General features: G+C 39.9%; 10 protein-coding genes across 21 annotated transcripts; 2 read left to right on the forward strand and 8 right to left on the reverse strand.

Moving 5' to 3' along the window:
* Nucleotides 1-15,426: 15,426 nt before the first annotated feature.
* Nucleotides 15,427-93,471, forward strand: ext1b (exostosin glycosyltransferase 1b). Its single transcript, XM_066675930.1, has 11 exons — nucleotides 15,427-17,159; nucleotides 76,428-76,521; nucleotides 76,970-77,077; nucleotides 78,102-78,221; nucleotides 80,895-81,027; nucleotides 82,373-82,491; nucleotides 85,391-85,486; nucleotides 87,866-87,955; nucleotides 90,057-90,217; nucleotides 90,483-90,654; nucleotides 90,888-93,471. The coding sequence occupies exons 1-11, from the start codon at nucleotides 16,210-16,212 to the stop codon at nucleotides 91,071-91,073; spliced, it is 2,229 nt and encodes a 742-aa protein (XP_066532027.1). The 5' UTR covers nucleotides 15,427-16,209; the 3' UTR covers nucleotides 91,074-93,471.
* A 682-nt stretch (nucleotides 93,472-94,153) lies between these two features.
* Nucleotides 94,154-112,306, reverse strand: med30 (mediator complex subunit 30). 3 transcript variants are annotated; one of them, XM_066675933.1, is made up of 5 exons: nucleotides 112,153-112,225; nucleotides 110,483-110,775; nucleotides 109,973-110,131; nucleotides 105,512-105,619; nucleotides 94,154-95,013 (listed from the first exon to the last, which is right to left on the reverse strand). In XM_066675933.1, exons 2-5 carry the CDS (start codon nucleotides 110,633-110,635, stop codon nucleotides 94,918-94,920), a joined length of 516 nt encoding a protein of 171 aa, XP_066532030.1. In that variant the 5' UTR covers nucleotides 110,636-110,775; nucleotides 112,153-112,225; the 3' UTR covers nucleotides 94,154-94,917. The 3 variants fall into 3 exon arrangements, with proteins under 3 accessions (XP_066532030.1, XP_066532029.1, XP_066532028.1); XM_066675932.1 differs by lacking the exon at nucleotides 112,153-112,225 and adding an exon at nucleotides 111,624-112,045 and having other exon boundaries at nucleotides 110,483-110,695; XM_066675931.1 differs by having other exon boundaries at nucleotides 94,157-95,013; nucleotides 110,483-110,695; nucleotides 112,153-112,306.
* A 2,510-nt stretch (nucleotides 112,307-114,816) lies between these two features.
* On the reverse strand, nucleotides 114,817-147,668 carry slc30a8 (solute carrier family 30 member 8). Of its 2 annotated transcripts, XM_066674396.1 has the most exons (14): nucleotides 147,381-147,668; nucleotides 143,496-143,625; nucleotides 143,186-143,292; nucleotides 142,247-142,341; nucleotides 142,018-142,144; nucleotides 139,991-140,166; nucleotides 137,529-137,678; nucleotides 118,294-118,441; nucleotides 118,003-118,149; nucleotides 117,016-117,169; nucleotides 116,439-116,751; nucleotides 116,214-116,319; nucleotides 115,925-116,059; nucleotides 114,817-115,425 (listed from the first exon to the last, which is right to left on the reverse strand). In XM_066674396.1, the coding sequence occupies exons 1-14, from the start codon at nucleotides 147,529-147,531 to the stop codon at nucleotides 115,280-115,282; spliced, it is 2,085 nt and encodes a 694-aa protein (XP_066530493.1). In that variant the 5' UTR covers nucleotides 147,532-147,668; the 3' UTR covers nucleotides 114,817-115,279. The 2 variants fall into 2 exon arrangements, with proteins under 2 accessions (XP_066530493.1, XP_066530492.1); XM_066674395.1 differs by lacking the exons at nucleotides 114,817-115,425; nucleotides 115,925-116,059; nucleotides 116,214-116,319; ... (3 more) ...; nucleotides 118,294-118,441; nucleotides 137,529-137,678 and adding an exon at nucleotides 139,445-139,674.
* A 4,071-nt stretch (nucleotides 147,669-151,739) lies between these two features.
* On the reverse strand, nucleotides 151,740-172,359 carry grinaa (glutamate receptor, ionotropic, N-methyl D-aspartate-associated protein 1a (glutamate binding)). Its single transcript, XM_066675372.1, has 7 exons — nucleotides 172,225-172,359; nucleotides 160,157-160,497; nucleotides 159,346-159,464; nucleotides 158,976-159,176; nucleotides 155,072-155,200; nucleotides 154,714-154,857; nucleotides 151,740-153,844 (listed from the first exon to the last, which is right to left on the reverse strand). Exons 2-7 carry the CDS (start codon nucleotides 160,473-160,475, stop codon nucleotides 153,695-153,697), a joined length of 1,062 nt encoding a protein of 353 aa, XP_066531469.1. The 5' UTR covers nucleotides 160,476-160,497; nucleotides 172,225-172,359; the 3' UTR covers nucleotides 151,740-153,694.
* A 6,552-nt stretch (nucleotides 172,360-178,911) lies between these two features.
* Nucleotides 178,912-193,432, reverse strand: mapk15 (mitogen-activated protein kinase 15). Of its 2 annotated transcripts, XM_066674307.1 has the most exons (15): nucleotides 192,928-193,432; nucleotides 191,113-191,211; nucleotides 190,989-191,018; nucleotides 190,580-190,670; nucleotides 189,339-189,469; nucleotides 189,083-189,246; nucleotides 188,841-188,980; nucleotides 188,584-188,641; nucleotides 188,237-188,374; nucleotides 187,930-188,035; nucleotides 187,286-187,616; nucleotides 186,996-187,114; nucleotides 184,017-184,169; nucleotides 183,597-183,644; nucleotides 182,413-182,507 (listed from the first exon to the last, which is right to left on the reverse strand). In XM_066674307.1, exons 1-14 carry the CDS (start codon nucleotides 192,994-192,996, stop codon nucleotides 183,627-183,629), a joined length of 1,647 nt encoding a protein of 548 aa, XP_066530404.1. In that variant the 5' UTR covers nucleotides 192,997-193,432; the 3' UTR covers nucleotides 182,413-182,507; nucleotides 183,597-183,626. The 2 variants fall into 2 exon arrangements, with proteins under 2 accessions (XP_066530403.1, XP_066530404.1); XM_066674306.1 differs by lacking the exons at nucleotides 182,413-182,507; nucleotides 183,597-183,644 and adding an exon at nucleotides 178,912-180,347.
* A 116-nt stretch (nucleotides 193,433-193,548) lies between these two features.
* On the reverse strand, nucleotides 193,549-198,924 carry vps28 (VPS28 subunit of ESCRT-I). Of its 4 annotated transcripts, none has more exons than XM_066674587.1 (10): nucleotides 198,876-198,924; nucleotides 197,953-198,018; nucleotides 197,809-197,837; nucleotides 197,682-197,719; nucleotides 197,468-197,557; nucleotides 197,285-197,390; nucleotides 195,302-195,403; nucleotides 194,874-194,927; nucleotides 194,689-194,780; nucleotides 193,549-194,540 (listed from the first exon to the last, which is right to left on the reverse strand). In XM_066674587.1, the coding sequence occupies exons 2-10, from the start codon at nucleotides 197,990-197,992 to the stop codon at nucleotides 194,420-194,422; spliced, it is 672 nt and encodes a 223-aa protein (XP_066530684.1). In that variant the 5' UTR covers nucleotides 197,993-198,018; nucleotides 198,876-198,924; the 3' UTR covers nucleotides 193,549-194,419. The 4 variants fall into 4 exon arrangements, with proteins under 4 accessions (XP_066530684.1, XP_066530683.1, XP_066530686.1 ...); XM_066674586.1 differs by having other exon boundaries at nucleotides 198,813-198,905; XM_066674589.1 differs by lacking the exon at nucleotides 198,876-198,924 and adding an exon at nucleotides 198,794-198,860.
* A 746-nt stretch (nucleotides 198,925-199,670) lies between these two features.
* LOC136700444 (aurora kinase A- and ninein-interacting protein) lies at nucleotides 199,671-205,933 on the forward strand. 4 transcript variants are annotated; one of them, XM_066675810.1, is made up of 4 exons: nucleotides 199,671-200,041; nucleotides 201,471-201,636; nucleotides 201,734-202,798; nucleotides 205,835-205,933. In XM_066675810.1, exons 1-3 carry the CDS (start codon nucleotides 199,931-199,933, stop codon nucleotides 202,783-202,785), a joined length of 1,329 nt encoding a protein of 442 aa, XP_066531907.1. In that variant the 5' UTR covers nucleotides 199,671-199,930; the 3' UTR covers nucleotides 202,786-202,798; nucleotides 205,835-205,933. The 4 variants fall into 4 exon arrangements, with proteins under 4 accessions (XP_066531907.1, XP_066531908.1, XP_066531909.1 ...); XM_066675811.1 differs by lacking the exon at nucleotides 205,835-205,933 and adding an exon at nucleotides 203,329-203,352; XM_066675812.1 differs by lacking the exon at nucleotides 205,835-205,933 and having other exon boundaries at nucleotides 199,671-200,029; nucleotides 201,734-203,279.
* On the reverse strand, nucleotides 203,435-222,450 carry cap2 (cyclase associated actin cytoskeleton regulatory protein 2). The gene is made up of 13 exons (XM_066675813.1): nucleotides 222,307-222,450; nucleotides 217,288-217,414; nucleotides 215,591-215,691; nucleotides 213,706-213,783; nucleotides 210,093-210,236; nucleotides 209,417-209,502; nucleotides 208,934-209,039; nucleotides 206,505-206,679; nucleotides 206,059-206,231; nucleotides 205,735-205,858; nucleotides 205,579-205,661; nucleotides 205,343-205,486; nucleotides 203,435-205,178 (listed from the first exon to the last, which is right to left on the reverse strand). The coding sequence occupies exons 2-13, from the start codon at nucleotides 217,400-217,402 to the stop codon at nucleotides 205,095-205,097; spliced, it is 1,413 nt and encodes a 470-aa protein (XP_066531910.1). The 5' UTR covers nucleotides 217,403-217,414; nucleotides 222,307-222,450; the 3' UTR covers nucleotides 203,435-205,094.
* Nucleotides 222,451-224,925: 2,475 nt separating this feature from the next.
* rbm24a (RNA binding motif protein 24a) lies at nucleotides 224,926-235,072 on the reverse strand. Of its 2 annotated transcripts, XR_010803709.1 has the most exons (5): nucleotides 234,607-235,072; nucleotides 232,947-233,070; nucleotides 232,690-232,744; nucleotides 227,173-227,696; nucleotides 224,926-226,765 (listed from the first exon to the last, which is right to left on the reverse strand). XR_010803709.1 is itself a non-coding variant. In XM_066675409.1 (4 exons), exons 1-4 carry the CDS (start codon nucleotides 234,772-234,774, stop codon nucleotides 227,348-227,350), a joined length of 696 nt encoding a protein of 231 aa, XP_066531506.1. In that variant the 5' UTR covers nucleotides 234,775-235,072; the 3' UTR covers nucleotides 224,926-227,347. The 2 variants fall into 2 exon arrangements, 1 of the variants encoding a protein (XP_066531506.1); XM_066675409.1 differs by having other exon boundaries at nucleotides 224,926-227,696.
* A 2,538-nt stretch (nucleotides 235,073-237,610) lies between these two features.
* stmnd1 (stathmin domain containing 1) lies at nucleotides 237,611-240,779 on the reverse strand. The gene is made up of 5 exons (XM_066675729.1): nucleotides 240,643-240,779; nucleotides 240,145-240,280; nucleotides 239,809-239,939; nucleotides 239,575-239,706; nucleotides 237,611-239,359 (listed from the first exon to the last, which is right to left on the reverse strand). The coding sequence occupies exons 1-5, from the start codon at nucleotides 240,709-240,711 to the stop codon at nucleotides 239,117-239,119; spliced, it is 711 nt and encodes a 236-aa protein (XP_066531826.1). The 5' UTR covers nucleotides 240,712-240,779; the 3' UTR covers nucleotides 237,611-239,116.
* Between the last annotated feature and the right edge of the window lie 3,014 nt (nucleotides 240,780-243,793).

Genomic DNA, 243,793 nt, shown 5'->3' on the forward strand with positions numbered 1-243,793 from the left:
GCAAGGAAAAATATGACGATCCCTTTAAAGTCATATGTAGAGCTTGGCATGTTTCATTCTGTGAAACCCCAGCAGACAGTACTCTACATTGTACCCTCTCAGATACACTCTGTCTTGACCCCAGGCTATTTATTGTAATATTCTGTTTGAAAATACCAGATTATGCAAAGGTACAAATAAGAAATGGATGTAGTTGAATAGCACAACGGGGCTGTAACACCCTTGAGGTATATTTACATTGTTTTGATGAATACAGTTGTACCTGTTCAGGGCCATTTTAGATACAGTATCGAGTGCATCAAGCTCGGCATTTATCACCAGTGGTGGTCTTATTGAGTATGCTGGTCTCTGTCACACCTGGCTGAGTCATAGCTGACCCTCATACACCTCCTGAATGCCTCTGCTGTGAATACATTGGGATTTGAGTGAAAGCCCAGTGAGAGAAAAACAATGCAGCGGTAAGTCAGTGTAGTCAGTGCTTTTTAATCAGAAATGAAACAGAGGGGTCGCAGGGGAGGGGCTCCACCCTCTCTCACTCACTGATTCTTACACACACACAAACACACACACACACACCACGCTTTCCATGCCCGCCCTTTATCTCCCAGTCGTATACTTATGTATTCTGCAGCTTCATGTTCCTCCCACCCTCCGCCCCTCTAATGGCTGTGATGGCTGGTGCCTCTAGCTGCTTGTGCTCTGAGCACCTTTGTAGATCTCACATTGATTAACTACCCCCCACACTGAAGCCTTGTGAGAGGGGTCTGCCTTAACTTTGCACTGTACCCAGCAGAAGGCACCAGAACTTCAGTCCAGAGATTAATATATCTCTTTATTTCTCTCTCTCTCTCTCTCTCTTTCTCTCTCTCTCTCTCTCTCTCTCTCTCTCTCTCTCTCTCTCTCTCTCTCTCTCTCTCTATATATATATATATATATATATATATATATATATATATATCAGTGGCGGAAGCTGGTCTTTCAAGAAGGGGAAGCTCAATTTCGGCCTACATCATAAAATGTGTCGGTTTATTTATACGTAAATTCTACCCTCCGTTCCTTTTCAAGAAAATGATCTGTGACCCTGTCGTACCAACAAGGCGTCTTTTCCAGGGACTTGACTAGTGTCCTCTCTATGGCCAGCAGAGCTAGGCTGCTTAAACGGCCTTGGCCCATGTGAAGTGTGTCCGCCTGTGAGTGCTTTGTGACGGTGGAGGGGCTCAGCAGCACGCGCTGGACAGAAACTGCGATAGAAGTCAGAAAGAGTGATAGAAGTCAGTCTCCAGACACAAGCAGCTACAAAAAACCCAACAGAAATAGAAGCTCAATTTGTCGCTAGTCGTTTTTAACAAAGAAAATGCCGCTAAAAGGATTAAGAAAGTCTGGTTCAACGCAGAACAGAATGAAAATGTAATGCTCCCTCGGATCTTTACACCAAAGGGTCGCTGATTCGCTCATTTCGCTGTCAATCAAAAAGGGATTCAGCCTCAGACGGATCATCCAATCATCATGCAGAAGCTGAGCGCCCGGGCCAGCCGAGGCCAGCCCACTGCCCCCTAGACCCCCAGAGACGCTGAGCGTCCGATGGGCGGGACAAAGCCCAGGATTTATCCAATCACTCCTCTCGTTTCCCTGCACTTCGCTGCTTCTCCATTGAACTCTGTTTAAATCACTGTGAAACTGCAGGAATGATTGAGAGGAAAGCCGCGTCTTTACCAGTGATAAGAAGCTGATTCTGAACAAAAGTTGAGTGCGTTGTAGTGCATATTTATTTAATGACATGTACACACAACAGTATATATTTGATCACTTATTTTTTGACATTTTAGGGGAAGCTGAGCATCCCTTGCAGTCTTAGAGCAATCGCCGCTGAGATATATATATATATATGTATGTATGTATGTATGTATATAGGTGTGTGTGTGTGTGTGTGTGCGTGTACAATCTGCCTTGTATCTTCATTGTCCATCTTATGAACTCTACTGGCCACGCAGGAACACTGTGCAGTTCTACAATCACAGACTGTAGTCCCACCTAGTTCTCTGCATACTTTCTTATCCACATTTCACCTTGTTTGTCTATGGTCAGAACCCCCACAGGACCATCACAGAGCAGGTTTGATTTGGGTGGTGGATACATTCTCAGCGCTGCAGTGATACTGACCTGGTGATGGCGTGTTAGCGTGTGTTGCGCTAGTATGAGTGGATCAGACACAGCAGTACTGCTCAAGTCTGTGTCCACTCATTGTTCACTTCCGTCCAAACATAAAACAGAGGTGAATGCAGGGTGCTGACAGATGGTTTGGGGTCGAACCAACGTTTTCCAAAACCTCTGACATATTTGTACAGCTTTGACAGAGTGTACGGAGAGAGGTGTTGTCTTATCAGACCACGTTTGGAGAAAGGATAAAACATTTGTTTCCTGTCGGGCTATAACTGTAAAGCACTGTAAGGAATTGAATGTAGATCTATAGGTTACTGTACATACTGTCTTGGTACTCCAGCAGCGCCCAGATGTCCCTCCAGAGTGTTGTGAAATTACAGAGCAGCTTGTACAGTGTTCCAGACACACAGCAAACTCACAGTGGACTCACTAACCCTCGTTTCTGTCAACTCCCTCCCCGAGCTCTCTTTACCTTTCACTCCCCAATCCCTCTGGGCTGGAGCAGGAGGAAAAAAACAAGACATTCCACATTTTATTCTCATCAGCCCTGCAGCTCCTAACTGAGGGAGTTAGTTCAAGGTCCAATAGCGACACTGAGAAAATGAGTCCGGCATTAGAACCCTTTCCTCTCTTCTCAAAGGGGCCTGCTTTCTTCTCACCTCAGAGGACTCTCTGTATATTGTCCAGTCTCAGTCTAACACTCTCTGAGCTGAGCCTCTACAGCCCAGCAGAGGTGAGCAGAGGGACCTCAGAAGTATTCAGTACTTTTAAATAGGGAACATACCTTGTTCTATTATGAGTGTGGATTTTAAAATTGTGTTGATTTCATACGCTCCATTTCATCTCCAGGATTAAGTTTTTTTTTAGTTTTTTCTGAGAGTGCACCGAGCACTGGAAATGACATTTGCTTCTCTTTTTAGCCTACAATAAAACGTCAATAGCAACAGCGAAGCAGAACTGCTGCTGAACCAACAAAACAGAATGAAGCTACACCCCAACAAAGTCAATAAGAACTAAACATGAAGACCCAGACCTGAGAAAATAACAGCTGCTTTCCTCAGAACGTGCCCCAGTGAAGGTAAACGCATTATTATCTTCCCACAAAGAAGAAATGCATTAAAATTTTTGCTTATTTTGATGTAATAGAGTAATTATAACAAAGTAATTATGTAAATGATTATAATTCTGTATTCTGGGGTAATGCTCTAAGTTTCCTAGGAAAACATGGATGGATGCAGACAGTGGCTATATTTCTTGAGGATGAAAAGCTGCTGCCTCTTTTCGGCTTGTCTTTAGGCAGTGGTTCTCTTTATTTACATCCAGTCTGTCTGTTCAATGCTGGCCTGGGCTTGACTCTGATAAATCATGCGCGTGTATGTGTGTGTATGAGTGAGTGTGTGTGGGTGTGTGTGTGCAGTATGGCTTCCCAGACTGTGATATTTACACAGAGGGAAGCCAAAAGTTCACGTTTAGATATTCCTGCTTTCTTGGGGGCATGAGGTGTACCTGCAGTGTGTGATTTACGAGGCTCAGTGGACACAGCTGGAGGTGTGGGTGCTCGCCTGTTACTGCAGTGTGTGTGTGTGTGTGTGTGCGTGTGTGTGTGTGTGTGTGTGTGTGTGTGTGCGTGGGAGGGAGGAGGTTGGGGGGAGGAGGAGGATGGAGGGAGAGAGAAAGAGACTGGTATCTTGCTTCTTGCCTGTGGCTGCACAGTTCAGATCATTCTTTTACAGCTGTCCCCTAAACTCAGGCAAGAGACTTGGCATGAAATTCCAACATTTCTCTCTCTCTCTCTCTCTCTCTCTCTCTCTCTCTCTCTCTCTCACACACACACACACACACACACACACACACAGAAATGTACACCCTTCACACCAGGGAACACAAGTCCATTTCCATGTGTGCGTTCAATTCTTGGCAGATGATCCAGTCCCTGACTGATATACTGTAAAAATATCCCATACCTTTCACTTCCCTTTGGGTTTTCAATTAAATGAACAGAGAAATTCAGTCTTAAAGCAATTGTCTGCTTTAGTTCTTTTAGATCTAGATTGATTTAGTTCTTCTCAAAAGACAAGTCATTCCAAATGAGGTTTAGAACCGTTAGAAGCCAGTTTCCTTAATTCCACATCACCATTGTCTAGTTTCTTTGTTCTGGTGTATTGTTCTCCTTTTTTAGGCTATTTCCTGTTCTCAGTAGTAGCTCCTTGTCTGTTCCACATCCTTTCAGACCCATCAGACCCACCCATTACAGTGGAAGGATGGACAGAAATATTTCTAGTGGACCATAATTTCCTTTAGTGTCACAAAGAAGAATGCTTTAAGCACTGTCATGTTCTTTACCCCACATCCTCACAGCCATAACAGGGTCAGCGTCACAGATTTGCTGGAAATAGGAATCATCACTTGGAATGATAGATAGATAGATAGATAGATAGATAGATAGATAGATAGATAGTGAACATTACTTTAAAAACTAATTCTGAATACAAGTATAATCGTATAAAACAGTCTACATCCACATGAACTTGCTTTAACAGGGAGGGACACACAACAAATTGCAAAACATTTTTAATGAACTGGAATGATCACATTTGGAGGAGACATTCTGTTGAAGCGTAAAATGCACTGTAGTCTTGTGTGGTGAAGGGTTTACGCCTGACTGAATGACTAATGGACTTAATAATATTGGGTACCGTATTGTGGTTCCATCAGTTCCGTACGTGACAAGGGAAGTTAAGGGGGCAGCACGGCCTCAGACCCACCACCCCACCCCCATAGAGAGCCTGGGACAGGCTGTGGTGTAAATGTTAAGTGGTAGCTGTACATTATTGTGTAGATGGAGTGTAATTGGGAGTGTGTTTGTTGTGCTGCTGTGTGTATGAAGTAGTGCTCGTGTGTTTTGCATTGTTACTGATGACCTCCAGGTCTGTGTTGTATGCGGTGAGTGAAGCGTTCCTGAGCCTATGTCAAGGCTGTTGGTGGTTTACCAGGTTCTAATAAAAACTATTAGAACCGTCAAGTGCAAGTTGTCTTCGCTGCTCCTTTGACGCTGCTGCTACAGTCATTTAAACATGGATCTAAATAAAGAACTGAAGTGTGACTGCTGAGAGTTCCACCCTTATTGTTAGAGGAGGCAATCAGTGCTGCCAGGGCTCCTATATTCTTTATGTTTTGTTTTGGCTAAGTGCTTTTGGCGTAAGGCGGGGAGTTATGTAAGACTAATAGCTTTCACAGAGGGCTTTTGGTGTGTGTTGCGCTGCAGTAATGTGAGGAGCAGATTGTGCTGTCAGTTTACCCATGAAACCAGCGTGTCCTGGAGGAGCCGGGCTTTTATTGTGCCGTGGTACAGGGCGACTCCAGCGACAGGAGCTCAGCGGAAAGGAAAAAGTGACGGAACGCTGTGTAGAGCAGGGGAGAGTGTTGATAGGGTAGACTGGGCTGACAGTCCAGGAGTTGTAATTGGTGGTCAAATCTATTGTTTGCCTCACTAACACAGGGCTGATGCGAGACTGGATGGTGTGGCACGCAGAATAGTAAATGTTTCTGTAATCCACAGGATCTGCCTGAGGCGCTGTGTCCCAGCCTCTCCGCGTACAGCTGAAATATTAAAGGGACAATAGCGTAGTTGCTTTTGAGCGGCGACCACACGATGTGTTCTTCAAAAAGAGCTACTTTTAACCCTGCGCCTCCCACAGACGAGCAGGAGCGACTGCTGTGTGCTGACAATTAACACACTTGCAGTACACACATTCCTCCAGCCAATCACAGCATCAGCCTGTCTGCTTTGTTCACACAATTCAATTACCCACACATCTCACATACACACACACACAATAAAACAGTCGTCTGCTGTGAGATTTCACTGTAAACAAGCTGTGACAACAATTGTCAGAGACTTTAAGAGCTTCTCAGGAGCCGAAATGAGATCCTGACGCTCTATCGGTGGCCTGTTTTCTGTAGGAAGGCTGTCTGGTTTTAGTCTTGACACGTTGTGAAGCGTGCGCTCCTGTCTGAAGCTGCTGCTCTTGACTAATTGCAGCCAAGTGCCTGATTCAGCACCAGTGTCACTGATTCACCAGATAAAGCCCTGGCACCATGACAACACTCCCAGCCATGCCACTGATACTCTCCAACAACGCACTGCTTGGAGATGCCAGCGCTCATTATGTGCACTGACAAATGGACACGTTTAAAAGGCCGCTAATTGGATCATAATTACAGTCGGCTGCTTCTAAAGACACAGGTGAGTGCTAAGAGTTGAAGATACAGTGCTGTAGAAAAGTATCTGCCCCATACCCCTCCTGGGATTAACTCCAATGTGTGCTATAAAGCAATCACATCAAACTTTGGATGCACCAGCAATATGTTGATATGGGTTTCCAAACCAGGCAGCTACACTGTCATCAGTTCTTGCTGAAACTTGCTCATCCAAATGAAAGGTATTGATGGTGAGTTTATCCCTCTTTTAGCTTCTTTTAAGAAACATTAATAAACATTAATCTATATTTCTGAACATTTTGGTAAGGATTTGACTGGATTCAGTCTCAGAAATACTAATCAGATCAGGTGGTGGTGTTAGATGATCAGTCTTGGATCACAACCCAATTCATCCTAATATTATTGACTGGTGCTTCATCGTTCTAAGGAATGCAGTTCCCATGCTACATGGCCCAGTACTGGGTGGTTGGGGGGATGTTCCTCTAGCCCAGTGGTTGCCAAAGTATGTGGGTGTTGGTTGTTGGGGGGGGGGGGGGTGAATATTACAAACTACAAACTAGCAACAGGACTGTAACAACCCAGCATCAACAAGCTAAGCTAACAGGCTATTTGCTAGCTGAGCATTTAAAACCGCTTCAGGAAACGGCACCAGCTAGCATGCTAATTTGTCAGTTCTCTGCTTTCTTTGCACTGTGGTGTTTCCTTATCAACTGTGGAAACATTTGATTATTCTGCCTTAAAAGTGAGTTATAGGGGTATGTAGATATATGGAAAAAAGTTTAAGTGGCAAATATTAATAAGAAGTGGTGAATTTTGGTTAATTTCTTTTTTATAGTACAATTCTCCACTGAAGTGAGGTGAGAGTGAGAGTGCACTAATGCACTGAGCTGAGACTAGCTCTTCTTCACATTTAGTGCTTAACTAAAAGAGACATGAAGACAGCACAGTGAGGCATTTATAATTAACCCTGGCTGCCATGTTAGGTGTGCTGTCCTAGATGTCCTTAGTTGTCACTTTGACCTTTTAAAGCTAATTTTATTTGCATTGCTGCTTCTTTTTTCCTGGACTGCCTCCTGCTCCTCTTCTGAATAAAATCCCAGCCTACTCAGCATGGACGTACATGCTAACACATGATGGAATTTAAATATAAGTATGTGTATGTAATACAGGGTGGCATGGTGGCACAGCAGATAGTGTTGCAGTCACACAGCTCCAGGGACCTGGAGGTTGTGGGTTCGGTTCCCGCTCCGGGTGACTGTCTGTGAGGAGTTGGTGTGTTCTCCCCGTGTCCGCGTGGGTTTCCTCCGGGTGCCCTGGTTTCCTCCAACAGTCCAAAAACACACGTTGGTAGATGGATTGGCGACTCAAAAAGTGTCCGTAGGTGTGAGTGTGTGAGTGAATGTGTGTGTGTGTGTCTGTGTTGCCCTGTGAAGGACTGGCGCCCCCTCCAGTGTGTATTCCCGCCTTGCGCCCAATGATTCCAGGTAGGCTCTATTATATGTAATATAATATAATGTAAATATAATAAGTGATAAGGTAAAACTGGGAGAAAAATGTGATACTATTAGAATATCTCACAATGTATAATTATAATTAAAAGTGATAAAATAAACAATTTTAGAAACTACCTAATAAATAAAACAATAAATAAAACAAACCCATAATTCATTTTCCTTCCAAAGTGTGACATATTTTTATATATAATTATTTAATTCATTCATTCATTCATTATCTGTAACTGCTTATCCAGTTCAGTTTCACGGTGGGTCCAGGGTCTACCTGGGATCATTGGGCGCAAGGTGGGAATACACCCTGGACGGGGCGCCAGTCCTTCATAGGGCAAAACACACTCACACATTCACTCACACACGCCTACCTACAGACACTTTTGAGTTGCCAATCCACCTACCAACGTGTGTTTTTGGACTGTGGGAGAAAACATGAGCACCCGGATGAAACCCACGCGGACACAGGGAGAACACACCAAACTCCACACAGACAGTCACCCGGAGCGGGACTCAAACCCACAACCTCCAGTTCCCTAGAGCTGTGTTACTGCGACACTACCTGCTGCGCCACCATGCCGCCCTATATAATTATTTATTTCACTTAAAATATTTATTATGAACTGCGACCCTGAAATGGAGAAGCGGAAAAGAAAATGTATGTATGTATGTATTTATTATGATTTCACCCATTAGGGCAGCATGATGGCGCAGCAGGTAGTGTCGCAGTCACACAGCTCCAGGGACCTGGAGGTTGTGGGTTCGAGTCCCGCTCTGAGAGACTGTCTGTGAGGAGTGTGGTGTGTTCTCCCTGTGTCCGTGAGGGTTTCCTCTGGGTGCTGTGGTTTCCTCCCACGGTTCAAAAACACACAGTAGTAGGTGGATTGGCGACTCAAATGTGTCTATATATGTGTGTGTGTTGCCCTGTGTGTGTGGCACCCCCTCCAGGGTGTGAGCCCGCCTTGCACCCAGTGATTGTGGGTAGGCTCCGGACTCACCACAACCCTGAACTTGATAAGCGGTTATAGAATAGAATGAATTAATAATTAGGCTAAAAAACAACAGATTTATAAACTTAATGTTTAGGCCTTCAGAAGCTGGTTAATCATACCGGTCACTGCATTTTCACACTTGTCACAAATGTGCCCCTGAGTATGGACAGTAGCCTAATGGGGATTGTCACTGAAAATCTGGTACAACATAAAATATATGTTAATGTTTCTTTTCAGCTTCAGGCTTCACCATTACCTCAGGGCACTATACAAATGGCTTTGTTTAATCAGTAACAGCTAAACAATGTTCATGTGAATTGCTGTTAGCTTAGCACTAACATACTACTGGAATTCCATAAGACTGACAATGTTTTTATGAGAAACGGAAGGCCTAGCTCAAACATGCACAAGTTGCCACTGAAAGCCAAAGCTAAAAGTATGCTACTTGTGCCTCTAGTGCTGAAGTGGAACAACAGAAGGCATTCCAGGCTGCATTGTCTTATTTACTTAACAGTGTCACAGTCTGAACTTTAAAGGATCTGTACATTGTACATACGTTCCTTCGAGCAGGGCTAAGTAATGAGGAGGGCAGCACACAACCAACAGCATTTGTGTGTACATGCATGTCTGTGTGAGAGAGAGTGTGTGGGTTGGTGTAAGTGTGTGTGTGTGTGTGTGTGTGTTACACACACCAAGATGTTAGGACCCCTAGGTGATAGGGGATCCATCCAGATGCCTGATTGTGTTCTGCAGATGGGATGTGTGTGGAAACATGGGGAAGTTCAGAAGGGTAAGGAAAGCTGCTCTGATCTCCCCTGGTGGAAGTAGTGCATTAACATTCTCCCTGCATCTCATCAAAGAGGGTTTGTGTGTGTGTGTGTGTGTGTGTGTGTGTGTGTGTGTGTGTGTGTGGTTCATCTCCCTTCTGTTTCTTTTGAACTAAATTACAGACCAAACTCATAGTGTGCTGTGTGCTGATGTTGTTGTTAATTATAACTGCGATAATTGCACCTGTATATCTAATTATCATTAGGCTTACAGGATGTACTGAAACAATCCTATTGCTCCTTTAAAAGAGCTTCTCAGTAAGAGAGGATAACGAACTTTCCTCTCATTGGGAAACATCCTGCTAAGTCAAAAATAGAGTCAAATATAAAGGATCTTTTGCTAGCTCTTAGCTAAGAAAGTCTCATTTCACCTCTACAATACGCTCTAATTCCCCAAGTCAGAACCGGTAGCAAATAAATTGCTGCAGAATACAAATGAAGGGGTTCAGAAGTCAAGAGCTCTGCTTTTTTTAATGAGGACAAAAACCTATCAGCACATCTAACCTGCTCTGCTTCATTTGCTGCCTCTATCTCTCTGAAGACACCAGAATCCTCTGCTTTTTTACTTTTTTTTCCCAGTCTGTCTTTCTTTCTCCTCTGCTCTCTCTCTCTCTCTCTCTCTCTCTCCTTCCCTCCTCTTCTCTCTCTCTCTCTCTCTCTCTCTCTCTCTCTCTCTCTCTCTCTCTCTATCTCTCCCCTCCTCTTCTCTCTCTCTCTCTCTCTCTCTCTCTCTCTCTCTCCTTCCCTCCTCTTCTCTCTCTTCATTTCCAGTGCCTTCCCCTCCTACATCTCCCAGCATTTAAACCTTCACATTGCTGAGAGTACGCTCTATTCCAGTAAGGAAAGGTCACTTTAAATAAATAAAGCAGCGTGGAGGTATCTAACCATCCCACACCCTCACTTGTGCTTTGAAAGGCTGTTCAGTTTTTTCCCCTTTTTTAATCCCTCTCTGTTTTTTTTTTTTTTTCTAAAGCTTCGTTTGCCTGGAGGCCATCAGGGAGAGTTAAACAAGAGGAGCAGAAACTTCAGACTACACTCCTACTCAGTGGCCATGCCTGCTTTAGTCATGGAGTAGTGCTTCGATTCCCCATTCCCTAAATGCCTCTGGCTCTGTAGCATCAGAGCTCACACAGAGAAGAGGAGAGCAGGATTTGGATGCATTTATCAGAAGCCAGAAATGGCCGCCACATTCTTGGGATAAAGCAGCTGTGTGTTTTGAGTAAGATTAAAGGCTGGATATTTGAATAAAGGGAATAAAAAAAATCAAACAGGGCTATATATTCAAGACTAGGCCTGTCACAACTATTGCACAATCACCTGATCACAATTATTTTAGCTCACTGTAGTTTTTTCCCACATTTGTTACTGTTTTTTCAAATTATTATTATTATTATTACATGTTTTTGTGTGTGTGTGTGTGTGATTTGCCTGAAAACTTGGAAATAAAATGATCTATTCTTATTTTCTGCTTCATCTTATGTACAGTGCAGGGAATTAACAACTGCTCCACCTCCCTGTTTCAGTGAATGAAACTACAATGAAAAGCACTGGACTCACATTTAGGTGAGAGTGCAAAAAGGATGTTTAACAGAGCAGAACAAACACAATGAGCAAACACAATGAGCAAATCACTGAAATCGAGAAAGGAGAAGAAAGAAAATCAAGTGAAAATGGGTAAAAGCCAAAGCTTCCGCTCCTCGTTCCTCTGTCTGTGAGATGGTGTCAATCAAATGGTGTCAAGATGGTCAATCTTTCTAAACAGGGCTGTGTAATCAGTGGGAGAACTTTGCTGTGTTGTTTGATCCTTGTGGTATTGTGATGAAAACATGTCACAAACGTTTCAAGGTGTAGGTAACAACTTTAGAGGATGGTGGTGAGTATTAAATTATTTGTTATTAAATTTGTTAGAGGGCCTTGAGAGGACAGTTCATAGTCATTTTGTGTAAAGCGACCTTGGTTATTATAACGGCGTTATATAAATGTAATGTATTATTATTATTATTATTAATAACATTTGTAGATGGGAGCAGGGAGCAATGTGTGTTTATTTGATATTTGTTACAAACCAATTTAGAGCACAACGATGAGTGATGTTTATTTATTAGCCTACGTATTCTTAATGAGAATATTTTCGGAAGGCAGCTATATCAGCTTAAATGTTATGATCAATACAGCCATAATCAAGACACTCCATTACAGTGTTTGGAAGGTACGGTTCCTGATATGCACGTCATATTCACATAATTCTGGTAATTACCAGATGAGTTTAATCTAGGGTGTTTGACCAGGGACATCCACATTGATGACCACATGGATGACCCCTGCAATGTGTGGATAAAAAGACTGTGCCATAATTGAAAGACTCAGTTGAATTATTTCTGACTATAACTGACTCAGTGTGACAAAAGCCCATGGAAGCACTGCCAAGTACCACGCATGACTCTCTGACATATTGCCTTTGCAAAGCAGGCCTGAGTAGATCCAATCTTCACTCAGTCTAATAATCCACCAATGGACCCAGATCTTATTTTACATCTACACTTGCTAAGCACTGCCTTTATTGTTCATTCCACAGGCACGGTATCCGTGTGTTGAGGCTTTGCTATGAGGGTGTGTTTTGGCTGTGTAATTGTCTCACCACGTTCGCTCCTGTTGCTGCTCTGTGTCGCTACACTCAGTGCTTGCTCAGGACACTCGGGGAATGCAGTGAGTTACATCATCCAGCCAGGCCTTATCAGTGCATGAATCACGGGCTGCTAGAGGACTCTCAAAGGCTGTTTTGTCTTTCCCCGTGCTTAGAACTCCCTGCACCCGCGCCACACCTCCTCCAGAACACAGGGATTTGTTTACAGCGGCCGAAATTTGGGCCTTTTTATCGCAGGCTGGCTTGCTGTGGGGAAGGGGAAGTGCTTCAGCGTGGGGATGCTTATCTGCAGCCAGGGAACAAAACAAATCCTGCAGGTAACCCACCTCTTCAATAACCAGCTGCTGCAATTCAGTTACTGCAAAATATTCATTAAAAATGTTTAAAATAAAATAAAATAAAATAATAATATCCTCCAGCTCAAGCGATAGCTGCGATTAGCTATGATTGATAAGGATAATTAATAAGTCATTATAATAGGATTTAATGCTCAGCTCTATTCAGCAGGCACGCAGTGAAGTGTAGGGGAGTAAATGAGCAGCAGCAGTAGCAAGGCAGTGGTCTGCAGGTCAGGGAACAGGGCCACAGTGGAGAGGGAAACTCCATTTACTCAGTCTCTGAAGCCAGAGGAGAGCAGTAATCTATTACAGTTATGCTTTTAAATATTGCTGCTGTCAAAAAAAAGTAACTTTACAGGAAAAGACAACTCGATCTTAAGTTTTAATTCAAGTTAATAAAAATACATTTTTAATACATTTTTACAATTTTATACCTGAACCATTTCTACTTCTGTCATGAATTGTTCACACCTTGAAATCAGGTGAAATCATTTTGAAAAATTAAAATGTTAAAAAAATTGAGATACATGACTTTCTCTGAACAACTAACTTCAAATCCAATGTGAATTTCCCCTACAGCCTTAAAAATAAGTAGATCTGAAAAGGTTCCTTATGAAACTTTTGTAAATAAGATGAGTGACAGGAAGACTGCTTTCAGCTATATAATTCTGAGTAATTTACTACCAAAGACGTTCTCACCACAGGATTGTTCTGAGGAATTGTGACTAGCCTGAGTTCGCTATCTTCACAGATGAAGAAACCCTTACAGATGACTGTAAGTGAAGAAAGTCATTACATGACTTATTTTGCAAATGGTTAATTGTATCATGTCTGGTTTTCATTATCTTTCATGATTTGAAGAATACTAAATTCTGGATTACCGTCACAGCAGATGTAATATAGTGTCCAATTGGATTAAAATCAGGTGTTGTTTTGAGAATAAAATACATTTTCTCCTCAGTATGTAAAAGCAAATGCAACCACAGCATCACTGGACAGCTCTCTTCTAATCTTAAAACTTAAGTACAATTGGTGCATTTAATCAGAAATCATCTTATATGAACACCATTTTACGTACTCCGCCACACAACTTCTACTTTGAACTACAGTATTTTTTTTAACTGATATCACCCCAGAACAGTCCTTTAACTGTCTCTTGGTCTTAAAACTCATTGCGCTCTAAAGAGGTGAGTGAAAAATGAAAGGGTCATGTTCTATTTGGGAGGCTTTCTTTTCCCTGCTGCTGTGCTGTTTAACCCCAGGATCCTGGCCACTCTCCCAGCCTTCTCACCCAACTCTGCTCGAGTAATTACCAACCCCTTCCAATCGAACCGCTTGATGAAAACGTCTAAGTGACTTTTCAGGAGCTCTGCTTTATCCAGTAAACCTCTTGATTCAGCCACACATTTCTCTGTGTGAAAAGAGATAGTTTATCCGCATTTTCACAGCTCTTTACACAGAGATTAGAGAGGTGTATCGTGTTAATTGTCAACAGTGAACCTTCCTTTGTCTTCCTCTGTTTTCTGAAAGTGGTCAATAACAGCCACTGCAATTTTAGTGTGCTCCTGTATAGTTAAATATAAATATACTGTAAGATATATTAATGTGTGTACATAGTGTACTATGATTTGTAGCATACCGTTATGATATAAATTAATTTGTTGGTAGCATTTCCCACAGCACTGGCCATATTTATATTTTCATTATTATATTCAGATCATTGGTAGATATTTCTTCTCTATCTCTAGATAAACACAGGAATAACATCTATATAAGTCTTCTAGTGAAATGCATGCAACTCTTTCTGATTGGTCAGTGACTAGTGAGACAAGGGTGTGGATCATAGGTAAATATAATATAAGCAAATATGTATCTTAATCTCTTCCTTAAGCTACTGTAATTTCTGATTTTCATGTGTGGGTTACCTTCATATTTGTAAATTTGTAGCAATATCTAATTATCTTAAATAATGAAATTGCTATTTATTATCCATAAGTTGGGATCCAGGCTTGTTTAGGTTTTTTTTTAAATAATATAACCACTTTTTGAATACTGAAAATATGTGAGACCCTTAGTTATGATTATGTTGTCAAAAAGCATGTGGTTTGGTTTTGTGTAACTACAGGCATGTCCCAAGCTCTGTAATTTAAATTCTAAAAATTAAATGGTAAAGCAACACTGTTAATAATGTAAGCTATAATTACAATGGCGAAAATGACCCTTTTAAGATTTCAATTTAAAAACTATTAATCATCAGTTGTTAGTTAGGTTAAAAACATATTAAAATGAGACAAAGCTACATTCACTTAAAGCTACAACAAACGGCGTGGCTTTTCTGTGTTTTCCAGCCCTAGTCCTGGAGGGCAAGTTTTTAGAGCTTTCCCTGCCTGGAGAACTCATTTCCATACATGTAAATAATGGGGAAATTATTTGGAAAATTGTGGGGATGCAATTTAATGATTGAGGCAAATGTGTTATGAGCGAGGATGGCTTAAACGTGGGCCTCCAGCAACATGGTTGGGGATAAACTGCCCTGAAGTGGTTGCGGGTCACTTCTACGTTTCTCTTCTGTGTCAGTTCTGTGTTTTTGTGCATCATGGCCGGCAGCGCTGTGGTAAAGAAGGGGTGCCATCAACGCCCCACCCTTTCCTCTCCGCGACTCTGTCCAATCAGAGCGTGGGACGCAGCGAGGTGGGCGGGGCGTATAGCTGCCGTCGTGTCGGGACGCGAGAGAGAGAGAGAGAGAGCTGAGCGCTCAGGAGCCGGGCTCCAGGGTTCAGACGGACAACTCAGAGATTTTCAAGCCGTACACGACGACTGAACACGCCTCTGTTTGTCTTCTTCGCGCCGCTTGTTCTCTCTTCTCATTGGACCCATGAAAACCCTCGCGAAACGGATCTATTTCATTCGCGTGTGACGGTCTGTTTGCCGAGAAACCGAGAGAAAGAAATGCAGGGGTTTGTGAGGTTACGGTGAGCCGCCCCCCCTTTTCATCCCCATGCGCTTCAGTGGTAGTCTTCTTTCCTTGAGGTAAATGGAGTGAGACGGGACCCGTGTTTACAGCGGAGGAGGAGAAATCTCAGCTGTTTTTGAGGACTGACTTCACTTCACATCTCTCCGCTTTATGAGAGCTCTTTAAAGAGGGGGGAAAAACTACCAGGACCCCCTCCTCCTGCTCCCCCCTACCCACCGCCGATAGAAGTTGTTTGGACGGCAAAAACCAGAGTGTTAGCCGCGGGGCTAGCGTTACTTTCTCTGGATGAGAGTAGGCTGAAGTGAAGGTTAGTGTTTGTTAGACCCCCAATGAGTCCCTCAGGTTCCGACCCGGTCCCTGGTAGAGTGTGGAACTAGCCTTTCTCAAGTCGCCCACATGCGCTGGACCGGCCTCTTGGTGCGGGAACGGAATCCGAAGCTGAGCGACCCCGTGCAGGCTGGAAGATGGCGCCGGAGCCGCGGAGCCGGAGGCGGTGAGAGCGAGAGTGCCCGAGTTTGGAGCCCCTCGACGCCGCTGAGCGAGCTCCCATGCAGGCCAAGAAGCGCTACGTGATCTCGCTGCTGACGGGCGCTTCCGTCGCGCTGCTGCTCTACTTCGGCGGCGTCCCGGGCTCCGCGCCGGTCCCTGGCCGGTATGAGCGCGGCAGGGGGCGACGCTCCGGTCAGCCTTGGCCACACGCGTCCGCCTCCGAGCGCTTCCAGCCGTTCAGCCCGTGGGACGAGACGGACACCGAGGAGTACAACGCACACGTGTCGCCGCGGCACAAGCGCGAGGTGCTCGCCAGCGTGTACCGAGCCAAGCGCTGCCGCATGGAGTCGTGTTTCGACTTCTCGCTGTGCCGTCGCCACAACGGCTTCTACGTGTACGTGTACCCGCAGCAGAAGGGCGAGAAGATCTCCGAGAGCTACCAAAGCATCCTGGCGGCTATCGAGGGCTCGCGCTTCTACACGACGGACCCGAGCCGCGCGTGCGTCTTCGTGCTCAGCCTGGACACTCTGGACCGCGACCAGCTGTCTCCGCACTACGTGCACAATCTCAAGGCCAAGGTGCAGAGCCTGCCGCTGTGGAACGACGGCCGCAACCATCTGATCTTCAACCTGTACTCGGGCACGTGGCCCGACTACACCGAAGACCTGGGCTTCGACATCGGACAGGCCATGCTGGCCAAGGCGAGCGTCAGCACCGAGAACTTTCGGCCCCACTTCGACGTGTCCATCCCGCTCTTCCCCAAAGAGCACCCACGTAGCGGAGGGGAGAGGGGCCACCTGCGAGCCAACACCATCCCGCCCTTCCGCAAGTACATGCTGGTGTTCAAAGGGAAGCGCTACCTAACCGGCATCGGCTCTGATACGCGCAATGCCCTCTACCATGTCCACAACGCCGAGGACGTGGTGCTGCTCACCACATGCAAGCATGGCAAGGACTGGCAGAAGCACAAGGACGCACGCTGCGACAAGGACAACGCTGAGTATGACAAGTGAGTATAAGCCTAAAACAAGGGGGGGGGGGTGTTCACATCTCGTCCACTCTGGAGGGCAGAGTCTGGATTCCCTGGATCAAATGCACTTAATACACCTGTGTTCAAACTGCTGAGCTGAAGCAGGTGCCTTTGAGCAGGGTCCTCCAGCTGACCACACCTGCCTTATGCCCAGCAGTGGGTTGAGAGATAAACACCTCTCTCTCTTTGGTTACCCTGCCACACTGCGGGTTCCCACAGCAGGGTTGTGACAGCCAGATACCTGAGAACTGTCCGACAGTAGCCCAACCACGGGATGCCCGTTGCCCTTTTGGGCAGTCTTTTCAGACCCAGATTGTTGAATTCTGCTGCTAATTAAATAAATAAATAAAGACATACTTCTGCTCTATCACATCTCCTGAATCTGATCACCGACTGCAGAGTTGAAGCAAGTGTGTTTGTGCTGGGAAAGTGCTGAACTGGAGAAAGCTCCTTCAGATTTGCAGCTGGACACACCTGCATTAATTCCAGTTGGTGCAGTGACAGACACTTCTGCTGTTCTTGCTCTTTTCCCTTATCTCCAGGCTCTACACTGCAGTTTCCCGGCTGTAGTTGATTTGCAAAAGCGGTCATTCGGACAGTGTCAGGACTGTCCAGTAGTAACAGAACTAAGCAATGCTCCAATTAAACTGTGTAAACTTTTGGCTTATTTATGTATTTAGAAATAGTTTTTTGAGAAGTCCTTTTAGACCCAGCTGTTTGCTTTCCGGCTCCCACGGTACTTGTAGATTAGGGGAATTCTTTTTAATGCTTTGTGTGACACGTGTAGTGGCTCTTTTATTACAACTTCTTACGTACCAACTTCTAGTTCTGTAACCCTATGTCCAGTCAGTCACCTCTTGGATAGAGTTTGTCCAGTTCTAATGGCTTTTCCAGGATGTCTTTGTGACTTCACAGAAAAAAAAACACATTCTTAGCTTAGAATAAAAGATAATTGACCAGGGTTTTTCCCCGTCAAGTAATTCTGGATCATTTTTAGTGCTCTAATAGTCATGAGATTTTAGCTCCATTAGTAAAGGGCAATTGCCATTTCCAGTTTCTCATTTCTTTACAAAAATTAAAAAGAAATTAAATTCTAAGATTCATGTTATAATTCCTGTATTTGACCGCTGGAGAATGAGATTTTCTTTTGAGTCTTTGGCACTGTGTTCTTACTCTTTAAGCTTGTTCCTTCCACTATCCTCTGTTGCCCCCTCTCTGCTTGAAAGGATCTGAGGCTGCTTTTGGGGCGACGGCTGATGTGAAAAGCACCACATATAAAAATTGAATTGAACTCGAAATTGAATTGAACATGCCCCGGAGCTCTGTTTGTCCTGATCGCTCTGGAGACAAATCAGAGCACATGGACTCTGCGTGTGATTTCCAGATTGTGAACTGCTTTTATTGCCAATGAGAGCTATTGACAGGGTGGGCACAATCTCAGAAAGCTTTGAGTTGAGGGATACAGGCCTTGGCTCTCTCTCTCTTTCTGGCCTCAGCTCATTACTTGCACGCACATCTGTGTGAATGACTGGGCCGGTGCACTTTCCTCCACTTCACCCTTCTCCAGCAGAGGAATTTTTTTCCATCTCATATTTCACACACTTCTTCTGGCTTATGATGTTGAAGTCTAAGTAGGATATGCTTGGACACGTTTCATTTACCTGAACATTAAGCAGTGTGCACATCAACTGAAGGGTGGAATGAGACGGACTCATCCATGTTGACCTTGTCTCACTAGTTAAAGAGTGCAAACATTGCCTTGGTATTTTGTGGAAGAGGGTAAAAAAAAAAATCATGTGCTTCTTGGAACTTCAACGCTACAATGGATTTAGCTAATTTAGTAAGATATTGTACATTTTACACCAGCATTTGTTGTGATATGTCTTATTTAGACAGTATTGGGCTAATGAGCTTGTACATAGGCAATTATGTATTTGAAAAATAACAGATTACAGCCTCTACCCACAATGTCCACAAATGTGCATCCCTACACATTGGGATACTATGTTAACACTGTACAGAAATAGGAACAGTTCCTGCCTCATAGACGCACCAGTGTTATCTCCAGCACAATCGTGTAACTTAGAATCCCTCGTATTCTAATGTCAGCTGGTAATTAAACATGTGTTATCAGACTGCAGTGGAGCTATTCTTTCCCGAGGAATATTTGTGGCTGTGCACCTGCGCCAGGTCACCACTCAGCCTCCCACTCTCGCTCCCTCCTGCTTAGCCATGGCACTAATGTGCAAGGATATTTTTGGCATTGAACCCTTCCCTCCCATGACACTGCAGAGGTGCTACTCAGCAGGACACACTGATGTTAATTGGGAAGCGGGTGTGTTTGTGGACAGCTGTTTGGAACCTGAGCAAGCTGAGCCCAGCAGAATTGCCGCAGCTGACACGGGCCCGCTCCTTCTTATTATTGCTTTTTTTTTCTGCCTGTCTATGGGGAAAGGGGAGAGCTGGGGAAGCTGATTGAAGTTAGCAAATTAAGCTGGCCAGTTTGACGAGGCCTAAGCGTGGTGCATGACTGGGCCATTTCTTTCCTACCAGGTTTAAATCATTTCTTTGTACAGGCATGTTATGCATCCAGATAAACCTACAGTAATGCTGCTGTCGTTCTGTATCCATGCCTAACCATTAGTCACTTTTCTGGACGTGCGAAAACCCATGAGGCCCCTGGATGTGATGCGTTTTTTTTATTATTATTTTTTGGAAGGATTGGTACATCCCCCTTCTTACACAGGGACATGCATTATGTCAGAGTTTCCAGTATTGGCTGCTGTCCAGTACAGTGTTAACTCTAAACCTAGGAAAATGATCTGACTCAACTTGGCAAACTTGCTCAGCTGTATCTCTGTGATGAATTTGATTGTACATGTTTCCTGTCAAATCAGTGGTGGTTACACAATGTACTGGAAATAAGTGCCTTGTATCTAAAACAGAGCCTTCCCTCCTTGGATCAAAGGGGCTGATTCCAGTTTTGTGTTCCAGCATATCTAGGCAGTAATATTCCTACAGTTTGTGGCTTCCAAACCTCTTAAACCAACTTGGCCGTTTTTCCCTCGGCTTTTCAAGATCTTTTAATGTTCTTATGTTTTATGCCTGACGAGATTTAAGAGCAAGGTATTAACTATTGCCACTATTTCACAGCCAAACCCAGTGGAACCATTTAAGCCCATTAATATGCCAACCACAGCTCGAAACCACCCTGCACCTGCCCATCTTGATGTCCTGGTTGTCCAGCTGAGTGTCACTCAAGATTAATAGAGGCCTGGTGCTGGGGACAATATTCCAGCCTTCACTAAGTTGACATAAGACTCTAGCGCAGTGCCATGCATTAGTAAACAAGAGAATCATTCAGAGCCTTCACTGGTCACTGCCTGGGAATACTGAGGAAATCCTATCCATCTCAGTGTGATTTGTGGAAGTTGTCACATTGATCAGATACAGATGGAGGAAATGATTTTAAATCCCTCATCCATGGGGGGATATTCAACCTGGCATCCAGGCTGCGGCTCCATCAGTGTCTTAAAGCCCCCCCCCCCCACACACATTTTTTTTAAATCCGGCAAATCCTGTTTCCTGGAAAATGAGTGCGCAGACATGGAAGGGTAATGTTTGTAGTGCAGAGTTTTTGTTAAAATGCTGGGTGATGATTTGCCGTTTAATACTTAACCGGGTACTTCCACGTTTATTGACTTTGTAAAGTGATGTCTCTTTTCTTGGCCATTTGAGGACACAGTCCAGCGTTTCTGTAATTCACCCACACTAGACTTTTATGGTAAATTTCCATCAAAGAAAGCTTATCGTCAGCCTCTTTCGACAGTGTGAGTTCAACTTCCTTCGAATAATCTTGAGGCGAGTTGGGGGAGTGTGTTTGCTTCTATAAATTGCCCAGAACCCATTTTGATGGAATTATTTGGGGAATGGAAGCTCTAGGGTGTGTTTCACTTTTTTTTTTCCGGAATACAACAAACCTTGTTTATGTTTTTGTTCTGGTATTCTGTTGCATGCTGCTAGAGGTAAATGACAAAATGGAGCACTGTTGTGACACTTGTTCTGGCGTGGCAGGGCTGGCTCTATTCAGGTTAACACAAATGTTTTATTTGTGCAGTTTCTGCATGCCCAACATCTTCCCTACTGCTTCTGTTATTTGTTTCTGGTGTCGCATTAATAAATCATGAATTTTTCATGATCTTCTCTCACTTAAAGCAGTGGCCCGTGATTGTGTGGAAAAAAATGCTAATGCAGAGGTAATTAGCCAGAATAGAGTTCTGCTCAATTACTGATAGTTGATTATATATTTCTGCGCATAATGTGGTGTGACTGCTTTATCTTAATCAGCGAATCCTTTTTAATTGTGTGTTGTTGTGGAGTTTGTAGGTTGCCTGTGTTGTCTGCTTTCACTTTTACAGTTTCTCAGATGGTAGAAGTACAGTTAGTTCTTCAAGTGACTTTGAGTGACTTAGTTCTGGGAAAGTTGAGGCCTTCTGTAAGCTGGAAGTGACTCAGTATGGAATGTTTTTCAAACTTATCTGTCACACTATAGCCATGTTTCTCACACGCATGTGTGTGCACTGATCCTAATGGTGACCCCTCTCTCTGTTCCTGCTTGTGTGGCCTAGGACAAGCCCCCTGTTCACTGACCCAGGAGGATTATCATAGGGAAATTCCCCTCAGTCGAAAGGATGGGGGCAGAAAAGGAATCCCACCGAAACCCTTGACAAAAAGCACATGTACTTATCTACCCAAGGTCTGAGGGAGCACATGATTTATTTATTTTTTTTAAACATTTGGTCCTCCTTCACACAACCCAATAACCTTCAACGCAGTATCCCAACCTAGTAGTCATTAATATTAAGCCTGACAGCTTTAACCAATGCATCAATTCATTGATGTTTGGACTACAGCAAATGCCGCATGAGTTGTAGTCATGCGCCACAGTATTACGTGCCACCAAGCAGAAGCGCTTTGGAAGGATTGAGGCAATTCAAGTGGCAGTAAATGAGAGTACAGGATAAGAAGGCACAAAACGAGCCTTTTTATCCACGGCCTGTCAGGGAGCGCTTGACGTTCATGAATTAATAAGTGGAAGGTAAAGTGGTAAAAGCGTCTCTCCTTCTGAAGTAGGAGGCAGGCAGCCAATTGGTTCCCCTTTGAAAAGGAATTTACAGAGGCAGCCATTTGATTGGCTACTGGCTGAGGTCTTTAATGAGAGGAGAATTTCCTCGCTGAGGCCTTAAGATCAAAGGGTTTGTGTGGAAATTGGGCTTGTTTATGCCACGCTACTTGAAAGGCTCCAAGTTTGTTGAGAGAGACTGTTGGCTCTCCCATTTGTCCCTCTAGAGTAGAACTGATGGGAGAAGATATTGTGATTCCCTTGTTTGTTAAATATTGATGTGGAAATGGACAGGAATTAGTGAAGTAAACTGAGATAATGCTCTCAAAGTCCAACGCGAAGCGCAGATCTGAACAGGCGGCAGGGAAGAGGTTTATTTTTGTCTGTACGTTTTTCCCCAGGAAGTTTGTGTCATGGTCTTAGTCGAGAACATGCTGAGAGAGATAGAGAGGGAGAGAGAGACCTTTCTGAGGCATGCATTAATACTAACAGGATGACCTCAGTAAATTATACACAAAGATCCAAAGTTAGTTCTGCATAACACACCTCAGGTCACCTTGGGAGTCCTGCGAATCTCATTTTGCTAACTGAAATACATATTAATGCACAAGTTTTAGAACTTTCAGCCAGGCTTTCTTGTAGAACTCTTCTTGTTTTGTAGTTCTTTGGGCCGTCTTGCATGCAGAGCATATTTAAGCATATCTAACCACAAACTTTCTGTTTCTGTTTTTTAGTGTAATCTGTTCTTCCATCTACCTATGCAGAGCTTCCTGTGCCACGGACGTCCTCAAAACCTCAAAACACATTTGCTCTACCATAACACTTGACAGTTAGCGATGTGTTCTTTTCATCAAAACCTGTTCCTTTTTTCACAATTATCTATAATATTTTTAGTTTTTCCTTAAAGAACACTAGGAAAGTTTTGGCATATTAGCTCAAGGTCACCCCCTAGAGTTGTAATTCATTGATCCCAGAGTAGCAACAACATAGACTCTGTTGTCCCTATTACACATCAGTGAAGCATTACAGAGAGGGTGTAATTTGAAGTTAAAAAATACTACCTAGTGTTCCTTTAATCATCTAAAAATATCTTAAATATCTATGAAACAGCACATGCAAAAAATTATGCATAGTTTATAGTATTTATCACGTCAGAGACTCAAGCAAACTGCTGTATATAGATCTGTGCTGGCCAAATGGTTTCTACTTGTAAGGTTTTATCAAAGCTAAAATCTAGAGGAAGTGAAGAGTAAATAGGTGTAATTTGTTCTCTGTGGGGAGCGCTATCTTTTTTTGTTTGGCAGTGTGGCTGGTCATAGCTTAGTGAACGGCATGTAAACGAGCCATTGGCTCTCACCCATTATCACACTCTCCTCATGAGGTGTGTGAGAGTGAGAGACAAGGCTTCTTTCTGTGAGGACATGTCACTCAATCCTCGATTGACTCACTGGCCTCCATCGACACTCTGGAGCTGACAGATCGCTCTTGTCAGGGATGAGCAGTGGGCAGATGCCTTGGCCTATTTTAGCTACGCGTTGGACCAGACTGGGCCAGCGGGGACAACACTTCATCTCCTTCGGAGGCTTCGGGGGTGTAAATAACTTAAGGGGTGTTCTGTGTTATCAGAACACTTCACAAAGACTTGTCACCCTTTCATGGCTTCTGACCATTACTGTCAGTCACAGGCCTTGTTGACCTTTAACACAATAGAATTACTGTATTGCCGAATCGTTTTTTTTTTTTTTGTGAGAAATGAAAACAAACATTTTTATTGCTACTCAGACTCTGCAATATGTAATTAGAGGGGGTTGTTTAAAAGGAAAACAGGCATTATTGACCGAGCAATGTGTGCACATAATGTGTGAAGAGGGAGAGAGGGTAGGGTGGCCAGCGGGGGTGGCTGTAGAAAGAGTGTTTTGTTTAAGTGCTAGCCGATCTAATGGCTTGTGCTGTTTTATGGCTTGATTTGACTTCCTCTCCAGTGAAATGTGTGTGTCCCGCTCTCTCTAACCCTCAGGCGCTGAGGGGCTCCTTTGTGCAGAAGTTTGCTCAGATTCTTTCGCAGCCTGTGCCTTGTTGACACCATGGGCCCCCTCTTCTCAACCCCAGTAACTCCTCAGAGCAAATCCATTAGCCCACCCCTCTCCTGCTCAAACTTCCTACGTTACCCATCTGAGCTCCCCTCGCTGCTGTCTCAGTCAGTGCCTATAGCGAGTCTGATCTCTGCCTTTGCTTTTGAACCTTGGATAGCCACGACAATAGCCATGCAGATACTATGCTGACCTTCATTTGGCAGATTCCGCCCCACTTAACGGTTCAGTGACTGAGCTGTTTTGGGGTGGGGGGGTGGAGGGGTTTTGAGGAGAGTGGGCACAAGGCATCTGGTCAGAGGACAGCACACAATTGATTTATGGGGTATAGAATTTGTGCAGTTTATCCCTTTCAACAAAGTTTGTTTTTGGTTTTTTGAACTGACCCTCACATTTGTTCATTGCTTTCTTTTGGGCCTCCTTAGGGAAAGCCAGAGTGGCTGTTTGCGGTGAATGTAGGACAGTGTGCAGCTGGTGGCCCTCCGTCTGCTCCAGCACTCACAACACCTCCCTCTCCCACTCCCCTCAGGGAAGAGCATGGTTCTGAATGGTCAGACTGGTGTTATACTCTACACACAGACTGTTTATTAAGAAAGATTGATGCATGTCACATTTGCAGACATATTCGGATCCTCATAGTAGCTGGAAACCAAGTTGCCTTTTAGACATTTTGGAACTGGGTTAAAGATCGGTTTTTAAGTAGCATTTGGACAGGATTAGTGTTCCATGGGGAGGTGGAGTAATGCAATTTGACCACAGGACGTCTGTAAAGTTTATGGTTGAGCCTCTTGGTATCGTGATTCTTGTATAAATGACAGAGATGGGAGTGGATTCTTGAATTATACACTGCCTTCACTCAGAAGGAGAGTAGTAAATGTCAAAATATTTAATTTAGCCATTATTTTATTTAACTCAACTGTCTGCCTTGCTGTCTTTTGTGGGTGCAGCATTGTCTTTAGCGTGGGTATTTAGGCCTATAGTCAAGAATCAACTGCATGAAATGAAATCATTTTCTGTCATTTTAATATTTGCATTTTGTAGGTTCCACAGAATAGTTATTATTTTTACCCATATGGCAGTTTGGATTGGATTCATGTCATCTGAGTTTATTTCTATGGTTGTGATTATAGCGGGTAACACATGAGTGTGCAGTATTAATTGGCAGTATCCACATTTCCATATCATCATACCAGGGACTTGACACTTATCTGTGAGCACAAAGTCCAGTAAAGGATTTTTTGGAGTGTTTGTGCTGAGCTTTGCTGTGCACTTCTGTTCTGCACAGCCCAACAGTGCGCACCGACACGTGTTGATGATAAACACTCTGATGATTAAAAAATATGAGAGAAGAGAAAAGTTTGAAAATAAGCAAAAAAAGACCATGATATGATATGGACCATAGACCATGCTCCAGCGAGAAACAACTCTCAAATCAGCACAAAGTCCAGTGAAGGGTCTTCGTTTTTGTGTTTGTTTTCAGAACCCTTTCCCTCCCTTTTAAGCCTTAAATCACTACTAAATGCACAACTGAAATGGGCTACTGGGCTTTTGTCCCACTCCCACCAGTTTTCAGTGCATGACATCACCAGTCATGAACTCCTACAGTGCCCCCTTCCTGTGGCTCTCTTAAATGCACATTAATGAACCCTGGTCTTGTGCTTAAAATAAACACAGAACAGAAATTAGACATGACACGTCAATCATTTTCAGGTACCATCCACATTTTTAAATACCACGATATACAGTATTACAGATATACCATCCAATGCTAGTGTGCAGTCCATAAAATTAAATTTTTTGGATTTAAATGGAGTCAAAATCACCGACATGCTGGTAAACGTTACATTACCTGACCTCCCCATGTAAAACTAATCCCATCCTAATAGTGCTTCAGAGTGCTAAGCAATCCCTGGTATCCTTGTAGTCATGCTGGTGTTTTGTACTCCCAAATAACTGCATTTTTTCAAGTAGCAGGTTACCCGACACCTGATGCTGAATCTTATTTAGGCCTGGAATCTTGAATCAGTCAGAGTTGGTGTGACTTTGTTCATTGGAGTCTACCTCGGCTGAAGCAGAACGGCTTAGCATATGCAGTGGGTGAGCTGAGCTGCAAGATGCAATTTATCAGCAGGATTTCTCTCTCTCTCTCTTGCTCTCTGTGACTTATTTTTAACCTGCATCCTCTTCTCGTCATGTCTGGGTGAGCCACATTCGCCGCATCAAAGCCGCAAGCGTTCACTGAAGGAAGTCTTTGCTGGGAATATACCGCACGTCTCATTTTCTCTATCTCTCTTTTATTTATTCGTACTCTTCTTGGTGCTGACGAGTGTTTCTGCTACTGCAGTGTTTATTTCCCCACAGCCCGACGAGGTTAAAACAGAAGTGTTTTTTGCAGATGCTTCCCCTGCCTCCATGTTAGCCTTGATTGTGTAGTGTTTCCCTTTTAGAATGAGGAAAGGGACCAGGTGTAGTCTGTTGAAGCCATGGAGGTGGCCTCCAGAGCAATGGCTCCATCTTTAGTTCACAGTGCAGTTTGATTATCCATCAGGTGCCAGTTTTCAGGATTAGCAGGGATTTTAATGACATAGCATGGCTTCATGCCATTACACTGAAAACAAAACTTGGTTTAAACTCTCAGCTTTCACTACATATGACTCAGGGCCCTTTTTTGAATGAATGTCTCTTGTTCTTCTTCTCTTGGGTTTTGTAGGACTTGCTCAAGAGCATGTTTGGTAGTGTTCTTGTGTTCCTCTGTGAAGGATCTGGACCTTTTTTCTTTTTCTTTTTTCACCAATCATGCAGCTCTACGTATTCAGCACAGATAAACTCCTCTCTGCAAGGAAGCTTTTAGCATTTATTTTTCTGCACCAAAAGCTCCTCACTATGCAGATCAGTGGGATATGTTGAGCCCTCTGAGCTCAGTCAAGCAGCGACATTCCCATTCTGCTCCCATGCCCATTACTGCACATACAGCAGTGGGAGACTTGTTCAGTTTCCTTGGTGTCTTTCTGGCAAACCAATCAATGTGGCGTCTTGAGTTGATTTGCTTTGTATTGTCAATAAATGTTGAAAAAACATTTTTCTTCTCCGCTCTCCTTTTCCGCCCCCCTCCACTCAGCACTTGTCTGCTGTAGTCCAGTGGTTTGCTTCCCTGGCGCTTCTTGTTTAGCTGAGTCCTGGAGTTGCTTTAAATGTGTCCTCTCATGTGGAACCTTGGCAGCATTGCAGCTGAATTATTCAACAGCTGGATTTTATTCATGTATTTATACTTGGGATTGTGTACAGCATGTCCACTCGTACATTCATACAGGTGCTCTCACTTTGTTTTCTGCTCTGCGTTATAAAACAATGACCTGGCCTACCTTCTGAGACTTGTTTTAAATTAGAGGAGGGATTTGACACAGGCTTGTTACTGAGACCTTTCCGCCTAGAGCTGGAGTATAATGGCAAGATTGATGAACTTGACTTTTGCTAAAAGAGAAAAACAAAATATCGCTGTATTGATTATTCCCTTACAGCTTATGCAGAGTATCATTTGGATAAGCCTTAAATCTCTGAAAGTTCAAGGTACAGATTACTTTTTTTAAGATGGCAGTTCATCTTCCAGGCTGCTGCAGTGTGCCACAAGGGAGCTGTGAACTCTGCTTTTAGGCATTTTCCCACAACTTTATGGCATTAGACTTGCTTAATGGGTTACTGAAACCATTAGGTGAGATCACTGGATGAAGGAAGAGGTTACAGATTAATTAAGTAAGTTTTCTCTAGTGGAGTGGTAAATCGAGCACTGATTATCACCGCTCTTCCGGATTAACCTCTTTGTAGAACAGGAAGAAAAGGATCTCATGGATCCTGTTGCTGAATATGGCATTCAGTCTTTGGAATAGATCTTTAGAATAAACAGTGGGTCAGTTCAGAGAGCCATGCTGACGTCTTTTTCAGCTTTGTCTGTTGTGTGAGAGAAAACAAGTTGACTAACAATGAGCAGGTTTTGAGTGGTGTGTGTAGACACTGCTGTACCTCTCCTGGGTAAGCTTATTATATGTTTGGGATTTGAATAAGGGCTGGGTTTTGTGAACTAATCTCTTCAGCACTGCCTGATCCTTGCTGGATGAAATAACCCTCCTTCCTTTTTGTGCTACAGCCACCAACTGGGGAGCACCTTTTCTGTTTAGCAACAAGGATGAGTTTAGGATTACCTCTATGTAAGCATTTCACAGGGCCGCTCTTTCCTTGGTCACCAAGCTTTTCCCATTCCTAATAGACAGGTTTTGAATGAGGCTTTGCAAACCATTCCCCACATCTGCTTGCTATCGCCTTTTCAGAATTCCTCTTTGCATATTGGCAGTTAATGCGATTTGCTGTAGTTGAGGAGTGAGGTGTATATAAAAAGCACTTATAGCTTGTACATTATGCATTTTCATTTTTTCCCCCTGCTAACTCTCAGCCTCAGCAACATTTTAAGTGTTGCTTACTGCCTTCCAGTGGCTCCTTTAGCGGCTGCCATCTCCTCTCTGCACCGTGATTGACAGGGCCTACGCCTGCTTATCATAACTCTGCCGGTGATTTGTGTTCCGTCACTCAGCCAAGCTTGTTGAAGGTGTCAGCAGCCATAGACGGAATCAGCCGCAGCGTCAAAGCCGAGATATCAAAAGGAAAGCAATGGAGAAAGTACAGGTTCTAAATGTTCCTGAGATCATTTCCGTTAAATTAAGTGAGGTGATACAGATGGAGTCATCCGGAGCTCGAATTGAGCAATTCACCCCTTGCAGAATGCAATCCATACAGGGGGAGAGTACAGCAGGAGAACAGGAAGCACTTCATCTTAATCAAGCTGGCATTCTCTTCCATTACATTATGGTAATTTCTGCCATTGCTTATCCGTCTGGCAGAGTGCCGCTGTATGATTGCTGATGGTGGAATATTGAAGCCTCTCTGCACGACCTCCATTGGTGTGGATTTAGCTTGAAATCAGCTTACAGAATTCTCCAGCCCACCCAGAGAAGCAATTACTGCAATTGTGACGAGGTTCAGCTCACGTTCACGTTAATGTAGCTACTGTCTGGAGTGGCCCCTTAGCTCTGTGGCCTTTTATTTGTAAGGGCTTCCCAGGGCAGGGTGGAGGGCCAAGGTTGGGTCTATCCTTGAGGAAGTTAATAGGCAGAAATAAGTGTCTTCTGCTGCACGTCACATTCCACTGAGTCCATGTACCTGGGGAACGACTTGAATCTCTTTCTCTCTCTCCCTCTGCCTTCAGAGGAGAAAAGGAACTTAATTATGAGGTATGCTGTAAGCTGAGGGAGTATACACGGCGACCTGCAGAACTTCATTATGGTAGACACAAGAGGATTGCTGGAGTTCAACACCGTGTCCTCTAATGACATTGTCAAGCTCCACACCTGTTCCGTCCTGGTCTCTCTCTCTGTCTCACGGTCTTTCTTTCTTTCTTTCAAACGCCCCCTCTTCAGCAGGGACGATGTGGAGGCTGGCTCCCCCGAATGCAATTATGTGGCAGAAAGAGCCTGGTGCCGCTGGAGAAAGTCTGAATGGCGGGATGAAATTGTCAAGTGCAGAGGTTGAAGAAGGCTGTCGGCGGCTGTAATTTAGCACATGGCTGAATCGCACGTGCAGCTGATTGTGGGCGTTCCAGTCCACTGGCCCTGTAGCAGCTACTCACCCGAGGACGTGGCCGAAGGTTTTTGGCCTGAACCTCGTGCGACTGGATGTAAGTTGAGGGGCAACAGCTGCTCGGCATTCCAAATGGCAGTCCAGTGCTGATTTACAATTTTCCAATGTGTCTTGTCAGTGAAAACATGGGGGGTGTTAGATGGCAAGAGTGCTAGCATAGCTTGAGGTTTCACGCCGTCCCAATCTCAAGCCACACAAAAGGTTGAACCACGCCAAGACAAACAGCTCTCTCGGGTCCCCTTTCTCTTGTGTGCTCTTTTATATCATGTAGCTCTTTTGACCAGGGCCTCCAGAAGAGCCATCTGCATGTCATCTGTGTGCAAATTGGTCTCGCCTCAAACACCTTGGGTCTTTTCCAGCGCCGTGGCTGCCAAATCACTCCTGATGGCTATACCCACTCTTAGAATGTGTCATTAAAGACCTTTTGCTATGAGGTAATACTTTCTTTACTTCGCTCATTAAAAATTCTCGCCCTAACAAATGGAGAGCCAAGAAGAGCCCCCTTCTCCAGCTCTTTGGTGAAATCGATCATTGTCTGGGAGCTCGAGCAAAGCAGAGAACCGGCATTAGCCTGGCTATTTTTCTATAGAGCCGTGGGGAAGTGGCTGTGTAATTACACACTGCCTTCATTAGCGGCTCAGGCCGGGGGGCTTTAATGAAAGGAAACGAAGGGCCTAGGCAGGCAGTCCTCCACGATCGAGTACAGTGCTTCAGCACAGCTGCATCCATCACGGCTCCGAAACACATTTTCCATGCCAAGCCACTGCCATTGTGCCCTCCTACCGGATCGCAACACAAAAGCTGTCTGGCCGCGGGGAAAGAATAAAAGCCCACAGCGAAAGCCTTTCTTAGCCTCTGCGCACTTTATTTGCTGCATTGTGCTGTGACGAACTCTTGGCAGTCTCTTGCCTCACCGGGGGGGGGGGTGTTGTGGGAGGGCAGGAAAAAGTTGTGTGCTTTCTTTTTTCTGTTTTTTTTTTCTCTTGTTCTGTGCGCTACATGCCTGTTAATCCAAACATTCTTAGACTAGCTGCTGTGATTATAAGACCTGTCTGTCACACGGTTGGAATATCCATCCACTCTGACAGGAAATGGAAATGGTGTCCCTGGCTGTTTTGGAGCAGCCGCAGGCATGTGCCAACGAGGGTGGCACTGGAATTCCCACTGCTTCATGTTCCGTAGGCAAAGCACAGCATGTTCTGCCATCGAACTTGATTTACTCAGCAAACACCTTGCTTATTTTGAAGTTGATTATTTAGTGTTTTGCACTAAATGAGTCTGTAGATTACCTGTCTTTGACATTTTTGTTGAAAATATGTTGTGTATTCAATTTTGTTGACTTGTTACAGTGAAATAACTGGTGAAATAATCCTGTTGGGCTCCGCCACTATACACTCTTCTGTTTCTGCTGTATCTGTTAGGTCTAGGGCATGAGTTGACTAGCTTTAGCTGAGGTTTTGGATATTTTTTCACGAAGTAGGTATATAACATTTAGCTAATTGATTGAAATTGTGCAGGCTATTTATGTGTGATGCAGATCTGACAGATAAATGAATCACATAATAGTCCAGGTTGTACTAGGGGAGATTGAGGAATGACTCACAGTATAAAAAACTAACGCTGCTACGCAAATTGAAGGAAGTTTTGAAGTGGTTTGATTTGTTTGAAGGCACTGATATTGAAGTGTTTTCCATGTCTGATATTGAAGTTTCCCTCCGTTCAAACAACTTCAGATTTCTCTGCACTAAAAAAAGAGATCCATTGAATGAGGCCATTTAAAGTCATATTTGTGCTTGTCAGTCACCCTTTATCTGAAACCAAACCCCAATCTGAGCTGTTTCTACAACCTGTGTTTTGCTGAAATTAAACTCATCTAACTTCCTTCATACTTGTTCTTTAAACTTTGCTTGCAGCGTAAAGGAAATGAAAAGCGTTGGTACTGACTTAAAGACTGACAGCGATCCTCAGAGTTGTAAGCATTGCGCTCTGTTTCTCACACTCTGTAAAGTTCAAACCTCTACCTCTCCCTAACTACAGGGGGTCTTTGGATTTTTAATTAAACCGAACCAAATGCTGAAGCCTGGAGGGGAGAAAGCAATCTCCTCTGTGCTTTACAGTCAGTTAAGGGTCAGTGCAGCTATTTAGAGGTCCTCCATACACCCTCCAGCCAAGAAGTTCTGAGCAGACCATTCCAGCTCGCTGTCATGTACATTTGGCTCGTGTCTGATTAGAGTCTAATACAGTATCTGGCCGAGTGGTTACTCAGCATTTTGTTTGCACACTGGGCCTGTGCCAGGGGAGCTTTTGGAAACCATTTTAAAACCAGTTCGTGAAATGCTTATCAGCTCTGGTCACTGATTGCCCTTCAGAGAGCGGCCTGCTCTAGTGCTCTCCTCTCAGGCTGCCTGGCAGGAGCCATGATACATTAACTCTGCCGATGCATTAGCTCGGCCTAATATCTCCACTTCCACAAAAGCCATCAGTGGTTGAAGTATTGCATGTTATAAAAAGTTTCTAATCAGAGACATGATTTTACTCAGTCTAACTCAGTCATCAGTGTGGAATGTCTGTGTATTGTGGTATTAGTTGTTGTCAAATAAACCGTGCTAATAACTTGTGCAGGTGATTAATTATTAATGCTATTATTTATAAAAATGTGACCCTGTAAATCCACTCTGAAACCCTGCTCTTCAACCTCTGTTACCGTTACTCTGAGCTGGATGTTCTGTTATTCAAATACAGCTTCTAAATAGAAACTTGATCGCTGTCTTGATAAACGTTGTTACCAGCTCCTGCAGTGCTCTGACCTTATCACCAAAGTACATCAAGACAAATGCGTCCATGTAACATTTTAAATGCAAAAATGTCAGTTTCATTTTGAGGTTTATCTGAACTCTGCAGTCGTTTGGGCAAATTGATATTTATAAACTATAAAACAACATCTACTCCATTACAACACCAACATGCACTTTTTTTCATCAGTGACAACGTAGAGCACATAAAACGAATGCAGTTCATTGTGATTAACTGCACAGGCTAATGTGATTAATCTGTATTTCAGTTAAAGTGCACAGGGCAATACACTTATCTAGGGTTTTACTTCTGAGCAGTGAAACAGGTCAAAGATTACTACAAAGGTTATTACAGTTAAACAAATGTGATGGAGTATGATTGCAGTGTGAGCTTTTATGTGATTAGGCTAACCCACGCAGGATTTAACTGCTTGTGTAATATTATCCTGCTTGTTTAACACATTGCCAGAATCTACTTGCCCAGTCAAGCAGTGCTTCCCTGTTGTCCAAATCCTGCACTTTCCCATGGCAAAGGGCTAAACTGACGCTCCCATTGTGCCTCTGGGCACGCCAAGTACTTGTTATTGAAAATCCTTGGGTCTCTGTGTTCCTTTTGAATAAAATGTTGTCATCCCACACATGAACCGTTGCTGAAAAATGAATCATCTTTATATCGTAATCATAAATTGCATGTTCAAGAGAAGTGATTTTAATTCTAGCTGTGGTGTGTGTGTGTGTGTGTGTGTGTGTGTGTGTATATATATATATATATATATAATTATATTATAGAATCATAATCAAATAATAACAATTCCAGTTGAAGTTGATATATTGCCACTGCTGTATTCGTACAATTCATTTGTTCCGAGATGAACAGTTTTATCCAGCAGAATAGAAAGCATGTCTTCAGTCCTCAGTAGCAAGCATTTTGACAGAGCAGCTTAATGTGTTTGGAACAATATCGTTTCCATTCTGTCACTCTCAACTCTCCCTGAAAAACAGATTGTGTTCTTCATTCCAAAACACGAAGGCTTTCAGTAGAACCATCACAGTGGGCAGTTACATTTTCTAAGTAAAAACATTTGTGTGAGCTTAAGTACCAGACCTGAGCTTGTATTGAAAGCTGTTTAATGGCCTCTTATGCTTCTTCAATTGCCTCCTCTCCTTTACCAGCTAGTTGACAAACACTTCAAAAGCTCCCAGCTCAGCAATCTCCCGTATGAAAAGGGCACAGAAAGAGCACGGGGGGCTATCGAGCGGCATTATGACAGGGTTTGGCATTCGGCTCCTCTAAATACATATTCAGACCAAGTTTGCTCAATCAATAAACTCTTCAGTAGCAGAGCTCTGGGTTATGGGCCCGTGTGAGTGTTGGCTCCACTCAGCTTCAGGTGAAGGGTACTGGGTTAGAGAGATATGTGTGTTCAGTTGGCACCAGGGAAAAGGGAGAGGCCAGACCTCAGTAGTGAGCCTGCCCTGTTAACAGCATTTGTACGCCTGGGAGATTTAAAAATTATTAAATCTGAAATGTGTTTTCAACAAAATTACTAGGCCGTTCTTTGTCTATAGATATGGAATTTGAATAAGTGCTGTTTTAATACCCTTTTTGCATCTTTTTTTCTTGTCAGGTGAGGAGAAAAAATGTCATCTAGCCATTCACAGCAACAGAAGCCAAGGTGATCCTGGCATCCTGTATTACATGTTGTTAGTTTGAGGGAAATGTTTCAGGACAAAGAATTTATGGCCAAAAATTGCTACATTTTCTGTACATCTGTAAAAAGCCCAGTAAACATGAAGTTATATGGGTTTGTACGTTTCAGAATGCTATAAAATGCATATATTAGTGAAATGTTGAGTGAAATTTGAGGGGAGTTTTGAGGTTCAACTGGAAGGAATGTCTGTTTCTGGTTTTCCCCAGAATCCTCTTCAGACCATGTTTTTAAGTGATTTTGTGTGGGTGTGCGCACGTGTGGCCAGCCCCATGCACCACATTTTCAGGCCGGATTTGATTGAAGCAGAACTGTTGGAAGCCAGCCTAATCTCACCTCCCCTTTTCCTCCATCCACAATCCCCCCCCCCCCATTTCTTTCCTTTTTCTTGCCTTCTCTCTTCTCTTTCCCTCTGTTCCTCCCCCTCTCTGCCCTCCCTCCTCGCCTTGTGTCTGTGAAGATGGAGGAAATCCAGGCGCTTTGTTGTACTTTGCGCTGATGCTCTGATCAGGTGGCTTGCAGGCGCTGTGGGAAATTCCCAGCCGTCCAGTCCTTCCTGCTAGATGTGCCGCTGCTCTACAACAGCCCCACACATCAACCAGAACAGCAAAGGACTCCAGCAACACACGCTGTCAGTCTGCACTAGAAGCTTGGCATTGAGCTGCCTCCTGCATGAGTGATGGGTCCAAGCACCTGTGGCTCCCCAGAAAATGCCCTGAAAAATGGCGGCAGGTAAAACACCTGGCCGTTGGCTTCATGAAGGGTGGAATCAGGTGGTGGTTCGCTTTCATCATGGGGAAAACATTAGCTGTTTTGGGAATTTAGCTTTTTCTGTGGGAACAGTCTTCCAGTATTTTCTGAGCTGAGCTTTAAGCTAGACACCAGTGTATTCTAAATAAGCGCTTCTAGCGCTTTCTGTACAAAGATGGCAGCCCTCCAAAGGCCCAACGTTTGTTACACAGCACTAAAATTTACAATCTTTTAGGGAGTCAGTGTTTGTTTTGGTTGGTATGGCTTGCAATCACTTGTTTGACTTCAGGCGTACAGTGAGTTTGTTTTCTGGTCAGATTGTGGCCAAGAACCACCTACTTTCACTGACCAAATATGACCACAAAAGGGTTTTGCATAACCTGTCGGAACAGGCCATTTTCAAACCCATCTTTCTGGAAAAACAGACCTGAATAGACAAGCGAGAACTTGTTCACCTGCTGCTAATTTCCTCAAATCAAGCTTAATTTTAATAATAAATAAACCCACCATGAATTGGTTTTACAGAAGACAATTATATCATTAAAAATGCAAGCTACAGAGTAAGAGTGTAGTTGAATTTGGATGAGAGTGATATAGTTAATAGCAATATAGGTCTTTATAATTATTGTCCTAGTCTAGTGGCCATGTTTGTGCTTATTCAATATTGAGCAATGTTCTCTATATGGTTATATGGTTTCCGAATGTATGGTCTCATCAGATGTGTGTGTAAATTTATTTATTTTTTGGTCTCGAAACAGTCTTTTGAGTCTTTTGTTTGGCTCTATTTAACAGTGAAGTGGTGTTGATGATACACCAAATTGCATATATCTCTGCTTTCTACATTTTAATACACTGTATGGCCAAGAAGGAAAATCATTTTCTTCGTAATTAGGAAGTTAAAGGAACACTATGTAGTATTTTTAAGCTTACAGCTTCAATAATCATTGTAATGCTTCACTTACCTGTAATGGGGAAATTGGAGCCCCTGTCATTGCTACTCTGGTCTCTTCACTGCAGAAACTGTGCAATGTAGCTTATGGAGGAGATTAGGAAACCACCCTCCTCCTTGATTTCAGAAAAGAAAAAAAAAATACCCTCTGCTGCTGTAGGGGGAGCCCACAAGCGAAAATACAAACTCTTACCTAGTGTTAGTTTAATAGTTTGTCTTTTTTAAGGTTGGACAATTTCATTGAGTTCTGTCAGTCCAGAGAACAAATTTGCACTGCTCTACAGCCCACAGTTGCAGATATTGGACAAAATATACAGGCTATCTTAAGATCATGTGAAGCTCGCCATAGTGGGTACACCTTAAAGTAACAGAATTCACTAAATATGAGGGTGTACACACATTAAAAAGGACTGTGTGGATTGCCAGATTTAGAGTTCTGTAGAAATCCTCCTGCACATTTTCCATTTAGCCTTATTGAATCATAGCAGGGCATTGAAGTGTCCATCTCTTTGTCAGTGTAGCCCCAAAAAGTATAGTTTTGCAGATCATAATGGCACTTAACAGATAATGGGAATAAAGTGCTTATGTAAAAGGTGTGTGTGTGTGTGTGTGTGTGTGTGTGTGTGTGTGTATTCACCTATGTGTATTACATTCAGCTTTCACTGTCACTCATGTCTTAGGCGCATGTCAGTTTGTGCTGTGCTCTTCCACCTCTGAGATATTTTAGTTCTGTCCTCTCCTCTCCACATCTTCTGCTCATCCCTATCATCAAAGATTTCATCACCTGCACTCTTGACCCTCTTTGGACAGCCGAGCAATTTATTATTTATAGCTCGAGCCCGGCCGCAAGCCCGTTCCCATGTCCGTGGAGCATGGATTTGACAGGAAAGGCTCTGCGCTGCATGTGGCTGATGCAAAGCAGATTGAGATAGGCATCTTTATGTGAAGCTCTGTAGATATGCAAATGACCCCCCCCCCCCCCCCCCCAGGGCCTGAGCGGCTGGTGAATGGCCCGGTGTTTGTCACAGCTCACTCTGAATAGCTGGTGGACGGCCCCCTGTTTTAGCATTGTATTAAACGGGCACTGAGTATCTACTGTTTCAGTGGATGTGCTCTGCATGCGGATGGTACTAGAGATGTAGAGGTGTTTAATAGCGATGGTCATTTTTCCTGAGCATCTGTTTGGTTGGATGTGCTCTGCATGTGGATAATGACAAAGATGTAGTGGTGTTTATTAAAAGGGATGAGCCTTTTTGACCACTGCTTGGAGAAGTCGATTACTGGTGATAACATTTCTGTATGCGGCTGAAAGTCCAAGAGAGAACATATTTGGCCTTTTTTGTCGCTTAGCACAATGTGAGCAAATGTACGCGTCCTAAATAACATACCAGAAAAGGGCACTTTAAGTATCCTATAAGCGTGCTGAGCTGCCACCGGGCATTATGTTACTGGTGTTTGGGAAATATGTGGCACCATTTTACAAGCCTCTGAAGATGCATGTGCTGGTATTCTTTCTCTCAGCTTGGTTGCATTGTCTCTTTGGAGGAGACCTAAAGAGTGAAAGTGCGTGGTTGGTAATGATCTGAAATCACAAAGGGGGAGGGGGGGGGTAAATGAACTAAAAACTTGTTCAAATACTGGATTAAGTAAACAAATGCAAATTAATTTAAACAATGCTCAACCCACGTACGTGAAAATGCATATAGGTTTCACCAGGGCCTCCCTTGTTGGCCCTAAGCTAGTCCCGTGTTTTGGGAAGTGCAGCATTATTTGAAAGGCTGGGTTAATTTAGGGTTCAGTGCTGTAGGGACAAGAGCATTGAAGACAACACACCTATAGAATTTGAAGCGCTTGCCCTTTTTTGTGATGGGGATGTAGTCGGCAGGGCTTGTGTTGAAGGCAGCTTTGTGCGATTTGCAGATGGCGGCTGGATCTCAGTGGCCCCAGACTTCACTTTTATTGGCATGGGAAATGTTTTTTGTGCTATTCTGGTTAGCCTCAGTCTTCTTTACGCACTGATATGAGTGGAAATTCACAACACATGAAAGAACACTCCAGCACACACACGCGTGCACACAGTCAAACCCCTCCTCTCTGGTTTCTTAAGGACCAGCAGGGTTTTACTAGTATGACTATGGCCTATTAGTGCAAGTGTTTTTTTGGGTGGTGTGGGGGCTGGGTCCTAACTGAGAAATATGATGTGGGTTTCTTTTTGTGCCATGGTCCCTGATGATTAATCATCGTAATTTACAGCTGTCTGGTTATTTTTACCAACTTCTATATGGTCCTATATCGTAGGTCATAGACACATGACGTAATTCTGTAAGCAGTAACATGCGCACAGACACGAGATGGCATGTGGATCAAATGGTAGCCTGTTATAGATGTCAACTAGGGTTGGTTTACTTGATGATGATGGTGTGTGTGTGTGTGAGTGTGTGAGAGAGAGAGAGAGAGAGAGGGAGAGAGAGCGATAGAGACAGAGCGTGTACATGTGCTTTCAGTTTATATAAGGAGCTGTCCCTCAGTATATCCAGTGTGTTTGCTCATTGTTGTGCACTTTCGATGTGTGTGTGTGTGTTTACTATACCCATGGTGTAGATCAGAAAGAAGCAGGTGGCAATGGCTCCATGTAGCCTTTGCAAGGTTGTGTGCGGATCAGAGGGCAAAGGTTATTCTTGGAAAACAGCGGCTTGTCAAAGGAAGAGGCAGACATACCGGCGTTCCTCTGTAGTCCAAATAAGAGCTGTTAGAAAGCAGCCACCACACACCACTGTGCTGTTATTTTTACAAGGCAACCAGAGAGAAAGAGACAATACATACTTACATTTTCACTAGTTCTCCTCCTGAACAACAGTTGAAGCTTATTAACGACACATTTCTGAACTAACATGACGTAACCGAGAATCGTTTTCATTATTCAGAACATCTCTGTGACTTTGCTCCTGTCCAAACCAGTGCTTTCCAGCACCTGTATAAATTACAGTGGTTTTTAAAAGTTTTTTCTTTAATTGATCAGTAAAGCATGTATTGCTGAAATATAGTAAAACATGTTGTGCCTCATGCTTGTCTTGTTTATATCAGAGCTGCCGGATATAACCAGGAGGACGCAAGCCTGAATCCCAGCCGTGCTGCAACCCAAAAATTATTATCAACAGCTGTCTTTTTTTTTTTTTTTTTTTTTTTTGCAGAGATGATGTAAAGAAATTTTTTTGCATAAATCAGTGACTTATAGTGGTTGGTACAGCTAATCTGGTGATAATCCATTAATAATAAGCACATTCTAACAGCAGTCATTCCTTATATTGACATCACGTGAGAGTAAATCCTGTGAGTTCTCTCTCACGGAATTTGGAGCTTATTAAAGAGCAGTAGCTATTGGAATGTGATTAGACTCTTGAGCTATCAACTTATTATCGGGAATTTAATTTGGGCATTCGTAAGCCCAGTCTTTCTTTTTATTTATTTATTTTATTTTATTTTTTTCCATATTTTCATTTGGATCACTCCAAATATCAGCGTGTGTTCATTTTCAGTGGCGGGAGATCTCTTGGCCTGGGTTATTCAAACAAAGCCAAGGCTTTGCAAACATTCCTCAATGTGTGTGTGTGTGTGTGTGTGTGTGTGTGTGTGTGTGTGTGTGTGTGTGTGTGTGCACTTGTTCTTGTTATGGAGCAGACGAGTGATTTACAATGCTGTTGGTCGGCTAGTTCACTAGAGTTGTCGTTTATAGGTGGGAGAGAGAGGGAGAAGGAAAGGTGGGTTGGCCGGACATTTGAGCTGGTGAGGCCAGAGTCCTTATCTAGAGACAGCCAGGCTGAGGGGTTTTTTGTTTTGTGTTTTTTTTTCTCTTTCTTCTCTTCTCTCTTTTACTTTACACTGTTACACATGGTGTGTGTGTGTGTGTGTGTGTATAAGATGCAACTCGTCAAGGTGTGTAGCAGAAAAAAACTTTCTTTTGGTCTATTGTCAAATATAAATGTGAAATGATTTGCTGCAGTTTGGCTCGGGGTAGTGAGATATTGAGGAAAATTTTTTGTGTTTTATAAATTGTCTTTACTTTGCTGTTAAAAAAAATGAAAGAAAGAACAAAAAGCAATGCCACACATTATCACCCCCCTCCAAAAATCTCAGAAACAGGAAAATAGTCTTCTCATGTAAGTGTAACAGCTGTAATAAACACAACACATTTCACATTATTATAATCAGACTGCTGCATGGCTACATAGAAAAAAACACTGCAATATTTAAACTGGATTTGGATTTATATTGTTGCACTAGACATTTGACGTGCCTCATGGAATAAGTTTATATATTTCCTGTACCATGAATTATTAAAGTATCCTATAGATATTTCATAATCACAGACATAATCATAGCAAAGAATGAAATGTTTTATAAGCTACAATTATGATTTAAAAAAACATAAGGGTTAAATGTCAATTTCCATCACCATCTCAAACATCCATTCGTTGTCTGTAACCGCTTATTGAGTTCAGGGTCGCGGTGGGTCCAGAGCCTATCAGGAATCACTGGGCGCAAGGCAGGAACACACCCTGTAGAGGGCATATCTCTCTCTCTCTCTCTCTAATGTACTAAGTTCAGGTTCTCTTTGGTGTCCTCTGGTGGGAAAAAGAAGATGGATAGAGGGAGTCCAGTGAGACACTCAGTAGTATACACTGTGCAAATTGGGCTTTGCTCACATACAATTACCAGGCCCTTGCACACACTAACACACTCCCACCTGTGTTTCAGAGACAGGTGGAGTGAATTCTGGTTCTGTCTCCAGTGTTCACTTTAACGAATGTTATATTTACATCTAAAGCCTGGCTTCAAAGTTTTCTGGTGACATGAGCTGAATTTATTTTTATGGCTGTTTTCATGGCTCTGCGCATATAAGATGCCGTCCACACAGACTTGGGTTGACTCAGGAGTTCAGCTTGTTTTATAAACACTCTGCTACAAGGCTGTGTGCTCTGTGTATGTCTTTCACTTATGTATGTCTCTCATGTATGCTCTTTCTCACACATACACACACGCAGGTCTCTTGGGAGCTGTTTTATTTTTTTCAATTCAGCAGTAGGCACGGGGGGGTTGGTGGTAGTGTGGGGCCAGTGGAGGTTGTAATTAATCATGGTAAATGTTTATTGGAAGGGAGTGGTACACTGCTACAGCACAGCACTGACAAGCTTCATTACCAACAGCTAAAAGAGCCGGCGCTAATGAGCGGCTCACATACACACACACACACACACACATACAAGTTTGTAAATATTTCCAGTAAGCACTGTATACGTTATTTGGCTGAATGTTTGTAGACACCCACTCTTTTAGCATTTCTTCTTCTGAACTAAAAAAAATGATTTGTAATTATTAAATATATTATTTTATAAGGGGTTAGTCCCTCAGCTCTACTCTTTGCATTAAATAATGGAACATTCCAGTGAAAACCCAGTTGCATCCAGCCAAAAGATCTCTAAAGAGTTCAGGTACTGATGTCAGCTTAATAGCCACAAATCACAAAGCTATTCCATCTGTTTGAGATATTGGTGGTACTCCTTCACGCCATAGAACCCAGACCCACTGCCCAATGCTGAGGAGCTTCAAGATTTGTTCACTGCTTTTCTATGGAATGTTCACATCAACAGAACATTTGACCTTGAGTGCCTAGACTTCTGCATCCAACTGTATACATAAACATTTCCATAATGTATATAAAGCAGACACAGATACACCGGCATAGCCAGGTAGAGTAAACCTACTCCCCCATAAATATTACCATGTAGTACAACATTATATTGACATAACATTTCAAACATAAATACACAGCGTAAACCTACACATGCATTTACATTACTCCAGCTGCATGTGTAAACATGCACATTATGACGGCCATATCCTCGTGTGAAAAAGCAATCTATGATGCAACTCAAATTTCTGCCAGTTCAGTCTCACTTTGTACACACACTCAACCTCACCCAGTGTTCCTTCTGAAGTCAGCAGCTTCTACTCTAATGGAAAGGCTTCACTTTGGAACATTGCTTTGAGAATCTTACATTTCTTACATATAATGAGGTAAGTTTCTTGTGTTTGATGGTGCTCCATCAATCCAGAGAACACACCAGGAACCTTGACCCTATGACCAACACTTGGCAGTGAGCTTGGTGAACTGAGACTAATGAGTGTCTATAATTTTGGCAGTACTGCTCTATTTATTTATTTATTTATTTATTTATTTTTATTAATGGAGATCTTTATGATATATCTTCAAAACTTCTGGATAGTGTAGCTAGAGCGATGTAAGCCCTGTAGAGCTGATAAAATTAATTAATATTGCAATTAAAAAGGAATTTAAAGCTAACACTGGAATATTACTTGATTTCATTGGGGAAGGAGTGTAATTCATACAGGTGAGAACAGTAATGTGCTTTAATTTGAACCTGTCTGCAGCCTATCTTATGTAATGTGGACTTAATATCATCCTGATACATTTTACTCTCTGGCATTCAGCTGTAGTGAGCTGCAGTGAACATCATTAGTCATCTATTAAAATTGAGAAAAGGGACTTGGATAGCACCCGAAATGAATTACTGTTAAATTAGATGCAGTATGTTCTGCTTGGCAAAAAGCACAGAGCAAACCTGGAACATGTGACTTACAAAACAGCTACTTTTTTATTTTTACTCAGGATCGCATTCAAATATGGCCTACTTTTTGGGGAGAAGTTTACAGAGATATTTTTATAAACATCCCTGCTGTTTTCCACCTAAAGCACAGTTTCTGTAGGAGAGCATTTGGGTTCCAAACTTGGGAGGTTAATTCCTATTAAGGCAAAATATACCCAAGATCAACTAAGTTTTCTTTAGATTAGAACAGAGGTTTTTATCCTGGGGTCTAAGAGTTGTCCTACAGAAAATATGATATATATCAGTATGATAGCGAGTAGATGGAGTCTTTTGATGCCATGACGCACACGATACGTTATTGTGTGGAGGCTCACCTATCAATAATCATTTCATACTGCACAAATTTTAAAAATGAAAGTTTCATTATGGCAGGATTATTCAATAGACGCTTCAATGTGCTGTCTGCAGATTCTGTCCTGAATTTGTGGTTTATATGGCCAGCATTGACCACTCGCCTCATATTTTGCTTCATATTTTGATGCTGTATCATGATCATTTCGGCTGATTTACACTTTCTTTTTAATATATGATTCCATGGTATTTATCTGTATTATAGATGCCCAATAAAACAAGTGCAATACTGCTAGAGACTGACTAGTGTGCTGCTGTATATCTACAATAGCAGATTTCAGCCATTATCGACTTGGTTTGTGACTATGGTTACAAAATAATTTTCACCCCAATAAGCTGTATCCATTAGAAGCCTTCAAATGTCTAAAAGTCTAAAATGTTTAAAATGTCTAATGGTGTTTTTCTGCTTTTAAAAACTCATTGACACTTTCAAGAAAAAAAAAGAAGGGTTACTACATTAATCCCCTCTGGAAATTTGTGTCTACATTTAGCACATCCGTAGTAGTTAGCACAGATACACACACTAGAGGCAGTTTGCATATGCACACTGCCAGAGCAGCAGGCTCTCAGCCGTAGCACCCAAGAAGTCATTAGGGGTTGGGTACCTTGCTTAAAAGTGCTTCAGCCGTGCATATTGAGGTTGAAGAAACCACAGATCCTTCCAGGGTTTGGGGGTTGCCTGGAGAACGGTGCTTGTCTGACTGCATTGTGCCAAGTGTCGAGTTGGGTGGAGGGAGGAATATGGTGTGCGTTTGTTTTTCAGGAGTTAGATTTGGCCCTTAGTTCCAATGAAAGAAACTCATAACTCTTCAGCATACCAAGAGATTTTGAAAAATTTCATGCTCCCAATTTTCTAGAAGAGTTTGGAGATGGACCCTTCTTGTTCCAACATGACTGTGCACCAGTGCACAAAGCACTGACCTCAACCCAGTAGAACACGTTTGGGATGAATTAGAGCGGAGACTTCAAGCCAGGCCTTTTCGTCCAACATCAGTGTCTGGCCTCACTAATGTGCTTCTGGAAGAATGGTCAAAAATTTCCATAAACACACTCCACTTTGTGGAAGAGTTGAAGCTGTTATAGCTGCAAAGGGTGGACCGACATCACATTAATATTATGATGTCACTCAAAGTCATACCCGTGTGAGGACAGGTGAGCGAATACTTTTTTTTTTTTTGTTATTTATTTAGGCTATAAATTCAGATTACTCTGAACAGTATTTATTTTACATGTACTGGATAGTTCAAAACTGTGTGAACCCAACCTGTGGCTTCTCAGTTCTGTTCTGTTACCATTGTTTCTGTGTGTGTGCTTAATTATAAATTCATATATGACCATGTGACATTTCCCATGGAAAGAGGACATATGGTTTTCTTCACAGAAATGGGAAGTAGTTCAGAGTTCAGTAGTTTTGATGTTAGGACCAGAGAGTAGTAAAACAGCAGTCTGAAGTATTAGTTCCTCAGGCTGATGGTGAAGTTTCCCTAATTTGAATAAGTTGTATTTAGTCAAACATCAAATTTTAATTTAAATTCAAATTTAATGCAGTTCTGGAGCAGTTCCACTCTTCTGGACTTGAGGGGTATGTCCCCCTCTAACTACGGCTTTGATCATGTGTAGCTGCTCCAGTGTGTCATATTCATTTGCCAATGCTTTCCTATGGAGTTTATTGCAAGCTTTGTGTGCAGTAGGTATACTTTAATGTAGGCTAATTCTCTTATTAGAAGGATGTCTGGATTCCTTTTTACATATCTCTGCAAATCTATTTATTATTTAGTGCTTTATGAATATACTGTGTCTTTTCAGGCCTTATTTATCTCAAAAGAAAATGTAACACTAGCGATAGCATGTAAATACCTTGTTTTTTAATGGATTCAAAGAATCCCACTCGCCTGGCTTTGTCTAGAAACACCAGTGTTTTTGAAATCTGTTGCTCAAACACATTTCAGGTAGACATGCTTATGTGAAAAATTAAATTCTCATGCTCATATCACAGCACTTTTGTCCTTTGTGCCTGATGGCAGAGTGCCATTATAAATTTTTCCTTTTCTTATCCATTGTTTATGTTTTAGGTGGCATCCCAAGCCTCTTGGGAAATCTAACAAATACTGCTCACATACAGCTACTGCCAAGTGAGGCCTTAATCTTCTGACATTATCATGTTGCAGTCTCAGTGGGTAGTCTCAAATCTCCAACCAGAGGGATGGACAATAAAAACAGATACTTGATTAATGATTTTAAGAAGCTAGCCTTAGCCTTTAATTGAAACTTTGTAACGTAGACAAAACATATTCAAAAGGAATTTCAGATAGATTCTTGATGTTCTAATAAGAGGTGTTGAGTGATTGCTTTCATTTAGCTTTTTCAAACACTGCCTAGTCTTTGTTTGCATCATATTGTAAAAATGCCCAACCAAACTTTCCTTTCAGCACATGTAGTAAAATCTAGCTCACCTTGTATATCATTCATTATCAGCCAAATACAAGCATAGTGATCTTTTGGCTGTTATGGAATAGGAACAATGAAACTCACAATGGAGAAATCCATTTCCCAAGTTTTTTTTTATTTATAAATAACCGTGTACTCACAGAGACGTTACATATAGAGTTGCTGTCACACAGCTTCAGGCTCCTGGGGTAATTCAGTGACTGTGTGGTGCCGTGTGATGGACTGGCACCCAGTGATTCTGGGTGGACTCTAGACTTACTGCGGCCCTGCACAAGATTGAAGATTCATACAGTAAATGAATGAATGCATGAATTTTTTTCTCTTGTTCGGTCACATAACACAATCTGCACTCTATACTAATCAGGTCTTCATCATGATGCTAATCTGCTTATGAGGCAGGATGACTAAGACGCCTCCTGTTGGGTTTGGCCTGTGAGGAGTTTCCACCGGACCCTCTGAGCCTGTCCCTCGCTGACCCTGACTCACCACAGCCTGTCCATCATTGATACTTCCCTTATTTCACAAGTCTTCACTCAACTGACCGTACACTCCCACACACATCCTCACCACAGTGTTACAGTGTTTTCCTCCACCCTCAGGCTTTTAACAATGGATGACATGGGCCTGGTGTTCAGCAGTATGATCTACTGGCAACCTGTGTGTGTGTGTGTGTGTGTGTGTGTGTGTGTGTGTGTGAGAGAGAGAGAAAGAGATATGAAGAGGAAAGATGCATGCAACGCTTGAGCTCGCATTCTCCACTTTGCTATGGCAGTGTTGCCCTCTGTAAAGGAAACTGTGGTTTTTCAGTGTGTGACATTCTACTGATATGAGCATCTGCTCACCACAGTGGTCAGCACTAAGCGTATACACACACAGGTGTTTATGCTTGAAAGGAACTGCACATCTACAGTGTGCTGAACTGCTTTTCCTGTTTATTGCCCCACCCTGCTTTTTAGTACAATGCTAATCTATACAGGCTTTTAAATGAAATAACACTATAATATGGCTCTCCTGCAAACCTGTGGAGCTTGAACCACATTAATGCAGCATCGTTGTAAGACACTCCCAGATCAGTGCATCATAGGAGAATTATTTAGTGAACCCACTGGCGATGTCTAAATTGTAGAAACATTGCAGTGTCTGATCAACCCATACACAGCAACACACACACACACTGATCCAGCCAGCCAAATATTACCTGCCCACAGGGTGAAGCAGAACAATAGATGGAATTGTAGAACTACAAAGTACTCCTGTGTAGTCAGTGGAGCTGAGAGAATGGAGGTGGTGTTAATGTTATGACTGATTGGTTTATACATGGCAGTGCACATTTTGGAGTACATTTCATATGAGCCATTCTTTCAAAATGATATATAAACTCTACCACTATTGTCTACTACTAGTAAAACTGCTACACTGCTACCTCCTCCCAGAAATAAAACACAAACAGCTAGTGTGGTAAATGCATCTAATTAAACACATTAGGGTAGTAAAATAATCACAGTATTCTACAATCTTTATTTAATCTAAGGTTTGTTTTTCTCACTGTTTCAAGTCATAATTTTATATCAGTAATTGGTCAGTAGGGCGAGCAGTGGCTGCTGCTTGACCTCAAACTCCAGCTATAAGCACTGACTTGCACATTTTCATCAACAGAGCTGATTCATCAACAGCGCTCAAATCTTGGGTTATATCCATACTGTACAAAAGTTTCAAGAACGAGACAGTGAACGGTTTGTATGAACTTGTTCAGTGTTGGTTTTTGACGAATAAGAGCCATTGAGTGAGCAGGTTTCTGAGCAGAGTGACACAGGTGACTGTAGGGTGAACAGTGCTGACGTTCAGGACTGGATTTCAGGAGCTGAAGTGGAATTCATTTGAAATGTCAGAATGCCTGAGGGCTGAGGACAGGCTAGTGCATTTGGAACAGCCACTCTTGGAGACAGGCTGTCTGCTGCAGTGCTTTTTCTCCTGTTCCTCTGCTTCTTTGCTTTATTTTAATTTAGTTCTTTTAAATTGGATTCCGTACATTGGTGCTTTTTGTTTTGTTCATTTAGTTGGAGCAAAAGTTTCAAACCTTAGACGTAATCGGTTTCTCTCGTTTTTTTTATATATATATATATATATATATATATATATATATATATATATATATATATATATATATATATATATATATATATATATATATAAATAAATGTGTGTTTCATGTATATATCACTACTTCTAGCCCTTGACCAAGAATTCTAAATCTACACAGGTCACTATATAAAAGGATCCGCCATGTTCTACTTCTATATATTAGTAATAATGTAAAAATGTGTTCTCCATTGAGGACCTGTTTCGCACCCTACACTTTTGTAGCCAACCATGCCTCCACAGACCGTATCAGTTTCTGTTTATACTGTACATGTCTGTATACAATACACTCACAAGGCTCACTTTGGGATATGATCTGCTCCATAAATCTCGCTGAATCTCGGGCTTGTCACAGCACTTACAGCTGGTGAGCGTAGGGCTGAGGCTGTGGTTTGGACTCTAACAGTGGGCTCCATTGTTTGCGGTGGGCTCCAGCTGAGGAAGACAGCAGTAGGGCCTGATCTCAGAGCAGTGACCCGCCTCGCGGCCTTCCCTCACTGTGGAAATATTTAGCCCTGCGAGCACTTTTTCCACCCGCCTCGCGCTCCAGAAAAGGACGAGAGGAGTGAAGGGGGGGTTGGGAGGGAGGGCTGGACACAGCGAGCCTTCTGCCACTTCACCACATCCAGCTCCTCTTTGGCCTTTGATGGTCAGCAATGAGGCTTTGGCTCAGAACCCGAAGAATGCCTCAGACTCTTACGTTTTCTGTCTGGCTTTTTCTATCCTTTTCTGTCTCGTGGGGCTTCCTCCGTTTGCTCAAAACCCTGAGCTTTATTAGTGCAGCTCCCATCTCTTTCTCTCTCTCTTTCTCTATTTGTTGTCTGCAGTTCATTCCATCCCTTTCTCAATACCTTTCCCTTTATTTATACGTGTGCATCATGATATATTTTTATATGTACCTTATACATACATCTGATTATTTATTATTTTATTTAACATATTATTTTATTTACTTCAAATTGGCTATGACTTCTTTCTTTCTCACCCTCTCACTTCTTCTCCTTCCTTCTTGTAGAGTAGCTATATTTATATATATATATATATATATATATATATATATATGAGAGAATGGCAGACGTTGCTTGCCACACGCTGCAGAAACCCTACATTCTCCACTTAACAGAAGCCGGAGCTGAGAGTTAGCTTTGCCACAGCTTCACCAATCAGCCCAGTTCTACACTCAGCTTTTTATATGGAGCCTTCTGGACTCATTCACCTTTTATAGCACTTAAGTAGCTGGTATTTCTTCAGTGCTTATTAGGTAGTTATTCCATTGACTGTAAAGACCCACATTGCACAGAGGCAAGACAGTCTGAATCTCTCCTTTCAGCGTTTGCCAAATTCTGACTGGGAATGTGGAGCTCGGTCCTTCTGGTTGCGCACACACCCCTGCACAAAGGGGGATGGAAGCATCATCAGCTTACCCAAATAAACACATGGGCACCGGAGTAATGCTCAGGCAGGAAAGCGTTATATATTTTCTTTAGCCCTTTCACTCTTTTGCACTCTTTCCCCAATGTCTATAAATCATTGTGACTATAAATCTATTTGTCATTGTTGTTGTTTTTTTTGTATTTCTTGCTCTCTCCGTTTCTCCAGTCTCTATACATGTAGATTAATGATCTCTCTCAATCACTTCATCCCTCTCTCTGTGTGTGTGTGTGTGTGTGTGGAAGATGTGCCTAGACCCCCCCCCAAAAAAAAAAAGAATGAGACAGGCCTCATATTCCTTGTTTCAGCCCTTCTCCTTCCTCTCTCTACACCTCACTCCACCTTTCGTTAGGCCTAACTCTCTCTCTCTCTCTCTCTCGTTCCTCCCCCCTGCTGTCTCTGTGTTGCTGGAGGCTCTGTGTTTGACCCTTGTTGTGGAAAGGTGAGATAAGTGAGGGTCCCAGGTGGACTGCTTCTCTTTTGTGAGCTGCGGTCAGTGCTTCTACCTGCTACTCCACCTGCTTAATTAGGGGATTTCCCAGCATCCCCAGGGTGACATCTGGCCCGGTTTTTAACTCTGAGAACTAGCAGTGTGTGAATTTGTTTGAGGAGACAAGTTTGTTCACATGAGGGTGGAATGACTTGCTTGGACTTTGACCTGTTAATGAGTGTACTCCCACTCAGGGGCTGGAATTTATATTAACTATGGTCTGTGAGATTAGAATATGTAATGATTTGCTTAATTAATGGGATTTCAAAAGTGCTGCGGGGTGTAGTGGTCATTTTTTCATTTTACTGTACATTCCTAATGTCCATTGCCTTAAGGGAAGATATCCTTGGGTTTTCTTTATTTATAAAAATGTACATGAATTTAAAAATAGTTTAAAATCTAAATGGTTGGATTAAACATTATCAGTCCATATTCATTATTCAGTTTGTAAAATGAATCGTTCACTGTAATGCCAGTAAAACACTGCTGTTGCCATAACTGATATATATTTATTACAACATATTCACATATAGCCCTGTGAAGGACTGGCGCCCCCTCCAGGGTGTATTCCTGCTTGCGCCTAGTGATTCCAGGTAGGCTCTGGACCCACCGCGACCCTGAACTGGATAAGTGGTTACAGATAATGAATGAATATTCACATATAAGGAGTTTTAAGATTACATTGGTGCCTTTATAAACAGAGGTCCAGTGAGAGCAGACTGATGTGCTAATGTTGCTAAAAGTCAGTGAAATTAAAATAGTTTACAGCCCTCGGCAGAGCCCTTTCTCCAGAGTAACAGATCTAATCCTGCTACAGATGTAGGTAATAGTGTTTGGAATCTAGCCCAAGGACTCTTGTGACTCTTTTCTGCCGCATGGAATCTACACAACTCTACACGACTTGGCTTGACTCTTGCTTTTCCACTGGCCAAATCTGGTACCGGGTACGTGTACGTCTCACTCTGAGTTCCAGCTGTGCAGAGTGGGTATTCAATGGTGACGTGAAAACACTGCAGAGCACTGATTGGCCAGAGAGATATGTCAATCACCACAAAATCCAGAGTTCATTCAGCACAAACCGCTGTTTGTAAAATCTCTTATGTTATAGCAGCTTTCATATATTTTTTTTTTTTTTTTGGACTCACCATGGCAGCGCGTAACTTTACCTCAAGGTGTTTTGAAGAGACAAATTTCCAACCAAAGCTGAAGGTGCGACAAGGAAAACTGATCTGTGAGAACTGGGGTTCAGTACAAACAAACAAAAACAACCATGATGAGTTGATGAGTAAACAGTGGCTAACTTTACTGTCGTGTTCCATACAGTCTGGAGCTAACTCTAATCTATATTTCTTCTCTTTCTCTTCCCCTCTCTGCTGTGTTCCTCCATTGTGATGCTGTCTCTTCTCAACCAAGGTAAGGCAATTTTTTTATTCAATCACATCTGCTTGTAAACTGACCTAAACTTGCATGCAAATGTTTGGGTGCACAGTTCTTATGCTTGGGAAGGATCTGTCCTGCATGTTTGCTGTGTCTTGCATGTTAAGGGTATATCTTATTCACCGAGAGGGCTTGAATCAAAGGAAATGTTCATATATTTGTGTGTGTATGTGTGTGTGTGTGCACTGATTATTAAAATGTCTCTATTTCTGCATTAATCTGTTTTATCAGCCCACACAATATGTGCATTTTGTAGGTCTACAAAGACTGTAGTAGTAATAAGTTCATTCTCGATACTGCAGTGACACTGACATGGCCCTGGCATGTTGGTTCTTCTTGAGCTGATATGAATGGATCAGTCACAGCAGTGCTGCTTTAGCTTTTAAGCAGTCTTCCCATTCACTGTCTATTATACTACAAACCATATTTCAAAATGCAATGATGTGCAAGTTGTTTATACTCTATATTTAATTGAAAACAGTACAATGACCACACGTCAGATGCTGAAACTGAGAATTTATGTATTTGATATCAGGAACACATTTTAAAAAATTAGGATAGAAGGATGTTTACCGCTGTGTTGCATCGTCTTTACTCTTAACAACACAGTGGAAATCTTTGAGTACTATTTTTCTCCATAATTCACAAACTATTTTCTGACTTTGTTTAGCACCTCTGTTTTACTATGGAACTGCTGAATGTGGATTGGTCTTCCTAAAATAAGGACTTCTCTAGGCGCAAAAATATTTGTATATTTTCCAGCATTAACAGTGGCTTCACAGATGTGTAAATCACCCACGTCATGTGCGCAAATGCACCACTGTACCATCACAAATGTTAGCTTCTGAACTGTGTGCTTCCAACACGGCGAATGGTCCTACTCCTCTTTAGGCCAGAGGATACAGCACCAATGATTTCCTCAAAGAATTTCATTTTTTATTTGTCACACCGCAGGACATTTTCCACTTTGTCTCATTTCATCTTAAATGAGGTCAGGCCCAGAGAAGGTGGTGTTTTTTCGGAATCTTATTTATATCTTTCCACTTGTGAGTTTTAACTTGCGTTTGCGGATGCAGTGATGAACTGTGTTCACAGACAGTGGTTTGGGAAACGTTTCAGTGATTTCCACTAGAGAAACATGTCTGTTTTTAATTCAGTGCTGTCTGAGGGCCAGAAAACCACACACATCCCATACTGATTTTGGTCCTTGTCTCTTGTATATAGATATTTCATTGGAGACTCTTAATATATTATTGGAAATATTTTTCAAAATAAAAATTTTGAAACATTTTGGTGAATATTGAGCATCTTGTGGTGTTCATCTTCTAGTATTTCATTCTGCATTTGATTAGTTTGTTACTGATTTAATGACTACGTTTATTCATATGACAAGTGATTCCAGACTTTTGAAAGCCGATGTAGTAGAAGCAGTGTGTTATGTTTAATATATCGGTTTATTAAAGGGGAGAGAGCATGAGAAACAATGTTTTTCTCATAAACGTGTCTGAGTAACAACACACACACACACACACATGCAGCAAAAGAAGCCCAATAGGCCAACAGTGCCACGGCACACACTCATGCTTTTTAAGGACGTCTATTCACCCTCTACAGATAAAGCCCACTTTATTCTTCTCTCCCACTGAAATAGCGAGGGACAATTTCATATGAAAAAAAAAGAAGGCGAGGGGAAAAAGTGTCACGTCTAACTCCATAATGAAGCCACTTTTGTCTGACAGACAAACCACAATACACCATTTCTTGAGTGCAGTCTTTTAAATCATACCCAGTTAATAATTAAAAGAATTATTAAAGCTTTTTATTGTTTTCGTTCCTTGCATGGTGACTTTAGATTGATGGAATTTGAAAGCACATGTGGAAAATGTGCAGCTTGTGAGATTTAATGGGGAAAATCCCTGATATTCATATTCTCTCTCTCTCTCTCTCTCTCTGAGAGTAGGCAGCAGGATTCTTTTACAGTTCACCAGTGTGCCGCACATTAAGATGATATCTAATACTCACATCTGGGGTTTTTTTCCACAGAGCTTAGAACGCTCATTATATATGCTCCAGTCCATCTTTTATGCACGTTAAGTTGCTCATGGGTCAGAAAATGACCGCAGCAGGTAGATCTCCTCCTCCCCCTGCAGTCTGGACTGCTGAGTGTGTGCTTTGTGTGGTTGCTGGATATGTTCATGTTTATTAAAACCATGGTGATTCAGCTGAATAGATGGAAAAATATCTGCACTTGGCCTCTTGTTGCAGCTCCTTATCCTTTCACCCACCAGTCTTCTATACTCCCTTTATATTTTCTTCCTACCCTTCCCTTGTTTTTTTAGCTCTGTCTCCTCTGCCCTCGTCCCAGTACCTTTTCCAGTTGTTTCACTGACTGCTCTTTGTCTGTGTGTCTCTCTCTCATCTGCATGCCTGCCTGCCTGATCCGTGATGTTTATTTCTGTCTTCTGTTTTGTCGCTGCTGTGTGGACTGGCAGGCTGTTTGAGGATTTGTCTGGTATTTTAAGCCCTTAAGGAAACACATACAGACCTATACGTCTGTTCCTAACTCCCATACCTGTGTTGGTTAAGTATTGTGCTGGTTACAGAATAGTACTCAGGGTAAAGGTCTTCAAATCAAGACCTTGAATTTCCAGGTCTGGGAAATGTGACTCTTAAATGACCAGTCGGTTACATCAGCAGTTTTTCCAGTGAAAAACCATAAATGGCATTCTATCCCAGAATATGAGCTCAAGGTCTAGATTTGATGATGCTCTGTTCCAACCCTGTCAGTGTCATGTTGCATTTATATATATATTTATATCCTATTTTTGAGTACAAATTGTTAGATATTTGTTTTATGAATACTGCATTATTCAGTCGGTAAAAACATTTTAGATTTACTTTATCAATCATAATAATGACAATGTTACAAAAAAATAATAACTGTATGTCTGTAAAGGAAGCAACTTATTAGAAAAGAGGTTATGTTCAATTAAAAAAAACATAATGAAGGTTCCTGAGTTGTTGCATGAAAAAAGAAGTCAATCCACTTCTTAAAAAAACTGTGGCAGATTCTCCAAGACACTCAGTAAAACTGCCATCTCATTTCTTTATAAAACTGTACAAACTGTACCTAGGACTAATTTTTAAGAAAAAAGCAAATAATTGTCACATGATACTGACATTCTTTCGTTTATTAATATTTACAGAACATTTTTGTCTTTTTTTTCCAAGTAATAAAGAATTCCATTATTTTTGAAGTCATCTTTCCTTTGCATGTGTGTGTGTGTGTATGTGTGTGTGTGTGTGTGTGTGTGTGTGTGTGTGTGTGTGTGTGTATATACATACATATACATATACACAGACACACTAATCTACTCTCACATGTTCTAATCTTTGTCAGACCATCAACCCCTACTTCCTTTGAAACTGTCTTTAAAATCAGGCTCACTAGTAATAGTGAATATTAATTCAGTTTGTCTTTGATGTAAATGCAGTGAGGTGCTGTGTCCTGTCTTGGAATTCTCATATTGCACCTTTTTTAATGGAATATGAATGAACTCCACAGGTAGAAACATTCTTTAGGTTTCATCAGATATATGTCCCCTGAGGAAAATGGACATTGGGACAGAGACAGTGAAGGTGATTAGAAGTGGAGCTGATTGTCCTCAGAGTTGACTGAGAGCACTCAAACAGAGAAAGGTGTCCTGGATTGCGTCTTTTGACCCAAGTGGCAAATTTTCACTCTGAAGTGCTGAGTCCCATGAGAAGAGAGAGTGTGAGTGTGGAAGAGCATCCATGGCCTCAAGCGCTCTGCCAGCGAAGCCTAGTCTCTGGTCTGTCCACATGCAGAGACTTGAGAGCACTCATTAGTCACACAGCTACAAACGAGAGCAGGGACAGAACCAGAAAGGCCGGAGCATGTTTCACGTCCCTTTCGCCCGATGACCCGAAGGGCTGGGATTTGTTGTGACTGGTCCATATCTGAACCCCAGTGTTGGCCGCTGTCTGCAACTCCCAGAACTGCTGCCAAAAGCAGAGTAAATAAAAGTTCCCTCCCAGGCTTGTATCTGTAATGGTTTGATTTGGTTATGTGTGGGAAGACTGCTTTTTACTGTGTTTGAGTCTTTAATCATATTAAGTGGTGGGTGGGAAGACTTGCTGAAATGTGGACACACACACACACACACACACAGAGCCACACTTTCGCGGACCTCTCCCCACCTGATTGCTTTGTCATTTTTCTTTGGGAAGATTTATGTTCTCCGGGATCTGCAAGACAGGCTATTACCATGAGCTCTTAGAAGTCATCATTCAAGCAAAGAGGCGAATGTGTCACGCTTCCTGCGGCCCTGACTCAATGTTGTTAGCCTCCCGCGCCCGTGTTCCAGCTCCAGGAGCTCGGTGTACTATCACACAATGCTCTGCCACTCTGATCACTTACACTCGATGTGAAAAAGTCGCTGTCTTCTGAAGGCTAACACATCTCCGTCACTTGTTCATGGGAAACGGATGAGTCTCTAAAGTAAAGCAGAGGAATGCAGCCTTAGCCGTGTATGTGTAATTGATCTTTCAGATTTGCAGCTCCTGCCTCTTTACAAGTGAGCCGTCAGTCACTCAGATTCTCTCCAAAGCAAGGTAGATCTTTCATATTCAGTAATCACATGCACGCACACCTCCCGACGTGACAGGTTTGAGCCTTGTTTATTTCTCTTCTAGCAAATGAAGCATGAGGATTTGATGTTTTGCAGCTTTGTCGATATCTCTGATGTAACTTAATCTGGCCTTCTCTTGTGGTGTCAGCAAGTTGGACAAGTGCAACAGCCAAGAGAAGACATCATTAGCCTGTCAGCGTGCGCCCCATAGGCTTTTTCCGGTGCCTGCTCTTTGTTTGAGTCGGCCCATTAATGCTTCAGTCAAACCTAAGCAGGGTGAGATTGTTTGCTTTATTCTTTTTTTTCCGAAGACAGTTGCAGCAATTTCCATCCACACTGGATTTCCAAGGGTGTCCTCTGTGTTTATTTTCTGCCTCATTTAAGATATTCCCGGTAATCAACATCAAAGTATTGCTCATATCACAGGAAAGCTGAACCCAGTACCCACAGAGGCCCAGGGTAGTGAATTATAGGTTTACTTCATAATGTATGCTCTCTGAATAATATGTCTTTTACAGGGCACAGGCCTGCTTCACCTGATCTTCAAAGTTGTTCTTGGGTTAAGTGCTTTATGGATTTTTCTCCTCTTGCATTTCAGCATCATTGCAATAATTCCAGCTTCAGTCTTTTGCTAGATAAATGTGTTCATGTTGAACCTCACCTTTTGCTTTTTGGAGCCATGGCTGAGAGTGCAATCTTGCCGTCCTGTGCTTGTGCGCTCAATTGTCGCATTATTCTTCATTTAATCTTTTTGTTGCCTTGACCACAGACCCCTGTCAAAGACTTCTGTCTCAGCAGGAGGTCCGTCTCGGCTGAAGGAATTCCCCTGAAACTGGCTTCATTGGAAGAAAGACGTGACTTTTTTGAATGGCCATTGGCTGCCACGACAAGAGCTGTCGGATTGATTAAATATCAGCGGCACGCACTCCGTGACCCCTAAAGCATTTGTGCTTCATAAAGTCCTGGTCTACTCCTGTCAATTCCTCAAACCTCCCAGCTGCTAGAGAACTTTAAAACGATGTGTCGGACCAATCACAACCTCGCTTTCTTGTCTCCAGCCCAATCAGCATGACCAATGCCACTGTTACAGGCCACTGAGCAAGATGAAGCTATTGCACTCCCTGCTCTTTTGGCTGCGTGACATTTAGAAAGTCTGTTTGTATTTATCTGTCACAGTCTTACCATTTCTCCTCTCTGCTACCTCAGATTGGTAGAGTCTGTTCTGTCTAACAAAGGCTGTGGCATTTCTCTGAGATTGTGTAGCCCTGCGTGTCAGTAGTTTTTTCAGTCTGACACTTTTTTGAGCTAGACATCATTGCTAATTACATCTGTTCCATTATGTCTTAACCTCTCACGAATGGGGGCTTCTACTTGTGAGGAAAAATAGGTGTTTTTCTCCGAGGACTCTTTGTGTCCTTGGTGCCAGTAATTAATGCTACTTTATCTTTAAGAATGATTTCCATTTTAGATGGATTTTAATTTGAGGCTATTTCACAACTTGTTTCAAAGTGATATGAAGTGTGAATTGTAGAGTTGGGGTTTACAGTGTGGTGTTAGTGTTTCACAGTGGGTCACTCTGGAACCTACAGGCTTCTTATAGGTGGAAGTGTTGAACTAAAAAATAACAGCATGATAATGACTTGACCTTACAAGTTTACAGTGTTAGGACATTGTACTGAAATCAAATCACAATATTGGGCAGCAGATTATAGGTATATTCATTATGGTATTTATTTTCCAACAGCATTAATATTTTTACAGATTATACGTTATGGGGATTTCCATGATTTAAACATATCCTGTATTTGAATAATCCTCAATTAGCATAATATAAATTTTGTGTTTTTGACAACTGAAATGGGCATGTCTTTAGGGTTTTATTCAGACCTGCTAACATTATGTATATGGAGGGACAGATTGGTCCAGAGAGCTGTGTAAAGTATGGGAACCCTTTCGTTTTAGTGAGACCTTGTGCCTCCAAAACTAATCTGAGTGCATAAATATCTCTGGTAAAACTGCAGCAGAAGTGTTTAAAACAGGGGTGCCCACGTTTTTGGGCTTGATCTCTCTTTCCAGGGGACAGGGTATTGTGATCTACCTTTTAAAAAGTGAGAGCGGGGGTGGCTCATTTGGTTTCATGGGACCACTTATAAATCCAGCTTCAGTAATCATCAGTGAGGATGGACGGATATTTGAACTTAACGATTTTCATGTGGGGGAAAAGGCTGGTTGACATTTAATTGAGGCATGATATAATGCTCGCGTCCACTCAGCACCAATGGTTTGAAGAATAGAAGTGTCTCATCCTAGCTTACACCTCCAAATATGACTCTGTGGGGCCCCCACTGTATCTGACGAGTTGGGAATGATAATGCTGCATTTTTTTTATCGTTTTATTGGAACAATTGTCAGTCAGTAGTGAGCTTGGACTTGATTATTTACATCTGGGAAAAGGCTGGTTCCGTTTATTTAAATGACCAATTGACCAAAGTGCACAGTGCGATTGATTGGTCAGTTGCGACTGACACGATAAGAGCCCATGTTTAAAAATGTTTGCGGTATCTGCGTCATGGCTGGAATATCAGCTCCCTGCTGTGGATTGATATTCACATTGCACATCAAGCTCTTTATAACATATTTCATGACGAGTCCTTATGAACCTTTTGTAATTTCAGTTTTGTGCTCATGTGGACTGGGAATGGTTTTGTATGTTGTGGATTTGGCGAGTGCAGACGGCTTATGATCCTCAGCAGTCTCTATTTAAGGCAGTAAAATTGAGAGAAACTCATCTCCATTCTTTAAATGAATTGAAACTCCTCCTAAATGGGAATCGACTTGCAGCAGACTCCTCAAAGGAAGAGTGTCAAGTGAAGTGAGAAGTGAATGAAAACACTTCATATTGGGATTCGCTGCATAAGACTCATGCATGTTTAAAAAGTGCTGCTGACGATAGTGAGGTCCTTTTTTCTTCCCTTTCCCCACCCTTTTTTCTTTGCTCAACAATGCCTTTGTCCCCAGGTGTACATAGAACTGCCTGTATACCATCCTAGTAAATCCCCCACCCCCTTGTTTTTCTGTCTTTCTTGTTTATTTGAAGACATAGTGCTAAATCTGCCTTCCAGACATAGACTGAAAATTAGGTTATGTTTTATGTGCAGTCTCCTAATGTTTGCTACATGGCAGAGGTTTGAATTTTGACGTTCAACTTGTTCTGTGTCTTAAACTCATACAAACGTATGCATATTTATTTAAAAAAGGGGGATTTAAGGGGCATCTTATCTTTTGTTCAGATGAGACCCGATGCCTGTCAAGTCCATAAAATGTCATTCTTTAGTAAGAAAAGTTATTGTTATTGTCAAAACAAATGACTTGGTGAATCAGCAGAATGATGAAATTGCGTCTGGAAGCTCTGACTGGAGCCATTGTTCACTTCCAGACCAGAGAGTTTAGACAGCGTATTAAAGTTTACACTTCGTCTTAGGTGTGTGGACACGTACGTGCATGAATGTAACTGCATACAAACACACACTTACCTGGAGTTCCACACGCTCGTGCAAAATTGCCCTCGTTGGCAGGCCAGCAGGCAGAGAACACAGGCATAAATGAATGTGAAAGGGCATATGGGTGTGGGGGGAATGGTGTGCTTTTTAAAACCCACAGCTGTTTGTTCAGTGACCCGGTGAGAACATATGACTCCTGTCTGGTTCAGATGGTATATTTGCCAACAGCATGGTCCCTGCCTAAATACAGAGCCTCTCAGAGTCGTCTGAAATCAACACCTGGCCTAGCCGAACCTGGACCTGCAGAGCCAGCCTCCTGCCGGCTTTCTCTACAGACTTAATCTAACACAACTGACCCAGTTAATCAGCACCTTCAGCAGCATCTGAATGCTAGAGCAGATTGCATTTAGATCAGGGTGATTTGTAGTCCTGTAGGAAAGTGCTTGGCCCATATACAGAAATGTTATTACTTAGTCTTGTCAAGTATTTGAGATACATATGTGTTATATACAGTGTCTATGAGGCATATGAAACCTGTGCCATGGGTCAACGGTTCTGGATCTGGAGGACGTATGATTATTTTTTTTTTTATTACATCTAGAAATTAACTAATTATTTTAATCACTGAAGATAAAAAGACCACAGTTATGTTTTTAGCACCTTTGTCCATCTGAATTACTGCAGATGAGTTCTTCCTAACCCTGATTCTAGTGTTGTTAACCCTGTCTCTGATCCTGGAGTACCCTTGCTCTGCATAGTTTGGTCTTTTTCGTGTTCTGACACATCTGTTCCATCTAACCAGCTAATGAACAAGCTAATGGAAATGGATGTGTTAGAACAGGGAAAAGGTCAGATATGCACAGGAGTACACCAGAGACGGTGTATATTAAATATACTTGAATTTTATAAGATTGAAGTATCAAAATCATGGCTTCTGGGCTAAAGTCCAAGTTGTAATAAAATGGTTCCCACAAAATTATATTCTTAACAGTGTAATTCATAGTAAAAACCTTTTTGTGTTTTAGAATTCAGGGGGAAAATAAAACACATTTGGGATGTGAAACGTCATATTAAATGCAATTTTGGTGAAATGCAAATTGCATCCTCGAACAATAGTGCCATTGCTCAAGGATACATATAGCGGCCCTTAAGAACAAAGCAAAGAGGATGCTAATTACAATGCTAACATTTGTTCCCTCTGGCTTGAATAAACACCAAAGAGTGATGCCGCAGGCCTTTAAGAGACTTTGATCTTGTGCGATTTTACTCTTTATGGCTACTCTATAGCTGTGTTGTGCTATGTTAGCACCTCGGCTAATCACAGCTGCCAAAAGTCCTCACACAAAACATTAATCCGTTCTTTATCAGTTTTTCCTAAAAATCGGTTTGAAACACAATTACTATTCGGTATCATTGTTTGCATTTGTATTTTTACAGTTTATATTAGCGGTGTCAGTTTAGCTTGCTAGCTGATGCTAATCTTCCAATCTGTTCATTTCAAAATGTTCAGCAGATGACAATTGCTGACCGCTGTCCTTTTTTTGTATGTTCCTTTATGGCTCTAGCATAAAATAAATTTTAATCGGGCAAGGTCAGATCATTTCCTGCATTTTGTGATTTTGCCAGCTTTGGTGCTTAGAGTAGTTCCTCTTTGTTTGATGACCGTACCGTGACACCAGAAGTGTCAACATGAGCAGCGCAGCGCTGACGCAATGACCACAGAGGCAATCCTTCACAGCTTCACACCACAGAACCAAGGCTTTGTTGTCGCATGGAAGGGATGAAGCTTTCCTACAAGCACCCCCTTGAAAGCACTGCTTTAGATGTGTGAATGCATAGTCAAATTCACAGCCACATATGCATGTGCTCTAAGTTGGAAAGGTCAGTGTAAGGTATTTGGGACAATGCAGTGTGCTATATGGTGTTTTTTGTGCTTTACTACTATAGTTTAATAATATATAATCTCTCAGTCTTCTGTGTGTTTCTGTTCTGAAAGTAATTTTCCTCTACTATCTCATCGCTCTTTCAAAAGAAAAAAAAAATTGAAGAAATCATGACCTTTACTGTGCTTTTCCTAAGTGTCGGGAAATGAAACAACAGCACTTTATTGCACTCCTCCTTTTTCAACTGCATGGTCTCTTGAGGGTTTGTCCTGAGCTCAAATGGAGAAAATGCACATCAGACTAGTCCATCCTGCTTTTATCATCTCTGAGACACTTAAATTATATGTTTGGAACTGGCATTTTAGTGAAATTGGCTTGAAGATGGAAGAGTCACTTTACCGCTCGGCCGTTTTGTTTGCCTGTGGTCGTCTGACATGCAGATCTGCGTCTCTCTCAGCTTTCCCCACTCGCTCTGACACTCGCAGGTGGGAGTGGAGCTCTTTGAAGCTGCAGCACATAACACAGATGTGCCATTTGGTGGGCCTACAGCCATTCAGCTCTCTCTCAACCTTTTTGTTTGGCTCCTTCACACCGGTTCCCCAAAGCAAGCTCTTATGTCGAGAGCGGGAAAATGCAGCCCTCAAAAGGTGCTGAAAGTCACCCTCTCTGCCTGATCTTTGCTCAGCTGCGCTGGGTCCTCTTTAATGGTTAAAAGTATAGTTGGCCAAAGTCAGTAATAAACCAGTCTGTAAGTCTTCGAATGTATGCCTGTGCTATAAGCATATCACCATGGTTTAAATGATTGCTGTCTTTTACTCTGTGTTGAAATGACAAGCAGACAAATGGATATAGGTCAAACTTACAAGAAGCATTTCATCTTGAAGCCGGAATATTACTTAATTACAAGGGCGCGCAATGAGTAAATTTGGTTTTGATGTTGGATCATTTGGAACTGATTCATATCTAGTTGTGTCTTTAAAAAAAATAACGTGAAGAACATTTGACACTTTCAATTATTTTCATTAATTAGGGTCCTGGAGGTCGTGGGTTCCAGTCCCGCTCTGGGTGACTGTCTGAGAGGAGTTTGGTGTGTTCTCCCTGTGTCAAAAACACATGTTGGCAGGTGGATTGGCGACTGGCTCCCCCTCCAGGGTGTGTCCCCACCTTGTGCCCAGTGATTATGGGTAGGCTCCATAAGTGACGTGCATTATGAAAGTACAGACAATTTCCACAGTATACTCAGTAAAGCATAGTGTAATGTAATTTGTCAGGATACAATTAAAATGCTACCATACTGCCTTCTCCTAACTTTATCAGCTCCAGTGCAAAACTTGAAAAAAAGTGGAAATGAACACACCTTGTCTAATTGGAATGTAAAAAATATCTGTTTTTATTTCACAAATAGTTCAGTTAAAGCCACTGTGTGAGTACCGAGCTGCTCCTATGTTGCTGTGAAAGCGTAGGGAGCTGGAGAAGAGGCACGATGGCAGCAGCATGTGAAGGATGGATGTCCATGAGGTTTGGTTAGCTGAGCTGAGGGGAGGGGAGGGGGAGGAGAAGGCAGGATCCTGCAGTCTAATTAAACACATTTAACCCAAGGTCATATAGAGTGGAGAGAAGGAAGAGAGTGTCTTTCCTATGCCATAAATGTTTTATTGAGTCTCTTTGAACTGTTACAGCTGGGGGTGAAGCCTGACTGCTGCTGTCGGGGCTATAAGCTTAGCTGCGTTCCTTTCTGTAGGCGGCTGTTGAATACTGACTGTCGATGTTGGTTTGTTAAATGATTTGATGAGTCTCCTCCAAACATTCCCCCGTTTTGCCCTGATTTGATTTTGGAAGCAGACTTCTTACTTCGGATGCGTGAGAGTAAAAGGTAGTAGGATTTATGCCATGGATGTTCCTCCATTCAGAGCATCTCCCACTGGAACACCACGTCACAAGTAAACCACATCTGCCATGTTTTTCAATGACATTTCTGGGAACGTAATCTATCCTCCTCCTCTTTCTAATCATTAGTGGCTTTGTTGATGTTTTTGAATTATTTTTTTTTTCTCCTCAAATCTTCAAAGCTCCAGCGAGCGGAGAGACTTTGGGTTGATAAGTGACAAAGAGCCGGAAGAGCACTTCATTTCCTTACATGTAATTACTGTTACAGGGCCACAGCTGCATTGGCGTAAGATTTCACAGCATTGTTGTTTTTAATATGGATTTTCTTTTTTTTTTTTTCTCTTTTTTTCCCGTTTTGTTGTGTGTATGAAAATGAAATTCAGTAGTCACATAGAAAAGGACATGGGGTCATCTTTCCGTGGATTTAATTTTAATATTTGAGCACATTAATCTAAAGAGAGATTGTGACTAGAAGACAATATTGGCTTTTCATAAGAACAGAAAGTGCCTGAATGGAGACAGACAGCTTTGTAGCCACTGAAAGGGATGAAAGGGCAAAGTAAGTCTTCCATTATCTGTCTAGAAGAAAGAGTTTTGTGTGTGTATGTCTGTATGTGTGTGTGTGTGTGTGTGTGAGAGAGAGAGAGAGAGAGAGAGAGCGAGAGAGTGTATCCCAGTGGTACCTGTTGTTGTGGTTGTAGTATAATTGACACAAAGCACTAAGAGCCTCTCTCTGTGTCCCCCATGGTGTGTTGACACTTAACTTTAGCAGAGCTGCTCTGAAGAGGAGAGAAAAGGATTCTTTCACTCTCAACGTTTCTATGACTCTAAGCTTAAAAGTCCCTCATTCCCACATCCAGGGAGTTGACATTGCTTATAGCCCAGTGACACGCACCCCGTCCTTTCATATTTTGGAAAGAAAACAAAAAAAAAGTGTAGAGACTGTGGCCCACGTTGATCTTTAACTATGTTTTCTCCCCAATTTTAGTCAGTGCCAGTTACACCCACAACACAACCACAGCTCCTCCCCAATCACACTGTGCTACCAAGCCGACAGGGTAAATGTTAGAATTTGATTCTTCCAAAACATGTGGAGCTAGCCAACGCTTCTTTTCAAAACACCACCAACAAAACGTCGTGGGACGGCTCAAAGCTGCAGTAGGTGATTTGAAGAGACAGTTTTTGTTAAATATTTGAAATACTCTTTTTAGATCAGTGCATCAAATGTTGACGACATAAAAACATTTTTTTGTCTGCATAGGCAATAGGCTGTGAAAAGTGTCCAATAATTTAATTCTATTCAGCCATTTTGTCTGAAACGGAGTAACAGCTTTATTCTACGGCTTTGAGGCTTTATTCATAACTTACCACATTGCCAGGTTATTAATGCTGAAATCAGGTTGAAATTGAAAGTTGATGGTAAAATTGTAAAATAATCACGTGTGTCTGAGTGGAAGAGGGTGAATACTGGTAACTTGGAAAAAAAATAGAGACAGAATTAGATGTTTGTGGTTTGTGGCTTGACGCAGGTTTTTGCTGCTTGAAAATGGATGAGCTTTACGCAGACAGGGTTCATAGTAACTGCTGTAATTATGTATAGTATGGGATATATATATATATATTTTTTTGAGAGTTTGGGAGAGATGATCTGAAATTGCTCTAGTTGTTGTGTTAGGTCTCCAGCTGGCTGTGGACCAGTCACAGCTCTGAAATGGCTCTGTTATTATGGCGTTGAAAGGAAGCTGGTGGGGTTAGATTTTTCCGAGATTGTTTTGCAAGGCCAACGTAAACACAGTGGGCTGCCAGAGTCAAAAACAACACAGAGCTCTTAGATATCTCACTGTGTCTGCCTGTCTGTCTGCTGTTTCTCTTACAATCACTTCTCGCGTCTGTCTCTCATTCTCCCTTGCTTGCCCCTCCCGTTCCATTCTCTCATTCTATTTCCCTTTTTCTTGTTCTGTCAGTTGCTGTCTCTGAGTCTCTGCCACTGTAAGATCATGCTTTCCTCTTCTAGCATGCTCTTGTTTTCTCACACTCTTTCTCCATCTGTCTTGTGTTGGTTCTTTTTGTTCATTCTGTCTTTTTTATTTTCATTATTCTTGTTCTCTTTGGCTGTTCTTTCACTCTCATTCGTTCTCTTGCTCCCTTTCATTCCCTCATGCCTTTCTGTTTTCTTCTGTTTCTTTCCTCTCATTCTATCACCCCTAACCTTGACCATTGTTTTCCTTTATCTCTTCACACACACTGATGGAATTAGTTCTGTTGGTCTTTTCTGCCCCTGCATTTACTATCACACACACAGACACAGACACGGTCGATTCATATCCATAACTCAGAGGAACAGGTTGCCAGGCGACCACTGAATCTTCAGCATTTCCTTAAAATATCTCCTTCATCCCTCTCTTCTTTCACCTTCTTCATGTTCTCTCCTTTAATTAGTCCTGCTCCAAAGTGGAGGAGTGTTCGTCACTCTCATTCATTTTTTAGCCTCTCCTCCTCTCTGCCACTCCGCTGCCTGTTCTGTTGGACCCTAATGACTACTTCAATCATAAAACTGCAATGGGTTTGGTTAATTGTGGGCTGAATCTGACAGTGGATTTGGTATTAGTGCCAACTGATTACATGCACTCTGACACACACACCCATCATCTCAGCGATTATGCAATTTAAGTCAAATTGCAATCAAATCTGAGGATGTTACAATACTCTTTTTACTGGCTATGTACTTAACTGGAGCATTTATTAACATTTCAATGTCATTTTCAATTTCATTTTTAAATAATAATATATAAACATTTTTTACTGGCAGATTTAGAAGTGCACATTCTCTCTCTCTCTCTCTCTCTCTCTCTCTCTCTCTCTCTATATATATATATATATATATATATATATATATATATATATATATAAAATCAAGGGACTGGGCTGTGAAGAAGGATTTACAAGGGCATCCATCAAAAGGAGAGAGTAAGAGCACATGTAAGACTAACAGATAGCCATAGGGAGAGGGAAACATATTTCATTCAAGCACTTGTTGCACTGGAACTGGGTATAATACAAATATCTATCCAAAGGTAGGGTTGGCCACAGTGAGTAGGTTTCCCTAATGACGACCCTAGAAAAAGGCCCTTTGAGATATATATATATATATATAAAATCAATGTATGGGTGCATTTACATTGTACAATGTTCATGGGTGTCTTCCACATTTAAACCATCTGTGTCAGTGAAAACACACACACCTGGAGCATGTCTGGTTCAGGGACACCACAAGCATTGGTGGAGGGAGGAGGATGGCACTCTTCTTTCAATCCTTTTCTAACCATTACTTCTTTTTCGCCTTCTTCTTTAATAATCAAGATCACAACAGACTAGGTGTTATCGTTCTTAGCACTGCAGTGACGGTGCTGGTGTGTTGTGCTACCACGTCATAACAAAACTGCTGGGGTTTTTAAAAACTGTGCCCACTCACTGTGCCACTTAATTATTTTTAGTTGGTGGATTATTCTTAGTCCAGGAAGTGAAACTGAGGGCTTTAACAACTCTAGCAGCACTGCTGCGTCTGATCCTCTCATACCAGCACAACACACTAACCCAGTAATACAGTAGTGTGTTTCACTGCAGCTCTGAGAACAGTCCACCAACTAAATAATTCCTTCCCTGTGGTGGTTTCTGGGGGTCCTAACTATTGAAGAACAAGGGTAAAAGGGGGATAATAAAGTGTGCACAGCAACAGGTGGACAGTGGAGCTGATTAAAATGGAGGGTGAGCGTGGAAACAAGGTGGTAGATTTATTGTTACGGCTGATCACTGTCCTAAGAACACTTCAGCTTGTGTCATTACTTTAGGATCAGGTTGAATGTGGTGTAGCATCCACTATGAGAAACCTAATAAATCCTCTGACAGAAAAACTGAACAGTCCCAGAGAGCCACATTCTAAAGTGTACTCACCATCTATGCTGGAGATACTGAATGCATAATTCATTGAGTTAGCTCAGTGTGTGCCTCAGCATGAGTGGAGAGATCTGCATCTTTTCCCTTATTTCCTCCCAACCCTCTACCCTTCCCCAGCCCAGCCGCCTCTGTCCTCTTCTCCTCGCCTCTCCCCTTCTCCTCTCCCTCTACCTCTACTCAACTCCCATCTTCCCTCTCCTACTTTCCTCTGGGCATTTCTGTCAAAGCTCCTGTCATGGCAACCCGACACCGAAGGCAGCCGGAGAACGGTGCCTTCAGAAAGCCATGGAAGGTTTTTGTTAGGAAAGATTCCCCACGTCTGCGGAACCATCCCGGAGTGACCTCACCTCCCCATCTTCTCCACCCCCACCCCCCTGCCCCCTCTTCTCCCCCAGGTGTGTTATCTGATTCTAGGCCAAGAGCCACACCTGGATCAGGTGACGCTGGATCTCAAAGGGCCTTTTTCTAGGGTCGTCATTAGGGAAACCTACTCACTGTGGCCAACCCTACCTTTGGATAGATATTTGTATTATACCCAGTTCCAGTGCAACAAGTGCTTGAATGAAATATGTTTCCCTCTCCCTATGGCTATCTGTTAGTCTTACATGTGCTCTTACTCTCTCCTTTTGATGGATGCCCTTGTAAATCCTTTTTCACAGCCCAGTCCCTGATGGCTTGCTGGACTCCTGCTTGCAGGGAGGTGGATCCTAGTTCCCTTACAACTGCATTGTTTAAAGAACACAGTGGTGTAGTCGAGAGCATTAAAGCCAAAATCAAGACAAGAACAAGGCTTTGTAGTCAGAGACCAAGAACCAATGTGGGTTAGACTGGGTCAGTACATAGTTTTTGTAAATGAATGCTCTAAATCAGTGGCTCCCAAAGTGTTGGGTGTGCCCCCTAGGGGATGCAGAGGTATTGCAGGCAGCACAGCATGGGAAATGTCTGAGATACAATGTGCACATCACTTCTTTTGTATAATTTACAGTGGAGTCTGGAAGCTAAAGACATGTATGTGTCGGAGTGGTGGAGGTGATGGTGGAGTAGGGGGGCTGTTCAAGTCTTCTCATGTACAAAGTAGACACACTTCAAAAGAAAACATTTGGTAACCATCATTCTAAATGTTACTCTGTCCACAATAAAGCACATTCTTTGAGTGGATATTGAACTAGGAGAGCAATTGCCTGGCTTTTCCCTGCTAGTCAATCTTAATATAGAAAAACAATGGGTTTTTGAAGGAGATGGCACTGATCCAGTTTTCCTATTGAGTAGTTGAAGCCTACTTTTTTGATGCTTTTATTAAGTGGAGTGCTTCAATTAAAAACGTTTTTCATCTATGTACTTTTCTAAAGACAAAAAAATAAAATATTTATACGGAATGTTTGAGTCTTGTTACAGGAAAGGACTTAGTGGTATCACTCCCTTGCTGCAGGTATGTTATAATAAGGAGCACTGGACTAGTCACATGACCCTTCATCTGTAATCTTTACCCTGAGAATAGGACATCAGATATGATGATAATGTGGAGACTCTGCACTCTTCTCTTTGAAACGGATTCTTGCTGGAGATTGCAGAGTTCCCAGGTCCTCCACGACGGCAGAAAAAGGTTAAGCCTATGATTTGGCCTTTGCTCATTGCTCCAATCAATTAGTCAATATTGGTAAATGACTCAATTTTTTTAATCTCTCTTACACACACACACACACAAACACACACCACCACCACTGTCAGAGGCACATATGGTCTGGACTTGCTGTGGCTTTAGCCTTTAGATGGAATAAATTAGAATTTGTTTGCAAATAAATGAGTTAATTAGGAGCCTTTGCTCACCTTTGGGGGTACACTCTGGAGCAGATGGCACTGTATCTTTCTTTCTCTACCCCCTGGAATGCCTGTCACCTGTCTAGAAGCCCATAGATCCCAGCAGAACCTCAGAAAATGTGTAGGTCTTTAAGAGCAGTAAGTCTTCGCTACATTGTGTTTCCACAGAAACTCAAGAAGCACTCATCTTCCTTTGTATATATTTTTTTCTTTCTTTTTTTTTTAAAGGACACTTGTATGTCTAGTTCTAAATTAGCATATGTTCTCCCTGCAGAATGCATGTGCTGCTTTTTACGCGCATACATGTATTCAGTCCTTAGGCATGAGCCTACCCAGTTAGAAACAACCATATGTTTAGATAACGTTAAGTAGGCAGGAAAATGTGCATGTAGTATGTAAGTTACTTGGATATGCACTGAAGAAAGATATGTTTTTACACTCGCAAAAAAAGATATTAACAGTGTGAAGAAACAAATCCTGATGAATGAACCATTAGAAGTGCTCTGAAATAAATCAAATAAAATGCAGGACTTTTAAAATGAAAAATTATGAATGGATTAACTTCTCATGTAAAGTTGCTGTTTTGGAAATGCAAAATAAGTTCAAATGCACACATTTTAGCAAAGTATGGTGTGAGCTTTTTATGAATGAAATTAGATGTTGTATGTTGTCTCATCTATGGATGTTAAGTCAGTTTTTCAGAGTCAATTAAAAAAAAAAAGAAGAAGAAGAAGAATTATTTCACGTGGTCCAGATGGTCACAAAGCCGGTACATCCAGTACTGTGTGTGTAGGATCAAGATTTATCTACAGGAAGCATAGCATGTGGCCTCCTAGCTTTTTGGTGACATCCTCTTTCTAAACGTCATGCAGCTGATGCACTACATGACACTCACTTGCCTAATGTTTCTTCTGAAATCATGGCAATCGCTCCTGTCCTAAGAATGTTTTATGGAGGAATAAAAATGACATATGAGCAAATAGTCTAGTGGCTCTCGTGCCCAGACAGTATTACTGACAAAATGGGGACCTCACAACAGTAAGGTTTAGACCATGGCGTAAACCATGTAAGCCACAGGGCTGCTGTATGTTGCAACATATCTAGGTTGTGAGGTTCCCAATCTGTTGGTAATACATAAGCCAATGGACCCTATACTGGTTTGCCAAGCTGCCAAATCCTGATTTAGAGTGAAGTTAAGACCGCCTACTCAGAACTCAAAAATAAAGAAAAAAAAGAAATACAAATATAGCCCAAATTCAAGTTGACAGATATTATACCAGGTCAGTGACAGTTTGAGTTATCCTGCATATATGTGTGTGTGTATGTGTGTGTGCGTGCACCCAAGCTGGATGTGGTTAAGTGCTTTGACATCTCAGTAAAATCTCTGCGGTGGAGATGTGATCTAAGATGAAAGTGACTAAAAAGTTCATGAGTGTTCCTCGTGCACAACTTGGAGGCACCTCAGCCAGACATGTACTGGCATGTTGCAAAACACACACTCTTGCTATCTCTCATGTGCGCGCACACACACACACACACACACACACACACGTGTTGGTCTAGCTATACTTGTGAGGACCTGTACTTTAATCTCAGAAAGCAAAAGTCTTTCAGATCTTGTTGTTTTTTTGTTTTGTTTTTTTCCAAAAAGGTTTGTTAAATCAGCAAATAGTTCCATCGTTGTAAAGACATGTGACACATGGAAGAGTAACAAGACAAATACACACTCACGCATACACAAATGCACACATCAGCAGGGTCTAACCATCTGGCTTGAGGCTAGGGCTTTGAAACACATCTGCTGTCTTGCATGTTACAACTGTCCAAACTGCAAGTTGCAGCATTCTGACCAGTCCAATGCTAATCACAATGAGCTGCCGTAGCCACTGACACCATAGCCAGCGGGAATCCACCATCCGCTGCTGAGTCCTTTCACTTCCTGTCTCATAAATTTTCCTCTTGCTGCAATTTTTTTTTTAAGCGTCAAAGGTCTCAACCACAGTCACCACTTGAGTTGAGTTGGAGTGTGTGTGGAATGTAAGTTTTTCTGAAGTGAGACGTGGCGACAGGATGAGGAGAAATTGAAAAGATTTCAGTGATAAACTTGTCGCAGTAAATTAGCGTGCTAGCGTGAAGAGAGCTTTTTATGTTTGTGGAACAGTAAAGCCAATCCTGTTGACAAGGGAAGGGTTAGGGGAGCGCTGGGGGGAAAGATGAGCAAAGCTGATTCATCTCTGGCTTCTCTGTAGAGACGGTCTGAGACACGTCAGCTCGCTCACACGCTCTTTCAGGCTCTCTCTCACACTCAATCTCTCACACTCACACACACATAGCCTGCCTGTGCTCTTCTGCACTTTGCTTTGTTCCAGGAACAGGCCAGAGCCATGTTAAATACGTCTTTGAGGGGAACACACTTTGTCACTTGTCTACACACACAGTGTAAGCTTGTAGGCTGTAGGTCAGCTCTAGTTAGAGAGTACAACCAAATTACACATTCCTCAGGTTTGCGAATGGTTGAAGGTGGACAAAAGAGTCCACTAGTTATTCAGGCTAGCACACCAAAGAACCATGTGGTCAGGGAATGTTTGATCCACTGTATTTACAAAACCAGGCACATTTTTTGCTACGATTTTACTACATCCAATCAGTTCTCATTGTTGCCGTCAGACCAGGGCATTATATGAAGTTGTCATCATTTTTAGTTATAGTCAGTCACACTGAGGATTGTTATCATTTGGCCCCAACCCCACTCCAACCTCCATTTTCATCAAGCTTTGATCAGTTTTCCTTGTGATTAATGGTGTTGTATACGGTGGCTGTGCTTTTGAATATTAATATTGTGTTTTGTAGAGAGAATCATAGTAAAGAATGAATGGTAGTGTCTGTCAGTTAATATTTACAGTTGACTAAATTCTAACTAAAACAGATTTTATGCAGTTATCTGTCTAAATGCATTCTGGGTCTTACACAATATATTAGTAATTATTTACTTATAAATGGTCGATAAGTTTTATAAATGTATGAGAAGTCAGTTCATAAATGGTGATAAATATAGGGAAAATGCTAAACAAACATCTCCAAGTCAAAGATCCACACAGCCAGGTTTCCACAGGCGGACATGCTGCGAGAATTCAAACATAAACCTGACCAGGATCAGTCATGTGTTGGTGTAGCTGGCATAGATCATAGGTACGTAATGTTTGTTGAAACAAGCGAGGCCCCGGGGTTATCTCATGCTTTGGAAGCTAATTGGAACTAGCATAAGCTGGCTAATGAACTCTAATTGCTCTAATGAATTAGCTACAGTGAGAGTGTTGGAGTGTGGAGAGGGGCCAGAGCGGACACTCCACTGAGACACACTCACTCAGTCTCTCTGAAGCTTCCTGAATTAGTCACCCTGGTCACTGGAGATTTCTCAACAGTGCTTTATTTGGACTTGGTCTTGTGCTAGCTTGTATGTGGCAAATAGGTATAGGAGTTCCTCTTAACTGCTTTCCTGATGCGTTTGCACCCCCCAACCTCAACCATGCATACACACACGCACTCCTCTAGGGGGAGCCAAGGAGCAAAAATACCAAATCTTACCCAGTGTTCCTTCAATTAAAGCCCCAAGTTGTTAACTTGTGGAAAAGGGATATAATATGCCCCCATTAATCGGTACTCTGTCCTCTATTTACACGTTCTACTCTGCTGAGGGGGGCTTAAGATTGCATGTTGAGGCATTTAGATGAAGAACTGTTTGCATTCATTCATGAGCGCAGTAATGTTACATACAAATGCGAATGATTAGTTAGCGATTACTAAACCCATCACTCACTCCAACTCGCCCCTACTGAATGGAGCTCCACCAATTCAGAAATCACAGTTACACAGCAAACCGTAGTGGGGCTTCAAATATATAAACACGATGTGTATGTTCACAGCAGGCTACTGCTAGTGTTCTGAAGTCAACTGTGGTAGTCAGACTACATTGTTGTGTGGATATTGTGTTGGATACTGAGTGTGAAAGCACGGTAATGTATTCTGAGAATAATTTCCTCCCAATTTGCGTCTGTTTGGGCACATTAAACGGCAGGTAGCTCCAGAACGTTGCCGTTTGTCATTGAGCGCATTGATGTGGGGGGTAAACTCTCTGTGCGCCTGAGGCTCATCGTCCCGCTTCAGAAGTAGCGGCCATTTTGGCTTCCTTCCCGGGCGAGCTCCCCAGGAATACTGGGAAAGGCTGTGTGTTTTGAGAGCATCTCCATAAATAGGGAGTGGAAGAGAAAAAAATGTATCAATTGGGATTTTGAAAAACACAAACCCCTTTCTGTGCAATGCAGCCCGCGAGTAATTAACTGCGCTTAGAATGGAAGTATTTAGCCAGGGTTGCCATGGAGACTCGGCGTAAAGGTGCTCGGGGGTCAGTTTGGCAGGGTCATGTAATTGTGCGAAAACTGAAATGTAGACACCCCAACACAAAGGCTAATATTCTGTTTGCACTCTGGTGTTGTTTCAGCAGCTACCTCCTTGATTAATACATCTTTTTGTTCTGTTTTTTTTTCCAGGCCTAGTTTACCTTTTTTTTTTTGTGCCGTTATGGGTTTTTTTTTCTTTTTTATTTGTTAGAAATTAGCTTAATTTGTGAAAATAACCACACATCCAGAGTAGGGTTCTGTACACACATGCACACACTCACATAGTGGTTCCCCAGTCTGGGGGTAAGCCAAAAAATGTTGTCAGTCATATATTCACTAATGGAATACCATGACCACACACGTTATAGAAAGCTGTGCTGGAAAAGGTGTGCTGTATTCTGAGCCTTGCATGTCACATTAGTTTTAACTAAGAACCATCATCGTCTGTTGTATACGTGAAAGGGGTGAACATATTTTCCGTAAAGTTGTTCTAACCTGTATGAGGCTTGGCACTGTACTCAGGTTAGTTCCACTTTCACTGGTGTGGTTTAACTTGTGGTTGTAGTGAGTTACTAGTTTAAAGACTGCTGTGATTACTGCTTAACAGTTTGCTGTTAAATTGTTACTCAGCTTTGTGTTTATTTGCTCTCCCTTGTTTTTTCCTCGTCTCACTCTCTCTCTTACACTCCTACGTTTATCTCTCGCTTGTTTCTTGTTGTTCCCTTTTCCGTTCTTTTACAGCAGGTGGAGGTAGACTGTGGCAGTTCTGTCTGAGTCATTATCAGTAATATGGTCAGGGTGTGTTCTCTGGCCGTGTAGAATCTGCTCTAATTTAATTCACTAGAATACACTGCTGCTGTTTAATTCTCCTCACATGCTCTCATGCATTCACTCTCATTGTGTGCCCCTCCCCACCATCTCTGACATACACGCTCTCTCTCTCTTTTCCCTTCTCTCTGTCACACACTTTCAGTCACACTGCCATACACACGCATACATTCCTGTCACCCTCTCTTTCCTCAGTAGAATGGATGGTGTGTTGAGTTGCCTCAGAAGAGCCCGGGGCAAGTACTAATTAGGCTGATATGGCACTGCTGCATGTACGAAAGAGCAGATATGTGAAATAGGCCACTTAGGATTCTTTGAAATAAATAAACCATAAATTTACCTCTGCTCTGGATGAGTTATTGTAGCAAATGACACTTCCCAGCAGTGTTTCTCATCTGGCTTTCAGAAGACTTCCTTTCTACTAGTCATTATTTAATGCTTGTTTGGGGCAGTGTGCTGATGATGCTTTTTATAGGAGCAGAGATATTTAGTCACTGTAGTTGGAATTGCTGTTCCACAGTGTAAAAGTGCCAGTGGAGAGTAAAGAGTAGAGCTGCTAGATGTACGGATTTAGTTATTACATTTGCCTTTGCATTATTAACACGACTACACTACACAAGCTTGCAAAATGCAAGTGAGCCACACATCAAAGTTGTGTAATAACAAAAGCCATTATATCAATAACAGTTTATATTTGCTTAAACACATATCAATGATATCAGACAAAGTTTAGATTTGACTCATATTTTAAACCAATATTTGAGAGCATGTTTAATGTACTGTTGAATGTTTGATTAATAATTTTACAGAATATTAAGCTTTGTTTCTCATAAGGTGACCTCAAGAAGTTTCTAAACCAGTTTCTAAAATTTATGAAAAATACCAAGTATTTATTATATTTGCAGCAGCAGCAGCAGATACGTTCACCAAAAGTTTCCAATATCTGCATTGTTTAGTTGTTTATAAAGGTATATTATTTTGGTCATTTAAATATAGGACTTTTATCATTTTTAACATTATTGATTCATCAATGCCTTTTTAGAAATATTTCAGTATATATCACAATCGCAGTGTGTAGCAATATCTTTGCAGATACAGCATTGTTTTACAGGGACACTGTGGAAGAGCAGAATAATCAGGTGATCCTGGACATTGTGAATATTTATACATAGGCTTCGGCCGATGTGCGTCAGGTCAAATTTGCCGTCTGTGCTTCTGTGCAGCCCTGATTTTGTTAGTAGGCTTGCACTGGAGTGCACAGGTAATCCTAACAGCGGCATAGAGGACATCACTCAGTCTGGACTCATTCATATTCTACTACATTAACAGCAGGATCTGTCTGAGAGGCAGACACCTGTTCTGTGTGTGTCTTATTTTGTGTGTGCGCCCCCCCACTTCTGACAAAATTGTAGGTGTGTGGGCAGCCATTTTGCGGACACTGTGTAAGAATAGGAGTCAGCAATAACACTTCAATATTAAATGGTGTATGTGGATGGCACTAAGCTCTGCGTATGAGGTTGACTCTGAAGTGTGTGTGTGTGTCTGTGTGATCACATAACCTTCACCTGCACATGGATTCTAGTAATTGAAGAATGATTTTCCACCTGATAAATAACTGTACTGTCTTTTACCCCTTTGGCCTCCTGGCTGTGGTTTACTCGTGTGTGTGTGTGTGTGTGTGTGTGTGTGTGTGTGTGTGTGTGTGTGTGTGTGTGTGTGTGTGTGTGTGTGTGTGTGTGTGTGTGTGTGTGTGTGTGTGTGTGTGTGTGTGTGTGTGTGTGTGTGTGTGTCTGTGTCTGAGTAAGGGCGAAGGACCCATCTGTGACATGGACTCTGCCTTGAGCTGGGAGCACATGTGGCAGAGAAATGACTGTCTCTTTGATATGGAAAACACCTATATATCTTCTCAAGGCATCTGCACACTCTGTGTGTGTGAATGTGTGTTTGCCAGCTGTGCACAGTGTGGCAAAGTGTAGATTAAGGTGTGTGTGTGAATAAAATTCCCACACACCCCCAAACATAAACTTACTCACTCCCTAAAAATCAGCTTGTCTTTGGTGAGCAGGTTTGACTCACAGCTCATTACCCCAAACATGATGTGTGTGTATGAGGATGAAAATCACACACCTGAGAGAGCAGGAGGGTGAATGGGGGAGGTGCAGTGTGTGTTGAAGACATAATGTTGTTTTAAAAATTGTTCTCAAGTGTTTTGTTTGTGTGTGTGTGTGTGTGTGTGTGTGTTTGTACAGATATGACTACAGGGAAATGCTCCACAACTCAACCTTCTGTCTGGTTCCACGAGGACGGCGCCTCGGATCCTTCCGCTTCCTGGAGGCTCTGCAGGTGAGCTGGCACTGAAACACACACAATCAAACTCCCTTTTCTCTCGGTCTCAACTCCGTGCTTATTGCTTTTACGTTGCATTATATCTATCTATATATCTGTTTGTCTGCTTTTCTGTGTGTGTGTCTATCTATATATCTACACATCTGACTGTCCTTTTCATTGCCTGACCATTATAAATATTTTGTGGAATCACTTTCCTTCTCTTTCTCTCCCTCTGCAGTAAGTCTGTATATTTGTAGTAGTTTTTTTAGTCATTATCAGTACATTTTGTCAGTGTGTGTCCTCAGCTGTAATTTAATTCCGTGGTAGTTTAATAGATACCTTGTATATTCTGTTGCTTCATTTAATTCATGCAGTGGTGGCCTGATTTGTGTAGCCATTTAATGAAAGCACACTCTGAGTGACACACTGCCGTGACCTTTCTACTGTGTTTGTGTGTGTGTAGGCTGCCTGTGTGCCCGTCATGCTGAGTAACGGTTGGGAGCTTCCCTTCTCTGAGGTCATCGACTGGAACACAGGCGCTGTGATCGGAGACGAGAGACTCCTGCTACAGGTCAGAAATCTCCCTCTCTCCCACATTAGTTCTCTGCTATTTCTTTTTCCTTTTTCACCACTGCCTTCCAGTTCTTCTGAAAGTAGACTTTTCATTCTCTATGCTTTTCCTTCTATAGATTTATAATATTAGTGCACTAGTACTAGGGCTGGGCAGTTAAAATAAATTAATCGAAATCGATATTCAAAAATTTTAATAGACATAATCTTGTCTATATCGATTATTTTTATTATGTCCCCACTGTTTCTTCATGTACTCTCTTTTTAAAACCATGCTACCAAGCTGTAGTCGTGTAACTCTGCCACATGGAAGCAACCTCAATGCCAAGGCAGACCAAGCGACTTGATCGGCTCATACCAAAGAAAAACACAGCGTCTGAGGTTTGGACGTGCTGTGTTTTGATGTAAACACTGAGAAAAAACAGTTTCAGCGACCAAAGCACAATCACACACCAACGATAAACAGCGCTCAGAAAACAAGAGGAACAAGCGCCCAGCAACATTAGATAAAAATATCCCAGCTTTAATACTGGAGCATATTTACAGTACAAGACTCGTCACTGAACTATGAGAGTCAAAAATAAATAAATAAGTAATAATAATCGTTCATTAATCGTAATCGTGGTAAAATATACAATTAATCGTGATATTGATTTGCGCTCACATCGCCCAGCACTAACTAGTACATTCCATGACCAGTTGTATTTGTTATTTCTGTTTCCCTCATTTCTCTTTTGTTTTTCCCTTCTTCTCCATTTTTCTTTCACTATTTTTTCATGTTTTACTTTATTCTCTTCTGCCTTCCTCTCTTCCCTTTTTTGTGCCCCTTTTCTCTCCTCTTCCAAACTTTTCTCCTTGCTCCTACTCCCTTATCTGCTCTTCTCAAAAATATTATCCTCTCTTCTACCCTTTTCTTTTTTTTCCTCTCTTCTCCCTTCCTTTCCTCTCTTCTTTTCACTTTTCTGCCTTTCTCCTCTCATCCCCTCTTCTCTTTTTTACACTTTTATCTTCCCTTTATCCTCCAGATCCCCTCCACAGTGCGCTCCATTCATCAGGATAAGATTCTGGCTTTGAGGCAGCAGACACAGTTCCTGTGGGAAGCCTACTTCTCATCAGTGGAGAAGATTGTACTCACCACTCTGGAAGTGAGTGATGAGCACTCTGCTGTTCTTTTTCACGATCCTACACTCAGACATGCATTCAGTGCCCTTTCCAACACCTAAAAAAACACATATTGTAACGCTGATTTGCAAGAAGGCACTTTTTCTGTGTTGTTTTTATATCGGCACTTCACACAGGATACTCTGAGCATGAGGCCGCCTTCTCCTGCTGCCTCTACACTAGACAGCAGTGGTCTTATTCAGTTTATTGCATATGACATTGTATGTGATGTTGGCAATAAAATCTTCTCCTCTCATTCTGTTGCAGACCGCAATGTCTCTTATATTGTAAGATTTTCTCATGATAGGTCTATGGTGCAGGAAATTGCCCCCACATTGATATTTTTATGCAAATTTCTATAATTGTGGGCTTCTTTTGTTGTTTTACAATTCTTCAAAACGTATAACTTTACATATTCTCTTTAGGTTTCGTTTTGTTCGCTATAGACATTAATCATGACACAGTATAAATTTTACATAAGTACTTTTAAATGTCCTCTTGGCAGAACTGAATATTGCCAAGCTTTAAGATGTATTTTAGAAACGGGCATTTCCACACAGCTAACATTACATAATAAGATTACAATGTAAAGGCTCTCTCTGAGAGTGAAAACAGTCCTGCTAATTCCTGTTAAGCTGTTAGACCACCTTAAGGTAATTGTTCTCTCTCTCTGTCCTCTACAAATTGTTAGATTCAAGCCCTATTAGTGATAAAAGGGAAATAAATGATGCTGTTAACTGTCATTTTCTCCCTGCGTGCCATCTCATTGGTAAGATCAATGCTCAGGGTGCTTCAGGGTTGACTAGGAATGTAATTGATTTCACAAGCTGGTGTCTCAAGGCGGCCTGCCTGGCCATCACGCTTCTCTGTTCTCTGTTTACCATTGTGGATCCGTTTGATGCTGTAACGTGATATGAACATTTAAAAGGAATGCAGCTTACAACTGCCTCCAGATCCGATAGGCTTCAGTGGATTGCAGCACATACACATTTCTAACACAGTCTCACAGGGCTCCATACTGGGTCTTGTTTCTCTGTGTATTGTTTTTTATTTATTATTTATTTAAATAAATGGTTAAAATGCATTTAATTTCATACAGTAACCTTTCCAGGAAAAGCTTGCATCTGAATAAGACACATAATGGATCCTAAACCAGGAAGAGGCCACATATTGTATCCTGTCATTTATAGTGGAGATTATGCAAATAGCCCTGTTTCTACATTTCACAACTGTGATAATATACTGTGCACTGAACATTATAATTGATTTATTTCAAAGTTTCTCATCAGTCTGATGTTTTAACTCCATCCAATTTATAATGTGCTTTTATCAAGTCATTAGTGTGATAATCACTCAACAGAAAGCAAGTGCAGGTCATGCTGGACATATCAGAGTGGCTCTGATATGTTTGTGGAACTGAAAAAAAGGAGAGGAGAAATGATTAGTAAGTGATTTTAATTCAGTCAGAGATAAGAGCACTTTGGTTTGAGCTGCTTTCATCCAGAATTAAAGGCCTTTCTTTTTCCAGGCTGAACCAGATCTGTGTTCTCAGATAGCAATGAAAACTCTCATATCCACTGCATAATTGCTTTTCTATGTGCGCTTGCTCAATCACAGGCAACATTAAGCCAACCACAGCCCTGCTGTCCTGAATTGGTAGCAATCAACCAATCACAGCCATCAGCCTGTTTTCCAAGGACAGGGTCGTTGTTGGGGAGCCGGACCCGCAGGGTCGTAGCCATAACTGAGGCTATCCGAGCTGTTGTTTTTATTTATCGTGCTCCGTTCGGTAGATTGCAACTGTTCCTCCGCGAAATTGAATCGTCAATCACGTGCCTTCAGGTCTGGCCAGAACCTGTAGGCGTAAGAGTTTCCATCCAGGCAAGAGAAACGGCCTTTCAGCCCTTTCTTCAGATTGCATTTTTAAGATGACAAGTGCTTTTATTGTGAGGGCAAAAGGAGTACGAGTTAATCTTTTCAGCTGAGTCAAATGGTTATTGACTGGCCTCGGGGGGGGCAAGAAAACAGGGGTGGGGGGAGATACACTGAAATGAGCTTTTTCCACCCTTTTTGCCACCTCAGATGAAATTTTATGCCCCCTTTTTGTCAGTTGTATTACAAAGCGCCTCAGGGCTAGCATTAAGAATCCACAACAAACACACAATCGCTGAGCCATCCAGCCCCCTATCAGAAGCGATTCCACAGTTGCCAACGATTACGCTGTCACTGCGCCAGCATGCCGCCTCACCCAGGGGCACCATATAAACTGCAAAAACTATCAGTTCAATCTATGTCTCTTTTTACCTCCGCTATTGGCCGTTAAGGGCCCTACTCAAGGCCTCTGAAGCCATAGCTCCTCCGAGCAGTAGCAGCCACTCGCTGGCACGCACCAAGACCTGGGAATACCGCAGCTGGTTGTTTATGGAGCCAGGGCTACAGAGCGCTTAACATTTCAATTAGACATGTTCGAGTGAAGCCTCGACACGTTTATTATTGTGCGTTACACCAATTTATTCAGCTGAAGTCAATTCTATATATCCAGTCTCTGGATAGTGACAGAGTAATTAACTGTAATTCTCTCCTTACTGAGTCTTTTAAAGGCTGATGTAAATGCAGCTCCAGACTGAATTAATGTTTCTGTTCGCCTGTGATTGCAGATCATTCAGGACCGGGTCCTCCAGCACACGGCCCGGAGCAGTCTGATGTGGAACAGCCATCCTGGGGGACTCTTCACTCTGCCCCAATACTCTTCCTACCTGGGAGACTTCCCCTTCTTCTACGCTGGCCTTGGTAAAACTCCTTAGAGATCTAAAGTTTGAAAATGTACTGCTGAAGATGGAGTTTGAGCTTTGCTAAGCATCAGTGTTGTCACTGGGCAAGAACTAGGTTGTTTAGGGTCAGAAATGAGAAGCAGAATCTGATGTTGTCTGTGTTGGTTTGAACTGACAGTGAAAGTTCCACACTTGCAGAGATAACCATAAACACACATACATAGTCAGATATATACCTGTGTAAAGTCACAAATATGTGCATTAGTGAATTTACAAATATTCAGTTCCATGCTGAGAACACCGATTAAGATAAAATTAAATTTGAAAAAATAAATCAAAGATAAACAAACAAGGGTTAAGTAGATAGGTCAAGAATAAAGTGACTAGTAACTCAACACTTGGGATTGTGGTATTAAGCTCAAGACACGAGCTCTTCATGCTTATTTAGCCGGGTCTTTCTAAAATAAAGGGGATTAAATAAATGGCACATAGTATATAAAGTTGGGATGGATGGCATGGTTTTAAAAGAGCTTCGAGTGTCTTATTTTCTTAATAGTAATCTCAGGTCTTTTACAGGTGAATGATGCAATGGTCCATTATTATAGACTGTAAGATCTATAGCCTTCATTATGCTCTTTTTCGTCCTGCCTTATTTCAGAGCATAAAAATGCTATGGTCCATAAAAGTTCATCTACTAAGTAAACTACATTATGCTGCTTTTTTTGGCCTGCTTTATTATTTCTGAATTTCCTGTCCTAGCACTTCTTAATTGGTGGAGATGATGAGGCACTCAGGTATGGCCATTTCCAAATTTAGACACACAGCTAAGTGATGGCCTATTGTGTGGTGTGATAGATTATTGACTTGGCCAGAGTAATTGGATGGCAAAATCCATATTTGCAGACTGGAGTCATACATTGCTGCTGTTGCTAATGCACCCACACATGCCTCTATCTTAATCTGTGCTACTTGTCACTGCAATCAATAAAAGGCTGCTGATTGAGCACCTCTTGTTAGTGCTAAAATTAAAAAAGAAAAAAAGTGCTATAACAAACATGAATTATGCTGTCCTGTCTAAGCATTTGTCTCTAGAGCAGCAATTAAATTTGGTAAGATGAGTAGAACAGCTTTGCCATTTCAGCCCCAAAACACAGGCCCGAGGACATATGAAGTCAAATGGTCTGCTGCACTTTGTTGCAAGGAGATAAGAAAGGGCACCAAAGATCTTTGTGGATAGCTTTGAAAGAAGCAGCTCCTCATCTGGAAAATCAGGGATCTATGACTTGAATAGGTTCCACAGTGGCATTGATAAGTGATTGCTGATTATATCGAATGTAATTACAAGTTTCCCTGTGTTGTTTCAGGAATCAAACCGTACTCCAAGTTCACCGCAGTGATTCATGCTGTCACCCCCCTGGTGTCCCAATCTCAGCCCATCCTCAAGCTCCTGGTGGCGGTCGCCAAATCTCAGTACTGTGCTCAGGTAACAGCAGACTCCTCCACTCTTAACCACAACAGAAACAGAGACAGGCCATGACTGAGTAACGTACTGTGAAGACCTGAAATTAGGGCTGTGTCCATATGTCCACACAAGTTGCAACAGTTTCAAACGAATAACATTCAACCCTCTATAAAAACTAGAGTTTGAGACTAGGAGCAAACTTCATGTGCCATGTACTTCAAAATATACTTCTCTGCCTCATACATATGCATTTGAGAGCTTATAATACAAAAAATGGGAGTTTTGCCCAAAACGTGCGCGGCTGATTATAAATTCTGTTTGATTTACTAATATTTGAGCAACTTGTGGCAGCCAGGTTTACTTCGAATTTTCTCCGCCTCTTAAAGCTAGGCATAAATAAATGGTAGTGTTTTAAAAGCCTATTACAGCAAGACTTTATCAGTGACAGCAGACAGATGGAGGCAGAGACGTCCAAAATGTGCTCAAAGAATCTTCGCAAAGTAGCTCTCACCTCTCAGGGCCGTATACATAGGTGAGAAGTTGCGGTGCAAAATGTGACTTGATTTTGCAAAAAAAAATTCAATTTTTGACTTGAACTTGAACTCAATTTAATTAACACAATAAAGTCGTAGAAGAAATTTGTGACTAGCTTCTGCGTATAAGACCATGAATCTGTTTTTATTATTATGGCATTTCTACATCACTTTAGCACAGCTACTGCTCTTGAGATTGTGTACAAATGTCAAAAGTTTACAATTTCTATGTCACATCTACGCTTAGACTGGGTTGTGTCTGTTCATGTACAGGCGCCTGGCCCTGGGGTTTTTGCAGATTTGCTGTATGGCAGCAACAAAAGTTGAGTACACGTTGCAGTGGTTTCCGTGCCCAGAGTTTATTTCCCTCTTAAGGAGAATTGGATGCGTTCTGCAGCAGAAGTGTTTTGTAGTGACATCTTTGTGCATGTGGATGCCTGGTCTCTGCCGCCCCCACTGCAGCAAGCCGTTTTGATCCTCTGAGACTGAATAACAGCTCGGACCTCCCGATCGCCTGTGTGTTTCCATGGTATCCATCACCTTCTGCGAAGCTAGCAGCCCTGGGAACCAGAACGTATCGATTCCTTTCCGCCTCGCACAGAGCGAGAGGCAAGAAAAGAGGGAGGGAGAGAGCGAGCAAAAGAGGGAGAGAAAGAAGGATGGAGTGGAGGAGAGCAAGACCGATGGATTAAATGCAAGGCATCCCTGTTGACTGTGTGAAGCGAAATGCACTCGTCTCCTCTCTGCCCCGCAGGAGGCCTGAAACAGCGAGGCTGCAGAAAGCCTTGGCTTTTGTTTTTCTGAATTGAACGCAGTCTCGTTCAAGTGAAGTGCAGGGATGGGAGTAGCAATTATTGGAGCACTCTTTTGCTTCCCTTCATCAGGCTGATCCCCCTCCTCGCAGCGGAACTGGAGGAAGGGGGTGATATAAATAAATGAGAGAGAGAGAAGGCGAGAGACACTTTTGAGCAAGTTCTGGCAAGCTAGTTCTAACAGTGGGGGTCTCCTGCTGTGAGCCACCGTTAGAGTGAGAGAGAGAGAGAGATAATGTGTGTGCGTGTGTATGAGAAGTACACACTCACACACATATACCTCCACCCCCAGAACAAGGGGAAGCTGATAGAGATACCATCTGCCTTTCAGATTCTCCAATTAGCGTCAGAGGAAGCCACAGCTAATCACTGTTAAAAATACACCTCAGCCACTGCTTGCCTCGCGCTTCACACAGTTCCCAATCACAGAAGCTATGAGTTCCGTTGTTAACAACCATTTACCATCAGCGTTTAGTAAAAAGTGTGTCATCAATGTGTTTTTTAAACCTAGCGTTGTGTTTTCTGACACCTTCCTAAAAGAAACATTTTCAGGAAAGACTCCCAACAAGATGGCTGTTCTGATTAGGGCTTTGGGAACCTGTGCTGTAGACGATGTATATTTGGGCCTTTTAAATATTGGAATATTTGTGATTTAACATGGTTTTTGGTTGCTTTTTCCAGCATGAAAATATTTGAGATTTGCCATCCATTTCAAGGAGATAATAGAATGAAAATTAGATTTTGATTTGTTTATTTTTACAGTTAAATGTAGCACCGACTGCTTGTGTTCCAGCATTTTTATATCTTTCAGATACTTGATTTAATAATTGAATATTAGGATGAGTTTATATATACACGTGTTCACTATCCATGCCCAGCCCTAGTTGCAGTTTTTGGATGCTGCTGTGAGCTCAGCAGCCAGATCAGACCCACAACCAGTGTATTTCAGTGGAGTCTGGAGCCGCTCCAACCGTAAAGCCTTCCACATTAAACATTTATGAGAGTCGATGTAAAAGACAAGCCAATCGCCAAAGCCTGCTGTAATTACTCAGACACCTTCAAGGTGACAAAACATAAATTAGTTAGAAGGTGGGATTCTATCATTTGCAAATGTTTCAAGCGAGCCATATTGCTGTTTATGCCATTTTACTGATTTGCATGAATATTAGTGGCTCGTGTAAAGAATTAATTGTCACAGATAGAGTGGTATTCATTAAAGCACTTGAAGATAAATGTGTGAATTAAGAGAAGACTCTGTGTTTTACCCGGATTCTGAAAGCGTCACACTCCAGCTATTTTTGGATATGCACTGCAGCTCATTCAATTAGTACAATATTTTACAGCTAATCTAAATATCCCTCAGAAAGGTGGATGGCTGAATCATGCTGTACGTCTTCCCTAAGGTCTGAAAGTAATTCAGGTGAAAAATGGGTGAAGAAAAGGAAAGAAAAGGCAGAAATAATCACACATGACCCCCCCCTCCTCCTCCAGATAATGTTTCAGACTCATTGTTCTCTCTTTTCCCTTTCCCCTTGTTGCTGATCTTTCTCACTTTTCTCTTTGCCTCTCCTTCAGATTATTGTATTGTGGAATTGCGACAAGCCTTTACCTGCCAAGCATCGATGGCCTGCCACCTCTGTGCCCGTCATCGTAATTGAAGGAGAGAACAAGGTGGGTCTTCCAAAAACAATCATTGATAACACACTTTGTGCTGAAGTGTTTGCACTGAAGACTTCACCCTTATTTTGTTCATTTTTCCTTAGCTATACTGTCATCTCTGCATACATATTTATCATATTCTTTAGGCCGTTTTGAATCTCTGTGCTGCTTGGTTCCCCCCATATATCTTTTAATCTCTTAAATTCCAGCTCATTTCCATTTCTGTTTCATGGAATGCCATTCATTATTAAAGCATGTCATTGCTAGCATACATTCACCAGGTTGTAATGTATTTGACAGCATCCACACCAGCAGTACGTAACTACCTACGTAATATTGACTAGTGACTTCCAAGGTCCTTGAATCGTGTTTTTTTAATCTGATAATTGTTAAATTACGTTTTAAGAAAGGAGTGATAGTGAGAGACACAGATAAAAGGTACTAAGCTTGACCTTATCCAGTGTAGATGTCTCGACAAAATTCTGAACTAGAGCTCAGGGTCACACACACACACACACACACACTCTGAACATTTACCATGCAGTGGAGAGGGATTAAGTTTCTGTTGGCTGCAGGATGCAGAGAGTGAGGTGCCAGTACGCTAGTGGTTTGTTGTGCTTGTGGCAGTCTTGTTTACAGAGCTGTGTGTGTGTGGGGAACAGTGGCAGCTCCTTTGAGCCGTGACTGACAGTGTAGCCCCATGCCACTACGTACGTTTGTTTTTGTATATAGGTGTGTGTGTGAGAGAGAGAGAGAGAGTTGCTTCAGGCAGAATTCAACTCAAGCACATTCCTTCAGTTTGCTGAATGTGTCACAGTTTGAACGTCACGGCCACCATCTGTGATTATAGGGCACTTGTAAATATTCATCGTCTTTGGAGCCGGCTCCGAGTTTAGTACGTTTCATGTCTTTAGTGCACTTTGAACTGTGTGATGCATGATTCATATGTTGAAAGCTGTGGAGATGCTGTTTAATACAACAACAGTGATATAAAACCATGTCATCACAGTCCTGAAAACATTTTTAAAAACATCTATTAGTAGAGTGATATACTTTATAAACAGCATTTACCTTAAGAACTGAAAAAAAATAATCACGGGTTATTTGAGGTTTACGTACAATCATGGCAGTAAATGTAATTACAGTTATACGTAGTTTGGCCGATGCTCTTATCCACTGTGACTTACAGTTACTTAAAGCAACACTAGGTAAGATTTGTTTTTTGTTTGATTTGCTCCTGAACTTCCCCTACAGTTGCAGAAGTGGAAGAGAGAAGATGCATGTCCCTACCCTCCTCCAAAGCTAGGTTACATAGTGCAGTTTCTGCAGTGCTGAGCCTGGAGTAGCAAAGACAGAGGCTTGATTCTCTGTTACAGCTCAGTGGAGCATCACAATGATTTTAAATCTGTAATTTTGAATCTGTAGTGTAATATATGTAGGTGAATACAGTGTTGCCCAAGGACTCTAATTGGTCTAGGGTTGTGTTTCTACCCAAGTGATGCTCGGAAGGCGTTTGGAACTAGCTCTTATTTTGGTTGTTTTTTGGCACCGATGATAACTTTATATTCCTGTGCACAGTTCTGTTATGGTACCTGAAGTGTGTATGTGTGTTAGTTTGTGTAGGAGTGCGTTTTCCACTGTTTTGTGTTTGTAAGCTGGGATGTGTGTGGTCTGTGTGTGTGTGTGTGTTTGTATCGTGTGGGTGGTTTTGTTTTAGTCCAGAAGTTAACGTAGCTGTGTTCCTACTCACTGCTCTAAGGCCTGTGTCTCTCATTAGCATTTTGGTGTCCCTGACCTGTTCACACTGTGAGAAACACTATCCTCATTTACTCCCGCACACACGCACACACGCACACACACACACACACACACATTCTCGCTTTCACGCTGTTACACACACACGTATGCGTTAGCTAAATATTTAAAAGCTATGAATATTGCAACAGGACAGCAGGAGGAATGTGCAGAGCGTATTTTCCTTCTTTTCCCACAAAGATAGAATCTTATCAGACTGATGCGGCTCTGAGCCAAACTGATATGAGACTAGAAACGACCAAAGCAGCATCTAATAACACACCTGTAAACAGAGCTGTAATCATGTTTCTCTCTCTCTCTTATTTTCACCCCCTCCTTTTTTTTGCTCTTTCTCTAATCTCATTCTTATCCGCTCCATTCTTTCTTCCATTTGTCTCTCTTTGCCTTTCTCTTCTCCCCTCCCTCTTTCTCCTCTTTCCTCTCTCACATTTTCTCCCTCCTCCTCCTTTTTTTTTAATTTCCATCACCCCTCCTCGTTATCCCACTGTTTTTCTCTTTCTCCCATTCTCTGTCACACACCCACTTATTTTTTTTCATTCTTTTCATTCGTCTCTGTGCTCTCCTCTCTCTCTCCAGGTGATGAGCAGTCGTTTTCAGCCGTATGAGAGTATCATCACCGATGCTGTGTTGAGTTTAGATGAGGACACCGTGCTCTCCACCACAGAGGTAAGGCACTCTTTCACAGTTTTCACAAACACAAAACACTCCGGAATTTATGAGCTTGCCAGCCCACCCCTTCTCCTCTCCCTCACCTCCTCAGTTGTTCGCTACCCCATCATCCCTCCTCAGGCTGTGTGTTCATGTGAGAGGGAGAGTGAGTGAGCGAGCGAGCGAGTGTGTAAGGGTAGTGCTGGCAGTACTCCAGTGGAGCTGTTGAGTTGAGCTGTGTCAGCATGGAAGATCTGGCCCCTCCGGGCTTCCACTTTCTCACCACTGTTATCACTCATGTCACCTCTGCCTCTCTCTCTCACTCATTCGCTCACACGCTCGCTCATTCCCTCACACCATATGTGAAGTTTAGAATCTGCAGTCATGTAGTCTGTTGCGTCTGCATCAGTGACACTGTCCTTGATGAAATAAATGTGGAAAGAATGTTGTTCCTTAAGTCACTGTCCAACCACAAAGCCACCATTTCTCTGTCTGTGTTAAAAGTGAAATACACAGTTTTATTTGAACAGAATTTGAATAAACTGTGCACTGAAAATTGTGTGATCAGACCAATGCTTCTTTAGGTTAAAACCATAGCTACATTTTGTTTAATAAATCATTCCTAAAATAAGTGGTGCAGCAGTGTGTAAGTATTGGCCCAATCATCCGGAGCTCGCCAGTTTGTTCCCTGGTGATGCCACAGCTGTCTGAGGCTGGCAGCCCACGGAGGCACAGTTGGCCAGTTACAGCCGGCATCTGTTAGCAGGCACAGCAGATCTGGACAGGTAGAGAGCTCCACACGTTTTGCGCTGTCTGTCCAGTGGCGTTTGAGAACAAGCAGTAGCTCTTCCCTCTCTCATGTTCCAGAGGAAAAGAATGCAAGACATTGCTCTGTTTAACTGCCCTTGGTTGTGCACCACTCATTGAAACACTGCATTAGATTCCAACATCCTGCTTTAGTACAGTCATTAGTGCTTTCACAGTCATTAGGAGGAAACTGTTCAAAGACACATCTGTGTGAAATATCTGATATCATTAAAGGTCTTTACAAATCTACAGGTGAAATAAAATAAATAATGACCCCAGTATTTGTATATTAAGTTTTTTATGCATTTTTTATTATATATGTATTATATTATGACCCTCTCTGTATTATTTATAATCAAGCATCTTCTTGCGTCCCAAAAAAATACTTCATATATTCAAGAAGGGTGTGGCATTAGATCTGTGAGTGCAGCTGTTGGCTGTTTAGATTTAGTGCTTGGTCTTGTTAATTCTCCTTCTGTGAAGTTAGCAGCAGGGTTGTGTGTGTGTGTTTTGTAAGACTGTTCTTTAATTCAGTGCTGATTTTATATCCAGCCATGGTTTGGGATCTGTTGCGTTTGATGTGTTTCAGTAATTATTTGTTTAAAAGCTTTGATCTGAGAAAAAGGAGGGCATCTAACAGCAGTGCCTTTGGGTGAGTGAGTGTGTGTGTGTGTGTGTGTGTGTGTGTGTGTGTGTGTGTGTGTGTGTGTGTGTGTGTGTGTGTGTGTGTGTCCGCGTGTCCGCTTGCATTGGTGTTACCCCCTTGCATTGGGCAAATTTCTCACAGTTGGGTTACGTTGTAAGAGTGGTTTTCTCCTGGCCACATCTGGTCCAGATGTTAGCTTTACGGTTTCCATTGTAAAAGACGGTGAGGTATTTCTGTATTTAGAGCAGCACATTATATTTTGGCATTTGTGATCTGCGGCAATATACAGTCAGATTGTCTGAGAATAGTGCTGTAACAAACTCAGTAAGTGAGGAAAGTAGTTTATTTTGGTGTTGAAAGTGTAGATCAGGTTCGTAGTTGTGTGTCCAGTGACCCTTAAAGTGCTGTACTCTCGCTCAACGGGGTGGTGTCCTCAAGGGTAAGCTTTCAATGCCCAGTGTTGTGGAACATTATTGAACCATATGTATATAACATAAGCAGTACACTTCTGTACAGTACCTTATTTTCTGCTGGTGTACACTTATGATCTGAATCCATCTTTGCATCCTAATTATAATCACATGCATATTTTCATTATTTATCCAATCCTAGACCTCCTGATTTATCTGCTCATGATGGGTCTGTGCTGAATGTTGTGCCCTGTAGGTGGACTTTGCCTTCACAGTGTGGCAGAGCTTCCCAGAGAGGATTGTGGGTTATCCTGCCCGTAGTCATTTCTGGGACAGTAATAAGGAGCGCTGGGGCTACACCTCCAAATGGACCAACGACTACTCCATGGTTCTAACTGGAGCCGCTATTTACCACAGGTACTGTCCTACCGCTCTGTATTCACACAGCATTGTGTACAGCATCACACGCCTCACTGGTTCTACTGCTTGATCACAGGGCACAGGGACTATAAATATGAATCAAAATCCAGGGCCTGACATTAAGAGGGCGGAATATTATCTTCAACAATTTCCTGAAGCAGATTCCATACAATTCATATCCGAGTATGATGGTGGTCAGTCTGAGTGTTTACTGAGGTTCTGCACCACCCTGTTTTTAACTCCGTCTCTTTCTCTTCTGCAGATATTACCACTACCTGTACACACACTTCCTGCCAAGCAGCCTGAAGAACATGGTGGACCAGCTTGCCAACTGTGAGGACATCCTGATGAATTTCCTGGTGTCAGCTGTGACCAAGCTGCCGCCCATCAAAGTCACCCAGAAGAAGCAGTACAAGGAGACTATGATGGGACAGGTGATGGTCAGACTTCGTATCTGGCTCTGATTTCTCATTCTCTGTTTATGATATGAATTAGGGTTTTTATTTATGGGTCCTGGTGTCCCACTGCTGGAGCTACTTTAGCCACAACTGTCTACTTCTATTGGCTTTATTTAAAGGTCCATATCATAATAAAACTACTTCTTTAAAGTTTCAAAATGTACCGTTTCATGAAGGTCCCACTCTAAAACATTTCCTTTCTTCCGCAGTCATCCAGAGCATCTCGCTGGGCAGACCCGGACCACTTTGCCCAGCGGCAGACATGCATGAACAAGTTCGCCAGCTGGTTTGGCGGCATGCCCCTGGTCCACTCCCAAATGAGACTGGACCCAGTGCTGTTCAAAGACCAAGTCTCCATCCTCCGCAAGAAATACAGGGAGATTGAGCGTCTTTGACCAGACGGGCGCCCCCTGCTGGCCACGCAGCAGGGGGCACTGAGACTCTCTGTGGAGACGAGGGAAACCACTGAGGTTTCGGCTGCGGTTGCCCCTCTGTCTTCCACACAGTAAGCTGTCAGTGATGGAGCTGGCAGGACGTGAGCGCTGTCTGGGGACACTCTGTACACAGGCACACCCACAGCACGCACACTTTTGACCACGAGACTCTTTGGAAGACCTTTTGATTTGTTTCGTTTTCTTTTGTAATGAATGCCGTAACTGACTGACTATCTTTGCCAGCACATGAGAGAAGATGGGGGAAGGCAGGAGGGATGCATCAGTGTGTCTTCACGCCACATCAGGATCTACACCACAGTCCACCACCACCACCTCCTCACAGTTTCCAAATATCCTGCCGATGCCATACGTCCTGTCTCTGTCTCTGTCTCTCACCAACGATGTCCCTTGACTTTGTGTGTTTGTTATTTTGTCTGAAAGCTGGTGCATTTTATCATTCTGTTCTTTGAATCATTTCAGTAGCGAGCAGTAGACACTCATTGTGAAACCGTTAGTGACCGCACAAGCATAGTTTACTGTTTATTGACAAGGGAACTGGTCTTCATTTCCTCCTCATTGCCAATATCTCCACTATACTAAGGAGGCACCTTCACCATGATTCATGAGGTTTTGTTTGTTTGTTTATTTAATTGCTAATTCCTTCAGTGCCAAGATTTTTCAGTTGCCTTTTAACAGACGTATCATCACCCCTTTTAAATTTATTTATATATTGTATAATTAAAATCTATGCACTGAACTTTCTTCATTGATTCTCAAAGCTATCATCACCTTCACGCGAATCAAAAACACAAACGGACGGTGGCTTCCGGCCTGTCCTGTTGTGTAAAGTGCTATTGTTTTTAAGAAAAGCACTTAACACTGGGTGTGTGACAGGGTTCATTGTGACTTATAGGCCAAATTTCAGCAAGCCGTTCCTAGCCTGTGTTCTGTTCCAGCCCAATGAAGAATGAGTTATCTGTCAGGGTCAGGGCACCGCCTCATCGTTCACCCCTTTGCAGTCGTCCTTTCTTTATTGTGACTCGCCTCCATGTACACCACTTCCTCACCTCACTACTAACCCATGCCCACACATGATGTATGTCCTCAATTTGACCTGTTTAGAAACAGGTGTGTGTTTTTATTAAATAAAACATGTGCATCCTCTCAGTCATTGATTTTATATCAAGGGAATTGAGCTTAAGAAAAGGGGCAGACCCCTGTGCTTCTCTGCAGTCTCCAGTGCAGAAGTGTTAGTCTTTATAATGGAGCAGAGCTCTCTGCCAGTCTCTGCTCACACAGGTACTTGAATGTCTTGATGACTTGAAGGAGCGCTGTGCATTAGTGGCCTTTGTGAAGGTGACTGGACTTAAAGTGAACCAGCTGTGAGCCAAAGCCTGTTTTCCCCCAAATTCCTTTATTCTGTGTAGAAGATAACATCCATTAAAAACCAAGAACGTGAACCCTAGTGTAGAGAAAGGCATTTAGACAATTGGAAAAATACAACAAACCATGAATTAACTTTTATTTGTTTCATTAATTTTCTGAACTTGGTTTAACACTCAGTAAGATTCATAAAATCCATTCATTATTTTGTCATGTTTAGGAAGTATCTGATTCTGAAAACTATTGAAATTTCCACTAAACTTGTCTTTGTGAAGATCTGAAACAAGCTGGTTTTTAAGAACTGCCCTTTTAAATAAGTGGATCTTATAATGAAGAGTTGTAGAAAGTGGAAGCGAATCTGAGTTTATCTGTAAGAGTTCTGTGTTTTGCAGGTTTCCAGGAAGCTGGGTTTATCTGCTCTGTTCGTATTCAAACACGACAGATGTTAGTAATTAATGAGCAATAGCAATGGAGCTGGAATGAAACCACTGGCCCACATCTGGTCAACTATTAAGTTCAGTAAACCCTCTTATTTAAATTCATATCAAGCCTTTATCTACGATTGTCCGAGTTGTTGTGACCATCTCATATCAGAGATATTCCATTTCAAGCCTTGCACAATTTCATTGACAAAGCAGACATTTGAAAAATGTAAGACATGCTGTACATAACTGTATTTATTTTCACACAATTAAAATTAAGCAAATATGTATAGTACGCCATTTCTGACACAACCTGGAGATGATTTTGGAGGACAGATGTACAGCATCAAAAATTCTATTTTGTGTATTATGTACATTGTCTTTTTCCTCCTAACTGTTTGCCAAGAGGGCGCGATTACAAGCTGCTTGCCCTAAAATGCCCTTGGTCCATTCTTTTAACGTGAGTACATGCAAAACTCAGCCTGCGACGATGTGCTGTTCCGCTGCTATTATCAGTTTGTTTGAAAGCGTTCATCGTTAATTGGCACGTTTAGAATGTCAAAGCTGCTGCCACTGTGTACTCTGTCACCAAAGACTTGTGGTAACCAAGAGGCACTAGGTAATTATTTTCTTTCCTCCAGTTAAAAGGTTCTTTTTCTTTTGTATGGCTGTAATACCTGCTCTGGATTCTTTTTGGGGCCAGACACTACTCTATTCTCCATCTACTATTGCTGGCATCGTAGTTTGTAAGGGATTATTTTTCATTCCTCTATAACCTTCTGTTATTAGCAATAAGGAGACGGCAGTCTGAGAAACACTGAGGCATGAGCAGTCATTCTTTCAGATTTTCTGATTGTGCCTTTGATGAAATTTGATCTGCGAATTTTAACGACCCGATTCCGGTAGAGAGGGGTATAGTAGACGTGTAGAACGCCCTAAAGGCATGCCAGATAGCAGCTTTACACTGTCTTACACTGGAGTCTCTCAGCATCCATTACACACTCATCGAGACCCACAACTGCATGACCACTTTAGAGTATTTAGGAGAAACTGCAGACTTTTTATATATAAATAAATAAATATATAATTTGCTCCCTCCTGTCCTTACCATCCTCATTTCTCCCTGTAATTAACAAAAGACTTTTTATAGAGGTAATAAAGACAATAGAATAATGAAAATTTTGTATGAATGATTTATAAGAAAATTAATAAAAGTCAAAATTGATGGTATATTATGACAAGCACAGTGTGGTTTTCTTGGTTTATTTTGTTTGGTTTTAAACCCAACACCTTGCTGGTTAAACGTCGACGTTTGTGAATTGTTTCGTGTTGAATTCTAAAAGCACCCTGTGCACATTTTGTTTTATCAAACACTACTTCATTCTTATTTCCAGTCTCTGATCATTAAAACAGACTGAAACCATCAACCAATTCGACCCACTACAGATATACGAATGTTACATTTAATGCACTGCAAAGTGTCTATAGCGTATTATGCCATACATAGCTGCCAAATAAAGTTTCTTACATTACATAAGCTTAATAATGAACATTAAAATAATACTCTAACCAATTTCAATGTGTATTCATGCTACATATTTTTAAAATATAAGTTAAGAAACATTTAACTTACTTTGAATAAAAGGAACTTTTATGATTCACAAATATTTGGAACACAATTTAGACAGAAATGCATCACAGCAAACAATAACACACTCTGCCTTTTCAATTTTCAAGCTGAAAATTGAATCCAAGGCAGCTAAACTGAATGCTTCTCAACCATATAGCATGAACAAGCAGCAACATTTACCCCCCCACAATTTCTCTCAGACTTTTCCTCCCTCCTTCTTGCCGTACTCAATTTTTCACCTCAGAATCCCTCTCCTGTCTCTTCTGTCTTTCTGCTTCATGGTCAGTGAAAACAGACATCTCATTAATGCAGCTTGTGTAGACAATAGTCTCTCTTGCATATACAACGATCTTCTGTGTGTGTGTGTGTTTTAGCTCCTCACAGCCAGCATGGAGTTAATCTCCCAGATGAGGTTTCTGAGCTGGTCCATTATCTGCTTCAGCTGCTGGTTCTTCTGTTTGAGTTTCTGTAATAAAAATAACAACAAATCATTCTTTGAAAGACTTACTTGTGGCTCAGAGTCTTACACAGTCCAGTGCGAATCAAATCTCTTATTTGCACAGATGTAAAAGATACTAACAATCCAGAAAAATCTATACGAGTGGATTTTTCATGCCAAGTATAAACATCCCAACATGTGGATTAGAGGTTGATGACACGGAAAAAAACAGATCCTTTTCACAATAAGAAAAGCATCTCAGTTTATTATTTTGAGGCCTGAGGAAAAGATAGAAAAATCCCCCAGAACAGAAACTGGTTGCTGTGTCCTTTAACAACTGACTACACCCATGATGTGCTCAGAAAAGTGGAACCTGATGTAATCTATCAGCAGAAGGTCAATAAAAACATAATCAGGGTTTTCTGGGAAAGAAAAGAAAAAGCTTCATTATTCGGACCTGTTACCAACAGCAACTCATAATAAATGGAAGAAATGATGAAGGAATGAAGTTATGAGTGCAGCGACATTTGAAATATCCATATCAGGGAACTATATTTTCATCCAATCTTCAGTCAAAATTGTAGAACGCTGCTAAAAGAACTGTCAAAATGTTACAGGGAAAAATCTACATTTTTGAAATCCTGACGCTTAACTGCCCAAGTCAGGTGACAGAACGGCAAATTATATCTCTGGGCTATTCATCCTCATCAGCTGTGGTGAAAAAGCTGTAAGACCTCTGCCGCTTTTAGAGCTGCTCTGCTTTTAAAACAGAAGTGAATCCTCAGCATGCCTCAGTGTTTTAAAGCAGAAAATGGTGTTCTATTGAGCTAAAACACACCAGACACGCTTTGAAACAAGGGATTCCACACAACTGTCAAAAGCATGCGCCGGTTGTTGACAGCCAGGATCACCGATGGGTTTATTTTGTATCCATGTATTAATATTAGTCCGGATTCAATCTACACTTGATATCGCTCACGTAGTTCATAACTTGTGCTAGTCAGAAAGTGCACAGTCAGAAAATGACAAACAGAAGAGTTCTGACAGCACAGCTCCACCGCAGTCATTAGCGTGCTTTTACTGAAGGCAACCTGACGGTGTGAAAACTTTGATATTCCAACCAAGCTACTTTGTCACAAAAGCCGGTAGTGGACCGAACACAGCGTATCATTTGCTTCTCCCTTCATCTGCTGCCCTTTCCTTCTCAACTCAAGAGGAGATCAAAGGAGCTGTCCTCCATAATGTGCAAGAGAAAAGGAGTTTTTGATCATATGATGACTTATTCAAATCTGAGTCTTTCAAAACTGCCAAGTTTTACACCGTGATTGACAGCCCACCCGAGTTTAAGCCCTAGAGACTCGGCTCAGTCTACTGTAGACACCATTGTGGGAGAGGCAAGGGAAGGAGGGGGTTATTTGCTTTTTTAGGCAACAATGAGGCAATGGTTTTCCTCAGAAAGGCAAAAACCCTGTTATATGCAGTGTTATTTCATGTAAAATTTCAAAAGGTTTTTGTGGCTCCCAGTGTTTTCTTTACTGTGTGAAACGGGTCCAAACGGCTCTTTGAGTGGTAAAGGTTGCCGACCCCTGTTCTGTTGTATTCATTACTGATCGCTTAAAATGTTAAGCACTAGTTTTAGAGCTTGTTTGTCGATAGGGGACTGCTATACCATCCCAGGGTCCTGGTTTTGTGGGTTTGAGCCCTGCTCTAGGTGACTGTCTGTGAGGAGTTTGCTGTGTTCTCCCTGTGTCTGTATGGGTTTCCCATTAAGCCCCAGAAATGTAGACATTTTAAACACAAAAATTTTATTTTAAGTTTAAATTTAAAAACAGTCTAATAAAGAAATAAAATGCTTTGGTGAATATTTTGAAAAGTTTTTTTTTTAAATGTCACATATATGGTTCTTCATTGTAAAGGCTCAGTATAAAAAACAAGTGCTACATAGAAATCTGTACTCCATCTTTGAAAGCAAGACTGCTTCATATGACAAGTTGCAGCAAGTAAAAATATATTACAGTACACTAATAATCTAATGTGGGATTATACAGTGTGACTTAATTGTACATTTCCTTATTTAATAAAGCAAAGCATATATTTAAACATGCAAAAAAGATACAAAAATATACAAAATAGGGCTTGTCATAAGAGGAGCATCTACTGTTCTTTTGTGCTGTCAAAAGAAAAGCATGATCTATTCCTGTACTGCAGTGGTGTCAAACTCATTCAGATGGCAGGCAATATTGAAATATTTTAATGAAGTCACTCTGTGCAAGCCCAGTAATAACATAGGGAGAGAAATGTGTATTAGCCGTTATGAAATCAGCTCTTTATAAGATTTCCACCAGACTGGACAGCTCAGTCATGTTTTTTAACAAGTCCAGCGTTACCCTGGCCAAAACCCCCATCAAGTCTGTTAAATGAGACTCCGTCAAGCATCACATTACATTTTCACAGCACATTTTCCTTTCTAACCACAAAAGAGACATCATTTCACTTAACATCTTAGGTATGCTTTATGTGTCTAGTCCGAAGGCACTGAAAGGACAATGACTATTAATAAATCACTTCAAGGCTAGACGCACCGCATTAGATCTTAATGCTGCCAAATGTAGAGAGGTGTATCCTTTGACACTGATGTCATCAGAACAAAACAGTGCTACAGCCCCATGATAGCATTAAACACTCAAACATGGGCTCCAATCCATTCAGTTACTAGGGCTCTTATCTATAATAAACACTTTCAACTCTTTCTCTTCATGCTGTGTGGGTGTAGCTCCACCAGCCTCCCAACACAATCGATGAGAGTCGTCCAGGTTTACAGCCTCAGTAGATGATGGCAAACAGCTTGGAAAACAGTTATATGTGGGGAGAGTGAGATAATGGAGGACAGCGTTCAGCCAAGTGACAGAGCAGAATAAAATACTGGAAATCTCACACAGCTATAAATAACACGGAATAAAAGCTGACAAAAAAAAAGAGATCCAATCAAACCGGATTGAATATCGATTAGGTGTGAGAGAATTCCTAATGAAGTTTCAACACTTCCAATGCTGTTTCTTTTTAAGAATAAATTGCAACAGAAATGATACTGAAATCAAATGTATTCCTTAAGCAATGAACTAAATAACTTCTGTGAAACTGGGTTAATCTTTGAAGTTTAAAAAAATGTATTTATATACAAGCATGCAGACACACACACAGCCTCATACGTTTAAGGAAATGCAGGTTTTTTTACATTATGTGGCAGTAGCAAAATACTAATAGGTTGGATTTCAAAGGTCCGTTGTCTATATATACACTGCTTTTCACTGTTGTTAAATATTATAATAATAAGAAAACATATCGGGCGGCACGGTGGTGCAGAAGGTAGTGTCGCAGTCACAGCTCCAGGGACCTGGAGGTTGTGGGTTCGATTCCCGCTCCGGGTGAGTGTCTGTGAGGAGTTTGTTGTGTTCCCCCCGTGTCTGCATGAGTTTCCTCCGGGTGCTCCAGTTTCCTCTCACAGTCCTAAAACACGCATTGGTAGGTGGACTGGCGACTCAAAAGTGTCTGTAGGTGTGAGTGTGTGAGTGAATGTGTGAGTGTGTATTGTCCTGTGAAGGACTGGCACCCCCTCCAGGGTGTGTTCCTGCCTTGCCCCCAGTGATTCCAGGTAGGCTCTGGACCCATCCTGACCCTGAACTGGATAAGTGCTTACAGATAATGAAGGAATGAATGAATGAAGAGAATATATCAGTGTCAGTATTAATATCTGCTTTGGTATTACTAAATATCAGGCAGAAGAAATTACTGACATCCATCTTTAATTTTCCATCATTCAATCTTTCATAAACTTCTAACCAAACTCTGAACAAATGTTTCTTAAGAGTTCCCAAGCCAAGGTCTGCAGGATGTAACTTGTGAGATAAAGTGCCGTTCCATAAAAAATTAAAAAGAAACTTCATAATAAATACTGTTTCACCTTGGATCCTACTTGGCTAATCCGCCTTGTCAGTAGCAACTCAAATCGCTGCTTTTATTCCTGCAGATGGAGCAGGAATTACAAGTCTAAGTGTCTGGGAGTGAAACGAAGGGATTAGGCAGGCTGAGGGAGGGGAGGGATTCACTAATACTACTACTGCACCTCCTCGTTCTCCTCCAGGAGCTCACGCTACCTTAGTGAGAAGTGCAGGGTTTAAGTTTTTCTAAAGAAACCACTTTAAAGTGTAGACTGGAAACTAGTCAGTGCAGCCCACGGAGCCAAAAACATAAGAAATTAACTTGATATAGCATGCACTTTTTGATGCTGGAGTAAATAGTCAAAAGTTATTCTCACGTTAAACAGCAGCACTACAAAGCATGGACAGACTATGGACGGTTTAAGTCATAAAGGAATAGAAATAGGAGTGCTGCTAAACTCACAGAGGTATATCTCTGCAGTTCTACAGTAGGAAACTGTGATAAAGAGAGAAAATGCACTGTTCACTGTGTCAATTTTGCCAAGAGTCTCCACTGATCAATGGTGTGTTCCTTGAGCATTTTTCAATCAAGCTCTTTCGCCACTCGCCCTCCATCTGCCTGTGATATTGATTGCACTGTTCTTGGTTACTTTGTTTGCAGTAGTTATACATCAGAGTGCAGATCCATGGTTCTCTCGTGTGTTGTGTTTGTAACAAATGGAAATTCAATAGTGGTGCATGGAAGAACAAAATGCTTAATAAAAAATACTCATATGCAACAATTTGATTGGAATGTTTGAAAAAAAAAAAATTCAGATCCAAACAATATATAATTCCCAGAATGAAAAGTTAATCAAGTGTTTAGAATCGCAGCTACAGAGTGAGGACTGAAATGCTTGCATTAAGCATAGTGACTCCAAAGCCCACCCTACTGTGATCAGACTGACGTGGAGAATAGCAAGGGGATGCTTGCAGGATCAAGGTGAAGGACGATGAGGTTAGAGAGAAGATTGGGAGGAATGTTGGGCACAGGAGAGACGGGCCTGCGGCACAAACTGATGCAATGGAAACAGACAGGCAAAGAGAGGCATGAGAATAAGATGAGTGCTTCCTTTGTAGGTTTTAAATCGCCCTTCAAATCATTGCCAAGACACATCATAAACACAAACCTGATGTTTAAACTGCTTTCAAATTTGTTTGCATGCAAAATTCAGTGTCTGTTCAGAACCAATTTAAGTATTAAACCAATCAGTGATTAACACCTTCACAAATTAAAAATGTTCACTCACAGCAAATGCATTGCTACAATAAGTAAGTCTTAAGAAAGTCTTCTGTAAAAGAGTGCAGAATGAGTTTCAATCAGTCGTGCCCTCACTCCTCTCCAACAGAAAGCGCTTTCATCTCTCCCCTGGCTGTCAGGAGCTTACAGCAACCAGGCCCAATGATCACTACAGTTGCAACATGAGAAAGAGACGGAGCAGCAGATATCTGTCAGGGCAAGGCAAGCCATGATTCCACTTAAAAACTCTTTTCAGAGTCTCTTCTCTTATGGAACAAAAGATAAAATATGTGCTGGCTGTAGCAGAGAAGAAAGGTTTATTTCAAAGCCAATCATATTCTGTAAGGCTGCTTTGGCGTGCATGTTATAGTCTTTTAGCTCATAATACTCCTACATACATCAACAATCCTAATGTTTTTTTGTTTATATTCATTTAGGTCTAATATCAAAATCCCACGGCTCTGAAAACCAAGTATGGTTTAAGAAAAAACTGCTGATTCACCACCAAATTGTATCCACCAGGTTATTAACAGAGGTTACGCTACATCCTACTTGTACTTATTTTTTTCCCTGGGTGGTGTATGATGTTTGTACAGGTTTTTATCATTTTATTTGTAACCAATCATTAATCACTAAAAAGCAGTGCTATTAAAAAATATAGGTGTCAATATCTTGTTTTCATTGGCAGGCAGTCAAGGCTGAAATGCTCATTTTAGCTGTAATTAAGTTAAAGGATGAGCTAAACTGCTGAAGGCTGGATAGCTTAGTTTCCATAAACAACTGTATCAACAGTGAATGTTTTGTTTTTAATCAAACTTGTCTATATACAAATATGAGAGGAATATGCAAATTTCAAAGACAAAAAGTCCGTGTCTAAATAAAATGGGCTTTCTCTGCCAAGATCACTACATAGCAGTTCACTGGAAGATTCAGTGGTTTCCCGAACTAATCAGAACTGCCTGATCAATTGCTTTTAACTGCTTCCAGCATATGAAGCACACAACAAATGCAAACCAGATATGAGTCCTCCACCTCAAGCTTCGTGTTCCAATTCCAAGGCGTGCCCTACCCATGCTCTGAACATGCTGTACTTTCTCGGTTCACGCAACACAAAACAATTTGAAAAAAGTCTTCATTTGACCAGCACACTAATGAGCAACATATGAACTGGCTAATCACACAGAGAACAGGGCACCTCCTGCTAGCAGGCCGTTAGCCCAAGGAACGTGCACAAATGTGTGCATGTGTACAAGCATGTGGGCAGAGACAAGCCAGGGTCTCATTACAGCCGATGTTCTGTGTTGTGTGTGTTTGTTTATCAGCAGCAGCACTCCTGCAGGCTCCCCCTGCCCCAGCACTGGTCCAGCGATAACACACATGGCCACCAGGCCGCCAGCACTGCTGCTCATTATGTGCCCACCGCCCATTTCAGAGGGTCCTATTTAAAATTACAAACATTCTCCTCCATAATATCTCACTTTCTCATTTGAATAAAGAGGACAGACATGGTAATTAACAGGGTATTAAAAAAAGCAGGCAGAGGAGAGAGGGACAGAGAGGGGGAGCAGAGAGCGGAGAGGCGCGTGGGAGAATTAATAAGAGCCGTGATCTCTCCAAGGCCTTCTTAATGGGCTGTGACAGGAATTTATTCACACTTAGAGCAGTATTAAATCAAACCGCCCTGCTCAGACGAGACATGGCCTGCCACCACAGCGCCAGCAAGGACAACGGCCCTCACACCAGGGAGCCAGGGCCACAGGGAACACCCCCTTCCCCTCGTCACACCGCAGGAGTTTGAGGCCCATGGGAGGTTTAGTGGGCGTGGAGGTTTGAAAGGTTTGCTGTCTCCGAGCCCAGGTGCTGCTATTATTTGTCAGCCCAAGCACTGGGGCTGGCAGTGGCACTGCACATTAGCTTTGAAACAGTTGCTCATGTTTATTCCTGTGAACCAAAGAATAATCATCTACTCTGTAACCTCAAGTCTGGTTCTTCTTGGTTTAGAGGGTTTGGTTTTCTACTACTGATTGGCATTTAATGAGGTTACACCAAAACTATACAGGAAACCTACAGGCTTAAGCTAATTAAATGGTTAAGTGAAAAAAAAAATCTACACATTTTACCTCCTACTGTCAGCAAGACATGTTTGGAGCCTGAAGATTGCCACCTTTCTACCTGAATTTTGTTGGTTGTACATTCAAGCAATGATGCTAATGCCACCCAGGAAAATTTCCATTATTTCTAGCAACATTAGCCTGGTAGCTCTAGCAGTAAAGACACCATAAGACTTGAGAACACCATGAGAACAGTTTAACTGATTTTAATGCCATTTAAGACACTATCACAACGGTATAAACACAAATCACTCTAAAATATGAGATTTAATAAACAAAACGTTTCTAGTGCAGAAAACTTGATAAATACACCAGACAACTCATGCAGTGGATTTCAAGAGTCCAGAGAATGACAATAGGGAGAAATTACATATTTAAGGCTATCTACACCCTTAAATTCAATGTAATCCTTTCTTCATATATCTATGCTACACTGTGAAGGAAATCAGAGAGATACAATGTAGTTACAGAGAGAAGAGGTGGAAAACGTAAGACCCCCCCCCCAAAAAAAAAAAATCACTTTCACTGGCTTGCTTGTAGAATGACTGTGTGTGTGTGTGTGTGTGTGTGTGTGTGTGTGTGTGTGTGTGTGTGTAAAGAAGAGAACAGTCAGAGACGAAGGCCACTCTACTGCTCAGCAGACTGCAAAGCCATATTTCATCTAGCTCCTGACAAACAGCAATTACCCCAATCGACAGATAACGAGGACAGAACCATCATTCAAAGCCAGTATGCCCCAGAAAGCAGTAGGGCATTACCATACACACCACAACACCCAACCTGTGGTCTGGATTATGTGCTGTTCTACAAACATGGTTTCAAGAACCAAAAAGGATGCTCAAGAATCAAAAGAGACTGCAGAGCAACATAAAGTTCTGGACAGCCTCACAGACCATTATTTATTACATAAGTGAGTGCCTTTTAGGGTCTGAATTATGTTGAGACTTGGGAGGTCATGATGCCAGAAATGTATGAGTCGGTACCATTCATTCATTCATTCATTCATTCATTATCTGTAAGCGCTTATCCAATTCAGGGTCGTGGTGGGTCCAGAGCCTACCTGGAATCATTGGGCGCAAGGCGGGAACACACCCTGGAGGGGGCGCCAGTCCTTCACAGGTCAACACAAACACACACACGTTCACTCACACACTCACACCTACGGACACTTTTGAGTCGCCAATCCACCTGCAACGTGTGTTTTTGGACTGTGGGAAGAAACCGGAGCACCCAGAGGAAACCCACGTGGACACGGGGAGAACACACCAACTCCTCACAGACAGTCACCCGGAGCGGGAATCGAACCAACAACCTCCAGGCCCCAGGAGCTGTGTGACTGTGACACTACCTGCTGCGCTACCGTGCCGCCCTGAGTCGGTACCAAAACCACTAAAATTCCATGATTCTGAATACAAACGCTGAAATGGAATGTGCTCTGAAGTATGGATCTGTGTTTGTCCGGCCTCCTTGGTTGCGTATCAACATAACTTAGCCCCTGATTGGTCTACAGACTTGACTGATGTGTTGTTGGAATGCTAAGATACACAGGGATCATATTTTAATTGTTTTTTTAATTTTTATATTTTTTTGTAAACCTTTTGCCAGTACTCATTACACAAGCGTGAGGATTACTAATGAATGGTTTGACGGAAAGATTCATATTTGGTCTCGTTTTGAAAGGAACAGCCCAAGGTAAGCACTGGCATTGTGTGCGAGTCGCTTCTGGGCTCTTCAGGCAGCAGCAGTTTTGTTTGGTCATCTGACTCAAAAGCTAAATATTTTTTTCAACTGACCTGTTGCTTCTCCTGCCAACGCCATTCCTCATTTTGGTTTTGATGTTTTAGCTTTCTAAGCTTGTTAGTGTGTAGACTTATAGTGACCTATGTTTGTCTGAAAGACCTGTGAAGCCTTCGGCACCTCCAGGACCACATAAAACAAGAACCGTGTTGTTTTGAGATTTTTGGTAACGACTTGGTACCAAAGTATCCGTTCTTGTGACATCTCCAGTTGAGACTATAACTATATAAATATACATAAAATGTAACATATTGGTATATATTATAAAATATACAATATTTATACAAATCAGAGATTTTATGCCTCTCAGTGTATTCGTTAAAGCATTTTCAAGATTCTCCTCAAGGCAGGGAGATATTTGTAGATGCAATCCAACATCCGCTTTGGGTAATCACTAGCTCATTTAAACAAAAATACTATACGCTTTATAAATTCCAAGGGTAGAAAGGTGGAATTTGGTTGGGAACCAAAAATGCATTCTTTAGCCTAATTTACAAGATAGAAATACTTTTCAGAAAGAAAGAATTTCTTGTAACTTTTATGAAATCAATTGTAGTATTTCATTATTCTTTTGCAAAAGAAAAAAAAAGCTTTACTGCAGTTTTAACTATTCATTTGTGAGTTTCTCCAACATGTAACTATATGCTAATAATGGCAAGCAGCCAGATAACATATGACCAGTGTTATACCCTATTATTCTAACCATAAAAATTTATTTATCCTATTCCCAGTTTCCTTTTCACTGGATTGTTTATATAAACTGTATGCTCCTTACAGGAATTAATGTAAATATTCCATCTAAACGTCCATCCATCCATCTACACTTCCATCCAACTGTCCATCCATCATTCCTCTCATGCTTAAAAGTCTAGCTGGCTGTGCCTGAAGAAGCAGATGCAGTGAAGCGGCTAACATCTGCTCCCCACATTCTGCAGCGTCGTTGACCTCCCCTGAGTTCCCCATCCCTTATTCCCCCAACATGTTCTCCTCATCCAGCATGTAATTTGCAGCTGGCCATTTGGCCATCCCAAAGCTCCAGGGCCCACAGTGCTCAAGCCCTGCTGCCTCCTCTGCGTTCATGAATGCAGCTCATTTAAAATGAGACCAAGGCAACAGCTAAACATGTCCAGACAGAACATGGCACCACTCAGGATTACATGTCTTTCTCTGAGTTAAATGAGGGAAAAAAAATATAGACTAGATCAGAAAGAAAACAATACAGATCAAATATAGACGAGATCACAATTCTGCACAGACGACCTATACCTAGACAACCTAGTTTGGTGTTGCAAAGGACAGTACAAATTAGCACCTGAACAATGAGCACTTTAGTTCAGCTTGTAAAGCAGACTCTAATTTACTTAATGTAGAGCACAAAGATGTGAAGAGTGGGGGCTGACCTTGTTGACCTCAAGAACTTCCCTTCTCTCCTCGCTGGCAGAACGCATCTGACTGGTTCCATGGTCGTCCAATTTTGAGCTGTCATCTTCTACATAGGGAATGAGTTGCTGCAGCACAGAGAAAGACAGAATTAAACATAATGGACAAACTGAATGAGGTTGTACATCAAGATACCTTACATTTTATAATTCATGCTATATAACAAACCAATACAAAATATACATCCAGTGCTTTACGCTATAAATGCCTTTTATTAGGTGCACAAATAATTTTAAAGCATTTTACTGATACATATAACTGTAATTCAGACAATGACCTGCTCTTTGTCACTTTATATCCACAGTAATGGATATAGAGGTCATTTTGGAAAAAGGAATGACACACAAATTAAGTTGAGAATGAGTCAAGTTTCATTTTTAGTCCCGTTAATGCTGTTCTTCTATGTTTTGTTCACTATAATATAAAAGTGTACATATAACCCTGTCAGCGAGGATGCATTTTCAATCTTCCCGAGGCAGCTTTTCTGTGTTTGAAATATGCTGTCACAGACATGGTTTATCTTGACACATTGCATTTCTTGCTTTTTCTGCAATAGCTGGGCATCCATCTTTCATCATCAGATTGAAGTCTTATATTTATTTTAAAAAATGCTGCTTTCAAATGTCTTTTAATAGAAGCATACACTACACCGTCACAATAAACATACAATCTATTTTTCTGCTGCAAGTAGATAAAAATTTTCACAGATAACGTTCACATATTTATTAAATAGCTTTTTTAATAAGGTAAATGATACTACTACAGCAAATAGGGACACACACCTCATTCATAAATTCTTGAACTCTGATGTTGGATGAGCATGCATCCAAAAAACTTTGGCCATATCTATTCATTCATACGTTCATTCTTTTTTAACATTCATCCTGTTCAGGGTTGTGTTTTGGACTATGGCAGAACACCAGAAGAAGCTCCCACAGACACTATCCTCACGGACAGTGACAAAGTTTGGGACTGAACCCACAAACCCTGAAGCTGCAACAAAATGCCATCCACTTTGGCCAGATAGATGTTTTTAGCTTTCCAAATATTGTCAGAACAATATTTAGTCTGGTCAAACAAGGTAGATTTTTTGTTAGATCTAGTGTTCCCATTATTTCATTTACCCAAGCACCATTGATTGAAATACTGAACTGTAGCCTTGGAAGAGCCTTGGATACAGTGGCAATCACATACACAGCACTACACTCATCTGCCCTAATGCTGCATGTTCCCTTCAGACCTTTGTTAGAGTATATTTCAACCAATTACATATCAGCCTTCTAATGATTCATTCTTTTTGTAAACAGTTTCATTCTGAAGTGACCTTGACAAATGGCCAATATTTGTAGTGAATCCTGTCACCTCTGCTTAAATCACACTGACACCTGCTGGCGTACTGAATCATAGAAGTACTACAGGGTGGGCCATTTATATGGATACACCTTAATAAAATGGGAGTGGTTGGTGATATTAACTTCCTGTTTGTGGCACATTAGTATATGGGAGGGGGGAAACTTTTCAAGATGGATGGTGACCATGGCAGCCATTTTATAGTCAGCCATTTTGGATCCAACTTTTGTTTTTTCAATGGGAAGAGGGTCATGTGACACATCAAACTTATTGGGAATTTCTTAAGAAAAAACAATGGTGTGCTTGGTTTTAAGGTAACTTTATTCTTTCATGAGTTATTTACAAGTTTCTGACCACTTATAAAATGTGTTCAAAGTGCTGCCCATTGTGTTGGATTGTCATTGCAAACCCTCTTCTCCCACTCTTCACACACTGATAGCAACACTGCAGGAGAAATGCTAGCACAGGCTTCCAGTATCCGTAGTTTCAGGTGCTGCACATCTTGATGGTATGGTGTGGTATATGGGGTACAAAGATAGTGGGGCCATTCTTCATCAATGGAAACCTCAAGGCCACTGGATATGCGAAATTGCTACATGATGATGTGTTTTCTTCTTTATGCACTGAAGCTGGTACGTTCCCTGAGTTTTCCAGCAAGATGGTGCACCACCACATTATGGGTGTCAGGTTCGAGCATTCCTAGATGAACAGTTTCCTAGAAAGTGGATTGGTCGTCATGGGCCAGTTGAATGGCCCCCAAGGTCTCCCGATCTGACCCCCTTAGACTTTAATCTTTGGGGTCACCTGAAGGCAATTGTCTATGCTGTGAAGATACGAAATGTGCAGCACCTGAAAATATGGATACTGGAAGCCTGTGCTAGCATTTCTCCTGTGGTGTTGCTATCAGTGTGTGAAGAGTGGGAGAAGAGTGTTGCATTGACAATCCAACACAATGGGCAGCCCTTTGAACACATTTTATAAGTGGTCAGAAACTTGTAAATAACTCATGAAGGAATAAAGTTAAAACCAAGCACACCATTGTTTTTCTTGTGAAATTCCCAATAAGTTTGATGTGTCACATGACCCTCTTCCCATTGAAAAAACAAAAGTTGGATCCAAAATGGCCAACTTCAAAATGGCCACCATGGTTACCATCCATCTTGAAAAGTTTCCCCACTCCCATATACTAATGTGACACAAACAGGAAGTTAATATCACCAACCACTCCCATTTTATTAAGGTGTATCCACATAAATGGCCCACCCTCTAGACCTACACTGGACACATCACACAGAATATAATGATTCCCTAGCACTCTGATTTGGGATCAGACTACACAAACAGACTGTATACTGCACTGCAAATTATATTTCAAACATTTTCAAACAAAAGTCAGTCATTTTCTTCCAGCATATTAAATTAAATAACCCACTGTCAAGCACACTAATGTTCAGTTTTTATGGTAAACTATGCCAAATAAATTCAATTCCACAGTCAGTTGGAAACTCAAGATGAAAATATCTGATATACATACAAATAGGAAAACTGGTAAAACCAGTACACACCAATTGAAAAGTCATCTTTTGTTACATGGCATGCTACAAAACCCAGGATTAACATAATGTAATTTAATATTAATCTTGCACTCGATTAAATATTTTGCTAAACAAAAACTGAAAATCAGCATAATTGCTCATATTTTTGTGGGCCTGCGGTTTTTGAGGCCGGCCTTTACAGCGTTCGTGCTGTCACATGCCAGCCGAGCAGCCGCGAGGGAAAAAAAAAAAAAATCAGATCATATGAGCACAGAAAGGAAAAAAAAATTGCCAAAAGCCTCTGGCAGGTTTATCGAGTCAGTGCAGCAAACCAGAACCGGCTGACTGGTGCAGCTGACAGAGAAGGGACAAAGGCAAGAGCCTGAAATCGAATGAACTCTGTGCTTGTTAGGGATGACAAATTCAAGCAGAGGACAGGAAAACAACCCCAGTTTCCAGCCAAGTCCATATAGAGTTTTCAAGGTAGAAGCTGTGTGCTGGCAGCAGGCTGTGGTAAAAGGAGCAAAGCGACAGCACGTTACTCATAGTTTGGACACTGAGGGATGGATGTGGTTTGCTGCTTGACAGAAAAGAATGACTCAACGAGGTCTGCCCAGTTTCTTTACTTTGAGGGGAAGAAAACGGATGGAAAAAAGTTGAGCGGTAAATGAAATGACACTGGCTTTTTCTGCAGTGCAGGAAATTCCAGAACGTTGAGGAGCCGGTGACTGCTCTTGGTGGAAAACGCTGATGCGAGCGGCTTTGCCAGCTGTTCGGTACAGAGAGCTGCAGCTAATTAGAGCCATGATGAGGTAATGCCCCTGCCTCCATTATCCCACTTCCTGTTTGGAAAGACAGCTCCAGAAGAATTGATTGAGCACCTGAAGTCAAACATCAGAGGCCCAGCAAGAATGAAAACTTGAGTTTACAAAAATTATAAAAGGGTATCTGACTGAGCCTTTCAGTGGATAAAGGTATGTAAGACTGCATTTTAAACATGTTAGCTCTGTCTTTATATATCTTTTTCAAAAATATTTTTTTCCAGAAAGATTATAAACAAAACATCCTGAGTTTCAAAAATGAAAATCAGCAGAAAAGTTAAAACATTTTGAATTTTTTAAGCCAAGTACGTAAGTGCGAGAAAGAAGCATTAAGAAACAAGCCATTCTCCCAGGAAATCACTACATATACTAATCAGAAACTGTGACATTAACAGTTCTATTGTATCTAGCAAAATAGCCTGGAAGAATGGAAGAATGGAAGAATTCTCTCTCATCTACTTTAAGTTCAACATTTATGAAATTAGCTGTTTAAAACACATTATTATCTGTGCATAAAACAACACAATTTAGCTGGATATAAAGTGCAAACTTTAAGACACAGAAGTGCTGAAAGCTTACTCCATCGGACTGCATGTAACTAGTTAGACTTAAATCACTTCAGACTACACTGTGAAAAGAAACCACATGTTATTACATGGTGTTTATGTGCCATAATTCTGCTTTGATCTGGTGCAGTGTAAAAATTAGTGTTAACCTCAGGAGGAATGGGGTCCAAACCAGCACAGTTCTCGTTGCATTTGTCATAGACGAGTCGTAGTTTGCGGAAGAGAACAGACAGCATCCGCAAGTGTTCCTGTAGCTTGCCCAGTCTGTCCTGATGAGTATTAGGATGATACGTGACCCCATTTGGTAGCTGAGAATGTGAGTAGGACAGAAGATTAGAGCCAAATAATTCTATACTTATAATAAATACTGAAACAACACTAATGCAGATATGCTAAAAAAATAAGTCAAACATTTTCACACTGCCTTGTCCTCCATGATTTTATAAATGGTCCTCTCAGCGATGTTCTTTGTAGTGGAGTGTATTTTTATCAGGTGAGTTCAGGTTAGGTGCAGGTTGTTGTTATTTTTATAATTTCATAGTCAGTTGGGTACATGCAGGAATGTTCAGATCCAAGCGTGCAAGGAAAAATAACTGACCTGCACATCTCTACCTGTCATATCTTTTTTCTCCATACCCATTATGACATATTGTGCTTACCTGCATGTTTCTGAGTAGCTGAAAGATCTCCATAGTTCTTAAGACAATGTCCTGCACAGTCTCCTGACCAATCCGACAGAGTGAGGCTGTGTTCACATCACGTGCAGCTTGTGCCTGTTGCCCAGGGAACTGGGCGAGTGGTGGGGTTGTCATGGGGACAGAGGGGAGGGCACAGAGTGACAGGTGGCTACTCAGTGTCACACGGTGGCATACCTAAGAGAGAGCCAACCTGAGATTATGGATATGTGAGGATACTGTATGACCATGTTAGAATGGACATGTATGATCATGAGCTGAAGTGAAGATAAGTCCATGAGAGAGAACAAAGGAGGGAAGGACAAACAGGATGAAAATCAGTCTAGTGTAATGCACTATTAACATATTTTTATATTGTCAGTTATTTATCTAGCGATCTGTCCCAAAACCTTGTGAGCTTTCTAAGCAGGCAGCTGTACTATGATGTAACATGCTCTCTATGTAGACAGCTCACTAGGTTTTAGGACAGGCCCTATAAAAGTTCTCTTCTAATAAGAGAATTCAGCTATTTTAAGGTACAGTCATCCCTGACACAAGAGAGGGAAATTCTGGGGCCAACACACCCTTGCCTAATGCTTGAGGGGCAAAAAGAACAAAAAGCATCTCTATACTGGGCTGTGAAGCAGTGGAACTATGTTTTATGGATCGACAGTGATGCATCCAAGACCCTAAGGGTGAGTTATAGTGATGTTTGAGATCCAGACCAAATCATCTAACATCAGAACCTGAACTCACTAATGCTCCTAAAGTCTGAATACGGCCAAACACTCATGTTAATCTCTGAACAGAAGAGTAGAGCTTGTGACTGCAGAAAACAGGATGGAAAGCTCCTCATGAAGCTCCTCTATATCAAAAGAGACTGAGGATAAGATAATGTCTGCAAACATCAGGAGAGGGTGTACTTCAAGAGCTTCACAATCTCACAATAAACTTACAATCAGTTTTTGTCATCTTGGTCCAAACATTTAGACAATTTTATGATTAAATTGGAAGGTAAAAATGATAATCTGTAAAATATTATTCACACTAGTAACATGCAAATGCACTTAATATGTATATTTAATACATTATGAGCTCTAAGCATTTTTCTATTTAATTCGCTTACCAGAACACTCGATTTAACGCCGTGTTGACTCGTATAGTCCTGCCCTACTATAGGAAGACTAACACTTTTTATGGAATATTATAATAACGTAAATGCATACTGTAAACAGAAGACGGTTTAGGAGCTCAAGAGCTAGCTATAAATGACTTGCTAGCGTTACACAGACGTCGCATGAGGAGAAAACATATCAGTTTTAAAGATGTCTAGTTCAAACGATAAACTCGTGGGTTTGTATGGATATGTCAAGCCTGTTACTGACTGCTATTTCTTGTAAATAATAAGCACTTATATAAATAAACAGTACGTTTTAAACGAGAGAAACGCACACTGAAAAAATGTGAGTTGCAGCGATAACCTCAGAGTTCCTGCGCTGCGAGAGCTCACACCTGCCTTCAGCCTGGAGCTCAGCCTTTACACAGAAAGGCCATATTATTATACACGCGTGAGACTAAAATATACTGTTTCCACAGAAAACGGTTTGTTCTAATAAATGTGTAGCTGGAGTATTCTTACTGTATGCCACAGTTACCTTCAATTCTAGCTACTTCTGTTTACGTTGTTGACAAGATGCCATTCCTCTTCTACTTCTCCATTCTCAGGTCAGGAATCGCGAGATTTTGAGAGACTACCGTAATGTTCATAAAGAAAGCGCACACTCATGTTATGAGTATAGCAATATAAGATAGCAAGCTATTCTCACAATTTTAGTTCATTTTTAACTACTCGTTAAACCCAGTCACATTGTGTATTTAACAGTATAATTCTTAGAACATTTCTCTAAAATGTCACCCTTAAACTCCACGTTTTCAATCATTTTGCTGGTAGATTGAGGCTAGCGCGACACCTAGCGCCTTGTGTTTCACACCACAGTTTAGGGACAGTAGAGTATATGGGATTTCCACAGTGTCCGCGTATTTTTCGCCTTGAGATTGTGAACATTCGGGATTTTTTATTTTTTATTTTTTTGAAATGTTTGAAAATGTTCGTTGAAGAATAGAGGAATTAGCAGCCTAGCTAATTTTGTACATTGACCCCACATATGGATGCTCTCCATGGTCAGTGATGGGCCCAGAAAAAATTGGGCCAGCAGGGGAAACCCACATGAAAACACAAATTCTCTCTAAATTAAGAAAAGTTTTTGAACCCATGTAGTTATGGAACATCACTAGTCAAAAATTCAACTTTGTTTCTATCTTAATGACTGAATTATGCATTATTACCTTTTGTAAAATCAATGGGATTACCCTTTATTTCAAAGGGTTGGAAATTACATTTTTCAAAATAGTATAGCTCTGGTCAGAAGCTAAATATACTTCTTACTGAATCAATTAATAATAATAATTTTAAAACATACAAATGCTGTTATAGAAGTGGATTCCAAATAAATTCACAAATGTCTTTTTGTATTATATCAGTGGCTATAAAACACCAGTCCTCAGTAGAGAACGTTTGAAACTTTTCACTGAGGTGTATACTAATATAGTACTTGAGTACCACTACAGCTGTTAAAGTAATTGCACTTTCATGAGACAAATGTCTCCACACTGGGAAGAGTTTTCTGTACTAGACTTAAATTGATCTTAACAGCTGTTTGCTAATCAGAGAAAATTACCATAATTTTTAAAATCCAGGATCTATAATTGTAAGAAAGGAGCTCTGTACTTTTATTTTAAGTGTGCCTGCTGCATGTCCTTGGGGAGGGATAGAGCAGGAGAAAGTGCAATTATCCAATGCACAATAGGCTGCTGTTAGTGATCCTCAGAAGTCCATTAAGCTGCAGAAGGGCTCCCACCCCTGCAAGGTCTTGTTTGTGTTTATTTGATCAGCCTCATCCTGTGGACTGTAAGCGGATTAACCCAACAAGAGAGTTGGAGGCACAGGCAAAGATATAGCATGTTTTCTAAATGCGGATGTAGAAACTCAGGGGTTGCACACTCAGGGGTTGATGGGTATTCCTTTGAGTATTTCATGAAGCAGTGTCAGGGGCTGCAAGATAAGACGCTTACCTCTGAGTGTGTGTATGAGGAAAGGGAGAGAGAGAGAGAGAGAGAGAGAAAGAGAGAGAGAGAGAGAGAGAGAGATGTGATATTTTTCATCATTATGTAACAATTATCCATCCTTGGGTAAATTTGTCATTGTGGTCAAAAATCATTGGCAAGTTCAGTAGATACAAAGCTATAATATACAAGGCATCGACTTGCCAAAACAACAACAAAGGGTGCTTTTGAATACTGACAATGCCTTCATGATACTGACCCCATTGGAATGCAACAGTATGACCACTGGAAATATTCACCACGCCAAACATTACAACTTGTTGGCTAGTCTCATGACGGCCTGGAGTCATTTCCGTACCTACAGTCTAGATCTTGAAAGATGACAGCTCAAAATTCTGCAAATTTTGCATACTATATTTAACCTTATTTTGAATAGTACATACTCAAAATTGGATCTGTTTAAAGTATACATTCTGCTTTCCTCTGCTTGAATGCACATCATAATGCAAATCATAAAAACCCGATGACAAATATATACTATAGGCTATAACACCTAGGAAAAGAGCATCAGACAAAATTAAACTTATTAGATGATGACACACCCTGTCCTATAAATAAAGCCATTGGTGCTTTTACACCTGGACTAATAAGGGAAACAGTGATAATGTAGGGGGTATGGAAGTGTTTCATAATTACATTTGCACACCCTGAATCAAAGCTGCATATTGAGGTGCTTAGATTCCCACACCTAGTGCACAGCATCATCATCTCTAATATAATCTGTATAATCTAATCAGAATCTATAAAATTTAATTAATATTCTGTAATGCAATTGGTATCATGAAATTTTGCAGGACCTGAGGAGCCAGGGTTCACAGTGAGAGTGAAGGGTCAACACCATGCAGGTGTCAGAATTGAAGGGTCAATGTCACAGAAACCCCTGAGACCTAATAGAGCCAATCTATCACAGTGCCAGACCCTCTATCACACACAGGGCTCTCAAGGTCAGAGAGAAGTGCTAGCATTAAACCAGGATCAACGTGAGCAACAAGACAATGACCGACTGTGTTTCTGTTGCTGGGCAACACTTAGCCTGAGTGGGCACAAGATATAGATGGCTGGTAAGATATTAAACCTTATGTGCAAATCTGCTCTCTTTAATTGAATACATAGACAAAACAGAGCAACAGATGGAGGAGTTATGTGACAAATATATTATAAAGATTTTTTTCAAAAAAGGAATACATATTTCCTGAATAAAATAGGTTTAAACTCATTAATATACCCTTAAACTAATAGTCCTCTCTAAGGATAGAAAAGAAATAATACAATTCATTAAAAAAAACATAATCTAATATCATACAGTGTATAGAGTTATACAGTACTGTTAGAGAAGAAACACAGTGTAATCTCCAAAACAGGATTAAATGTCTCCCTAATCTCCTATTTTGTAACCAGGTAATCATGTGACTACATCCCCACTACTGATAAAACTCATTCAAAAAACAGAGAGGTACAAGGTCCAAGACTGAGGGGCCCATTGAGTCTTTGGTTTGACTGGTAAATATGTGGAGCAATGCCTAACAATAAGACCTTAACGGGGCAGTGCTGGTTTCTTGCTCTTTTTGGCTGAAGTGGATGGCTCTGTGTGAAGTGGATTCAGTGTTTGGGCTCCTGACAGAGGCTGCAGTCTGGTCTCTGGTCTGCCTGCTGCTCCAGTTGAATAGTGACAGAGTGGAAGCTGTAAGTGGTGAAGCAGCAATGAGTGATCTCTCTCAAAACAAGCTGCGGTTCAGCTGTATCATCTGAAAAGATGGGGACACAGAATTCATGTCAAATTAAATGGACAACTGGCAGAGCAGAAATTCAGCAGATTTATTTTAACTACTGTATAATATAAATGGGATCTGACAATCTAAATAGTGAGTGCACTTGCATATCTCTATATAAACCCAAACTGCAAAGGATATGTATCTTTATTCCAGCTGTAATACGTTTTATAAGATTCACTGTAGGATCTGAAATGTACTTCTTATTTACTGCAGTCAGTTCAGAAGGGCATGATGACTATTTAATGGTATCTTATTTTCCAAATCACTAACTGTCTTTGTACAATGAAAGTCTGAATCACACTGTTCAAGACTGATTGTAGTTGGAGCTACTAAAGACATGCTGAGACAACAGTTCTAATAATGAGACTGCAGATCTTGTTTTAAGTTCTTGAACTGTTAAGGATATTTTCATCATCAGTCAACTGTACACTAACATTTTCTAGACCCAAGGACACTGAAATATCTTGCTCACCTATAGCCACATGGGCAGAAAGAACAGTTTGGTTCATGGTCAGGGCCCAGATGTGGAGGTTGTGTACTGATTTCACTCCATTGATAGAGAGCAGTTGCACCCTAACCTCTCCATAGTCCACACCTGATGGAGTTCCTGCAGGAGATACATACACAGGGTTTATTTTTTGTGTGCACTCATTCCATTTACATGTACATTATTGTATTATTATGAATCATAATCCTAATAATAAAAGAGGGATGAGAATAATGCCATATGTAAAGAAAAAATGTCTGGGTGCTGGCAATACCTTCCATTAAGACCACCACAATGTCCCTCAGGATAGTGAAAGTGGTGCACAGAACAAACAAGGAGAACAGGAAAGTACAGACAGGGTCTGCAATCTTGTATTCTGGCTGCATTAAAAAAATGGTTTTCGGTCCATTAGTAACAATATAATAATGAAGAATGAAGTGTTTTAAAACACAGATACTCAGCTGCAATGAAAGCGCTCGTCTTTAGCAAAGCCTCTTACCTTGAAAAAAATGATGAGTGCACTAACAAGCACACTGATGCTCTGCAGGAGATCTCCGATCACATGAACAAAGGCAGCCCTCACACTGGCATTTTCCTGTGTTTTCTTTCCAGGTTTTTGCTTCTCTGGCTCATGGCAGTTACTGTTATCATTAACATGATTATGACCATCCTTCTTTTTATGGCTGTGACCACCAGAGTGGCTGTGGCCATCAGAGTGGCTGTGGCCACCAGAGTGGCTGTGACCATGATTATGGGAACTAAGACCGCCATGACTGTGACCATGGCCTGACTGGTGCAAAGTGAAGGCCATTCTGCAAGCAGAGAGAGAGTGGTATATTTTGATCTGTTCAAGTTAGTAGTATTGTTGAAGTGAATGGCTCTACTGTAAACGCTAAGATGCTATTGTATTTAGCCTGGGGCTGGAAAGGGCAAGACCGATCTTGCAAAACACGGTAATAGAGATAAGGAAATATGTTCTCAGTGATGTACAATATAGGTTTTAGACAATGACTAAACATTTTGTAATGACTCATGACAAATGTTCATTGGCAAAAAATGAACCACATTCCACTCACATAATGTTGGCCAACACAGCACATCCAGAAGTGACAAGCATGACTGTGCCCTCAATTTCATAATCATTACTGATAAGACGCTCCACTGCCAAGTACACCAACACACCAGTCACCAACCAGATGGTGAAGATGGAAAAGAGAGCACCCAGGATCTCTGAAATTACACAGATATTTCCACAATAATACTTAAATGACAGCAGGATGACAATCATTAGTTCAAATAATAATAATAATAATAATAATAATAACAACAATAATAATGGACCGTGGTGTTGTTTTTCAGATTTAGCAATATTGTCGATGTATTAATTATGCACAATAAAGTCTGCCTGTTTCCAAGTAAATGATTTTTAGCTTTTAATATAATATGTAATGTATTTTAAGTCCCTTTTTGGAAGCCTTGTTTGTTTCTCATTAATGATTGCAGTACTGTGTAAGGTTTGATGTCTGGTGTCATTATAAAAGAAGAAAACAAACAAGTATTCTGTCTTAACTGTCCATCTGTTTTAAGACACACTTTTCTGCATTATAAATACCAGTTATTATGAATCTATTTATTAAAGGGGACATATTATAAAACCATCACTTTTTCTGTGAGCACAAATACAAGGTTTAACAGAACCAAACAAACACAACGAATGTAAAGAAATAATTACTGGTTGTATGTGGCAACAACCAGAACTAATAAGCAGAATAACAAAGCAACAATTATTTAAATAACTTAAAAGCATTTCTTTTCTGTTAGGAATAAACAGAGGCTTGTTTTAACTTGGAGGAACAAGGGGTTAAAACCAGTCGTTCAGAACAGGGCTGCTTAGAAAAGTAAGAAAAGTATTGTGTGGTATTTTGACCCAAGCTTGTCAAAGATGTTTCATTAAGACCCCAGGGAAGTGTATAAAAGTTTGGAGAAGGGATGTATCATGTAATCAATAATGTAAAACAATATTATTGTAATGTAAGACAATAACACTGGTCACAATGCCTCACCTGCACGGTGCCAGCCATAGTTGAGTGTGTACGTGGCAGGCCTGGATGACAGCCACAGAGAGCAAAGACTGATGATGAAACTGGTAAAATCCACCAGCAGGTGGGCAGCATCCGTCATCACTGCCAGACTGCCAGCAAAGTACCCACCTGTTCAGAGAACAGCATACAACCACAGAAACAGGACACAGGCTAAAGTAGGTCATCTTCTTACATCTACAGCAAATGTAATGTTCTCAGAGATGTGGTGTGACACAACTTTGTGACAGAATTGAAGGGTGACATGATGCGCACCTAAGATTTCTCCCACCATGAAGACAAAACAAATTATTGCGACAATGTAGAGCCGTTTCCTGGCCAGTTTTTTCTCCTGCTCTCTGTCCTCAAGGGCACGGCTGCTATCATGACAGTGCCTATAGTCCTTCTCCACTGTCTCTTCACATGGCACACTAGAAAAGAATAGCAGAATGAGAACAACAGGGCACTGATATGGTAACTGTGGGCTGATAATTTATGTATACTGTTGCTGATACCAATACTTAAACAATCATAAGGGAAAAATGTAATAATTATATTAATTAAGTATCACTTTTATCTTAAACAAATTCTGCTCACCTGGATAACAATGCTTACGTCATAAACATTGTTCAAATGCAAACAAATCTATGCAATTCTTTTTAAGCAAATGTCTGTTGTCGTCTATATGAATCCAGTATCCATTATTATACGCATTACCTACATAGAAGCCCCCCAACTGCCAGTTTCTGTTTTCATTCCAATACTTCTTGAATTACAAGTGAAAATCTGTAAGTACATATAAGGACCTATACTCTGTGGGGTGATATAAGATACGTTTATCTTACTCTACCACCTTACTCTGCTTTACCAACTGTTTGAGTAATTGGTGTATCATTTTGAAGGTTAAATATCAGCAGGATTTTTTTATCCCACAGCCATGCACGGGGCCTAGAGTATTGGCATGGTCAGACTGTGAAGAGATTATCCTACTGCACACTGATAGTGTCAATAGTCACCGCCAGCTGTAGCTCTCATGACACTATCACTTGTTTAATCAGTGAAGTGAGACATATACATGTTTAAAAACCTTATATCAGTGCCTTTGTTTTGTTATCTTGGCTCCAATCAACTCTTAACATTTATTACATGCCTTGAGGACTGTTTTGTGTGAACACTAAGCATTTTTGTGAGTGGCTCTGGATAAAAGCGTCTGCTAAATGCTGTAAATGTAAATGTGCGGGTGTGAGGTTAAAGAAGAGTCCCAATTTTCCCAATATTTCTGACTAATTCACTTATTGAGTAAACAGTAATTCAGGGTAATTTTATTTCAGCATAATTCTTTTTCAATCTGGAATGAACAGTTTTTCCTCACACAAAGTTATTACATAAAATGGCCGCTTGATACACATTGAGAATTTGAGGTTTTTGTTTAGTTTTATTTGTTTTATTTGGTTGGTTGTTGTTTTCCGCATTACATATAAAATGTGAAGGCCTTTGTGCTGGTTCAGAGTAGTAAATAAAATGACTAGAGATTGGATTTGTTTTGTAGACTCTTTGTTCCTTTTGTAAAGACATTTCTCCGAAGTAGAACAACTTCGGCTAAATGTTTTATTATTTAAACGCTGTTTTACGTCTCACAGATTGAATATTCAGAAGGTCGGTGGAAATGTTCTTTAAGCTGAGAGCTGTGCTCCGCTCGTGTCCTGAGTGGAGCCTGACCCATGCACACGACCCTAAATACAACACAGTCCACACAATGAAGAAAGAAACACGTAGAAATAAGAGCGTATTTAGCTCTCTGTTTGCCTTAGGTCAGACTCGTCCATCATCTGAAGCAGAAAACCCCGCCCATTCCCCTATCACTGCTTGAGGGTGCTGCGTAAAGTTTGCAGCACCGTGTGTAAAGGCACCCCTCCCTCCCCCACAGCGGGCTGCTTTAATTTTATTTTTCAAATGGAGACTTAAGTGAAAAGTGTTCAAATCAGCAGCTAAAGTTTGTTTGTTTTTTTTTTTCAAAATACGGTTTAAGTTAAAAGTATTAAAATTAAAAGTCAAACGGTCGTCTGAAACAGCGCCGCACAGACTGGCATATTAAACAGTAAATACTTCACTTTGTCTCGTTTTTTTTTTTTAAAAAAGTCTTATTTTTTCGTCTTCAGTACTTTACCCGTTCATGGTGATGGTGTACATCGTGGCATTTTTGTCCTCCAGCAGCAGAGCCCTCTCCGTGTCTTTCTCCAACATGGTTTACAAGGGTTCCAGCACCTGTCTGACCTCACTTTCTACTCGAAATTTGTCTTTAAAAAGTATAAAGCCAAAGCTAAATCTAAGTCTTCACACAGTGGAGTTCCCGTAAAGGTTTCTCGCCTTGTCGAAATAAAAGCCTGAAGGAACCTAAAAATGAATGAAGTGGAGAGAGTCAGTTCCTTACAAGCATCCTCAAGACTAAACTGTGTGCTCTTGAGTTGAGCTGCTTTTTGAGCCTTGTGACTCAGAACCGTGTGCAAACGTCGCTGCTCGCAGCACCAAACAACAATCACCTCAAACAGTGAAAGCCGAGAGCAAAACTGAGGGCAAAGGAACGAGTGCATTTTCAGCAGCACAAAAGACTGATAAAACTAGTATCTCTTCAGTTCATAGACACGCGGTAAACTTGTAAATTCTTACGTGGTTTGTGCGATATTTGATATAAACGTAAATATAAAATACCAAACCGGTTATTCAAAAGCTTTACATCCATTGTTAAATTCCAGTTGTGAAGTTTAGGTCACCTACCTCTTACTGTACCCAAGACTTAGAATATATTGCCTTTTAATATGAATACGAATAAAACCCTGTTCTCTGTAATCACTGGGAATTCTACTGTGATTAACCGCTACAATACTAGGATTCCAGAAAGAGGGTACACTACTGTTATTATCATAGTAATAGTTTTAGTATTACTATGTTCATTACTAAAACTATTACTATGATAATAACAGTAGTGTACCCTCTTTCTGGAACCTACAGTTTCCCAGTTTCTTCAATTCTTTCATTTTCTGTAAGTGGGCCTGCAGCCTGGAATCACTAGAGGGCAAAACCTCACCCTGGCCAAGGCACGTTTATCCCATTGGATTTATAATTTTCTATCTGCATTTCGAGTAGTTTGAGATATGGTGCTTCAAAGATTTGGTATTCCAAATCTTATGTGAAACAAGTCTCTTTATACATGAAAATAACAGACAGCCTTAATGTATTCTAAATATACAATATCAAAATACTCTCTCATTAGATTTTTTCACAGTGTTCTGGCAGAACATGAAAGAATCAAATCCGTGTTGAATTAATATTCATTTTTAATCAACTAATGGTTGAATCAGTGTTGATATCTGATGTTAGAATTGATTTATTTGTGCACATTAATTGTACATTCATTCAATATTGATTCAAAGTAATTTTGTGATGCATCCACAATGCAAAGCCAATATAAAATCAACAACTGCTTGATTGATTTATTTATGATTTTTTTTTTTTTTTGGTTGAATGGACATTCAGTGCCACAGTGAGAGTGGCTTATATTAATACAACATTTTAACAACCATAGACTCTGGTTATTATCATGAACAGCAACATTAAAAATGAAAAAATATTGTACTTATTCATAAACTGAGATTGCAGTACCCATAACAAAGAATGATACAAAATGTCATACATATGTCAGTTTTATTTGTAACAAAGCATCGCTCACTCTCTCTCCCTCTGTGTATATGTATATATTTGCACACAGTACTGTGGAAAAGCTTTAGGCACCAGTGATTATGAGACTTAAAAAGCTATTTTTAATAGCTAAAATCTATTAATGCAACACGCTTACTGAGTGTACACATACACTCCCAGTGATGCACAGCTTTTGAGGTGTTCAATGTGTTGTCTCTTGTGCTGAAAACAGAGCTGAAGGCACTGGATCCAATCGTGATGGACCTTCATGAGAATCTCTGGAGAAATGCTGTCACAAGCTTCCACAATGCGATGCTGAAGGTGCTGTTTGTTGCAGATTTTACACGACCAATCCAACGACCAGAGAACTGAATATCTAGCCACTGATGAATACCTGCTTTTATAGTGTCGTGGAGTCCCACCCTGTTAGAAATAACGGGAAGCTGCCATCTTTGTTCAGAATGGATGGGAACACTGTTTCCTGTAGCACTGTCAGGCAGCAGTGAGTTTTTAGTGTCTCGTTGATGAAAATGGGTCAGATTACCTGGCTGCCCCACATATACCACACCACACCATAATCTTCACATCACCTATGACTTTGGTATCTGCCAAACATTCTGGCACCTCGCCAGTTCACCTCGCCACTGACATAAAAGCTGGCCTTGTCACTGAACAGAATGCCTTGTGTGAATGCAAGGTCTTGTTGAAGTTGGTCTAACGTCCAGGAGTAAACAGACCTATCATGTCTATCAGGGTCATCCTCTGATAGTTTCTGTTGCAGCTGGGTCTTGAAGCGGTGCCACTTATTGGAATAAACTATCCTTACAAGGGATGTCTGACTGATACCACATTCTGTTGTGCGACGTTTCATGCTGTGTCGTGGACTTTTAACAAAGGCTGACAAAACCATTGCTACGGGTTTGTTTTTTGGCAACCACTACATGGTTTGTAGTCCACAGTCCCAGTTTCTCTGAATATGGCTATGAGGGATGCAACAGTGCTGTGTGAAATTGGTGGTCTCTCTGGGCGGTGGTTGTTGACACAGGGCTATGCTATGGCAGCTGCATTCCCCAGACATCAGAATCACCTCAATCCTCTCTTCTTTAGTTACCTGTAAAAAAACAACATTTTTATCTAAAAGATCAGCCCCTCTCATCTCCGTGTCCTGAGACTTTTGATTCAATCTGTGTGCGTGTGTGTGAATGTGTGTGTCACAAATACATGCACAAGGTACAATACACTACTTTTCAGTTCAAGTCCTTTGGTGTACCCATGTTTTCTGTAGTAGTTAAGGTAGTATTAAGTAGCTGGATAAAGAACATTATTTAGTCAAAACATGTACACTTTCAGAATGAATATTTATATAAAAATATATCAGCAACATTTGCACAAGTGACATACCATCTATTCCAAGTTCAGTGCATACAACAGTAAAAATAAAAAGGCATCATGAGTACAGACTCTGTTACTACTGTTCACGCGATGACAGTGGCCATATTCACAAGTGTCTGTGGTGTTGCATAAGCTTCACTTGTGCAACAATGATCCTTTTTTCCTCTCTCCTCTTGTGTAAGACCCCTCTTGATTGTTATCCTAAATAAAAAAAAAAAAAAAAACTTGATCTTTTCAAATACACATATTCTGATAATTGTTAAGACAAACATCATCTATTCTTTTAACCACACGCTGTAAGCACCTGGGAACTGAGGAGACTAGTTTTGATAGTTTTGAAAGTGAACTGTTTTCTGATTCTCGCATGTTATAAGTTTTCCGCTGCACCACAGCCCAGGGTCTCCATTTTTCATTTCATAATGCATAATTCATAACGCAAATTGTTTTCAGTGGGGACTGGATTAGTTTATCTTCCAAACTCTTTTACTAAGTAGTCATGCTGTTGTAATGCCTGCAGAATGTGGCCTTGTCTTACTGAAATAAACAATAATCGACGTCTGGATGGCAGCATGTTGCTTCAAAACCTGTATGTATCATTCGGCGTTAACATGCCTTCACAGATGTGCAAGTCACTCATACCATGTACACTCATGCATCCTCATAGCATCACGGACATTGGTTTTTGAACTGAGTGCTTATAACAAGTGGGATTGTCCCTTTCTTCTTTAGTCCGGAGTACAAAGCATCCATGATTTCTAAAAAGAACTTTTTATTTGTCAGATTCAGGACACTTTTCCACTTAGCCTCTGTCCATTTTAAATGAGCTTGGGCCCAAAGAAGCTGGTTCTTCTTTGCATTTGTGAGTTTGAACTTGTGGACGCAGTAATGAACTGTGTTGGGCAGTGGTTTTGAGAAGAGTTGGAGCCCATGCAGTGCCCATACAAAACTGTTGGTTTTTAATGTAATGCCAAATGAGGGCCTGAAAACCACAATTTGGTTTTGGTCTTTTTCCCTTGCATATAAATATTTCTATGACTCCTCTGATACTTTTAATGTGATTATGTACTGTGGACAAAGAAATCACATTTTTGTTTGTTTCCTATTTTACATTACAATATGTGATTCTTGAACTGTTTCAGTATTTGCCCACGCACTCTTTCACAGAGAGGTGAACCGCGCCCCATCTTTATTAAGGTCTCTGCCTCTCGGAGAGGCTTGTTTTCATCCCAGTCACGTCACTGACCTGTTACCAGTTATCATAATATCACCTGTTTTTGCCTTTTGTATTGTGTTACTGCCATCAAATTTAGATTGGGCAAACATTTTTAAAATACAAAAAAAATCTAACTTTCAACATTTGAAACACTGTTCTTGTAATATTTTCAGTTACAAATATAGGGTTTAAATTATTTGGACATGAATGCATTGTTTTTTATTTACATTTTGCTCAATGTCCCAACTTTTCCTGGAATGGCGTTGTTTCAGTTCTGATATTACATGACAGCTTTGTTTTCAAAGCATCATTTCGTCACTCTGCAGGTCTTTTAATGCAAAGATTTAGGATTCTGAACAAATGTTGTTTTGTGTTGAGGATGTTTTTTTCTTGTAAATTGATTTGGGGGGGCTGCCCTGTCTGTAGCATATAGTTAAATGTATTCCCATTTTGAGAACAGGTCCCTGGCATTAGAATAGAAAAATGTAGATTTTGTGTTGAATGTATAGATTATACTTTACATTTTTTTAAAGAATTGCCGATGTCTAACAATGTTTGAACTGTTTAGATTTACAGTGGAATAAAAAATGTACTCTGGTGATAACTGTGTGTTGCCCCTGTCCTGCCTCAGCGCAGCAAGTTTTTTCCAGTGTGAAACAGGCTTTAGACAAATGATTTATGGTGAATTTCACGAACATTACCTGGGCCTGCAGTCTTGAAAATAATCAAATAACATTTAATGTGCATTTATAATTCCTGATTGAACAGCAGACTCGCTCTTATTCGCTGGGTCTTCGTCGGTCGGAGAAATGATCTCTGACAAAGTCCTTTCTTCTGCAGTAGGCTTTTCTTTTGGGTCCCATATGTATAATAGTGAATTTTACAGAGCGAACTTTCAACCCGAACTGAAGGGCTATCATTCTTTCCTTATCTGTAACCGCTTATCCAGTTCAGGGTCACGGTGGGTCCAGAGCCTACCTGGAATCATTGGGCGCAAGGCAGGAATACACCCTGGAGGGGGTGCCAGTCCTTCATAGGGCAACATAGACATAGACACACACATTCACACTTTTGAGTCGCCAATCCACCTACCAACGTGTGTTTTTGGACTGTGGGAGGAAACCGGAGCACCTGGAGAAAACCCACGCAGACACGGGGAGAACACACCAACTCCTCACAGACAGTCACCCGGAGCAGGACTCAAACCCACAACCTCCAGGCCCCTGGAGCTGTGTGACTGTGACACTACCTGCTGCACCACCGTGCCGCCCCCGAACTGAAATGTATAGTGAAATTAAGAGACTATTAAGAGAAATTAATTCCAAGATAGTGGTGCAACCTTTCAGGAAATTAAGCTCAACTTACAACTAAGAATATAAACAGACATTCAGAGAAGTTCACTGTACTTCATCTAGTTTCTTTGCGTGGTTTTAAATGATTCTTTATAGAAGTATGTCCTTGTTGTAGAGTATTATGTATTACACTTTGCTTTCAGATGATCACACATGCTTTGATTTGGCATCAGAACCACACCAGGAACATACCAGTCCCTCACAGGGCGACACACACACACACACACACACACACACACATATTCACTCACACTGAGTCACCAATCCACCTACCAACTCCTCACAGACAGTCACATGGAGTGTGGCTCAAACACACAACCTCCAAGTCCCTGGAGCTGTGTAACTACCGCTACCTGCCGCACCACCGTGCCGCCCGAAAAGCTATCAATTTATTTTAATACAGTTCATTTATTCAGTTTAATTTATTTCAGAAATACACCATATGTACAAATATTTGAGGACAAATTTGTAATGAATGTATTCTACATTAAGTTGCACCCATTACTAACACAGATGTGTAAACGTGCACACACTGCCTCTCTAATCCCTGTAGAGAAACACTGACAATAGAACTAGATTCTCTGGAGTAGAGAAACATGAACCTAATGCCAGACTAAGAATATATAGCACCCCAGCACTGAGCTGTGCTGATGAACCCATATTTACTGTCATGTCTATTGTTAGGAAGTGAGTAGTAGCCTATATGTAAGCAAACATTATCATTCTCAGTGGTCTCAGATAAATGGTTATTCTCTTTATTTATTGCAAGAATTTCACATATTAAGCCAACCACAAACAAGTCTGTAAATCACATAATGCTGGAAATGTACTCTATATAATGTACTCAATGTTTGCAAGGTAAAATATTAACACTGAAAACAGAACAGTTATTACATGGTCACCAGGCACACAGCTGTACGTCAAAATACACAATAATCTAACACAATGTCCCAAAGAACTCACTGACATTCTCTTAAACTTCCAAACAATGCTCAAACAGAGCAATTTGAGCTGCATTAGTTATAGAAATTTGTTAAAAGAAGAAAACAACTAGGATACCTATTTTGTGCAGGGCATTTTACACAAAGCAGGACATCACAGTTAAAGACAGCCTAGGTTTCTAAAAGTATCAAACTATACACACTGTCTGAACTGTGGTGTGTAAGGTGCCCTGCAGTCTAGTATCTGTGCCTTAAGAATTGAGGTGAGGGCCCTACAGTCCAGTTTACATGCCTTAACAATTCTGGGGTGAGGGCATGGCGTAACCACAAACATCGCATTGACCCTGAGACCCTGCTCCATATCAGCCCTGTTTTCAAAAACAAATAAAAAGGGTTCTTTAGCCTCTGGGTCATCTCCAGAGCCTTTATGCCAACTACAGATCTCGAAGCCAGCGACGTGCTTGAGTCGTGCTTAAAATGTTCTTCCGCGTTCAGTTGGAGCTGCCTCCGGCCTGCAGAGGTACCCTTCTCCTTAGTTCAGTCGTATTTCACAGAGAGAGCGTGAGGTGGCGCCACTACACCGTCTGTTGTTTGTTAAGCTATCTTTCACATTCCAGTTTGTGAACAAAATTTGGAACCCTTCGGCGCATTTCTACCGACATAAACTGCTTCACAAACCAGAACATTTATTCCCAGCTGGAACCAAAGAGTAGTAGGTTTTTCAGCGCGAACCGTGGCTGTGTTTGGCTTGGCGTTAGTTAGTTGTGTAGTTTCTCCGCTGTTCGCGGGCTCAGCAGGACGGCTCTGACCTCGGTAACTTTACACACGTATATCTCACAGAGGAGGACTGCTGAATTTGTTTTATTTCAGGTGAGTGTGTGTCTTCGTGGTGGGGAGCGCACAACCAAATTAAACTTCACGTGTTTTACTTTAACCTGCTACACCGAATAAACAAATAACTCTTACAATCAACAAAATGTTCTTGGTCTTTTTTTCTTTGATGGTAGATTAACTAGTGTTTATCTTTAAATAAAATGAACATGAAAAACACTGATGTCTGTGTTATATATTATGAACAAAATTGTGCTCCTTTTTTCTTTTTTAATTTCTGCATTTATTACCTGCCCTCCATGCTCTCTGTACAACACAATCACACAATAAAAACCACATGTAAGTAAAGACATTGATATGAAGCACCAAAGCTTCTCCAGACCTTCCAGTAAGAAGGGTATGTATTTTAGACATTTCTGTTTTGAAATGCCAGAAACTCCTCTGTGACAATGGCTGTAGAGTTAATGGTGGTCCGGCAAAACTAGGCGTGCCTAGTTTCTCTTTGCTCTGGTACTTTTTAACTGAGTGTCTTGAAATTGAATAGAGGTTATTAAATAATATTTAATTACAATTTATTCAAATTGATGACATTATTAGTGTAGGTATATAGTTCAAATAATAGTTTCACTGTTAGAAATTACAAACTGTTTAATGTTCAATGATGACTTCCACAATTCAAAAGAAAATAAAATTGTGTGCTGCTATAAAAAATCTTTCATATTTGTAACATTATTTATTTGTTGAATCTTGAATGCTAAAATGTTTTAAAAACAAACAAAACATATTTAAACGGTCTTTTTGACCTAAATAGTGGTATATGACTTTTGTGAACTAATGTATTTCTTTTTAACAGAATTCATTAATTTATGTCAGGAGTCTTCATATCTGAACCTTTGGTTCCTGGTTCCAGGCCAGGATTTTCAGGCTGGAGAATTTGCCGTTGCAGCTGAACTGTCATATCAGCCAGCCATTTTAAAATCCCGACCTGGAACCAGGATCAAAGGTTTGAATTTGAAGAGCTCTGCTTTATGTCATCCAGTATTCATGCCTGTGGGGCTTTACTATCTAACAAGCTCTATCAAATGATACTGCTGAAAACTCACCAGGCAGATCTTTGATACTGGTTCATAATCACTTGGGTTCAGTGGCAGTGCCCTTAGAGCCGTGGCCCTCATATGTCTGTTGTCTACAAGGTGGAAGAAAATTATATTTGAAGTGCACCAAATACAGAACTGCACTATCTGCCTGTTTACTGTAGATCAGGGACGTTCACCTCAGCTCTCCCTAAGACTGAATAAGAGTATGCCTACTGTGGACATATATACTTACTGTGGCAATATATAAAACCACACATTTAACACATTAATACAGTGGGTTTTATAAACAATCTTTTATTTTCTGTATATTTTAAGACAAATTCATGACCAGCAAAACAGACTAGTTAAAAATAATGCAAATATTGCAATATTATACCTACCCATAATCACATGGTCATCAAGATTGTCTAAGAAAATTCTCATCTTGTCTTCAAGGTCTCTGGTGGTCTTTGATTAGTGAGTTGATATGCTTATCAAGAGATGTCAAAAATGTGGTTCTGAGTTCCATAAATGTGATCCTTTTGAACTACGAAAGAAAAGAGAGAGAAAGAGGGAGAGAGAGATCTCTTTCTACAGATTAACACTTGTGGCAAACCATACAGATCAATTATGGGCCTTCCACTATCACACGCTGCAGCACGCACCCACCATGGAATGAGTGTATGTGCTCATGTAAAAGTATTAATAAAAGGCTTACATACCATCAACGAGCGTAGGTGCTTTATCTGAACTTAAGAACACATACCATGGGTTAATCTTCTGGTCGACCACCATTGTTAGGCCACAGGTTGCATCCTGTACAAACCAACTTAATATGGGAACCCATGCTCAATTTATGTGGTTAAAAATACAGCTTTATTTTGAGAGCAGAAGGATGACTTGAAACTTGTACTTGTATCTTAGTTGTGACTAAGGTTGCTATCAGTTGCAAAGATTTTTAAACAAATGCTATATTATTGTTAAAACGTGAAAAAAAAAGTATATGCATGTGCAAAAACAACATAAAGGGGAAAGAAAAATATACAGGATGATCATCAAATTATTACAAGAAGAGGGAATTCCAGCATGGTACTGGTGCCCCCTGTGCAACACGTCCAGTCATAAAAAGTCCTCTCTATTTAATATTCCACAGTCAACTGTCAATGGGAATGTCAAAGTGGAAGTGATTGGGAACGACAGCAACTTTGGAGTGGTAAGCCACGTAAAATGACACAGTGGGTTCAGAGGATGCTCAGGTGCATATTGTGCAGAGGTTGCCAACTTTATTGAGAGTCTATTGCTACAGACCTCCAAATATAGACAAACAACTTCTAATATGGTAAGATTTAATGTTCATTCGTATTTGCATGAAATCATATTTTCTGATCTACAGGTGCTGGTCTCTTAGTCTAGTTCTGTTGGCTACACAATCATGGGGAAAACTGTTGACTTGACAACTGTCCAAAAGACAACCATTGACACCTTACACAAGCAGAGCAAGACACAAAAGGTCATTGCTAAAGAGGCTGGCTGTTCGCAGAGCTCTGTGTCCAAGCACATTAATAGAGAGGTGAAGGGGAGGGAAAGATGTGATTGGAAAAATGTACAAGGGATAGGGATAACCTCACCCTGGAGAGGATTGTGAAATAAAACCCATTCAAAAATGTGGGGGAGATTCACAAAGACTGGACTGCAGCTGGAGTCAGTGCTTCAAGAATCACCGCACACAGACGTATGCAAGACATGGGTTTCAGCTGTCGCATTCCTTATGTCAAGCCACTCTTGAACAAGAGACAGAAGTGTCTCACCTGGGCTAAAGACAAAAAGTGCTGCTGAGTGGTCCAAGGTTATGTTCTCTGATGAAAGTGAATTTTGCATTTCCTTTGGAAATCAAGGTCCCAGAGTCTGGAGGAAGAGAGGAGAGGCACAGAATCCACTTTCATCACACAACCTATCTCTGCTTCTATCCTGATTTTGACAGAGAGCAGCTCTGAATATCCCAACAAATCTGGGATGAACACGGACCACGCATGCACACTATATCGAATCAGTTGGTCGTCTGCTCTATGCATTTTTTTCTTTTTACAGTAATCCTACTCCATAAATTCATGCTTCTGTGTTGAACCTATGCATTAGGCAGCACTGCCTGACGTGCACCTCTCCAGAAATGTAACATGGTACTTCTACGCAGACCACAGCAATTGTGATTGGTCTGCACTTGGATGAACATGGTTCAAGTTGCTCAGGTCAAGAAGTCCAAAAATATTAAAAGAGCTATCTGTAGGATATTTACTGTGCTTAGTCATAAAATGTCCAGGGTGTGTGATCATATATTAAGGAAACAGTCAAAGCTAAAACACTGCTGCCTCTCACAGCATTACTAAAGCAGTATATTCTCTTCCAGAAGTGCCCAGTCCGGTGCGGAACTCTTATGTTCCTGCCCTCTGTCCAGTCATTTTACAGTCCACAGTGTGGCCAGGTCTACAAACAGTGTCTCACAGCCATGAAATGACCAAATTAACATAGTTAATGCTATATTTTACCGGACCCAAAAAGCCCCACTGCCCTTCTCAAATCTCCATGACCAGAGACGGAGTAAAATCAGATATTGGCCATGTGTTTGAAAAGTGGAGGCATTTGAAAGGGGTCAGGAATGTTTTTTTTTTGAGTGTGTGTTTTATATGAAGAAGGTGAATAAAAGTGTAAATATCACTGTTTTAAAGAAATTGATGCAGATTCATGTGTGTTTCTCTGTGGGGTGTGTGTGTTTTAAACAAATTAAGAAGTAAGAATTGTGTTTGATAAGCCTCACATATTCACCTGTTTCAGGTAGAATGGAGAAATTAAGCTTGGTAGTACACAGCAAATATATGTAGATGTTTTAGTGACATGATGTACACTTGGTTGTGTTTTAAATGAATAAAATGGGAAATAAGTGTTTCAAAATGAGTTTTGTTTATAAATCCTAGAGCTAGCTTTAGCTTTGCTTAGCTGTTTAATGTGGGAATTAATATTCAGTAAGAAGCTAGAGAACAAAGTAAATAAGACCGTTAAACAGACCTGTTTAAGGTGGAACAATACAATTGGTTTGTGTGATTTAAATGGAATAACAGTTGCTTCAAATAGTTTCAAAAGCTATAGCGCTAGCTTCAGCTCTTAAGGTGGAACAGAGATTTCAAGAACCTGGCATAGAACCCCAATAAGACTCGTAAACGGACACATGTAAGGTGGAATGGAATGTTTGAAAATTGTGGCTAAGATCTGCCTCCTAAACATCATTTATGGTGGAAGGGGAAATCGTAACACCAGCCTTGTCTAACCTAAATATTTCAGGTGGATTTGGACAGTAAAGGTTTGAAAATGCAGGGAAATTGTGGTCGCATGTTCACTTTTTTGTGTAGATAGATGTTTTAGTGAAATGATGAACACTTTTCTGTGTAAATATGTTGATTATGACACATTTTTCTCAGCTATTGCCGTCCAAAGGTCTTGAACTCGTCCCTTGCTTGTTAGTTCAGCTTCCTCAAACTGGCAACCTGCTCAAAATTCTGGGGAGGAGACAGACAGCTCTCTCCACTGTTTTGAAACTGTGTTATAGTTCCAATTTTAAACGCTTGGTGTCAATATTACAGATTGCTCCTTTAACTTCTCTATGCTACACTCTCTAAATAGTGCACTTTAAACATTCGTAAAACTAATACCACTACAGCACCGCTACATAGGGCTTTACCACTACACCACTACTACATAGGGTTGAAGAAGATGTTTGAAATTCAGCCCTAGAGGTTTGGAGGTGTAAATGCAGTGTGACACAGAGGCCAACGCTCAAATATAAACTTTCACAATGGTATAGGGCATTTCTGCATTTAGAAACATTAGGCAAGATTTGGGATTTTTTCCTGTTCCTAAGGCTCCCAGCCCAGTGCAATGAACTTTTACTGCACTTTACTGAAATTGGTAGGGAGGGGAAGGGAATGGGTGGTTTCCTACCCTCATCCAAAAGTTACATAGTGCAGTTTCTGCAGTGCTAAGCCGAGAGTAGCAATAGCAGAGGCTCCATTCTCCCTATTACAAGTCAGTGAAGCATCACAATGATTTTGAAGCTGTGATGTTATTCATTTTAAAGTTACAAATATTACATATTGTTCCTTTAAGCTCTCTGTGTTGTCTACATAGTTACAGAGCATACTTTGGGCTATTTCAGCGATTCTGAGACACCAACTTCTTAAACAGGCTACGGTTTAGTTTAGTTTTTACTTTTTCCCTGATACTCATTTTTGTCTGTTGGACTTGTTTATCCCTCTGTACTAATTTTTTGGGTTTTGAAATATTTCTTCTGGTTGTGACTCACTTCACGTATCGTTTTTAATAAATCTCCTACTGACATTCAGCCTCGGTGTGTGATTTGTGACATCTACTATTTCGTAAAAACATGTTTAATGAATGGTAGTTACTGATGATTCAAATACTAAAAGGTAAAGTGTTTTTTTAATTCATAACGGCTCTAAGAACTGAAAGTGATTACTTACAGTCTCAAATTCACACAATAGTTGATAAAAACAAAGTCTGCCTAGTTTTATTGGTTTTAGGCAGAGAAACATTTTCACTTGTATTAGCTCCGTGACTGCCCAGACAGCGAGCACATATCGGTCCACTGGCATAAAAAGGCTGGCACATCACTGACTGTAGACCACTGCTGGTCCACCATCGGACCACTCAGAGCACTGTGCTGTACAGGATATAGCTCATTTATAATCTCCTCAAACAGACTTTAAACTCACAGAGACTTTTATTCTGGAAAACAAACTAATACAAATATTACCAACAACTATGAGAGATATAATAATGAGTATAAGCCTGATATAAAATGATTATGATAAAAATGTTGACACTGTGCTGGATTAAAATGATTTACTAATCTTATTTATAAAGAATAACAAAAGAACCTAATGAAGGAAAAAATGTAAATTGGACTGTGAACAGAAAAGTGCTACAATGTGGCATTTTGTCTAAAAATCTGTTTAATTGTCTGCTCAGAAAACGCTGTGCAAAAAAACAAGTGGACCGCCAACTTTGCCCTCAGTGGGCCAACAGTGGTCGGCCATTTCCTTGCTATCAGGGTGCGTTTATTCGTCTCCTAGCAACGGTGCCGCTGTGTGTCGGAGAGCTGTGCAGAGCAGGGAGATTTGTTCAGGCATGTTATGGTTTTATTCACACACAAACCAAAAGGAACGGCATATTCTCATAATGTAGTGGAGAAAATGGTAAGATATTTGACTTTAAACTGTAGTGGAGTTGAAGTAAAATGTTGCCCAAAATGGAAATACTTCAGAAAAGCAGAGATACATGAAAAAAAGTACTTAGGTACAGTAATGAATTACATTAACTTTGTTACTGTCCACCACTGGTAAAGGTATTTTCCTTCACCAGCTGACAATTGTAGGCTCTCACGATGTGGAAGGCTCACTGATGTGTGTTTTCCCCTGGAAAGGTGTAGGCTGTAGGTAGGCAAAGACCTTTTAATTTGAGGATAAAGAGTCACTTCTAATTTCACAAGGTCATCAGCTTTGTCAGCTCTAGAAAACCAGAAGCATCCAGAAATAAAATGGCAAACCTAACCAAGGCAGTTTGGTAATGACAGCCGCCTGAATATTCCTTAATATCCTGAGTATCTCTTTCTTCTGTTTACTGCCAAATGGACAACAAACCAGCAGTAAATTACAGTAACCTGAGATTTGTGATGAAGCACATTAGAATCACCACACTGTTTACTACTAGACATCTAAGTGCAAGAGACACTTATCCTTTCAATGATCACCAATGTATGCACTTAAATAAAACATCTTAGTGTATATTAAATATCCAAGATATCAATTAAAATAAGTGATATATCTTCCACTTCATATTTTCCAAGCACACCTTAAATACGAGTCTTTCTTTCTAGTATGGATTGCAGTAGTAGTCCTGTGATGTGGTATTTTAATTGCCAAGGCACTGGGAATCTTGTTTCAGAATTTACATCAAAATCTGCCTCTGCCAAGAGGCCATATGTGGGTCAGAGTTAGATCCTCCAGCAGGAGAATAATTCAAACAAACCTCAAATGTCTCACAAAAATGGTTCACTGAAAACATAATTATTACATAATTAAGGGGGAGTTGCACCAATGTTTCTGCATAATTCAGTTGTTTTTTGCAAACACTGTGTTTTGATGTGGAGAAGGACACAAATATAGGTAATAAGAACATGTGCATACAGGCTCAGATATTCTTTTCAAAAATTCTTGGGCATATGGTCCAGGGATCAGTGTCTACAGCACAAATATAGCCATTTTATTTTGCGAACAAGAATTATCTTTAAACTTACTTTTAAATTTAATTTCTTATTTTCCATCCAGGTCATTCTTCTGACCTAAATTTTGCTAACACATCTGAGCTGAACCAGCAGGTCCACCAAAGTACAGACCAGAGAATCTGAAAAGATCTATAGAGATCTTTTCTGGAGGAATGACCTCAATTGATTATTAGAGTTGTCAACTGATTACAAATATCGACTATTTAATTACACAATTTTCTGATGATTAACTCTCTTCTTAAGACTGGATTGTTAAATGTAAATAATGGAATTATATTAGTACTGTCAGTCAATCTTATAGGATATCTTTATTTTAATCTTTCCTGTGTCATCTCAGTGTAATTCTGGTGATTTTTAATTAGAATCTCTTAATTAGTTGAGTAGAAGTTTCTTGGAGTGATTTAGCATCAAACTCAATGAAAGTCCGACATAAACTTTAATGAAGCAAATGAAGGCTACTGCATCTCAGCCCACAACCTGAACAATAAAACACCTCCATATTCCAGCTCAAGAGACATATTAAGGGATTAATCAATGTGTGTGTGTCTGAGCGTGTGCGTGCATGGCTGTGTGTGAGAGAACACGTGTGATTGTGAGTGATATGGTATTTAATACATATTTCAGTATAAATAAAATGTAATCAACCAACTGAACTGAAGGTAGTGTTTAATTTTTTTTTTTTACATAAAAAACGCTGTTTTAAAAAGGATTGAAACATGGGAACTTGTGGCAAATGGTTAAATTTAGGAGCACTAATTTGTTTACTGCTTGCACCATTATAAAATAAGAATCCTTGCTCATTTTGAGAAATGGTAAATGGTAAGATTCTCAGTAACATTTTTTCCAATGTTTTGCTTTTCTTTACAAACAACACGAATGACGGTGTTTAATATGCACAATTTTCTGAAACAAAAAATAAATGTATTAAACTATGAAATGCTGAACAATAAACTGTTGTTCTGGTTTGTATTTTATAGTTCAGTATAGAAGAACTGTTCATTAAAGTTAGTAAATAAAAAAATGCAAAAAAAGCACTACAGTTATGCTTTTATAATATACACACACAGTTGGCAAACTCAGACTGCTATATTCAAGGGGTGGGGTAATAACTGAAGAGGTCAGTTTTTCATGTAGACATTTACTCGCTGTATTTAAAAAACAACAACAAATCATCATTTTAAGGAATCAATTAATTACACAAAGTTGTATCACCCCCAAATTTTCTACATTTTCTCTTTATTTGGTTCAGGTTTCCAAACATTTTACAAAGTTTTGATGTTAAAATACATAACTGCAAATAAGTTACAAGTTGTGGTTTCATAAGCTTCTTCAAATTCTAAAAAGAAAATAATTATTAACAGTATGACCCTGTGTGTGCAGATACAGAGAAACCAAGGAGCAGTTATAGGGTAAACACACACCAGATGAATGCTTCAACCAACAAACTCCACATGGGAATTTAGACCCAAATTAATTCGGCTGAATGTCTTTGGAGATGAATTTATAACAGAACACCTAATGGCCCTATCGGAATAGACAATAAACAAACTCAGATTTGTGTGACCAAATTTTTTGTTTCCCCCTAATTATTATTATCATAAGACCCATAGATGATAATTATATTATAAAAACAGGAGAGTGGTATTCTAGCTTTGGTTGATGTATAGGCTTTCAAATATTTTCTATCATTTTTATTTACCTTTTGCACAACATGACCACAATGAAGGGAAATGGTTAAGACAACCATGGACCAGCACTGAAATTAAAACGTCAAACATCTCCTTGCAGTTCTTCTTTCCTATGAACTACAGTTCCTGCGAGACATAAATTCACAATATGTTGCAATTGTTTCAGTTACAAAATACTGCAGTTCAGGAGAAGATACTGTATTGAAGTTTTTGTCCACAAGTCCCTATTCCACTACGTCTATGCTCTAGTGAATTCCCTAATAATTTACTGTATGAATACAAAAATAGTATCACAGCAAGTCTCAACCACTATCGCACAGTTTAAGCAAGAAGGTGGTGATCCCAACGTCATGAGACAGAAATATGTTTATTACAGGCGAGCAGTTTGATTTAAAATAAAAAAAAAAGCTGTGTTAAATCAAACCACGATGTAATCCGTGACTGATAAAGACTACATTAGTTCAGGATGGTCATGGAACTTTGCAGCAACAACCATGTCTGACAAAAGGATGTATATTTTTGTGTTGTCTTCACAGAATCAATAATGTTCATAACCAAAAGTGTCGCCACACCAAAAGTCATATTCTTTGAATATCCCTTTATGGCTTCTGAGCTGGTCAAATATATTTAAAAATTTTCAAAGACGATTAAATCTACTTCTGTCCTTTCATCTCAAATACCTAGGTATGTAATATTCAGACTAAATAAGTTGAAACATTACCAGTGGGATTTTGAAACATGGAATTGTGTAACATCCTGTTTTACAAAATCCATGTCAAGTGGGAAGGGCACAACCCAAAGGCTACACAGGCTTCTTGCTTGGCTTTATATGGTCCAGGAAACATCCACATACTGATTGTTTCACGGGCTAAGGAGAGCACACGTATGAGTTTTGTGATAGTCCTCGAGACTAAGGGATGAGAGCTAAAGCTGTAGTTTCAGTCATATGGATAGAAGTATTTCCAATTCAGTCAGAAGGGCTATAAACATCACCAGAGGAGGGCAGGCGAACATGACCACCCGTTACATTAGGAAGTAGTGAAAGGTCCGGAAGGCTACTGAGACGAGATCTGAGCTCCTTCCGCACCTGGGTAACTCGCGCCAGCTTACGCTTGTACTCCTACAATGCACACACACAGACAAAAGGAAAAAGTATATTAGGGATTTTACTGTACACTGCATTCAAAAACTGATCAAACAGCAGCACTGAATATGGTTCATGACAGAAATGATGGTGGTTAGTTCTTAGAAATTAAAAGGAATAAAACCTAGCATATTTGGTGTTAGATGTCATTATAAGGCCTAGCTCTATCTCAAAGTCAAGTCACAAACAAAACTATTTTGAGAAAGAAATTTTTATTTAGTACCCAAGACTTGTGTCTGCACTGGGAATTTCAGTGTCCTAAAATATACAGAGCTGTGCAATGTAAAGCTGCAACAGTTTTGCTAGAGATACTGCACTCTAACAATGTTATTTTTACAATTTCTTTAAATGAATCAAGATTGTGTGAGATGTTGTAGCTTGTGTTTCATGCTCTTTTAAAATTTGGGCTACAGGACGCAAACTTTTTTTTTTAGCAAAAATCAGGTGCAGATAAAACATCCTATACATTAAAATGTTAATATTTCTTTTTAGTCATTTATAGTTTTTTGGAGGACAAGTTATAAAACAATATTTGAAGCAAAATCTATGCTTTAAAACCTCCTGATCTAGTAATAAACTTGTTACCCGCAAGCCCACAGGCTAATCACAAATTTAACGTGTGTTGTTACATTCCTAAAAATACTCCTGGAAGGGAAACCTTCCTGTTTGGTTTTTCATGTAAACGCAAGTTTATTTGTTCAGACCAAGACTTATGATTAATTTTTGAAAATTAATGCTAGTTATTTTAAGTGATAAAGCCAGTTGGGTTTGTTTCCATTGCTAAACTTAAGACTAACAAATATAAGATTTGGAGTATTAGGAAATACATGTGTGTATAGATGAATTTAATTTGAACACTTTATTACCCATGGTGCACACAAAGTTTAGTCATTAATGGCTTTCTTAAAAATTCTTCAAACGCGACACTCAGAGTAGGAAACATAAACTTACTCTTTCTCTCTGACCTACATTATCACGTGTTGATTGCACGTCAGAACCTCCAGTTGTGTTTTAAGAAATAGTTTTGTATTGTTTAGAATATAATTGTTCAGGTCATGGACATTTCTGAAGTCTAAACAGCATGGTAAAGTGAACTCATGAATTAGTGCATTCCTAGGACTGATATGTTCATTACACATTAAGATAATTACATCAGTAACCTTTGAGTGCACAAGATCACAATGACAAAGTGGACTCCCAATATAACATCTAGAGAACTCTCAGAAGAGGCATGTATAGTAGCTATTTGGACCACTAAGAGCCATTGCTGACCAACTAATTTTTGCATTGTGGATCATGTTCAGCACAGGAATGACACTGATTGTGAGGTATTACTGAGTAATGCTTTGATACGTCAATTGCAGCAGTCTGGCTGGAATTTTTACACAACACTATCACACCTGGACTGAGAATAGTCAACAAAAATAAAAACAATCAACTCTGATTAAAAGACCAGTGCATGGGAATAGAACTATAGTCATTAAGTGTGTACCAACAAATTAGTTAATTGTACTAAAGTGGTTCCCCATTAATAAATGATGATGATATCAAAAAGACCAAATATTATAACAACCTAAACGTATGGAGATAGCAGGGGTCCTGTGGTGGTCTCTTGGCATTAGTGTACATGGTAGCTACACTAAGTAGTGTTCAAAAATGTATAGAAACAGATACAGTCAGTAATTGTAAACCAGCAAATGAACTGATATGGTAGATGTTTATTACAACAACCAATGGTCACAAGGTAGGTTAACCCGATAATCTACTGCGAACCTGTGCGACTGAAATAAAATGATTATAATAAGGCTAAATAAATATAAGATTCATAAAACTTTAAAGATTGCACAACTGTAACACCTATGAAACCTGTTGCATTAATAAACATGTTTAAATAAAATAGCCCACTCCAGAATCGTGTATTTACTTTCATCTTTATTTGTTCTGTAGGAATAGAAACACAGCATACCGGGACCTGTTGGCAAAGGCTGAGAGTTAATCAATTATTAATACGTTCAACTTTGTATCTGTTTTCATACTTACCTCTAAATGTTTTAGTGAAGCAATGAAACCTTAAAAAGTTAGTATTTGTGAGCATGAAGTTTTGATGTTCATCCCTGAGTGAGTACTACCCTCTAGTGGACAACCCCAAGTTTGTGGAAAGAAAATCCCCAAGACTGGGGTAAGAAAAGGCATTTCAGAATAGGTTAATATTGTGAGAATGGTCAATGAAGAGTGCAAAAAAAGTAGAATCGAAATGAGATATAAAGATATAAAGCAAAATTACGCACTTCTAGTTTCTGTTCATTCTGGGCCAAACCATCTCGCTGGCTCTGTAGAAAGAGAGTGAGCAGCCTCGTTAGCTGCCTACGGTCATCGATCTCAGCCGCCAGACGCCCACTGTAGTCTGCCAGCAGCATGCAAGCCTCCTCTACTAGCCTGGACAGCCGTTCTCCTGACTCCTTATCTGAGACAAACATACAGGCAAGGCCCGGAACACATTAGACATTACCAAGCCAAAAAAAAAAACTGTCTAAACCATTTTCAACCATTGTCACTGTTTTTCTCAGGTATACATGATTGCAAAATTTGATTTTTTTTATTCAACTTCAATAAGAAATGTCATTTAACATTAATTTTTAATACATTTTAAAGGGGACATATTATACCTCTTTTTAAACAAGTTAAAATATGTCTATGGGCTATACAAAACATGTTCATGAAGTCCTTTGCATAAAATCACTCACATAAAAAGAGATCACTAGATCTATTTTTGCCAGTTTCTGTCTGTTTCAGAATGAGCCGTTTAAGGGCGCTGTCACTTTTATGCAAATAAGCTGTCGATGGCCACGCCCCACCCATCCCATGTTTACGCGTGAAAATGACAGAAAACAGAGGTGCGCTATCCAGCCCTATATACTCGACCCCTAGTCGGACCCTGAGCAAGAAGCCACGTGTACACAGAGCCGGTCCAGAATTTTCTGGGGCCCTAAGCAAAATCTGACCATTTTTTGACAGTTGCACCTGACACTCCACTAGTACTCTCCCTCCTTTTTTTGGCTTAAGAATAAACAGCCAGCCACATACAGAACAAAATGCAGTGAAAAACAAATAATATTTATTAAAAAAAACAAAAAACAATATATATATATAAACAGTTTTAACATAATTATCTTTGTGATCAGCCCTCCAGTATCCAAGTCAGCATTTGTCTGATTCTGTAGCAGCTGCAATCCTTAAGGTGGAATAGAAGAAAAAGAAGCAAACGTAGCCGTTTATTCTCCAGTTTGCACATTTTGTCACCTTAAATGATGCAGTAGTTTTGTCCAGGCGCCTGTAAATGCTTCACTGTTTAAGGTTTAATGAAAACTTCAACTATGCCAGTGTTAGTGTGATTGTGTGAATATAGAAGCAGCATTTAAGGTGGAACGGAAATTTCGAAGAACTCAAGCACTTGGCACTTGGAAATACATTTTAGACTCTACAGGTGTGTTTGGGGAAGATTAAACAAGTACTAGACAGTATAAAAACATCAGTATATGTTCAATTTTCAGCTTCAAAGTTTGGTTCATGACACTGTGGCACTGCGAGGCTTTTAAGGTCATGGAGAGCAGCTGTGCAGTGCACACCACCTCTAAATATATTCCTATGGCTATGTAAGCAGACTATTATTTATTAACAATCCAACCTCTAGAAGAACAGTCACAGGTTTACCTGTTCCCGCAGCTCAGTCACGTGGAGTCTTTTTTTCCCTCTTTTCTTTTCCTGAAGGATAGAAGGATTTCTCGTCATCTTCTGATGATACACAAATTCTCCCTAACTTGAGACGAGGAGGCCTTCATTAATTTGCAGAGCCGTATGCAACGCGCATCGTGAGCATATTTGGCGTTTCGGCTATGCCTGCACAAACATCTTCATGAATGTCAGGGTGGATCTATGCAAATTTCCCTAGTGTATCATTACAATAAGGGAGCCTTCCAAACGGCTCATAGAAGCATGATTCCTGACCCACAGAAAACAGATGGATGTTTTGTTTTTTTTGCGCCTGGAGTGTTTATAGTAGCAGTAGAGACACAAGTGGGAATAAAAGAGCACTCAAAAAGTGAGTTTTGCATAATTTGTCCCCTTTAATATAAAGATATATTTTTAAAGGTTTCCTTGCTTAACATTTTCCGGTAGCATATTTCTGAATCTTTTAACTTTGATACATGATATTAATAATTATGCTTTATCTTAAACTGACTGTCCTCATTTAATGTTGTTTTAAAAGCAACAGCATAAACATGCTTTTAAGGCATTAATTAGCTGAGAAACACACCTGTGACTCTGTGCAGCAGGGAGGAATCCTGCACCTCAGGAGGCAGTGCAGAGATCCTCTGACGCAGAGCTGAGTCGCTTGAGGCTGCATTCTCCAGTTCCTGCAATGCTCGGATCAATTCCGCTGTCTGAGACAGAGAGGGTCGCACCAATATAGTACAAAACAGTGAGACAACTGATTATATATTGATAATCTGTAGATTTTGCAACATAATGCCATTCTTTGATACCTGTGGTGGCTCTGCTGGGGAGCTTCTAGTGGCAAAATCTTCATCACGCACTTTTATCTCCTCATATGGCCGTTTGTTGCCCTTTTTTTCTCCATCTGAGGCATGTGGGTAAGAAAGGTATTTCAAACCAGGCAAATTCTAAATAACATTTAAACACTATTACTATTAATATTACTATAACTCAGACCAATTAATGTTCTCCTACACAACATGTGCCTCCACTGAAATTGGTTACAATAGTAATAGATTTATAAATTTTGAGAATTCACATATAGAACCACAGGGTACCTAACATTAAATGCATGATTTTATAACGTAGCATACAGTAGTCGAAACATTGGTGGCATGGAAAAAAGACATGGAAAATATGTCCTTATTATGTGCACTAGTCTTACACTAGTCTACACTAGCTCATCATGTTCTATTCATGCACATCATGTTTTATTACTAAAAGTTTGAGAGTGAGAGAGAAAGAAAACAAAATCAAGTGTCTTATGGATTTAACTGCCCCACAAAAATATTTTTATTCATTAGCCTCTTTTATGTACTGCTTTATACTAAATCCAATTAAGACAAATCATGCTCTGTGTAAATATGCAGACATTCCGTACTCTCCAAATCATATTTATTACATCATCAGAAAAGACACACAAAACACTGATAGTCAAATTTTTTTTACCAAGTTTACCATGGTCTACATCTAAATCAAATTACACAGTTAATTCCATGCAGAAATTAAATATTATATTCAAAACAACAACAACACACAAACATGGTGCCTACTCCTTTCTCTTATTATTTTAAGACAAAGGTTAACTATCAGTTTTTATGGTCATATTGCCTCAGCTTTTCTAAAAGCTTATTTAATATTACTTGCTCCAACATACTTGCCAAAATGCATAAACTTTTTTAAATCTAAAGAATGGCAGGTGTACTTACGTAGAACCATTGAGAGTTTTTCCAGCAAATCACCCTCATAAACCGCTCTCTCCTGCCAGATGGACAGGACCCGATCCAACTGCTTCTTACAGCCCTCCTCGCCTTCACTGCAAAAAAATTAAAAAAGTAATAAAACATGTTAAAAAAGGACAAAGCCAAAATCTTGGCTTTAATAGTAATAATTTAATAGTTATAATTTAACAATTTAATAATAATAATAATAATTTAATAGTTGTTTAAAAACTATTCCCCCAATTACAAGCCACTTCTGCAAAAGAGAAATCAACATGCAGGAATGAGGAGGCTTCACCTGGCGACATGTTTAAAGGCATCGATAATGACTGGTGCAAAGTCTTGTGTGAATTCTGGTCCCTTCCTCTTGCTGTTCTGGATGACATCATTTGCAAGATAGAGGAAGGTCAATTTGCGAGACATCTGAGCTGCAAAAAAAAAAAAAATCCAAGAGATGAAAATTTGCATTAAGGAAAAAAGATAAATAAATATAAATGTGAGTTTGTGAAGCTGGAAGTATGTGAAGCTAGAAGCACCTTGACAAAACCCTGGCAAGTCAATTCTCTACTAGAAGTATTCAAAGGATTTAAGCCTGACCATGAATGACCCCCAGTACACACTAACAACAATAAAAACAACTGCAGCTAAATCATTACAATAACAGGAGATAAATGAAAACACTCAGAAGGGTTTGAAGCTGGGTTTCAATGACGAGAGTAAAACACAACAACATTGTGGTAGAAAGTTCTATAGATCAGATATCTACCCTAAGCAATGAATAATTGAGTCAGCTAAAAATCCAGTGACAGAAAACCTGAGTGTGAGAGCTGAAGACTAGGGGTGAAGGGGCTCAGCTAAGTATGGCAGTGCCCCACCATTCTTAAATTGGACGCACAATGAAAATGTGTACATTAGTTAATGGAATGAATTAGCGCAAGTACATTGTTACTTGCAAAATTATGCTATTGGCTCATTTTTCTTTTTTATTTTAAATATATTGCATATTCAGGACCTAATGTTTTATCACTATTGCAACTACAATGAATAAGACTGCACCACTTGAAATCATAAACTAATGTTTCCACATCAGTTAAGTTAAACATGGACCAAAATTATGAAATGTAAAAAAAGCAGATTTGATCAGTGGGGTTTAAAACAAACATCACACCCAGATATCTAACTAATTTATTTAACTGATTTAACTGGTTTGACTGGTTTAACAGTGAATTCATTTATGTAAACTGCAAAGTCAGAAATTAGATACAAACATCTTACACACTATTACAAGTCTATGTTAAACAGATATACCAAATCCCTACTTGGATGAGTGGTTACAGACAATGAATGAATAAAAAAACCCTAATCACGGCCTTCAACCCACTGGCAATGTTTGTGAAAACAGGGCTTAAGATGTTTGTGGATCTGCTATTGGGAGTAATTACTGAATATAGGCTAGAGCTTTACCTAGGGACCTTTACAGTTTATTTCAGGAGAGCCTCAAATAAAGCAGTAGGTTAGTTCTTAGTTATATATTGGACTCTCGTGAGGTTTAATCCTCAAAAGAAAAATACACACACTCACTATGGCAACAGTGTCGTTTGGAACAAGCGATGTAGAAGATTAAATGAGCCTATGCCAATATTATTCTATGAAGTGACATACATCTTGACAAAAATTGAAATTGTGAATTAGGTGAACTAATGTTACATATCACATTTTTCTGTCTGCAAAAAGCGTAATTGAAAACTTAAGAATAATGAGTTTAATATGCAAAAAATAAAGTAAAAGTTCACGCTGATACAAGTGATGAGTCGAACCGTGCAGAAGCTTCAGATAGTGTGTTGAAACACCCAGTAAGTTCTTTATGATGCGCATGTTGACTCTTGCCTCAAAGTGCAAGTGACTTCACTGCTGACATATGGTTTGACATAATTTATGAAGCACAATGCATCACAGTAAAATTAGCTTGCATATATCCTAGCCTATACAGGCATGCCGTGGGATATTTATGCACCCCAGCCTCCTCAATACAATGTTAAAGGATTTTCTCCAAAGCCAGTGAAGTAGTTACCAAAAATGATAAACAGAATGAGTCCAAGCACAGTAAAAGAAATAGTTTCTTTATACAAATTAAGTCACCGTCACCCCAGTATTCATAAGCACAATCAATGTCCCATGTTTGGAAATCATTACAACAGTTGTAACAATCATCTCATGTCCTATTGTTTTTTTTTTTTCCTTTTTAAAAATTGACTGAAATCATACTGACAAGTTTTTTTTTTTTACCTCTATTACCATTAGCCACACATCAAAAACATTACATGGGTGGGTGGATGAATGAATGAACCACACAGAAAATATTTCCAATTTTTTTTAAACCAATTGGATGGAAAGCTTCAAGGCTGTTTAGAAAGTTTCAAGTTTGTTTAAAAAAAAAAGGCCCATCTGCTCATGCAGTCTATGTCCGCACCACAGTGTGAAAGTCAGCATATACATTTACTCTTAACGAACTGCACTAATGCTGCAATTGATCCAGGATTTGTTTTAATCAAAAGAAAGTCTGAACACACCCAAAGTTTAATACAACGCCTAAGAGTTCAAACATGCATTTAATAGAGCCACAGGAAGGGGGTGCTCTGCGAGCTCACTGATTGTTGATGTTACACACTGAAATAAGGTGAGCCTCAGTTCACTGGAACATGGTTTGTGTTGTGGCGCTTAACTCCAGAGTATTGGTCTGGCGATACCTCAGCATGGTATTGTGCTCATGCAGGTCACGGTGGGAGATTTTCTGCGTCAGGCAGGCTCTCACAGAGGGAAACGCAACACGTGGTTTAGGCATGGAGCAGCCTCTTTGCAGCGTGTGCAGGAGAAACTCCAGAAAAATTCCCACCCTGTTCTCACATACTCTGACTTTACCCGGAATTTTTGCTAAGCTGTTACCAGGATAAAATCCGGTAATGTCTGCAACACAACAAATGTTGGATGGTCGTGTTCACACACACAGCTCCTCCAGGTAAACGCCAGAATACTTCTGGATTACTGTGCATGCCACCCCCCACAACACACACACGATTTAATCTGGTACTTGGAGCCATGATGTAGTTTCCATAAATGTTGGCAGTACGTTTTCTTTTTTAATTTTAAATAGGCATTACAAATAGTTTGCTATTAAAAGTAGTTCAGCAGGCCCAGTTGTTTGATCATTACACCATCTACTAATCCATTTCAGCTTCGAAAGCCATGTTGCCTCCAGGTGCATAATAAAACAGACAATACTTAGAGCCAAATAATAAAATACTAGAAATCAGAATCTGTTGTACACTTTCACCATTATATAACATTTTGGAAAGTTTTTGTGCTTGTGTGTGTTTGCAAGAGAGGGGGGTAATCTTTATAAGAAAGGTGATGTTTCGGTCATGAGAATCCAAAATGGCTACCGAGTTCTCCCTAATGAACCTAGATATTATTAAAACCATGAATCTCATTTTATTGCAGTGTAACCGGTGGAGAGTAACTTGCTCGCAGAAGTATCCATTAACCGCTTGGCCTGGGAGTTTCTGCGTTTAAGTGAAGCTGTTGAATTTGACCGTTGAACAACTGATGAAGCAGAGTAGCCTGAGATTAACTTATCTAACATTAACAGTGCCAACGTGTCAAACAAGCAAGCGAGTTTATCAAATAACGTTTAACGTACACTAACATAGAAACTTTAACCCTTTTCATGAGCTCACCCGTGGCCACTGGCAAAGTTAGCTAGGGTTTCAGAAATTGGACTCACGTTAGACAACAACAGCTCCTAAATACAACCGTTTGTAGCTGCAAACTGTCCAGGAAAAAGACTATCAACGGAGCAGCGTATTTGGTAAACATTCTCCACAGCAAACGTTTAAAAATTTAAATGTGAATGAGGGGAAATAAGCTACGTTTCCAGCCCAAACATGGGCTACGACTCGACTTACTCGAATTTTCAGTTCCACCTTAAACGGTGAAGCGGATACGTGTTGGTGCATGAGGCAAAAGCCGCACAATTTAAGGTGGAAAGCACATTTCAAGTAAGGTATCCACTTAAGTTGCTTGACTTAGGTCATGCTAGTCAAATAGGTTTAAAAACTACACCGCACAGATTTATACTAGCAGCTACAAAGCAGCGTTTCGCCGGGGCCCGGTGTCCTGCGCTTACCTTTTTTCAGCTCATTATACCAAACTCTGACGATGGGTTTCGAGTGTTTTCTGTGGTGTATTAACCACAGAGACAGTGTCTGAACGCTCTGCTGAGAATTACTAAGTTCTGCCAATTTCTTCTCCAAAGCCGATTCGGAGAAAACTGACATCTTCTTTTAGATGAACTCTTCGAAAACGAACCACAGGGAAAATGCACACTATTTACCAAAAAGCAAAAATTCAAAGGAAAGCTAGCGTTAGCAGCCCATTCTCCCCAGCCAGCGCAGAGGCAGAACGGAGCATGCGCACTGTGATGTAAAAGTACATGTGTTTACTGCTGTCAGTGAGAATTTATTTGATTTGAAAGTATATTTAGCTGATTTTATGGCCTCTAAGGTTTTTAAAACCTTTTTTAAACCTGGGACACAGCAGGTTTTGTCCACGGGTTAAATGTTGCTCTGCATAAACATGTCCAGATTAAACGTAGGGCTTGTCATATGCGCTTAGCACCTACTGGACCCACTACCCTATCATTGCTGTCCAATGAAAAGCATTCATTCGTTGTCTGAAACCGCTTCCAGTTCTGGGTTGTAGTGGGTCCGGAGCCTACCCGGAATCATTGAGCGCAAGGCAGGAACACACCCTGGAGGGGGCGCCAGTCCTTCACAGGGCGACATACACTCACACGTTCACTCACATTCACGGACACTTTTGAGTTGCTAATCCATCTACCAACGTGTGTTTTTGAACCGTGGGAGGAAACCCACGCGGACACAGGGAGAACACACTAAACTCCTCACAGTCACCTGGAGCGGGACTCGAACCCACAACCTCCAGGTCCTTGGAGCTGTGACTGTGCCACCGTGCCGCCCCCAATGAAAAGCATGTATATCAAAAATAGTAACTTTACAGAAGTAGAAAAACCTCATTAACGTTCCATGGAATTAAATGTAAAAATATGTATTTCCAAGTATTTTTGTATAATTTCTATTGGTCCATTAATCATGAAGGTTTTACGCAATTTGAATGTAAACTAAAAGCAGAAAAAAATGGATATACGTTATGTAGAGGGTTAATATAGGTTACCTAGCCCAACTAGGCCCCACTAAAAGCCCATGTACCAGCACAGCTCATACACATCTTGAAACTAGGGGAGTATTCCACAAAACAGGATTTCTCGGTTAGATAACCCAACGTTTACTGTCCAATAGGAATCTCTCTCAACTCTTTTCTTATTGGATGGGCATGACTTTGGGCTTAAGTTATCTAGCTAAACATAGAAATCCTGCTTTTTGCAATACCCTAGCTAGCGGATGTTCACCCATTATGAACTTTGATGTGCTGGCTGGCTGTGATGATGGCTAAGTTGTTTAAAAGGTCATTAAATACTTCCACATTGCTGTGAGCTTTGAAAACCATTACTATACATGACAGCCACCTGTTCACATATCTTAAAACAAGCATGGACATTAAATTGCAGATAGTCAAACTTAGTCAAACTTGTCCCATCTTGTCATAGCAAATGGGGATGCCACTGACATCCCAGTAAAAATTATAATTGTGGTTACAGAAAAGCATAATAGTTATTTAAATGTACAACAATAATAATAATAAAAATAAGTATTATTATTTTTTTGTTATATCTTTTTTCTGTTGCAGCTGCAGTTGAGTAGTTCTAGCATTAGGAGGTGCTGTTCACTCAGAGAGAGAGAGAGAGAGAGAGAGAGAGAGAGAGATTCCATTTAATTGTATTTACACTGTTAACAAAGTGATACAGCCCTAAAACAGAGTTATGTAGTTGCAAGCAGGACTCAACAGGGGTTAAAAATTTCAAACCTACCCAGATAGTATGGGGACAGGGCCATTCTGGACAAGACATGACACTGCATGTGAACTAAAAGTGGTCCACATATTGGCCCACATGTCTCAACACAGATCTGGCCCACATCTGGCAAAGATGTGGCAGTACTGACTGAGGCAAACTGTCAGTCATAAGTGGCCCAAAAAGTGACGTGGCCATCATGACAAGTGGGAGTGGTTCACCCAGAGGCCGTCATTGTATGTGGCAAGTGCACCATGACATTGGGGATGTGGGCTAGACCAAGGCCTTAATGATTTTGGTATCTGAGCACCTGGGCCATTATCATAAAAAATTGGTATACATGTATATTATGTGTTGCTCATGGCCTCAAATTTGTTTTATCCTTTTAAGCTGGAATAAAAAAAAAAAGATAACTGAACCTACGGAGGAGTTCTTGTGTATAGTTCTGAGTGTTTAGACTTCACAAGTGAGTTGATTTAACATTTTACAGGTCTGAGGTATGGTACTATAAGCATAGTATATATAATTAACTATAATATTTGGTCGATGATTTGTTGCAGTCTTTTTCTGGTCTGATTCAAATGTTGTAAATTATGATTTTTGTATGTGACTGGATCTCACTATGTAACATTAGGTCTGGGAGAACTCATATTCAGACTGATTAGCAGATGCAATATTGATGCATATTAGCCTAATGTCTTTTCTGAGAACTGTGGTAGAGTACAAATGAAGCCATGTGTCTTGGGGGTTAATGAATATAAAATATTAATATACCATTAAAATTAATTTATTAATTATAATTTCATTTATTAAGAAGTTGAGATTATGTTTAATCCTAAACAGGAACTGTAGTCTAACTGTATGAATATGAAGTGTGAAGACATTATGATGTGTTTGCAGTTGTAAATGATACAGATGGACACAGAAACTGGAGAAGTCCCAACTTCCACTTATCTACACTACTGCAAAAGCTTCAGAACCAAAGAAAACACAGAGGAAAACAGATGTAAAAGAAGGCTAATTCAATTACTTAGCATATCCACATGGTACTCCACTTAGAACATACTGATCAGGGCCCAATTTCCTAAATACACCTCAGTATTAAGATCATCTTAACAGGGGCAGTGTTAAATGTCATGCTCACTCTCTCACTTAAGAATCTTCTTTGTTCCAAGATGTTTGTGAAAGGCTTTAGAAATAAGATCATTGTTATATGGTGAAGCAAGCATCACATGAATCACTCTCTCCTGGTCTTGATTGTAATACTACAAAGCTTTTGGGAAATTAGGTCAAGACTGACTGTTGTAGAAGAGGTAACCTCGTGGCTTTTAGGGTCAGGTTTTTAAATCTTGGGAACATAAGTATACCTTGTGCCCAAGTGTTTGTGTAATTGTGTTAGTGTTAGATGGCATTAAGTTTAGAACATCCAGAAGAGGTGTTTGCATAGACAAGTTTCTATTAACACCTTTCTTTGATAGTCCTAAATAAGGATATTGGGTAACACTTTAAAATTACATCCCGCTAATTACTGGGTAAGTACAGAGTAAATACCTGTTAAGTAAACCGTAAGATAGGGTGACCAGACGTACTCATTTACCCGGACATGTCCACTTTTTTAGACTTAAAAATATGTCCGGGCGGAATTTCACAAACGTCCAGGATTTTGTTTTTCTAGAGCTTACATAGAACTTCGAGAAGTGTTTCGTTCACAAACGAGTCCCGCCCTCCCCTACTCCGTTTGGTTCGCTTGAGTGAGAAGGGAGCGTGGTGAAGTAGCCTAGAATCTTCTGATTGGACGGTGTGACTGTAGAGCTACCGTTATTGGTCGATAACCTTCTCTGTAAACATTTAATTGGTCAGTCTGCACGTCAGTAGTCCTTGTTTACGTCAGGCAGAGCTCATGTACCCACCCTCATCTCGAGCAGCTATGCCGAAACGTAAGTGTAAGAATTGAAGATGAATTAAAAAAGAAATTCCCATGTTTTGTGTAGCAAATAAAGGTGTAAAGGACCTAGAAGCACACACAGGTTCAGCTAAGCATACAACAGCATCTACAGAGAAGGACATGGTCAGCCATTTTCATTACAGGCACCAGCAGAGTTTCATGGTGCTTTGTATTCATTAGGTTCAGAACATGTGTGACCACAATCATCATCATATTATTCAGAGATATTTATGTATTAAGACATTATATATACATAGCTGACTAATGATGAAATGGGTGTTTCTCTTTTGCTCTTCTTCCTTATTTGTAAAATGTTTGTAAGATACCCAGTAATATCCACATATTTCTAGTATCATACCCTTTATTTACTCAGTACTTATTTTATCTTACCTCTTATTTAACAGGTATTTACTCTGTACTTACCCAGTAATTAGCGAGCTGTAATTTAAAGTGTTACCGAATACTGATTTTGTGCTGTGTAGAGCAGTCGTACGCTTTTGAAGTAGAACATTAATTATTTAGTATTGTTAATTTAACTATTAGAAAGTAACATTTTCTTTTCCTTGATTTCTTACAAAAGTACACAGCAGTGTAGAGGAATACAATCCAACTTCATTTTAATGCAATTTTACAGTGCAAAGAAAACTACAAAGACAAAATATACTTTACACATCTCAGTCTACTATATTTAAACAGGAGTTAGTTACCAACAGAAAATAGTTCATCAAATGATCAAAACGGCAGCAGCACATTAGTTAAATTCAATGTTTACAAACATTTCTTTCTGTAACATCTAGTCCAATGTGCGATGTCTCCACATACATGCTAGAGAAGTGTACAGCTAGGGTAACATGAACATGAATAGTTAGTGATGAGAGAACCTTTTGTCAAAGCACTTTTCAGCCAACAATTAGCAACAGAATATAACAGGAATGTTCTTCCTGTGCTCAGGTTTGATTTACAAAAGATGTAACTGCTAGTGTACCTCATTTGGAGATTTCCTTGTCCACCCCACAACATAACATAAATAGTGGGATTAAAATGAAGTTAAGAGGCTCTAGTGTTTAAACAAGCCAATTTTCAGTGAAGATCTGCAGTTGCACGCATCAAGCTTCTTAAAGTGCCAATCTATGACCACGGTTTGCCCTTCATGATGAGATGATTTGATGGATATTAAATGGGCTGAAATTTTCTCCCCAACGTATAATCAATGTGTAGATTCTGATCTCATATCACATTAGCTTGTGATAAAGAGGCATACACAGTGGAGCCTCATGAGTGAAGAGCACTTTTCCTTAACTGAATTACTCCAGGAAGCGGAAACACAACAATGCCTTTTTGTCATTCTACTCCAGTTCTGTGTGTTACAGTAATGTTTAATAAATAGAACATAAGTAACAAAATACAGAAGCAGCCCTGTAGATTTACCCTTTTACATGTTTTTGCAAGCAATTGTTACCCTATACAGTAGGAAAAAAATTGTACAAATTCCAGTATTCAAACATTTTACATTACGAATTAAAATAAATTAAAATATGGATAGACAACTATGTAAAACAAAGTTCACAAATAAATAAATAAATATGGGAATAAAAGTAAAAGAGGCTAATACCTATATAAAATGATGTTCATGGAACTTGCAATACTGAGCTCAGGAACCGTACAAAATCACAAACTACACAATTAACCTGCCCTTCAATCAAAAAACTATATGTATAATTTTCTGTATAAATATATACACAGGTTGTATGTTAGCATTTTGTATTAGATAGCAGTCCATGTCAATTGATCATCTTCTAGACAAGGAGCGTAGGTTATATTTGGTCTTTGCTTCCTAAAGAGGTGATTTCATGTTTCCCTGTGGAGCACCTCAGCCATTCGTACAGACATGCTTTAAGCTGAGGGAGGGTCTGTGCTGCATACAACTATTTACAGCTACATAGTAAACAGACATATGGAAAGGTACCTCTGATTTTATTTGTCATGTTTCACTATATTGTTTACCATGCAGACTACCAGTACAGAGACTGGCACAGATAAACAGATAGACAGAAGCTTTGCCTCCTTAATCAATACATCATTGCACTCTACATCAATTTCCTCTCTCTCACTTTCTTTCTCTCTCTCTCTCTCAGTTTACTAGGCAGATTGCCAATCTCACAGATATCAGGAGAAAAAAAGGTTTTCGCTCATGCGGTTTGGATGCGATCAGTGAGTCGTACTACACTACCATTTCCAAATGCACAAAAGCTGTTTCAATAAGAAGGGGCTGAGCAATGAGAGAGACACAATACATGATTGAAAGCACATGAAATTAATTTTTAAATAAATAAAGGTGAAAAATATGCCCTTCTTTGCTAAGATCCTTGCAAAAACAGCTGGGTGTGTATACAGCTATTTGTCTGATGATCCTGTACATCTGCTAAAGAGAGAACTTGTTTAGAAAGGAGGAGTTATGGGGAAGCGAGACTACAGGGACTGTGAGACGGGGTTTGATGGAAAGAGTGCAGCAGTTTCATTCCATGTGGTTGGATGCACCTCATGCTTGCTTTGTCAGTGAGAGCCCTCACTCCCGTGCACGGCCCACAATAGCCAGGATGTGCGTGAAGATGTTGATGATGTCAGTGTAGAGATTCAGAGCTGCAAAGATGTACTCTTCTGGGCTGAGGGCCAGCTGCTTGTTGCCTAGCAGAAGCTGAGTGTCCACAGCCAAGAACTGGAGAAAGATGCACAAATGGTTAGTGCTATTTTGTTTTACATACAACCTATTTGTTTTACACTTTAATGACTCATTTACCCACTGATCTCCAACAAACAGTCCTAATTGGACCAAACCTTATTCTGCCTCAGATTAATTGACAGACTTCTAAAACAAATAGGTTCGCTGGGTATTTCATACTATACAGTTTATGAAAAACTCCAGCCCAGCCAAGCCTCTTTACGGCACATTTGGCTATAACCTATATATACTTTTACTACAGACTTTTGTGTAATGGTGCTTTTCCACTGCATGGGATCAGCTCGACTCGACTCAGCTCGCTTTTAGCTGGTCGTTCTTCCATTAGCACAGCTCCTCCCTGTGAAATGGAGCCAGTGACAACGCAAAATGCAGGGTGCTGTTTACTTGGTGTTTAGTGCTTCGGCTTTCAACCCAGGGAGTGTCTGAATCCCTTCCAAACACCCTCGGGGTAATATTATGACCTGCTGCTGTGAGTGGGATAAACAAATGTGAAAACTACTCTAACTTCAGAGATATTACAAGTGGCTAGTATGGGTGGGAGCTCTGCATTTCGTGGTGATTGACAGGTCAATGGACAGACCAATCACTGTTCTGTAGGGCTTACACGTCATGATTTAGTTACCTACACTGTTTGGTTGGAACCGTAAGTGAGGAGGAACCAGGTACCAGATTTGGCTAGCCAATTTGAGTCATGTAGGTTCCATGCAGTGGAAAAGCAGCATATATCTCAAACCCATCATCAATTACTGTAAAGAACTAAATACAATTAACATATTGTATGTATTTCAACCCATAAGATAGAATTTACAGTAACACAGTTACATAACAAGATATTATTTACTCACACAAGTGAATAGCAGGGCCCCCAGAGAAGCATAGACGATGTGCAGGATCTTGTGGCGGATAAAAATGCAAAGGATGGAGAAGAGCAGCAGCACGATTAAGCAGACGAAGAGGACACCTCGGCAGGATGTGAAGTCATATTTGCTCTGGTTTTTGAAAGAAGGAAGAAATAAAGAACTGAGTACCAATTTAAGAACCTGAATAACAAAAATATAATTATATATGAATTATATTCTTAATATTATAAAACACAGAAAAGGGAACCTAAAAGAAAAAAGTGCAAGTAAAACTTTGAGAGCCACTAGTAATTCTTGAGTAAGTCTTGAGCAGGAAAAGAACGGTTTGTGGTCACCAACTGACCTGCAGAGAAAAAATCACCACAGCAAAGCACACTACTGCTGTGATGCCCACAGCCATGATGACGGAGTCTGTATCATAGAAGCTGGCAATCATCCCCACCATGTAAGACAGACTAAGTGTTAGAATAGACTAAAAGAGAGAGAGAGAGAGATTGGGGAGACAGAAAGAAAGAAAATTATTGCTCACAAAGAAACTGATACTTAAAACCCCACAAATGCACATACTTTAACATATTTATATTTCACATACTGTATATGTATTTATGCATTTAAATATTTTACAGGCAGACAGATAAAGGCAAAAATTATAACAATATTTTATCATTTATCTATCATTTATAATACTAAGAAAATAAATAAAAAATTATATTTATAAGATTTCAAATCGCCAAAAATACAAACCGGATTCCAAAAAAGTTGGGACACTAAACAAATTGTGAATAAAAACTGAATGCAATGATGTGGAGATGGCAAATGTCAATATTTTATTTGTAATAGAACATAGATGACAGATCAAAAGTTTAACCTGAGTAAATGTAACATTTTAAAGGAAAAATATGTTGATTCAAACTTTCACAGTGTCAACAAATCCCAAAAAAGTTGGGACAAGTAGGAAAAAGTGGCTGGAAAAAGGAAATTGAGCATATAATGAACAGCTGGAAGACCAATTAACACTAATTAGGTCAATTGACAACATGATTGGGTATAAAAAGAGTTTCTCAGAGTGTCAGTGTCTCTCTGAAGCCAAGATGGTAAGAGGATCACCAATTCCACCATTGTTGCGCAGAAAGATAGTGCAGCAATATCAGAATGGTGTTACCCAGCGTAAAATAGCAAAGACTTTTAAGTTATCATCATCAACCGTGCATAACATCATCAAAAGATTCAGAGAATCTGGAACAATTGCTGTGCGTAAGGGTCAAGGCCGTAAAACTCTACTGGATGCTTGTGATCTCCGGGCCCTTAAACGTCACTGCACCTCAAACAGGAATGCCACTGTCAAGGAAATAACAGAATGGGCTCAGGAATACTTCCAGAAAGCATTATCAGTGAACACAATCCACCGTGCCATCTGCCGCTGCCAGCTGAAACTCTACAGTGCAAAGAGGAAGCCATTTCTAAGCAAGCTCCACGAGCTCAGACGTTTGCACTGGGCCAGGGGTCTTTTAAAATGGAGTGTGGCAAAATGGAAGTCTGTTCTGTGGTCAGATGAGTCAAGATTTGAAGTTTTTTATGGAACACTGGGACGCTATGACACCCGGACCAGAGAGGACAAGGATAACCCAAGTTCAGTTCCGTTCAGAAGCCTGCATCACTAATGGTATGGGGTTGCATGAGTGCTTGTGGCATGGGCAGCTTGCATGTCTGAAAAGGCACCATTAATGCAGAGAACTATGTTCAGGTTCTAGAATAACATATGCTCCTGTAGCGAATTGCTAGAAAATAGTAGTGACTTAGCTAGTTTCCAATATTTAAATACCAAAGGTAAGTATCTGGGATTAACTAACAAGAAATATAAAATAATACTGTGGGCCAATCAGAAAAACCTAGGATCGTCTACGGAGCCAAGGACAACACCACGCAAGAGATGACACTGCACCACTGCTCTGAGATTTGGAGGTTAGCCTCCTTTTAATAAAAAGGTAAGTAAAATATTATAAAATAAAATACAAAAAACAGGCAGGATATTCAATATAAATAATAAACCTTATATTACTGTTATTACCATATATATATATATATTGGAAAACTGTATCTGTATCAATATTTATATACTACTACCCGGGTAGGAAAATATGTATATCAATAAGAAAATATATATTTATATATTTATTTATACACCAATATCTATTAATATCAAAATATCCTTTTTTTTCCTGTGTGTGTATATATGAGAAATTAATGTCCGGTTGTTTCACGGGTGGCAGTTGGAACTGAGTATGCGCAAAAAGGTCCAGTCTGTGGAAAGGTATGTGTTTCTCCTACCACACTGGAGAGTAGTGAAAGTTCAGCAACAATAGAAAAGAAAGGGGTTTCACAGAGCAGAGTTGTCCACAGCACTTATGGACAGCTTCCAGGGTCGGGATCCAGGGAGGCTCGCCATCAAATGTAGAAAAGGGGGGTCCAAATTGAATCTAGTCAAAAAACCTGACCTATAATAGGTCATAACACTCCGTCAACATCAAGTTTTTATATGAACACATATAAGCTTTAAACATAATAATTCACATTCAACTACACATACTCACAACATATTTACCTTCTTGACCAATTAATTGAACATATTTACAATAATTGAGATTTATGTACAGAGAAAATAAAGATAAATGCACTGCTTGGCACACAAGGGGTTAAATTCTCGCAACGCGCGCGAATTTGTGGCGCGCTTATCGTGGGCTCACAAAGGCCAGCCTGTGTTTACACAGGCTGAAATATCTCCAATAAATAATCATTCATATAAGCTATAAAGAATTTTAAAGAGTTATATTGACACGTTTAAGCACAGGCATCACCATAATCCTAATGAAAATGCATGGTTAGCGTAGCATAGTCGGCTAGCGCAGCAAAACTCAGTGTAACCAGCTAATAAAACTCCTCTTCGCCACGGAGGGCTTCCCAGGTCCACCAGCTCGGTGATCTAGCCCAAAGAGGGTTTACTTGCAACACTGCAGCTTTCTACCACACAAATCCAAATTCTAATCTATCCTTCTCCTTTCCTCTGCAGATGCCCTCCGCTCACGACGGCCGCACGACCCAAAAGAAAGAACTGGGTCCAGATCAGCAGAATTACCCGCGCTTATCAACGTAGTCAATCACCTTATTGGCTGTAGTGTGTGACATAATACTAAACAAATGAAATATTCTCAGAAATATATAAAATAATTATTTTTTAAGTGTATAAAGTTTCTGTTACTCACATATTTGTGTCTTTATTTATTTATAATATTTCAATTATTATATTATGCTTCATATTCAATTTCAGCTTCAGTCTAACTCAACTTTTGTGCCCTTTTAATAATAAAATATTCTTTTAATAAATCAGGCTTTTAAAACCTGGGTTACACTCCCATCTAGACGTCATCTCTTTCAGGGAATACCCTGCATTTTTCAACAAGAAAATGCCAGACCACATTCTGCAGCAATCACAGCATCATGGCTACGTAGGAGAAGGATCCGGGTACTTAAATGGCCAGCCTGCAGTCCAGATCTTTCACCTATAGAGAACATTTGGCACATCATAAAGAGGAAGGTGCGACAAAGAAGGCCCAAGACGATTGAACCGTTAGAGGCCTGTATTAGACATGAATGGGAGAGCATTCCTATTTCTAAACTTGAGAAACTGCTCTCCTCTGTCCCCAGACGTCTGAGTGTTGTAAGACGAAGGGGGGATGCCACACAGTGGTAAAAATGGCCTTGTCCCAACTTTTTTGGGATTTGTTGACGCCATGAAATTATGAAACAACATATTTTTCCCTTAAAATGATACATTCTCTCAGTTTAAACTGTTGATCTGTGATTTGTGTTCTATTCTGAATATAATATTAGATGTTGGCACCTCCACATCATTGCATTCAGTTTTTATTCACAATTTGTTTAGTGTCCCAACTTTTTTTGGAATCCGGTTTGTATAACAAAACAAATGAAACAGAATATACTACATTTAAAAGGAACTTATAAGTCATATTTGTAGGAACATGTACACCATTGTGACATTGAGAAGTGCAGTTGAGACAGAGGATCCATGGAAATTTTGGCTTATAGATCATCAGTGTCCACACAGATAAAACTGGCAACATTTTCACTGGCTAGACAATTCTGTGTACATTAGTAGCACAGTACCCCTTTAGCTAGAAGCCAAACGTGCATTATCGCCAGCAAAATATGACAAGTTTGGCAACTCTCACCAATGCCACCAGGTTCCATGGGTGTTTGCGACGGAATTCTCCACAGCAGCTGAGCACAATTAGGGACACAAAGAAGACAGCATAGGACACGTAGTACGTCCACCGGTTTTGTTGCACAAATAATTTGACATCAGTTGAAAATGTGAAAATGGCAACAAAGGAGAACGTCACCATCAGCTGCACAGTTAAGACCATGAACACCTGAGAAGAGTAACAGAACGTGTTAGAGAAGGGTGACAAGAAAAGAGAAATCCTGTTCCTACAACTTGAAATTCAGTTCTTTTTGCTGTGTTAAACATAAATACCTCACCAAACAGGACACTCCTCTCACTGACTCAGGGCACACATGACCTATTCTCTGCTCTCTCACCTTTCTGATGAAGGCCTGCCGAATAGTCTTATCCTCCCATCCGGTGTTGGCAAACTCCTCATTATCATAGTAAGAAGGGGGTCCGTCTGCACCATGATACCCTGGAGTACCCACAGAAGCTGGCAAACCAAAGAGTGGATTACTCAATTGCATTACTCTGAAATGGCAAAGAATCCTTGTGGAATATAGTCTTACAACATTTATGAGATTATTAACTCTGCTTTCCCCTTAAAAAACATTACTTGATAAAAAAAAAAATAGGAACGGCATCTCAATGAAGACATTTACAAATAATATGAACTACTTATGACAAAAGTAGTTTTATTTTCAATTGCAAAACTAGTTTATAGAGTGAAAAGCAGAAAGCAGATGTCCAATGATTTATTCCAGACATCAATCTATGGTATTAAATCAACCAGGAAAGACTTCCCAGTTGCAGCAACAGTGTATTCAACTGATGCAACAGGATAGCAATGTCATGTTTCTGTTCTAGTGTTTGAGCCAAACCATCAGCAGCTACAATACAAGCCTTATTAATAAAAGTATCACAATAAAAGGTCATTGTATGACACAAGATTTAATAATTAAACCAGAAAATATAATACAATTAGATCAGTTAGATTAAAGATGCTTACAGTGCTTAATAAGCCTGGTAAGCCTGAGGAAAATGTGTATTTTCAAGATCTTTTAGAACTCAAAAAGCCCCATTCAGATATTAATTCCACAGCTAAATCATATCAGAGCGCTTCTGAAATGCTACTGAACAAATCCAGTGCTAAAGAACATAACATAACTACATTTCATTACTCACCATTTGGATCCATACCAAAACCAGGCTGCACAGGCCCCTGCTGATAGGGGCCTTGTGGGTATGGTCCCTGTGCATATGGGCCTTGAGGGTACGGCATTTGAGGGTATGGCATCTGAGGGTACGGTCCAGGAGCAAACCCTGGTGCTGCCTGCGGATATCCAGGCTGGCCATAGGGTCCTGGTGCTGCATAAGGAGGTCCCCCTGGAGCCTGGGTGTAGTTTGGTGGAGGCATCCCAAAGGCATCAGGCTGGGGTGGTGCGTAGACATTATGAGGCTTGTTCTCCCCCATTATAGGGTAGCCGGTCTTGTCTTGGGACATGTCTCTGTTTCTAAGGGTGACTCTGCAGAATGAAACGAGATGTAAAAATATTAAATATTATTAAAAAAAAATTTATATTATAGAGCCACCAAGTGTTCAGGAAATTTCCATGAATTCATAAATTACAAATACTTTGAATTATTTAGTTTGTTTGTATGTTTTCCATTATTCCCCATTCTGATCCCCAATATTCATTTGTAGGACATGTATTACCAATGTTTCTTTTATCATTCATCCATTATTCATCTCTTCAGCTGTGCTGTACAGGGCCTTTAATGTCATAGTTGACCTTTATATTTGAGAGGACTTCCCATGTTTGCAGAAAATTAATTGTTTTATGCATCATAGGTTACTGCACTAAAGAGTTATGATATGCATGAATCAAACACAGAAGTCACTTAAAATTAGAATGAAATACAACTCATAATGGCATTACTTGGCAATTTGCACACTGATTCATATTCTAAATTAATTTTGTATTAAAGCAAGATACAGTCAAATAGCCCAGTGGACATAGGCCTATATCATCTGTCCACAGTATGGAAAATAATCTTAAATGAATAATTCTTATTCATTTTTCTCAGTAACATATTTTAGAAATGTTTTTTAGAGCTCAGTTAATTCAAGTTTTGATATTTTTGGTAATTTTGCCTTTTAGGTTATCTCTGATTAATATTTAACATTACTGATTAACATTACTACCATAATCATCAGTGATAAGCAGCTGAATCAAGTTTACTAATAATACTGAAAACAAACAATTAATTACAGGATAAATGAATGAATGAATGATTCAGGCTAAGTGTCATAATCTATTTAAGTACAAGAGCATGACTTACACAAAATGCATGCAAGATGCTATCCAGTCAATAATAACTCCACTATCATTATCAATAATCCCAGCTTTATACTTAATTGGCTTGGCAATCTTCCAGAGGATTAGGTCTATAAAGGTATAACGGTAAATTTACAAACTGTGCAGCACACCCAACATGAATTAATATGTAGGAAAGGCAGGCCAGTTGACAAGGAAGAAAAAATGTTTTGTAACTAGTTGCAGTGTTTTACTAACCATTACAGAGGTAAGCAAAATAAACATTACATTAACAGCAGAGCAACTTGTGTGTACAAACTGTAAATAAAAGTTCACTGAAATCAACAATCTGATTAACAATTCTACTTAAACAATTAAGCAAATGCCAAAACAAAACACAGACACCACACAATTTATAACCATTGCAAACTTAGTTGAACCAAAGAAAAATCTAATAGATCTGGTTACTTATGACGAATAAATGATAAAGTAAATGCATATGTGTTATCTCAAAAGCAACAAAGCAAGGGACAACTGTTGTAAATAGGCGACTTAACCTAGGAGACTCATGAAATATTACATCACACTGGTCCATTTCCTTACTACAACTTATCTGTGCAAATTTGGGGCTTTGCATCTGCAAATGAAATTAATTAGATATGTGTGTGTGTGTGTGTGTGTATCAGAAGGCCTGTATATTTAAAAGAAGTAGGGGATGAATCAGTCTGTCATTCACTGGAAATTAATGGTCATTCTCATGGTTCTGCTTGGATTTAATAGTTTGGCACAGTAATTAATGTGGACAAACAGCAAACAGTGTGGCAGCTGTGGTGGACAACACCATGTAATTTAATATGTTTAATAGTGGGTCTATAACAAGACAAAAGACAAAGTGCTCCAGTCATCACATTTTCCCAATAACTTTATATTCTTTAAGTGTAACAAGATACAAAGAAAAATTTATTTGCTATTTGAAGAAGGACGGATGATTATGGATATTATTTAGGACTGTTAGGACCTGTAGTATTCCGGACTCTGTAGTATTTAAAACTATCATGCTATTCATTTTACTCCACTAATCTGCCAACTCCTCTAACTTTATTCTTGCCTTTAACCACTGACTTGTACCAGCATTCTAATCTATGGTAGATAATATTAAAAATTAAAATATATAACAGAAGCGGTCATCGACAAGTCCAACGCTCTATGCATGTTGATCAATGGCACCTAAAATAATGTGAATTAGCATTTTCCCGCATGAAAATAATTGAGTCCAATATCAGTCCACACTCACTGATAATTACCTGGAAGCCCACTTGGGAACAGGTCCAATTAAACAAAACAAAAAAGGCTGTTGTTGAAATGAAATGAAACACATTCCCCTGTCGATAACCCAGCTATACACCACTCCAGGCAGATTCTGATGACTTTTTATTTGATTTAAACTTTAATTTAAGCATGCAAGTCTTTAATAACAAATTCTTATTAAAAGTAGCCAAGCTCACAAGCCAAAACAATATTGGACACCCCTGAACAGAATAAAGCAGTTACTGGATATGAATGAACAAACAAGTGAATAAATTAATGAATTAATGAATGAACGAACAAACGAATGAATGACTTGATGTAAGAAACTTCAGACAAATGATATTGGTGGGTCACAAAGTCTACAAGACAAAACATGGATCCCGTATTTATTATCAAAACCTTTAGTAAACTTAGACATGAATACAAATATTTTCTATTTAACGTTGATAAGAATAACATTTGGTAGATGTGAAAATTTAGCCTGAGAATATCCTGTGTATAATGTACAATTTATTTTTAATTACATTTTATGTATTACATTTATAAAATACATGAAACATGTGTAACTCTGTATGAGCTGAACGCTATATTTAACAGAACAATGCCACACTTTTCGTTTGTTCCCTACCGAGGAGCTATTTCAGTTAGAATGTCAACAAATCTTCAGACCTAAAATTATACTGCTGATAAAGTCCATATAGAATACTGCAGGCTTTACATTTTTTGTCTGCTCTAGTGTTCTCAGCTGCTACATGTTAGAAACTGAATGAACCTCAGTACAAAGCAGCTTATGGGGTGAATACACAGTTTTAATCTCTCTGACATAGTTTCTTAACTCCAGTTACTCCGATTCTTAAGAAAGTTCATACTCATAAAGTGGCAAATTTTAAAATAAAGTTACGTGGTCTCATACACATGCTTCCCCATTAAACACTCAGCATCGGAGAACGGCAGAATTACACAACACTGTTGTATTTTCACAGGCTGACAAATCCCTTGTTGCTTCAGTTCTCCATCCATTATCTGTACCGCTTATCCAATTTTAGGGTCGCGGGGGGTCCAGAGCCTACCTGGAATCATTGGGCGCAAGGCGGGAATACACCCTGGAGGGGACGCCAGTCCTTCACAGGGCAACACAGACACACACACATTCACTCACACACTCACACCTACGGACACTTTCAAGTCGCCAATCCACCTGCAACGTGTGTTTTTGGACTGTGGGAGGAAACCGGAGCACCCGGAGGAAACCCACGCGGACACGGGGAGAACACACCAACTCCTCACAGACAGTCACCCAGAGCGGGAATCGAACCCCCAACCTCCAGGTCCCTGGAGCTGTGTGACTGCGACACTACCTGCTGCGCCACCGTGCCGCCGCTTCAGTTCTCTCCTTCATGTAATACTAAAAACCAGAATGTACTGTAAGACCTCCTGCTTTCTTGATCTCTATGGGGACTAGAATAGATAAAACAATAAAGAAATTCCACTGTGATTCCCAGTTCTCGCAAACTTCAATGATCTTTCAAACTTATGTAAGAGGTCCTTTCAGAGCTTCCATTTTCATTCTTTTCTATTAAGAGGAGTGATCCTCAAGCAGTTAAAGAGACATTAGAGTGAATATAACATTAGGGAGCAGTGCCTTATGTGTTCAGAAATATATCCAGTGTCAGCACACGCACATTCCCAACTCTATTCTTAATGACTAGCCTGACAACAGGGTCTTTAAATGGATTTATCAGCATAAAAAACATTAGTGTCCTGCTTTTCTGACCAATGAACGACATAAAGATTGCACATCTTTGCTGTCAATTAAAAATATGTATCTATATTGTTGTGGATTTTAGGTTTTGTTAATCATTTGAACACAGCAGCTGTCCTTCTTATTGTGATAAAATGACATAATGAATGAACCAATGGAAATGCGCCAAAATTACTTGGAAAAAATATTTTTACATTGACTTCAACTGAAAGTTAAGAAGGCTTTTTCCTTCTCCTGTAAATTTGCTATTTTGGGAGATTGCTATTACTTTGTCTCCCAAGTAACAGATGTGAGGCCAATTCTGTTCATTTAACACAAAAAATAAAGTTCTGGTAGAAGCGTTAGAGAGCTGTCCACTGGTCATTCATCTTGCCTCAAAACTGAAGATGACTGCAATGAAAAATAACCTGTAAACAAGGTTTAAATAAGCTGATGGTCCCATTCAAGAGATGAAATAGACTGTCAGCAAAGAATCAGCAAAACCAAGGTATTTGGGCTACAATACTTCTCTTGGCCGACTCTGATGGCATCCCACACAACTTTAAGATCTATACAGGGAGAGCTAGCAGATGTGGGAGCAAAGGCTAACATACCCCCAGCCTAGACTTCTCATGCTGGTTATACTAAACGTATTATATAATGCATTTATTCACTGTTTTCACATTATTTCACATACTACAGAAATCCTTGGTGTTTTGGTACACTTGTAGCACACTGTTGCCTTGAGGCATCAAACTAAACTCAATATTGTGCAACACACAAGATTCATTTATTGTCCAAAAAATGTTGCCTGATTAGCCTCATTAATTAGCCTCAAAAGAGCTTAAAATGCATATAGCCCTGAACACTAATAGTTTTTTCATTTAACACTGGTGAATTTGCAACACAGTTAATAAAGTTCCACAGAGAATGCTAGCAAATTACTTGTTAGTTCTCATGGTCATATGGTTTCATATAAAATGCTATTCATAAAATAAGGAAATAGGTTGTAGCTATGGACAAGGTAATCTACAGTCCACATAAGCTGCCTGTGCTACCTCAGCCTATTCAGAAGCGTCTTTGCTGACAGCACAAGCTTTCCACCCTGTTACCCCCTTTTCACCCCATCAAACACAACCAGACAACCAGACACAGGCGTGTACATAAAGAGAGAGTGAGAGTAGATAAAGAGAGATAGAGCTAGGAGTAATGTTGATGTCATCATAGGCATTATGTGTGATCTTTTCAAGTCAGGTGGCGTTTTAAACCAGGACTACTTATGATTAGTAGGCCAATTCTGTAAATTGTTGGTCATACCTTCTGATCTAACTAAGAACGTTAAGGAGAACCCAGTCTCCATTATGTGATATGTTACTTATGAACAATGTTACTTTTTCCTTTCCATAATAAATAGCCAAAAATACTATCAGCAGATATTTTCTTTAAACACCAGTTGGATTCACACTGAGATATTTAGTATTATTTCACTAAAAATGAAAAATAATCTAATGTAAAATATTCTAACATGTTCCAGCTACTTTAACAACCCACAGTAAAAACAGCACAGAACATCACACAGTGCAAGTATGTGATATTACAGGCTATAATTGTTACAGAACTGCATCTGATTAATTCTTTCTATCTACTCTCCAAAACCTGATCCAGGAAGTTCTGCTTGTATCAAACCCAAATCTAGCTAATACCCATGTTTAGATTTATTTTATAGAATGTTTGCATTTTTTCAATTCAATTATCTCCATGGCATGAGGGGAGGTATTGCTAACAGGAAACATGTAGCTAAGCTCTTAATATTTCCCTCTCAATTTTCATCATTCTTACATAACATCACTTTAAATGAACTGCTGCTTTAAAATCGGAGGACAACCGTAGACACTTCAAAGGCCATGATTAGCAAATCTTACAGAGAAGATTACCACCTGTGAATTTGTGTGCTTACTGTATTCACAGAAGATGATCAAACACAGAAAAGAGCCTAGACTTGCTTTATATTCGCTACAGAACACTGACACACACTGGATAAAACAACTTGATCAGAGTGACACCTGCACTTCATTTTTTATGTCCTCAAAGTTAACGTGATATTTCACAGTATTGTGAGTAGGTTGTGTCCACCATTACTTATATAATACAGTGAAGAATAGTAAAACGTTTAGGAAGAAAGGTGCTATTGAAACTGAACTAGGAAACATAACGTATTGTTTATACTTGACTTGGATAAATATAGGTCATTTTATTTCTATGATGTTTATAGTTCACTCAAATATACTCATATGTTAGCTGAGATGACTTGGCCCCCTGACACTAGTCCCAATGCCACCCATGCTGATACCTATAAATAGTGACATGCCATCTTTATCTCAGTCACCTTAGAGAAGTACTTACACATGTCTGATTACTGGGGAGACAAACATTGGTGTTAAAATATCCAGACAGCCACAATCACCAAAGACGTTTTACTATGTACATTTCCGTGAAGCAGAGTTGGGTTGAGTAACAATGTTAATCACTCAAACTATCATCTGTGGTGAAGTAATCATTTAAATAAGGTTAATCAAGTGATCTAGCTGTGAAGGACCTTGTGACACACATGTTACACAATCATAGTGTAAAATGAACACAGGCAGGCTTCAGATCATTATAAAAGGCAGCTTTTAGAACAGGGTTCTATATGGCACTAGAAACGGTTACTCTATTGTTATGATGTCAAGCTTGTAACAAAAAAGGGACTGTTTTTGTTGCCATATAGAAGCCTTTTATAATATATGTGTGTAATAGCACACTCTCCATCAATCTGAAGAGCCTTTTCTTGATGCAAAAATTTAATAAATTTCATTTAATAAAGAACCCTTTAGAACCATCATATTTCAGTGTCTAGAGTTCAAAAACCCTTTGTCCGTTGCTACAGCTGTGGTCTAATGCTTAGATGACAGGATTGTATGAGAACATCCATGGCTGAAGTGCCCTTGAGCAAGGCACTGAACCCACAACTGCTCCCTGGGCACTCTGGGTGTGTGTTCACAGCCCCTAGTGCCTTAGTGTGTGTGTGTGTGTTCACTGCCACAGATGGGTTAAATGCGGAAGACACATTTCGTTGTACCTTGTACAATGACAAATAATTGCACATCATTACACATTATTATTCCATTATTACAGCAATGCAGGTTATTTTACATGCAAACCATATGCACCCTTACCATTTAGAAACTTTCCTTTTACAAACCTTCTGAAGAGTACTTAACACTAGCTAATGTAATCATGGCCTACATTACAGCTTAATAAATAAAATAAACAACATCCCTCTAGTTCATCAAGAGTTAAAAAAAGAAAGTAGGGAAATCCTCTTAGCAGACATGTGGGGGATAAAGTGACACCGTCCTCAGCTACAGCTGATGTAGTCCACAGGGAGACATCATAGTGCAGATGACTGCACGAAAGTTAGTTGCCCAATAAGTCACACAAATCTTTCATTCATTCATTCATTGTCTGTAACCGCTTATCCAGTTCAAGGTCGCGGTGGGTCTGGAGCCTACGTGGAATCACTGGACGTAAGGCAGGGATATACCCTGGAGTAGGCGCCAATCCTTCACAGGGCAACACACACATACACACACATTCACAGACAATTTTGAGTCGCCAATCCACCTACCAATGACTGTGGGAGGAAACTGGAGCACCCCGAGGAAACCCAATGCGAACACGGGGAGAACACACCAAACTCCTCACAGACAGTCACCCTGAGCGGAACTTGACCCCACAAGGTCCCTAGAACTATGTGACTGCGCCACAACCTGCTGCGCCTCTGTGCCGCACCACACAAATCAGTTGGTGGGTCTGGAGCCTACCCAGAATCAATGGACGTAAGGCAGGAACACAAACTACAGAGGGCACCTGTTCTCATGCCAATCCACTTACCAATGTATGTTTTTGGACTGTGTGAGGAAACTGGGGGACCCAAAGGAAATATACACAGACATGATGAGAACACACCAAACTCGTCACTGATTGTCATGAGAGGGGCTTGAGCCCACAATCCCAGGACCCTAGATAAGTTATATAAATTAACTTAAAGTACTAAAAAATATTAGTTGCATGCTCCCACTACCAAAAAGCATTTAGAAAAATATACCTAACATGTTCAAAATTTTGGCATGTCCTTTCACTGACATTATTGGGCTTCATTCATACATTCATTATCTGTAACTGCTTATCCAGTTCAGGGTCATGGTAGGTCACAAGCCTACCTGGAATCATTGGGCGCAAGGCTGGAATACACCCTGGAGGGGGCGCCAGTCATTCACAGGGCAACACAGACACACACACACACACACACATTCACTCACACCTACAGACACTTGTGAGTTGCCAATCCACCTATCAACGTGTGTTTTTGGACTGTGGGAGGAAACTGGAGAACCCAGAAGAAACCCACACGGACACGTGGAGAACACACCAACTCTTCACAGACAGTCACCCGGAGCGTGAACCGAACCCACAACCTCCAGGTTGTGACTGCGACACTACCTGCTGCACCACCGTGCCGCCCAATATTGGCCTTTCAAATGGTTTATGCAAAAGAGAGGGAATGCAAATCTCTAGTCATTCAACTTACAAACTGGTCATGTAGCTATAGGTAGCATCCATTAAAATGCTAAAGCGTGGTGGTTTGCACATAATGGAGACATGCAAAGTAAATGACTATATACAACACATCTTCTAGAATTTACATGAGTTGCATGACTTTACAATACATATACAATGCACTGAAAAGAAGACTGGACATGCTGAAATGGATACAAACATTTCTTTTCAACTTAGAAATACTGTATGGTGAACTGGTGCTGAAAAGTCGTTAATAAATCAGATCAAATAAGAGCTATTATTATCAAGGGTTACAATCTCTTTTTTATTTTTATTTTGGTGGCATGCCTAAGTTAAGATAGTTACCCATTTAACTGACTAACAACAACAGATACATCATAAAGAATAGAGGAATTCAGCACAGGCAAAGGAATATATATATTGCCCTGTGGTGGGATCAACAGCTTTGTGTAATATACAGCAAGACTACTTTTAATATGGGATTATTAGTTTTTCAACCTGAATATTGTACATTATTTTGTTTTCTCACTGAGAACATCGGTTATATATTACTGCAACCCCCCCCCCCCCCAGGTGACATTTGTAAAGATTACACTTTTTGCCAGTATACTAGAAAGTACATGTTTGAGTGGTTTTATTCCACACATTTTTTGCCATGACTCTGAATTTGCTTTGTTCAGTATTTTGAGCAAACTCTGAGATGCTGCATCCTTACCTTATTTCTGTATCCTACACTAATGAATGTCAGGATGCAGACTAAACTGAATCAATGAGGTCTACACAGATGTTAGGAAGGCAGGAAGCCTTTTCACAAAGAGAGATTTACAAAAAGCTCAATGGTGCAATAAACATTGAACTATTTATGGGGCTAACAGTAAAAAAGAGAACAATTTTTCTACTTATCACTCCATATTGCTCCAAATCTCCAGGTCAGATTAAATAATATAAGACAGTAACAGGACACAGATAAAGACCTTGGTGTAATGACTGACAGAGCAAATTAACTTGAGTATGACTCAGCGTTATAGGTCTGATGACTTGGCCTCTATGCCGACAAGCAGGGGAGGTGCTGTTCGTGACTTGGCAATTTGTGTGAATTCATTACTTGCCCTATCAAGGCATGGACCACAACGTTGTGAAGCTGTTCCTGAAAAAGTAATAAAGCCAACATGACACCACACCACACCACACAAAATGACATGAAATGAAGAATTAAACAAACAAGACAAATTTATTTTTCTGAGAGAGAGAATAAATGAACAAAAGCTGTCTAGATGTATTCCTTAATATATAACTTGAGTCTGACATCTTAATAAATTCTTCCAACCCAGCACCTAAATGTAAATATGTAAATATGCCAACACTAAAACATCTGGTGAATTTCTGCTTTCTTTTAGGCATCTACAAAAAAAGTATAACTGGGCAATTTGGCAAAATGATCATATTTTGATAAACAGTCATTTTATGGAGGACAATTTTTTTAAAGGTAACCATTTAGTATACTTTTAAGTCAAAATGATGACAAGACTCTCACAGTAATCATTTAGTAACTCATAGAACAGCACAACAGTGCCACATTTGACAACAGCCATCAGATATTATGGGTACAATGGTACAATTTTGAGGACAGTCTAATGTTATACCTCGTTAACATGTCCATGTTTTGCTATATATGATATATGATTGGGCGGCATGGTGGAGCAGCAGGTATTGTCGCAGTCACACAGCTCCAGGGACCTGGAGGTTGTGGGTTCGATTCCCGCTCCGGGTGACTGTCTGTGAGGAGTTGGTGTGTTCTCCCCGTGTCCGCGTGGGTTTCCTCCGGGTGCTCCGGTTTCCTCCCACAGTCCAAAAACACACGTTGCAGGTGGATTGGCGACTCAAAATTGTCCGTGTGTGTCTGTGTTGCCCTGTGAAGGACTGCCGCCCCCTCCAGGGTGTATTCCCGCCTTGCACCCAATGATTCCAGGTAGGCTATGAACCCACCGCGACCCTGAATTAGATAAGCGGTTACAGATAATGAATGAATGATATATGATTTGAAACTGAAGTGTTAAGTGGGCAGATACAGACAGCTAGGGTTTCTTATGTTAAAAGCCCAAGAGACCCATACTAACTGCATATGTCTGCGCATATTGAATGAAAACAAAAGTGTACAGTTAAGTTTAAGGGGACTTAAACTTTAAGGGGGGGGGGGCAGAATATCTATGTAATTTATATCAAAATATATATAATTTAATGAACTAAAATAGGTTTTAATCCATTTAAAACTATAATTATGCCACCATAATTACAGCCAGCTGGTCAGTGCTCACAGAGACATACTGTTTTTTTCACTATGACATAATACACGATAACTATAAACGTCATAGTTATCACGATAAATCCTTATATTTTCCCTAACTCACTATTTCCGGCCACTGCCATATATGGTGCAATTCCGCTCTCTCTCTTCGGAAATCGCATTGGATAAAACAATAAAACAAGTTCAAGCCTTAGTAGGGCATTTAAACATCAGTTTTGCAGGAAATCACGTATCTAAAATATATTTAAGTATCTCTAACAGTGTTGTAATTCTTTGTGTGCAAAACTGCATGTGGAACACAACACATTTCCATTTCGCGACAGATATTTCCCTCAGTGTAAAAGTTATGGCTACATAAACACCCCATACATATACAGATGGTGTCTGGGGCTCGCATTTTCTCCGCTTGCTGCGCCTACACAGGTTTATCTAACTCCGCTCAGTGGGCGCTGTGGACACGTTAGAGGACCGTTACCCACAGTGCTCGGCTCAGTAGCTAAGGGTTCATCTTTTTTAGAGAGGTGGGTCTGGCCTGTTTGTTGTGCCAAAGGGTTAGTCAGTCATCAGTGTGTGTGTGTGTGTGTGTGTGTGTGTGTGAGCTGAGGAGGATAAAGCCGAGCTCTTTCGGCAGCAGATAGATAACGAGCTGCGACACACTCAGCATCACACACACACACACACACACACACACGGTGAGGCAGACACATCTATCATCTTACAGCCGGAATAAATGCAAGCAGCGGGGTAAGAGTATATCCCCGGCCCACAATACTCTCTTTCTTCATGTCATTCCGAATAAAAACTGCCAGTCTCCGGCTAAACTAACTCTGCTGCGTGACCACAGAGACAGCGCTGAGGCGGCCAACGTCTGACACGCTGAAATCTCAACGAGCCCTAGAATAAACTCCGTCCTCGGAAAACACCATCCGCAGCCCCTAATAACGCCCATCTAAAGCCTCACCTGGTTAATCCGGACTTGTGTACGCGTATTCTCCAGTCTGGCGGCGGTATGTGTATCTCTGTCGGTGGGTCTCTCCGTCTGTTTGCTGTGGATCTGATGGCGCCCCCCGCTACTGTCTCAGCACTACTGCACCTGACGTCATCTCCAACCGTCACATGACCGGGGAGACAGACTTATCCAGAGTCCCGTGGAATTTTCTACAAACTCTGGCAAATTTCACATTCATTATCGTCCCCAAGAAACGACCTCTGGAAAAAAAGAGGGCGCGCATCTCAGGCCGTCATCGTACAGTCCTGCTGGCCGCTCCTTCCTACGTCCAGGACACCTCAAAGCAAGCAGAGTAAACATTTAAAGACCCCAAAATCAAGTCTGTTACCTTGTAAATGTGTTTTTTTATGTTCTAGAAAGATCATGTGCGATGTTCTCTGCCAGCGCCACGGACAAACTGCCAGAACAAATTCTGCCGGGTGTTGGATTGAGGTGTTAGTTGAAGTTGTTGATTATTAATTAGACAGAGTCACGCGCATGTGAAGAGAGTTATAATGTTGTATTTGAAAGTAGAGATGGAAACGTTTACATAGAAGCTACTTGGTCGCGACTTGGTCACTCTCTCCCACCGTCAGTGAGAGACTGGAGTCAAGCTATCCGCACTTTGGAAACTGGCGGTCAAGCCATCCGCACTTCAAATCCGAATGCACGTATAGGCGCGTCATTGCGGTTTTTCATTGCGGAGAACACCACGTCCGCTTTGGGACAGATAGAGAGTCTGAAACCCGCGTTTGAGCAGCGATGTCTCTGTTAATAAATAAATGCACGCAATGCTAAAATGGACTAAAATTAACAAGCCATTAGGAATATATTTCGTTTTAAATCACTTTAAAAAGGCAAAACATGCTTGATTATTTCATATATTTACGTATTTTTTTACTTTTCTATAAACACTTAACTGGCTTTGAATAGTAATCCTGGTGGACATGTAGAAATACAGATTATATTTTACTGTCATTAAACAGAGGGAGCTCACTATAATATTCTCATGGATTTATACTGAATACTTAGCAATATGGATTTCTCAAAAACTGCCCATAATGCCTAAACCATTCCACTGTCATTAAACAGAGGGACCTCTTGGCTATCAGCTGAATGATTTTGGTAGAATTTCACTGTGTGCTTTTCTCATAAACTCATACTGAATATTACTAACATGGATTTCTCAAAAATTACCCATAATGCCTAAACCATTCCACTGTCATTAAACAGAGGGACCTCTTGGCTATTACCTGTATGATTTTGGTAGAATTTCACTGTGTACTTTTCTCATAAACACATACTGAATATTACCAATGTGGATTTCTCAAAAATTACCCATAATGCCTAAACCATTGTACTGTCATTAAACAGAGGGACCTCGAGGCTATTACCTGTTTGATTTTGGTAGAATTTCACTGTGTACTTTTCTCATAAACACATATTACATACGTACTGATATGGATTTCTCAAAAATTTCCCATAATGCCTAAACCATTGTACTGTCATTAAACAGAGGGACCTCTTGGCTATCAGCTGTATGATTTTGGTAGAATTTCACTATGTACTTTTCTCATAAACACATATTACATACGTACTGATATGGATTTCTCCAAATTTACCCATAATGCCTAAACCATTCCACTGCCATTAAACAGAGGGACCTCTTGGCTATCAGCTGTATGATTTTGGTAGAATTTCACTATGTACTTTTCTCATAAACACATATTACATACGTACTGATATGGATTTCTCAAAAATTTCCCATAATGCCTAAACCATTGTACTGTCATTAAACAGAGGGGCCTCTTGGCTATCAGCTGTATGATTTTGGTAGAATTTCACTATGTACTTTTCTCATAAACACATATTACATACGTACTGATATGGATTTCTCAAAAATTTCCCATAATGCCTAAACCATTGTACTGTCATTAAACAGAGGGACCTCTTGGCTATCAGCTGTATGATTTTGGTAGAATTTCACTATGTACTTTTCTCATAAACACATATTACATACGTACTGATATGGATTTCTCCAAATTTACCCATAATGCCTAAACCATTCCACTGCCATTAAACAGAGGGACCTCTTGGCTATCAGCTGTATGATTTTGGTAGAATTTCACTGTGTACTTTTCTCATAAACACATATTACATACGTACTGATATGGATTTCTCAAAAATTACCCATAATGCCTAAACCATTCCACTGTCATTAAACAGAGGGGCCTCTTGGCTATTACCTGTATGATTTTGGTAGAATTTCACTGTGTACTTTTCTCATAAACACATACTGAATATTACCAATGTGGATTTCTCAAAAATTACCCATAATGCCTAAACCATTCCACTGTCATTAAACAGAGGGACCTCTTGGCTATCAGCTGTATGATTTTGGTAGAATTTCACTGTGTACTTTTCTCATAAACACATATTACATACGTACTGATATGGATTTCTCAAAAATTACCCATAATGCCTAAACCATTCCACTGTCATTAAACAGAGGGGCCTCCATTTCACTGTGTCAACAACAACAAGTGGGACACAATCGTGAATAAAATAAAATATCAAATAAAAAACTGAAAATTGGGGCATGCAATATTATTCGGCCCTCTTAATAATATTGCATATTTTATTTTATTCACGATTGTGTCCCACTTGTTGTTGATTCTTCACAGAAAAATTAAAATTTCATATATTTATGTTTGAATCCTGAAATGTGGCAAAAGTTTGAAAAGTTCAAGGGGGCCAAATAGTTTCGCAAGGCACTATATATTCTGCTGTTGCATCAGTGGTCTCTTCCCTGCAGTTACATAAGTATGGCATGCTGTACTCTGGGTTGCTCTGTAGCGGATGGATGCTCTCATTTGATTGGTTGTCATGTAGGTTATGTTCAAAAACATAGACAGCTAGGGTTAGTTTCCAACCAATACCAAACCACCTCTAACGCCCCCAACTCCAACATCCTAACAACTTGAACGTTAATAATTATCAAAATTATGAAGAACTTGAATTACTGTGTATTTCCAGATTCTGTTTAAAAACAGCTGTGCAGTCTGCCTTCCAAGCATCACAGAAAAACAACTGTAACTCAAATGCTTTTGCCATATGATATGAAAATGCACAAGGTCCTTTCCCATGGGCTTCAGAAAATATCTTTCTTATCTATGCGAAGCATATACAGTGAAATTCTGTAAAAATCATACAGCTGATAGCCAGGAGGCCCCTCTGTTTAATGACAGTGGAATGGTTTAGGCATTATGGGTAAATTTGGAGAAATCCATATCAGTACGTATGTAATATGTGTTTATGAGAAAAGTACACAGTGAAATTCTACCAAAATCATTCAGCTGATAGCCAAGAGGTCCCTCTGTTTAATGACAGTGGAATGGTTTAGGCATTATGGGTAATTTTTGAGAAATCCATATCAGTACGTATGTAATATGTGTTTATGAGAAAAGTACACAGTGAAATTCTACCAAAATCATTCAGCTGATAGCCAAGAGGTCCCTCTGTTTAATGACAGTGGAATGGTTTAGGCATTATGGGTAATTTTTGAGAAATCCATATCAGTACGTATGTAATATGTGTTTATGAGAAAAGTACACAGTGAAATTCTACCAAAATCAAACAGGTAATAGCCTCGAGGTCCCTCTGTTTAATGACAGTACAATGGTTTAGGCATTATGGATAATTTTTGAGAAATCCACATTGGTAATATTCAGTATGTGTTTATGAGAAAAGTACACAGTGAAATTCTACCAAAATCATACAGGTAATAGCCAAGAGGTCCCTCTGTTTAATGACAGTGGAATGGTTTAGGCATTATGGGTAATTTTTGAGAAATCCATGTTAGTAATATTCAGTATGAGTTTATGAGAAAAGTACACAGTGAAATTCTACCAAAACCATACAGCTGATAGCCAAGGGGCCCCTCTGTTTAATGACAGTGGAATGGTTTAGGCATTATGGGTAATTTTTGAGAAAACCATATTGGAATTTATTCAGTATGAGTTTATGAGAAAAGTACACAGTGAAATTCTACCAAAATCATACAGCTGATAGCCAAGAGGCCCCTCTGTTTAATGACAGTGGAATGGTTTAGGCATTATGGGTAATTTTTGAGAAATCCATATCGGTAAGTGTTCAGTATGAGTTTATGAGAAAAGTACACAGTGAAATTACACCAAAATCATACAGCCGATAGCCAGGAGGCCCCTCTGTTTAATGGCAGTGGAATGGTTTAGGCATTAAGGGGTAAATTTGGAGAAATCCATATCAGTACGTATGTAATATGTGTTTATGAGAAAAGTACATAGTGAAATTCTACCAAAATCATACAGCTGATAGCCAAGAGGTCCCTCTGTTTAATGACAGTACAATGGTTTAGGCATTATGGGAAATTTTTGAGAAATCCATATCAGTACGTATGTAATATGTGTTTATGAGAAAAGTACATAGTGAAATTCTACCAAAATCATACAGCTGATAGCCAAGAGGTCCCTCTGTTTAATGACAGTACAATGGTTTAGGCATTATGGGAAATTTTTGAGAAATCCATATCAGTACGTATGTAATATGTGTTTATGAGAAAAGTACACAGTGAAATTCTACCAAAATCAAACAGGTAATAGCCTCGAGGTCCCTCTGTTTAATGACAGTACAATGGTTTAGGCATTATGGGTAATTTTTGAGAAATCCACATTGGTAATATTCAGTATGTGTTTATGAGAAAAGTACACAGTGAAATTCTACCAAAATCATACAGGTAATAGCCAAGAGGTCCCTCTGTTTAATGACAGTGGAATGGTTTAGGCATTATGGGTAATTTTTGAGAAATCCATGTTAGTAATATTCAGTATGAGTTTATGAGAAAAGCACACAGTGAAATTCTACCAAAATCATTCAGCTGATAGCCAAGAGGTCCCTCTGTTTAATGACAGTGGAATGGTTTAGGCATTATGGGCAGTTTTTGAGAAATCCATATTGCTAAGTATTCAGTATAAATCCATGAGAATATTATAGTGAGCTCCCTCTGTTTAATGACAGTAAAATATAATCTGTATTTCTACATGTCCACCAGGATTACTATTCAAAGCCAGTTAAGTGTTTATAGAAAAGTAAAAAAATACGTAAATATATGAAATAATCAAGCATGTTTTGCCTTTTTAAAGTGATTTAAAACGAAATATATTCCTAATGGCTTGTTAATTTTAGTCCATTTTAGCATTGCGTGCATTTATTTATTAACAGAGACATCGCTGCTCAAACGCGGGTTTCAGACTCTCTATCTGTCCCAAAGCGGACGTGGTGTTCTCCGCAATGAAAAACCGCAATGACGCGCCTATACGTGCATTCGGATTTGAAGTGCGGATGGCTTGACCGCCAGTTTCCAAAGTGCGGATAGCTTGACTCCAGTTGTTCTCCGCAATGAAAAACCGCAATGACGCGCCTATACGTGCATTCGGATTTGAAGCGCGGATGGCTTGACCGTCAGTTTCCAAAGTGCGGATAGCTTGACTCCAGTAGTGAGAGCGTACACATATTATAGAAGATGTTATCACCCCCCCCCCACAAACCTTATCAAGGTTATAAATCAAATATAGAACTAATATGAAATTAATCACTTTCCAACGCGTGAAAGTGCAGTGTTTATCTCCCTCCTCGCAGTTCTTTTTTCAACAAACTCAGTGCCCTGGTAATTATATTTCCATTCTGATGTACGCATCTTATGTTGTTCTTTTTTGTTTATTTCTTTTCACGCAGACATTGCTTTCATTCAAAAGACAGATTTTTAGGTACCACTTTAGAATAATTTTGCATTTGTAAATGTTTACACTTAGTTTAACATCTGTTAGTGGTTGTTATTTATGTTGTTAACACAAACTCATTAATAATAATCAGTGATAACACATAGATAGGAATGGCAAGAGTGACCTGTTGTTTGACAAGTATTAAATCCACCTCCATCCACACTGTTGGACCTCGGATCTGGGGTTATCTACCAATAGATTGTCTTTTTAGACATTAATGATAATATGGTGCATTTTAAACCTATGAAATGAATACATTCACATTCTCCGATCTCAGCATATTTACTTTGACATTTTTAGTAAGTTATCTGACACTTTCACTATTTAGCAAACATCAGGTGACCCTTTCTAAGAATGTGTTACAAATGATTAATTACCTTTAAAGAGTTTACAACCTAACAAATAACCATTTAATAAACGTTTTAAACCATTTATAAACTTATTTTGAAGTGGTTCTGATTTTTGACTATAGTTTCTTCTTGTATTTATTTTCCTATAATAGACCCTCCCTCAGAAATCAAACACTTTTTGAGATAGAAAGTCAGATGTGGTTGAAGAACTACTGAATCCATTACTTGTTCTGGGTGTTAAACATGCCACACCGCCTACTACAACTACTTACCTGGGAGAATATTTTAAACACATTTATTTATTTGTTTATCAGTGTACAACAGCATGTGCCTTCCACATTTAACCCCTGTCGCAGTGAAAAAACACATAGAGAGTTTTGTGCTGTCAATCCAACAGTTGAAGACAAGGGGCTTTGTTCAAGACACTTCAGCCATGTTTTTCTGGTCCCAAGCCTGCTTCTGTAACAATTATGACATGGCTTTCCTTGTATCATTTTCAGGAAAAGAAAGAAAGAAAAGAAGATATGTGAGATGTAAGAGCCCATTAAAAGGGCATTTATATTGGTATCTACACATATAATGCATATTTTACATGTCAAGGTGATACAAACATTCAGTTTCACAGAAAACACAACCGATTTGAAACTTAGCCATTCTGGAGAAGTGGGTTTCTGCTGAGATATGACTTCTGTCACTGTTGAGATGTGTAAAAACATGAACAAATTTCCCTTTAATGATAGATATAAGTCTAAATCCAAACTTGGCTTAAGAAAGGGTGGAAATGTGTGACAGAGATAAATGGCTAAAACATTAACACAAATTAAAGAATAATGATGTTTAATGCAACATGCTATCATTAATAATGGTGAAATTGTGAAGCTGGTTCTCTCTGTGTTGGACTGTGTGCTCTGTGAGGCCTGAGAAAGCTTATCAGTGACGCTGAAGAAGCCCACTGAAGTTCAGCAGAACTCTGTCTGGACAGCATTACTTCTTCAAATAATTATTAAAGCCTGTTCTCCTTTAACCTGAAACCTGAGTTTGTGAAATATTTTAAAGAAGGTTATTTTTGTTAATTAGGCAGAGGAAAATAAGTCAGACATTTAAGGCAAAAGGCCTTTGCTACCTGACATGTATCTGGCGTAGTGTCTGATATATTCTCCTTATCATCTGCATCATGGTGCTATTATTTTAATCCTGAAGCGGCAAGTTAAAGATTGGACCCTTAACGTTCCAGAAGTTCTGTAAATTGTTTTAAATATTGTCCACAGTGCACTGGTTAACTTTCCCTTCACACTTACTGAATGCTTAGTCTGTTAATAGAAACATTAACAATGATACCCAGACAGCTTATCAGTAATGTGATGTAGAGACATTAAAAGAGAAGAAAAGAGAAGCAAGACTAATTCAGAATTGTGCAGACACACACAGACATGTACTTTTCTGCATATTGGATTATAACAAGCTGCTTGGATCTATATTTTCTGTACAGTCTTCAAAGAAAATACAAAGTGGAAGCTGGCTTTCGGATTTTTATGACAGTATTTATCTTACTGTGAGGTCCTTCAGCAAATCCATCATGACACTACTATCAAATCAATACATTGGTGACTATTATCAAAACTCCATGTCATGTGCAATCACTCAATATTATGGAGTCCACCTTTTGAGGGTGAAGGTCTTCATGACTGTGTACCTCCACCTCATAAATGTCTTCCTCATCCAACAAAACAAAATTTTATGTATGTTGGCAACTTTTAAGTAGGTTGTCCAGCTCTGTCTTGTTGATGGTCCCATAAGCCTGAGAGTAGCTTCCCAGTTTGGCTCGAGGATCTCCAGCAGCAGAGACATTACAGTTGCTATGGAAGACCTTCTTGCTAAACCTGGCAGGAGGTTTTGCATCCCGTGTCTGTGAGAGTGAACGCTGGTTCTATATTGCCATGAAGACAGAAAAAAAAGAAGAGCACATTAGGAAGGCCAATTTTTACAATACTGTTAAATACTGTTCATAGCCTTTTACCTCATGAACTGACTTTGCATGTTGTTTATTACCTTCAGTTAGTAACAAGACTGCTAATGTGTTTTGTAACGTGTATTGTCTTTAGTATCCTAAAGTTAGTCTACATGGACATCATTGTTATAAGAACTGAATTTTTGGTCATGTCAAACATACATAGAGGCAAACTGAAGCAAGGGATTCTCTGCTGAAGCTACCACACATTACATTCAGAAGGGAGGCAGCCAGTCTCTGTGTAAATGACGTAATGGGGACAAGTAAATTCAAACAAACTGCTGGTTTATGGACACAGATCACAGTGTCACTAATACCCTGTTGTTTGTCTTCAACATGTTTTCATAGGATCCATTTTTAATGAGCCAAAATATAAAACATAAAATAACAGAAATTTTTATGTTGCACGGGTTTTCTCAGACAGCATCACTCAATCAAATTCAATCAATCAAGACAGTAGCCCCTCACAGTATGCTGTTTAACTAGATTAACTCATTTCATTACTTTGGATGATAAAAGGTGCATTCACAAGCTCAATGCAGAAAGTAACAGAGACAGTAAACCAAAGTGTCTCATTGTTTTTAGTATATAATACGGTAAACAATTTCAAACTTAAATTGCTTATATAATGTTAGTGTTAGGCGGCACGGTGGCGCAGCAGGTAGTGTTGCAGTCACACAGCTCCAGGGACCTGGAGGTTGTGGGTTCGATTCCCGCTCCGGGTGACTGTCTGTGAGGAGTTGGTGTGTTCTCCCCGTGTCCACGTGGGCTTCCTCCGGGTGCTCCAGTTTCCTCCCATAGTCCAAAAACACACGTTGGTAGGTGGATTGGCGACTCAAAAGTGTCCGTAGGTGTGAGTGACTGTGTGTGTGTTGTTCTGTGGAGGAGGGCTATCTGTAGGCACCTATCCAGTTCAGGGTCGCGGTGGGTCCAGAGCCTACCTAGAATCATTGGGCGCAAAGCAGGAATACACCCTGGAGGAGGCGCTTGCCCTTCACAGGGCAACACACACAAATCCACCTACCAACATATGTTTTTGGACCGTGGGAGGAAACCCACGCAGACACGGGGAGAACACACCAAACTCCTCACAGACAGTCACCTGGAGCGGGACTCGAACTGTGCTGCCCTGAAACTAAGATGTTTAAGTTTTGTTTATGCTTATGTTTATGTTTTTCGACCTAACATGTGTATCTGACATAGTGTCTGATATACACTCCTGATCATCAGCAGGGTGGTGCTATTATTGTATATCCCCCTGCTTCACAGGATGGAGTTCATTGGATTATAAGCTTCAAACCTTTTACTCCATACAAAGCCTTTACAATTTATTACTGGACGGCAGGAAGTGGACCCAGTTGCAGGGAAAAAAACAGTGAGGAAAAGTAGAAACGTGTAGGACAAAAGAATATAAAGGGGATGCTTGTTTTACGTTAAGAATGGGGTGACAGCAGAGATTGAAGGGCAAACAAAGGTTGGTTACCATGCTAAGAAACTGAAAAGAAACAGCTTCCTTCTAAATAGGAGAGGAAGACCTTTTGATGTTTTCTTTTTAAGGTTTATTTTATGTATTTATTTATATATATTTATTTATTATTTTTTAAAATGATTTATTTCTTTTTGGGAGCTGTGTGCCCCCTTTTTTTACATCTCTTTTCTCCTTGTTTAGGAGCTATTTGTCTTTTTTTTTTTTAACAGCTTTTCTTTTCTCCTTGTTTTGGGAAGTCAATTCTAAACACTGTAGGGAGCACCCCTCTACAAAGGTGTGACAAAGTATTGCTAAAGGTTAATAAATTCAGATAAAAAAAATTCAAGCTTAAAAAAAATTCAATCAATATATTTTGAAGTTGCTCAAATTCGATAGACCAAATTCAGATAATATGAGTTAAAAAATTCAGAGTACACATTCGGGATACAAAGGATGAGCAATCAATTCATTAGGATTTTCTCTTTCACCTTAAATGCTGCACTAGTTGCATTCTGTCACCGCTAGTTGGCGAAATACGAACACAACTTCCATACCGTGGAGAAACTACAGCAGGGGTCGGCAACCTTTACCACTCAAAGAGCCATTTGGACCTGTTTCACACAGTAAAGAAAACACTGGGAGCCACAAAACCCTTTTGAAATTCTAAATGAAATAACACTGCACATAACAGGGTTTTTTGCCTTTGTGCTATGTATAAACAAAGTATACTGTGTTACATTTATGAAATTAATGAACGACTGCAGAGAAAATGAAATAACTTTTCTGCATGCAACAAAACATTTTTAACTAAATAAACAAAACAAACAAAAATGCTGTCCTCTCTATTTTCCGTGCCGTCATCTTTTACTGGCACCATGCAGTCACCTGTCAAAAAGTTCAAGAAACCGCACACTGGCGGGTGTCGCACGTTGGAAGTTGTGACGTGTATTAAGAGAGACAATATATTTTAAATATTAAATATTAAAATATTTTAGAAGTTACAAGATCGCCATAACCTTCATAGAATTACATTTTGAAAATGAACTAAAATAAAATACATTTTAATTAAATAATTAATTATTTTCAAAAGCTGAGCCGCATCAGAGGGATCAAAGAGCCGTGGGTTGCTGACCCCTGAACTACACGTTTAGCTTCCTTCTGCGAATATTATCTCTTTATTTTCAAAGTGTCTCAAAAATCTGAAATACACACACACACACACACACACACACACATATATTTATAATATATATAAATAATGGTTTTGAAACTGTATCTAGCACTATAATGGACTAGATCCCCCTCTCAGGACACACCACGTCCCTTAACTGACAGACGGTGAATGAATGAATGAATGAATGAATGAATGAATGAATATGTATCAAAAGGCATCTGGTGTTTTTTAGACAATGGCGAGAAATCCAAAAGTAAAAGTATGAAAAGTATGAACTGTGTTGAGAATGTTGCTCTATTCCTGCTCCATAGATGGGTAATATTAACTTATTTTTGTTGTTGTAGATTATTTAAGGTGGAACTGATTCTGGATATTTTGGAGAGAGTTAACTGCATGAAAGTAATCAGAGTGAAAGTGCTATAGAACTAGACAACTCGAGTTACAGAATGAGTTTCTGTGATAATTCAAACAGTGAGTAAAACTTACAGACAGGTACAAACAACAGTAGTTTTTTCCTCAAACATACCATGTCTCCCCACAATCGTAAATGGTCCCTTTAAATCGTTAAATAATTCTGTAAGACATGAAACCAGGCACATGCCATTTATCATGTTCTTGATGGCATACAGATACAGATACACCGCACTAGTAACAGATGGCAATGTGACCTCTATTTGATATGTGACACAAATTTGTGGGGTGTGTCAATATGTCAAAGTGTTTTCTCTCTCTCTTGTAGGTGAAAATGGAGAGTAGCTGAAGTAGAACTGATGTCCATACATAAGGATATAGCTGCTGTTATTTTTCGGTAATGGTAAAATGATCCATATATATATAGTAAAGTATGTTTCACTAAATTTACTACAAATTACAATTTATTTTATCTTTACTTATATGAAATATAAGACTGGGATGTATAAAAGAGTGAAACAGGTGGTCAGCTCACCAGGCGAGCAGAGGTGACACACAGACCAGGGGACAGTATGGGCTCCTCTTTGCGGAGTAGAGAATTATTCTGCGGCTGTGAGAGGGTGAGGGAGAAAGAGCGGGTGCGGGCCACAGGAGCCGACTGACCACGCTGCTGAGTCTGCTCTACACTCTAATGACAGAGAGAAAACAAGCAAGAACACATTAAAGCCTAAAAGACCAAGGGCTAGCTCAGCTATATGAAAACTATGTTGGTAAATCTCCAATGTCACAACACTTGGATTACAGCTCTTCAGGAAATTGAATCAGCACATCAAGAAATCTCAAATTTCATGAATGCAACTACAAACCGGATTCCAAAAAAGTTGGGACACTAAACAAATTGTGAATAAAAACTGAATGCAATGATGTGGAGATGGCAAATGTCAATATTTTATTCGTAATAGAACATAGATGACAGATCAAAAGTTTAATCTGAGTAAATGTAACATTTTAAAGGAAAAATATGTTGATTCAAAATTTCACAGTGTCAACAAATCCCTAAAAAAGTTGGAACAAGTAGCAATAAGTGGCTTGAAAAAGGAAATTGAGCATATAACGAACAGCTGGAAGACCAATTAACACTAATTAGGTCAATTGACAACTTGATTGGGTATAAAAAGAGTTTCTCAGAGTGTCAGTGTCTCTCTGAAGCCAAGATGGTAAGAGGATCACCAATTCCACCATTGTGGAGAAAGATAGTGCAGCGATACCACAATGGTGTTACCCAGCGTAAAATAGCAAAGACTTTTAAGTTATCATCATCAACCGTGCATAACATCATCAAAAGTTTCAGAGAATCTGGAACAATTGCTGTGCGTAAGGGTCAAGGCCGTAAAACTCTACTGGATGCTCGTGATCTCCGGGCCCTTAAACTTCACTGCACCTCAAACAGGAATGCCACTGTCAAGGAAATAACAGAATGTGCTCAGGAATACTTCCAGAAAGCATTTTCAGTGAACACAATCCACCGTGCCATCCGCCGTTGCCAGCTGAAACTCTACAGTGCAAAGAGGAAGCCATTTCTAAGCAAGCTCCACAAGCTCAGACGTTTGCACTGGGCCAGGGGTCTTTTAAAATGGAGTGTGGCAAAATGGAAGACTGTTCTGTGGTCAGATGAGTCACGATTTGAAGTTCTTTATGGAACACTGGGACGCCATGTCATCCGGACCAGAGAGGACAAGGATAACCCAAGTTGTTATCAACGCTCCGTTCAGAAGCCTACATCACTGATGGTATGGGGTTGCATGAGTGCTTGTGGAATGGGCAGCTTGCATGTCTGGAAAGGCACCATTAATGCAGAGAACTATGTTCAGGTTCTAGAACAACATATGCTCCCATCTAGACGTCATCTCTTTCAGGGAAGACCCTGCATTTTTCAACAAGATAATGCCAGACCACATTCTGCAGCAATCACAGCATCATGGCTACGTAGGAGAAGGATCCGGGTACTGAAATGGCCAGCCTGCAGTCCAGATCTTTCACCTATAGAGAACATTTGGCGCATCATAAAGAGGAAGGTGCGACAAAGAAGGCCCAAGACGATTGAACAGTTAGAGGCCTGTATTAGACATGAATGGGAGAGCATTCCTATTTCTAAACTTGAGAAACTGCTCTCCTCTGTCCCCAGACGTCTGAGTGTTGTAAGAAGAAGGGGGGATGCCACACAGTGGTAAAAAATGGCCTTGTCCCAACTTGGGATTTGTTGACACCATGAAATTTTGAAACAACATATTTTTCCCTTAAAATGATACATTCTCTCAGTTTAAACTGTTTATCTGTGATTTGTGTTCTATTCTGAATAAAATATTAGATGTTGGCACCTCCACATCATTGCATTCAGTTTTTATTCACAATTTGTTTAGTGTCCCAACTTTTTTGGAATCCGGTTTGTATTATGCAAAATGCATGCACCACAGCAATGCAATTATTATGGTACAATTCATAAAAATTTTATATTAATTATTTAAATGGGACCAGTAATAAAACACAAATATTTAAAAACTTACCAAGCTTGTTTGGTTTACAATTGGGGTATTCCCACAATATTTTACATGTTTGATATCATAAATATCATTGCAGTCCAAAGAAAAACACATCTCAATTTTTGTCCGTTGGCTTTCCATTTAAAGTTAGAAAGGTTTTTTTTCTTTTCCTAAAAAGTTTCTATTTTGGAAATAGATGTTTTTCTTTGGACAGCAACACTATTTAACATTTGAATCAATATTAATATTATATTGTAGAATATTTCAAATAATCATTTCAAGTAAACCGATGACAACTTTCTCATGACAATACATTTAGAAGGGTTTTTTTTTTTTTTATTGATATGTGCAGTACGGTGGTGAAATAGCGTCACTGTCACATAGCTCCAGGGTCTTGGGGTTGTGGGTTCAAACTCTGACACCATCTGACACCACCTGAGTCTCCCCGTATTAGTTTGGGCTTCGTCCGAGTGCTCCAGTTTACTCCCACAGTCCAAAATCACATACTGCTACCTGGCTTGGCTACTCAAAAAAAAAGTGTCCATAGTTGTGAGTGAATATGTTGGTGTGTGATGCCCTGTGATGGAATGGTGCACCTTCTAAGGCATGTTTCTGCCTTGTGTTCGATGATTCAGTGTAGGCAATGGAATCATCTTTGAATGGCCAATCCACCAATCAGTGTGGAATGTGGGGGGTGGGGGGGGTGACTTGAGGCAGGGCTCATACCCACAACCCCAAGACCTTGGAGGTATGTGGCAGCAACACTAACTGCATATGAATTAAAGCAGTAAAAAATATATCAGCGAATTAAACTGAATTACATTCTTCACATTAATTTTAATTCTTCAGTGTTTGATCGTATTCTCAGGGTCTGATGAGTAACCCAATTGATACAGTGCAGTTAAAATGCTATGCAGATAGAAAGATAAATCTTTGGTGTGAAATAAGTCAAATGACATGGTTTTGGGCCTCACCTTTTTAAAGTTCTCTGTAGGCAAGATGCTACTACTGTCATGGTTCATCTTTCTGTTAAATCGCTGTTGTGGATGATGAGGGAAAACTGAGGGATTATCAGATGGTTTGAATGTGGTATCTGGTAAAATGACAACAGTAGAACGTACACAATGCTTAATAGTAGTATTTGGTTTTATTCACTGTTGACTTATCATTTTGAGGTTGATATACTGTGTGTGAATGTGTTGTAAAAAAGGATTTCAGTTTGACTTACATACTACAGACAAAGTTTATTTAAGATAGGACTCACTGGACACGTGTGTGATGGGGTTGTACGATATCTTAGCCATGCTGGGGCTGATGGCTGGACTGCTTCTCTCAATGGCAGGTTGGGGTTTCTCTTGTGTGGGAGCAGGCTTGGCAACAACTGGTTGAGTTACAGGGTGGTCCATCTTGTTATAGACTGATATCTTTTCATCTCCTCTGCCCTTCTCTGACTCTTCCCTTTTACACTCTTTGTCTTTTCCATTGACCTTTTCCATCTTGTCATTCTCGCTTTCTACCCTAATTTTCTCGTCATCTTGCTGGTTTTGATGAGCCCTTCTTTCCGCTTGCCGAGTTTCTCTCTTCTCCAGAATCATCTGTTGACAAGAACATTAAGATAACGTGATGAAATCTTATTCTGGAGGCATACAACTGTGAGTGAGTCATATCTTCTACACAGTAGCATTGATAATTTATTGATAATAAAATATGCTTCCAGGTATACAGTCCACTTAATTGTGTGAAATAAACTTGGCTAAAATGTTACCCATTATAATCTGACATGACGAAAAAGTTTGATACAGCACACTAATCACATGACTGATTTCACATGAATGGTTAAGAAAGCCCTACTAAGAGTATAAAATGCAAACAAATCAGAACATGTAGGACTAACTGTAGTCACTTCACCTCATAGAGTTTGTTTCTGTACTGAGCAACAGAGAGCTGGACATCATCATCCACAGGGAGAATAACATCATAGCCCAGAATAGGTTCTCTGGCTGGATTGTGAAACCTAACGTGGAATAGCAGGAAATGTCATAAGATTCATTAGTGTTTCTCATTTCATGGAACCATCTAATAATAGAACAGGTTTATTGTAACTAGTTAGCACTTAATCAAAGCCATATAATAAAAAGACTTATGGTGTTTAAGCAAAATCTTCAAGATTATATGCAGTGTGGAAACTGTGTGTAGGGAAAAAGATTCCATTTACTTGGCCACATAAGGGTGCTGGAGGGCCTGCTCTGCTGTTAGCCTTTTATCTGGATTGAAGACTAGAAACCGCTGTAGCAGATCAAGAGCATCAGGTGGCACTGATGGCTGTAGTAAGTCACCTAACAAAGCCTGTGGCCTTAAAACACAGATTGAAAAAAAAAACTTCAATAATGCCTATGTTAGCTGAGCCACCCAGATATGAGCTACATCATGATGGCTTAATTTTAAAAAAGAGAAACAATAATAAAGAAACCAACACAGTACAACTACATGACTAATAGAAAACACATGCAACTAGTCACCTGCCACTGAGTCATCACTCAGTTTTATAATTTGCATAAATACCTAAGGAGCATCCTCTGGAAAACCGATGCTCCATACTCTGACCTGATGGCAAGCACATCTGAAATAAAAAAGAGATGTGTAAAGAGATCATGTCATCTGTGTGTACTTGGTTTAGACACTCAGGCATACACGCAAAATGTTTGCTTTTCCAGGAAAACTGGCATTCATCTTATGGTGATTACACAGAGTTTTGTCTTTGCTGATTTATAAGATAACTACAAATGTAATAAAAACAAAACTTCTGAGCAAGAGCTCACCCTCTGGTGTAGGGTGTGGAATGGCACTCATGATCTTCTCTATCTGATTGATGGTGGAGGTTCCAGGGAAGAGTGGCTTGCCAAGTAACATCTCCCCCAAAATGCAGCCCACGCTCCACATGTCCACCCCTTTTGTGTACCTTTACAATATGCATCACAACAAATTATTTCCTACACTGATAAGTTAAATTCTCTGGAAAATCTGGTCATATTCATATAGTAGGAAAATGGTAGAAAGATACCCAGTAGACCCAAGAAGAATTTCAGGAGCTCGGTACCACCGTGTTGCAACATATTCTGTAAGAGCAGGGTTCCCAGCATCTTCTTGCATCTGATAGAGGGAGCGTGCCAAGCCAAAGTCACACAATTTGACAAAGCAGTCTGAGTCTAGCAGCATATTGGATGGCTATAGAAAGGAAAATAGGAAGTATGTCATTTTTTGTAACTTGTTTGGAAACCCAGAGTTACATCACTTAAAATACATGCATAAAAACATACCTTCAGGTCTCTGTGGATAACATTTCCTGAGTGTAGATATTTGGTGGCTTTGAGAAGCTGGTACATTATATAGCGTTTATGAATGTCCTTCAAGAGACTGCCTTTTTTTATTACTGCATGCAGGTCAGTATCTGGAAATATAAAAATTCTTAAACCATAGTCTCACTTAGTTGATAACTATCCATGTCCAAATGAAGTTCTAAAAAATTCCATAAAGTACAAGGTTAAAAGAATTCAAAGGCATAGAATATTAAAGGCATTAAATGAATGAGGGCGGCACGGTGGTGCAGCAGGTAGTGGCGCAGTCACACAACTCCAGGGACCTGGAGGTTGTGGGTTTGAGTCCCGCTCTGGGTGACTGTGTGTGAAAGGTTTGGTGTGTTCTCCCCGTGTCACCCGCATGGGTTTGCTCCGGTTTCCTCCCACAGTCCAAAAATACACATTGGTAGGTGGATTGGCAACTCAAAAGTGTCCGTGTGTGTGTTGCGCTGTGAAAGACTGGTGCCCCCTCCAGGGTGTATTCCCACCTTGTGCCCAATGATTCCAGGTAGGCTCTGGACCCACCGTGACCCTGAACTGGATAAGCGGTTACAGATAATGAATGACTGAATTAATTAAACCATTTTAAAACCATTTGATAATTGGTAAATGTACATAGTCCTGTTCCAGATTACAGGTTTGAAATAATGGTCGAAAATCTTAAAAGTTGGAAAAAAAGAGAACAAATAACAAAACTACATTTAAATTAATATGGTGCACTCACATATGGCGATATGCTGAATATATCTCAGATTTCTATACTGATAGCAAATTAAATTGAGTGTACAGAAAACTATTTTCCAGCAATTCCCAACTTATGAACTGTATAGCTAAACACATACAGTGCATACCATCTATACCCTCTTCAGCTGTAGACTGACCCAATTTTCAGTGAAAACCATCTAAAATCTTTGACACACAGACATCATCAAGGTGCTTGTAATGTTTTGCATTTGTCTACATCCTCCACTGCATTGTGTGGCAAACAATTAGCCATTTTTTCTTTATGTGGAAAACTGTGACACATCTAAACATTATTATTATGCAGGGTTAGGGTTAGGTTATTACATAACCACCACACTACTTCTCATATCAATTTAGAGCAGCCTTGTAATAATAATGCCATAAAAGGAAAGAGCCAAAAAGCTAGAGAAGAAACCAGCTGCAATCAAAAAGAGAAGGTAGCAGTAACAAAGCCTTACCCATGTACTCAAAGACCAAGTAAATGTCTTTGTCATTCTGGGCTCGGATAACATTCAGCAGTTTGATTATATTTGTATGATTCCCAAACTCCTAAAGTAAAACAAACAGGCCAAATTTAAAAGTCGTGACAGTGAAATATTGAATAAAACTGAAGATAATGATTCAGAGGGCAGTATCAGTAATTTTGTTCAAAACGAAAAGAACAATAACAACACACAGAACAAAAAGATTGAATCTCATATGAATCAAATCGAAAGTAAAGGTGCTGTAATGACATGGATACATCAATAACATTTCCTGGAGATGGGAAACCATCTAGAGTTTACAATAAATCATGCAGCCACATTAAGAATATCAATAACTATCAGTGGATTGATGAAATAAAGAGCAGTGTGTGTGAGTCCTTACCTGAAGAAACATGATTTCTCTGAATGTTCTCTGAACAAAAATGCAAAATTATCAATCAGTAACTGGGAAATGTAAATGCATCAACACTGCATATTGTTGTAGGATTACTGTAACTTTCTCTTACTTGAGCATCGGTTCGATTTCTGAAAGCATCAAATATTTTTTTCACAGCCACCGTCTCTCCTGTTTTTCTATCCACTGCCTTCCACACAATTCCATAAGCCTGTTATGAAAGAAATATAATTAATGATAGATTATTGTAAAGATGTCAGAAACTACAACCATGTAATAAAAAAAGAGATTATTCAAATTAAAACTCATATCAATACTTCCATTAATTTTTTTCATTTAAATCTGCTCTACATGACATTTGTTTCCATACATCATAAGCCGAAGCTTAAAAACAAAAGCATTTGCTCTACAAACTACAAAATCTTAAAGGCACATCATTCTTTGTTTTTATAGTCTTGTCCTTCAGGCCCTAAGTGAGGTTCCTGTCTAATTTACAGCTACTGCTCACTATGAAATCTGTGTTTGTTTTCATAACAGTGTCTTTATCACATGACCATTCAAAGCACAGCATGGAAAGTACCTAAGAAGAAAATGCCTCTATTAAGAGGCCTGATATGAATTCTTCTTATTACTGTTTCATTTCTAGATATAGTCCAGCCAGTGCTCCCAATAACTCTTGTCCTTTACACTGTGGAATCACATGAAAGAGGAGCCATGGCTCCTCCTGGTCCCTAAGGTACTGTCACATGCTGATCTATGCACAGCACTTGTCAGCAGGCTTGCCACCTGACAGCACACAAATCATGTAATGTGAATCAGAAGAAATTGAAAGATACCACAATGCTGATATATATCTATATCTATCTATCTATCTATATATATATATATATATATATATATATATATATATATATATTTGTACTGGTGTAAATGTTTCACATGAAACTTCTTTGTACTGCTTAACAACCAACCCTATGGGTTTTTAAATTATGTTATTATGGTTTAATAATATATTATGGTTAATAATGGGGTCAAAAATAAATTGAATTAATAACAAGGTATGCTATTAATGATGATGAAAAAGACTATCTGAACCTGAGAGAGGGTCCATTTGATCAGCTGCACTCACCACATAGGTGCACTATTTTTGGCTATACAATTACAGACAGGAGTCCATCTGTCATTTTAGCCCAATATTACCCTGTTTTTCAATTATCTGGAACCCCAAGACCACCAAAGAGCATTCTCAGCAATGCAGTGACCCTGACACGGTTGTGGTGTGTTAGTTTATGTGTTGTTCTGGTATATGTTGATCAGCAGTACTGCTGGATGTTCACCGTTATCACTGTTAACACTTTAAGACACACCTGTCCTGTTGGTCTACTTTGTAGATGTAAAGTCAGAAACAGTAGATCATCTGATGTTGCAGAGTTTGTGTTGGGCAATCTATATTCTTCTATCAGTGGTCATATGACACTGCCCCAGCGCACTGTTAGCTGAATTGTGTGCGTTGGACTATTCTTAGTCCAGCAATCACATTGAGAAGTTTAAAATCTCCAGCAGCACTGCTGTGTCTGATCCACTAGACCCAGCACAACACACACTAATGCATCACCCCCACCTCAGAGTCACTGCAGTACTGAAAACTAACCACCACCATACAACTTTAATTAAGCTGGCAAACCCAGTGTGTAGAGTAACAGATGGACTACAGTCAGTAATTGTACAACTACAAAGTCCAAGTGGAGCTGATAAAATTTCTCAGTGATCTTTTAAATGACGTCTTTTACAGACACATATTACCAAACCAAACTCACAAATACACTAATAAAACTGTTTAACTTCACAAAAATAAATAAATAAATAAATAAATAAATAATAAAAATAAGAATAAAGAGAAAAAAGAAAAAAAAAAAAGTTAACTCACCCCTTTTCCGAGTCTCCTTTTAATGTCATACTTCAGGGTGATGTGCTCCTCTAACTCCGTAAGGTTCATGTTTTTCTTCGCGTCTGGATTATACTGTGTGAAAGTGTGACTTTTTGGACATGCCAAAAAGTATTTAAAGCAAATAGTCGTTGTAACCTTAGCTACACGTTCTAGATGAAAATAATAAAAAATAGCTACTGTAAAACCGAAAAACAATCTTTGTAGACTCTCCTCTGAGTAAGTTTGAGCACACAGCTGGAAAGAGGACTGAACACAGCTTCACCTCTACAAGCTCACCAGTGTTGATTAGCAGTTAGCTAGCTGATACGTGTATCGCAGACCACAAATACAAGTTTATGTTTAAGAGTCAATATTGCTGCCCGCTTTTAGAGACATTCAGGCGATAACTTCATTTCTCAGACAGACATTAAGCCGCAAAAACCGGTGTAAAATGTCTTCCACACAAGCAGCAGCAGCAGAACAGCGTAGTGCAAAGTCTCGCAGCACTTCGTTTTGTAAGTTTCCATGGAGACGCCACCAGACAGCGCCATTTAAAGGAGCCACGGCGTAGTTTTTAAATGCTTTTATTATTTCTAAAAGATTTACATGCTTTATTTCAAAACGCGTTTTCCAACAGTGGGAAATTTTATTTAATAAATATTATAAAGAGACTACTCTTACAACAAAGTACAACTATATCTGGCAAGTCAAAGAGATATTAACGTTAAACTGTAAATAATCCGTGTTATCATTAGCAATTTATTGAAATTGATTTACAATACAACAAAAGAAACAGATTAGCTAACTCTGATAAGAAAAAATCACCTAAGACATATGGATTATATAATATATATATATTTTACAAAATATTTCCTTCAACAGGGGTTCACGCCTATTAATGGAAGGGACAGGCAAATTACAGTGCTTTAAATGCTTTTCTGCAGCTTACATGAAACCCACAAACAATGTTCACTAAGCATTAGCCTTTCCTCCATAATCCAAGACCCTGCTGTGCATGCCATAACATGTCAGAAACAATTATAACAGATGAATTGAATTAGAGGTGTCCTTTAAATATAGCTCTGAAATGAAGTAAATATTTCACAGCTGCATGTCCTATATTCCAGAGGCAATCCTATTAAAGTCATAAGATGAGGGTTGATTCTATGGCATTTGTAACCACCCTTCCCTCACTCAAGCAGACTTCTATTTAGTGGATACAGACAGATATAAGAAGGGTCACGCTATAATAATCTTAAATTATAGTTAAAGCTAACTAAATAAGAGGTCAATAGCAATGTCAGTAAACAGAGATTTTCCACACTAAATCCCAGACAGATCTTAAAGAGTATCATCATCAGATTTTCAAACATTGGAGTTCTGGGCTGAAGAATAGGCTTCCAGTAGAGACAAAAATATCAGGGACTGGATGACAGAGGGCAAGTAGGATAGAGTGAAATAGAAACAGTTCTGGTTCTGATGGTGTCATCATTTAGGAGGAGTGTAAGAATCGATTGAAGGCATTGTAGGCAGACTCCAGGTCAAACAGCATCTGTCGAACCTGAGAGTCATCTAGTTCATCAGCGGCAGACATGCTGCTCAGAGTGGTCAACCTGAAAATGGATACAAACAAAGAGGAAAATGTATAAAAAGAATATTTTTCTCATTTATTTCATAAATATATTTTTCAGATTGAGTTCAGACTGAAATGCATGTAAAACAAAAGGATAAAGAAAATATACAGGACAAATCCATCCTTACCAGAGGCTAACTTTGTCTTTGGCCTCTGAATCTGGCGGCATATTGCTCATCCTGTTCATGGTCTCCATCAGCTCTCTAAGGTCTGGCTGGATCTGAAATAGAGCCATGAGAATAATCAAGTATTTACATGCTGACAAATATTAAATTAATTATCGAATGGATATTTTTGCAAAATATGCCAATACCTCATCCATAGCTCGAATTTCCAGTCTCAGTTTATCCATCACTGTGATGAAGAGCTTGAAAAACAAAAACGACAGAATGATTAACAGCGCAGTGTATGACACTAACTATGACCTAAATAGAGCTAATTATTAACATGATTTTATTTTCCTCTGGCACTTCAAAAGCAAATCGAAACAGAAAGCCATGTACATTAAATATCTTAAGGGCGCCACAGTCTTGTGTGTTAAATTACATTTTGAAAAGTCTTCTAGTAACAAGAAGCAATGTAACAAATTGCATGGATCAGTTGGGAGGGGATTAAAAAAAAAACACATCAAAGTAATGGAACTGCTGGAACCACTTGCCAGCATTCAATCTGTGGCATTCTTCCAAGCAGAATTATTGACTGAATGATAACGCCAAATCCCCAATAAGTTAAGATACCTACAGACACGATATCTGCAATGCAGCGATTCAGATTGCCTTTGTCATCCTTTATTGTAATTGGGCGGTCTTCTTTGATTCTCTCCATTGCTAGTGGACAGTCAAGCTGTTAAATAAGAAAGAAGAGGAACATATTTTGGTTATTTAAAAAACCACTGAGGCAGTTTCTCCTTTGTATCTAAATTCATTTTCAGTTACTAGGTCATATTCAGAACCAGGTGTAACCACATCCCTTACGCAATGTTATTGATCACAATCAGATCACTCATATTACATAGCAAACACAACTGTAAATAAACTTTCCACATACAGGTATAAAAAAATGGAACAGTCTGCCAAGTACTGACTCACACGTGAGATAATCTACAAACACCAGACGTGAAACAAAATCATGGGCCTTGCTCCTGCATGCCCAGCTGAAAAAAATCCAAACCAAGCTTTTATATATTAGTCAAACTGGATATACCTATTAAAGCAAAAATGTAAATGGAATTTGGAAGAAGTGCAAATGTCAATTCTATAAAGGTAAGACAGTATTCATTCATTCATCCATCATGTGTAACACTTATCCAGTTCAGGGTACTGGTGGGTCTGGAGCCTACCAGGAATCACTGGGAATCCAGTCCTTCTCAGAGCAACACACATTTGTAGGATAGTATATGTTCGTGGTTCTCAAACTTTTTAGACCAAGTATCACCTTTTATCAAATCAAAGCCTCCTAGTACCAACTATCTACTACCACTTTTAATTTGCATGCATTACACAAAGTTGTTCTAAAACAATTACTAAAAAACATAGAGCATTATGCTCAACCTGAATGTTTTATACACAATTATACATTTATGAATGTACAGAATTTGGGGGAAATAAGCATTTTGAAAGAAATAAAAACAATTTAATATGTTCTTTAACAGACTATAGGTGAAAACAGCACGGCATTTGGAGCAGGTGCTCCCAGCACTTATATCAGTGGGTGAAGGAGGCGCGGCACTGTTAAACAGTGTTTAGGACTCTAATGATGTGAAGATTGGCCACGTCATTTTCCTTCAGCTAAGTGTTCTCTCTGTTTATGCCTCTAGAGTTAATCCTTCTGAGCTTAGGAGTATTTTGTGGGGTGGGTCTCTGTTCTTCCCATTTCCACTTTGCCAGTTTTGCAGTAAAATCTGAATTACTCACGTCTGTCTCTAGCTTTTGCTTACATTTAGTAAGAAGCTGAAACTGGGGCTTCTTTACATGGAATTTGCAAAATACTGGGAGATCACATTCCCTCAATATCTTTGTAGCCCATTCTGTATTTTTTTTTTAAACAGAAACTAAGCTTTATTATAAGAACCATGAAATATAATGTAGTTTACACATGAACAGTTTTCATTTTCAGATTTTCAGTTATTAATTAACTGAGTAGTAATTTTTACGAGGTCACCTGGCATACCATTGCTGCTTCAAAGACCACTAGGGCTATGCGTACTGCAGTTTGAGAACCACTGGTATATGCAATGCAAATTAACACTGGTTGGTAAATCTACTTTGACATATATTTAACAGAAATGCTGTACATTACATTTAACGTTTGTAATTGATGCCTGTAATATGGTCCGAATAAATTAGGCACAAGTAAAATTTAAATGTGACAAAACTCATACTATCACTTTATTATTGGCTGCCTTTTACACTTTTCTCTAAAATGTGTCTTTATTTTGATGAACAAGGTCTGATTTTACCTTCCCACTTAAACAGCACATCAACACCACTGACGTTTGTGTTTAAGTCCTTCTGTGCTTCAGAGTAAGGTGTAAATAAACTTAAGAATTATGACTTTAACAAATAACATTTCTACCTGGACACTTATTGCAATTATTTACTACTGTTATATTACAGCTGTGAACCATGTTATAACAAGATAGAAAATGAATACTTTCAAGAACATAAAAAAATGTAACATGAGTTAGTGGCTTTGATGTGCCATGAATCTAAAAACACAACCTACCCTGTACTTCCTACAAAAGTCATCAATGGAGCCAACATCTGATGCTTGGACCTGTCTGAAAGCAGCCTTGTACTGGACAAGCAATCTCGAGCAGGCACCTGTGTATCTGAAAGATTGAGACATTCAGTTAGAAGAATTTCTTACTTTGTTGTGATCTGACATTAAATGCAAGGAAATACTTACTCATTGGGTGTTACACAGTCCTTAATGTAAGCTTTCTCTAAGGCTTGGAGAGTTTTTACTACGGCAAACAGTTCTGCCATGTTGTCATACCTTTAAACATAGCCAACATAAGACAAATTACAACCTAGATACAAATTTAAGACATGAAGTGACAACAGAATATTAGTTTTATAAATCTATAACAGACAACATAAAGACAAGGGGTGCTACTTACTTTTCTCTTTCTCTTGCATTTTTATACAGCTTCACCTCCTGCAAAACAAAAAGAACAAATGAAAAAAAAAAAATGCAACCCAAAAATGTAATCACTTAGTTAGTAACTCTTATAGATTGATTCTTACCTCATATAATTCTGGCTTATTGGCTGGAGCTTCATATTGTTGTAATAAGGGGAAAAAAGACAAAGCAAAGAGAGAAAATAAGGGAGAGGAACATGAGCACAATAAGCTGACTCATGCTTTTAGATATTACGTAAAATGACTTACCCCCTCCCATCCCTCCTGAAGCAGGTATTCCATGGAACATGGTACAAATACCAAATTTATCCGCACCTACAGAGAATAACAAAGCATTTACAAAGCGATTACGAATAGGTTTGGACTTCACAGCCAAGAGCTGATCAGTAAAACTGAATGAAAATATAATCAACATTTGACAAAACGTTAAGGGACTTTCCACAAATTTGTTGTTGCCTCATTCAAGATTGAGACCCTATTTAATACTCGTGTACACCACTTCAGCATTCTCTTTAGTGCTGTAACACACGGTTTGGGACGGGGCATAAAAGACTCTCAAACTCTTTTGTGGTCCCTACTGAGTGTAACAGATAGGCCATTAAAAGGCTTGTATACACCCTAACTGCGCGTTAAACGTAAGACGCAGAGAAAAGGTTGAATACAAATGTCGTTATATATGACACAAATCGTTATTTTGCTGCAGATACCACTATTTTGTTTACATACTAAGTGCCCTACATAGAGGGAGGGAATTTTTCCGGGAATTCCTTAGCACTACATTATCTCAGGAGCGTTTCAGGAAACAGTAACACGGAGTACGGAAATGCACAGGGATGACAAGGATAAGAGGAAAACAAGCAGATAATAGCAATTTCTTCTTGGTATAAACATACATATATACCCGATGTGAAATGTGCCAGGTTTATCTGAGTGAAATTAATAAACCAGTCTCAGAAACGATAGCAGCAGGAACTAGCACAGCCACTAGCTTCTCACAGCTCCGTGTGACTCCAACTCAGATTCATAGCTTACAGATGATTTACATTCGGTTACCAACAGCTATTTCGATGCTTAACTGTCTACACAGTACCATAAAACTACAGTCCGACCTTTAAGACTGAGATTATTCGGATGGAACCACGAACAAAGCCAAAGACAGCGCAGCTCCTCACCCCAACTTTGTTTACGTCAGTGTCCGTCGCCGACTCTTACGTCAAACCCAGTCACTTGAAAAGGGGGCCGTGTTCTGGGTTGCCATGTCCCTATAATTCAGACTATAGTACAGTACTTATTTAAAGGTCTGGTATATATATATATAGACTTTATAACCAGAGGCTGTATTTTAAAGACCTCCTTCAGTGAAAATAAAGTATTTTACCTGATAAAGAGTTCAGTGTGGTGTTTTATATGTACACTAGAAGATATTATGAGCAGAATAAGCAGTCATCTTCATGGCTGAGCATTCAATGAAATACAATGCTTTAATAAGAACCATGTGCAATATCAGTAATCAGTAAAGGAACTTTTTAGTTATAAACACAATACCAGGCCTATAGATAAATGTATCCTCTGACTTTGTGTTTTTGTGCTACTTTACACCAGGAGGGTATTCCACAAAGTAGGCTTTTTAATTTAGCCAGATGATTTATGCCCAATGCTAGGCCTGTCCTACATTGGACAATTTTCCCCAGAACTCTCTGGCTCTCTCTGGACCTTAGACATAATATGAACACCAATAAACTTTAATATGTATATATTATTATTTAACTAAAATTGTTTATTATTATTACTATTATTATTATTATTATTATTAATAAACTTAACCTAAAATAAAACCTCTGGAAACGGGCAGGTTTTAATTTTGTTTTCCTCTACAGACTGTATGACAAACTAGTGTAAGGGGAAAACCCTTATTATAAAAATATTTGGCAACCCAGTATCCTCTAAACATACGCTGCGCGCGGGAAAGTGAAATTCGTTCTTGAGGACTACTTCAGCAGCTGAACAACGAACTAGGTGACTCCGGCCTGCAGCTAGAGACAAAACCGCAGACGGTATTATCTCCGTGTTGTAGGTTGATTAATGTCAGACTTACCGTTTTAGGTGCTTTTCCTCAAGCGGGTTTAACGTTTGTCTAAGCGACCTACCACAGGCCGGGGTCACTCATAGCTACCGTTTTCATTCAGACACCGACATTCACTTTATTCGAGTTTCGTGGAGCTTTAACATGAAAAGCAGTAGGAGTAAGACTTCTAAACCCACCCCAGAGCCCGAGGAGTGCGGAGTGTGGCTGGACGCCGCTGAGTTAAGAGCGAAGAAGCGGCGGGTGAGTTTAAAGGTACGAACAGTAAACCGGTAGTCTGACAGAGAAAACACGTTGTTTTTAATCATTCCACAATGAAGTGGTTGTGTTGTAAATAAAATCGATTGGTTTGATGTAAAATGGATTTCTATTTAGCTACAAGTTTACAACCAGGCTGCATCTCAAATAGCACCATATTCTCTATGTACTTCCCTGCTTCCCCAGGGGACTATTACTGCAGCCTTAGTCTGAATCTCCAGAACAAAATGCAGTTATACTGTGTTTAAGCCTTTATTTTATCGCCAATGTTTGGTATTATAAGGTGTAGAGATTAATTAGTTATATATAATTATCTATAGTTTATTAGTTATATATAATTATGTGTGTGTGTGTGTGTGTGTGTGTGTGTATGTATGTTTGTGTCTACAACACACAACCGTACTGTCATAAGTCATAACACTACGGTGACCTTGTTTCTACACTCATCCTACATTATGTAGGTTCCAATATAGATGCACTTTACAGTTCTAAAATTACACCTTGTAGTCCAACTGCTCTGCATACTGTGTCTCTCCCTCTCTCAGCCTGTCCTTCAAAACCATCTCAGAGCAGGACTTACCCTTTTTCCAGAAAAGGTGACTGATAAAACTACAAAGAAAACATTTTTTCCTTTGTATTCACTGAAAAAACTCATTTTATTTTGTAAATATTAAATTACAGTCTGTAATTGTACAACTGCAAAGTGCACCCATATGATCAGTGGACCTGATAAATTGGACATTGACAATTCCAGTTCCTCCAGTCAAAATCTCCAGATGGTCCATAAATCTGCTGCGGGTCTCACCCTCCCCCTCACCTGGATGTGGATCTATCAAAGTTCTTTTACTTACCATTAAAGCTTTTTACAATCTAGCACCTTCATATCTGTCTGATCATTTCCTTCCCTATAAACCCTCCTGTACACTCAGGTCTTTTACTGATGGACAACTCACCATTCCTCTGTTCAACCTGCAAGGCTTTGGCGCCTGAGCATTTTCTAGATTTGTGCCTCAACCTTGGAATTCTTTTCCTCCCCTGATTAAAAAAAAATGTAATCCTCTCTCCATATTTAAATCTAATTTTTAATAATATATTTTCATGCTTTCATATAATCTGCCTCGGGCCTAATCTGTTCTTTCACTAGGTCCTGTTCTGTTATGTCTAGTTCTGTCTGTGTGTGTGTATTACGGTGTTTTTGTTATGTTTTGTGTATTGCAAATTGGGTATTTTGGTTTCTGCAACAGTACAATGTAATTACAAAAAAATATATATTTTTTATTAATATAACTATGGTCCTGGGTTTGGCTTTATGCCAAAACTGACAAGGTTTTATCCTTACATTATGGTTAATAGGGCGTCTAATATTAGGTTCTTAAATCTAAAAGGTATCCTGCAAGACTGATCGCTTTATCTTTACAAATTATAGAAACAACTGGAGCAGCCAATTTCAAAATTTCTGAATCCACTGGCTCGGTCCAGTGGGCACAGCTTGGCGGTTACACTGAACTTCACCCAGACCAAGATGCACATGCCTGCCACCAGACAGAGCACCATATCATCATTCTTTCTACCACAGAGTGAAATGAGTAAAGGTATTTTGCTTTCATTTCCTGGTATTACATTTTTTAATTACATGGTTGGTTTCAGTTGTTTTAGCTAAACTGAATTATTGCTTTAATTTTCACACAGATCAGTGTAGTTCTCCACCTCCTGGAGCACATACAGGGATTGAACAAAAGTGTGTGTCAACACCTGGATCACCTGAATCACCTCTGGAAAAAAGGATGTGCACCAGTCTTAAATCTCCCCAACAGGAATTTGACGCAGATATTGAGGAGACAGGTGAAGTCAATAAATGTGAGAAAAAACAGCAGCATTTTTTCCATTTGTTTTGGGGGTGTCAATACGAGGAGCGTGAGCCAGCAGAAAAGCGAAGTAGACCTACCCCTGAAGATGATATATTTGAAGATGGAAATGACACACAAAAGAAGAGAAGCAAAGTCATTTTTCATGGATGTAGAACAAATGAAATTCAGGATATCCCTGAAACGTTGCTTCTCAGTGATCAGCTACAGGATTCTCATTACCACGATGGAAAGAGGAAGAGAGAGAGTTGTTCAGCTTCTGTTTCTGAAAAGGATTTACAGAGTCAGGAGAGCATGAGTGCCTGCACAACAATTAACCAGAGCCTTTCTCTTCAGAGGCCTATACTGACTGCAAGATCAGTCACAGAGAACAAACATAGTGTGAAACATCCTCTAAAGTTTCATAAACAACCGGAACTATCTGAGACAAATCATCGTCATACTCACTGCTCACCTTTAAAGAGAAAGGAAAAAGAAAACTGTGATCCCTCATCACCCACACACAGTTCAGAAGTTTCATTTCTTAAGCCACTGATATCTCTCAGTCCAGCTAAGAGTTTTTCAAATTTTAAAAAGCCAGATGTTTTTCAAAAGTTGAAGCATTATCCGGCCCTTAATTTAATAAAGGAGCACGTGGAGAGTGAACCAAACTCTTTGGACATGTTATTCACTCAAGACTCAGAAGGTTTTCGTGTGATTGCCAACCGTCCGCAACAGTCTAGAGGTGCACTAAAGGATCGAACCAACTCGACCGAGAGCCGAGATCACAGGAACCTACCATCTGTAAAGCCCTGGGAAGCTGAGGAGGACTCGGATGTAGGGCCAGAGATGCTTTTTACACAGGACTCTCAGGGGAACATGGTTATCAAACACTGACTGTACCACAGAGGTAAGGGCAAGTTTGTGGGATAAAACCCTTGAAATCATTCTGGGGGTTTGTCTTTTGCTTTTGAATTAAATACAAAATTCACCCTTTGCTCTTTTTAAAATTTGTAATCTTACTAATTGAATGTACACAGTAACGTACAGTGGAGTCTGCAAAGGGTCTTTTGTTGTTCATTTGTAGTAGTTTGTCATTTTTCAGTTGGTGTAAATTTTAAATGTGCTGTAGCTCGTATCTCAAAGCACTGGTGAGGATGCTTTTCTGAATCTGACTAGTTTTCTCTGAAGTATGAAACAATACTGAAGCAACCAACTGATATTTATACCCACTACCCAGCATTGCTCTAGTAGTTTTCATTTGCAAAAAAATTCTTCCTTGTTTGTCTGATCTTGCTGTACATAATAAAACTCGAGATTGATTTTTATATAAAAAAGGCATCACATCCTTTTTAAATAAACTTATTCAAATCTTAAGAAAGTTATGATTCCACAACCAGGAATAATCACTTAACAGATTTTATACCCTTTGTCTTCTAGGCAGGGGACACTGATACAGAAATTAAGAAAAGCATGACTTCACAGAATTAAGTAAAAGGCATGAACTTGTGTGCATTGGTGTAGTGTATTATGCTTTAATGGTAGGACTAATGTGAAAATACACTTTCATCTGCTGAGTGAATGTTTAACAAGTTATTAAAATACTTTTCAAAAATATCTAAATACATTCTACCTTATCTGGTATTTCTGTGCTACATTTATAGTGAGCTTGTTTCGTATTAAAATGCTGTAAAATAGGTATAATTTTACTGTTGAAAGCTATGCAGGACAATGCTATAATTTCAATAATCTATATCAAAGAAGGCTACAAATGTTAAACACTTAAATCCCACACTGATTTTACAACAATGTCCCTATTTATAGTGTCATCGATTGGTAGTTTACCATTTCGCAGTGTACATACATAAAACCAGTTTATGATGTGAGCAAAACGAGGATTGAGAAGTGCAGATAAATAATGACTACTACACAGAAATAGGGACAAGACAAGCACAATGCCATTGACTGAACTACAAAACGTTTAAAACAAAACCAGTGTCTTTGATGCCAAGCAAAAGCACCCCCTTGTGGAGCAATCTCTTATTGTGAGGGAGTTTGATGCCATTACTGAGAGTCAGTTTCTAAGTGAGTGAGAGAATTAGTTACAAGTCAGTTTGGTGAGGTTTTCAATTGTGTGCTGATTCATTTTCCAAAATGAGTTCAACGGGTTTTATTTTAAAAGATTATGTAAGAACAACAGGAGCTATTATGATTGAAGTCAGTTACTGAGTAACTTTGTGATGCTTTGTTAAACTATTTATTCATCTTAATACTGTTCTACAAATAATCTCACAACACAAGACAGACTGCTTTCAATGCAAGGGACTTCATCAGACGAACTGATTTTCTTTTTTTTTTTACCAAAATATCCTGTGTTGGTCACAACACACACAACCAAATTCTTGTCCACAAACATTAGTGTATGACCACGATGGCACAGGACACTGGGATTGTGGTGTGTATTATATCTGATTACTATTACATTGGTGAGAGTATAATAATAATAATTAAAAAAAGTAAAAAGACACATTCAACATTACATAATGTATGCTAAATAAAAAAAAATTCACAAGGCAAACATTTGTTTGATCATAAAGAGCCAGTGGTACATAACCAGACCAATTAGTGCTTTTGTGAAAAGTATAAATATTTGAATCTTTTTTTCATGTTGGACTGGTGTTTGTCTATGTCTGGAAAATTGTTCACATAGTTTCCAAACAAATATTGATTTAAAAGATACTTTTGTAAACACTACAAAATAATGTATAAGGTCTGAAACATGACATTGAAAATAATTTTGAAAAGTGCTGCAGAACAAAACAAAGTTTTTAATCTAATAGATGTTGGCTGCTCGTTGAGGCTAACTTAGTGAATTAGCCAAATATCAGAATTTACATCTGAATCCAAAATTTTAGTTGATAACTATGGAAACAAAAGAGGCTCTCAGGCTCTTATGTAGCATCTGCTTCCAATCATCTAAATAATACGACTACAGTGTTATAGGTGATGATGTTGACCTAATTTCTAGGACTTAATAGCGTAACACAGATAAACCTTACACTTTAAAAAAGGATTTCCAGTGGGAAACCCCTACTGACAGTACAATATGGAACTAAGTGTGTCTGCAAGACCAGCGCTGACAAATATTTGAAAGTGATTGGGGGCTACCAGTAGAGATGACTTAGAAAACATTATTACTCTGTCAATCAGCCAGCCATCTCTGTTGGCTCTGTCACCAGCTTGGACCCATCCCAAACAGTCTTAAACTGCTCCGGGACTGGAAACTCTCTCTGTTGATAGGCATGGAAAACAGAGCAATGGCATTTTTAAAAACATATGCTTCTTTCAAGTGTAATAATTAACTATAAATGATGTCTTATAGAAGGATCCTCAGTGGATTTGTTCCAAACTTACAAATGAAAATGAAAGTGGTTATTAAGGTGGGTTCACTCACATAGTCATCGTCTTCCTGAGGCACCAGAATATTCATTTCAGAACTCTTGGCACTGACAATTTCACAATTGAGAGAATCTTTACTCAGGTAGATGTGGCATCCCTCTGTCTTGTTTATTGAAATGGTAGGCACTTTCCCCAGCACCTTAGTGAAGGAACGTTAGATTATTCCACATTCATTTCAATTCCATTCAAATCAATCAATTAATTGATATAAAATAAAGTGGCTATCCTGACCTGGAGCTGAATGTCTCTGGAGTTGATGACTTCAAGAATGCCAACCACATTTTCAAATACAAGTCCCAGCTTCTTGCAGTTATCTAGATGTAGAGAAGTCTAGATAAGACAAAGTCATCATGCCCACAAACACTGTATGCAAATAGATTCACTCACCCACAATGATTGAGTTGACTTTGCCTTTGATCTGAAGTGTGGAGTTGTTGCAGCTAAAGACATAAACCACCTGTTTCAGCTCTGTTTCCTCTATCACCAGGTCATGAGTCTTCTCCTGGTGCTCCTAAACACCAAACACCAATAGAGTGTGGGATAATATTTGACTGTGGGTTTGGCACCCAAAAGAAGCTGAAGGAGTATTTTAAGAATAAGTGATTTTATCCTATCACTTGTTGAAGTATTTCAACTTCCACTACAGACCATCTCACGTATAATAATGACAATGGAATGGAAGAGATGTAAATGAAGGCTAATTGGACCTACCACCCTCCACTTTTTCCCTTCCAGTTCTAGTACAGGAGAATGTTTCTTGGCTGGTGTTGGAGTGGAGGAGCTGGGTGATCTTCCTTTTGTTGGAGAGGATTGAGGTGCTCCACCATGAGAGCGTAGTGCAGGGTTCTTATGTGTCTTCTCGTCATCACATACATGCTTTAATCCTAATAACAATGCATATAAAGAAATAGAACTATGAACAGTGATGCTGAAGATGGCTGGTTTAAGCAGAGGCAGATGGATAAAAAAACTGCAATGAGGAACTAACAGAATGATTAAAATGTCACTGTTAATCACTGATGTATGTTGTATTACAATAAAAATACATAGGATAGGAGGGACTAATTCATGTGGCATATCATTAGAAAGTTTGCTTTAAAAGACAGATACATTTGTGTGAACTAAAATCATATTTAATGTTACTTTCCCCTGCCCACCTTTAGTTATGGCCTCTCCCTGGTTGAGCTGGGCAAACAGAGCTGAGCGCTGAGCTGCACTGTTATCAGGCTTTGGGCCCTCCTCTGTGAACACTAGTGGTGGTGGTGGTGGTGGAGGTGGTGGACAGGCACCAGCAGGAGGAGCCATGAACAAAGATGAAGGAGCTACAGGACCCTGTGGAAAATAATGGAATCAGCTATTCAAAATTATGAGGATATCTTATATGCTGGTTGTGATTGTTCTGTTATTTCAGCGTGGAAACATGGAAATCCAAATATTCTTATATATCTTTTCAGTAAAAAAACAAAAAAACCAATCAGCCATAACATCATTACCACCCCCTTGTATCTACACTCGTCATTATCAGCTCCACTTACCACTCAAGAGCACATTGTAGTTCTACAGTTACAGGCTGTACTCCATCTGCTGCTCTGCATCTTTTGTTTGCTCCTTTTCACCCTGTCCTTCAATGGTCATGACCACCGTAAACCACCAAAGAACAGATATATTCTGGCTGGTGGATCATTCTCAGCGCTGGAACGACACTGACGTGGTGGTGCTGTGTCAGTGTGTGTTGTGTTGGTATGAATGGATCAGACACAGCAGTGATGCTGGAGTTTTTAGGCACTGTTTAAAACACTGTCCCAACACAAGGCAGTCAGGCAAATTATGACTTTTTTGGTAAACCCATAAACTCAACAACTTCTCAGATATCATAATAATCTAAGAGGAGAAGAAGAATAAAAAAATATATATATAAACTAATAAAAAAGTAGTATATTGTTCCCTTTAAATCTTGGGAAATGCATCAGAAACAGAGGAACATAAAATTGCAGGACAGGGAAACTCCACTAGGAGGTGTATTAGGCAATATTTCAGACTGTACCACTAACCCAAATGTGATACTTAAGATATGGCAGTCTTGTTTGTTCTGGTAGAAAATAACTTAATTGGAAACTTGCAGACTTGGTGGATCATAATAATTCTCTCATTTAACTACAGCTACTAAAAAGACTACACAACTAAATAGAACTGAATGATTAGGGATTTAATAATGTTATCTACATTTTTCAAATATTGACAAAATATATTCTGTTGAATATGGGTTTTGCTTGTAAAATATTGCCATATGTAACCTAACTTTAAATGTGCTGGGAGGAATTTAAACAGCAAGCTAAAAAAAAAGATAAATGTGTGGCAGTTGGTTACCACATTAAATGAGGCACCCTTACACTTTTCCCTGTGTCAGCACAGCTGCCATTGACAGTTGTACACAATCCCCTCTTCAACGCTTACACAAGTACAGCAACTGGTACACACACGTCTTTTCTTTTCCAACATAAACAAGCTCACACCCTCCTGTCACTCCAAATACTTCTGCTGATGTCTCGGTCCAGCAGGAGCACAGCAGTTGTGGACCATAACCTTCGACCTCAAAAGGTCAGTACTTAACCGTATTTTAATCCCCAATACGTCCACATCATGCTGTATACCAGAGGTATCAGAGAAAAATATATGGTGAAGATTTGCATCGTGGATGTAAGTGGCGACTACGTGAGAGTTTAAATTACACACATGCACGCGTGTGAGAGCAGGTGGGATATCTGAATACACACTAGGCTTTTGTTGAGCCATTTCTTTGGTAAAAACCCTCCTTTCAAAGGGACCTTGAGAGCCACCTGTCCACTGCACAAGCTCCTCACACTCTAATGCTCACAGCCAGAGGAACAGCTGACACACATGCACCGCCACAGAGAATTCTCAAGTTCCTGTGTTACACACACACATATGCACAGACACACACTTCACATCTCATCAGAAAACACTGGAGAAACTGAAAGATAGCATCTGTTTCCCATAACTTAAACAGCAGATGTTGGTCATTATAAAAGAGCCCCAAATGTCCCAAATCCATGTTTTACCAGTCCTTTTAGGGTATACCCTATATTATTGGAGTGGCTAAGCACTAATAAAAACAGATACAACCTACAGGTCTTTTATCTGAAGAAGTTAAAGTAAAGAAAACACCAAGAGTTGGAAGAGTAATGAATTCCCAGGACAGACCAGCATTACCAGATTTTTAAGAGAGATCCCTCAATCTGCATGAATATCACAGTTCAAATAATATCTCTGCTCACTGTAGCAGTCCCTCTATGACTAAAAATGGAAATATTTCCTTAGTGGTATTTCAAAGTTTCAAAGGATCTTCCCCTGAAAAGCCAAAGGATAAAAAATATCACACTCATCTCTTGCACAGTCTAAGAAATAATTCTTGTGATTTTTAGTGTAAAAATATATATTTTTCAAAATAATTTTCAAATACTATTTACATTAAGGCTTTATTTCTGTTAAAGAAAACACTTTATTTGTCCTAAAATAATCTGCAGAACACAGTGTTGTGTGGTATGAAATTACAAGTACAACTCACAGTTTTCCTCCAGATCAGTCCAGTGGTGTGGTGCTGTTTGATATAGAGCTGGAGTTCAGTCCAGATACTCAGGTATGAACGCACCCACTCCGCATGGCAAGGGTCACTACAACCAGGGGAAGAAAAACAAGTTATTGAAGCTAAAGCAACAAAAATATTTCAGGACGGTGGCATTTGACATTTGATTTCATGTAACAACATTTTATTATTTATAAGTCATTTTGAACCTTTGTGTCACCATAAAACCGTCATACATTGTAAAGAGGAATAAGATAAAATGACAAGGTCAAATGTTATTCATCCCAAAGGAAACTGCAGACAACACCTGGCTTTTGGCACCTGGTCTTTAAAATATTTTAAAGACACTGTTCATTTTTGACTAGACCTGATCCCACGAAGCAGTATTTGTAAATAGTCTAACCCTAAATTAACCAAATTAAGTGCATGAATTCATTCAGATGCTTCTTTATTGGCTTTACTCACGTGTCTTTGTAGTCTTTCAGAACTCTGTTGGTGTAGAACATAGCAGCATCATTCATCTCCTTTACATAAGGTCCTGGCTTTTGACTCTAAGAAAGAGCATCAGAAACAGATGAGTAAGAACGACATGCTTAACCCGTACTTGTGAAATGTAAACAAAGATTATGAGTCTGTGAGGGGCTTTGAATAGAGAATATACACATTCTGTTGGGAAAAAATGGAGTATGGGACAGGAGTGTAACTTGAGACGGAGTTGACGGAGCCCAGACCATGCACAACATTGTAATTCACTCAAGAGGATTAGGGGCAATTATATACTCAGAAAGAAACCCACAAACATTGTGACATATCAGTCAGTTACATGAAATATATATTCCAAACAAAAACACGTAGCTCCTTTTTTGTCCATTTTTAGTTTACTACACCATTGGAACACAGAACCTATCCTTCACATTGTGTAAATATTGTGTCGCGGTGGGTCCGGAGCCTACCCGGAATCACTGGGCGCAAGAGAGGAACACTATAATATTCAGAAGCCAAATATATTCTTGTAAATTAAAGTTGAATGATATTGGTCTCAATGCGTAATTTGTCACGTGGTTGATGACAAAAGTAGATATCATTTTATGAAAATTGTATGAAAAGCTGTATACAGACTACTGCATTTTGTGACACTCACCACAGCCACCCAGCCCAGTGCAGGAATGCTTTCACTGACGGCAGACAGATGGTTAAACAGCTGGCTACCACGGTTCTTCTCTCTGAAGTTCTGGATCTCCTCAATCTGATCCGAGATTGGCCTGAGGAGGTCCGTTAGCTCTGTCTGAGGAGAGGCCACACACAACCAGGATGACAAAGGTCAAGAAATATTTAAAATCACAGATACATTATATCCAACACATAATATGCCACATGAGCCTACAATTGTGTGTTCAAACTGTTTAACAACATTATGAATCTTCATCCTCCAGTGAAATAAACATAAAATACTTAGTGTAACCATTAGAATATATTAGTGAAACCCATCAAATACAGGAAGTACTACTTTCCAGTGTTACATCCAGAGAACCCCACCTCCCTCCTAGCCAGCATTCCAGCTCGAGACAGGGGAGATCCCACTGGCCTTGTAAGGCCCTGTAATGTTCCAGTGTTTAGAGTTTACTTCAGCATAACATGGAGAAGGGGAACATGCTGTTTCTTTTTATAATATGACTGTGTCTACTTACTGCTTATGGTCACATATTGCCCTGTTTGTTGTTTCTTAACATTCACATATTTAATGAAATTCTGGGTCGTTTGCTGGGAAAATAAATTTGTTTAGCTGTTCTTATTTTACCCAGGTTAAAAATATTTCTCTCATTTTAGTGCCATTACTTGGGCCAAACTAAACTGGACCAGTATAGCAACAGCAAAATCATCTGAAGAAATATCCCTAGTGAGACATTAAACATACACATCTCATTTCAGCTGTATTTTTATGCATATTATGTTTATTTCCAAATGATTGTACACACCTTCTCATCATGCATTAATTCCACATGAAAATAGCAATTTCATGAGGTAACAAGCAAAAAATAAACAATTAGATATATCAACAGGGCAAATAACTGGGTAGTTCTTTTATTTTCATTCTTTAGCTGTTCTTTGCTGTCCTTGTGTGTGTTTGCTTGCAGAACTGGGAAAAAGGAGAGGAGGGTGGACTCTTCTAACAACTTGCACATGATTTTAATTTCTATAGATAAAGGCAGTCCTTTCATGCTCCAAGCATTATAATGGACATTATGGCTGCTATTAAGAGACAAATCTGCAAGTGTAAAGGACCAATGTTAGAAAGAAATTTAGACAGAAAGTCTAGTGAAGTATGAATAAATCGATTTCTTTAAAGCCATTAAACACGCCTGTGTCAACTTTCACATTTCATCTGCCCTTAGGGGAATCTCTGACAATCTTAGAACTGTTCCTTGAGAGTATTAGTTGAGGACATGTTTGCTAAATGACCTCTTGGAATTGTAGGGGATTGACTAAACATGAATGTCGACTCAGACTGAGTCATCAATCCATACCTGCTCCTGCATCAGCCTGGATATCCCCTCTAGTATCACGTTCAGCTTAGGGGAGATGGACAGAAATAGCCTGCCTATCTCTGGGCTATGAATGAAACCAGGGCAAGGAATACATCTTCCTTTTGTAGACCTTCACACACAAGAACAAAAAGTGGATGAAGATTTCCAAGAGGGAAGATATGGATTACCCTGCGTTGACACACGTGTGGCTCATTACAGCAAGTTCAGACATTTGCTTTATGATTTCTTTTTGTCCATCCAACCCTCCACTCCTCCATTATGTTGCTCATGTACCCAAAATATTCCTCAGTTCTGATATAAAAGTAGCATGTGTTTAAAAATGACTCATAGAAGCTATCAATTCTACTGTCAATGACTCAAAATAACATGACCTTGATGGCAACCTAAGCTTGAACCCCTTGACCAAGAGTTCTGTTTAAGATCATTTCAGCTCCACTAGGCAGTCTAAGAGGGAATTACAGAAAGTAACAGCTGTGCTCTCTAGTCTGCAGGCCACACAAACACTCGCCTAAGTCCACCGACAAGCCTGTCACTTGATCAAGGCCACAGAAACACAGCAGCTCAAATATAGAACATGACCATAAAAAGCCACAGAATGCAACCTTAGCCCCACACACAAACACAGAAAGAGAACAAGTGAGAAAGGAGCCAGAGCTTTACAGCTTTACAGCATACTGGCACTGGTACAGATACCCATTAAAGTGTATGTAGAAATATTACATGCATTTATACACAAGGGTAATATATACAATGAACAGAAAGGGTCATGGCGAGTATGAGTGTGAATATTAGTTCTGGGATTAGTGAAAGCATAAAGTTAAACAAAATCTGACTGTGTACTCCAGGGAGTATAGCACAGACAATTCTAGATAAACACCAGCCTTTTCTGGTCATATCAAGTTTAACTCTAGTGTTTTCCCATTAATTTTTATAGTAATCCATTCTGGGAATCCATCCAAGGATTTACCATTTTTCTCTCTAAGCAACCTACCCTACCTTAAAAATAAACGTGTTTCTCATCACGCCAATTTAGAAATAACTGACAGTAATCTGCAATAGTAAGAGACTATAAACTCAGGGTATATTATTTAAAAAGGCAAGAAAAAAAACATTTAACTGAATATGACATTGAAGACTCAACAGCACAATATATCATATATCTTTGAGTGACTACCCTTTGTTTTTTTGTTACAATTTCTCTCTCAAACAGTTAAACACAACAAATTCCTTGTGAATTAGCACTGGATCAATCACCAAAATCTATTTTCTGTACAGTAAGTCAGAACACATCTCACTGGCTTGTTTGTTTATTAGACAACATAATTCCTGAATCTGCTCTTGTCCAATGGCCTTCAGGCTAGAAGCTAATCACCTCCTGTTTGGGCAACAGATAACACAAACCAAAGTCCAATGGAATGACATCAGGCTGGCCCCCCAGACTTCCCCCCAGCGCTGCTGTGTGAAGCGTTGGGAATGTGTTGTATTGGCGTTCTTTTGAACAGTGGACGTAATCCCTATGTGCACAGAGAGCCCAATGTCGCATGGCTGACCACATAACCTCAGAACTGTATGGACTAGAGGAAGAACTCTACATATCAGTGTAAATCAGTGCAAACCTACTGAACCTTGGAAGCTCATGGACACCTTAGCCTTCAGTGCCAGTCTTTGACAGGATGTGAGAGCCAACCACATAATTAGCTCCATCAGTATTTGCATGTGTCTGAAAAATATTTGTAATGTACAGGTACAACCGATGACATAAGTTCTGAGTGGAATGAGGGCATGATATCTCTGGGCATATGATCAAAAATCTGAACTGATTTGCACTGATGACATAACATTAATATGGACAGGATCGTTTATCATATGTTTCTCACATTCTAACCAAAACTGACCATTCATAATAGGTCAGAAATGTTTTTGGATTGAGGGCCTTTTAATGTATATTTGCAAATTGCTGTTGAAACGCCATGAGTGATATTCATTTATGTGTAATGTGATGAAAAGTCTATTAGAGCTAAGCCTTGGGTCAAGTTGGGCTGTAAGTTTCATAACTTTGACAGAAACAAAAAAAAGACACACCTTTGTGACAGTGTCCCTCAGGAATGCTAGTTGTGTTTGCTAATGCTAAGTGTTATTATTATTATTATACTGAAGGAAAATAAAATAAAAGTGTATGAATATAAAATAAATCTTTATAATCTTTACCTGTGCTGGTTCCTGATGTGTAGTGGCCATTTTGAGGAAGGTTCTCTGCAGTTGCAGAGCACTGGAAACCATCTCAGCCTGTTGAATAAAGCATCCATGTTAAAAACACCACCACACATCTTACAGGGTCATAAGCCCTGATAGAGACAGAGCTACAAACTATTAATGAATGTGAGTATTGAGATAGTATTGAGTAGTATTTAGCAGAGGTATGTTAAACAATATACAAACATGTAAATATTTTTTTAAACACAAAGCCTTTTAAACATGTGTATAAAAAGTGCATTGTGTTACTTGTCTTATAATACACAATAATAAGACATTAACCAACTTTGTGTATTATGACCCTCATGTTACAGATGAATAGGCAGCATAAATAAATCTTCCTATAGGGCTCCCTGTCCCATTGAAAGTTACAATCTTTACTCTGCACTACACACACACACACATGTACTTCAAGCAGGGTCAAATCCAAGACCACATGCCCAATGTTTGGGAAAAGTCCTCCTCTTAAAACCCAGGGGCTGTTACCATAAAAGGAACTGACTATTGGATAAAAACATTCTCCTATCCAACCTCCTTCAGCCGTGATGAGGAAACTGGATTAGCATTGCCTTTAGTGGCAAAGCACATTATGAAACTGTTTCATGTACTTCTCACACTTCTGAGATCAAAAGGGATTGGCCTGAATAAAGTGTTATCTAATGTTAAATAAAATACTCTGGAATATAGGATACACTCGTACCTTTAACACTCAACTACTGCAAATATGTAAAAATAATGTTATTCAGAAGATGGTTATACTTCAAACATTCAATAATATGCATGACATTTTTTATCACACTTTGGACCATGTTCTCAGTTTTTTTATAGCACCACAGGATGCAGACACAGTACAGCTCTCATCCTCACTGAAAAACTTTTTGTGAGTTAAAGCAATAAGCCAGAAGGAAATTCATGTCAGAAAACAGAACTAGGCCTTTTGATTTTGATTAATATACGAAGGAAAAACACTTAATTATATTGTTTTGATATTTATTTTAATTTTAATATTTAATATTTTGTTGTGAGGTTAAAGTCTGTAATATAATCATTTTTATATCCACTTATGGTACATCTTCATCTGCTTAAAAATTATAATGGATTGTGTCCACACCAAGTGTCCACTACACACTCATAGCATTTGACTCCTTGAAATTGAACTTCATTTGCAGAACTGACATATTTTCAGTGATATCTTTTATCTTTACTTGAAAAATGAGTGTGGTAAGAAACATCTGGTCACACTGTGAAGAGCACACTCATTGTCTGACAGGTGACTAATAGGGATGATTATCCTAGAGTACATGAACTCTACAGGTTAAGAGCCTACAAGCATTTCCAACACGGGTTAAATCTGAAAATCTGTGACCTGTGTACGACATATTCTTTGAAGCATTTCACCACCAAACCATTGCTGATTTGATAGTTTTGTGAATGAATTATATTTGTAACATTACTTTCACTCTGAGTCGAAAGGAATATGGCAGGTAGAGTAGGGCTGAGGGTACAGCAGAGATATGGAAATATTTGGGAATTCCCAGCTTAGTTTCAATTCATTCTGTGTTGTGAAGCACTTCCCTATACCTCTGACTACCATCCATGCTTTCTGTGTTCCTATGTTGTGTTCTCTTTATATCAGACATTGAACATTTTGGGAAGAAGCTGTGTAGAATACCTCACTAGAGTTCATTAGAAAATATTCTGGGGAATTCATTTCATCATTTGTTTGTCTTTTCACATATTGTTGATTTGCTTAGGTGAGAATATCCTTCCTCTCAGAATAACTAATTAGATCCCCCCATCTGTGTGTAACACACATCAACACAAACACTTTTGTACATACATGTTTTGCCACATCTCCTCCAATAGTCCGGCTGCTCTTCAAGTATTCAGAAAGAGGGCCTTTCAGTAAATTATCAAAAGCGTTGATGCACAGGGGCTCACCTATGAAGTTATTGTCACAAACAGTGAAACATTACAAGTCATCAGAAAAGTCAGCTTGGTCATTGATTATTTAAACACAAAACATGTGGTTATTTATTAGCAGAATGTATTGTATTTATGTCATTTCCAGAAAAGAAATGAGGCTATGCAAAATCTAAATAAATCAAAACCGAATGCAAAGATTTGCAAATCATTTAAACTTAATATTTAATATTAACAACATTTCAAATTTTGAACCTGTGACATTTTTTGAAAAACACATGACCAATTTTAATTTTATTCCAGCAACACATTGTCCAAAACAATTTGGGGAAGGGGCATCTTTACAACTGTGTTGCATCTTTAAAAGGAGGGTTCTTTAGTTAATGTCATGATTTTAATTAGAACTATGTGTTCTATATAGAACTGCTTCCATTCTAACATGTTTTTCCCTGATTAAATTCCTCAGACTGATGAAAAAACTGTTGATATGGATCTATGTAGCACCTTTCTGAAGACAGTTCTGCATAGCACTAAAAGGGTCCTACTATTGTTATGAAGTCTGGCTTGTTACAACAGAAGTACCTTTTTAGTGCTTTTTAGAACCGTATACACCACGTTGTCTATGAACCCGAAGTCCGATTTCACCATGCAGCTGGCTCTATTCAGAACTTTCAAATCCACTGCCTTTTAAAAAACCCTTCTTTTTAACAGTGTAGATTTTAAACAGAACTATTTTCACATTCTTACTTGATTTCTGCTGCTCAACACTTCAAATCTCAATTATAGTATTTCATGATGTGCAAAATATTTTCTGAAGTACTTGATCACCTCTCTTTTACTACAGAGCAATATGCACAATGTGTTTCACATAGTCTTGCAAGACCTTTCCTCAAAGGTCTGATGATTTCCTAAAAGAATAAAAGAATTCCCAATTTTGATTTGTAGGGCCACAGGACACTTTTACACTTAATCTCACTCCATCTTAAATGGCTCAGAGATAGAAAAGATGGCCTTGTTTCTGGATTATATTCATATATGGCTTCTTCTTTGCATGATAAAATCTTAACTTGCATTTGTGGATGCAGTGAACTTTGTTTGCTCAGTCTTTCACATAGTGGTGGACCCCTCCCCATCTATAAATCTGAGAGACTCAGCCTTTCTTAGATGTTCTTTTTTAAATTCAGTCATGTCACTGCCTGTTGACACTTCACCCAATCCATTCTTTGAAGCATTTACATCTTTTGTGACCCCATCCCACAGTGTTGTGCTTATCAAAAGGCAATCAAATGACTCTGTTTAAAATAAGGTTTCAAATAAATATGTAATTTAAATGATTTGCATATAATTTCATTCGTTTTTTTATCTACGGTGTCCCAAAAGTTTTTGGAAATGGGGTTTGTATTAGAAAGAGACAAATTTCTAAATATGAAAAGTAGTTTGTTCTTTAAAGAATTAATTTGAGTTTTTTGGGGGGGTTTGTTAAAAGATGAAACCCAGTATTGCATCCCTCTAATATCAGAAAAATGAAAACATTAAACACTGCATGCTCCTAAGCAACTCTTATCACATTAGCGTTTACAAGCTTGTGTCATTGTATCTGTGTTATTACAATACCATTGAGTCCATTGATGTCACCATTGGCCATGATTCCAGAACAACACTGTAGCTTGTCTGAAACAGCTTCAAGACGCATCACGGCTTGTTCCAGACGCTCAACTAGTGCCTCCATTGCAAGTAAAGCCTGGAATAGTAATAGAGTTAAAAAAATCTTAATATTCTTCACTTGTCTTCAGGTATGTCACACAAATCATCCCAATCAGTCAAACAAGCAGTTAAACTGTGTGCAGAAATGTGTATAGTTTAGCTAGGAGTTACAATGTACAGAAGAATCAGACAGAGAGACCTGGTGAGGTCATTATTCTTTCTTAATTCAAATTGTGCATGATCCTTATACAACATACACACATCAGATGTTTCTTATTCAAATAGCTCATTTTCCTCATCATATAATCCCAGCTTCCACTTTCTGCTGTTAACTCCAGGAGATTACATCTGTGTCCTTCTTCTGGCAAGACTCTGAGACCATTGACCATATTTAAATATCTGGTGCTACAAAAAGATATTTAATTAATTAACATCAAATACACCCCAATAAAACCAAAATAAAACAAACTAATTCTATCCCGTGTACATTTTAGGATTGTCTGTCCACCTGTCTTGCCGGACATCGGACATTGAGGGAAGACTGTCAACATTTTACATTACACTAAATTTATTTGCTAAAAGACAGAATAAAAGTCAGACTCAATGCTTAAATGCACACCCAAAAATGCAGGTGTTGACTAATTAGGAAAGAAACTGTGAGAACAGGGAATTATTAAATATCCTTCAAACTACCATACCTGCACACAAATAACAGAGTAAAATAAACATACTACAGTCTAAACTACGCAGTAACAACAACAGCAACAAATAAAAATAAAGGCTCTTTTTTACTGAGGATACAGGACATGATGGGAACTACTTTGCACGTCTGCACCCACAAACAATCGTATAGCACAGTACACTGGCTGCAAAGCATTTATTACACAAGCATCATTCATTCATTCATTCATTCATTCATTCATTCATCCATCCATTATCTGTAACCACTTATCCAGTTCAGGGTCGCAGTCACAAGCATCACTAATATTCCAGATATACATTCCTAAAATTAGCTCCTACAGAGTAATATAAACTTATTGATAACGCCCTGTATTTAGAAAACCTGCATACATTTTACATATATTATGAGTCATGCAATAATTTATGGGACATTGCATAATAATGGACAAAGATTTTTTCTTTAAAGCCCTAAAAATTTTTTCATACATTTAATTAATTTAAATTAAATTGAAAGAAAATATACCATAAGAGGTCATTTTATACTTCATTTTATTATAACTATTTAACATAGAACAGAATTTCTCACTGCAAACATGCTATTCAAATTATTTTGATTAATTCATTCATTCATTGTCTGTAACCGCTTATCCAGTTCAGGGTCACAGTGTGTCTGGAGCCTACCCAGAATCATTGGGCACAAGGCAGGAACACATCCTGAAGGGGGCGTTATTCACCGGGCGACACATACTCACACATTCACTTTTTTGAGTCGCCAATTCACCTACCAACGTGTGTTTTTAGACCATGGGAGGAAACCCACGTGGGCAACACACCTCCTCCTCAAAGATAGTCACCCAGAGCGGGACTCGAACCCACAACCTCCAGGTCCCTGGAGCTGTATGACTGCGACACTACCTGCTGCTCCACCATGCCGCCCCATTTTGATTCAACTTTTTATTTTTTATCTTTTTTGAATGACCTGATTCGGATGATATAGCATTCATGAACTGAACACCAGTTGTCAGTATACAGAACACCAGCTGTAAACCTGTAGTGGTCAGTCCTGATGATGCAACAAAATATTAATAGTGTCCTGTCTATTTTGCACTTTTGTATGGTGATCTGATCTATTAAGTTTGCCAGAATAATAAAAGAGAATGTGTTGACAACTAGAAGAGTCCAGTTGAAGCACACAGATTTGTCAGTTCTTAAAGTACAGACTGCAGAGCTTTAATTATTCAGTTTCTGCTCTCTCTGAGATCCATCCAGGATTACATAAATCAAAAGGCAGTGAAATAAAGCCTGATAACATCAATAAGCTGAAAACTAAAGGAGGGAATCTCCAGGAGTCTCACAATTAGATTTCAGTTCTGAGTATGAAAATGTGCTAATATAAATAAATCTAAAAGCACAGTGATATATTATTCTTTTATCTCAAATGAATAGTCTTTCCCTGTGTGTGCTTTTAAAAGCAAGGTTAATTTAATTCAATTTGAAAGTAGACTTCACTCTGTGCATGTGTTACATATATAGATTTCACAATTTAAAAGGTTTGAAGTAACATTTCATTTAAAACAGTATACTTCTTATATGGTTTTTATAGAATGTATTGCATGTAGTATAACTCATCACAAATATTTATATTTTTTTAAATAAGTGAAATATTTTTATATGAACCTGGTAGACTTTTAGAACTTTGTAAAGTGGCTTGTTCAATAATGCCTTGTTCTTGCCTGGTGTATACTTACTGTGTCATAGAAAATGTGTGACTGGAAACTTACAAATTATGTTTACCACTTGTTTGTCAAAAAGTCTGATATCTGATATTCCTGAATATCACAATGGATCTGAGTTGATGTAATTCAGGTGTTGACCACGGCAGTCACTCATCATTAAGGTTCATAAAAGGACAAGGCATGAAATCAGTACCTATCCCTACAACATAAGCATCTTTTCTCATTTTGGCTTCTGGCTGTGCTCCATGTGTGGCATCAGATCAGTGTCTAGCCTAGTAATTAGCACCATATTAAGTTCAATCTTTCATCCAGAGAGAGGTGGAAGGAGGCACCTGTAGAAGTACCAGACCTTTAAGAGGACAACGTGCTGCCACTATCTCTTTGGTTAGGAAAGAAATGGAATCTGGTCACCCAATATGGGATGAGTCATTGAAAGACGACCTCACCTGCCAAACAATGTGTGTGATTAAAATCTCCAAATGGAACTGGGATGGCACTTAATCAGACTTAAGAGGTGTGTTGTTTCTATTTAAATAAAAATAAAATGGAAAATTATACACTGGGTTCCTTTATATGACGTATGATGTAGCTTGTTGCTAGATGTGCATAAGGTCCAAATGAGTTCCTAAAAGTGACAGCTTGAAAGATCTGGTGCCAAGAATGTTCTACAGCTACTCTTTCAACTCTACTATGTTTGATAGAGTAAAGGTTAAGAAAAGTAGAATCCAGAATGTACTGTCAGATAGATAGATAGATAGATAGATAGATAGATAGATAGATAGATAGATAGATAGATAGATAGATAGATAGACAGATAGATTGATTGATTCAGGTTTCATCTATATTCCCTGCAATGGCACTGAAACAACACACATATTCTGGCATCAACTGCATCTACTGAAAACATTTTTAAATATGTAGCTCTTCAGTTTTTGTCTCTCTTGTAGATTTGCCAACTGTAATTAATTGTGGTCCTGTGTAGAAATGCAAACGTCATCTTGTAATCTCTCTGGAGAATTCTCTCTGACGTGTCAAATGCCTGACCTAGGCCTCAGTGGCTATTTCAGAGGTAGCAGAAGCCCTCAGTTTCTTAGTCACAGAGCTCCAGGCTCAGATGCATGAGGCTCCCAGCCTTGTAGCTCCAGACAGTGATGGATGAACCACTGATTACATGATCTAAGCTGTACACAATCTAAAACGTAAGTGCGAGACTCCTGGTGAACTAAGCTGCCCTTTCAAAACATATACGATTCTATGGGAATTCAGTGTATGTAAAGTACTAGATGAGATAGAAGTATGAAATATTGCTGGTTCCAATAGTTACTAAAGCAAATTAATCGCCTCACTTAAGAAAATGTGAGTACTGCCAATTCATCAGTTATGAATACATCAAAAAAAAAAGGCAACTGAAGACCATGAATGGCACTGCATGTTTCTGTCAGTGTGGCATCCTATTTGCATTTTTCATGAATTCCTCTTACATTCAGGCTGCCAGTCTTCATTGCTTCACATTTCAAATTTTATTTGAGAGGATTTGTCAAGTTTCATTTCAAAACATGATAAAGACCAAATTTGTGGATTTTGCCCCCAAGGTATACATTGTTTGAGTGGGTTATACACATATCAGTATTACTTCATGGTTAATACTACTTTTATTGGGGAAATAAAAACACATTTGGCATTTTGGTCAGCTGTTAGTCTATTCCTTTCAAATCTCTAAGTCTAAATTTGTTACAAATGGAAATACAGCACTGCGGAATAAGAGAGCTTCTATACTAACAGGCCAACTCTTTGTATGCAAATGTATATTTATCACAAAAATACAGTACTGTTTCTGTTTCAGACTCCAGATTGCGAATGCCAAGAGTAGTAGTGGAAAATTAAGAGTTTGAGGGTTGACACAGTCAAGTAAAAGGAGGACTGTGGAGACTCATACCAAATGAAGTACAAGCCAAACTTAACTGTGTATGATGGACATTTATGTTATGAAATGTGCTGTTAAAAAGAGAGAGAGAGAGAGAGAGAGAGAGAGAGAGAGAGATAAACAACCACGGCAAAATGTTGTCTATTCACATGAACAAAAAGGTTCCACAGCACAGAGAGTATAAATCCCTGACACACGGTTATTAAACCGCCTAGAATGAGATATAATGTGAAACCGACAATCCACGTCGGTGTCTTAAATTCAGAGAAGCACTGACAGATCTGTCAAAACCGAGTGTGCCCGGCGGAGAGCTGTTAGTGAAGACAGAACCTCTCACAACAAAAACCTGTGTCGTTCAAACATTTGTTGTGGCTGAGGGTCTTCTTCTCGGCTAACACAGCCAATATAAATGTAAATGTGAATGTGAACGTGGGAGAATGCCTCAAAAACAATAACGGCACGTTTCAGCAGAGCGCGCGCTTCCCGCCCCCGGCCGGTGAACCGACAGACCCTCGCGCGCCCAAGACACGCCACACTGTCCGCTAACAACGGCTTTCCTAGAAGGTCGTTCGGAAGTTATAACTTTACCTTTGAGTGGAATCCCTCTTTATTGATGAATTTCCTTTGTTTTCTGTTTAATTCCGATTGTTGAGAGAGTGCTCCGCTCGATTCTGCTCCTGCGCCGCTCTCAACGTCTCTCTCAGCCAATAGAACCGCGGGACAGGTCACACTTCCGGTCTCTCCAAATACAGCAGCCTGGACCAGAGGAGGAGAAACACACTGAGCACCAGCCACCTTAAAGGGGAGCTCCACCCGCGGACAAAACTACGGTCTGCTTCCACCACTGACATGTAAACAAATTCTCCCAGAGCGAAATGTGGCTCGTCAAAGAATCTTTCCCTATTTATTCTAGACTTTTCTTTTTTTACTGCGGTGGTGACAGAAACCACTGGTCACATTCTACAACACATAAACACATTCACTTACAATTTATCATACAAAACAACCAGAGAACCATCACATATCATCAGAATGTTATATGCATGGCTGATAACGGTAAAGTGGTTAAAATGCCTTGCAGGTATCTCTCAGCTTGAATGTGTTTAAAAATACCTTCCAGGTATGAACCTTATCTGAAAACTATTCTACAATATTTCATACCTCAGGTGACGTATTAATGCTTTTAGAGGCATTAATAAAATGTCTCATCATATTTCCTCATGGTGGACTACTGGCAGCTGTCCATGGTGGTGTGAAACATGTCTCATCTTTGCTGTGTCACAGTGATGCGGGCGTTACTGTGCATCAGGTTACTGGGTAAAACAGAAATAGAACATGGTGGAGAGGGGGTGCCATAAGGACCAGCAGGCATTTCTTATTGATTAGACAGGCCTTTAATTATTTAAGGTACTCTGGCAAGCCTCCATTTTGTGATAGCCTGTTGAGTGGTGTGCTAGAGTAAGAATACACTTTATGCACAGATGACTAGTTATGCAATCTGGGTCATGTTTAGGAAAAGGGTTTAATTGAAAGGGTTGATCAGAATGTAAAGGTAGTCAAATGCCACTTTGGTGAGGCCTCAGAGGAATCTGTGGAGTTCCTATTGTAAGATCAACATGCTATCAGGGTTAATGTATTACGTCAGTAGCTATGCACAAGCTGTGGCATAACATCAGTACAATCCAGTGAGGTCTCTCTCTCTCTCTCTCTCTCTCTCTCTCTCTCTCTCTCTCTCTCACACACACACACACACACACACACACACACATACACACACACTCATGATTTACAGATGGACGGTAAAGTTACCACCTTTAGTCATAAGTGTTTGAGAACGAAATCAAGTTACATTTCTTCAGGCGCAAAGCAGAATAAACAAAGTCATAAATAAATCTCAGTGGTGAGCAGAAGAGGTGAGTCGTGCTGGCAGTGTTTGTGGCCCACCAGACAGTTCTGCCTCTTGTCACAGCTCTTTCATTATCCACATTTGATGAACCAATTGCTCACATATGGAAACACTGAGCAAATTTCCAGCTTGGCCATTGTAACAGTAAAGCTCTATGATACTCCACTCCATGAACAGTTTGTACTTGTAACTTTTAATAGTGCAAGGACATCATGTAGGGAGCAATGGAATTATTTCAACTTTGTAAAGAGGGATTTTTGCCTTTCAGGTTGCATCACGTCTGAGTTCAGTCCAGCAGCTTGGTCAATCCATTTTCAGGGAAGAAGAACATACTCATCCTCCAGAATCACTACAAACGTGACTATCCACATTCATTATGAGCTACACCCACATTTATATCTGTAATTCAGGACAAACTCTGCTACATTAATAGTTATATAACAGTTTTTAAAATGTAGTTTCATTTGTAATTTGCTGTTAAATGTCTTGTTTTTATTTTAAAATAAAATGAAGTAGGTGTCTACTTTTTGGAAAGATTTTACAATCTATTAGAATTTTGGTGTGAGGATTTGATTACATTCAGTCATGCAAGTGTCATTGAGGACAAGTAGTGATGTTCACAATTCCCACTCCAACTCATTCTAAAAATATTGCATTTGGCTCCATGATGTCAAAATGCAGTTCCACTGCTTAAAAGAACAATGCCGGTGGGTCAGTGTTTGGCATTGAGCATGGTGACCTATTGTTGCATGCAGCTGCTCCGGAGTATTATTGGATATGCTGTTATCTGTTATTTATAAAATCTGTGTTAAACCTGAACACCTTGAAATAGTAGAATACACTTATTAATGAGTGATAATGCTGTAGTCTAACAATGGCTGCTTATCAAGAGTAAAAACCCTGAATTCTAAAAATCCAGATCCCGGATTCATGAAGCCTGTCAGTTAGGTAAACAATAGAGAAATCGGCACTTCTGATTGTTCAGAAAAGCTTCTGATTTAAGGGCCAGAAATCTTCTCAGTCCATGTCTTATTCTTTGAAGATCAGCATTTGTATTCTGACATTTCAGCCAGCAAAGATTTTCTTTAAATAAATCAGTCCTAAAAGCACAGCAACAAAAAAGCCTGTTTAATCCCAAGGGATAAGATGATGTTGAAACATAGTCATTTAAAAATTAATTAGAACACTTTCTGATACATAAATCCACACAAATATTATGGGTGAACATTTGGATGGAAACCTGAGTAAAATCACAGGAAATAGACAAAGAAACAGTGTTTAAGGTTGAAATATAGAACCTTTTTATTTCCATTTAGAGTAAATAGTGTTGAAAATCTGAAATAAGGCTTACCAAGAGGACCTTTGGATTTACGTTAAATAGTAAATAACACCTTACATGCCCAAATCCAGTGACAATGAAAATCTTCCTTTAAAAAGTTTTTTTGTTACTCATTTTCATATTTTCCCTTGTAAGAAATAGTTCAAGTATAAAAATTCCCAACAGTGTAAAATAGCCCATCTGATGTATATTAAAAGCAGTAGAAGCACAGCTATTCAACCTTGACAAGGACTATACATTCTAGTTTATGAAGCAGCATGTTGCTTAGTTTTGCTAGAATTTTTTTTTTGTTTTTCCTTTTTTTTCTTCAAATTGTTGACAGTCCTAAATATTACAAAAGAGAATTTGCCTGCAAATAGGCCTGCACTTAAATAAACGTCTTACAATAGGCATTACACTAGCTGATATTTAATGTAATGTTCTAAAATTCAAAAGGCATAGAGAAAAAATATAGAATTGTACAGTGCACATACAGAATTGTATATTAAATAAGTCCTATGTCAACATTTTTGGTTGAGTATGTTAATGATACTACAACTAATTCTATTCAATAACTTATATGCCATGAGATGAATACATTATATTAATACAGTACCGCCACTAAGTCTCTGTTCTTAGAGCGCAACATATCTCAAAATAAATATCTTAAATAGTAGATTTCTTATTCCTCTTTAAATAGTGTAACAACTGTAAGGCAAACAAAGAACCCTCATACTTGTATTCGAACCCTAGGCTTTAGTGCTGCTTTCTTACACAAAGATGTTAACATTAGCTCTTTTGGAGAGACTAGAGAATGGATTCAGCTCTCAATTCAGAAAAGACATGCTGGTGTACAGACATTTTTTTTTTTTTTACAAAAACACAAAAAAGAACAGAGATAAATTTTCACTGATATGGATTGGTTGACTGATAGTAGTCCATTGGTACAGGGTTAAAAACATGTATGAGTGTGAGTATGTATGTGCCTGTTTGTATTTTTTTAATCCCTTGTTGCACCTCCGTGTCCTATTTCAGGGAGTAGCTGCTCACAAGAGACAGGTCCGGCGAGTGTTGAAGAGGGTGGGGGTGATGTTAGAGGGGGTTCAGAGAGAGGGTGCCCTGTGCTTAAGCCTCCAGCCCCTCTCTAGGACAGAGGTGGAATTGCTGACCGAGCTGGAGGGGACCTGTTCCCAAACGGGCCCAGGGATTAAAAAGTGACAGCTCAACAAATGAGCACAAGTGATGCGTTCTTTCCAGAGCGATCCGTCTGTGTATGTGTGTGTGTGTGTGTGTGTGTCTGTCTGTCCCTCCCAACACAGCAGCTGCTGCCTGGTTCTAACCCTTGGTCTCCAGCCGAGTCTGCCATTGTAGTTGTTAAAGCATGTATGTATGTATGTTTCCACACATTTCTCAAATCTTGCCCCACTCCAACAGTGTAAGGAAATTAGTATTGCATGTGTTTTTGTAGGCAAATAATTAAACATCATTATGTCCATTCAGAGTGCCCTCAAATTGTTTGTTGTCCTTTGTAGAGGAGTGGCAGATAATCTCTGCTATTCCTGCAGTTTGTTTTGTCTCCTGTGGCTTGTTTGCTTTGCATAGGTCAAGAGGTCAAAACTGGAGTCAGAGAAGGGGGACATTCAGCATCAGGAAGATTTTTAAAAAAAAAAAAAAAAAAGAAAGAAAAAAAAGGTAGTTCTGAACACATGTGAAACAAAGTTACGACTACATTTTCTTTTTCTCCATTTCTCCACAGTTATGTCTACTATTCCCTGATTGGCAGAGTTTGTCTTTACTAATTTGCTTGAAAATACTCCATTTCCCTGATAATTAGAAACAAAACAAATTGCAATGCACATGAGAAGACAGAACAAAAAGAGCCCTCAAAAATGAGAATAAATATATAAGTTACAGGGCTTCAGAATCAAAACACTGTGGGGACATTTAACGCCCTTCGAGAAGAATGCTCTCTTACGTTATTGACAGCATTGGGACTTAAGGCTTCTTCTACATCTTCAAACCACAGTGATTAGTCATTCCGTTCTCCTTTAGCAATAAATATACTACTTCACTATTAATAATAAGGATAACAATAATGTTTTCTCTAATGGTAAAAACTTAAATTGCCCTCCTAACTCTTTTCTGTGATTCTGTTTTCCATATTTTTTCACTTTTTTTCTTTTTTGTCATTATTAAATCACAGCAAGTTGGAAAGCAATGGAGTTCCCACCTCACTAAGCACCTCCACTAATCACCATCCTTCTCATATTAACTCTTTCTCCTCCAGCAATACACCCTTCAACTATCTTCAGTTATCTCCATCCACCTCCTTTTCACAGTTGATGAGCATTTGCTGGGTGTTGGCTCGCTCCCCTTACGTCTCCTCCTCTCCATGCCACTCGCTGCTATTGCATCCGGTCGGCTTGCAGCTGCTGGGGCTGGTATTGGCCAAAAGCTGCGGCGGCTGCTGCGGATCCTGGGGCAGCAGTTGCGGCCAGAGGCTGCTGCATGGCGTAGCCATATCCGGCAGTGGCTACGTAGCCTGTGGCTGCAGGTGACGCCGCAAAGGGGTACTGCTCGTATGCAGCGGCTGCGGCTGCGGCACTGGCTGCACTGGCATACTGTGCATATGCAGCCCCAGTGTAGTCAATGTAGGGTGAGGTGGCCGTGGTTGAGGCAGAGGCCGGCTGCACGTGAGGGATGACAACACTGGGCTGAACAAAGGCTTGCGGGTACACGTAATGAGCGGGAATCCTGTGAGACACAAACATACAAGTGTCAAAAAAATTAAAAATTAAAAACAAAACAACATGATTATTTAACTGCAGAACCACAACCACTGGCAAAACCCACACCGCGGCCAAGCACCCCAATTTCCACAATCCAACACCCCATTGTCCAGTAACACCAAGAAAATGCCTGCTAGTGGTTATTAGAGACATAGGGTTGCCAGAATAGATGTCTAAACTCTTCTCCAACTGAACTACGAGAACTGCACAAAGCTTTCTCCAACTGCTTCCTCAAAGTGAGTTTTAGCACCTATAAGCGCTGGTATGCGCTATAGGACGCTAGTGACTCCAGATAAAAATTTCAAGAGAGTGACTTTGGGGTTTAGAATGACGTTGTCTTAGTCACATGATGTGTTGCAGATCTCTGGGAAGGTGGGACCATGGGGAAGCAGAGAGGAGATGAGGGGGGCATTGTGAACATGTCACTGCCACTTTGACAGCTGGACAGTTTTCAAAAAGGGACGCTGCTGGCTATTTCCCCCTCTGCGCTTAGACAATGAGCTTCAGGCCGGACGGCACACACAGAGGGGAGTTTTGATTAAATAAGCAATCAGGAACAAAGAGCACATTCTGCCATTCATTACGTACACCACTGCACTGCACTGAGAGATTTTGCCCCGTTTCCCATATCACATTTCTGTATTAGGCAGTGGCACTGCATATTTAATTGATAGATATCAAATCATAAAATCGAAGATGAAAATTAAAACATGGGTTCTCCACCATCTGTTTTTTTTTTTTTTTTTTTGATAAATTCAATTACTTGAACCAAATACTTAAGTCCAGGTTAAAAGGGGCCTGTGAAACAACCAGAACATTTAGTTATATACACGTACATATATAACATATAGTTAGAAGTTGCTACCATATAGTCCTATCATGGCAACCCTATTCTGAGCACACCATCATACAGCCAAAACCACCAACAAACCAGAACTCATTGCACCAGATATAGAAGCAAGTCTACAAATGCAGGCTTCAAAAAAAATTTTTTTTTTGAAAGAAAGAATTAAAAAGGGTCTATCACCAACATCAACTTAACACAACCCAACCACTCACACAAAGCACAAAATAAAAAATAGGGGAAAAAAGCCATCTCTAGTTCTCTCACTCAGGTCAAAGGGCAAAGCTGTTCCTATGATATCCTGCACTGTTGCTTCGCCAGCCTGAAGGTAACAGCATTGTTTTAGTTAACATAATATGGCTCAAATAAGGACATAAAAAAGTGATACACAACTGTTCAGCACAGCACAGCACACACAGGGTTACAAAACACAATGCCAAAAAACTCAGCACACACACCTCGGTTTCCAAACAAAATAGTTTACAGTAAAACACAGTTTCTAAAAACTGCAGTATATATGGCAGACTCAATACCATAATTAAGAAAATCAAAGACACAGATTCACACACATAAACGTGAGACACACCACACATGCAGGCCACCAAAAATAGCAGAGCAGCCTTCCTCTGCATTAGGAGAGGGCGGCTGAGAACAGATGAAATAACTTCTTCTTAGTATTCTTCTTAGTAAAACCAGTTTTTAAATTTCACCATGAATACATGATGCTATATAATGTAAGGACCAGGGGCTGTGATAGCTTAAAAAAGTAAACACTGACATTTTGTCACCATCCAAAATGACCACTGAACCACATGAAAATGAAAATGGAAAAATGCTGGTATAAGTGAAGAAATTTGTTTTTGTTGGGAACTATTTTGTCATGCGCCATTTGTCTCCGCAATAAATGCACTCTCAAAAACTCAAAACTATTGTAAAAAATGGATTAAAAGCTCTTGATCAAAGTATTTTACATCAAAACACTAAATGAATTTGTTTACATATAAACCATTCAATTTTTTTTAAACATTTAAAAAAAAAATAAGGGGAATTTTTCCCTTCAAACTCATCTTCTTTAAATGCACTGTGTTTGGAACATAAGATCATACTGCTCAAAAGCTCCACAGATTGCCCTCTGTTTGAATGACAGGAGAAGCTGGACCTAAGCTATTTTCATCCCCAACAGGAGCTGCTGAGGTATGCTCCAAAGAGGGCCAGCTGAAATCACACCATGCCCTTCTCCCTCACTCACGTCCCCATTTCTTTTTCTCCATCAGAAACAGTATCACATCTTTTAAAACACAGTGCAGCCCAATGGTAGGTAGATGGTGGATGGTAAACTGGGCCAAGGGGCAATTAGCAAATTACAGTGTATTAGAATTGGAGCAGAACTTTGTGTTTACCTGGCTAACTTTAAATTAGTGTGATCCAGTTTCTTACCATTCATGTCAGGTTTAGAACTGGCGTTTGTCCAGTCCAGATTGGGCTTAAATAACAAATTCTGTTAAGACTGTGTCATATGCAAACTAGTTCTTTCTTGGTGTAAAGTAGAGCTCTAAAATCATCTCCATTGGCCCCTTTCATTTATTTAAAAAAAAAATAGATAAAAAATAAATAAATAAATAAACCACATGATCTTACATCTTCATTTTCAAAAAATACCGTTACTCACTCTTTAACATAAGCACATATTAACTGGCCACTCATTTATGCCTAGTCAAACTTATAGTGCTTTGACCACACATGGGTTAGTAGTGTGCCCCAAACAGTACGTTTATGCCCCAGCACTCAACTGTGGCCCAGTAGTTGTAAATCCAATAGAATCTAGTCCTAAGGGTTTTCACTGGCATTTTCTGCTCAGACACTAGTTAAAAATACAACTCTGACTGAACGGAATGCCAGACAACAAACATTTCACCCTTCTGACAGGACTGCTGCGGGCCGTCACAAGTCCATATATAATTAAAAGTTCATTTAAGATCAAATGCCATGGAGACAGTATCCATCAAATCCACCTCCGGGGGGTGGGGGAGGGCACACCTGTTGGCATCTGTTAGAATCTGACTGGTGACACATAGGACTTTCTAAAGTCCTAAAGGGCCAAAGTAACAGATGCATATCAAGCCTGCTAATAACTGGATGACTGTGTGCATCATGTCACCATCCTCCATTTAAAAATCCTAGCTCTGTGCACTCTACATTTTCTGCTTTTGGGCAACTGACCCAACCATACAAAATGTCATTTCAGACACGCATGGATACAGTGTGGCACCACATATAGCACAGCTATTGAACAGGCCACATTATTCATGAACATAAAGTTACAGTATAGAGTGAGGCAGATCAAATAAATATCACCACTGGGCCACAGACTGGCATCAAACTAGTGGACTATTGTCCCATTGTGACACAGCAATGTTGGGTTTGGCTTCAGGTCAGCATGAGCCAACTGCTCCAAGGTCAACACCATGAAGTTCACATTCAAACACCCTCAGCTAGTCCCTGACAGGCCATCTCACACCAGCTCAGACACTGTTGCTATGAGAGAGATGCTTTTTAAAGTGACATTGCATCATATTGGGCCTGTATTTCAGAGTGGGTCACATTGCTACACGCTAAGGGCAACCCAGCCCCCAAAAGCCAAACTGAGAGCGAGAGAGAGAGAGAAAGAAAGTAGGCTTCATGCGACTGCACTGTCAGCATTATGGCCTTTGTGTCGCACAATGGAGAAGCTTGTTTTCCTTAACGCAAAGGGCCATGTGACGAAGGCTCGTTCAGGGGGCCGTGCCATCCAGACATTTGTTTGTGTCACACTGGAGAGGGGGGCTTGCAACACCGCAAACACATGCAGGCACGCACACTCACTCCCACACAGTAGATGAAATAATGAAAAAGCTAAAGACCCCGGGTTCCTTCTCTAAATGTATAACTCTCAGCATGTCAAATAATTCTCATAAAAAAAATGTCAGATTTGCACAAAAGAAGGGCCAGCTGTTTTCCCATTGTGTACAACAACATATCATTGATTGAAAGACTGTAGGTCTCCAGGGATCCTAGAACCACTGCTGGATGCCTTATAGGGCTAGAGAGACAGAGACAAAGTGAGAGATAGAGAGAAAGACAGATGAAGGAAGGGACAAACTGATAGACAACGAAAAGAGTACAAAGGGAAAGAAAGCCAAAAATTTACCCTTGGCAGGTGTGAGTGGGAATGGGGGAAGAAGAAGAAGAAAAAAAAACGTGCAAGCAAGTTGTCGTTGGGTTGTTTGTTTGGTTGAGGTTGGGTGGAGAAAAAGAAGTATCAACATCACACAAAAAGATTGCACTCACTCCAAAAACAAGACACCAGTAAACACAAAAAACAAGCTCCAGCAAAATAAATAAATAAAGAAGAAGAAAACAAAGCATCAAAGGAAAACCCCACTTTGCTGCCCCTGGCAAAGTTATTATTCCTTCACAACACTGAAAGTCAACACCCCCAAACCAGCCTTTTATCCCCAAGTAAATGAAAAAGCACACAGTTTAGCTATTAACACCACTTCATAACGGTAAAAAGGCACACACAGCTCTATACACTATTAAAATAAAAGTCCAAACCATAGTAAAAACCAACATACATGCATCTGTAATCACCATTTCAAGCTTGTTTGTGTGTGTTTGAGTCTACAGGTATGGTTGCTACTGATCTGTGCAATGCCCTCAGAGCTATTCCTCAAATCATCAGTTAGCTTAACCCATATCGAGCCTGTCGGACCAGAGAAAGACAATATTGAGTCAGGCTATAGCCAGTAAAAGAACATCTCACACGTACAAAAACACACTCATTCTCTTCGACATATACACATACCTAATCAATTATTCAAAAAGGGGTACATTTTGGTTAAGCATTGATGATCATTATAAATTATTGTAATGACAATATGTGTGTGTGTGTGTGTGTGTGTGTGTTAAGTCAGACGTAGCAGGAGTGACTGGGACAGTACAACATCTTTATATATATCTATATATTTAAAAAGAGGTATTTTTCTTTCTTGGAATTATAACATCACTATCAGTTGTTAACCTTTCTCGTCCTGCACACAGTCAACGTTTTGTGGAAGATACTGCTGGTACTTACCCATATGGTCGCTGGATGAAAGCTGGATGAATTTGGGGTACTCCGAAAGTGAAACCTATGCAGAGATTCACAGAAAACATCTTTTAATTCCTGGTCATGTTGGCACCAGTAAGATTAAAGCATTCTCAATCAGTCAAAAAAGGCTAGTGATATAAGGACAATGACATCATTCAGCACTGCATGTGCTCTTGCCAGTATCACTTTTTACTGATGCACAACAACGACATCCTCTCTGAAACAGATACTGAGAACCTCACCTGGCTGCATCACTCGTGGCTTGGCTCCCAGGTAAGCCAGATTTACATTGGCCTTCCTGCCATCAATAATGGGGTTGGGGTCCTTACATGCTCTGTCTGCTGCAGAGCGGTCTGCCATCGTCACCTGATTTTACAGAAGTTGTAAAATGTTAACGACATTTGAATTAGATAGACAGATGTTTAGAAAAATGCTGTCCTCTGGTTAATTGAAAAAAATAATATATTATAAACTTCTTCAGCTTTGACACATTTACAGCCCAGAAATACTTTTCTTTTAAGAAAGGAACTTTACAAAGCCTAGGGGACGAAATTGACAAAAAGGAAGGTGCTTAAGAACGTTTAAAAAAAATAATCCAATCACTGTACCCAGAATGTTGAAAGATTATTATTATTTTTTTAATGTAACACTATCTGTGCATTTTCTTTGTCAGAATATTGTGACACTTATCACATAAGTGAAAATGTCTGAGCATGGTTATATATTTTCGATAAATTATCCACCCATACTTTCCTTCAAATCACACATAATTAAATACCATTTAGGTTTATAAGTTTAATGTAATGCAATCTCCTTGTAAAATAAAACAAAGACAACACTATTCTTTAAAGACCTCTTAAAAATCCTGCCAAAATTATCAGAGAAGGCTGAGGCAGCAGCCAGTTTGTTGTGAAATCTCTCCACTTCAGACAAACCTTAAGACTGCACTTCAGCTGTGTAGATGGTCAACAATTTCCAGGCTAGGGTGTTTACACTCTAGCTATGAGAGACTTTATCAGGCTGCTCTTAGTCCCACAGCTGAGCCAACAGGACTCCATTAGAGCAACTTATGGCAAGGCTGGTCATGGTTGGCTACTGTGCTTAATGACAAGTTTGAAATATAGAAATTTTCCCATCATAGGGAGTTAGCTTTCCACTGAATGTGTGCCAATTGCTTCACCAATAATAAGCACAAGCTCACTAAATGAGGACCAAAAAAAGAGAAAAAAAGCCCAAACATACAAAAACATGAAGAATGACTAATCAAAAATAATGGGCACTAGAAATGTGCAACATGTTGATGTCACTTTTGTTGTTTTTCTGAGCATACTGTAGTTCCAACACTGACCTTTATTACAAACATTGCATTTTGCAGTTGTAACAACAGAAACAAAACTAGAAAACAAATGTTATATTTGTCCCTAAGGCATAGTGTGTGCGTGTAACACTGAACCTAGAAAACAAATATTATATTTGGCACTAGGACATTGTGTGTTTTCTTGCAAAATATCGCGATACAAATAGCACGTTGTAAACATGTCATTAAATATCGCGATATTTTTTGCGATATCTTGAACTGATGTTTGGCGCTGCTCCTTGGTTTTGTACTCAGAGAAACCCTCCACTCTGAAGACGAAGAGGCCGAAGTGTGGCAGCTAAACACTGAAGCTAATCTGTGTGTCATTAACCGTCCCACCCAGCTCTGAAGGGAAGGAAGAACCACGAGGGACTGACTAGAGGCTTTACAGTTTTAAAGCTAAAGGGGCATGCTCTGGACTCAGGAACATGACGCTCTCATTAACGAAAACGTGCGATGTGCTGGCGATAAAACACCGTGGGCAACAGCTGAGGGATTTTGACCCAACGAAAACCAAGAGAAATAAAATATGGGTCGAGACTTACAAAGCCATATCCTCTGGACTTCCCAGTCTGTCTGTCGGTAATCACCACAGCCTCCTCAATTTCCCCGAACACTTCAAAATATTTCCTCAGGCTGGAATCCGTTGTGTGATACGGAAGACCTCCGACGAATATCTTGGTGTAAGTCGTGTCCTTTTGGGTAGTATGCATCCTCAAAAACGCAGGAGACAATACTCAAGTGCAAAACAATAACAGAGAAAATAGACGTAACTTAGTGCAATATTTTCAGAGTCGAACTCTCCCGCTACTTTCACAGCCCTTTAAAACACGATAAGTGCACGCGGAGTTACGGCAACAGTAACCAGTTTCAGAGAAGATTAAAACACGGCTTTGGGCTACAAACTTGGCTGCTCGAGGTAGAGTTAATATCACTTCTGGAGGAAAATATGGAGCGGATTGAGCCGAAGATCCTCAGGTGGGTTGAACTCCGCTGCGTAACTGACGTGACTTCTGCTTACTGCTTCTGACCCCATTGCTAAATGCGCCGGATAAGCCCCGCCCACTGGGAGGTGTCAATGGGCGCGGATTTCCATTTATCCCCGCCCACTACACGCGCCCACCAACAGCTGGGCAGCGGTACAACGAGCCGGTTGTGTGCGCCTCTGCTGAAAAACCACAGGACTGTCCAAGAACACTTGTTGCTTTGATAAGTGTGAGTGTGTGTGTGTTTGTGTTTGCGTGTTACTTGTCTTGCTACCTCTGTGAGGGCCAAATGGCTCTCACAATGAGATGTGGCCCTCACTTGAAAAAGTTTTCACCACCTGTTTTTAAAGACTGGATGGGGTTAGTGTTAAGCCTGGGTTTAGGTGTAGAACTACTGTCCTACCATTAATATAGGACTGCATGGAAGCCCTCACAGGTATAATGACAATAGATTAAGTGTATGTGTGACAGGTAGAGTTCCACATTCAACATGTTCTCATCCTGTTCTCATAAATCACATATAGGTTACTGTATTGATGAAACACGACCTTCTATGTAAGTGTCTTTTCTTTCTAAGCTTTAAAGAGGTTAAATATATCTGAAAGTGAGCACAATGACTTTACACCAAATGGTCAGCTTGGTTTCTGGGACAGAATGACAGGTGGTTAAACTGGTGCTAAGAAGCCACCACATGAGCCAGAGACGGCAGCGCAGTGAGACAGGTGTGCACCAGAGGACTCATGCTTTTCAGATGATGTTACACTCAGAGGACAAAGCAACCAATGTGCCAGCATGGGCAGCATCTCACATTTGTCATTATGTCTTGGAATATTTTGTACTAAGTTGAACTTGAACAGGCTTGTAGACATATAAAGTGTGGTCCACCACTCTGAGAGCAAAAAGTGAACATGGTTCTGTTTTTCTTTTTATAATTCAAGACCATTTTAAAATTTAAATGATGTGAGTGGTGTAACAGTGAGAGGAAAGTCGTGTATTTGAAAAGGATGTGATATTCCCCTCCCTCTTCAATGACAGTGTGTACTTCAGCTGGCATGGACTCCACGATTATGTGCGAAAACCTCTGATAAATACGTCATTCTTCAGTAGAAGTGGCAGGCCTTAAGATGGTCACAAATTAGCAGAAATTTGAGTCACAACCTATAAATAGTGCAGGATCTTCAGTAGTTCTTCAGTGGTTTTAACAAGTTCTTGTTCTAGTTTTTAATTAAAACATCCACAGATATTTTTTGAGCTATTATAAACAGCTTTTCTCATAGAGACAAATGTAACCTCCTCCTCCTCCTCATTTATACAAACAGAAACAGCAGATAGGCCTAATTTTCTAGGTCCACCTGTAATTCAAACTAGGCAGGTAACTCAGTAAGGTGCCAGTGAATAATTAATATGGTCAGTCATTTAGTCCCTGCAGTCCATATCACTTAACTGCTGTGGGTTTTGTGGAGGCGTGCAACCTGAGAGGCTGTATGTTTGGTGGGTTCACCATGCTTCGCCTAGCTTCTGACGCCCAACACCTTGAGATACATAACTGAGGCTTTACAAGAAAAAGTGTCAGCAACCGACCAGCCATAGAGGCATGACAAGAACCTCATGGAGAGCTTCTTTGGCATGCTAGGAAGTTCACTAATTTATTTATGCCTAGTTAAGCCCAGAACAGAACCACTGTAATAGAGGTAGGTTTGGATTTCAAGAGGAATACAATAGGAGCCTATCTTATTGCATTCTCTTGTACCTTTGCCTTCACTCATTTGCATGTTCAGTTTGGTGGTTGGACACATATGGAGACTTTAACAACGAAGGATTAACAAATGTATTTTAATTCTCTCCCACCACTACAAACAGGACAGATGTCATAGGTCACTGAAAATATTCCACCCATGTCCTGAAAAGAACAGTACAACACGCCTTGTAAAACTTAGCATGAGTTGCATAGACATACACTTCATTAAGGCTGCTGTAGTTTCAACAAGAACAACACCCACCAAACCAGATTTTAACATGTAATATGCACAAGCTAACGCTTTACTGAAGCCTTGTGTGTATATAATATATTAAACTCAGCAGAGACCAAGAGTCAGACTCTCCTAATAGACATGAACTCTGCTAAACTTTGGTCTTAAAGGGATGAGCAGAAGACAAATTACAGGCAGCCGAATGTCCACACACCCACATATGATCTTCAGCTAAGAAAACCAAGCACCCAGCCGTTTAATCAGACCTAGTTAAAAAAAAAAAAGGTATAGTTACATACAATGACCACCTAAAAGGTCACTCTTAGATTCACACGTACAAACACCGTTTGAAAGCGTGGTAAATTTGGAGCACGCTGACTACACAGTGCCATCTTGTGGACGCGGCCGTTTTCATTCATTTATTTGTATTTACATGTGCTCGCTAGTATTCTTTGTCTCTTTTAGAACATTTTAAAAGATCAGTGCAATCTGGAGTATTGTGCTTATTTGTATGTTTGTGAATGCAAGGCCAAATTACACAGATCTCAAGTAAACTTGTATTTATTTATTCATTCATTTAATTAAAAGCCTTGGCAAATATATCGATCCTTATATTTGTTTCTAAGGTTGTCACAAAATTTCTCAACCAGTTGAACATATTCTTTTTCACTTTCATTACAGTAATCATTGTGAATAATTTGTAGATGTCTAAGAGTGTCTTTGGTTATAGCATCTATTAGATTAAAGCTAGTGAGGGATTATAAGATGTAGTTTCCTGTATGCATAGGATTACTTCCTCTACACAGCAGCTGATGAAAGTCATGTATAAGTCACAGTGTAGCATGTTCACAAACAAACAACAATTCTGTTTATTAACAGTTGTAAGACAATGTGAAAGTCCAGTATTAAAACTATTTAGAGAATTATAAAGTGCAAGTGCAAAAGCATTATGCTTGTGAACATCTCCAAATGTATGTGCTGCATGTATTTGGATCTGGAAGCATTTGGACAGTAAAACAATTTTACAATTTAGCTTCTGTACAATGAGTTTAAAACAAAGACGTCTACATGTTATTTCAGTATAAACTTTCAGCTTTCATTCAAAAGGATTAATACATTAATATTCCACTAATCCTTTGGGAATTATAGCCACTCCATTATCATGAACCTTTCTGTTTCATACGCTAAAATGTAATTGAAATATTTCGAGTTGCCAAATCTACAGTTTGGTACATTCTCAACAAGAAATATGTACTGGTGGACTCAGCAACACCAACTGGCCCGGGAGATGATGGAAGATGTATGAAGTAGACGATTGCTGAATATTTTCTTTGATAAACCCCTTCACAACATCTCACAAAGTCAAGAGGAGGTTGTACCAGTGTTTACAAATCTACAACTAAGAGATTTCATGAATGGAAATGTAGAGAGTTTATCTTAAGAAGCCAAATACTAGTGTCCCAGGGAAGAACAACCAAATTACAGTTTCTATAATCTATAACAGATATATCCAAACTGAACTAGAATGAAGGGAAGAGGAAGCATACCACATCATCTATCAAAAGTGGTGGAGTCAGTGTTATAGCATTAGCATGTATAGCTGCATATGGGTCTAGGTCACCGGTGTTCATTGATGATATGACAGCTGATAGAAAAGGTGGATGTCCCAAAATATTCTGAGAAAGCTTTCTAAGGCAAAGAAATTGAGCATTCTTCAATGTTTGTCACCTGACATTAACTCAACTGAGCATGCTTTTCACAAAATGATGTCATAACTGAGGGCAGAATGACCCACAAACGAGCAGCAGAACGGCAGAAAGAGAAATCCAAGCATTTGGTGAGGTCCATCAGTCCAGACTTCAGGCAGTCACTGACTACAAAAGATTAAATGATCCTTATATTTATTATTTTGCTAGTCTGTCCTTTTTTGTTCCAGTGACGCTGTACAGATGCTAAATTTGGAAAATTGTGTCTCAGTTCAAATACTTCTTTCTGTACCTGACTGTGTGTGCAATGGTTATGAGGAATGCATGCTAAATATAGGAAATATAGTGTGTTGGCCCAACTTCAGTGCAGTGTGGTCTAGGGGTAGGCCTAAACTAAAAGTACTCATCAGCATTGTCCATCTGCTGAAATGTTGAATCGTTTTCCAGCTCTGGAGAGTCAGTCAGTCTCCTTTCCTCTGAATCTCCCAAACTCCTGTCCATGTGGGGGTCTTTGGCTGAGAGTGGGATGTGGGAAGCTTGAGCAGCATCAGCCTGAACCTCAGCTCCTAGTGGAGCAGCTCCACGAGGCCGTGCAGACTTGGCCCTCAGTCTGGTTCGCAGCTCCTCTTCCCGCACCTAAACACAGAGAAATGGTGTTTTACAGGGCTGTATGTTTAGCCTCCAAAGAGGCCTCCGCATACTTCTGATCCTGTTCTGCTTGTGTGACTCATAACGTTAGCTAATTATCAACACCATATTGAGTTTAAGAAGTGTGTCAAAGGAGGAAAACATACACAGTCATGTGTCTGTTCAGTGCCAGTGAATTCAGGACTTATGTTTTTTTACTGTACTTTTCTCCTCTCCTCCACTTGTCTCATTTTCTCTTCTATGTCTTCTTTTTTTCGGACTTCTTGTTCTTTAAGAATCTTCAGTGACTCTAGACGAGGTGGGGGTCTCCTCTTCTGCCTGCCTGCATCTTCCAGCTAGAGAACACCATAACTATTACATATACATGCTGTCAACTGACATTTGATTTCAAAACATCACAGAAATAATCAGGACTGTATTAACTGGTGAACGCTCACCATAAGGTTATAGGCCTCTCCGCTGCCTGTGACTTTGGGCTGGGCAGGGATGATGCCTTGACTCAGCAGCTCCTCTAAAATCTCACTTGACTCTTGTCTCTGACACTCCTGATTCAGCCCTGGACTCTGAGCTAACAGCCCAAACATGAAATCTTGGTCACTATTATGCTTTGGCTCCACAGATATAGTTTTAGTTAAAGAGCAGAGACTAATAAATGAAAAGCAGAAACTCTCCCAAATTTTGCTTAACAATAAAATATTTAGAAGTTGTTGTAGAAGGGGAAATTGTTGTAAACGCTTTTCAGTAAAGGCCAGAATGACTCAATGACTTTATACCTCTCAATGGTGGGAGTATTCTGGGAACTGCCCCTGGTAAGCCGATGGTCTCTCCAGCCTCCAGGCCCAGTCCACTGTCTGTGGTCTTCTTGGACCCAGCAGAGTCACCACGAGCTCCTCCATGTGCCACTACATTCTAAAATTTAAGAACAAAACAGTGACAGATAACACAGTTACTTAACTACACATGAATTTTCAGTCCTCACAAGGTCACAAATTATTTGCTTTGTTTTCATGGGTGTACTGTGTAAGTCTGAGAAGGACCAAGACAAAGAGGGCCTTGCCGCACACTGACACAGTGATTCAGAAACAATGTATAACCCGGGCACGCCGAGGTTGATTAAATATTTATAAAGATCAGTCATGTCTGGACTGAACCGTGTTGACGGACTCTCAACTCAGCCAACTTCTCGCGCCCAAATCACACCAACTCCCCACCCTTCGCCATCTCCTCTAATGCTAGTACAGCTCTGAGTAGTTAAATGAAGTGGACTTTACCTCATTCACGCCCAGACTCTCTGGTTTCACAGGCTCCACCACCGTGATCTTGGAGCCCCCGCACCCCATGTTCAGTCTTTAGGACGGTGCTGTTTTATTTCAGCTCTTCTCCACTCTCTGGTCATTCAGCAGGTTTACAGGGCTGCATTCCTTCACATGATCCTGCCCCGGACACACCGTCTCTATGGACTCTCTCTGTTACTAAGGCTCGTTGCTACAATAAATCTGACCCGCGGAGATTTCCCCACCCGTTTTCAGACAGACCCCCCGCCATCTGCGCTGGGATTGGCTGAAAATCCATTCCTGCTCTTCAACGCGTTTCACGTGTCACAGTTACTAACAAACCAGTTTGTAGTTATTCACTGCAGGGGGTAAACTAAGTTTTTTGACGTTAATATTATTCTTTTATACAGTGTACTAACATATACTCATGTTAAGTATGATATTTGTGGGGAAATATGCCAAACAGGTTTAAGAGAAAAACTTCCCAGTAAACAAGGATCGTCCCTGGACGTTCAAAAAGTAGTCTGTCCGTCAAGGACATATTTTAAACGTCAATGGACGTCCAAAGTCCATCTTAATAAGTTAGTTAAGTGGTAACCAATCGATAACGTTAGTGGACGTCCAAAACGCGTTTTATACAAGTAATTTATTTCGGGACCAATTAATAACGTCAATGGACGTCCAAAATACGTCTAAAAGTCGTCTTTTCAATGTCTGTGTTTGGACGTCTTTTCAACTTTCATTTTCAACCTTAAGAGAACGTTGATTAGTTGGCAGCCATTACGTTATTTCAACGTTGAATCAACGGCTAAATGTTTACTGGGTTGTGCTACCACTCATTGTGTCATGTTTATGTTCCTGTCCACAGCACTTGAAGCCTGCACAAAATGTATATTACTTTAAGACTTGGCAGTATAAACTTTCTGAATAAGAAACCTAATTCTTGTAAGTTGGGTTTTGTAAATTAGTTTTGAAACATTTATAAACTCCATTCATTCACTTTAAAAATAAGTGTTTAAATACTTTTGACTATCTGTACTATGGAATGTATCATCTGTATTCAGAAGTTCAGCAGATTTGGGGGCATTAATGGTTTTCGGACGTCTGTTATGAGTTAGTGGCTAGCCAATCACAGCGCAGTAGGCGGGGTTTGTCTGAAAACGGGTGAAGATGAAATAGCACTGCTGATGCTGTGTTTGACAGGTCAGCGGCTCTTGTTGCTTTTGCTTTGCCTGGTGTCAAGCCGACGCGCTCCAAAACAAACCTCACACGTACAACATAAAAGACTTGATGCATCTAATATTGTGTATACACTCTTAAAAATTATGGTTCTACACGTTTGTTTTTTAATTAAAGGAAATTGTTACAATAGAAGAACTAATTTAGTGACATATAGAACCCTTCATAAGAGGTGCTATGGAACCACTCTATATTCTCTATCTTTCTGAAGAATCCCATCACGATGCAAAGAACCTGTTTGTCATGCAAAAGGTTCAGGTTTCAGCATGGAATCATTTTCTTTAATAAAGCAGCTTTGTAGAACAGTTATTTTAAGAATGTTAACTTGTCCTCCCCTTTCACTCACCACAGAACAAGTACGAGGATGTTTGGGATGTTGATGTTTCTCAGCGCTGCAGAGTCACTGACATGGCAGTGATGTTAGTGTGTGTTGCACTGTGGATCAGACAGCAGTGCAAAACAGTTAAAGAACATAAGACCCAGTGCAAAACCAGTGTACAACTGTAAGCCCAGATAAGTTAATTGTACTGAAAGAGTTTGAGGCAAGTGATTGTCTTAAAATATTTAAGTAATGCATAATGGAGAAAATTAATTGATTTGAGTAAAAATAACTTAATTAAATAGTAAGGTAAAGTGAACATTTGAGTTGAATATACTAATATCTGAATAGTTTATGGGCGGCACGGTGGCGCAGCAGGTAGTGTCGCAGTCACACAGCTCCAGGGGCCTGGAGGTTGTGGGTTCGATTCCCGCTCCAGGTGACTGTCTGTGAGGAGTTGGTGTGTTCTCCCCGTGTCCGCATGGGTTTCCTCCGGGTGCTCCGGTTTCCTCCCACAGTCCAAAAACGTTGCAGGTGGATTGGCGACTCGACTGTGTCCGTAGGTGTGAGTGAATGTGTGTGTGTCTGTGTTGCCCTGTGAAGGACTGGCGTCCCCTCCAGGGTGTATTCCCGCCTTGCGCCCAATGATTCCAGGTAGGCTCTGGACCCCCGCGACCCTAAAATTGGATAAGTGGTTACAGATAATGGATGGATGAATAGTTTATACTGAAAATCTGCTGTATAATCAACAGAACTGACAGGTGAATTTAGATAAACATCTTACGTTTTCTGTAATTAAAATATGATGTTTAAAAAGCTTTTTTCTTTTTTAAATATTGACCTTTCACATCAAAAATGAACTCAACGTGCATTAAAGATGTTTTATTTAAAATTACATCACAGCAACAAAACAGTTTTTTGCATAAAATAAGCTGTAACCAAATCTAACATGTGGCAAATATGTAAAATTGGAGAGAAACAGGAGAGGAAACTGGGAAACTGGAGAGGAAAAAACAAACAATAAAACTGGCATTCACAAAAAAGACACCTGTCCACTCCCCACCCCACATCACATTACAATCTTTATGCATTATGAGTAACAGTAATATAAAATGCACAACAGTGGTTTTAACATCCAGTTATGTTCCCTCAGGTTACATTACATTCTCTTCTACAGAAAGAGAGGTGAATATTTGTGGGAATTACTCTGTAAAATAAAACAACACAATGTAAGTCCAGGAGATGAAATGAGGTTTATGAAATCAATACAATTTTAAAATCTAGAATTATAATAGAATAACTTACAATTATGTTCCCTAACTAAAGGGTAGTGGACATACACCTTTGAGGGTTACAGCGCCAGAAAAAGTTAGCATCACTATGAGTTTACTGACAGTTTAGCAGCAGAACAGTGGCGCATGGTGGTGCAGCAGGTAGTGTCGCAGTCACACAGCTCCAGGGACCTGGAGGTTGTGGGTTCGAGTCCTGTCTGTGAGGAGTTTGGTGTGTTCTCTCTGTGTCTGCGTGGGTTTCCTCCGGGTGCTCCAGTTTCCTCCCACAGTTCAAAAACACACGTTGGTAGGTGGTCTG

The sequence above is a fragment of the Hoplias malabaricus genome, chromosome 6, assembly GCF_029633855.1.
Source record: "Hoplias malabaricus isolate fHopMal1 chromosome 6, fHopMal1.hap1, whole genome shotgun sequence".
In the NCBI taxonomy this organism is placed as follows: Eukaryota; Metazoa; Chordata; class Actinopteri; order Characiformes; family Erythrinidae; genus Hoplias; species Hoplias malabaricus.

What these genes read in the sequence shown, in the direction of transcription:
- grinaa (XM_066675372.1), bottom strand. Translation starts at nt 160,475, where the DNA reads ATGTCCCAAGACAAGACCGGCTACCCTATAATGGGGGAGAACAAGCCT. An exon ending in TGGTGATTTTTTCTCTGCAG is followed by an intron (nt 154,858 to 155,071) that starts GTCAGTTGGTGA and finishes TTCAAAAACCAG; the next exon opens with AGCAAATATGACTTCACATC. An exon ending in GGGCCCTGCTATTCACTTGT is followed by an intron (nt 153,845 to 154,713) that starts GTGAGTAAATAA and finishes ATCTTTCTCCAG; the next exon opens with TTCTTGGCTGTGGACACTCA.
- stmnd1 (XM_066675729.1), bottom strand. Translation starts at nt 240,711, where the DNA reads ATGGGGTGCGGGGGCTCCAAGATCACGGTGGTGGAGCCTGTGAAACCA. An exon ending in AGAGTCTGGGCGTGAATGAG is followed by an intron (nt 240,281 to 240,642) that starts GTAAAGTCCACT and finishes CTTAAATTTTAG; the next exon opens with AATGTAGTGGCACATGGAGG. An exon ending in GAGAGGCCTATAACCTTATG is followed by an intron (nt 239,707 to 239,808) that starts GTGAGCGTTCAC and finishes GGTGTTCTCTAG; the next exon opens with CTGGAAGATGCAGGCAGGCA.
- rbm24a (XM_066675409.1), bottom strand. Translation starts at nt 234,774, where the DNA reads ATGCATACTACCCAAAAGGACACGACTTACACCAAGATATTCGTCGGA. An exon ending in AGTCCAGAGGATATGGCTTT is followed by an intron (nt 233,071 to 234,606) that starts GTAAGTCTCGAC and finishes CTGTAAAATCAG; the next exon opens with GTGACGATGGCAGACCGCTC. An exon ending in GCCACGAGTGATGCAGCCAG is followed by an intron (nt 232,745 to 232,946) that starts GTGAGGTTCTCA and finishes ATCTCTGCATAG; the next exon opens with GTTTCACTTTCGGAGTACCC.
- cap2 (XM_066675813.1), bottom strand. Translation starts at nt 217,402, where the DNA reads ATGGAGGCACTAGTTGAGCGTCTGGAACAAGCCGTGATGCGTCTTGAA. An exon ending in GAGGAGATGTGGCAAAACAT is followed by an intron (nt 213,784 to 215,590) that starts GTATGTACAAAA and finishes TTTATTCAACAG; the next exon opens with GCTGAGATGGTTTCCAGTGC. An exon ending in CTCAGGAAGACGATGACTAT is followed by an intron (nt 205,179 to 205,342) that starts GTGAGTGAACCC and finishes GCCTATCAACAG; the next exon opens with AGAGAGTTTCCAGTCCCGGA.
- vps28 (XM_066674587.1), bottom strand. Translation starts at nt 197,992, where the DNA reads ATGTTCCATGGAATACCTGCTTCAGGAGGGATGGGAGGGG. An exon ending in TTCAGGAGGGATGGGAGGGG is followed by an intron (nt 197,838 to 197,952) that starts GTAAGTCATTTT and finishes AACAATATGAAG; the next exon opens with CTCCAGCCAATAAGCCAGAA. An exon ending in GCATTGCAGATATCGTGTCT is followed by an intron (nt 194,928 to 195,301) that starts GTAGGTATCTTA and finishes TTGTTTTTCAAG; the next exon opens with CTCTTCATCACAGTGATGGA.
- LOC136700444 (XM_066675810.1), top strand. Translation starts at nt 199,931, where the DNA reads ATGAAAAGCAGTAGGAGTAAGACTTCTAAACCCACCCCAGAGCCCGAG. An exon ending in AGCGGCGGGTGAGTTTAAAG is followed by an intron (nt 200,042 to 201,470) that starts GTACGAACAGTA and finishes TACAAATTATAG; the next exon opens with AAACAACTGGAGCAGCCAAT. An exon ending in ACAGAGTGAAATGAGTAAAG is followed by an intron (nt 201,637 to 201,733) that starts GTATTTTGCTTT and finishes ATTTTCACACAG; the next exon opens with ATCAGTGTAGTTCTCCACCT.
- med30 (XM_066675933.1), bottom strand. Translation starts at nt 110,635, where the DNA reads ATGACAACCCCACCACTCGCCCAGTTCCCTGGGCAACAGGCACAAGCT. An exon ending in TGGACCCCATTCCTCCTGAG is followed by an intron (nt 105,620 to 109,972) that starts GTTAACACTAAT and finishes TCTGTGCTGCAG; the next exon opens with CAACTCATTCCCTATGTAGA. An exon ending in AAGTTCTTGAGGTCAACAAG is followed by an intron (nt 95,014 to 105,511) that starts GTCAGCCCCCAC and finishes TTTTTATTACAG; the next exon opens with AAACTCAAACAGAAGAACCA.
- slc30a8 (XM_066674396.1), bottom strand. Translation starts at nt 147,531, where the DNA reads ATGTCAGTTTTCTCCGAATCGGCTTTGGAGAAGAAATTGGCAGAACTT. An exon ending in GTATAATGAGCTGAAAAAAG is followed by an intron (nt 143,626 to 147,380) that starts GTAAGCGCAGGA and finishes TTTTTTTTGCAG; the next exon opens with CTCAGATGTCTCGCAAATTG. An exon ending in AGAATGAACAGAAACTAGAA is followed by an intron (nt 137,679 to 139,990) that starts GTGCGTAATTTT and finishes TGTGCATTGTAG; the next exon opens with GAGTACAAGCGTAAGCTGGC.
- ext1b (XM_066675930.1), top strand. Translation starts at nt 16,210, where the DNA reads ATGCAGGCCAAGAAGCGCTACGTGATCTCGCTGCTGACGGGCGCTTCC. An exon ending in GCTTCCTGGAGGCTCTGCAG is followed by an intron (nt 76,522 to 76,969) that starts GTGAGCTGGCAC and finishes GTGTGTGTGTAG; the next exon opens with GCTGCCTGTGTGCCCGTCAT. An exon ending in GGAGCCGCTATTTACCACAG is followed by an intron (nt 90,218 to 90,482) that starts GTACTGTCCTAC and finishes TCTCTTCTGCAG; the next exon opens with ATATTACCACTACCTGTACA.
- mapk15 (XM_066674306.1), bottom strand. Translation starts at nt 192,996, where the DNA reads ATGAACCTTACGGAGTTAGAGGAGCACATCACCCTGAAGTATGACATT. An exon ending in ATTCTTCTTGGGTCTACTGG is followed by an intron (nt 188,981 to 189,082) that starts GTATCTTTCTAC and finishes CATATTGTAAAG; the next exon opens with GTACACAAAAGGGGTGGACA. An exon ending in CTACAGAGAACTTTAAAAAG is followed by an intron (nt 184,170 to 186,995) that starts GTGAGGCCCAAA and finishes CTCTGTCATTAG; the next exon opens with AGTGTAGAGCAGACTCAGCA.